Consider the following 250,227-nt stretch of genomic DNA (forward strand, 5'->3'; position numbering starts at 1 on the left):
CTTAGTTTGGGCGAATTTGTTACCAGCAAACCCTTCTAGCCCTCTTGGCTTCTTTCAGATAAAATCCTCTTGCCCTCCTGGCTTCCTTCCTTTGTATTCCATAAACCACCATTTCCCATCAAAACTTAAGGACCTTCCTTAGGATCCACACTTCTGAGAAACCAGTGCGTGTGTGTGTGTGTGTGTGTGTGCGGGTGTGCATACATGCATGTGCATACATCATAAGTGGACCACACTTCTCATTTACCCACCTCACTATATTAATTTGCTCATTCCCTTGGGAAAATCTATTGATTAACAACCACCCGGATGCCAGTAAGCTGCTTTCCAAAGTGTGTATGCATTTCTGTTTCCACAAGCAAGTGGTAGAAGACTCAATGTGGTTTATTCCCAAATCTGATCATACCAGTTATAAATGTTTTTGTAAATGATACAGTTAAATCTTACATAAAGTGTGAAAAGGGAAATTAAAAAAATTTTTTTTAATGTTTATTTGTTTTTGAGAGAGACAGAGACAGAGTGCAAATAGGGGAGGGGCAGAGAGAGAGGGAGACACAGAATCTGAAGTAGGCTCCAAGCTCTGACCAATCGGCACAAAGCCTGACACGGGGCTCAAACCCAGGAACCGCAAGATCATGACCTGAGCTGAAGTCAAATGCTCAACCGACTGAGCCACCCAGGTGCCCCAAGAGAAGTTTTTTCTACAAAAGCCATGAAAGAGTCTGTAAAGAAATTGCTGTTATATTAAGTAGAACAGAGGATGGAGCACCCGGGTGGCTTGGTCAGTTAAGTGTCTGCCTCTTGATTTCGGCTCAGGTCATGATCTCATGGTATGTGAGTTTGAACCCCACATGGTACTCTGTGCTGACAGCACGGAGCCTGCTTGGGACTCTCTCACTCCCTCTTTCCCTGCACCACCCTTGCTCATGCACTCTTTTTCTCTCAAAATAAATAAATAAATATTTTTTAAAAGGCAGAACAGAGGAAAATAATAGAAATCTAGAAGGGCTTTGCTCTGAGATTATTTCACAAGCGTCTTTAAATTTGCTTTTTTTTTTTTGCACAGAGTACATTGGTTGTTTACATAAGGAAGAAGCTGTATAACTCCTTCTGCAGACTTCTGCTCAAAGAAAAGGGCTTGTCCTTGTAATATGTTTGATGAATGAAAATGAATATTTGAATGTGTGTGCAATCTTTCATACTGCTTTCCCTATTTAATTGGCTTTTTCAATTAATTAATTGTGTTAGACAAAAAGATTCCTTCTGAATTTTAATTTTAACATTTTTCCTCTGTCACAATAAGATTGCATAAATTTCTATTCTGTTTTTAAGAAAAGGACTGTTTTGTGCTCACCAGCTGGAAGTATTTTAGGAAAAGCTCTGAGGCCTTGTCATAAAGCTGACTCTTGAAATCTGTTTGTCTTAGAGCAGCAGCAAGAATAGCTGAAGGGTTAAGTGATAGGTTTGGCAACAAAATAGCAAAGTCATTTCCAGGTAGCTCTTGACATGTTTTCAAATGAGTAACATAACAGGGTTGGAAGATACTGTCATTGCCGACCTTGAGAAAGAATTAGTGACTAATGGGAATTAATTTATAAAAGGTAAATAACAAAGGACTCCCAGGAAGAATTTCCTTCCTCCCTGCTTGCCCTTCCTTCCCTCCCCGCCTCCCTTCCTTCTTTTCTTCCTTCCCTCCTTCCTTCTTTCCTTCCTTCTCCTTAAATCTATATAACATGCATTTGTCTTAAGGCATAATGAACTCCTAATGGCCAGTACAAACACGTAGAATGATTATATCTCTGGAACTAAAAATCCAGATAACTAGCTTACCAGTGGGGACAGGCTATTTGGAATTGAGACATTAACTTCACTTTTGCTATGGATTTATATAAAGAAGGGCTTGTGACTGTTGCTAAGAGCATTAAGAATCTGAATTTGGACACTGCCCGAAGGGGTGCCTGCAATATTTCTATTCTATCCATAGGCAGGCCTTTGGAGAAGACAGATACGTCTCTTAGCCAAAGGAATATTCAAAATCCTGCTCCAGAATCTGCAGCGAGGAGGCAGTTAGAAAATGGGGAAAGAGCACTGTAGGTGACTTACTTCTTGAGGAAGACTCAAGAAAGTGGCTTCCCAGACAATAGGGCTTCTTCCTTGGGTTCCAAGCCCTTCTTCCTTTAGCTCACCTCCAACCATGCACTTCCTCTGCAAAGCCAAGGGGATGAGCCCACCTGGACCCTACAACTCCCCTTCTAGATCATGCTCCTGGCAAACGTGTCTTCAGAATCCCTTGCCCAAATGACCAGAGTCTGTTCCAGCCTTTCCTCTGGGTTACCCTCTCAAGGGTCAACCATGATGCCTGCGCTTCCTGACCCTGAGAGGTGGATATGACAAGGCCCCCTGAGTACGATACAGAGACAGCAAGGGAGAGAGAAGGTGGCAGCTGCTAGCCAGAGGCTGCTCACCACATTTTGATAGAGAGCTCAGAGGAATCCATAGTTCCTAAATTCAAATCTGGATGTTCAGGTCCTCAGGAAGGTATATTCATCATAGCATCAGAATAGAGCAAACACAATTTATTTAGCAGCTTGTTAGCTTAATTTATAAGTTTCACATAGACTTTTATGTAAATAGTAGATAGGTCTTCACCATACTTTGTCCCAGGCCCTGCTTAGAGCTGAGTGGCTGGTAAAAACACAAAGCAGTACACCCCCTATGGGGAAAGCTGGCAGTAGCTGTCAAAATTGTAAAAGTGTGTCCTCTGACTCAGGAAATCCATTTCTGGGAATTTATCCTACAGTATGGAATTCTGACCCACCATCTGCAGCCACGAGCGGAGAAAACCCACCTATTACCTACAAAAACCAGCGCAGGGAGCCAGCTTGACACCCACAAGCCAGCCTACCAAGCCAGGAAGTTAGGCCACCATCTCTACCACCTGATCCAGGGAGCCAAACAATAGCCTCTGTAACAATTGGCCCCAATGGGCAGGACTTGGTTAATACCTGACAGCGTCCCTAAGTTTTGTTTGCAGTTCCAATTTAGGACAAAGCTGAGAAAACGAAATATGCATCCCTCTCAGGTCACATGGGATGCCGTATTTCTAGCTGGCCTGTCTACAGCTTCCCAGTGCCAACTGCCTCCAACCAGGGCACACCTACGCCCTCCCTTTTTTCTACCGGAGAGCGGTCCCACTCCTCTGCCTGCTTTTATTCTCTGCTCACACAAGCGATGGTGCCTGGCTCCCTGGCTGTAGCAATCCCTAAATAAATACCCTTTGCTTCTTCTCATTTGAGTGGTCTTTGTTTATTTCCATGATCGCCACAGCTTCTCTGATCTCCCGCATCCTCACGTCTAACCCAAAGGCAACATTCTAATGTTAAAGATAATTACTCACAATATTTGTGTCTTTATTTTTACTTAACACATCAAGTGCTATTTAAAGTTTTCTGAGGCAGAGTAAAAGGATTCCTAGTATTGAACGCTGGAGACCTGGGAGTGTATATATACGTGTATTTTAATTCTTATAAACTAGTTATTTAGAGACCTTTTTTCACTTGAGTTTTCTTTCAGCATAAACCTGGCGAATACGTAGCCCACTTATGTGAATTTGCAGGGTCGAATGCAGAAATCCTGGAAGGAGGGCAGCACTTGAAGCAGGAACACTGGCTGGTGAACCTGTCTGGCTTAAGATCGGAGTTTGTTAAGAGCTGAAGGTTGGTCACGTCTACTTGCAGTTTTCAGTCTTACCAGAGGATGGCGCCAACACTTCTCCAGTGGGTCTTGCCAGACGGCTTCGGTTTCCTCTCAAGCGGCATTTGAGAGACGCCGAAAAGACGGGTTACCTACGCTTTTAACCAAATTAAGGTTTTTATTATTAATTCAACTTTATATGTACTTAAAAATGAGTATACATGTATCACATCCTTCAGAACCATTTATGCCAAAGAATTAAGCAGCCTGAAATGAATGGATAGCTACTTATTTCTTGCAAATGTACTCACACTTTATATTTAATTCATACAACTTCCAAAAACCAGTTTCTACAAGTGAGATCTTTCCGAAATTTCCATTTGCGTGCCATCTGCTGCACTGTAGACCATTTAATATTAAAAGTTGTTCAGAAGCTGCACTCTTTAATGCATACACCGGCACATCAGGGTGTTTTCTGCAAGGGGGATGTTGTGTGTGGGGGGGAAGGGGGATGTTGTGGGGGGGGGAAGGGGGATGTTGTTGGGGGGGAGGGGCGGTGGCGGCAAAGCGGAAGTCACTTGTCTGTCTTCTTGGTCTTTCAGGTGGAACTGAGCCAAGGGCATGGCCATTCCTTTGTTTCCCCCCTCTTTGACTCCACGCTTTTGTTCAATGGTGTCTTCTAAACAGGAATGGTTGTAACTTTTCCTCTTTAAACTTTGTGTCCCGGAGACTCAAGGGCTATCCGGAAGTAGTAGACTGGTATGCTCAGAAGCTGTGCTTCTCTTTTGGAAGATAACCCCAAACTCACTGATACCGTATAATGCACTCCAAAGCAACCATAATCAACGCACAAAAACTGAATCCATTCATGCCAAATCCATGGTTGGTGCAAAGAGTCCAGCTAGAGAAAGCACTCATGAGCTGGTCCACGCATGAAAGGGTGCAGCTTGGGAGCGACTTTTAATAGGGGGTCTTAAAATGCCATGAAGAGGGAATAGGAAATTCATAAAGTAATAATAAAATAAGGATGCCATATGGGTTCACTATCCCTTATCTGAAATTCTTGGAGCCAGAGTTGCTTTGGAATTCAGAGTATTTTGAATTTATAAGTTAAAATCTATAACATGGTCTATACACCATATATTATGCAATACTCCAGAAGGGTCTAAGGCAACTCCCAATAATCAAAGCATTAATATTTCCTAAGAGAAAAATGAATGTTCACATTAAGTGGGATAAAGAAAGGTGAACTGGCCTCACGTCAGGGCACAGGTCAGGTTTTGCCCCTAAATTAATAAGGAAACAAATCTTGGTTGTAGGCATTTTTGGATTTGGGGAATGGAGATAAGGTATTGTGGGGCTGTAATTAAGTGCTTTCTTTGTGCTATTTAATTTAATTCTCACAGATGGCCTATGTTAAATATAAGGATATAAGAATATGGGGAACCTGAGTGTCAGCATGGTTAAGTAACTTTCCCAAGGTCACACAGCAGAGCCAACATTCAAACCTTGGCCTGATTCTAAAAGGCAAAATGTTACATCGATTTCTATGCTTAATATAAATGCTAGATACTCTAAGGAATTCTTTTTTATATTTTTATTTATTTCTAGGAGAGAGAGAGAGACAGCGTGAGCAGGGGAGGGTCAGAGAGAGAGGGAGATACAGACTCTGAAACAGGCTCCAGGCTCTGAGCTGGCAGTCAGCACAGAGCCCGACGCGGGGCTCGAACCCACGAACCGCGAGATCATGACCTAAGCGAAAGTCGGACGCTTAACCGACTAAGCCACCCAGGCGCCCCTAGATACTCTAAAATAACGAAAACTGTTTCACGTCCTTGTCAACTTTTGGCTTTGCACTCATATTCTGCACAATTCTTTATTTTCCTGTGGTCCTTGAGAAAGGTAAGATGGCAGAGCCAACCAGCGCACCCTCATGCATGCAGATGAAGCCTCTGGCTGGCTTCTTCACACAGCAGCCTTGCCCACGTAGGGAAAGAGCAGGTCTGCAGTGCTCAAGAGCAAACGGTCAGTGCTCCAAAAGCCAGATTTTCCAGCAGTTAGCGTTTCCTGTTGTGTACTCGGTCAGCTGATCAGCCTTGACGTCATCCAATTAATGTCTCTGGCCTCCTTTTGCAAATTTTGTACCAGCCTGGCCTCTCATAAAGGGCTTCTGCTTCTCTGAATTGATCGGGATATCAGAAGTCACTTGGCTTAATAAAGTTGTCAGCAGGGAGGAATCCTTGATTTTTTCTGTTCGTTTTCTCATGATGGAAATGGATTAAGATAATCATATTTTAAAATTGTGCTTTCAAGGTAATTCATGAGCCATGTTCTTTTTTTTTTTTTTTTTTTTGCATTGTAATTACCCTTTGTCTCTTTTCCTTTATGTCCTTCTCTTTTCCAAATTATAATCCTATTCATAGTCTAAAGTTTAGGAGCTTACAGTCTCCCCCCCCCACCTCCCACCCCTGGGATATTTCTTTCTTGTAATGAAACCAATAGCTTAGCAATTGCATGGACACAAAACTCTTTTTATATTGCTGTAAAAATATTACAAGGCACAATAAACTGTGTAACATTTTAATGGATTTTTTCCAGTGCCCTTTTATAGACTTCCAAGATCTGTTAGAAAAATGATTCATCTATATAGGTGTACGTATATCTGTATGCCATGCTTGAGGTACTTAAAAAAAACAACCCGTGACTGGTTTTTATAAAGGAAGCTAGCAGATAAGGCAGTCTTGCATTTGCACATCTTGCCTCCCATCTGACCATAACATTTGCATACAATAAAGTGTGCAAATCTTAAGTGTTTCATTTTGCTAAGTGCATGCCTCTGTGTGATACAAACCTTTTATCAGGATAGAACCACGGCTCCTCAAAGTTCTTTACTCTTCTTCCTACGTTCCTTCACTTTGGCAAACACTTTTCCGATTTTTTTCATCATAGGTTAGTTTTTGCCTGTAGTAGGGTTTTCATGTGTCTACACATACATACAAATTATATGGTGTATGCTCTTTTGTGCGAGGCTTCTTTTCTTCTGCATAATAATTTTAAGACTCATTCTTTTTGTGTGCATCAGGGGTTTCTTTTATAATGATGAGTGGTACTTCATGTGTTTATCCATTCCATTTTCCTATTGATAGACATCTGGACAGTTTCCAGATTTTAGCAATTATGGATAAAGCTGCCACAAAGATTCTCATACAAGTCTTTTTGTGGCCATACATATGCTGGTAAATAATTAGGAGTAAAGTTGCTGGGTCATGGGGTGGACTTATAATTAGTTTCATAAGAAGCCTTTTTCTTTTCTTTCTTAAAACATTTATTTTTATGTTAGTATAGCTAACATACACTGTTATATTAGTTTCAGGCGTACAATAGAGTGATTTAACAATTCCATACACTACTCAGTGCTCATCACAGTGTACTCTTTAATCCCCATCATCTAGTTCACCCATCCCCCACCCTCCTCCTCTCTGGTAACTGTGTTTGTTCTGTGTAGTTAAGAGTCTGTTTCTTGATTTGTCTCTCTTTTTTCCTTTGTGCATTTATTTTGTTTCTTAGATTCCACATAGGAGTGAAATCATATGGTGTTTGTCTCTCTCTGACTGACTTTAATTACTTAAGATGAAACTCTCTAGATTTATCCATGTCGTTGCAAATGGCAAGATCTCATTCTTTTTTTATGGCCGAGTAATATTCTTTTGTGTATATACAGTGCTTCTTTATCCATTCCCCTGTGAAGGGACACTTGGGCTGCTTCCATAAGTTAGCTATTGTAAATAATGCTACAATAAACATAGGGGGTGGAAATCTTTTTGAATTAGTGTTTTACAAGAAACTTTTTCAGTGCTGCTATGTGAGAGTTCCAGTTTCTCTACATACCTGCTAACACTTGCTGCTACCAAATCTTTTCATGCATTAGCCACCCCGGTGAATGTGAGCTGGTATTTTATTGTGGTTTGCATTTGCATTTCCCTTTTGAGTAAGGATGTTGAGCACTTTTTCATACACTTGTTGGCTCTTCATATGAAGAGCCTTTGTGAAACATGTTTTCAAATCTTTTGCTCACTAACAAAAATGGGTTGTCTTTTTATTATTATAGTCGAGTCGTAGGAGTTCTTTAAATATTCTGGAGTCATCTGTCAGATACACATTTTGTGAATATTCTCTCCCAATCTGTGGTGCCTTTGGATGAGCAGAAGTTTTAAATTTTGTGTAATTTAGCAGAATGATATTAATTCTGTCTAAAGTTTATCAGGTTTTTTAAGTTTTATTTTTGTTAATTGTTTCTGTATCTTGGCTAGCAAACTCTTACCTATCCCCAAGCTGTAGAGTTTTTTTTTTTTTTTTATGTTTTCTTTCTAGGGGTGCCTGGGTGGCTCAGTCAATTAAGCATCTGACTTCAGCTCAGGTCATGATCTCACAGCTCTGGGATTCGAGCCCTGCATGGGGCTCTGTGCTGGCAGCTCAGAGCCTGGAGCCTGCTTTGGATTCTGTGTCTCCCTCTCTCTGCCCTTTCCCCAGCTCTCTGTCTCAAAAATAAATAGACATTAAAAAATTAATAAAATGTTTTATTTCTAGAAGCTTGTTAGTTTTAGCTTTTACATTAAGGTCTATGATCCATCTCTAATTAATTTATATATATGGTATGATATAGAGGGGGAAAGTTATGAAAAAAATATCTACTTGTTCCAGTACTATTTACTAAAGGCCTCTTTTTCCCTTGCATTTCTTTGGCAACTTTGTAAAAAAAATCAAGTGGCCATATACATTGGGGTTTGTTTCTAGGTACTGTGTTCTGTTCTGTTGGGTTATTTGTCTGTCTGGATGGCAGTAACACACCATTCTGATTATTGTAGTTCTATAGTAAGTTTTAAGTCAGGGAGTGAAACACTTTCACTGTTTTGATTTTTTCTTTCCGAAATTGCTTTGGCTAACCTAAGTTCTTTGTATCTCTCTATAAACTTCGGAATCGGCCTTAAATTTTATGAGACAAATCTCCGGAATTATGTTTAAAATTATGTTGAATCTGTAGATCAGTTTTGGTAGAATTGACAAGTTAATAATATTGAGTTTTCCAGTTTATGAATGAGGTGTATATCCCCACTTGTTTAGATCTCTTCAAATTCCCTCCAGCAAGATATTGTTTTTGGTGTAGAGGTCTTACCTGTCTTTTGGTAGGTCTGGACCACCCACCACTGGAAGTCTTTTATGTGAGAAATAATTTTCTCTCTTTTTAAAGCACTATTTTTCACTCATAATGAAAACAGATTAGGATTAGCTGCAACTAATCCTAAAGATTCTTATACGCTCCTGCAGATTAGGTGTGTGTCTGTATCTTCTTTCCTGTGAGAACAGTGGGGTGGGCTGGGTCTTGAAGAATGAATAAGGGTGTGTCAGTCAGGGGTGCCTGGGTGGCTCTGTCAGTTCAGCATCTGACTTTGGCTCAGGTCATGATCTCGTGGTCTGTGGGTTCCAGCCCCGCCTCGGGCTGTCTGCTGTCAGCTTGGAGCCTGCTCCGGATTCTCTGTCCCCCACTCTCTCTGCCCCTCCCCTGCTTGCACTCTCTCTCTCTCTCAAAAATAAATACAAGGATTAAAAAAAAAAGAGTGTTTTTATCAGAGAAGAAGTGAAGGCTGAGGAGACCGTCTGTGGGAGGACATGGTGCTGTGAGAGAACTAGGCCTGTGTTTTGGTTCACTGTTGCTGCATAACAACCCCCTCAAAAACTCAGAGTCTTGAAACAAGAAGTGGAAGGTACCCCATGACTCTGCAGGCTGGCTGCGCTCCATGTGGTCTTGGCTGGGATTGCCCATTGGGCTACATCCAGCTGGTGGAGGGCTGGGCTGGAAGTCCCAAGAAAGCCTCTTTCACACCTCTGAGGTGTGGCCTCTCTCTTCCACATTGTATCTTATCCGCTAGGGCCTCTTCATGGAGGCAGAGCCTCAACTTCCCTTCAGGGTGGCTCTATGACCCAAGAGGTAAAGAGGCAACTCTGCCTCCTGGTGCTAAGCTGGTTGTGGAAGTCTCCTCTTTGCACCTCCTTCTCTGTGCCAAGCTGGCTTCAAGGGGGTGGGAATCGATGCTGTATGTCTTTGTGGAAGGAGCGGCACGCACATGCACATGTGGGGGGCGGGGCACCGTGGTTGGCAGCCATCTTTGGACACCTACCCACTGCCCGTGTTTTTAATGACAAGTTTCCTGTGGCTGGGATGTAGGATAAAGGAAGGAACAGATAGGAGAAGAAGGAGCCTACAGAGGCCTGGGCTTTGTCAATTGATGAGTTCCGGTTTTACTCTTTTAAAAACGGTGTATTTTTTAATGTTTATTTATTTATTTTTTTTTGAGAGAGAGAGAGAGAGAGAGAGAGCAAGCTGGGGAGGGGCAAAGAGAGAGAGGCACAGAATCTGAAGCAGGCTCCCAGCTCTGAGCTGTCAGCACAGAGGCCGATGTGGGGCTTGAATCCACTGACCGCAAGATCATGACCTGAGCTGAAGTTGGATGCTTAACTGGCCACCCAGGAGCCCCAGCCGGGTTTACTCTTTAGACAAGGCAGACTCCAGCCTGTGTGGTGGCCAGGCTACACCCTGGTTATACAGACCATGAGCAAGTGCTGATCGATTACTTGTCATGTCGGACAAACATTATCTTACTTAATAAAGGCAGTGTTGCCTGTAACAGTATGGAAACTGGAGCCAGAGGGCTTGGCTCCAAATTCTTGATTCATCATCTGTTAACTGTGCAGACTCCAGCCAAGTTACTTAACTGCTATTTGCCTCTGTTTCCTTACCTGTGAAAAGAGATAATCATGGTAGACCTGCATTATTCAGTTGTGTAAGGGTTAAGTGTGATTATATATGTCACTTAGTGCTCTGTAAGCATCAGCTCTTATTGTTAATGCTCACAGTAGTGCTGGGAAACAGGTATTATTGCTCCCATTTTAAAGCAAAAATGACTGAGGCACCAAGGACTTAACATTCAAACGCAGATGAGTGCCTCCAGAGCCTGTTGCTTCATGAAGTTCCCACTCCTTGTGTTCTGACGCGTCTGTCATCTCCAGTGGCAGCAGGACAGATTTGTTCTGTCTACAAGAGTTGTATGAGCCTGGAGCCTCCATTTACTATCCCTCAAAAGCTCTCTGCTTCGCCAGCAGCCTTACTCAAGGTCCATGCTCTGGCTGATATTTACAGAACTCCGGTGTGGAAGTCACTGTAAAAATATTAACACCTGGGTTTTTTCTGAGCCTGTGCAAAGTGTGCATCTCCGACGACAGGGTCCTCTAGTGAGACTGAAAGTGTCTGGGGTCTGAGGCTGCCTGAAGTCTCTCCTGCCACAGCAGCCCTGGGCGAGCCCTTCCCCGGGTTCTTCTGCTGTGGCTTTTTGACTGCAGCTTTGTGAACCCGCAAGTTACATTTGTAGCAATCAGAGGCTGAAAGCGTTCCGGTAAATGCTCCGTTTAATTAATTATACACAAAGCATTCAGCCAGAAGCCTGCTGCCCAAAGAAATCCTTAGCAAGCCTCGTGCACTCTATGTCTCTTCTGCATTTCCCTCCATCCAAGAGCTTCACAAGTATAATCCTCCTCAACGACAGATTTGTGATGATGAAGCCATTATTGTGTGATACTGCAGTTTTAAGGAGTGACCCAGAAACAGCCATCAAAAGCAACCTCTCCCCACCCCCTTTACCCCAAGCAAAGGACCAGATTAAAACAGCCCTAGCGTGTATGAATATTTATGCTAGAACCTCTGCCAGATCAGATTAGAGGAGTTCATCCTGCCGGGCCAACACCGATTCTGAACTCTGATTCAATGAGAAACTGACATGTTAACAGTATATTGATGCATCCATTCATCAGGAATTCCATGATGCACAGTGAGTGTGCCGGGCCTCTCAGGGGCCCAGAGAGGTGATGCCTTTGTCCTTTTAAGTTCAGCCGGGAAAGTTATTTTTGCAATGAGAAGGATTCCAAAGACATTCTGCCTCACAGAAAAGACGAGGAGTGGGGATTCTAGTCTAGATAGGCCTGGGAAATTACTTTCTTACACTGCCATTGAGTGTGTTAGAACAGAGGCTAATTCCTCTAAGCGGGATCTCCCAAAGTGGTTCCAGAGAGCATGGTACCCACAGGGTGTTAATAGCTTTCAGACAGGGAAAAGGTTTTAGGTCAAAAATGTGGGGTAAATGATGAACTAAACTGAACAAACTTCTTTACTGTAGAACTTCCATCCTGTGATTTTCCAGGGAGCAGAGAAATTACGCTCTTCTTGCAGCTTTTTTGGACTGTGGAGTTCTTCCTTCAGAAAGCACCACACCCCAAAGCATACAACCTTTTGTGTCCTGAATCCCTTTGGCAGCCCAGGGAAGCCTGGGGAATCCTTTCTCGGAATAAAATATATTTTTTAAGATTTTATTTTTAAGTAATCTCTGTACCCAATGCAAGGTTTGAACTTACAACCCCGAGATCAAGAGTCGCATCCTCTGTGGACTGAATCACCTGGGTCCCCCAGGATAAACATTTTTTAAATGAAAAAAATAAAACACATAGGATTACAAAGGAAACAAACTGTTTTGAAGTCAAATATCAAATGGCTAAAAATACGTTGAAATGTTTAAAAACGGGCATACATGAATTCACGTGCTTCTTTTATAATGGGTCTAATGACCACAGTTATTTCAAAATATTTATGGCCATAAGTGATATTTTAAGAAATAGTCAATCCTCGTTATTCAGGATTCTGTATTTGTGAATTTGCCCACTTGCTAAAATTTATTTGTAAGCCCCAAGTCAATAATCGTGGCCCTTTTGCAGTTATTTGAATAGTGAAATTTTAGTCGTTTGATCTGTTTGCTCCCAGCTGAGGTTTTAATCAGGCAGTGCTCTGCCTTCTTGTTTCAGCTTTCACACTGTAAATAAACATCCTTTTCAAGGTATGTTTATTGTCATGTTCTGAGCATCTTTATGCTTTTCATTGGTGGTTTCACTGTTTAAAATACATGTTCAGTGCTGAAGTGCCTCAGGTGTTCCCAAGTTCAAGAAGGTCATGATGTGCCTTATGGAGAAAATAGACGTGTAGATAATCTTCATTCAAATGTGAGTGAAAGTACTGTTGGCTGTGAGGGGCACCTGCCTGGCTCAGTGGGTAGAGCACGTGATGGTGACTCTTCATCTTGGAGTTGTGAGTTTGAGTCCCATGTTGTGTGTGGAGCCTACTTTAAAAAAAAGTGCTCTTGTCTATGAGTTCAAGGTTAATTAATCAACTATAAATTAAATAAGATGTCTTTAAACAAATGCCACACATGAAACAAGGTTATGTATTGATTGGTTGATGATAACATTGTCACCAGAGACTTGCAGGAACATAACCTGAATTTCCCATAGGAGCTATGGTTCAGTATTTGCTAATTCAGTGTTCAAGATGACTTTATGGAATATAACTCCTATGAATAATGAGAATTGACTGTATCTACAGCAAACATAATGTGATATGTAAATATCTGTGACAGAAATACAGCTGTCTCATTGCCTACATTCATAATAAAAGGAAATGCTGTTTTAGAGAGTATTTTATTTTTTATTTTTAAAATTTTTTTATTATTTTAGAGAGAGTATGAGCAGGGGAGAGGGGCAGAGAAAGAGTGAGAATCTTAATTTTTTTTTTTTAATTTTTTTATGTTTTATTTCTAGGAGAGAGAGAGAGAGAGAGAGACAGCGTGAGCAGGGGAGGGTCAGAGAGAGAGGGAGTCACAGACTGAAACAGGCTCCAGGCTCTGAGCTGGCAGTCAGCACAGAGCCCGACGCGGGGCTCGAACCCACGAACTGTGAGATCATGACCCAAGCGAAAGTCGGACGCTTAACCGACTAAGCCACCCAGGTGCCCCGAGAATCTTAATTTTTTAAAAAATATCTTTTATTTGCTTTTGAGAGAGAGAGACAGAGACAGAGAGACAGAGAGAGAATGAGGGGGAGAGGAACAGAAAGTGATGGAGACACAGAATCTGAAGCAGGCTCCAGACTCTCAGCTTTCACAGAGCCTGACCTGGGGCTTGAAACCAAGAACCATGAGATCATGACCTAAGCTTAAGTCAGATGCTTAACCAACTGAGCTGCCTAGACATCCCATAGAGAGAGAGAATCTTAAGCAGGCTCCATGCTCAGTGCAGAACCTGACATGAGCTCAATACCACAACCTTGGGATCATGACCTGAGCCAAAATCAAGAGTCAGACCCTCAGCTGACTGAGCCACCTAGGCACCCCAAGAAGGTTTTGTGTACAATTTTTTCCCATTCAAGTTCATAGGCACTCTTAATTCTGGGGGAGTAAGGTCCCCAGGACTCTACTTAAGAATCCCTTTCCTAGTGGGGTCAACTAGAAAGTAGGGTGGGGAAGCAGTGTGAGTTCCTGTGGCTTAGGTCCTGCTATGTTGTGTATCAATACAACCTCATATAAAGATTTTTTAGCTGATCTACTTTGACGGGGGGCCCTGGAGGTATTTTCACCAAGGCCCCAAACCAACAGGCTCCATCCCAAATGAAAAATGCCTAGCGGTGGTGGGGCAGGGGGATAGACGTTCTTGATAATTGTTAATGTAGAAAATGAGCAGTTCTCTTTCAATAGCAAAGGGCTAGACAGGTCCTTCATCTGAAAACAAGAGAAACAAGTGACAGTATAGTGTGGGGGTGTTTAGATGAAGATTATAGGGGAGCCCAAGCCACCCACCAAGGGTCTCTGGGAGAAAGGCATTTTCTCATTGATTGCTTTTCTTTTTTACACTTTCACCCTTTTTACCCCAGTGTGATCCCATGAAGCTAATTTAAATATGTAAAAAGGAGGCTCCTTTTGTTTTTAAATAGCAAGAAATAATAGTATGACTTGGAAGGCAACATTAATGCCTCATTCATTCATTCATTCATTCACTCATTCATTCATTTATTCATTCAGTCACTCACTCTTCACTCAGTACTACTTACCGAGCACTTGTGGGCCAGGCATTGTTGTAAGGCTGTAGATACAGGAGTGAATATGACTGGCCAGGTTCTCATCTCCTGGAGCTTCTGTTCTGAGGCATCTCACCAGGGGGCCACTGCAGGAATGGGGACAGGCGATGGAGAGGGAGTCACCCTGAGAAAGTCCTTCACTTGCCTCTCAGAGGAGAGTGCTCACACACTATGATTCTGAAAAATTGGAGGCTGAAGACAGTATCTCAAGAGGCATCAGTGCAGATATATAAGAATAAAGCTGTCCCCTACAGCTGTCTTGTAAATTCTGGACACTCAGAATTTATAAGAAGTACACAAAGCACTTTATAGGGACAGAACATCCCTAGGCTAGAGAGAGAGACATGATTGCATCTCAAAGAAGGAACCCATCTGGAGTGGAGTGGAATATAAAGATGGAGGCAGTAGTGGACACTCCTCACCTATGGGCTCCTGACCCTAGCGTGAGGGCCTGGCCTTGGACTCCAGTTCTTAAGGAGACAATAGTGATATTTAATACTTCTTTCAAGTATTTGTTTTCTATAAAAAAAAAATGTGAGATGGGAGCACCATCCTCTCCCACCCTTTGATTTCATGTGGCCATGCTGTAGGAGTGAGGTCAGGGCCCAGGACCCAGGCACCTCTGCCTCCCCACCTGACCCTGTTCAAGTGGGGGAGAGGAATGATGGGCCTGGTGAAATTATTCCCCAAGGCGGGGGCTTCAATCCCTAAGAGAATTTAAACAGGGATGGAGATAACCTGTAGGGTGGGAGAAAGGAGGTGGTTGGCCTTGGGATAATTCGGGATATTATTCCAGGATAATTCAGCCTGGGAACCCCTTCCCTGTAATCTCTGAATCTCCCTATACACTTGCTCCTGTTTCCTCTAACATTTTTTTCTTTTTTTTCCAGTTTTTTTTTTTTAACATTTTTTCATTTTTGAGAGAGAGGGAGAGATAGAGTGTGAGTGGGGGAGGGGCAGAGAGAGAGGGAGACATAGAATTGGAAGCAGGCTCCAGGCTGACAGCTCAGAGCCTGACACGGGTCTCAAACCCACAAGTGGTGAGATCATGACCTGAGCCGAAGTCAGACGCTTAACCGACTGAGCCACCCGGTGCCCCTTTCTCTAACTTTTAAATTAACTCTAGTCCTTCAGGGTTTTTGGAAATGACTAGGCCTAAAATGAACTCCCTATTCCGCCAACAAGAGCAACAGCAACGCAAGATTACCAGCTTCACAAGTAGTCTGAGAAATAGACATTAGAATAGCAATAAAGTAGCTTGGAAGCATTTTATTTTTTATTTTTATTATTCTTATTTTTTTTACAAATAGTTTATTGTCAAGTTGGTTTCCATATAACACCCAGTGCTCATCCCCACAAGTGCCCTCCTCCATGTCCATCTCCTCCCTCTCCCCTGACACACATCAGTCCTCAGTTCTCAGCATTCAAGAGTCTCTCATGGTTTGCCTCTCTCCCCCTCCCCCACCATTTCCCCCCTTCTTCTCCCCCACGGTCCTCCGTTAAGTTCCTCCTAATCCTCCTATACTTGCAAACGTGGCATTTGTCCTTCTCTGCCTGACTTATTTCGCTCAGCATAACACCCTCAAGGTCCATGCATGTTGCTACACATGGCCAGATTTCATGGTTTCTCATTGCCATGTAGTATTCCATGGTATAGATAAACCACATCTTCTTGATCCATTCATCTGTTGATGGACACTTAGGCTCTTTCCATGTTTTTCCATGGCTATTGTTGAGAGTGCTGCTATGAACATTGGGGTACGTGTGCTCCTATGCATCAGCATTTCTGTATCCCTTGGGTAAATTCCTAGCAGTGCTATTGCTGGGTCCTAGGGGAGTTCTGTTGTTATAAACTACATCTTCTTGATCCATTCATCCGTTGATGGACACTTAGGCTCTTTCCATGTTTTGGCTATTGTGGAGAGCGCTGCTGTGAACATTGGGGTACACGTGCTAGCTTGGAAGCATTTTAAACAGAGGGAGGATGAAATAGAATTCTTTCTAAAGGAATAAAACATTTTAGTGCAGTGTTCCCTGGGTATATCCTGAGACAAATGATTAAGATTTCAGATTTAAAAATAATAATAAAACAACACTACAACAAGTATTGTTATTTCGGTGCTTAAAAAAAATACCAAGAGATGTCGGAACACTAAAACCAGTAATGTGCTTACCAAGACCCTGTTTGGGGCCACATCCTGCAAGAGGAGACAGATGTCCCGGTTCCCAAAGTGCCACACCTGCACACCTCGTACTCTTCAATCATACTCCTCATCTGTATTTCCTGCTGGAACCAAGCAGCCTCCTGGCAGCAGGTTGGTCCCTGTTGATCTGCCCTCAGGATGTGTACTGGTCACGCTAAACCAATGCTTCTGTCCCAGTGACAGAAACAAATGGCCTGACAACATTTTAAGTGTTTTGGCCCCTACAACTGAAGCTTATCCACAAACTGGCAAATTAATCTTGTGGGCAGAGATGAACTGACCATAATTCTAATAAAGATTAAGTTTTAGTGTCCCTTCCAAAGCCCTCAAAGGGACCCAAGCAATGTGTTTGCATGGCTATCTACTTTGTAATATTTGCCAACTGGGATATATTTTAGACACAATGGCTTCTTCTCAGTTATACTTTCCTTTACATCTGGTGGCTGTGGGATAGCCATGGGCATCTGGGGGCAGTTGAAGTGGAGGTCCATTTAGGTTGGGTTTAGGTTGAATATTTACGTGGTCGGCAGTCATTTCTGTGCACCTCTGGGTTACTGCTAGTCATCGTGGTATAGGAGGGGCTCCAGGTGTGCCGCTGCCAACCACCAGTATTGTGACAAGGGTGCAGGGCCCGTGGGCAGAATCACAGTATGAAAGAATCCTACCGCTCCCAGCATGGGAAGTGTGTGGGTCATGGAGGAGAAACAAGGCGTGAAATGCACAAAGCCAGAAGCTGGTCCATGTCAACGGATGGTGTACGGTGAGTGGGAGATTTGCTTTGCATTGGTGCCTAGTCTGAACAGAAGTATGGGGGAGGGCAACAAAGCAAAAAACAAAACAAAACAAAACAAAAAACCACCAAACCAAACCAAAACAGAAGTATATTCAAATCAGGAATATATTCAATAATAAAATGTACACAGTTAAGACACACACCATCATTTTAATTTTTGTCTTTATTCAGACAAAGACTTAGGTGCAGGTGGTTTATTTGGGAAGCATCCAAGAAAGCAGGAATGAGGGAGTAAGGAGAGTGATACAAAGCAGAAGGAAGCACTATCGAAGGCATCACTGCCATGAACAAAGGGGATGATTCTGCCCCTGAGAAGCACACTCAATGCCTCCCAAACTGACTGCTAAAGGAAGATGCTGATGCATTTATTCATGTGCTCCTGGGACCCCTAGGGTAGACCTGCCCCACATCTCTGGGCTGTGTCAAGCAAGTTTTGAGGGCAGAATGTAGGAAGATGTCCCCCCATGAGGTGGGATGCTGGTAGTGTGACGTGGGTCTGGATATACACCCACAGACCCCTAAATTTGTTGCTGCATCAGAGATGGTCAAAGGAGGTGACACACCAATGGGAATGGTGTACAATAGAATTTTCCGGAATTCCTGTGCTTATATGGACCCCAAACTTTAACAATACTTCAACAATACTACAAATAGGGAGTGTGACTGTAACAGGTCCCACTCAAAAGAAATTTGATAGAGGTCTTCCCAATTTGACAAAGCTAAAAATTTACATGACTTCACCAATAACGAATTGTGTGGCTGAAAGAAACTCTTCTAAATTATCAGTTAAAAGCAAGACATTTACTTTTCTGTCCTTTCTGTAGACAATGATATCACCAAATCATTTTTCTTGGAAAAGATGATGAGATTATGCACCCAAAGAATGTAAGAAAACATTTTAAAGAAAGAAAAATGGTCACATTTTTCAATCTTCTGGATTTTATGAGGTTTATGGTATTTGTCAACTTTAAAAATTTGAAATTTGTTGCGATTTCTTTTCTCGTTCTAAACAAACATCCAAGTCGGTACCTAATTTTGTGTTTATAGTCTTGTGCTCTGTTGTGACAGTCCTTGGCAGCTGGCCACAGCCTCCCAAGGGGCAACCCCTGCTTGCTGGCCATCTTGAAGCAACAGCAACAGAGCAAGGACCAGCCAAGGCACACCAAGACCCCAGGTAAGTTGCTGAGCACTGCTAGACTTCTCATTTGTTCTTAGAACAGTTAGCTATGAAAGGGCATGGACACTCTTGCTTGGAATAGCATCCAAAACACTTTATTAAAGATTACTTGAAGGTCAATTGCAGGGAACTGATCCCCGAAACACACAGAATCACGCTGTCATTTAGATACACTCAAAAATGAGAGAAAAGCGCCTTGCAAAGTTGCTCCTAAAGAGAAACCAATGAGTCTGTGAAACAGCAGCCTTGTAACTATTTGTTAAATGACTTTACTCAAGTTTTTGCTTCCCTGAGCTTTCCAGGAGTATACATCCTGAAGGCCCTCAGTGGCCCCCTTGATCTCCAAACACCTGCTCAATCTGAGCGTTGAATGGATTCTCCTTTCCCAGAACGTGGGGCCACTGAAGCTCCATCTTCTTCCACAAGCGGTCTGCCAAGAGCAGCAAAGCCACCTGCAAGAGAGAACCCAAAGGAGGAATGAAAGGAAAATTACAACAAAGGAAAGAATTTAGCAGCAGGATTTACTGTATCCTTTGTGTGGTGGGCAGATTCCAGGATAGTCCCCCATGATTCCCACCTTTGTGTCTTTGTACGATCCTCTTACCTTGATATGGGGGAGGGGGGCTATCACTTGGTTCTAAACATGGGGTATGGATGTCACTTCAGTGATTACACAACATTGTCTAAGAGGCTGCTTTGCTGGAAGTTGTGCTTGGGAGACTCTCCTTGTGGGACTGATGAAGTAAGAAGGCTTGTCAGGAAGTCCACACGGCAAGGGGCTGACGTCCAGCAAGAAGCTGGGTCCTTAGTCTTACATCCACAAGGAAATGAATTCTGCCAATAACCCAAGTGAATTTGAAAGCAATTCTTCCCCAGCTGAGTCTCCGGATGAGGACACGGCCAGGATGACACACCTGCATATTAGCCTTGTGAGATCCTGAGCAGAGGACCCAGTTAAACTGTGCCTGCACTCTGGCCCACAGAAACTGAGTTCTGGATGATTTTAAGCTGCTAACTTTGAGGTGATTTTTTATTTAATAACAGTCATCAGATGCATGTTTTGATTTATCTGTGGGCAGCTAACATCAACTGCAGGTCTCCATCTTGGGTTTTGGAGATGAACAGGATGGATCCTTCCTTCAAGGAACTGCAGTCTAGGGAGGGAACCAGACATGCAAAATGACACCACCAAATCCACAGGTGGTGCTGTGTGAGGCTAGAAGGGGAGATGGTGTCAACTCTGCTGGGGGGTGGGTGGCGGCGGGGCAGGTAGGGGACAAGTCCTCTCTGAAGAGGGTGATGGCGGAGCTGAATTTGCAAGGAGAGTTCACCAAGATGGGTTATGTGGGAAAAATTGCACTTGGCGAAGGACACAACATGTGCAAAGGCAGAGAGCAGAGAGGTGTGGGAGAGGATGGCATGGCCGGCACTGCCAGGGGCCTGGGAGATGAGGCTGTATGGTCGCCAGGGTGAAGGAGGCTGTGAGCATGAAGAGTGTGGCTGGGGTGCAGGGTGAGGAATCACTGGCTTAATGCACATCAGGCCTGTCTTTGGCTTTTCCAGATGAATGTCCACTCTTGGGTTGCTTTGCTTTACAGCAGATCTCCCTTTACTCATGATGTTAGCAGGAGCCAGTCTTGGTTGTCCAGCCCTCTGGCTTATCATTAACATGCTCCTGGTGAGGAGTCTTTCTCTGCAGATAATGCCCTTATTTAGCAAATGGGGCCTGGCCAGGCATTGAGGCCCTTGATGGCTACATCTCCAAAGGGTTTTTTAATGCTGAAAGATAAGTGTGATTGCTGAAGACCTTAACGGGTCACTCATTGTTCAGGGCAGATGCTCAGGGATGTCCCCAACTTTATTTAGAAGCACGTGGACTTTGTCTCCAAAGGGCAGGTCCTGTTCACCTACAGGCCGGGCCTCCAGCTCCCCAGGGGATGCTGGGCAGCCCCCTTCTGCTCTCTGGGCTGCAAGTCTCTCACTTGCAAAATGAGTGGGCTTGAGTAAATGGTCCAAAGACCTTTCTGGGTCTAAATGGTGTGTACAGCTTTAGCAGTTAGAAAAAACTAGAACTGGTTTAGTTGCTACATTAAATATCCCCAGTATTTTAATATGTTCCTGAGCTTTCTGAGGTAGCCCTGAAATTCTATCTATCCAACAATGTAATCTGATCATATCTATGTGGTATCTAGTAGAAACACACCCTACCCATCCCCACCACATATACACATACGCACCCCCTAATGCCACACACATCACACCACACCACACACACCATATCCACCCTCTCCCCCCACAACACACACACACACACACACACACACACACACACACACCCCTACACCCCATGCCACCCCTTCCCCTAGGTTAACTGTCAAGCCGGCAGATTCCCAGGAAGGGGGTGATCATCTCTCATACACTAAGCAAGCAGTGTCTTCGAAGGTCTTGTGGCTGTTTTTTCCTGTTATTTGAGAAATAACAAAGGAGGCTGCTGCCAGGTCTGTGGAAAATTACTGGTTCTTCTTTTTTGTGTTTTGCCTTTCTACATGGTACGCCTAAGCTGTCTTCCTAACAATTATGTGAAACCAAGGCATTTGTGGTTATTTATTTCCCAATCTAAATTAATAAAAGAGGAGATGGGGTGAAGATAAGAAGAGGAAAGTTAAAAGGAAGGAGATCAGCTTTCAGCGTGTGGTAACTGTTTGGTTTGAAAGCAATTAGTTGGCTGTCACTCTAATGGAGATGAAAATATTTATGTGTGTGCACTGCTAATATATTGGGTCTAAAGTGAGAGCAGCATGGTTATTATTGAACTAGAGATTTGTGATAAAATGACCTACTATAATCATTCAGTCATTTGACAAACATTTACTAGAGCACCTACCATGGGCTTCCCTTATAACCAACCTCCCATTGTAACTCCCATGATGCACAGGGCAGGGCACAGCCACCCTTTACCCTCATTACTCCAAATTAGTCAGTCTTCGAACATGAGTCTTCTTTTGTGCTTCCCTAGTCATAGTTTAAAATAGTAAAGCAATACCTATTCATTGGAGAAAAGTTTAAAAAGACAATTAAGCGGAAAGAGAAAAGAGTAAATAAAAGTCATTTGTAATTATAATAGAGGTCGCCAATGGTAACATCGGGTGTAGAGTCTTGCCCGTGCAGATGCATGCATGCGCGCACACACACAAATTGGATCCTTCTGTAAATATCATTTTATGATCTGCTCTTTCTAAGGTATAATTTACACACAGTAAAATTAACTTCCTGTGATAAACAGCTTCATGAGTGTTGACAAATGCATACACTTGAGTAATCGCCCCCACAATCTGTAATCTGCTTTTATTTACTTTGCTTTATATTACAAACATATTTCCGTGTCACTAAAGGTAGATCTATATCATTGTTTTTATTCAGTGCAAGGTACTCCATCAGACGGGTGCAAGCTAATTTATTTCACCAGTGGAGACTTGTGTCACATAGCTCCCTAACATTTGTCCTCAGGACAGGGGACAGAGACAGCCTCCGGCCAGCGCACATGACCTTGGCAGCATGGAAGGGGGTCAGAGGCTGCCTTGTTCAGTAACCCTACCCAACACATGCATGGGAGGAAATCTGGTCCAGCACAAGGCTAGCTGATAGGGGCTCTGGTTAAGTGGGGGTTTCTGGTTAACAGAGGCAGGCCTGTAGAGTCAACTACAGGCTCTTCCTCTGTAGTTGACTCTGCCGCCTGCATGCCCTTGCAGGGGCCCAGCTGCCCAGAGTCCACATAGCTGCCGCGTGGGGGGCGCTGCTCTGGTCCGGATGCCGCCACCCATTCCAGCAGGTGTGCCCCTTCGCTTGGCTAAGCTCACATCTGAGGGGTGCTGGCGCCTTTTTTGTAGGCCCACCTGTAGCCTCAGTGCTTTTGTGGGAGATTGCCACCCATCTGTCTGCCTCCTGCTGCCGCCTGGGAGCCCTCACGGTACCAAGTCCATGTGGTGGTCAGGGGTCCACTGTAACGGCGTTTTTTTTTTTGAGGTTTTCATGAAAGGGGCAACAAAGCAGGTGACTTAACACCCCAATGTCCCCTGTGAGTTTGGTGAAACAGGTCTTTCAGTTTTTCTCTGTCGCCCCAGAACTGAGGCATAAGTCCAGGGAGAGGGGGATGGGAGGGTAGGAACCTGGTGCAGTTTCTTGACTAGACTCTTGCTAACAGCCACCATATGGCTTTTAGAATCTCTCTCCCTTCTGATGACAGTTTTTAAATTGAGCCCCACTTCTTTGTTCAACCACATGTGTACTTCTTCTGAGTTCCTCTCCAGGAAAGCCTCTGGCCCTCCAAGCAAACGTAGCTGTGTCGGGTCCATCCTGCAAGTTCATGAGACACATCTGGGCCCAGCAGAAGCCCAGCAGTGGTCACAGCTGCACATAATCCAGGATCCCATCACGTGCCTGCTTCATAAACTACCTTTATGCATTTTGTTACAAAAATAGAACTCTTTAGTTAGACAACTATAAAATCAAACCCTAAACAGTAACTACCTTTTGTAATACTTAAAAGAAGAAATGCAATTCAAAGCAAGACTGCATGGGTTTTACTGAAAGCTTATCATCCCTGATCCCTTTTAAGTTGAACCCTGGCTAAATTTAACTCTGGGGTTTTATGAGACCAAAGTTAAAAATGCACTCTGAATTTATTTTTCCTGTAGGAAGAACATTTCTGGGCTATCTTGGTAAGATTGCTTTTAAATGCCTGCAGGGAAGCCCTAAGTAACCATAGGGAAGGCATGGCTTTGCTTCTCTTAATCTGCCCGCAAGCACAGTCTTTTAGCCCTGGTTACTTTTGGTTCCAATTAGTTTTAAATTTGTAAACTGACAACAATGAAATGGCGTAAGATGGACTGAAATACTTACATCTAAGGGAAAATGTAAAGTCCCGGTTCTAGCCCCTCTGTGCCGACTCAGTGTGTCATTCCAGAAGCACTGTTACGAGCTGGCTTCATGTATAAAGGAAACTGAAGACACATGGTCGCTGGTGCATGGGCAGGGCCAGCCTAAAATGACTGGGTTTGAGGGTTCCCTGACCCAGAAGGCCCTCCTCTCCACCGTCCCTACTGCCAGCATTGCTTCCTTCTTATAGGGACTCCACAGGTCCGCCCAGGGCCTTGGGTTCCCAGGGGCTTACACGCTGAGATAAACAAATACCTGGAGACTATTAACATTTAATACCCAATCATACATATTATATTAAAACCAAATATATATATATATAATGCAAAACCAATCCATCGATTATTTATCTTATGTCTGCCTCCAGTATTGTATAAGGTCCAGGGCTCAAGAGAAGGTGGAGATGATGTCATGGAAACTTTACTGCTTGCAATGAGAGCCTTAGGAGGATAGTTTGAGTTGCTATTGGATCATGAGAGCAGAGAGCTGTGCCAGGCAAAGCTGCTAAGGCAGGAGGGGTCAGAGGTGTTTGGCTGGGTCTCAGAGTAGTCAAGGAACCTGGACTTGATATTTGTGGCTCTTTCAGCATTTTCTATTTACTATAGTCTGGTTTTAGGCCCAGATATCTCTAAACTGCCTCTTCAGAGGCTTAGCTTAGCAGAGATTTTTAAAAAGTGCATATTTGAACTGTAGAATTGCTGAGGCTTCCACAGGCCAGGGTCATTGGAATATCATTTCTTCTATAAGTCAGACTTCCTTTGCATTCTGTCAGCAGTCTGGCTGCCATTTTACCCTCTTCACCACACCTGCTCTTGCTGGAGGCAACGGGCAATGGTCACAATTTGACCCCGTGGGCCAGTCTCATCTCTGAGAGTGTTTCTAGTTCTCAACTAGAACTAGATGCTGGTGATTTCTAAACTTGTGTCCCCTGGCTGGGCCCCTGTCCTGAGATCAGAACCCATCGATTTGACCTAACGGCGATCTAGACAATTCCATCTGGATTTTGTGCAGCCACCCCAAATTCAGAATGCTCAAATCTGCCCCTTCTTCTTTGGGGTTCCTTGACTTGGTATTTTTCACTTCTGTTCATCCAAAGGCCCAATCCTGCGAGTCATCTCCTTCCTACCCACCAAATCCCATCAACCATCAAGTCCAGCATTATCACCTTCTACATCTCCCTCTCATACTGAAAAGAAGATATTTCTTAAATTTCTGGTTCTACATTTGGGGCATGAGATGAAAAGGTAAAGCAGTTCTCAGTCTATATTGGGAATTTTTCTATGTCTGGTTATTTTCCATTAAAATATAAGCAAAGAGTTTAAATGGTAGATATAAATTGGTTAAAAATTATAACGTATCAATCATAAATTTGAACTGTTCAACACAACTCCTATTTATACTTAAACTTGTTTTCCTAAGAAAATTGGAGAAGTTGAGTCGGCAGTGGTTAGACATTTCTGCAGAGCTTTAGGAAGAATAGGTCAATAGGATAAAGCCTGTTCCCCCCGTTGGTGGTTAAGCGGCCAGAACCAGCTGTTTTTGCTCAGATGTACAGGAATTGTTGAGAGGGCACTTGAATAAGGGCTGAGTCTACTCTTTTGGTTGGTATTGTGCCCATGCCATTTACACGAGTTTCTTAGACCAACCTTGCCCATCTGGCTCTTTTAAGATGAAAAAGATGCAGACTCCCATAGGTGCCCATGTTTTGTGAACCATTTGCTTGTATGTGTGTGTGTGTGTGTGTGTGTGTGTATGTGGCAGTTTTAAGTTGTTAGTTTTTAAACTAATAACATAAGGATCTAAAAGGATCCATTAATACTGCCTCTGCTGTAAGGTGTTTCATCGGGAGAGGAGTTTGCAGGTACATCCAGAGGCTCCTCTTCAAGGCCTCAAGTCACAAGTTTATCCTGATGTGCTCGCATCTGCAGCTCCCACCCAGACCCTTTCCTGAGCTCTACGCTTGTATATTATCTGCTAAAAGAACATCCTCATTTTGGACGTCCTGTAGGCTCCTTAAGTCCAACATGTGGCAAACCCCTCAAACCACCCCATCCTGTGTGTTCTTCACCTCAGCGAGCAACAGAATCATCTCCAATCTCTCAAGTCATGAAAAGCATCACGCTTAGCATCTCTTTCTCTCTCACCCTCACAGCCAATAAATGACCACGTTCTGTTGACTCAACTGTGAATGAAACTCCAATACAAATCGCTCTCTTTCTGCCCGCTCCTCCTGGGCTGTTACCTCACACACACAGAAGCATCCTCCAGATGGTCTCCCTCCCTCTAGGTCGGCCCAACGTACCACTCTCCAGGCTGATGCCACAAGTCTCGTTATTTTCCTCTCTTGCTTAAAAACCTTCAGTGGCTCCCTCTTTCCCACTGGAAAAAGGTCAAACTCCATACAGGCCTTACATGATCTGGTCCCTGAATACTTCTCTTGATTCCTCTCTCTCAATCCCCCTCCCATACTCAATGCCCTGGCCTCATTGCAGGACTTTTACTTCCTCCAATGTGCGCTGCTGGTTTTGTTTGTTTGTTTTTGCATTTAGCTCTTGGCCAGTGCAGTTTCCTCTTCTCAGAACACTTTGTGCAGACCCTCCCTCTTTGCACTTGACTAGCTCATGCTTAGTTCTGAGTGGACACCTCTGAAAACTCTTCCAAACACCCCTCTCTCCCATCCCATCCCTCACAGTACCATGCTCGCACAACTGGAAGCATCAAACACTTTCTGTTTAATTATCTGTTCACTTGTCATTCTCTCCCTCTTATACTGACTGTAATCTCCTTAGATGGCAGCGGCCGTTTCCTGTTCACTCTTGAATTCTCACTGTGTTTGATATGGGAGGGGGGCACCCAGTAAAGAGTTTTGGATGGCAAGTTGCAGTCTGCACTCTTCAGCTCAATATACACGACGAATAGGCAGGTTTTAAGCATGGCTACCCATGGCGCCTACTTGCGACGTGATCCTGCCATGCTATCATCCACTACCAGCATGTGAACACATCTCTCAGGAATAACATACCATTATGGCACGTACTGATTTTCAGCATTTTTACATTTATTTATTTATTTATTTATTTATTTATTTAAAGTAGGCTCCACGTCCAACGTGGGGTTTGAACTCAGGACCTTGAGATCAAGAGTCGCATGTTTTACTGACTAAGACTTCCAGGTACCCCCAGATTTTCAGCTTTTGACTCTGTTCTCAATAATCAGTTATAGGAAAAGCCATTTGAGTGCAAGATAAAGCCTTAATTGGACACACTTTGAACCCCAATATTATGTTCAGTGTCAGGGACAAGATGGTCTTTTGATGGATCAGACAAATAGGCCTGGAAGGATAAAACAAAGCTATTTTTCACCCTCTGCTTTTTAGTTTGTTCCTAATTAACTCCTTCTCTATTTCTTTATATCCTCAATTCTCTACAGAATCTGAAAGGTAAAATTCTGTGACATGTGGGAATGACAAGAACCACTACCTAATTATTGCCACAAAGAAAGTCTCCATATTAAAAACTACTGTATAACGAAAGTCACCTTTTTTGTGAGGAGAAGAAATCTAGTATTTAGCCAACTTCTAGGCAATAATTCTGTTGGATCACTTCATCCAAATGATACAGAGGAAAATTAGATATTCTGAGATGGATTATTTAGATTTATTTATTTATTTGGTTGTTGAAAACAGGGAGATGGGCATTCAAGTTTTACTTCAGATTTTCCCAGCATTTGTGGGACTCCACTGTTTACTCATCTGTTGTTTTACCCTTTGAGGCAGCTTTTCACCCTGTCTATAGGTACTCCCTGGAGCCTACGGGTCATTGCATTCAGGCTCCTGAGGGGACGGTCAGCTCTCCCTGTGGCCAGGCTGACCACCGAGACCAGGGCCACGGGGAGAGCACACGAGGAGTGCTTCTCTGATTTAGACCCTTGTCACTGCCACACCGTACCCACCAAAGGCTAGGCCACAAAGATTACAGTTGCAAAGGATTGCCGGCTTCCAAATTTGAAAAGTGACAGAACTACCCCCATACTTATTCATTTATTTTTTAAATGAAGAAATCTCATGAGCAAGTCCAGTGGGTATAACAGAGGAAAGTGGTGCTTCCCTTATTGAAGTTAGGATAATGGAGAGGGTGAGGGTAGGAGGGGACAGAGTCCCTTCATCTCCTGTTACTCTGGGAAGAGGCCAGAGGAGAACTACTTCCCAGAAGTGTACCTTGGAATCCTAGATAAGAAACAGCTCTTATTGCAGGATATTGCTAAGGACACCGTTCTCCTCTCATTCAGTGGCCTTTCTGGAAAGATCCATAGAAGAAATTTCTCCTAAGTCTCTCTTCCAGGAACCCTTGTGATTGTTTTTGAGTATTTGACTTATTTATTGAGTTACTTATGCATTTATGTATGTATGTATTTATTTATTTTAATGGAGGCCATCACTTATGTCCCTTTTTACATCAGCCTCTACACAACACGGCTGATTTGTAGGCTCCCACCAACAGTTTCTCAGGACCACCCTACATATATTTTATGAACTGTAGACATTAAGTTAGGAAGCCAGATATCAATTCTATCTTATTTGCTTTTCACTCTCATTTTCACTTTATTTTTACTGAATCTTCTACTTACACATGTGAGTACCTTACCTCAAATTCATTCTGGAATAAAATGGGATAAAAATAAACACATGGATGCATAACTCTATTTTAAAAATAACCCAACAGATAGCCTTCAGCCACTGCTGTGTGATCGCACTTACCTCATTGGGGTGGAATCCATCGACTGGTTCAATGAGCTGCCAGGGCTGCCCACCTCTCTTCTGCCACTCCTTCGTGACTGCAGGACACACACAACCAGAGGGTTAGCTACATGCTTCCACAAGTGACCGAGTGACTGTCAATATCAGAGAGCAAGGATCAGGTGGAAAATGTCTGAGCTGCCCACCACCCCGGGTGATGCTTACTCAACTGTGGCTGCCCTTGGCTATTATCTCGATCTGAAGGTTTTCTGAATGGAAATGACCTTCCCATTGTATGGTCTTTTTCTTTTTCCTGACTCAGGAAGAAAATGTGTGAGGGTGTTAGGAGAAGGTGGTTTGTGCAGTGAGGAGGGTGGTGGGAAAAGGTGAGCCCTGAAATACTCAACATAAATGTAAATTCATCTCATTTTTCAGTGGGTGAGTATTTCAAGAGAAGGAGGGAAAATTAAACATTTTGTTAACATCTCTGTGTGGGCTGCCATTTCCAGATACTGCCCGTGTATGTCAAGCAATCACCAGTAAAAGTCACATAGTTTGTCGGGAATATAATTATATAAAATTATCTCAACATCACATTTAAAGTGAGTATGGCTACAGAGGAAATATTATGAGCCCCAGAGTGATGAAAAGCAATAAAACTGCCCTTCAACCAGAGTAAGAGACCACGAATGTCAGTTGCTCCAAGGCAGCGGCACCATTAACTCTACGCTGTAATATTACATAGCCAGAAAGAACTCCTCAAGGAAATTTCAAATCCCTAGAGAGCTTCCAGAGAGAAATACCTGAAACTTACAGCTCCTAGCATCACCCATACCTTCATTTCCTTGGTGTCCAGAGAGGGGAGCAGACACAGCTGCGATTTTTCTAGTTCTTCCCCCTCCACGTGACAAAGACTCAAGAGCGGGAATGTGCGCTCTCTTGGTCCCCACACCTCCTCATCTTGTCCCAAGGGAAGGAATGGAAATTCTACTGGAGGCTTTGACTGGACAAGTGAAGCTTGTTCCAGAGCTGAACCGGTACTATGCCGCTTTTGTAATTAGTCCTAATATTGTAATTAGTCCTAATATCACAGCGTGCCACTCCTGCTTGCTACCCAATCCCTATTCCCTGAGGGGTTGCAAAAGCTGCTGCTCTTCTCTGAGCTCAGGAAAAAATTCCTGCTGGTGGTTTGAAGTCCTAGACACAGGATCACCAATTCCTGTTGTCTTCTTCCCTGGCAAAATGGCCGCCCCTGCGCCAGTCTTTCATATTTTGCATCTGGGTTTTACTGGGAGTCAGTGACAACATATTGCTTCCTGCCAGGATACATTTTCCTGCAGCTGCACAAGTCCCCATCGCTCCCCGCTACAAGGGAGTCCAACCTTTAGAAGAACTTATCATATAGAAAATCTAATAGGTGTTAAAAGAAATGCCACAGGTTACCAAGGCTACAATCAGACTATTCAGAGTGAAAAACCATCATTTTCTCACATGATTATTGTGTCTGCAAGGGTTACCAGTCATTGCACATCTGCACACATCAGTATTATAACACTTAAAGGGAGAATCACTAACTCACAGGCAAGAGGCTAAGGTTTTACCTGTGTTGTGCTCAGTGTTAGACGGAGTGACCCTTTTACATCTGTTTATCTTGGGGGAAATTTTGCTTTCTTAGAATAAATACAATACCAGACAGTGGTCTTATTTCCTCTCTGACTGATTTTGGAGGTGGAGGGGAGCATGGTAAGTTGGTCTGTTTTCTTCCTACTTGGGACCATAGTTAAAAATAGGTAAACAAGGGTGCCTGGGTGGCTCAGTTGGTTGAGCGTCCGACTTCGGCTCAGGTCATGAAATCATGGTTCGTGGGTTTGAGCCCTGCGTTGGGCTCTGTACTGACAGCTCAGAGCCTGGAGCCTGCTTCAGATTCTGTGTCTCCCTCTCTCTCTGACCCTCCCCTGCTCATGCTGTCTCTCTGTCTCTGTCTCTCTCTCTCAGAAAAAAAAAAAATTTTAAAAAATAGGTAAATGAATACCTATTTGTTCAGAAGACCTGAATGAAGCTTCTTGAATGGTCATGAATGCTCTCTCTCAGAATTTGGTGCATAATATATTTTCTATATCTGCAAAGTCAAAGTAAGTCTGCTAATGACTGGCTTTTCAGAGACGCAATAGAAATCACTGAAGAGTCACAAAACCCTTGATAGCATCTTGATGAACAGTAACATTAGTAGATATTTAAAATACGAAATCTGAACTCTGGTCCGCACCATGAAGTCATTGGTTATTTCACAAACATACACATGGGAAGAACTAAAGACCAAGAACCAAGGTTACTCCAATTGAGTTGTCTTGGAAACTGAGGGCAGCTGGTATATTTAAACTGCCAGTGTAACAATGGCCCTGTCGGCCAAGCGGCATTTTCCTTCCTCTGTTTGGGAGGTGTGGTACAGACAAAGAAAGAGGACGTCACCTGCTCAAGCTGGCATTTCCTGAAGGAAGGAAAAATTGCTGCCTCTGTTTGGCTCATAACCAGTTAGAGGATGAGTCAGCAAGAGACAAAAAAGAGTCTTTGGAGATGAGCAGTAGACTTTCACGGAGAGACTTTGGCTGTCAGAGTGGAGAAGAGATAGGTCTCATGCCTGCCGTCAAGGGACGGGAACTCTCAACTGCAATTTGCTCTGTCACAGGGTATGGACATGTAAATTTTATATGAAAAATGAGGATATTTGTGATGCAACAGTCAGCTCAGATACAGTACTGAAAGGAGAAGGGGGGTTTTCATATGAGCATGAGTACTGCCATTTAACATGTGGCTATCCAGTGTTTGGGTCTGGTAACAGAAGACAGCAGTGCTAATGAGATACGTTCCACCACAGCCTCCTCTAGGGAACTCAGAGTGAATCCACAGGTATGACTGGTGATGGGAGCTGCGCTGGACGTTGGAAGAGAAGCAACATTTATTCTCCTTGTATAATAAGCCTTAGAAGAACGTACTAGGAGCTTTGCATATACTGATGGCAGTGGTGGTGGGAGGCTGACGGGTCTCAGTACATGGCAGGGTTGGCTCAGGGTTCACATAAGCCCCCACCCCCGCTTAGTTCTTGCTACCGCACACAAGAGGAAACAAAGTAGAGTGGTTAGTTAATCTACTCAAGGTTGGTTACACAGTCATTCTGTGTCTGAGCTGGGCTGGGGCACAGTTCTACCTGGGCTCTTTTTCTCATAGCACAGCGCACCTATAGGCTTTCCGGGATGGTGAGTTGCCCAGGCGTGGCGGTCGCCCCAGAATTGCATCTGGGAGTGGATGATCCCTCTGCTGTATCACATGTTCAGGGGGGCAGCTCCCAGGCCACCCTTTCCCCTGCCTGCACCATCCCTCCACTGGGCCCACTGACTTAGAAGGCAAGGAAGGCCCTCGACCAAAACTGGGTCTTCAGATTTATTTTTCATAAATGCCTCTCGGGAAATTCCTGAAACTGCTGATGAGAGTTGCCAAGCAAGGACAAATGCTGAGGAGGTTTCTCAGTAAGGGGAGCCACTGCCATTTTGGTTTAAAATGCTCAGTTCAGGGGCGCCTGCGTGGCCCAGTTGGTTAAGTGTCCAACGTCAGCTCAGGTCATGATCTTGCAGTTCGTGGGTTCAAGCCCCACATCGGGCTCTGTGCTGACAGCTACCTCAGAGCCTGGAGCCTGCTTCAGATTCTGTGTCTCCCTTTCTCTCTGACCCTCCCTTGCTCACACTGTCTGTCTGTCTCTCTCTCAAAAAAATAAAACATTTAAAAAAAAATCTAAAAAATAATAAAATGGTCAGTTCAGTTTAACTGAATGTTTTGCTTCTCTGCTGCATTTATTGTCGCTGTGAGGACAAGAATGGGAGTTGATGAACTTCAACTTCAAGCCTGTCAGGTCACCAGTGGAAAAACTGGTAGTAGCGAGTCAAGGGTAAAGCTCTTCTCTCTGTATCCTTCATGAAGATAAGGACAGTTTTGTTTTGTTTTGTTTCTGACAGCTGTATTTCTAGCACCAACACAGTACATAGTAGGACTTAGGAAAAATCAGATGACTAACTAAATCTTAATCTTGTAGTATTATAGGGCCCCATTTATTAAATTTTAACAGGCATATGGCTCATCTGTGGATTACGTTAAAATGCAAAATTCCAGTGAGGTAGGTCCTAATTAGAAGTGGGGCAGGGCGGGGGGCTCTGCATTTGTAACTGGCACCCAGGTGTTGTGGATACTGCTCGTTCTGAACCACACATTGAGTGGCAAGGGCGTGCTGGAATGGTGCTCTTTCCTGGGCACTGGCTCTGTGTGTACCAGGCACAGCACTTAGGAGAATTACACATTTGTTTCATATACTCATCACAAAGATTTGTTATGAAGATATGGTACCCCCAGTTCCAGGTCTGGAAAAGAGAGTTTTGACACGTTCAGGAAGGTTTCCTACATTCCCGAAGACGATAAACGACAGAGCTAGAGATTACTCTGGAAAATGAAAAGTCCCATTTGAATGTTAGACATTATTATATTTTTAATAACTTTGTCTACATTCAAGGTTGATGATCATCAAAGATCACTTGGTGGTGCATTTATTTACACCAGGAATTCATTAGTGAGTCTTTAGCTCTGCATTTTAATGAGAAGTTATTTATCAAAATGTCTCTCCCCATGAGAGAATTATGTATCACCCGGGCAGGAAACCTAGTTAAGGGAGATCAGTCCTGTTGAAAAGATGTTCAGACTTGAAGTGCTAGAGTGTGCAATGCAGTACGTGTCAGCTAATGTAAAATTTGATAATTCATGATGGCCATCTGCTCCATCCCAGATGCTGGGGCTGGGGTTGTTGGTGGTGGGGAGATAGAGATGATAAACTCTGGAAGAGACACCTTCCATCATTTGCATCCGCTGTAAAGCTTTCCATTAGCATCATCTCAGCTGGCAGTCAATCAACAGGAGGCTTTTCTCTTGTATAACAAGTGCTTAGCAATGAAAATGAGGCTGGGAGGAATAAAGTCAATAAATAACCATTTTCTCAGAGTCCAGATGTAAAGGACAAATCAGTAGCTCCAATAATCATGCCTATTTTTTGTGTGGCCACTCAGTAGTGACCCCCGTGTCTGGACAGAACGCTACGAAAGAAACAGTGATGGTCTTTTCAGAAAGCTGGGATATGGATTGTCAAATCCATAGGCAAATCTGAGGTCCCTCCCTTAAAGACTCTCATGTTACATCACGTGTGGAGTCTGGGAGTCTGCACTGCTACTGAGCCCACAGGCAATTTCATGTGCATCTGAGAGGCGCTGCCTTCGCCCTCTTTCCTGCCACACTCGTCTTTAGGTAAGCAGGCCAGTTCTTGCTAAACTGGCAAGAAGGAGTTAGGTGATTCCATTGATCTGCTGGCTCCTGGCCCAAATTTGTTTCCCACAGGTCATTGGCCCTGTTGCTTCAGGGATTCTAAAATGATGCCGAGATGAATAGGTGATAGTAGACTTCCACCCTCCCAGAGAGGGTCTCACACTTTACCTTTCTCCAATACTCAGAGCTATTAGTATGTTAGAACATGCAGGAGCCTCCCTGCCCAACCTACTGCCTGTTGGCCTATAAACGCTTTGCCCAGGCAGGCTCTAAACTAGCTGCTACTCCTGTCTTCTGCCAAAACCCACTCCCAGCAAAACTTACCTTCTTGGAAGTCAAAATCTGCATAGAAAAGATCGAAGTTGGTGAATTTCTGGCTGCTTGCAATTTTTTTCAGTGTATTGGAGAGTTGTTTTGCTCTCTGAATACAAAGGAAACAGGGAGAGTTCCTTATAGCCTACATGTCAGTGAGACAATTCAGGCAGAACAAAGAAATCGATAGTCCTCACCCTCACTCCAAGCCATCAGCAATAGGTTGCTCTGCGCATTAAATTCTAGTCATGTACAAATGGCTAACGAACACACAAAACTGTTAAAATTCATTAGGAATCAATCAGTGAAAATTAAAGTAATAAGATACCACTTCTTTCCCCCAGGATTGGTAAAGAAAAGATGAATAATCATGGTAATATAGAATATTGCCATGGGAGAGGTGACTGAGAATGTCAATTTGTTTAAGCTTCCCAGAGAGCAATTTGGAAATAAGGATCAAACCCTTAAACATGACATACCCTTTGACCCAATTATTTTTCTAAGAATTTATCTGAAGGAAATAGAAATGATATAGAAAGAAATATATATACACACAGGTTCATCACGATGCTATTTTTCATATTGAAAAATTGGAAACAACCTATATGTCCAACACTAAGGTGGGAAATAACTCATGGTATTCGTACGGTATATTCATATATTGTATACCTTAAAATGGTGATAAACTTATGATGGGAGGAATAACTTATGAACATTGGAAGGCACAAAACAGTGTGTATTCTGATGCTCTGTAGGCACAACCCCAAAATATCTACGAAAGTAATATTGGAAAGATGTACATACATATTGACTTTGGGTGGTAGGAGTTTGGGTAATTTTTGTTGGTATTCTTTGTGCTTTTTTATATTCTCCAAATTTTTTAATTAAAATGTATTTCTTTTGTAAAAAAATCAATAAATGTCTTACAAAGAGATTATCCACCATCAGTGAAAGAAATGTGTGACGGGGCGCCTGGGTGGCTCAGTTGGTTAAGCTCCGACTTAGGCTCAGGACATGACCTCATGGTTTGTGGGTTTGAGCCCTGTGCCGGCTCTGTGCTGACAGCTCCGAGCCTAGAGTCTGCTTCACATTCTGTGTCTCCTTCTCTTTCTGCCCCTCCTTTTCTTGTGCTCTGTCTCTGTCTCTCAAAAATAAATTAACATTAAAAATTAAAAAAAAAAGAAGAAGTGTGTGAACCATGGATTTCCTCAGAGAAGACAGAAGACTATTGAGCACCTGGTCCTCATGTACCTTGGGAGAAAGTCAGCCATATATGGGCCTGTCTTTGCTTGCTTTTCTCTATTTGCCTACGACCAGCTTTAAAAGGGATGTATGTGTGTACATATATGCACAAGAGAGACAGGCACACACAGAGACAGTGATGGAGAGACACAGCAAGACACAGACCCAGAGGGAGGCAGAGGGAAGCAGAGAGAGACATGGCACCCCACATTCTCCCTACTTCTCAAGAACCCTAGCAGTTGACATTTTTATTCACCACCTTGGAGGCCATTGCCTTGCCCAAATCCCATTCCCAGCGGAAACGCTGCAGTAAACACAGGGAAGGAATAATCAAAGATGGCATCAGAGGACCCATAACAGTCCTACCTCTGAAGTGAGAGTCCGGAGTGTCTTGTTGGAGGACATCCAGCTGTGGCAGGGGCTGACCTGAGAATAAGAAAACACCACTTTGATGACAGAAGAACATGGCCAGTAACAGGGAATGTGGTCTTGGAACAGGTCGGTGTGGGCTCACCTGGAGACAGTTCAGGAAGGAGTAGAAATGTGCATAGGTCACATCCTTATTTAGCCAGCCTGGAAGACAGAGAGGTCTGGTGTGTGTACATATTCAGATCTAGCAGCCGATGAGGGACACTTGTGGGTGACCCTGTCTCCCCTGCAGAAGGGTGGCACTGCCAGGGACCTACCCTGATTTTTCATTCAGCATTGCTCTTGAAGAAAGCCTGCACATTCCTTCCTTCTGAGTGCCCTACAAATTCAGACTGAGCTGGGGAGGGGCCCCAGGGACTTTATTCCCAACTCCATCTTTTGCCATGACTAGGGAAGGCCCTGAAGGGCCTGACCTTATCTGGACCTTAGGTAGAAGGATACGAAGGTACCACAGGGACTGGAATGCTACTGACAAGGGACTTGCAGGGCAGTGACTTTCTCCTGACGATGATATGAGATGCCAAGTTCCCCTGGGGCACAGGGAGCATTGAAGGAGGTAGTTGATCAAACCCTTCTTTTCAACTTTTTGTAACCCAATGATCTGCCCAATTATCCCATGCTAAGGACCTGCCAGGACATTCTGGGTGTCTCAAGTTCTCACCATGCACTGTCCTGCAGTTTGGTAGACTGAAAGCCTCCAAAAGTGCTTGGGTGGCTATTGGATGGGAGAGGACAGTACATCATATCCCTTCACAGCCAGTGCATATCTTATTTGAGCCCTAATTAGTAGACATGCCCTACATTTATTTTTTGGTGCAGGTTAAAGAGGTACATAAGAATAAAGATGCGGGTTGGGGCACCTGGGTGGCTCAGTCAGTTAAGCATTGGACTTCGGCTCAGGTCATGATCTCATGGTTAGTGGGTTTGAGCCCCATGTCAGGTTCTGTGCTGACAGCTCAGAGCCTGGAGCTTGTCTTCGGATTCTGTGTCTCCCTCTCTCTCTGACCCTCCCCTGCTCATGCTGTCTCTATCTCTCTCTCAAAAATAAATAAAACACTAAAAAAATTTTTTAAAAAGAATAAAGATGGGGGTGCCTGGCCAGCTCAATGCGAAGAGCATGCAGCTGTTGATCTCAGGGTTGTGAGTTCAAGCCCCACATTGGATGTAGAGATTACTAAAAGAAATAAAATAAAACTTAAAAAAAAAAAGAATGAAAATGTTAAGTGCCATATATGAGTTCATCCAGAGTCTTTCCAAACATCAATTGCAAGCCCAGAATCTGTGGGGGTTATTTCTTCTCTCTTCCCACACACCACTCCTCTCCCCTCCCATCCCACCTTCCAACCTATGCACCCTCCCAGCCCCGCGAAGCAATTCGACTTTCATGCTGTGGCCGAGACACGAAACCCAGGCCCTCCCAGATCTCAGGGCTGAATAACTGATGTCTCATCCATTAACGCTTCTCACAAGCTTGAAAAAATATAGGAAAATAATAGGACCAGTCTCGGAGTGAAGAGAAAGATTGAAGGTGACGGAACACAGTCTTATTTTTCACTTATATCTCAGATCGGTTAGACTGAAAGATAGATTCAATTTTCTTGTCATAGAGGAAAAACATATTCTCTCTGTGTGTGGGCGAGTGAATCCCAAGACTGGAAAACCACAGGCTTATTACCGCCATTAAAGTCACAATGACACACTAGGACTCTTCTGTTCTCCAAAGGTGTCTGTATCTTCATATTTTAGATAAATTTCAAGCCACTGGCTTTTCTGTCTTTGCTTTCATTTTATGCTCAACATGGAGCCCTGAGCTCCCATCTTTCTCCAAGATCCTGCTTTGTGCCACTGAGGCTTCTTTTCTTCTATTGTGGGGGGTGTGTGTGTGTGTTGTAATATAGCTTTGTGGGGGCGCCTGGGTGTGGGTGACTCAGCCAGTTAAGCCTCGGCTCTTGATTTCGGCTCAGGTCATGATCTCAGGGTTCCTGAGGCTAAGCCCTCTGGCACTTCAGAGCCTGCTGGGGATTCTCTCTCTTCCTCTCTCTCTGCCCTCCCCTGGCTCACACACACTCTCACTATCACAATAAATAAACTTAAAAGAAAACAAGTGGCTCTTGCCCCCTGCTGGGACTACCCCTGAGGTCCTGTCAAACTGCTTGGTCCCGATGAGTCCCCTCTCCCCAGAAGTGGCCTCTCTCTCTTTCCTTTGCCCAGTGGCTGAAGCCTTTTTAACTTGGGGGTGATGACACCCAAGGCCTGACTATAAGTCACACTCTGGCACCTTCCCCTTTCCTGCCTGCAAGGCTGGATGACTGCTAACCAGAAAGTCCAGAGATTGTCCAGCTCTTCGATACTGGGAACTCATCTGCTGACTCTCCTTGAAGGGCTAAGTCCAGACATAGATTTGTTCAATCCTGGCTTACTCCTCTCTCCCTGCTGTCCTACTGCTGAGGACCCAGCACACCTGAGGATGAGACCACAGGTTTGTCTTCCTAGACCTTCTCCCAATTCCAGTCCTTTTCCTCCCATTTTCTTGATATTCTGGCCTCACTCTAATTAGACAAGGTTGATATAGCAAAAATCCTGAGGTGAGTAGGTGGGTCTGCTGAATTGGATACAGGCATTCTAGCTGTACTTGGGAGGTAACTGGGAAAGTTGTAATGAGTTGGTTTCCCTTCTCGCTGGGATTTCTGCTGTGGAAGGTAGGGGGACTCTGGGCTGGCCATGTGGAAAGTCAGTTGGGAGTGCTTGTGATAGGCTTATGATTTAAAGAAAGGGAAGCGGGAAAGTAGTTCTTTTCTCCACTTATTAGTGCTGTCAATTCACTCTTTCTTTTTAGGTATTAGTTTTTATCTCTGTAATTTTAAAGGCATTTTTGTATATTGAGGAGCCCTGGTGTAAAGAGTGATCCTACCTACATGTCATACCTATAAAGAGGCAGTGTCTGCGATATCCTGTTCAGGATGTGAATCTGGTGAAGAAAGCTGGTCAAGAAGGCCAGGACAAGGGCAAGAGAACTGGAATTATCAGGGCTGAGGAACTATTAGTGTGTGTGTGTGTGTGTGTGTGTGTGTGTGTGTGTGTAAGGGGTGGGGAACCTACGGGCTGGCCTCCAAAGAGTAAAAGGCATGTTCTACTCCTACTGGCTAGAGTAGCTGCTTGTGTCCTAGTCATTTGTAAGTTCTTTAGGGCAGAATCTGGCATTTACTTAATGCTGGGACTATAATTGAAATTTTAGGCACCATAAAAACTTAGTGCTAACAAGAGCTGCTACACCTCCATGAAGTACCATCTGAATGCATAAAACCTTAGTAAAACCACATGAAGTCAGACAGGGAATAATCCAGCAATAAAATAAGAGGTATACTACTACAAGGTATTTTGGAATACATGAGGTTTCAAGTTCAAGAGTAATTGGGAAAAATTAAGCTGTTGTTGATGTTTTGTGGCAGAGGCCTTTCAAGGAAGGCCTACTTGCAGGCTTATTTGTAGCCAGCAACCTTGGACTTTTTGATTATATAGTCTAACCTTTCAGGTAGCTCCCAGCCTATGGCTTGTACCGGTGTCATTGACACAAGGTGATTTCACTGTCAGGATCTATATTGTTTTTTCCCCAATGGAATTGTCTCTCCTCTCTCTTTTGAAGACAAAGGCTCCATTTTAGTATCATCTTTACCCCCAAAGCACATAATAGGCATCTCTGACATACTTATGGAAAGATTGACTTTCTCATAGACTGTGCCCGAGAGGATTTATCCCTGGTCAAGCTTGAAAAGATCTATGTAAGTAGAATCCTAATGTGTGAGACTTACTTTCTGGTCATCTTCAAAAAGACTATACATCTTGCTAGAAATTTTAATTGCTGGTAGAGATTGTGGGGCTGTCACAGCTCTTGGCAGCCAGGCATTGACTGCGTAGTGACTCAAATAGGGCTAAGAGATGCTAAGAGGGATTTATTACCCCCTCCTCCTTGGCAGGAGTAGGAGTTAGGAATCTATTCTTGCCCTAGGCCTCCATTAGCAGCTGATTTGATGTTGTGGCATTGAACCTTTTCCTAGGTGAATAGTTAGGCTGAGCTTCTACCTGTCCTACTAGGCAACAGAGAATGTATCACTGAGCCGGGGTCTCCTTGACCCCTTCTTCTTCCTGACAGCAGGCAGCCCAATGTAGAGCTTGAACTCATGAACTGTCAGATCATGACCTGAGCCAAAGTCTGAGACTGAACCAACTGAGCCACCCACGCACTCCTTGACCTCTTTCTTGATCCTTAAAGGGTGGCTACAGTCAAGTCTTGAGAGTACTGTCATCATGCTTCTAGGCTCAAAGACAGAAGTAAATGGAAAAACCTGTTTATTTGCCTACACAATGCTTAGCACAGTGCCCTGAGAATCAGACTTGGCATTTGGCTATTGATGAAGATGAGACTGATCCTAACCTAGGGCCAAACCCTGAGGCTGGCCCAGCATTAACCCACTTTATTGCTGGCTCATGTGTGGTGGGAGTGAAGGTCCAAAGATTGGATTTGAAGCCAGAGCAGAACTGGAATGTAGGGCAATAGCCCTCCCCTCAAGCCTCTCATCTTATGTGAGTTTTGTGCCAGCCGAAGGAGACATGGGGAAGCTGGGTAAATCCCACCTCCTTCCCTGGGCTGTCTAGGAAGGACACTGATGTTTCGTTGAGGAATTTATAATTTATTTCCCATGGCAACCAGGCAGCAGGGATAATTTAGGATATGAACAATAACTTAAAAACATTAAACAAATTTTAGAGGGTTTCAATTTTCTTCCTAATTGGATTTTTCTTCAAAACCACTGTTGTTTATATAGAACAAATTTGTTCTACCTTTCCCTTCTTCCTCTTTTGTGCTGTGAAATGCTAGTGCCTGATTAGTGGCTGGACAGGCCATTTGAGGATAAGGCAAAGCCTAAAACAGGGTTTCTTAACCTTGGCGCTCCTGACATTTTTATTTGTGGGCGGCTGTGCTGTGCATTCTAGCATGTTTGGGACCATCCCTGGATTCTACTCTTTAGATGTTAGTAGCACACCCTCTCCAGTTGTGATAACGAGTGGGATGGGTAGGTTGCCCCTGGATGAGAACCACTGGACTGGACAATCCACCAAAGTGATTGAGTAGTCCCCCAGGTCACCTTCTTTCCTTCCCTTGCTGCCTTCCAAATTGCACGGTGTCACTATTACATACTGGGGTTGAGTCAGGTGAATTGTGTGGCATATTTGAGAGAATTTATGGAGTCATCTAACCAGCGTTCATGGAAAGAAAATGGAATTTGAAGTCAGAAAACCAAAGTCAAGTCCCCACTGATGTGATAGAGTAAATTGGAAGCACGTCTCTCCTGTCCTCAACTCCCCTTCTCCAGGCATTTCTTAGTATGGGAGAAATCTAGGAATCTGAAGACATCTGTTAGGGGAACTGAAATTTTCACTCCCAGTGACTCAAAGAGACACTCTTGGCCCAAGCTGTCTCTACATGTCCCAGGCAGCCCAGAATGGAGTCAAGTTCTCTGTGTGACCATGTTACTATCTCTAAGGCTCAAGGCCAAAACTGTGGGAACAGAAGGAATATGTTTTCCCTGTGGAAGGCTGGATGGTGTTTTGCTTGGATGATAATGACATCTGGGGCACACTTGGTAACTGAAGAGGAAAATGACTTCAGTCTTATTGGTGGGAATCCTAGAAAGTGGGTATTTACTGTTTGAAAGGGACCAGAGTCCTTTGACAATTGGTTAGAGGGAACCTGACCATTTTGTCTGTGAGGAGGGCGGAACTTTCTGAGGGAGGTGGTGGTGAGGGGTTGGCTTAAGCAGGAACCACGGGAGGAGGAGGAGGAGAAGAGACTGGAAAGACACAGAGAAGTTATTAATACAAGGGAATGCTCTCCACCTCCACCCTCTAAGGTGCGCACGGAGGAAGGAGTTAAGGTTTTTCCCTTTAAATTGCTGATCTGACTCATTAGAAACTGCCTGGACCTCCAGAACGCTTTAGCAGGGGTTGGTCTAAGAGGAGGCTATGGCAATATGGGGGAAAGGGAAAGGCCTTTTAATGAGAGACTGGCACAGGTGTTGTTGATGTGGGGCTGAGGGGAGGGTCCCTGGGCTCCTGGTTGCAGATGCCAGTCAGAGAGGACTGAGACCAGCACTTCCTACCCCCCCTTCCCTGCTTAATTCTCTCTAGTAATACTTATCATCCTCTGACATACTCCTACTGGAATATAAGCCTATTGGTTTTTGATTATTGTGTATGCAGTGCCCAGAAGAGTGCCTGGCACATGATAACTATTTCTTGAAAGGACATTCTCCCCCCAAACACAGAGAGAGCCCTGATACACTCACATTACATATGCAATGAGCTGTGCAACATTTGGCAAGCTGCTTGCCTCTCTGAGCCTTAGGTGCTTCATCTATAAAACGTAATTAATGAAAACGTCTTACAGGATTGTTTTAAGGATCAGCATGTCAACCCTTACTGATTACTACTATTTTCACAATGTTTATAAAGCCTGTGGGATGCTAGAGATGCAACTGGAAGTTTCTGGATATCTTTAAAGCATTACAGAGCCAAGGATTCCAAGTGAGTGAGGAAGCAGGAAGCAAGGCCCCTGGAGGATGTGTTATGTAGAATTTTAACTGTCCACCAGAGTCCACAGAGTGCATTAGAATTCTGGCCACCAGGGGGCACTCACCATTGAGGTTTGGAGAAACCCTTCTCTTCTATGTGAGCTTCATCCACTCATTCTAGATTTTACTTTTCCTTAAAGGACTTTCCTGATTTAAACTTTTACCTTCCTTTTTAAAAAATTTTTTAAAAAATATTTATTTATTTTGAGAGACAGAGACAGAGCATGAGCAGGGGAGGGTCAGAGAGAGGGAGACACAGAATCCGAAGCAGGCTCCAGGCTCTAAGCTGTCAGCACAGAACCTGACAGGAGGCTCGAACTCACGAGCAAGCTCATGACCTGAGCCAAAGTCGGACACTCAACTGACTGAGCCACCCAGGCACCCTTAAACTCTTACCTTTCAATTTGTCCTAATTTTACATTAAAGATTTCTGCCCTTTCTGATTTTGGATCTGGTTCTGCTTACCTTTGGATACTGACCTTTAGATCCACACCTTAGGGCTCTTGCCTTTACCAGTTCTGACCTGTGCACTGTGGTGGCATTTCAGGTGTATTCCTATATGGTTTGGACCACATGTATATTTGAACTATGTATAACTAACATTGTTAAAGAGTAAAAATATCTTCAAATTAATACCGAGAGGATAATATCTGTCGTGCAAATTATTCCAGAGAAACGTTCCATCTGGTAAGCCGTATAAAATAACATGGCTGCCATTTGGCAGATGGGAATTTAGATACTTCAGAGTCTGCATGATATTGGAGTATAATTTCTCAGGAGTAGTCATTTCTGGGACTGGATCAACCTTCCTGTTGGTGAAAGAAACAGAAAATATCTTAGCAGTTAAGGATAAATATGTACACATATATGATCCCCCACTGCCCCCCTCCCCATGTCACTTACGTACAGTGTAGTAGTTATTGGTGCTATTTGCAAAATACTTTAGGCTTCCTGATTCTCTCGTGGTTGGGTGGGCCATGTGAGCGGTTTGGCCTATCAGTTTGTGTGCAGAAGTGTCATATGTCACATTTGGTAACATGAGAGCCTTTAAAATACTCTTTGCCATGAGTCTGGGAAATACTCTTTATAGCAGCTGCCTCACTAATCTGAGTCCTGGAATAGAGCCCATGGTGATCCCTGGTGGGCAATGGGGTATGAGTAACTGTATTTTGTTTTATGCTACTAGGATTTGAGGCTGTTTGTTCCTGCAGCATAAGCTTACCCATCCTGACTGATACAGTTAATGGAATCAAAGGAGTCTGGTATTACTTATTATTTGTTTGACCCTTTGAATTCTGTAACTTCATCTTTAAACTCTTCACATATATCACACGTAGGAAAATACAACCTCATTGAGAAATAAAATGACATTATGTATCCACACAACATCCTTCCTTTCTACATTGAATGTGAACATACACACATTTAGGAATACATCAAGTTTGAATTAAGGTACTAACTTGCACTAACCTAGGAGTGGATTATAGCATTCTCTAAGATTTTCATCTACTCTTTAGGCTTAAAGCTGCCTTTTGTTAACCTAAATGGAATAATAACTTGTTTTCTATTTTGAGCCCTTAAAAATCCCAAAGTTACATAATGATCTTATAGTGGATTGGGTGGTGTCCCTCAGAATGTGACCTTATTTGGAAATAAGGTTTGTATTTGTAGATATTAAGATGATATTAAACTAGGTCAGAGTGGGCCCTAAATCCCAAGACAAGTGTAAGAAGAGGTGTTACACAGCCACACAGGGAAGAAGGTCTGTGTGTCTGCTAGAAGCAGAGACTGGAATTATGTTGCCATGAAACACAAGGAAGGATTTTCCCCTTAGACCCTTCAGAAAGAGCATGACCCTTCTGAGACCCTGATTTTGGATTCTGGTCTCCAGAACCGTGAGAGTTGTTTGAAGTCACCCAGTTTGTGGGATTTTGTTATGGCAGCCCTTGGGAACTTAACACAGATTCCAAACCAGAAAAAGGAAGTCTATTATTCACAGGCTGGACCCAAGGCATACATGACATGGAAGGAAGGGACAGAAAGAAGCCCCTGGGTATATCCACAATTATCACTTAAATTTATTTTTTCTTTTTTAAGGTTTTATTTTTAAGTAATCTCTACACTCAGTGTGGGGCTTGAACTTATAACCCCCTGAGATCAAGAAGCACAAGTTCTACCTGCTGAGCCAGCCTAGCTCTCCTCTGCCATTAGCACTTTTAAGGGAGCTCCTAAATGACATTGGTGCTACCATTTTGGAGGGAATTTTTCAAAATGTATCAACATGTGAAGTTGGCTTAAGTTTTGACCTTGAAATTTATAGTAACATTTCCACAAATGTGCAAAGAGGAACACAAGTATTGCAACATTGTGTGAAATAGCGTAAGGTTAGAAAAAGCTAAAAAGCCTGGCTACATAAATTATAGTATGCTCATGAGGTAGAGTGGGATACAGTCACTAAGAAGAATGAAGTAACTAGATACAGGTGATGGTTATACGACCCTTTGAATTACTAAATGCCACGGAACTGCTCACTTTAAAAAGCTTAATTTTATATTATGTAAATTTCACTTCAATAAAATAATTTTTTAAAAAAATAATGAAAATCTGTAGGTATTAGCATGGAAAAGTATTATTGATTGAAAACAAATGGCAGAGCAGTAAGCATAATACGATTTCATTTCAATGAATACTAATCAGTCTGTAAATTAGAATTTGTGTAGAAAAATATCTGGATACAAATACATTAAGCTCCATTGGTTGGCTTGGAGCAAGGTGGTGGGGGTGGTAGGCGGTGCTGATGGGAAAAATCACTTCCTATGCCCTGTATTATTTGAACTTCTCATAACATGTTATTTTGTAATCAGAAAAATACAGTAAAACAGATTCTTATATTATTTTTATTCTTTCTAAAGTAAGGAGGGAAAGACTAACTTTTAATGGGAGGAGTAGAAAGCATTGTAATTTTATGTCATTTCTCCTCCACTAATTTCACTTAGTCAAATAAAATCACTTTCTAATTATTTTTTTAAAATTTATTTCTGAGAGAGGGAGAGAGACAGTGTGAGCAGGGGAGGGTCAGAGAGAGAGGGAGATACAGAATCTAAAGCAGGCTCCAGGCTCTGAGCTGGCAGTCAGCACAGATCCCAATATGGGGCTCGAACCCACGAACTGTGAGGTCATGACCTGAGCCAAAGCCAGACGCTTAACCGACTGAGCCACCCAGGTGCCCCTAAAATCACTTTCTAAATTGCTCCTATCCAGAGGGGACAGGCTGATCACAGATGCGAGGATCACTTTGGCTAATTTGTGACACATGACATGTACCCATACAGAGGAAAAGGCAGAGCAAGTCTGATTTAGGGGTTGCTGGTAGGGAGTTAGTTGTGAATGGTATACATGCTTCTATACTGTATAAAGAAATAAGAAAACAGATGAAAATAAAGAAAGGAAAATAGAGAAAAGAAAAAAGAAAGAAAAGAAAAAAGAAGAAAGAAAGAAGAAAGAAAAAAGAAAGAAGGAAAGAAAAGTTGTTCTATTTTATCTTAGCATATAGAACAGAATGATAGATTCATGGTTTTTTTTTGTTACCTTGGGAAAACTTATACTACTTTATGAGTAAAAATCTCCCTAAATTGCATAAAAAGCCCTCATAAGGATTTGAGAATAGGTTGCCTACCTACTAAGCACAGAAGGCTGGGTAGGGTCTTTGGCTTGACCTGCATATGCGTAGAAGTGCTAGAATGATCTCAGTTTGTAAAGGTGATTTAGGCTGCCTGGCGGGTTTGCTCAGCATAGCAGCACCCACCCAGAGCAAATGGGTTTTATTTCACTGTGTGTGTTGAGTGTGGCTGTGAGGATGCAAGGGAAGCAAGCTGGGTGTCTATACCCTATCTTCAATCATCAGTAAAGCTACCACATACTGCTTATTAACTTTTGCCTTGGTACCTCATTTTTTTCTCCTGCTGATACACTAGGACTTTGGCAAGAAGCAATTATGCTGAGTTATGACTCTCCAATCACATAAAGCCAAGATGAGTTAAGATGGGGAAAAGTCTCCCAAACTCCCTATTTAATGATTATTTTTTGGCTAGAGACACAACCCTGATGAGAAAAAAAAATCTGAGTTAATTTGTGCTTTTGCACCAGCACCTCATAAGTGAAGCAAGCATAACCCAAATGGCCAATTACTAAGTGAAGTCAAAACGAAAGCCTTGAGTTGCTGATGGAACATTCTCCAGTCATCTTTGCTCCATCAGGTACAGCTACATAATTTACACGTGTGTGTTGTCAATCAGACCCTTCAATGTTCATAGCAAAAGTAACCGATTCTTTAAAAAATGTTTTTTCTTAATGTTTATTTTTTTTTTAATTTTTTTTTTTAATGTTTTATTTATTTCTAGGAGAGAGAGAGAGAGACAGCGTGAGCAGGGGAGGGTCAGAGAGAGAGAGGGAGTCACAGACTGAAACAGGCTCCAGGCTCCGAGCTGGCAGTCAGCACAGAGCCCGACGCGGGGCTCGAACCCACGAACCGCGAGATCACGACCTAAGCGAAAGTCGGATGCTTAACCGACTAAGCCACCCAGGCGCCCCAATGTTTATTTATTTTTGAGAGGGGGGAAGAGGCAGAGGGAGAGGGAGACAGAATCTGAAGCACAGAGCCCGATGCGGGGCTCAAACCCACAAACTGTGAGATCATTACCTGAGCATAAATCAGTTGCTTAACCAACTGAGCCATCCAGTAGCCCCCAAATTAACTGATCCTTAAAAAATTTTTAAGTAAGCTCTAGGCCCAATGTGGGGTTTGAACTCATGACCCTAAGATCAAGTGTCACATATTCTACCTACTAAGCCAGATAGGGACCCCCAAATTAATTGATTCTCAGTTCAGGCAAGGGCAAATGGGTCTAAGTAATAGGTGGTGGGTCATCTCTTCTGGATGTCATAGAAGGTGCCTTCTGACTCTGTCCCTGAAAAATCCTGTGTCATTTTGATGGGTACTCTTTCTCCTCTGGTGGTTTTTGAAGAGACTTAGCATTAATATTTTGGAGAGCACGGTTCCAGTCGTTTGGGAAACATCTCCTGGGACTTCTCTGATGTCCACCAAGGGTTGAATGGGCTGAGCTGCAAGTGTCTAACCCTTCTCAACCCATGTGTCCTGGAGCCTGTGTCGGCTCCACTCTGCCAGCCCAGGTTTGCCTGCACACCCCAGCGCCCTGCACCCCTTCTCACACGCGGGTGAGCTCCTGACAGTCACCTAGGCAGAGAGGTGAGGGGTTGAGGGAACTGAGCTCACAGAGGGAAAGCCTGGGACACGTGATACTTCCACTGGGGAAAATGACGAGCGAGCAGCCAGCGCCCTCGGCTGTGCTTTCAAAGGTCAGGAACACACAGCAGGAAAAAGACAAAGAGCCTTGCCCCCTGGGTGGCTCCGAGCCGGTCCTTGTCCTAATGAATTGTGTCTGATGATGACAATAAGCCCGGCGACTTGGGTGCATGGCCGGCTGTGATCATTTCATTACCCTGGCAGCTCTTCCAGCCAGATTTCACAGGGCTGACGCCAGAGAGATGTGCCCCCTCCTGAGGAAGAAGGCAAACAGCCTCTGTGGAAGATACTTCCCAGAAGAGCTACAGCCTGGAGGCTTGTCATGACTGAGTGCTCGGACCTCAAGCACAGCTAGCGTTTGAGTTTCTAAGTAGCCAGGCGATGTAGTTAGCCCTTTTCTGCAGGCCAGCCAGTCGTACTCACATCTCTGGCCTCCCACCCACCCACCTCGAAGAGGCGAGGCGTCTTGACCCAGACTGGGAAGGAGATGAGGATTCACTGGACCCGCATTACCTCATGCATAGAGATCCTGGGGCCCTGAAAGTGGGTGTGACCTGCAGCGTGCTGGCTGGCTAGGAACCTCCTTAGCCTTCCCTAGGCCACCCACACCTGGACTGAGGAGGCTGGGAGAAAGAAATGCCCTGAGCATTCCCTTCCCTGCTGGTTTTTCTACCATTTGATTGGATAGAATGGGTTGTTTCCATACAATGCAGGCTCCTTGGGGAGCACGTTGGTACCTATCAGCACTGGTTTCCTCTTACTCCAGTGCTGATCAGCCGCCCTAGGTGGCCTCAGAAACACTGACATTGCAGAAAAAAAACAGTCTTGGGGGCAGAGGAGGCAGACAGCCTGTTGGAGGGGTGGTCCTGGCTCTTTCCATTAGCTGAAAAACATACAATTAATTATTTCTAGGTTCACTATAAAAAAAAATGGAACCATGTCAATTGAGGTGTTACTTGGATGTTTTATAATTCGATCACATTTCTGGCAATCGCAATGTTCTTGTCAGGAATGTCATGTGGGGTGGGGGGAGGAAGGGTTTATAATTTGAGGCCCTTAAGGACATTCCCATTTCCCATGCTGCCCCTGGTACTCAAGGTTCTGCTGTGGTAGCTCCCTCAAATTTGTCCTGTTCCCAGGAATTTTCCTCTTCTGTATCACTGACATCCCAAAGCTTTTAAGGGCAGCGATAGGAAAGGCCAGGGGATGCTGGGTTAGCTTTGGCCAAATTGAGTAGAATCACAATGGGCAAGCTGGCTTTGTCTATGTTACCTTTCTTCTTACATTCCAGACACTAAAAGCTGTCCTCCAATCATGACCTTCATTCATTTAGCAAGTGTTCATTGAGTAACCGCATGAGTTGAGAGAACTGAGAAAGAAGCACATAGCTGCATGATCTCAGTAAATGTTAGCCAGCATCATCATAAAAAAAGAAAAAAGAAAAAAGTCAAGCAAATATCCCCAAACTTGTTCCAGGACGAACTAATTATGCAACTCATTGCTGGCTTGAGCTTTTTATGAAATTGCTTTGCTCATTTTGGGTTGTCTACTCCACCTTGACGTTCTGGCAGATGGGGAGGTATGGCTGCCATCTGTCTTTATTTTTCTAACCCCACCACAGGACACTGCAAAGTGGGCACCGCAGGGACATCCCACACTGCCAACACTGTTCTTTCACCCAAATGCTTGCTGCTCCTCTGCCCAGATCCCTGGCGGGGGAGAGGCTGGCACAGGTCTCTGGCTGATGTCTGCCTGCCCTTTGGCTCTTTGGAAAAAGAAAAGCAGGCCTAGGCTGGAAGGGCCTCTGAGTAAGCAGGTTCTTTTGGAAAAGTGCAGTTTCAGGGGTTTGGTCTCTTGGAGTCCAAGCCTCTTTCTGCAAGTGTTCTTTGCTCAGTATCACTGCTTTGCTCTCAGTCCCCTCCAGGGGAACAGGATCCAGAGGCTAGAAGGGCACTGGCTGATCTGACATGGGTTCAGTCTGTTTTGTGATGGGGCTGGGGCTGAACAGTTCAGTGCTTTTCCTTCTAGAAAGAAGCTCCTTGTGGTCAGGCACTGTGGCCTGTTCACCAGAATGTCCAAGAGCCTGGCACATCACTGGTGGTCAATATATACTTTTTAAAAAGGGATTGTCTCAAAGGAAGCAAATAAGGCAAGTGTGGATTATGGGAAGAGCACAGAACGGAGTCACAGAACCTGGTCTTGCTACTCATTCAGTATAAGTAGTTTCTTAACCTTGCTGAAACTGTTTCCTCATCTGTAAAGTGGGGGCAATGATACTTTTATATTAAGGCCGCTGTGGGGGTGAGATTATATAGAGAGTGGTGTGGCTCTTGGCTTGTGGAAGGTTTTGTGGGTGTTTGCTCTTTACCAGAGAGTTCCATGTGGCTCACCATGAGGTTGGGACTTGGGTCCCCATTGTGTAGCTCTGGGTGACTTGGGGTTCTGGAGAGGGTGGTAAACCAACCCAAGGTGCCAAAGCAGGGTCTGGAACATCGATATCTTTGTGTCACAGCATGGTATCTCCTGGCCTGAACTCACTTAACTAATAGGTCTACACCTCCTTCACTGAGAGTCCCGGGCTCTCACAACTTGTGGAGGTATTGGTGAGGGCAAACACATTTTCATAATATTGAACTGGGACTTTAGCACAGGCTTGGAAAGCTTGGTGAGTGAAAGCAAAGGGTGGGCAGTGAGGAGAATGACCTACTTCTAGTACCACTTGGCTTGGAGGCCAGCTCTGCCATTAATCAATTAATCAGGCAAGTCACATAATGTCTCTTGGCTCTATTTCTCTTTTCTAAAATGGTGGGTGGATGGCTACTGGGGAGTTGTTCTAGATCTGATCTCACCTTCTTTTTTCCCTTTTCTTTTTGGCCACAATCACAGGACAGATGGCATTCACATGTGCAGCATATTCTTAGGGGTACACACAATTTTTGAAAAGCCTTCCAAAATGGTGTGGGGGAATTAAGGCATTCAATTTTGAAATCACTACAGATATTAGCAGTTTAGCAAATCTACTTTCTTACCATGGGCCATGGGCATAAATGGAAGTGGCCACGAATTATACACAGTTTCTTTGCAAATGCTCTAAATCTGTGCTGTTTCTACCATAAGTATCTATATCAGAATATAAGTGAGGAAGCTATTCTTATGGGATAGCAGTAATTTGGCCTTATTTTATTTAAAAGGCCATTATATTCAGTCTTGGATTCTTGGCTAGTAACAGCATCTATTTTGTGATACAACTGAGAACTTGTAGCATGGCACACCCATATGCTGTGAATAGGAACAGAGAATTAATAGATCAGATCTTTTTAAAAGGGCTTTAAGGGTTAGTTCTGTTGATTTCATTTGTGCCTATGACTTGCTAAGACAGAGAAATTCAACTCAACAGCAGGCTACTGGAATGTGATAGAGTGCAGTGGAGAAGGGGAATCCAGAGTCCAGGTTATTTTTAAAACCTTCTTTCTCCATAACTCACCCATTGCAGACATCGTTTCCAACCATGGCATATAGAACGATGGCTGGATGATCCAACAGTTGGTTCCTGGACAAACTGAAAAAACATAGATGGAATCTGAATGGCAAACACTTAGAAGCCATGCTTTGGAAGTGATGTCACAGCCTGAATCTGTGAAAGATTCTTTGCTTGCCGCCCCCCCCCCCACTTTTGGATAACATTTTGCTATTTTTCTTTCATTCCAGTACCACCATTCTTATTCTCCCTTCTTGGGTATAATCTGTAACCCACAGAAGTAAACAGAAAGTTTACAGAAAGCAAACAGAATTGAGAAGGGTGGATTGAAGTCTCCAGTAGGAGCACGTGATGCCATTTTCTTAGGACCTTTCCCAGCATTTGTCATCAAGTGTTCCTGGGTTACTTCTGTCCAGATTTGTAGGACATCCCTACAGCTGTGCTCCTGCACTGAACTTCAGAATCAAGGTTTTCCCAAGCATTCTGTTCTGGGAACCCAGGGCCTTGCTTCTGAATTTTAAGCTCAAAATAAGCACATAAAGCAAGAAAATGAAATACATTCTTTGGGTCTTTTTCAGCTACTTTGGTCAGACCTATGTACGCATTTTTTATGACTCTTCCTAAAGGATATATGCAAATTAATCACTTCCTATGCCCACTGGTCCAAGAAGTGATAATGTCCCAATGTTTGGGAGTGGCTAGCAACATACTGGTGCTTAGTATGAGTGGTTACAGGGTGGCCACAGAGGGTTTTCATTGTGATTTTTTTTTAATCAGAAACCCAATCTAAAACAACTTTTTATATCCCTCTTTCACTTACCTTTCTATAAATCTCTCCAGGTTTTTAGAAGATGCACCTGAATAATTAAAATAAAATAATTAAAAGTAGTGAGTTCAATTTAACACAATCAGGCTGGTAGGCTGATTGACTGAAATCATGGACAAAATATCACTGTGCAGCCAGAGGTTGTCTGCACCATCACACAGATGGGAAAAAACTTCATTCTCCTTAATGAGTTTTCTGTTTACTTGGCATTATAGTAACATAAGCCTAAATTCTTTGGATTTATAAGTCTCAAGATATTTCCTAAGCATGAATGAGTACAGTTTCTAGTAGAGGTGAGAACATGATATACATCTATCACCAAAGAGAAACGGCCCCAAATGATTAAGGAATTAGGTGAGGGATGAGAAGAAGTAAAAAAAAGGATTCTTTGAGAACTACCCATCTCCTTAGAAAGCTCCATTTAACCACCTGCCGGTATCTCTGCTCACACCCTAGGCTCCTCTTGGCTGGGTGACCTGTTCAAGGTTCATATTATGCAGATGATATATCTCAACTCCTGTGATGACATGAATGACCACCCTCACCCTCTCCTTGCTACCACCTATAATGTATCTCTTACATAAACATTGTATTTATTGGATACTCATTTTATTGTGGACACACTGTTAGGTACTTATATTATTAGTTCATTTACGTCTTGGCACAACTGTGTGATGGAGATATAGTAGCATTCCCATTTTATAGGAGAAAAGTGAGGCTTACTTAAGTGACTTGCCTAAAGCCATACAACTAATAATATGGAGAGCTGCTGTTGAAACCCAGTCCCTTCTGTCTGTCTGTAGTGCTGAGCTGCGGCATCACTCCTCTAGGCTGGGAGTCTAGAAAGAGTGAGCCCCAATAGGTTTACTGCTAGTTTGTCCCTTGGAGGCTGATCTGCAGTAACAAGTGAGTAATCATCAGGTGGGTGACAAAGGACAAGGAAGATTCTCCTAGAAGTTCCAGCCTCAGGGAAGGTGCATCTTATGACACAGTCAGTGAGGGTTCTTAGAGATCTGCATGGGGAAAGGGGGTGTGCACAACCGTGAAGGCCGTGATGGCCCATGTTCCCCCGAAGCGGTGTGCCCACGCAGTGACTGCCTCCTCTTTAAGTGCAGTAGAATCAAGTTATATGGGCAGTGCTGATGTTCTCTTGGTTGACTTAGAAATGTCAGTACATTAAACGAATGTTGCTTTATTTCCTTTTTTATTGTGGTAAAATATATAACCCATAAACTTTACCATTTTAACTTTTTTTTGAGTGGCATTAAGTACGTTCACATTATTATGCAAACCGTCAGCATGATCCGTCTTCAGAACTTTCCCATCATCCCAAAGTGAAGACTTGTGCTCATTAAGGAATAACTAGGTCCTTCATATTGGCAGAATCATAGACTATTTGTCATTTTGTGCCTGCCTTATTTCATTTAGCACGATGTTTTCACAGCTTTGTAGCATGTGTTAGTAAATCCATTTGTTTAAAGGCTGAATAAGCTTCCATTGTATGGATACATACGTTCATCCATTGATATAGGCACTTGGTTTGTTTCTACCTGTTGACTATTGTGAATAATGCTGCTATGAACACTCATGTGCAATTATCTGTTTAGGTTTCTGCTTTCAATTCTTTTAGGTATATACCTAATTGAAATTGCTGCACCATATGGCAATGCTATGTTTAATTCTTTTTGAGGAACTGTCATACTGTTTGTACTCCCTTTATGTGGTGAGGCAGGGTATGTTTGATATGAACACAAACATAGAAATTAAGAGCAGTCAGTTCATCTCAGCACACTTGCAGCCATTCGCCCTCCCCGTTAATTTGCTGACCACCAGCCACGTGCCTGACACACAGTAGGGAGTTGACACATGAGTTGGGCACAGACTCTATATCTGAGGAGCAGCATCTAAAGGGGTAAGTACGGAACTGAGTGCTGGTGACAGTTTAAACGTCCATCCAAACCAAATGCTTGAAAACAGGAATGCCCACTCTTATCTCTGCTCAGAGAATGTGCCAGATTTTACAACACCGAGTCCTAAATGTAGAGACTCCAAGAAATTCTGGGTGTTAGATCGTTCCCATCATTCTCAAGAGGGAAGAGGCGGACAGCCGTTGCCTGCTGACATATCCTACGGTGACTTACTCATCTCATCGGCTGGGCCTTTCATTCACTTCCAGCCCTATGACTCTCAACTTCCCGTTTTCAATAGGATAACAATCACGAGGTGTTTAATTCTCACTCTTTGATTTTTCTCTTAATAAGAAATGAAAACTAATGAAAGCTCAAGCTATGAGTGGGAAAAAAAAATTATAAAGGACCAGGTCAGGCCAATAATTTCCCTCATTATCCAGAGTACAGCTGGGAATTTGAGGTGCCGAGCACCCACAGAGCTTGAGGGAGATGAAAATGAAAACCTGTCATGGCTTGCCACATGGGCTGCCCCCTGCCGGTGCCCACACCACCCACATCCCTTTGGTGCTCAGGACAAGGATGGCAGGCCAATCTTAAGCAGGCGTGGTGAATTTCAAAACAGTAGTCACAGGGGCGCCTGGGTGGCTCCGTCGGTTGGGTGTCCGGCTTCGGCTCAGGTCATGATCTCATGGTTTGTGGGTTCGAGCCCTGCGTTGGGCTCTGTGCTGATAGCCAGCTCAGAGCCTGGAGCCTGTTTCGGATTCTGTGTCTTCCTCTCTCTCTCTGACCCTCCCCTGCTCATGCTGTCTCTCTCTCTCTCTCTCTCAGAAATAAATATAACATTAAAAAAAAATTTAAAAAAACAAAAAACAAAACAGCAGTCACAAACTTCCACTCGAGGAGAGAGAACGTGCGTACTCTTCTTTCCTCAAATGTTATGGGTTTTTTTTTTCCTGGTGAATATCTATAATATGAACACAGAAAATTCTGTTGTGCCTTCCATGATTTACATTTCCTTTTGGGAACCTCAGTTTTATGAGATTATGTAATTAGCTTAGGTAATTTCCACATCACTCTCTTTCTTAATTCTCTTTTCCTGTTGTCCTGCTACCCCTTTTAAAGCCCCAGCAATATTGCTGTCTCTCTCCCTCCCAAGCTCTTGTGTCTTCCTCCTCCTGTATATAGACTTCTCAGCTGCTGGTGTTGCTGCTGCCATTGTAGAAAATACTGAAGCATTTGGAACTGGAAGTTGTGAGAGGAAAGAAAGCTCCTAGACTGTGGGGTGTGGCAAAACAAGGGGGGCATTTGAAGAACTGTCACTACCCTTAAGAGACCTATAGTCTGGTCTCTACAATTATAGTTCAGAGAAATGGAAAAGGTGTGACTATGAAATAGGGGCATTTTATTTATTCATTGAGGTGATTTGTTGGAGAATCTGCCTGTCCCCAATTAAAGGAAGAAGGGAGTCTTTTTTGGCCATCAAAGTCTGAATTCTGGCTCATTCAGTGCCTTTCCCCTAACATTTTATTTATTTATTTTGAGAGAGATGGGGGAGGAGGGGCAGAGGGAGAAGGAGAGAATCCCAAGCAGGCTCTGGGTGAATTTTTAGGATCATGACCTGAGCCGAAATCAAGAGTCGGAGGCTTAACCAACTGAGCCACCCAGGTGCCCTCATTCAGTGCCTTTTCAATGAGGAATTGTGCATTGCAAGGAGAGAAGAAGGGTTTCACATAATCTCAGCATTGGTTGTCTTCCAGAAATAAATCTCAGCGTACATTTCCACTGCTGAATCAGTGTTGACCATAGCAGCCAGTCCTTCATATTCTGGGCATTCAGATCAACTGTTAAGACACTTGTCATGGTCTTCTAAATGAGCTTGTCACTTTCCGTGCCTGGCCCAGAGCAGAAGCGCTCAGTCTCAAATTCTTCGTGGGAAAAGACAAGGTATATTTAAATACAACAGGTCTTCAGAAAATAGTGCATTAATTTGATAGCATTTATGGACTACTTACTTTGTGCCAGACATCGCAATATATGCTGGGGACACATCAGTAAGTAGAACAGATGTGGTCCCTATTGTTATGAAGTTTACATTAGGCAAATAAGGAACATAAAGTGTGAGGATTCAGAGAAGCCCTGAAGAAGTGTTAAGCTGTGCACTGAAAGAAAAGAAGGTATTTCCTTTCTTGATGTTTGAATGCAATAACTTGTTAATTAATATCCAGTAACATATTTGATTTTTTTTTACACATGATGCAGAAAGAAATCTCAAGTTTAATACTATTTCTGTTGTAACTATCTGAATAGGACAGGGGCAGATCCAGGTTTCAAGTTCTGAAGCTTATATAATTTGCGGGATCCTCTTTAAGGAAAAGGACACAAAACACAATAATGAGACCTGACATAAAGGGAAGCCGAAGTAGAAAGAGATGAGGGTCTTAATTAATTGTGGCTAAATGTCTTAAGTCAACAAATTTTACAAATTCATATGGTCACCAGGCTTGGGAGGCTCTCAAGCTATAGTATCATTAGCTTCATAACTCTGTCTCTTGGTGTTCCTTAAAGGTCATGTGTAAGGTCTTGGGGCATCAGGGCCAGATGGGACCTCTAAGGACCTCTAAGAGCATGTGATCAGGCAATCCCCTTTCCAGATGAGGCCCAGGGGCAGAAAGAGACTTTCTCAAGGTCCTACAGCTAGTAAGCAGTAATCCATTTCAGATGCCAATTTAACAATAACATTAGTAATGACTGAACTAGATCATTTTGGTTCTTATATGAGAATAGGTGAATTATACTATTTACCTCTTCTATGAGAACCTGCCACTGCCAGAAGACCCCTTTCTCACTTCCTGAGTGAGAACTGAAGGTATTTTCTCTGTGACTCTGTCCACTTCTGGGTTTGGGACAGCCTTGAGTCTAGGTCCAGAGATATCAGAAGACAATAAAATGCTAACCTCACTGCTGGTCTGGTGGTACTCATTCTGGTCTTCTTAATCAACCTGCTACTATGTACTTTCCAGAGTCCTCTAGCACCTGCTTCATACTTTTTGACCAGACTTTATAGCAGCATTCAGTGGGGCAGACTGGGTAGATCATACTTACTCTATTATACCCAATATGTATGTATATATGTATGTATGTATATACATACATACATTTTGGGTACAATATGTGAGAGAGAGTGGGGGAGAGATACTATATATATATATATATATATATATATATATATATATATATAAATAGAGAGAGTATAAAATGTTCATGAAAAATGTGCTGTCATATACGGACATAAAGTAAATCTAATGTTTTTTAACTTTCTTTAGATTTTAAGTAATACAGATTTTGCTTGTATTTTTATAATTGAGGAAGTATTTTGAAGAGTATGTTGTATATACATCTAGTTAAAAAATCAGCCATAAGAAATTTAAATTCTCTCTTTTCTCTAAAAATGTTTTGTTTGCAATAAGTAGAAACATTCAGACTAATACATTGACCTTGAGCTCCAAATAGTAGGCACTTAATAATTATTTGTTGTGACAGTTTCTGATGGTGTTTCTACTACTGAAAATGCTTTCAGATTCACAAGTGTGGTTCTGAGTTTCTGTGACGAACTAGATAAATGATTCCCCAAAACATATATTTTTAAGAGAATGTAATAGCCTTCCCAGAATGGCTCTAATTTCCCTCATAGTCTCAACTTGACACAGCTTCACAGGCATCCTTCAGCCATGCTGAGCTTCTCTCTTCCTCTTTCTCAAAAATATTTTGCCCTTGGAACCTCTTTGCACTTAGTCACCATTTCCCTCTGCTTTATGGATTACTGTTTTGTTTTGTTTTGTTTTCTGCAGGAAAGTCTGCTCAAATGTACCTTCTCTGTGAAGTTTTCCTCTCCTTCTCCAGACAGAGGTAAATATCTCACCTCCAGAGACCTCAATATACCTCTATTTTAGTGTCATTTCAGAAAAACCCTAATTGTCTCCTTATTTGTCTCTCTTTTCTGTGTCATGATGATCTCCTTGAATGAAGGTCCTTTGTCTTGTCCATCTTTCTATTTCTAGCACCTATTACAAAATTGGAGAGGAAACAGGGAGTAGTGAGGGCAAAATCAAGTGGAAAATGAGAGGAAAGGATGTAAAAGAGAAGACCAAAGGTAAAAGACACATCTCAGTATGCTTTTGAGCTGATAAAAAACACAGCAAATTCATTTAGCCTATCAACACAAGCAGCTGGGAGCTTTCCCCACAATGTCCTTTATCTCAAACCCTAAACAAAAGAAATTTACTGAAGGGCCCCCGGGTGGCTTACTTGGTTGGGCATCCGACTCTTGATTTCAGCTCGGATCATGATCTCACAGTTGGTGGGTCTAAGCCCCACGTTGGGCTCTGTGCTGACAGCACGGAGACTGCTTGGGATTCTCTCTCTTCCCCTCTCTCTCTTGCTGCCCCTCCCCCATATGCATGCTGTCTCTCAAAATAAACACATAAATATTTAAAAACAAAAGGGATCTATTGAAAGGAGACCCCCTAGGACTTCAGCAACCTTTGCCATTGACAATTACATAAAAAAAGTAGAAGATGTTTGCGTCTGAACTTGCCTTCTGTAGGTGGGCAGATTCAAGAGGTGCAAGATGGAAATCTTGACCTAATAGAAGAAATGAAAACTCATTCTCTTCACATAATAATCATTGTCAGGTGGTCTCCTTCTACCTAGATGAGTTGCAACAAACAAGGCTGTGTAGACAAATCCTAAGAAATAGTTCCACTTGGATCAGAATGTCTCCACTGTTTAATGATTCTCTGAGACCCACAGCCTTGAAAATATTAAAAGTGGGAATAAATCCCCCTAATTTAAGGAGGGAAATGTGCCCCTCTATATAAAATGTGTCAAATTGAAATGTTTTTCTTTCAAAAGTTTCTATTAAAATCAAACAGTGTATCGTGGAGATACATTTGGTCCTTAGGAGAAATAGGAAGTTTTGGTACCTGCAGGCATTGAGCATAACTGCACTTACCTTTCAGATCAAACATCTCAAAAATTGGTATTAAAACCTGGCTCTGTTGCCATGAGCACACTGGATTGTGCCTCCCAAATAGAAATGTCCCAGTTGTTTCATTATAAATAATTTCTGTCATCTCCTCCCAACATTCTGGGTTGAGATAAAAAACTTGACCCAGTGGTTGGGTTTACTAAATATTTACCGAGGGCCTACTTCTGCTTGGCAAGGTAATTTATTTGCTTCTCTCCAGCACCCTGTGGCTTTTAAAAAATGGTCTTAACATTTTCATTTTGAAATGATTTCCAAAAGGTTAAAATAATTTACAAAGGTTGAAATAGTTTACAAAAAGTTGCAAAAATAGAACAAAGAATTTGCACGTATGTTTTATCCAAATTCCCTAAATGTGAACATCTTTCACAGTCATAGCATAGTTATCAAAATCAGAAAATTCACACTGCGACAAAACTGTTGTCTAATCTATAGACCTATTTAAATTTCACCGATTGTCTCACTCACAGCTCAGTCCAACTCAGGATCACATATTGTATAAAGCCTTATGTCATTCAATCTCCTTTAATCTGGACTAATTCTTCAGTGTTTTATGACCTTGAGACTTTGAAGGGTACTGACCAAGTATTTTATGGAGTGTCCTTCAGTTTGCGTTTGTGTTATAATTTCTCCTGACTAAATTCAGGTCGTGCATTTTTGTCAAGAATACAAGAGCAAGTGCTCAGGTAGCTAGTTAAAGGCACAAAATCTGTTTTGTTCGAGAATAGAGATCATGGTCAGGGGAGGTGGTAATAAAAATAGTAAGTTCTTGTATGTATAACTGAGTTCAGCTCTGCCTGGATTAATACTCATTTCTAGTTTTTTTCTTCATCCTTTTGCTTTTTTTCTTGCCTCTCCCTTTCTGAGAGAACCACTTTTGATAAAGAGGAAAGGCTAGCAGAGTGCTGGGTCAAGGTATCTAATTCGGACGTTCAGTTGCCTCCAGGCAGGTAGTGGTCATCCTGACAGGGTGACAGTGAAGTGAAGATGGTGGCTTTAGAAACCAGAATCTGAAAGGGGGGCAGCCTGGCATTGTCGGTAGTAGGCACACACGTGCTCTGACATGGCTGGTATGAGACAGACAGGAGTTTACAGTCCACCACTGATGAGCAAATGGACTTTGGGCAAGTTATCTCGGACTTCCAGACTCTAAACCTGTGAGAAATCAGTTTCTGTTATTTATAAGACACTCAGTCTATGTTTGTTGTTGTTGTTGTTAAAACAGTCTAAACTAAGCCGGTGCTACTTAATATCAGGTAAAATCTATAAAAGTAATAACAGCAACCTCAACACCTCTCCAGCTAAATCCACCCCTCCTGCTAATGGGTGCTCCTGGGGAGTCCTGCTCTGACCAATGGTCCTTCCTCGACGGTATTCCCCAGGTAGAAGGCACGATGAGCTGGCCAGGGCCTGAAAAGACATCAGTGTGTTCTTTCTGGCTTGGAGTGAGACCTGCATAGTGGTGTTTCTGTGCCCAAGGCAAGCTCCTTCGATATTTTGCTTGTTGATTGTGCAAATTGCTTTCTGGCAAATCTCTGTGACTCTAACAGCAGGATGGATGGTTCCTTCGTGTCCGCTCTTGGTAAGAACACCCATCCTCCAGAAGCATCTTCTCTCCTTCTGCTTCTCACCCAGGGCCTGGTCACCTTGTAGGAGCTCTTCCCCACTTTTGCACCTTCTGACCTGTTGTACACTGAAGGCCTAAATCTATTTTCACTTGAACAGTTCCTGGCCACTTAAGACTTGGGAGGGGGTCCGAAGCCTCATATGGCCACAAGGGCCAGGTAGCTAAACCCATAGTGTACCTGAAGGGGAGGCCACTACTCAGCTCCAAGCAATTGTTGCCAGGCAGATGTGTCGCTGTGTTGCCAGAACTGCTGATTTTTGGAGATAGATTAAAATGGGATTTGTATGCAAAAGCTCTCAAGTTTTAAATATCAGCAACAAATCAGATTAAAAACAAAACACTTAAACATGGAGTGACCCTGAAGATTGCTAGTCTAAAACAGTCTGATTTCGAATTTCAGAGTCATAGAGCTTGGATGGAAGTCAAGATTATCTGGTTAAAGCCCTTTATTTTACACAGAGGGAAACTGAGGCTCAGAACAGGGAGGGACTCACTGAAGCTATGGAGCCAGCCAGTGAGAGGTCGGGACTTAAATGTGGCCATGCATCCATTGATGTTTAGTCTTTTTTATCCTCTGTGCCTATTACAGCAGCTGGTGCTCAAAAACACCAGCAGACTTATATCAGCATGGAGATGAATTTAGGGCTCGCCTCTCCCCCGACTTTTCACTGGAGAGCGACAGGAATGAGTTGTACTGTACTGCGGTGCACGAAGGAGGTGATTTTCTTTGCTGGCAGTCTTGTGGGGTTCATCTCAGAGCAGTGATTTGTAGAAGAAACAGTTGAACAGCCATCAGGAGAGAGCAGGGAGCTGAGCTCATAGCCATCATGGACACATAGAACCCTGCTCTCTTCTTCCTCCCTCTCCCCCTCCCTCTGCTTCTGCTCCTTGCACCCCCCCTGCACCTCCCGCACCTCCTCAGTCTGCCCAGGGAGCTCTTCCTTCACCCCTCTGCTTCCCAACCTCCCATTTAGCCTTCCCAGCATCTTACCAGGTAGATGGCCTGAATATAAATTTCATACACCACCTTGAATCTTGCCCCTTTACCCTAGTTTCTCTGGTCTGCCAGATTCTCTCCTATTTTCTAGATGGTTTAATGGAAGCCGAAAGAAGGGAACCAGCAAGACGTTCTGGGGGGGGGGGACAATGCGGAGAGGCTGGGGTTCAAGCTCAAATCTGGTTTGCAGCAAAGGGATTGAGGTGGGATTGGGTAGGTGAGGCTGCGACACGTGTCCTGTGGCAGCGTGCTAAAATTCTCCAAGTTTCTTATCTATATACTTCCAGGTAGTCCCCTGCTCCCACTTCTGGTGTGTGGGAGAGCAAGCACAGGAGTGCAGAGAGAGGGGTGGCCTCGCGCCGTATGGGGGATCGGGCCTGGAAAACAAAATTCCTGGAAGCACTTTTGACTTTCTGAAAACGAAACAAACCCAAATAGGTGTTTACACCTAAGGTTTTGCTAAGCCTGCAGAATCAAAGTGAGGAAGGCTGCCAGTGAAAGACGGTAGTCAAGCCTCCTTGGGAAACTGTGGAGATGCCATGTGTGGCCCAGGAACCAGCTGGTCAGAGCGCCCCCTCTGCAGGCTGTGTGCTGTGGCCCTGGGGACCCAGGGGCTGGGATTTGTGTGTCTTTTAAAGCAGAGGAGTCTTGTTTATTTTGGAGGTGGGTGACTTATGAATTTTTATTTACTTAATACACGTTGAATACTTCTTTAACATTTGTTTTCTTCTACTTTTATTTTAAAATGAAGTGTAATCTTGCCATTCATGGCTTTTGCCCACTGTGGAGGTATTCAGGTTGGCAAAGGATCACTGTGTGTGCTTCCCTTCTCTTCAAAGGCTAAATGTAACTCTTGAGAGTTTTTCGAGTTTATAAGAAAAAAAGTGTGTCAAGTTGACACACAAGCCAAGGAAAGGGTGATGGGAAGGCATGTGTAAGGTGGCGGGAGGTTGGCTCTGCTGGATGTGTGAATGGGGGCAATGAGGTCAGGTAAAGACAGTGAGGGCTGAATAAAAGCTAGCGTTCATTGACTCTTCACTGAGCATGAGGCCCTGAAGCCCAATGCCATGGAGCATGGGTATGAGAGGTAGTTTTGGCATCCATGCTTGCCTCACTAGACTCCCAGGTGGATACTGATTGGCTACCTTCTGAGAAGTGATCATCTTTGAAAGTTCTCATCTGCTTCTCTACCTTCTAGAATGTTCTAGAGCTCCCAGCTCAACCAGTCAAGGCTTGTTCTCCAGCCTCTATCACCCCACAGCTTCCAGCCTTTGCCCCAACCATCCTCAGGGATCTTCACTGCCTCACCCTCAGCTCTCACTCCCCTCCACCCCAATCCTGTGCTTCTCCTACTTTCCTCCATCCTTGAAGGAGGAGCCTAGCCCCCTGCCCGGGTGGCACCCAGTTCCAGTTGCCCAGGGCTCCCTCAAAATTCAGCCTATTTCTCCTCTGTCCCTGGCCCCAGCTCCCCTCAGTCAGTCTCAGACCTGCTGTCCACCAGGCTCCAAAATTTCCCACTCTTATCCGTCGCTCAGCCTTTTCTTCTCAGAGGAAGTCCTCTTTTTCTGTGAGATTTTCCAGGTCTAGCCGGCTGTCCCTCACCCATGACCTCTCTGCCCACTGCTGTCGTGAGGAGCCTGGAGACCCAACTCCAGATGCCCCCTCGTTCTGTCCTTACACTCTGGGGGCAATAGGCCTTCCCATCAGAGGCATGCATCTTTTAAATGTATTTTTGTGTTTTCAAACCTACCTTTTTTTTTAAAAGAAACAATGTACATTGAAAAAGTGACTTTTTTTTTTTTAAATGCTGAGGAAATAATAGGACAGGTGGTAGGTGGAGTTAGCAATGATGATGGACATTTAGGAAGCACGACATTTTCCCCAGTCAACCTTATAATAACCCCATGAAGTTCAGGTATGGTCTGTTATTATCCCCGTGGTGCAAAGTGGGCCCCATCTGGGGTTTGTGATGAATTCTGCAATGTCATGTGATGTAGTTTAAAAATTGGCTTTATTGGAGAAGGGGCAAACATACAAGCCAGGGCTTGTTCCCTGAACCCCATCACCCACTGACTTTGGGTACAACCTTTCCCTCAGCAAAATAGGGTGAAGGCGACCTCCTGGGGCTAGCTTGTTGCCTAGGCAACCCAGAACGACATCCCAGGTCACCTTTGGCAATTGTGTGCATTGAACCATGGCCCATATTCTATAGATGCGGAAACAGGCCAGGGAAATTAAACCATTGGTCCAACTTACACACCAATTCCGGGGCCTAAATTCAAAACCAGTCTACTAGTTTACACGGCAAAGAAACGAGATGATTTTAGGAAGCACCAAGAGTGGGATACTTCTGCCATCTGTTCTCTGGGAATTGCTTTGCATCTTGGAGAAGTGAGGTGACGATCTGTGAGGAGCCAGCCACCCATGAGGAGTATTGACCCTTTCCCTCTTCCCTACACGGCCCCTTCCCCCAGGCCCTTTGGACATGCTGGGAGCTGTAGGAGTTAGCTGCAGAGGTCCTTTGCCCATTGTAAAGATTTACCTGGAGGGCTTGCTTGGGAATTAGTACCCAAATGAAAGATGACTTCGACATTTTACATCTTAAAATGCTTTACCATCACTGGCAATGGTTCACGGTAGAGGTGAACCAGACATTTTCCAGATCTGGTTCAGAAACCTCAGGATGAAACTAAGAGCTGTTTCTTTAATTCTTAATACAATTTTTAAGGAAGTCTTTAATATTCCATTCAGCTCTTTCTTCTCATTGCTCCCTTCTCTCTCTCTCTCTCCACCACCAGCCCCCTCGCTGGTTCTGAAAAATAAGTGTAGCCATCAATATGCAGGGCGTAGAAGGCTGACTTTTCCTATATCCAATAAAAATCCTGGGGAGTAATTGAAATAACTTGGCACAGCTAGTCAGGTTACATTCTGCATAATAGCAAAAGAAAACCCATAGTGAGGAAAAGCTACAGTAAATAGGAAGAAAGGCTGGAAGTAAAACCAGAACATTAAATAATGAGTAATTATGAGGAACTAAAACAATAACAACAGCAGCAATAAGAACACTTTTAGAATTACATCCTTAGAAAAATAGTCAAGACGCATCTTCGAAGAAGTTATACCAGACAAAGTATACATTCTAGGCATTTCTAAGGATTGCAGATTTAAAGAAAAGGAAGGAAATAAGCCCCGCCCCCCCCCCCCCCCCCCCCCGTACACTCTGGCACCTATTTATTAGACTTAAGTCTGATAGAAGGCATAGGTTTTGATCCCATTTTGACACACCTGGGTTTTTTTTCATGATTAGGCTTCCTGCCCATCTTTTTCCCCACTTTATCTTCACAATCTGAATTTTAAAGGAATGCTGTCAAGACAGCATACCACAAAAGGAGAAACATCTACTACAAATTGTACTTTGTACTTTTTGGAGCATCTTCCTTTGGTCTTCTTGATTTTACAACAGATCGCTGCATTCATTGTGGGTAGAAAGTAATGTTGAGTTGACAGGTCTGGGGCACGGGAGAGGGAAATGCTGGTATCGTGGGCACAGGGAGAGTGCAGCTTACAGAGCCCTATTTCTTATTCCTGCCCTGCCCTGACTCCCTTGGCTACAGGATCCCAGGCAAGCTCTTCATGCTTCCTATATTCACTTTCTTTCTAGGTGTGTGTGTGCTTTTAAAGGTTATTTCTATGTAAAAATAAAATCTTTAGGAAACAGAAAAGTAAAAAAAAACAAGTGATCATCCATAATTGATCAAGCACAATGATTTTGGTATCTTCTATGATCTTCTTATGTGAAGCTAGTTTTTTCTTTTACTTAAAAAATATATATTATAGTAGGGACTCCTGGGTGGTTCAGTTGGTTAAGCATCCGACTTCGGCTCAGATCATGATCTCACTGTTTGTGGGTTCGAGCTCCGCATCTGTGCTGACAGCTCAGAGCGTGGAGCCTCCTTCAGACTCTGTCTCTCCCTCTCTCTCTGCCCCTCCCCTGCTTGCAGTCTGCTTCTCTCTCTCAAAAATAAATACACAGTTTTAAAAATTTTTTTAAAAATAAAATAATAAAAATAAATAAAAAAATATAGTAGATTAAACTATACCATCCAATTTTGTATCCTGATTTTTCTTTTGGCAGTGTTTTGTCTTCCTAAATAAAAATATATGTCTTCCTCACCATCATTTTTTAGAGCGCATGATATTGAGCACAGGTGTTTTTGTTCTTTGTTTTTTTACCATCTACTTTGACAGAGAGCTTTTGACAGCTTTGGGGCTGTTTGATTATCTCATTAAAGGAAAAGAGAAAGTGCAAGGGGCTATGTTCACTTTATATCTCTGATGATTCATAGCCAGGTTCAAGTCTAACTTTCCACTACATTGTCCATTGTGTTCATCTGCATAGAGGTGAGGCCAAGCTCTTTCTGTAGATCATCTCAGATCACAGACCAGTAACTATAGTACCTTTGTTGGTGTCTGAGTGTAGTGTGACAAGCTGTCTATAAATCCCAGTCCTGCAACTTTCTTTGTGATCCCAGGCAAGATTCTTGGTCTCTGTATATCTCTGTTTTCTCAGCTGTTATAGTGTGGATGTCTGTCATTATACTTCCTCGATTCTGAGAAATACGCTTTAACACATTTGATATTGAGTTGAATGCTGCAATCAATGTGTACACTGTAATTCTTCTTTCCTTTTTCCTCCCTCAACACTTCCCTGAGCTATTATAGTCAGTGGCATCATAGAACTGAAGAAATATACTGATACTTGCCTTACAGTTTGTTGAAAAAAATTAGCTGAAATATTACATGTAAAGTATTCTTAGCACTTGCTAAAAGAGTAATAAATAGCAACTATTATTTTATTAGTAAGAAAACTTATAATGTTCTTAGAATAGTGAAACATCTAGGATAAGACATACATTATTTGCAGGTCATATATTTAGTTAAAACTAGTACTGCCTGGAAAATGCCTTAGTACTCTTGAGAATTAGAGATGGCACAGTGATCCGCAAATAGGTTTAACTTTATGTGCCAAGTCTAATATGTTGATGGTGATTGTCAGACGTGCTGTGTTGTAGGAATTGCTGAGGCAGAATCTGGGTATAGCAGAGAGGAGTCTCAAGGTTGATTAGTAATATCTTAGGAAGATGGAGTGGCAACACACACTCTTAAGTGTCTGCCATCTCTACATTACAATGTCACAAAACATTACTTGGAAATTCATTTGGCATTAGCCAGGCATTGGTCATCAATCAGGGACTTCACCGAAATCTTGTGGCAGTGGAATGTCTCTGGGTTCAAGGTGGCAGCTGAGAATGACACAGGTGAGAGGCAAGGACACTGATGTCCCAGGAAACATGGGAAACTGATAGAGACCTACAAGACTCCACTAAACTCTGAAAATACGTTCATTTTCTTAACGGCTTTAGGGATTTCAGCCACAAACACAGCCATTTTTCTTAAAACTCCATCCTAGTAGAAATGTGGGAGACTTTGCACCCAGGGGAAGGGCAGAGCCTTTGCAATGATCTTGGTTTTATGCAGCCTTTGTTCTGCTAATGCTTGTTTAAGTCTTGCCTCCTGAGCCTTGAATGCCCTGTGCCTTAGCCTTCCTAGAACCTTGCTTGTGGATAACCGACCTGCTCCCTTGCCTTGGTGTACGCCTTCAGCACATCTTATTCTTTCTCTCCTCTGCTGTGGGTAAGATGCTGTAGTTGAAGGGCCCTGGTGCTGGAAAAGGAGACTGTTCATTTTATTAGGTGGCCCTTATTTCCTAACTCGAAGCTTTTGTGGCACTGATGAGATAAAATCAATCATTAAAGGCACACTGCTGAAGGCTTCAATGGACAGCTACATACCATTTCTTGAAATATTCTGGTAGTCTCTATGATTGCAGCGGTTTCTTTTCCGTAAGCGAAGGTAAATAGAATTTTCTTTAATTCTGAAACAAATATATATGTGTATATTTAATATCAGGACATTCACATGATTAAGCTCAAAAACCTTGACTTTTTTTTTTTTTCTTTTTTTTAGTCTTGTTGAGATTTTTAATGAACCAACATTAAATCTACATATTAACTCATAAAAATAATCAATGTGTTTTCAGTGCTCAAGTTTCCTTTTATGTCCGTAGTAAATTTTGTAGTTATGTATGTCTAGCATATTCCTTTTAAAATGTATTTCTAGCTTTTAAATACATTGTTGCTACAAAAACCTTGACTTTATTATGATTTTTCAAAATGGGTGGTTCAAATGAGTTCAGAAAATCAAATCTCTGCACACATGTTTTCTCTAAACTGTCAATACGTTATTAAGAGTTGTGGGGTGCCTGGGTGGCTCAGTCAGTGACAGCTTGGAGTCTGGAGATTGCTTTGGATTCTGTGCCTCTCTCTCTGCCCCTCCCCTGCTCATACTCTGTCTTTCTCTCTCTCTCAAAAATAAATAAACATTAAAAAATTAAAAAAAAGAGTTGTTAGAAATAGCAGTCCTATAAAATGCTCTGCATCAATGTAGTAAGATTAAACTTTCTCACTTTTGTGAAGATCTCCAGAGTCATCCCTTTCTAATCTTTTTACCAAGAGCTACTCTAAATTTCTTGAGCAATGGTCATCTTAACAACTGTGTCATTTTTAAAATTTTATTCAATTTTTAACTTTTTCCTAGATGTTTGTTTTTTTAAAAAATACAATTATACTACCTTTAAATGCCAGCAGTTATTAACATAAGTCTGTTAAAAAATAAGATTATAATATAACTATGTTAAAATAACAGCATAGATTACAGTGCGTTTAAATATACTATTTAAAAAATAAGATTATACTATATTTGAAAATTTTTTTCTTAAAATATGATTTAATTTTTAAAAAATTTTTAATGTTTTCTTTCTTTCTTTTTTTAAAAAATAGTTTACTGTCAAGTTGGTTTCCATATAACACCCAATGCTCATCCTCACAAGTGCCCTCCTCCGTGCCCCTCCCCTCTTCCCCTCCCCTCCACCCCCATCAGCCCTCAGTTTGTTCTCCATATTCAAGACTCTCTCATGGTTTGCCTCCCTCCCTCTCCCCCACTATTGGCCATGTGTAGCAACATGGATGGAACTTGAGGGTGTTATGTTGAGCAAAATAAGTCAGGCAGAGAAGGACAGATACCATATGTTCGCATGTGTAGGAGGATTAGGAGGAACTTAATGGAGGGCCATGGGGGAGAAGAAAGGGAAAACAGTTTTTAATTTTAATTCCAGTAGAGTTAACATACAGGATTATATTAGTTTCAGGTGTGCAATGTAGTGATTCAGCGATTCTATGCATTGTTCAGTGATTCTGAACCTGACCTTGTTCCCCTTCTTCTTTTGGTGGCTATGAAGCTGTGGCACATACCCTTCTTGTCCTTCAGATCTATCTCCCCCTTCATTTTAACAGAAGTTTTAGGAGGACGTGAGGATGTCACAGTGATGACTGCTTTAGCCAGCTTCCCTTACAGCTGCAACTGGTCACTTCACTAATTTCTGGACAATTAGATAAAAGTAGAAGTATCCAATTTCTGGGAATATTTCTTAGGAGACAATTGACAGGTGACCTTTGCTCCTTCTTTATCCTCTTTCTTCATGTTGCTGTCCAGAATAGGCATGCTGCCATCTTGGACTATGGGGGTGTCTTCTTCACTGGGGAGGCCAAGGGGTGAGCTGCAAGAACCCTGGATCCTTGAGAACCAGTGCAGTTGAACTCTCATACTAGGACTGGACTCCACATCTCTGAAGCTTTACACGTGAGACAAATAAACTATTATTTTTTAACCACCCATATATTGAGTTTCTTTGTTACTTGTAGCTAAATCTAATACTAATGAACACAGAGTTTAGAGACAAATTTGCTACCAGTATCAGCTTATAACTGCACATATTTTACATCATTTTCTTGACTTCTCTTTGTCCCATCTTTGATTTTCTATCTTCTCTTGCCAAGCTTTAATTTAATTTAAGTGTAATTTAATGTTATATTCTTTATACTTTTATAGGCTTCCCTAAAATCTTTTTGGAAACAAGAACAGGTATAGACTAATGAGTGATAATTAAACTCAGAAGTATTTGATTACTCCTCAAATGCTTGTATCTTTTCTTCATTATAATAACTTCATATCTCACAACCTTACATAAATCATCATTTATTTTTAAGTGGTATGTGAGTCTCACTTATTGTATTATAGTGCTTGCCAACTGTCTCAGTGTTTCAGAAAGGTAAACATGTATCAGGTTGTGCACTTGGGATGCACTGAAGGAGTATTCTTTTTGAAGCCTGAGAAAACTAATGATAACATTTTTTGATAGAAGAGCAAGATGTCTGAGGAGTATTTAAAGAATGAGATTTTTACTTTGTGGTAGAATTTTGAGGCGAATGGTTTATTTTGTTTTTAAAAATCAAAGCAACCCATGCATATAATTTTAAAAAGTCAAATTTGTTTTACTTGGGTGATGTTTAATGAGCCATACTATGTTCCAGGGACTGCTCTAGGCACCTGGATCATATTGGTAAATGAAGAAGATGAACACCACTGCCCTTGTATTATTGAAATTCTATCAGGAAAAAAACACTAAGCATCCTGATTGAACAAATTAGAGAGGATGCTAGCAGGCAGTGAGTGCTATGAAAAAAAAAAGGAGGCAGGGAAAATAGGGTTAGAGTGGTCAGAGCCAGCCTCACCAAAATGGTAAATGTAAGCAAAGACAGTTAAACTATATATGTCTATAAAGCTTATAATGATTAACAGCAATCCCACAGTCCTCTAGCCTCTCCATTTCTCCATTCCCAGAGGCTACTAATTACAGCCTTAACTGACTCTTCGGGTATTTTCTTTCTTATCTTTAAATAACATACTTTCAAGTCCACTTCTTGATTTGTACTCTATTTACTTCCCACCATGGATAAGAGGGTTCAGCTCTTCACAATTGATGTATGATTGCTTTCTCTTCCTTTCTAAATTCTTTTGTTTCCCTGGAGTTAATAGTTGCCTTTTGTTTGCCTAATTTTCCAAGTATTTATCATCAATTTACCCTAAAATTTTTTACAGTTGTTTGATTCCCTTTCAATATGCTGTATTGAATATATTGAATAGTTTATTCATTTTATCTTGCAGAAATCTCTCCTGAAACCTCTTGACCTGCTTACTAGGGACTTGCTGCCCTCTCACCCTGGTGCTCAGTAGATAATCTGAGAGCCCTCATCTTCATCATCCCAGAGATTCTTTTCACCTCTCCTGGCTTAGGAGATCTATTTTCTAGAAGACCACATTTTCATCGTTTGTGATGGAGAATATTTTTAAGTAACTTTTGAAGGATGTGGGGAAAGTAACATTTTTTTTATCATTTTTATATCTAAAAATGTTTCTATTTTTTGACTTGGTGAGGTATAAGGTGGTCCCAGAAACAGCTTATACCATATGTATGAGCATAAAGAAGGTAAAAAAAATTAAAAACATATATAAGGTTAATAAGACTTGTTGGGGTAAAACTTGAAGTAAAGAAGTAGCAGTGTTCACTTGGTCTCTGAACTCTTATTCTCATAAAAAAAGAGAGACAGAGCATGACTGGGGGAGGGACAGAGAGAGATTGAGATACAGAATCCGAAGCAGCCTCCAGGCTCTGAGCTGTCAGCACAGATCCCGATGCGGGATTTGAATTCACAAACTGAAAGATCATGACCTGAGCCGAAGTTGGATTTTCAACCAGCTGAGCCACCCAGGCACCCCTAGAAAGGTGTTTTAGACAGGACATAGCTAGCTCAGACATATCTAGGACAGCTTACTTTTAGGGAAAGATGGTTTTGGTGTTTATGAGTCACTATGTAACAATAATAATAGATTTATGGTCTAGGAGGTTATTTGTTAAATAGGAGGAGTACCAAACATAAAAGAATCATCTTCTTGCTAGGGAATCAATAGAAGAAGGAAATAAGCCTCCAAGACCATCAGAGTTTGTCTTTCATTGACTGGTGTGGTAGATTAAAGATGGCCTCATTATCTTTGACACTCTTACCCTTAAATCTTGGCTGTTATGTGACTTTTTGACCAACAGGGTATGTTAGAAGTGATTCTATGCCAATTATGGCCTGGTTTTTAAGATACCTGGCAACTTTGGTCTCTTGAAGTCCTGATTTGCCATGTAAGAAGCCTGACTATCCTGCTGGAAACCATGTAAAAAGATACTATAATGGAAATAACCAAAATGTCCTTCAAAAGGTGAATGGTATATCCATACAATGGACTGCTATTCAGCAGTAAAAAGAAAAGAGCTATCAAGTCATGAAAAGACATGGAGGAACCTTAAATGCATATTGCTGAGTGAAAGAAGCCAACATGAAAATGCCACATTCTGTATGATTCCAACTAGATGACACTCTGGAAAAAGGCAAAACCATGGAGACTATAAAAGATAAGTGGTTTCCAGGGATTTGGGGAGAGAGAGGAGGGATTAAAAAATGGAGCATAGGGTTTTTTGGGGGGGGAAGGGCAGTGGTACTGATATATGATACTGTAGTCATGGATACATGCCATTATGATTTGTCAAAACCCATGGAAGGTTCAACATAAAGAATATACCCTTAAGTAAACTGTAGGTTTTAGTTAATGGCAAACCATAAAGGATTCTAAAATACTGAGAACAAACTGAGGGTTAATGGGGGTGGGAGAGAGGGGAAAGTGGGTGATGGACATTGAGGAGGGCACTTGTTGGGATGAGCACTAGGTGTTGTATGGAAACCAATTTGGGACTAAATTATATTTAAAAAGAAAAATATATAAAAATATATTTGGTTCTTCATTTATAACCACACTAACGCATCACACTAATGCAAGTTGTTGATAATAGGCAAAATTGAGGAGGAGATGACAGAGTATATAGAAACTCTGTAACTTCTGCTCAGTTTTTCTCTGTATCTAAAACTGTTCAGAAATTAAAGTCTTTTTTTTAAAGGCCCTATCTGGAAAGGAAGCGGGACCCAGCTAACCCCAGTATTCTAATTCTCCTTCTCAAGCATCAGTTACGTGAGTGAAGCCATATTGAAATATTTAACCCAACCACTAGGTAAATACCATCAAGTAACCATACTCAATATCACATGGAGAGGAAGACTTGGCCAGTCACACTCTTCCTGAATTACTGATACCCTAAACCGTGAGATGTAATGAAAATGGTGGTTGTTTTAAGCCTCTAAAGTTTGGATTATTTTGTTACACAACAATAGTTAACCAGAACAGATGGTTATAGAATTCTAGGTTAAAATCATTTTCCCTCAGAAATTTGAAGCTATCAGTTCATTGGCACCCAGCCTCCCCGTGTTGTTGTTTGAAGCTGCTCTGTGCCTCAATCCTTTGAAAGCCTGCAGTAGCATCTGTTCAAGAGTTCTAAAATGTTGTGATGACAGGCTTGCGGTGGCTCTATTTGCATTCACAGTATTAGTCACCGATGGACCTTTTCAACCTGGAAATTCACATCTGTCAGTTCTGAGAGACATTCTTGAATTATTCCATTGATGATTCCTTCCTTTATTTTTTCCTGAGAACTCTTATTACTTGTATATTGGGTCAGCTGGACAGGTCTTCTAATATTCCTAGTTTTTCTGCCCTATTTTCCATCTCTTTGTCTTTTGTTCTATTTTCTGGAGGATATCCTCAACTTCATCTTTAATCCTTTTATGAAAACTATCTTGTACCACTAGCATAACTTCCAAATGATATTTCTTGTTCTTGAGTATTTATTTTTAGCATAATGTTCTTGTGACATGAATGAAATATCTTCTCTTATCTTTTTGGAGGTACTAATTCTAGTTATTTTTATAAGATATTAGAGTCTAAAAAATTTTTCTTCCTTACAAAATAGAGCAATCATTTATTTTCCTGAAGTTGCTTTTTCTCTTTTTGTGTTGATCCTGAAGTGTTTGTTGGCTTGTTGTATTTAAAAGTGAAAACTGGTGGGGCGCCTGGGTGGCTTAGTCGGTTAAGCGTCCGACTTTCGCTTGGGTCATGATCTCGCGGTTCGTGGGTTCGAGCCCCGCGTCGGGCTCTGTGCTGACTGCCAGCTCAGAGCCTGGAGCCTGTTTCAGTCTGTGACTCCCTCTCTCTCTGACCCTCCCCTGCTCACGCTGTCTCTCTCTCTCTCTCCTAGAAATAAATAAAAAACATTAAAAAAAAATAAAAGTGAAAACTGGTTAAAAACTTAAAACTGATTGGAAAGTGGACCTCTGGGTGTGGCATGTTGACTCTACTCTTCACTGTAGCATGGGCTGGCAGGGACTTTCTCAGGGTAGCCCTGCTGTCAGTGTCTGGGGCTTTCTTCCCAGGAATGTGCAAACTCCCTACGGAAGGATCTTCTTGTCTCCAACCAGGTTGCCAGCACTCTGGGGCTAGGGGTGGCTGGTTCTCTGCATTCAGCATGCATGTGGAGTGGGGTGTTCCTCTCCTCACTTATGTCTGGTGTCCCTCAGTCCAGAAGCTTTTGCCATTAGCATCGCTGGCGAATAATAAACCTCTAGACTTATACCAGAGTAAGGGGAGTAAGCTGCAGAGTAAGCTGCCCACCTGTGTGAAGTTGGGGAAGAGTCTCAGGATCTAACCACTTCTTTGGCAGTCTTTCAGCTGACCCTTGTTTTTACTCTCACCTGCATTTCTAGAGCTACCAAATATAGCCAATCCTCAAATCTTCTGGGGACTGTGCAGTATAAACCAGGTTGCTTCTCTACATTCCTCCCTACTGGCTCAGGATGTAGCTGTCTGAGTTGACTCAGTCAGTTACCACTTGTTCTGCTTTCTGGCTTCCAACATTTTGTGGCCGTTGGCTCTTCCTGTTCTCTCTGTCCTTGAGGACAGATTCATTTACTGTCCTTTTAGTGGGGTTTCTCAAGGGACAGAAGTAAAATGCTTTGCTCAATCTGCTATCTTACCCAGAAGCCTGAAATGAATACTTTATACTCTGCATCATTTATGCCCTCTGCCTTGACTATTTTATTATATTTTGAAAAAGCAGATGGGAAATGGACATTAGATCTGAGTTCAATGCTAAAATAATTTCACGGTCAATAACGGGGGGTTATTTTCCTTTGGGAAAGTAATTGTTACCAATATTTAGCCATAAATGTATTTTTGATAATTCTAAAAATGGAATTTATGTACCGAGATACTGTTTTGCTCATGACCTGCTCATGGAGAGCAAATAGTGTGGATATTAATATTATAGATACAGTTAGTTGCATCTTTCCTTACAAGAATACAAAATCTTTGCCTATTGGTGAATAGTTTCATTAATGTTTCTGACCAGAAATAGTATCTAGACTTTGGAGATTAAGGTTTTGGTACTAGGCATGAGCAAACGTTTCACATAATCAAAGATACTGTTTTCTTTCATCCCACCTCAAATGCATAGTCTGTCTTATAAATTTTAGGGATTGAATTTCTCATGGAGTGCTCAGGAATCCTGAGGAGACAGAAAAATCAATACAATATTTTCAGAAGCCTATTTTTGAGGTGATAACAGATTGAGAGTGCTTGATAGAAAGGTGAATTTGAATTAATAGGAAACACCAAGGATACTGTGCATAGTGAATTGTGATGAGCTTTCTGGTTTCGAATCCCCCCTCTTCTTGCTTCTCTATCTCTACTTGGACTCAGGTTTCCCAGGGTGACCTTCTGTTTTTCCCTTCGCCCCCTGTTGTACATCAAAACCAAGTCCAATGGGCTGGTAGAAGAGGTGATAGCCTCAGTGCTGTAGTTTGATGGCTGCAGAGAGAGAATTGGAAGGTTCTCTTCCTCCCACCTTCCCCAATGCCCAAGATGCTGGTGTCCTCAGTGTATGGGGCTGACTTGGAAGCATGCTATATTCAATTCCTGCTATGACCTGCTCTACCTACCCCAGCACCCAGGAAGTACAGGCATTTCATAAGAGGACACACTGGCCCACTTTTGATTTCTAACATCAATATTCAAAATAGGTAAATCTCACACAGAATGTCTGCTGGCTGCTTTCCCCAACATGGGTGCAGGTAAAAACACACACACACAGACCACTTTCTCTGAAAGCCTTTTCATGACCCACCACCCCCATACCATTTCACTATGACCAAATGGAAAACAAAATGAAACAAAGAAGAAAACCAAAAAAATGGGCCTCAAGTATGATGCAGACAAATGAAATGAGTTGAATTTAAAACTGAAAAAAGTCATCACCTATGTTGACTCAAAGGAGAATGTACGTGGAGAAACGCAACAGAACAGCTTCCCCAAAAGGCTTAGCATATCTGAGGTTTGGGGGATAAACCAAGTCTGATACCACGCAAGCAACAGTGATGTATCAGGTCCTGGTAAAGTTCCCGAGGCGATTTCTGACTCTCTGCAGAGCACTGTTGGTTTGGGTATTAAGTCGAATCACAGAGAATGAGACACAAAGAAGACTAGGGTGAAGAATACTAGTAGCAGGGGCAGTAAGAGATATATGGTAACATCTGATGTGAAGGGTTAGGGCAAGGGAGTGGATTAGGATAAAATTAAATAATTTAGAGACTGGACAAGCTTTATCCAGGGACCACTACTGCCGGGAAGTTTTAAGAAAAGTGTGAATAGTTTTCTTTCTGATGTGGGTGGAAGTCAGACCAGCATGGGGCCGGAGAGACGGATTAAAGAATTCTTAAAATTCCTTCTAGTCCTTTGATACTAGATCCCCGTGTAACCTCTAATTCACCACATCATGGAACAATGAAGATTTCAGCCTCAGAGAGAGATAAACGTGTAGCATATGACTTGTTGTGTATTCAGAGAGACTGGCAATGGGCTAATTATGCAGGGGTGTATGCGCAGGGGTGAGGTTGGCTATAGAAGAGGTCCTAGGAGTTCAGACATGAAAAGATTAGTCAGACAGCATGATAGATTTTGAATTTGGAGCAGCAAATAATACAGGGAAATAGACTTCATGGGCATTGTGTTCAATAATTCATGAGCTGCGGTACTCAGACAAAGCTTCTTACCTGTTAAGTTAACCTCCCACTAAGGTTCCTTCCTGTGTCCTCTGAGCTTGGAGCAGCTATAACTGTTTCCTTCCTGGCTCTTCTTGGCCTCAGATTTGATTGTAGGCCACTGCATCAACATACACATTAAACTCTGATAAACAGAGATTTAAGGTGTTGATGCCTATAAATGTAAAAAGATCACTTGTGATACACAAAAAGATTGTTTTAATAATATGAACAGCATTTCTCAAAGGATGCTGTGAAACACTAGTTTCTTGAAATGTATCTTTCTCATTAAATGCAGAGAGCAAGAGAGAGAGAGAGATTGAGATTCTATATAGTTCTATGGTCAGTAAGTTTAGGAACTGTTTCATATTATACCTTGGAGATATACAATTTTTTTTTGCCTTATTAAAGGCTCTAATAAGCCTTATACTGAATAAATGCCTTTCTCCTTATTCAAACCAGCATTTCCAAAACTTAGTTGCCCTAGGAATCTTTTAAAAAATATGTATGACATCTTGTGGAAGTAGTGTTTCACAGAGCAGTGTTTGAAGAATATTGATGAATTATTTCTGTGATGTCTATGTGAGCATTGAGATGGCCTAAAACCTCAGACTGAGTTGGTTATAGGAATTCTGCTAGAGAAATTTGGAGGCTGTTCATTGACTCTGACCAAGCTAGGTTGCAAAGTTCTATCGTTCTGGGCAACACTTCGCACTGAGGCTTGAGTTACCTATTATTGACCAAATTCACTTGTTAGCAGGTCTCTCATTTGTTTTATTCCTTCTACCTGGCTACTGAGTTGATTATTTTACTTCAAAATTGTTATCTCCAATTTGTTGACTCTGTGGTTATTTTAATACTTTAATGAATTTTGCTAGTTTCTTGTGGAACATTTATTATGGGACACGCTTCGAAGTCCAAAGGCTTAAGTTACACTGATTTATTTTTACATGCATCACATCATGCAGCTGGTGATTCAATGCGTGCTGTTTATACTCCTTTTCCCTTATCCCTAGCATTTTCCCTGAAATGTTAATTCCTGCAAATCTGATTTGATTTAGGCAATCTGAGAAAATGTAAGGGAAGGAGGCTTATAGATTGTAAAGCACTCTACAAATGTAAAGTGATACCATTATAAACTTATTTTATAATAAGTTTAGTGGGTACCTATTATGGTGCCACATAATGTGTCAGGGACTGGAGCTAGAGAGCAAAGTCGAGCCTGATCCCTATACTCAAGATGCTCAGCGTCTGGGGTGGGGTGGGCAGAGTGGAGAGACAACAAATAAACTGTTATGATAAGTGAGATGACATTGAGACTGAAGGAGCACAACGGAAGCCCAGGAGAGAATCATCCAGTCAGATGGGGGTTGGACTGAGGAGGCTGTGTAAAATGAACTGACCCCTGGGTGGTGAGTGTCAAGCATGAACAAAGGGTAACTAGATAAGACAAAGGTGAGTGTAAATGCTCATGAAGAGATGCTCAAACTCATTAGTAGTCAGGCTGCATATTATTAGAACAATAAAGCATTGTTAGATTGCAAAACATTAAGAAGATGGACAGTCTTCAGTATTGGCAAGGATATGGGGAAACAAGTATTCTCCTGGACTATTTGTGAGGATATACATTGGGATAGCCTTTTTTGAGGGATTATGAAAAATTAAAAATGTATACATTCAGATCTATCCTTTTTTCCTAAGGAAATTGTCAGATGTATTAACAAAGAGAACTGCAGAATGTTCATTATGGTGTTATTGGGTATCATGAGGATTTGGAACTGACTGTCCATCAGTACGACGCTATGAAATATCACACAGAATTGTTCAAGAATGGAAAAGCCTTCGAGAAGTATTCTTAAAGCAAAGCATTAATTTACAGTATATTATGCACTGTTTAATGCCATTTATGGGGAGACTTTAATGAAATATTTATTTCTTTATGTATAGATTTATATATGTAATCACACAGAAGGTATCTGAACAAAATCACACTAAACTGATAATAGGGCTTTCTCCTGGGAAAAGGGGTGAAATTGGGGGAAGATTTGGCTTTTTACTATATATACCTCAGTATTTTTTGTAAGATGAAAATGTATTCATTATTCGAGTAATTAAATTAAACTGAAAATTTAGAAATGAGTGACATCAAGAGGGAAGTTTTGCAGGTGGAGAGCTTTGTCGGTACAGGGCAGGGAGAGGTTGGCTAGGAGTTACAGTGTCTACAGATGGTCCTTCCTGCCCCAAGGATGGTGCCTCCCTGAGCCTGCATTCCATCTTTTCTTGTTCTCTCCATCCTTCCTTGCTTCCTTTCTTCCTTCATCCACCTTTCTCTCCCTGATGGAACTTCCTCTCACTAACAGCATACTGTAGGATCTCATCTAAAAATGATCCCCCACTAGCTACCACTCCTTTTCTCTGCTCCCTTTAATGGGGATTTTTAAAACTTTTATTTATTTTAATGTTTGTTTATTTATTTTTTAAATGTTTATTGATTTTTGAGAGAGAGAGAGACAGAGACAGAGAGGGAGAGACAGAGAGAGAGGGAGAGAGAGAGAGAGAGAGACAGAGAGAGAGAGAGAGAGAGAGAGAGAAGGGCAGAGAAAGAGGGAGACACAGAATCCAAAGCAGGCTCCAGGCACTGAGCTGTCAGCACAGGGCCCAATGGCAGGGGGCAGGGAAAGCTCAAACTCAGGAGACGAGATCATGACCTGAGCTGAAGTCAGGCAGTTAACCGACTGAGCTGCCCAGGTGTCCCAAAGGGAACTTATTAAATGAATTGTGGATGCTCACTTCCTTCATCACCTCCTGGAAACTACTCTCTGCAGTCAGGTTTCCATCTCCGCCCACTGAGACATCTCTGGCCAGTCTCCCCTGATCACCGCCCTGCATCCCCAGTGCTCTTTCTCTGGGCAGTCCTCCTCTCCTCTGGCAGCTTTTGGCTGAAGGTCACTTTACCTTTGGAAACACTTTCTTCTCTTGGTCTCTAGGCTACTGAACCCTTCTAGATTTCTCTCTATGTTGAGAGCTCTTCCTTCCTTCCTTTTTTTTTTTTTTTAAAGGTTTATTTATTTAGAGAAAGCATGAGCCAGGAGGGGCAGAGAGAGAGTAAGAGAGAGAATCCCAAGCAGGCTCTGCACTGTCAGCATGGAACCCCACCTGGGCTCAAACTCATGAACCGTGAGACCGTGACTTGAGCTGAAGTCAAGAATCTCACCCTTAACCGACGTAGCCACCATGCACTCCGAGGACTATTCCTTCCTTATCTCATCTTTCTGAACCTCTAAATGTTGGTGCCCCCCTCCCACCAGCTTCTATCCACAACCACATTTCTTTTTCACGCTCACTGTCTACAACAGAAGTTCTCAGTTTGTTGCTCTCAGAAGCATTTGATACTCTTAAAATTACTGAGGAACCCGGAGAGATTTTCTTTATGTGAGTTATACCTCTCAATATTTATATGTTAGAAATTAAAACTTAGAAATTTAAAAGAATGTTTAATTAATTCGTTTAAAATAATAATAACAAACCCATTACCTGTTAACATAAGTAACATTTTTTTCTGAAAAATATATATTTTCCAGTCCTTCCTCCAATTAGTGAGATAAAGGGCATCGTTGTACACTTTTGCAAATTTCTTTACTGTCTGACTTAAGACAGCCTGGGTTCTCATCTCTGCTTCTGCATTAAATCTGTTGTGATATGTTGTTTTGATGGAATTATGTGAAGAAAATCTCATCTTCAACATACATGTAGTTGGAAAAGGGAGAAACATTTTAATATCTTTTAAAAAAGTTTATTTATATTTAATTTGAGAGAGAAAAAGAGAGAGAGCATAAGTGTGTGCACATGTGTATGTGCATGGGAGAGGAGTAGAGAGAGAAGGGGACAGAAGGTCTGAAGCGGGCTCCATGCTGACATCAGAGAGCCTGATGGCTGGACTTTAACTCAGGAACTGCAAGATTGTGACCTGAGCCAAAGTCAGACCCTTAACTGACTGAGCTGCCCAGGGACCTCTACTTTTTTAGATAAAGCATGGACAGCCTCCTTTGATTCTATGCCAAAACTTGACACATTGTATTTTTTTAAAGGATTGATTAGTCATCATGTGGAATCTGAAATTATATCAACGAGCATTTTACACCACATCACACTAAAATGCATTGGTCTATTTTGCACTTTGAATAGATCTTTTACCTATGCGTGGTTTTATATATGATCTACTGGTCATTTAGAAAATATTGGCTCACAGAATTATGTGGATATTTTAAATGTTGATACATTTTATGATATAATATTGAAAAATCATACATGTTGCTAGCACTACATATCAGAAAAGTTTTGAGTATTAGGAACCTGTCAAGTTCATAGTAGAAAATACAAGTTTTCAAAAATTCAAATTTTTCTTTGAAAGCTCAAAATTTATAATTAGCAATCAATACTGTCAGTTGTTTTCCTTGAAGGGCCTTTATTTCAGATACAGTATCTACCACATATCCAATCTGAATAACTATAATTTATTTTCTAGTTCTTTTCAATAAAACCAGTGTTCCATGAAAAATTGATTAATTCAGCTCTCAACTCCCTCACAAAAGTGCTTTTTCTTAAGAAAACCATCATATTTTTGTTATGCAGCACAAACGCTTTATGCATACCTCCCATTTCATACGATGAAATTATTAAAAAATCATGGACATACTTGAATAAAATTAATTTTTCTGCTAAATAGGGAAACTTTTCAGGGGAAGCTGTCCCCTACCCTCTGCCTCGTTTCTAAAATCAGGCTGTATAAAGGGGAAGACCACAGTGACTACAAACATAGTTTGGCGCCACTGCTTTGATTCATGCTCACATGTCAACAGTTTCACTCACCCACCATCGCTTTTGCGCCATCAGTGCAAAAGGCAAATACTGTTTTGGTCTTGTTGTGAAAATAATTTTTCCCTGTGGATCCCCCAAGAGATCTGAGAGACCCACCTCCCAGCAGTCCACAGGCCACACTTGGAGAATCTCTGATGTAGACTGCGTTTCACTCCAATCAGCCTCACCTAACTTCAAATGACCACCTCTCTGGCTAATTATTTATTTTGCAAAGTATAATTATAAGATGGCTAATCATTTGCACTTACATCACATGTAATTTTTGAATAATGGATTTAATAAGGTTATTAAGCCCATTAGTGTTTAGTACTTACATGTCTTTTTTTAAAACATGAAATTAGGTTAGCAAATCTTAACTGCAAATCCCTTCTCTCCAATTTTCTGTTTTTAACACCCCAAGTGACTTGGTTGGGAATTATACACTGCTTTTCAAAATTGTCCTCTCATATAAAGTCTATTGGGTTGGAGAGAATAGATAACCTTTAACACTCAGATTCTAGGACACCTCTCATCAAATATGTGTGTTTCAATGTCCTTGAATAGCATTACTGTGCCACTTTTCACTGTAGCTTTGTCTATTTATTTCTAAGCGTGTACTGTGTTTCTGGCCCCAAATCTAATCCAGGGGCAGAGGGAGCAACATTTGTTCTACAAAATTCCATGTGGTTTGCACCCACTTATGTTGACCTACTGATCTCACTCTTCTCTCTCCAGCTTGATATGGTAACTTCAGTAATTGCTTTTGGTTCCTTTGGTTTTCTGATTGCTGCCTTGTGTTTCCTCCCTCTGCCCTCCAGCTTTAAAGGACTTCCCCACCATGTAGCCCTGGCCTGCAGAACTCTACTGACTGGACCATCTCATGGACCACTTCCGGAAGAGGATTTGGGCACCAGAAATGCTCAGGCCAGATGTGGGTGAGTTCAGGAGGTTATGTTCGTTAAGAGTTTGGAGTTATTGGTTTCTCTTTCTGACTTTTGCTTGGAGGAAATAATACCCATAAAGGACAATTATGGAGTGCCACTTAACCCAATAGCTGGTCAAGAACTCAGTATCACACAGTGCAGGGCTTATGATGCAGGGGCTCAAACTTAAAGGCACAGCAACCCTGGCCCTAGAGAAACATGGTTCTTAGAAAGTTTCACGCTTTGACCCATGAAATTAGCCAGGTCTTATATGAAGGCATAACCGGTGAAGGGGTGGAGAAAAGCATATTTGGTAGAGAGAAGCGTGAGCATGTTTTTCCAACAGCTTCCTCCAATGCTTCTAAACCAAACAGCATCAGGAGGTAAGATGTGAACTTCAATAACACGTTGACCTAAAGCCACTAAGCTTGAATACTGGGGCAAACTTCAGAGATCGCTAGGTGCAACTCAACTTCCACACATACATGAGGTCTGGGACTGCTGTATGTTCCACTGAAGGCCATAGAGAACCAGAACCCTTGTACCTGTAAAGGTGGTCTTCCTCCTACTCCACCACACCAACTCGCAGGGCTCTGGAATGTTAGCTACTGCTTAACTAGAAGTCCTTCCTTCCTGAATTTTGGTATTGTTTCCCATACTTCCATATGTGTTACTGGGACTTGTGTTCTTTAACTTAAATAGAATTTTTCTCTTACATTAATTGCTTTTGAACATGGTCTGAACATGAAGTACTATTTTTAATTTAAAAAAATACCCTTTTATTCTCACTTATAATTATATCCCCCCCCCCCCCCCCGCTAATGTTGGCTATTGTTGGGCTCTCAGCTCCCATGCTACCAGCTTCAGAGGGTGGGTTTTTGTTTTGTTTTTTGTCTTTGAACCACTCGATTACTTTCAGAATCACACTGGGAAAACGAAATAAAACACATGGTTTTAAACGATACTGCTTTTTGAATTTTCTCGAGCCTAAGAGTCAAGAGAACAGATTTTTGTTAAAGTCGAATCAACTGAAGGATGTAAAGATTTGTGAAAGTAAGACGTTGTGTTTGTCTTTTAATGCATGCATATAAATTTCAATTAGTTACATTAACCTCATAACAAAGATATCACATTTTGAGGGAGAAGGGTATGTTGGAAAAAGAAAAGGAAAGCAACCATTTTCTCTCCCAAACTGCATCTTTTTGCTTTCTTTTTTTCTTTTTTAAGTTTATCTCTTTATTTTGAGAGAGACAAAGACAATGGAAACAGGAGAGGGGCAGAGAGAGACAGCCAGCCAGTGCAGAGTCAGATGTGGGCTCAAGCTCACAAAACCATGAGATCATGACCCGAGCTGAAACCAAGAGTTGGACGCTCAACCGAGCCACCCAGGCACCATGCATCTTTTTGCTTTCAAAGGTGCCTTTTCTAAAGAACACTGTTAATACACAAAGCATGAAGCCGATCACAGATAATTGGAAGCACTATCTACAGACCCAGTTGAACAGAGAAATCCATAAATTCTATCCCGTGTTGATAAGCATTTGGACTCAGAAGGACATTTGCTCAAAATGCTCATGGAAGCTACCCACATGGCTCACAAATGTTGCTTTCTGGGTCAATATTCTTTTCATTCCCCTGATTCCAGCAGAATACACTAATCTCTCTAATATTTTTTACACACTTTATAAATCTTTGTTCTTTTGAGGAGATTGGCCTGGCCTAGACTATCTGCAGTATATAATTTGCATGAGATTATAGAGATGGTTTAACAGGACCTACTGCAGGGTGGGATGTCTTGAAAGGTGACACACAGGACTATCATGCTGCTATGTGTCTGCTTAATGGCAGAATCCACTGCAACTCAGATTTCAGACAAAGAATTTCCTTTTCTGTCAAAAGGAACTGAACATACTTCCCCCCATTATAGCTGGTGGCAAAGAACATAGGTACAGTGCACGCAAACAGGTGGTGAGAAGAGCACTTGGAGAGAGACAACTAGAGAGCCTGGGGCCCCACAAACACATAGAGAGAAAACCCTTGTAGGGTATGTGACCCGACAGACCCCAGCTATACGGTGCACCTCCTTAGAAACACAACAGATAAGGACCATACTCAGAGTCAATGATGAGTAAGTTGCAGAAGCAGACTGAGGGTTTATAAATGGCAACACAGAGCCCAATACAAGAAGGTGCTAAGTCAGCACCAACTAGCTCAAGATAGGGATGACTTTCACCTCACACACACCTAGACAGTCACTTCCTTTGTGATATGGTGTTAGAATGTCTCTGCACAGCCCTTATAAGGATTATAAGCCACGAGCGTCTGAAGATTGGCGACCCTCCTCTCCCTTTCTCCCCACTGCCTTTCTCCTACAGAGATCTGTCTGCAGCTGGACTCTGATAGTGTATGTGGCTATGGGACTGGAGGGCTAGTGGGGTTCCACACTGAGAAGGGAGCAAACCCCTAGTCTGAGGACAGAAGAGACACAGAAGGGAAGAAGGACCTTGGCTCCCACTGTCACCCTCTCACTAAAATCTAAAAACAACTGAACAGCCTGCTTGGGAGAAGGAGTTATTTTGGGGCAGAGTTTTTGGGGAAATTAGATGTAGGAGATGTGGGGTAACTGTTGGTGAGTGTGAGCTATAAGTGGAAGAGATGAGGAAACAAGTTTTTGCTTCAACTGGGCCCTGCTGAGTGGACTCTACTTTCATTCTTTGGATGCCTCCAAGGAAAATTTAAACTACTTGGCAATTGTTTTAAACATCAGACTGGTATTTCCTCACTGGCAAACGTGAAGCTTTAGGTCAAAAGGTGGCTGAATTTTATAGGGTTCAATGTAAAGTTAAACTTCCATGAAAAGTATAATAAACTATATCCATTTCTCATTCATAATATCTTCCTTTGTTGTTGTCATAAAGGTCTTAATTTAGAAAAATCTCGAGGTGTTTTTGTACTGGATTGGTGGAGGCCGGTTAAATTTTATTTTCTCGATTTCAGTGTTGTCAGTGAGGAGATAAACAACAGTCTTTCTTCCAGAAAGCTGCTTCAGCTTGGCTATCTCTGGATGTGTTCCAGTGACAAAACCAATAGCAAGTGCAGCTGGAGAGGCTGAGGCTGGTGCTCAGGGGTCCCCAGACTGCCGGGAGTATGGAGCCCCTAGTAAGGGAGCCCCTGATCGACCTCTGAAACAATGCATGCCACGTCTCCCCATGGAGAGGGCTTCTTTGATTCTTAGTCATTTCTCCATCCCAGAGCTATGCTCTCAAAGCGACAAAGACTACAGGGAGCAACATTCCTGCGGGTAGAATGAAAAAAAAAAAAGGAAGCATAAATTCTGGGCATTGGGGACCAGGAGGACCCCTGCTCACCAAATCACTCTCTGGTAAAATGATGACAGATCCCCCCATATTAATGTGGGGCCCTGGCCAAGTTTCTTAACCGGTCTGTGTAACCCTTAATGCCACCTCCCTCACAAAGAGATGAAATGAGAAAAATCTCTACATGACACTCAGGGTAGTGCTCTGCATACAGTGAATGTCTCGTGAAGGTTACTTCTTACTCTCCCTATCACTGAACTGTTAGCATTGTTTTTCACGTGATTAAACTTGAAAATGCATCCCCTCTGCTTTCCCTATGTATACAGATGATCCCTCCATGATTATGAATGCCCTTTCCTGATGGTTGGTTACTATTTCCTGTTTCTTCTCTACCTTGTTCATTACACCAATCTTGTCAATCTTTTAGGGTTTGGGCCCCTGGCCTAACACTCCAAACGGAAGAGGCTGTTGATTAATTCTATAAATTATTTTTTCAATGAATCCGTAGCTCTGTGTTGAGGGTTGTCTTTTGGTGCATCTTTCTTATATTATCATTATTTGTACATTTGTCTAATCTGTGCTACTTGATTGTAATTGGCTATAGAGACAGGTCAAATGCTATTTACCTTTAAAACATCTATAGCATATATTCCTGATTAGGTAGTAAGTATTTAATAAGCATTCTTAGATGAATGGGTGAAGATAATAAGGTAATAAATGAATAAATTATTTATGATATGTAATGTTCTCCATTAAATAAAAAAAAATGGCATGCTAACCTATTAAAAGGCTGTTGCCAGGCTCTGAGTCAACTCCCAGTCATGCACAGCAGATTGGGTTTGTGTGTCACTCAGATTGGCCATACATTGTGTCTACCTTCAAATCCAGAGAATTGAAGCGAAGGTGATTCCAGGACCATGAGACTTACCTATTAATTTTAGCCATTACCTTTATAAACATTAATTTCTGAGAGTAAATAATCAAGTAACTTCCCTGTCCCTTGAATGAGAAAAATTCAGTGATGTGTTTATGTCTTATCCATTAGAGACCAACTCTAGAGCCTCTACAATGAGAAAATTCCCTCCTTGCGAGCACTGATAAAATTTAATTTGTATTACATCCTCCTGCATAGTGGACTGTATGTCAGTGGTGGGTTTCTTGTACATTACTCATGTTCTAGAAGCAATTCATAATAATTCTCATTTCAACATCTTGGGAGCAAGACCTATCTTTTGTTCTTTCCTGCCACAGATATGTTGAAATGTTTAACGGTACTCAAACATACATACCCACTAAAGGAGTCCAGAAACCCAGTAGTACCAGAGATTTGGGGCCAGTTGAGCTCATTGGTAAGAGCTGTTGGTAAATTGATGAAGGATTTCTAAAGAAAAAATAAAGTGGTGATTATAAAAACGGTCATTTGTTTTCCACAACTAGTAAGATTATCCATTGCCTAAGTGTCATTTTTTGTCTTTCTCACTCTCTTTTTCTTAATCTTTCTTTAAGGGGCTTTGGTATATAAAGCATGTGCCTCTCTATCATCAGAGACTTCACAAAGATCAGCATCACTCATGAACTGGCTTCCATTCAGCTTCTGTGAAAGACGAGAAACGCATGGCAGCTTATTACTCATCCCTCATTTGAAAAGGATGCTTCAGTAGATGGGTAAACTTTCCACTCTTAAATTTTGCTGAGATTTTCTCCATATTTATTTTAGATATTCAGGAAATCAACTGCCTGAACAATAATAATACCCAAGCCCCCCACAAAAATGACTTCCCTGAGTTTAAAGCTATGCCCTCAGTTAATAAGATAGTGTCTCCTGGCCTCCTCAGGAGTCTCAAGCACCTTTGAGAATCTAATTTTGATTTCTTTCCTCACAAAGATGCACATATATTTAACATGACCCCTTGCCTCTCTTGCAGTCTCCAGTTCAAGAACTCCTGACACAGTGTTGACAAAACCAGGATTCATTTGAACCATGTTTCTATGGTTTGTGCAAAATCACAGAGGAAAAATGTTGCCAGCTATGTCCCCTTATAATTCCTTTTATAAATGCCCTCTGGGATAAACCTTTACTCTGGTCTAATTGCTAGAAAAAGCTTATCTAGACTGATATGTTCAGAATAGGGTTGCCAAATTTAGCAAATAAAAATAGAGGATGCCTAGTTAAATTTGAGTTTCAATACACAAAATGTATGAGGTGCCTGGGTGGCATAGTCAGTTAAGCATCTGACTTCGGTTCAGTTCACGATCTCGTTCTTCGTGGTTCTGGGCCCTGTGTAGGGCTCTGTGCTGACAGCTCAGAGCTTGGAGCCTGCTTTGAATTCTGTGTCTCCCTCTCTCCCTCTCTGCCATTCCCCTGCTCTTTCTCTTCAAAAACAGACTTAAAAAAACACAGAATGTGGTGTCTACATACAATGGAATGTTATTCAGCCTTTAAGAAGAAGGAGATTCTGACATGCTACAACATGGGTGAAACTTAAGGACATTACACTAAGTGAAATAAACCAGTTTCATAAAAAGATAAATACAGTATAATTCCACTTATAGAAGGTATTTAGAGCTGCCAAATTCATAGACAAAGAAAGTAGAAAGGTGGTTGCCAGGGGCTAGGAGTGGATATGGAGTGAGGAGCTGCTGGTTCATGGGTATAGCGTTATAGTTTTGCAAGATGAAAAAGTGCTGGAAACTGGTTAGACAGCAATGTAATATACTTAACACTATTGAGCTATACACTTAAAGGTCGCTAAGATGGTAAATTTTATGCTTTCAGTATTTTAGCACGATTTTTAAAAATGAATATACAGAAGACCAAATGTCAGGTAAACAAAGAATAATTTTTGGCATAAGTGTGTCCTGTGCAACGTTTGGAACATATTTATACTTAAAAGGTTGTTTGTTGTGCATCTGAAGTTCACATTTAAACGGGTGTCCTGTATTTTACCAGGGAATCCTAGTTTGGATACATACTCTGAAAGCCAATGTCCCCTTTTTGCCCTGGCTGACAGGGAGCCTCGATGCCTGGCTGCAGGAAGCAGTTTATTTCAAGTACATAGTGGCATCTCTTCCATGTGCCCTTGGGCTTCTTAACATTGAAAACCTATGCCTCCTTTGGATAAATATGAAAACCTGGAGTTCTCCTTTAATGCTTATTTTAAAGTGAAAAATAAACTAAGGATAATGTCTAAAGGCAAATCCTATCAAAGCAATTGTAGCACAGAATACAACTTTTCAAATTGCATGTGGCCCTTCCCCTGCTTGCTTCCTTCCTTATGATGATCCTTATCCTGTTTCCTAAAGAGAACCTAAATGTGAAGAGTATGAGGGAAGGAAAAGCCACACTTCTCTCTCATTAACTACTTGAAAATGTATCATTATTGTTTTTTCTGATTACAAAGTAACACGTATTTGTTATAGAATTCAAATATATAATGATTTACAATATAGAAATGAAAGTCTCTCATCACTTCCCCTCAAGAGATAACCATTGCGAAGTAACCACTGTTAACACTTTGTGAGCTACATATCTATATCTGTCTATATCTATATCTGTATCTATATGTGTATCTGTACCCATACCTGTATCCTTATCTACATCTATATCTGTATCTATATCTATATCCACGTCCATATCCATATCTATGTCATCTATATCTATATCTATCTATAGACAAACATTATATATGTGTTCAGAATAAGGTTGCCAGTGGTTATGAATCTACCATCATTCTTTAAACTTGGAAAAACTCAAAACTCAAGTAATCTTCCTAGTGTCAGAGTGTGATGGTTCCTACCATCATATAGAGAACGAGTACTCAAAACAAAATAAAATTTATATTTCTCAACTGTGGACTGTAATGGGTTGAATTGTGTCCTGCAAAAAGAAATGAGGAAGGCCTATCCCTCAACACTTCAGAACGTGATCTTATTTGTAATAGGCCATTGCAGATGCAATTAGTTAAGGTGACGTCATACTGAAATAGGATGCATCCTTAATGCACTATGACTGGGCTCTTTACAAGAAGAGGAAGAAGAGACACAGAGACACAGGGGCAAGACCATGTAATGATGGAGTTAGAAACTGAAGTCAAAGAACAAGTCAAGGAACACCAAGGATCGCCAGTGGTCACCGGAAGCTAGAAGAGAAGCATGGAACAGATTTTTTCTCAGATCTGTTAGAAGGAAACATCCTGCTGACATCTTGATCACAGATTTTCAGCCTCCAGAGCTGTGTGAACAATTTTTTTAGGCCGGTATTGTGATTCTTTGTGGCAGTCGTCCCAGGAGACTATGGCCTGGTCTGAACTGGACAATTTGCTTGTAGTTCTTATCATTTTTATTCAGCGGTCCAAGATATGAACCTGCTAGTATGTTCATTTGTTTCTCAAAATAAGTCATGTAACAAACAAATAAGTTTGCGTATAGCAGTTGTCCCGTGGCACCTTGCGTGTTTTCCACGACTCTGTGGGCTTTCTCCTTCCACATGTCAATCCCAAAGGCCCCATCCTTATTCTTACCCCAAGTGTGACTTCCAGAACAGTGGGGGCTGGGAGTGAAAGAGAGGTGACCAGGAAGGATGGCTTCTTTGGATTAACTATGTTAATTAACAACAAAATAATGCAATAGTATTAATAATTATAATAATTATGTATTAATTAAATAATAATAATGTATCAATTATGATTTATCTCCATCAAAGGAGCAGAAACAAGGTGATGGAAAGGAGGCTTCTGATGAGTCTTGGAGCACCATGCAGCGGTTCCAGTGACGGGCACTTTGTCACCCCTTAGGAGGAGGCACCTGCCACTTTCTGCTCAAAACTCCACCATGATTGTGAGTCAGATACTCTCTGTTTTGGTTTCTGTTCCTCCCGCCACTATAAATCAAATGTCTTCTCTGTTTTTTTTAAATCTTATTTTCCCCTAAGTCTTTCTGTTTACAATGTGTGTTTGCTGTAGGATTTGAGAATATTCAATTTTTCCAGAGAAGACAAGAAAAGTAAACAGAATGGATGAAACTCATACGATGTATTCGGTGGAGATAGTGAATAAGCAAGTGGCTTGTGAGATGTAGACAGAATTCATGAGTGGTTTAAGCAAGTTAGTAGCCTGTAGAGCGTATTGAGAGTTAAAAGAATGATATGACACTGCCTGATACCATTCTCGCTCTCCTTTTTCTCAGTCGTCTGCATCATGACAACCCCAGATTTGCGGAACTGGGCAGAGAACTAGTCTGATTTGGGGTGGGCCTCCTCTCTCTTTCACAGGGAGTTGGACTGGAACTCTGCTGGCAGGGAGGTGTGCCTGATGCTCTTTGCAGCCTTGAGCAGTAACGGAGGGGATGGCAGTTCTGAAGCGTGCCAGCCAAGTAGGGAAATGCTTTCCTCTAAAATGCAGAAGCTCTACTTCTGTGTCTGGCTCTACAAAGACAGTGAAACTCCACGGTTTGGATATGACACATTGGAAATTGGAAATAGTCTATCCAGCTTCATTCTGAGTCAGGGGTGGGTGATAAAGTGTTTATCTTCCCAGTGGGGGAAGAGTAGATGGTGAGGGAGAGTTAGGGCAGAGGAGAAAATGGCCAGCAGCCTCATCTCGCATAGTGTGGTCTCTCAATTCAGTCTCTCTGGATCAATCTCTTCAGATCTCAAATACCTGGGAGAGACCTGGACTTCTTGCTGCTCTTGAAAAAAGCCCCAAACAGTCCTGGAATCATCCCCACCAGGATTTAAGCTGGAGCAGATGGCACCTGATGCTGAATCACAGCAGGGTCCGGGTGGGTTTGTATCTCACAGATGAAGTCCTGGAAAGCCCAGGAAGATCAGCTGCATAGGTTTGTCCTGGTCACTCGATTAACTTCGAAATAACACACCTTTCTGTTTTCCTGGTTAAATGTTTCAGACTTCATTTATGGTGTTATGGCGAAGTTTTACCATCCCCGGCTGTGCAAAGCCAGGAGCTTTACCTTGGTGTCAGTTTTGGTACCTCCGATGGCTGTAGAATATCACTCTCCTTACTCTAACAGGAATGTTGGGAGGAGAGAAAGGACAGTGAGGGGAGCAGCTTGACAAATAGAAGCCCCACACTGTGTCAGCAATCATGTTTGGACCGATCACATAGTGTCCCCTTCCAAGTGGATCATTCCAGGTTTAAGAAGAGTGAAGTTCATTGCCAGATAATAGAAAAGACTTGAGCAGACAAATGGGAAGCTTCAACGTACTTTTTCTTCCTTAGTAAAGTTGGTAGATAAAAATGAGAAGTAATGGCCATTAATAGTGAAGGTTTTATAGACCCTAGCAAAAAGAGAATGTTTAAGTCATATCACATTAAACACTAAAAGCCTTATTCACGCAACATTATATCCAAGGTATTTCAGGCATTTAAGGCAGGAAAGATGCAAATTAAGATCTCCCTCATCAACTCCTGAACATTTGTGTTCTCAGGAAACTTGTCTTAAATGTACCTTAAATGTACATATGTAGAAAGATTTAATATTTACCAAGAAAGATTTTCCAAATTTGTAAAGAGCATCAGGAACTCAATGAGTGCCAAGTCAACTACTGCATTGCTTCAGATTTTCTTCTGATTTTACCAGTGATGCAAAATGTTTTTGTCACAGTTGACATGTATATACCATTTTTGTGTAATATCTTAACATTACTCTGTGTGTGTGTTTGTGTGTGTGTGTGTTTCCATGAATTGAGAAAGCCCACTGGTTCTCATTTTTAATGCATATTCAGTAAATGTAAAACTTTGGATTTGGGAATATTTTAAGCCCAACTTGAACAAGCAACTTACATTTGGGTTTCTTAAAACCATCTTAAGTGACAGAAAGAGAACAATGGCATCAACCACAAGTTTATCTGGCTCTGCCAATCTTCCAATGATAAAGGGAATAGTCTTGTTGCCTTTATTTCACTGTTGCCATTTGAGCCCTTTCTATCCAACAATGCCATGGACAACTTATACAGTGTATTCCCTTCTCTAGTACTGTTAACTGGGTTAGACCTAGGTTGTTTGTTTTCAAATAATACAAAGTCCCTTGGAGGAATCTGCAGCTAACTTCTGTTGGAAAAAGATATGAAAAATATCACCAGTTAAATAAGTTTTTTAAAAATGTATTTATCAGGAACTAAACTCTTAAAGCAGACAGATTTTGTTGTTTCACTCAAAGAGAAAAATAGCTCTTGGGTTGGTCTTTTGATAATGAAGCAAGAATCTCAAGGCCTGGGAATCAGAGATTGCTATCTGTTTTGGTTTTGGACAGTCTTCCTGCTTTATGCCTCATTCCCTGCCCCCCCCCCCACCCACTTAAAAATTTTTTTAAATTTATTTAAGTTCAAGTTAGTTAACATACTGTGTAATCTTGGCTTCAGGAGTAGAACCCAGTGAGTTATCTCTTACGTATGACACCCAGTGTTCATCCAACAAGTGTCCTCCTTAATGTCCATCACCCACTTAGCCCATCCCCCCAGCCACCTCCCCTCCAGCAACCCCCAGTTTGTTCTCTGTATTCAAGAGTCTGTTATGGTTTGCCTTCCACTCGGTTTTTCTCATTTTCCCTTCCCTTCCCTTATGTTCATCTGTTGTATTTCTACATCTTTCAGTCCCACGGGCCCACTCATGACCTCCTGTCTTTTCAAGCCACTGCCTAGGACTCAGTCTTATTACCCACCTTCCTTCCTTGTATCCCCCACCACGACCTCAGTGAGTTTCCTTATAGGAATATTGAGTCATGAAACTCCAAGGGCCCTTCTTGTTCCTCGCACAAACTTTCTTGCTCTGGTCCCTTTCCTTTAGGTTTTCATATGTGAATAAATCCTATAAATGAATGTATATTTATTCATGATGCTTGAATGTGCTGTTTCCCGGGTAAGTTTGCATTTTTAGGCCAGAGTAGGGACAGGACTAATAATGAATTCCCCTGATGTGCCAGGCACCGAGACAGGAAACTTACACACACTGTTTAACTTCATCGAACAACTCTGTGAGGCAGGGGTTAGTCTTCTTTCCTTCCTCTCTCCCTTCTGCAAACAGGTTTTGAGCAACTACCATGTATCAGATGCTGGATACCTCGTCTTAGAAAAGGATCAAGCATCCAGGCCTCAGACAAATGGCAGTAAGTTAAATGAGCATGCCTCTACCTCCTTGGAGATACTAGAAAAAGTCCCTTTTATGGTGGCACCTCTTGTCACTGGTCCTGGACCACAGAGGACTCTGTATTTTCTGTGCAGAAACTGAGCCATAGTTGTTAAAAATGAGGCTTCCTGGGTGTCTACGGAGGGGATGGTCTCTCAGATACTACTTTGGGTAAAAGTTTCAGATATCTACAGATAAACCAAGAGCGGCTGCCATGTTTTCCTCTCTGTTTCTCTTATATGGAAACCAAGCATAACTTATGAAGAATACAGAATGAATATTTTGGGGATACATATTGAAATGACATGTGACCCTACACAGACAGACACCTACAGACACACCCACTCACACATTCCCAGGGTCTGTTCTGTCCTCACATCTGTTGACAGACACAGAGAACAACTGTGTGGGCTGGCAGATGAAGTTCTGGGTGTGCGGGGAAAGTATATTTCATCCGGTTTATGCCTCTGCAATCTCAGACTTTTCTCAGTCAGCCAGCATCATTCACATAAGCTAATACTTTGATACAGACAATTTCAAGAATGTAATTTACCTATGAGTTTGATTCATAAACCTTAGAATCCTGTATGCAGTGAAATGCATCTCCTATTGAGGTCCTGGTGGCCCTATAATTCATTAAGGATAGAGAGAGAGAGGGAGAGGGAGAGGGAGAGGAGAGAAGCACATCAAATGCCAGCCTGTGCTAGGCACTCTGTTTACCACTGTGCCAGGCAGTCATTAAGTTCCTCCTTTGTGGAACTCACAATCTAGAAAATAACATTTCCCAGATGGGTACCTGGAAGACTTTCTTTAACTCTTCTATATCTCAGTTTCTTTGTCTATACAACGGTCTAAAAACAGCACCTATCTCATCGGGTGGTTGAGAGGATTAGAAAAGACAATCCATGCATGAAGTTCAGAATTACAAGTGTTCAATGAATGTGAGCTGTTAGTGGTAGTGATAGGGACGTCCAGACTGACAGAAAGGACAACTATCCCATCTGTAGGGGCTGTGAAAGGAATCTTGTAAGAAATCTTATCCCATGGGAATCCTGTGAGGTTACTGAGAGGAAGCCAGGCAAAAAGGGGCAGGGGAAAGAGTTAAGCACTGGCAATACCATATACAAAATTCCAAGGCTGAATTCATCATATTATGTACAAGGAAGACCAGCACACTCTCCCTGTAACAAACCCAAGGAGCATATATGCCAATTCTCTATTCCTCTCTCTCTTGTGATGGCCAGTAACAATAACTGCTCAGCTCCTGGGATGATGCCTACTGAAGGCACATTTACCCTTCAGCTAGAGCCAAGTAAGTAGTTTTCAGGGAAAACGTATAGCATTTCATCTTTGACCCTATGCCAGTCCAAAACCTTACGGGACAGGGAAGAAATAGTCAAATAAAGATTTCTAGCAAAATGTGACCTGTAGATATAAAGAGGACAGGATGGCAGGCAACAATCTTTCATCATTTTGCCTGAATATAGCTCTTTTTATTTATCTATTTTTTCACCTTGTCAGCTCTTCTTAGTCTCTTTCATTCCCCTTTTCTTTTATTTATTATTTAAGGTCTAACCCCATGATTTATTTATTCGATGAATGAGTTGAGGGATGCATTTATCTAACTGCCCCATACCAAATGAAAATGCATCGTGCAGTTGGATTTCTTCCACAAAATTCAATTCCTTCCATCATTATTTCTAGAGTGATTGAAGAACTGTATCCAAATTCACAAAACTGAGAAAACAAGAGTTTAAAGCATCCTGCTGCTATGCAGAAATAATCACAACTCTTTTCATTCATGGAGCCAATGAAACAAATTCTTTCACAAACAGAAAAAATAACTCCTCTCAGGGTCAGGAATAGGCAACAAGGCACGCATATCTATAAAATTTCACTCTTCAGATACCTTCATTTGTAAAGGTTTGGTCACTTTTTGAAGCAATTGAGCTGCCATTTGTCTGGGGTGGGGTAGTTTTCATTTTTTGAAAGGTGACATCAAGCATTAGACTCTGGAAGTCCAAAGTCCAGAGCCAGGGTACAGGGGAGGCCATCACAGGGGCACCTAATGACCAGCCCAGAACTGGGCTGTCACTCTCCACCATCTAGCTCATGAAAAATGATCTCATTTTCTTCCTCTCCCCTCTTTCACCTCATACCAAGAAGGTATATTCACCTCCCCTCATACCACCTCATATCACAAAATCTCACTGATTCTATCCATCCAACTTGCACATGTGATGGTTCTGGGTTACTGCCACAGCTTCTGGTCAGGGTTCCTGTCTTCTCACACTCCCTCTACCATCTTAAAGCAGTCTGTTCCAGAATCTTGTGGGGGGGGGGGGGGGGGGGTCATTAAGATATAGATCCTGTTTGGGTAGATTTGTGGTGGGGTCTTAGAATTTATTTTAAATAAGTGCCCTACATGGCTACAGGCACTGGCCCAGTTTGGGAAACACTGCCCTTAGCTAATTACACCTAACACACTAGCAGTAGGGCAGAGTAGGCCAACTTTTTAGTGTAAAGGGACTTCGGTCTCCGTTGTGACTCCTCAGTTCTGCCACTGTAGTAGAAAAGCAGCCACTGACAATATGCAAATGAATGGGCATGCTGTGTTTCCCTGAAACTTTATTTACCAAAAAAAGTATGTATGTATTCAGTTTGTATCTGGGCTCCATGTTTAACTGCATTATCTTGGATAAGTAGTTACTCTAAGTCTTCATTTCTTCATCTATAAAATACACATAATAATGAGGTCATTTCAGTATTTTTTTTTTTTTTTTTTTTTTAGAGAGAGACAGAGTGCCAGCATGGGAGAGGGGCAGGGTGGGGACAGAGAGAGAGAGAGAGAAAGAGAGGATCTTAAGTAGGCTCCATGCTGATGTAGGGCTTGATTCCACCACCCTGGAACCATAACCTGAACTAAAATCAAGAGTCAGACACTTATCTAAGCCACCTAGACGCCCCTCATTTCAGTATTAAGTGAGATAATACTATGTAAAACACCTGGCATTTGGTAAACATAGGGTAATATTTGCTTACCATAATCATAATTGTGAGTTTATTTGTCTATCTTCCCAACTAGACTTTAAGCCCCTTGAGGTTAGAGACTGCTTTTCATGTCTAGGGCCTGAGTTCTTCCCCCTTATCTATTTTCTCTGCCTTTCATAATAGGACTCCCACAGTGTTAGCTGGGCACATGGCTGCCCCACCCGGGATTCTACTTCCCAGCCTCTGCTGCAGCCTGGTGTGAGCATGTGCCTGGGTTCCGGACAATGAGGTGTGTGAGAGAGTAACATGTGCCACCTCTGTCTCAAATATTTCCAGGGGATGTGTGTGTCCTCACTCAGTCCTTTTTCTTTCCTATGGGGTGGAGGTAGCTAAAGCAGGAGCAGCCGCCGTGGACCCACAGGGGGATGCTGCCTGTTGAGTATGGCCTAACTATCCTGCCAGCCCTGGATTATCATATGAGAGGAAAACACATTTCCACCTTAAGTCACTTAATTTTGTGATTCTTTGTTACAGCAGCTGAACTGATACCCTGCTTGGTTAATAACTAGTCTTTCAGGAAGGGCTGACCCACCTGCTATTCTTGCTGGTCTCTCAAACATGTTACCAACATGAGAACATGAACTCTTTGCTTCTTATTGATCTGTTTTTGCCTAGAGTCTTTATCAATCAGTCTCTAAATTCTTGGCTCAGGGTTACGGTCCTCAATTCCTCTCTCTGGAATCTTTGGAAATGCTCCCCTTGATTTCCCTCTAGGAATTATGGTTTAGCCAATCTGACCAATCTGTGAGCCAATGCCTTAAGCAGAAAATCCCCAGGAAATCATTCAGAAGCCAGACGTTTGGCAAGGGCTGGGTTGAGTAATCTCTATTCTTATTACCCCAAGGAATGGCATGGAAGGAATTAGCTGAATGAACTAATGAATGAATAGAGAGGAGCAGTCAATACCAACCATCTAAAATTATTTCTAAATGCCAGGATTTTCCTCCTTCTACATCCCAACTGATTCGAGATTCTAACTGATTTTCCTATGATGAGTTAGTTGCCTGAGACTCAGTTTATGGTTGAGGAACTTGAGGGAGATCAAAGCAAACTGGTAAATATAATTAACTACAGGGCAAGAGACTGCATCTAGTCTTTGCAGCACACTGGATCGCACAGGTGTTTATTGACTCATGCTGCCTCTCTCTCTCTGAGCAAATCTCTATCTAATGTGCTGGGAGACGGGCATGTGGGCTGAGTAATTATAAATGCCTTTCAGAAGTATGGGGCTTAAAATAATTTCCTCTTATAGTTTTTCATAACACTGAGTGTTTGTCTTTTTAATTCTTGCAGAAGGCAGTGAGGGCTAAGATCACAAATGTTTTCAGAAGAATGAGCCTGCAACAGCATCCCACTTTGCTGGCAGGTAAGAGACCCGAATGCTCACCTTGAGCAGGAAGAAAAGGGCATTACATTGATTCAGACTCAAGGCAACAGCCCGTCTAGTCTGTGCCCGTGAACAGGGAATGGGAATAGAACATTCTGTCTCTTGTGGCCTAATAGCGGCTTGAGGAAAGGATTCACCATGGCGAACACAACTCTCTTTTTTGGACAGAATAAATGAGAAGTTACTAGGATTGAGGCTTCTCTTCTCACTGCCTAGCATCTTTAATGTGCCAGCCAGCAAGATGTCTGAGGAGCAGAAAATATAATTTTGTCCAATTTTACTGAACCACAGACTTTCCTCATCTTGAAAAAATAATAATAATAAAGTACTCTAACTCTTAGCTATTTCTGGAGTCAACATGAATTTCACCGAGGTAAAATTTCCATATTTTATGTGCACCATGAAAATCAGCCTTTCTGCTTAATGGAAGCTTTGTGCTTACTGTTAAATCCAGAGAGCGGGAAGCGGGGCGGGATAGAGAGAGCCTGGGTGAGAGCTTTGATATTTGCCTGTGCGGTCTGGGGACTAACAAAGGGCAGCCAAACTTGATCTACACACTCGTCTCAAAGAGTAGAATGAAGCACATGTGGGGTCGAAAGACTGGAGCCACTTTGCTCTTGGGTGAATCTGCATTTTCTGCAGCCAGATTAAGGATTCATTTTGTCCTTGACACAGCACGAAATTCAATCTGCGCCTACTTACCCTACAGACAACAGCCTGCCGGGGGTCGTGCTAAGATTTTATAATAGTACAGGCAACAGCCTTCGCTAGCAAAATAAACATTTGGGAAATTGTATTTCAGAATCCCTTCTCCCTCCTCTCTCCCCCAGCCCCAACCCGTCATGCAATTCTGGTTCAGTGAAATGCAGCATTTAATATTTTGGAAATAATTTTCGAGCAGATGGGGAAGAGGTAGGAGGGCAGTATCTAGTGCTGGCCTTGATGATCTCCCTGCCTCCCTTCCGTTTGCAACAAAACATCTCAAGCAGTGATTGTTTTTCCTTTGAAAGAAAAAAAAAAGTGTTTGCAAATCCGCCCATTGTTTTTCTTTGCAATCTAAGTTGCGACCTTTCCTGTGGCCTGGGAAGCTGATTCTGGATCTGACTACGAGGATACCTTGGAAAGAAGCTAGGGTTGTTTAAGGAGAGGGGGGCAAAAACAGCTTTCTGCCCTCGGCGGAATGAGGCTCAGAACCTTTGTTTCTGCGGAACCAGTAGGGTGATTCTTCACACTCTCTTTATTGAACTACAAATATCTTTCCAGATGAACACACTCCTAATCTAATTAGCTGTAAACAGGCCTCTAGGGTGCCACACTGCTTAACTAGAGGATGGCAAGAAGTGGGGAGAAGAGGCGGCTGTGGCAGGAAAGATACCCACCACGGTGGATTCATTTCCATAGGCACAGTCGGGATGGGGTGATGTATTTGCAGCGGTGTTTTCTGCTTTATAGGGAGGCAGAGGGCAAGAAATGCTGAAGTCTCAAAAAGGGCAAAATTATGAAACAACAAATACTTGGGTTTCTAGGCACTTCCCACTCTTTCTGGGCGATATGATGTATTCCTTGGCACAGCAAAGAAAGGCAGGGCACCAAACATACAGGGTCCTGAAGGGTCTTGGGTTGATGGTACCTATGCCTGCTGTCAAACCCCGCGAGGCCACACAGCCAGGTGTTTACCATGCTTCCAAACCTGTGGAACGGGAGTTTGTGGAGCGAGCACAAGGTGGGGTCAGGGCCAGTGGGTGCTCCCCGACACAGTCAGAGACAGAATCCAAATTCAGAACCACTATCAGCGGAACTGGGCAGGGAAAGGTCCAGAGGCTTCATTTTTAAAGATGATTTCTGGTTGTTTGCTCTCCTCTGGTCATTTTGGGAAGGGCTCCTCAAGCTGAGAAGGGAATGATGGGGCATTTGATGTACAGCAGCCTTTGGGGGGCTCTTGAGGTGAGGTGGGTCCAGAGTAAAAGGACATAGAGAGCTGAGGCTCTAATGGGCCAAGGCTGGCAGACAGCCAACCAGGCCTGCTGTTCCACTGGGCTCCCAGTAGTCTCCTCTATTCCCTGCTCTTCAAAGGGGCTTGGACTCTGCAAACTACACTTCCCAGGCTCTTCTGCGTCCCTGGGTCAATGGGAGGCGCTGGTGGGAGAGCAGCTTGAGAGGAAGAGAGGGGCTACTTTCTGGCTTCTGGCTGAGGGCAGCAGCTTCCAGCAGCCTCTAGCAGCCTCCAAACTCTTGCATCTTCCAGCTCGTCTTCCCTCAGTGGTCCCAGTAGCAGCTGGTCTGTGTGCCCTTGGCTGTTAGTTCAGGCTCTGTTGAGGTTCAAGCATCAGTCACATCCCTTTTTCTAGCTTCTGGTAAAATCCTGTCTTCCTTTTTGTTTCCTAGCCTTGGCATCAGCAATGATTAATCTCTCCGGAAATTGCCTTTGAGTTCCAATACCTATGTAATCAGTTGCTTGTATGAAATGCAACTCCAGTGTAGCCAATCTCCTGTATTAAATCCCTTCTGTTGGAATGCTTTTCTTTTCCTGATTGGTCCCTGCTAAATATTGATTCTGACCCTGACTAGAAACCCAGGGTTCCATCTGCTGAACTAGCCAAAAGCTTGGGGGTTCTCTTCCTTTGTGGTGACATTACTAAAAGACTCTCAAATAGTAGAACCCATGGGCAGAGGGAGCATTCTCAGAGGACACTCTCTTGGGGAACCTCACACATTCCAATATGCCCTGGAAATCTTGAATTGAGAGGTTAGTTCACACTATGCTGAAGGCTTCCCGTTTTGCCAGAAAACATTCTATCTTAGAGCACCCCTTTCTTGGCATTGCCAAGTGTAAAGAATTTGGAAAACCACTGCAGTACTCCACAACCACATCTTTCTTTTGTAAATCCTCAAAATTTGAACATTAGAAGCAGTAGGAAAACCGTGACAGTGGTTCTCAAAATATGGTCTGGGAGGATCGCTGGGGGTCTTTGAGACCCTCACCAGGAGTTCATGAGCACACAATTTTTATCATAACACTGAGACTTGATTTGCCTTTTTCATTTGCCTTTTTCACTTTTGCTTTTACTTCATTCATGAGGTTATAAGGTAGTTTTCAAGAGGCTACATCTATGTATATTAAAACAGATTGAAGAGGGAAGCAGATAACAGGGATCCAGCTGTCTATAGGCAGATATCAAAGATATTCACAAAAATGGGAAAGAAGACTAGTCCTCTAACTTATGTTGTTGTTTGTTTTGGAAAATAAAGTTATGTCATAAAAATATGTCATTTATATTGATATGTTTCTTATTGTTATTGTCAACTAAATTCATGAATAATTCATGGCTGAGGCTTCTGACCACAGAGGGTGGTGGGCAGAGAGAGGGAGAAGAGGTATAATCAGATCTGATTCTGGCTGGGCAGATCCCCAAAGCTGCCTCCCTATAACGAGAGCTCTGAGAGGCACTGCTGGGAAGATGGGGACTAACCTCCCAGGCAGCTGGTGCATTCTCCTCATCCCATCTAGTCTTTTAGGTTTCATGCTCCAGTCATGCCCTGGTCACCTGGAGGTTATCCTCCATACTGAAGTCATCTCCAGGCAATCTTCTCCGGAATTTTTAATGATCCAGGCTGGCCTTCCTTTCCTGGGGTCCATGTCCTTGCCCCAGGACACTCACTCTCTATCCTGCTGCCTCAGTCACCATGCTTACATTATTCACAAGAGTGTCGGACACCAGCCCCTGTGACCCCAGTCTCTGGAGACACCTGTCCGAGTCTGCTAGTGGTCACCTATACTGAGGGGGAAGCATGTTTCCGCCTCCCCCCAAGGGGGAGAGCTGAGCTCCCCTGCCATGCTGACGCCAGCCATTTCTGGCCTCAATTTGTAGACCTCTGAGGTTGGGTCTTAAGCTACAGGTTGCAGAAATGATTTTCACTCCCTCCTTTTGCACCTCCTGTGGAAAGTGGGAATAGTTGGCCCACATTGTTTTGGGGCCTCAGTTGAAACTTAGGTAGAAATAAATAGTCCAGATTTTAATATCCTATTATAAAATTATCCCAAATTTCTGATAAGATAGCCATCGTTATTTATATTTTTTAGATGAGGAAATTAAGCTCAGAGAGGATAAGTAAGTGGCTAAGCTAGGATTCGAGCCCAGATATGAATCAAAGTCCAAAGTTATTTTATATAGAGATAACTTAGGGGATGGAAATGCCCCTCTGGGCACTTGCTCTTGACTTAAGGTGTCAGTTTCATGCATGGCTCTCATGCTATTGTTTGGGTGGCCAATGCATCCCATCTTGTCTGGACAAGTCTAGGTCAAAGCCTATTGTCTTCATATAATTATCAGTCATGATCCCTCTTCTTTCAGGTTTGGACAACAAATGATAAGTTCACCATAACTATTAGGGGTTGGAGGTATGGTGCAGAAGAACCAGAGGCAACAGAAGTTTCTTAGGGGGACAGAGTCTTCCAGAAGAGTCTTCAAAAGCTGGCTTAGACCCTATAGGGAAGATCTGCATTAGGGGAGTGAAGTCAGTGAGGCAGCCTTTCCAGATGCAGGCATGCCCAGAACAGCCCTGGGTAAAGCCCAGCCAGGTGGGACATTGGCTCCAGGAAGGTAGTCTCTTCAGGGGCTGGCTGTAGAGTCCACAGGGTGGGAAGGGTATGAGAAAAACACATGTCCATCGTTAATTCTAGGTAACTTCTGCATTTGTCTTTTCTTCCCCACTGTACCCTTGTAACTTAGGATACTTTCACTAGAAGATAAACAACTAGCTGGTCTCCTTTCCTGTTTTCCTCCCAATCCAATCCATCCTGCTGTTGAAATCAGAAAATTTTTTCTAAAATTCAAGTAAGACTGAAACTGTTTTTCACTTAAAAATCTTTTATTGACTTCCTATTGCCTTCAGGATAAACTCTGAATTCCTTAATGTGGCTTCAAGGGCCTTTGAGATCTGCTCCTATGAACCTTTCTAGACTCTTCTCATACCTTCTCCACCTTGTTCCCACTTAGCATCAGTTCAGCCACGTTAAACTTCTCAGAATGCTGAACCTTCTTACTTGTGAGCCTTGCATGCACTCTTTCTGCTGCTAGCACACTCCTCTCTGCTAGGACCGAACTGCCTGGATTCCTTCTTTCCTCGAGTTTGGGGAGTGTGTCTGCATCACAGCAGCTCTGGAATTTGCTTGCCTGCATTTCCCCCCAAGGCCTGAAGCCGTCTGAAGACCTGGTTCTTTCCACCTTCTCCACCTCTGTGTCATTAGCTCCTATCACAGGGCTTGGCACATGGCAGGTCCCAGGTTATTTGGTGACATTTTGTTTACTTGCCACAAGCATTAAAAACCAAATAATCAGGGCGCCTGGGTGGCTCAGTCAGTTCAGTGTTTGACTCTTGGTTTTGGCTCAGGTTATGATCTTGTGGTTCGTGAAATTGAGCCCACCGTCACTATCAGTGCAGAGTCTGCTTGGAATTCTCTCTCTCTCCCTCTCTCTCTGTCCTGCCCCTGCCTCCCAAATAAATAAATAAACTTAAAAAAAAAAAAGCTAAAAGCCAAACAATCAAAGCATGAGACATTAGCTTCAGCATACCTCATGGATGTCTACTAGGCACAGTACTCACATATAGGCTGAATCCTTGTGCAAATGAAGAGATTCTACAGATAATAGGTTTTAAAAATGAGAAGCTTTTTTTTTTTTAAAGGAATGCGATCCCTAGTAGTCCAGAAATGAATCAGCGTAATATCCAGTCATGAGCAGATGGTTCAATAGATTATGGCTTGTATACTGAAAAGGATACTATAGAACACCGACAAGCATAATGAATGTAAAGACTAAGCAGCAATGTAGGAAAATGATTGTAATTAGTGCTAATTGAAAGAAAGGAGAATGGCCAATTGCATACTTGCTACTCTTGTGACTACATAATGTGTGTGTGTGTGTGTGTTAGTGGGGATGGAGTTCTGGGAAGGAGTGGAAAAATACTGAGAAAAGTTCAAGATGGTGGAGATGATTTTTTTTACCTCTCAAAATGGGTTCTAATATTGACTTTGTATCTTCTTTTTTCCCCCAATAAGAAGAATATTAAAAGAATATTTTTTAAAACCAATCTGATACTCTAAAATGTTAAAATGATTCTCTCTGGGTGGTAGAATTAAGGAGAATTTTAATGATTTCTTAATAATTTCCATATTTGCTTATTTTTCTCCATTGAATGTTTAACATTTATAATAATTAGATAAAAACAATACTGCAAATATTTACTTTCTTTCCTCCCCCTCTTTGGGCAGATGTACTTCTTTCCCCATGGATCTCGGGCATGGCCATGTGACTTGCTCTGGCCAATACATTGATGGTGGACATGAGGCAGTAAATGTATTTGTGTAAGGGGCCTTGCCCTCTTGCATTTCTGCCACTACCATGAAAAGAATGTTTTCTGGATGGATTGTCCAACCAGGAAAAATGAGAGACACGTGGAACAGACCTAGACCAACCTTTAGCTTGGGGCCAAGATCAACAGAGCTGAACCTAGGACAGCTGACCCTAGACAACCCACAGATGTGCGAGTGAGAAGAAATGTGGGTTGTTTTAAGACATTGAGACTTGGGGTGGTTTGTACAGTATAATTTTGAGAAGTAACATTTTGATAAATCTTCATTTTTAATGCTAACTTTATAAACAAAATCTCTCTTTTATTCTTGTCTCATCTTCCATCTTATAAAAGGCATTCCACAGACGTGGCCCAGGCTTGGAATGACTGAGCTAATTCTGAGCTTGGAGAAGAATGTTAATCTGGAGAGAACTTCTAAGAACACTAGAACATCAAAGGTGTGACAAGAAGGTGACAAAATGACACTAGAACTGTAGTGTTGTCCCTACTGTCAACAGCATTATTAGCATATTGGTGAGATGCATGAATCCCAATTACCGTTATGCCCAATCTGGGCTCCACATCAGCTCTATGTTATTGCCATTCTCCTGGTCATTTCTCAACACTCTTGCAAAAATGTGACAGGTGGGAACTACAGGTTTCCCTATCCAAAAACAGAGTGTTCAGAAAGCTCGAGTTAGGCCACGTTGCTTTCCTCAAAGACCTACATTAGTGCGGTAACAGCTTTTTTCGTGAAAGTGAAAATCTTCTTTAGATTTCTTTTGGTTGGCAAGAAAGAGGGACTACTCTAGGTCTTCTGTAAAGGCAAAGAGGCATAAAGCAAACATTCCAAAAGCAGAGCATTCCTGTAACCCAAACCCAAACCAACATATGCTCAGTTGCAGTATTTCAAATCAGTTTGTCGTCACCAACACCAGATAAAAAACGTTACAATTCAAATCCCAGTAGTCAGGACTCCCGGATGGGGCCAGCTGCTGGGCTTTTAAGAGTGATTTTCCTTTAAAGTGGCTTCTCAGTGGGTCTTTCTCTTCCCCAGACGTTTGGCACACTGCAGAGTGAGCTGCCAGTTATGGTGAGAGTTTGTGAGAGGCAGTCTCTCCAGGAGAAACCCAGGGTGAAAGGCACTGTTCACCTCAGACTCCAGAGGCCCGGGTGTGGGGTAAGAAGGACAAGCACGAAGACATGGACCAGCCTGCTTAGCTGCCATACCTTCCCTGCATGAGCTATGTGTCCATCTACTTTTTATCTGGTTTGAATCCAACGCAGAGCTCCAAAGCGTTTGCACAGACCTCAGATCACTCTAGCGCATGGCCTTGCCTGAGGTTGTTCCTACCATCATTTACAGTTTCTGGTTAGGTGGCTTGTTTAAGATGACAATGACAGGAAGTGATTCTTCCACCTGTTAGCTGTGTGACCTTAGGCAGTTTACTCAACCTCTCTGAGTATCTGTCTGTACAGTGAAGTTATATTCTAATAACACCTATCTCAGAGGGCTTTGACAAGTATTAAATAAAGCAGTACTTTGGTGTTCTTTATCTCCTTGCTCAGAACAAAACATGACAATCCCCAAAATCTTGGATTACAATATTTGGTACATACATAGTACAAATCTACTGAAGAAAAATGAAAGAAATTACCCAGTGTTCTGCAATCCAACGATACCAGTGTTAACATACAAATCTACAACTTCTTAATTATTTTCTTTGTTTGCACATACGGATGCACTTACATATTCACAAAACTGGTTCATTCATACTATTCTGTAACCTACTCTGGCCCCCAAACAAGTTGCTATTAACACATTTTCTCGCTGAGAAATATGTCTACAACGCAGGTACTGATACTTGCATAGCATTTAATTTTATGGATAGAATATATTTTTGTGTATCTAATCCTGTTTTTTTTTCATTTTTCATTTCTTTTCTCATTTTTGCTCTTATAAGCAACTCTTTGATGAATACTCATGTACATAGATCCTTTAGCAAATGATCATTTTTAGAGGTAAATTTCCAGATGCGCAATTAATGGTCCAAATCACAAATATTTTAATATCACTTTATATATGTTATCAAATTGCCTTTCAGAAAAATTCTAGCAACATAAATACTATTGGTGAATGAACATCTCCATTTCACTGTATTTTTGGTGAAACTAGGCCATTATCATTTTTTAACCTTTATCTGTTTAACAGATGATAAATGATATTCCATTGCTATTTCAATTTGTTTCTCTGATTAAAGATGAAACTGTTTTTCTATTTATTGGTTATGTTCTTGATTATTAAAAAATAAAATTTATTATCTCTATGCAGGAACTGCTTATTATTAGGGGATTTAATTGTTGCCTTATATATTTATATTTTATAAATATTGTTCTAGTTTTTCATTTGTCTTTTAACTTTATGGATTTTTTGACATTGTATACATTTGAAAATGTTACATAATGGAATCTAGCAATATTTGGAATAGTAATCTGGAATACTTCTTAAAATAATTTTTTTTCAGAAGGGCATATGTCTGTTGATTTTTGAATCTTTGAAAAACTGAGAAAAAATTTCTGTGGACCTCATGTAAGAACAAATGGTATCTCGGCAGTTAGGGCCTTTTTCACACACAACCCTCAAAATACTGTAGAAACCATTCCACTATTTTCTGAAATTCAGCATTGAGAGCCTGATGCCAAAAGGATTTTTTCCTTCTAATATGTACTGTTTCTTGTTGTTGTTTTGGGGCAGAATCATTGCAAGATTTTCCTTTATGTTTGGAATTTAAAAAAATAATAAGACATGGTAAAGAGATGGTCTATTTTATACTTTGGCCTGGGGCTCAGTGCAGGTATGGAACTGAAGACAAGGATTCCCTCAACTCAAGAAAGTTATCTCTTATTATTTATTTGGTCACCACTTCATCTCTGGCTGATGTGTTCTCTTTTTTGGGTTTCCTATTCAATCTCCAGAACCCATCCTGCGTGCCTCTTATCTGAGTTCCAGAATTTCCTCATCCAGTGGACTGGTTTGCCTGCCTCGTTTTTTGCATTGTCCAACTCGCTAGTCAGTGTTACCACTGGACTCTCACATCAAATAAATATTGTTCTTTCTCCACAAAGTAGTTCTTCCTGATCTCAAGTTGCTCTTTTTCATGGGTACAATCTTCTCTTGACCATTGTTGTGAATCTGAATTTAATATTTTACAAAATGTCACTCTCTCTCCTACAGCAAACTTTTTTTTTTTTTTTAAAGAGCACTCTTCTTTTGAGATCATGACTATTGTTTATGTGTCCAGATGCTTCCCTGCCTCCTCATCTTTACAAAGGGAGGGCTTCTTCTGAGAAGAAGGGGTCGGGGAAGAAGTTATAATTCCTGTAATTTAATTTCTCTGGATCAGAGTTTCAGTGTTCTAGGAGAGGGAAAAGGGAACCACGCCCAGCAGTGGCCAGATGACAAGGGCTTCCCATTGTGCCGAAGGTTCCTTTCCATCTGGCAGAGGCATCATCTCCCTTCTCTAGTAGACAAGACAGTTCTTGTTAGGAGCCTGTTGTGATGATGCCTTCACATTTCTTATCACATTGTTTGAAATGAACTGAGCTGAAGTCATGTGGATGTGCCTTTTATAGCAGATTTTGCTGAGGAGGGAAATATGCACCTGTTTGGAGTTGGCATCACATTTACAGAGCAAGGAGGAACAAACACAAAGGCCAGCATATCCGGGATGATTACTGCCAAAATTACTTACCAAAGACATCTGTGAAGCTGTGATCCATTCGGGAGAGATGTGAAAATGGGCCCCAGCTGAGTCTCCCAGCAAAATGATTCCCCTGGGCTGTGAACCTGGGTGGTACAATTTATTTGCATTATTTATGCACTCAAGTAGTTTGGAACCTCCAGATTGGGTGGTTAGGAGAGTAGATACCCCGGTGCGTATTCCACGCACAGAGCATCATAACAGTGATGCATTGCCACTTTTCAAGGGTTGGGGAGTGAGGGAGATCGCATTTAGGAGCTGAATGAGATTTCTAGGCCATCAGAACTGCTAGCTAAGCTGTACAGATGCAGGTGTGTTTCCTAGCTCAGCATAAAACAAACTGCCGTGCAACATCATGAGTGAAGGATGGATGAATAAATAAATCAAAACTTTATCTGAACTCAGAAACGCGCCCTAAATTTTGGTCTTGGAAACTGCTCTCTTGAATTCTGTTATAATTCATTTGAAGAATTCCTGATATTATGGAGCAATTTTGATTCTTCAAAAATGTTATGGTTTTTTAAAGCCCTTAATCCATATACACAACAGCACTGGATGGACAATTCTGGCTGATTCATGGGAGATGAACATAAAAAGGTACCTGAACAGGCCTATCTGGAGGTTAGGAATCACTTAATCTGCTTCTGAGGCCCATCTACACAATCCATTTACCTACGGGTGATGCATGTACTCTCCTAAATCCCTTAAGATCTGGAAAGAATCAACTGGTGCCTCCCAGAGTCAGGGGCACCTCTCTCCCCAGCTCCAAATCCCCCACATCATGCTGGAGGACTGTCTAGCCTCACTCCAGGGGCTCCTTATCTTGGGTGTCTGTGACAGTTAGCACTTGGCCCCGACTGAGAAGGTCCGGGACATCCAGGAAGGCTTGGGATATGGGGCATCCAAGAAGCTTCTCACAGAGATCCCAGAGCTTCACACCAAGCTCTTTCGCTTAGATCTGAGTTTATTTATTACTCATTTGTTCATTCATTGCTTCTTCGTCCAATAAGCATTCCTAAACTACAAACCAGGCACTGAATCTTTACATTTTCTATTCCCTTCCTACCCCTCTGAGATTTTAAAGACAATTAGACTAAGTTGATTGAGGGCAAGGACTGTATCACGTCTGTCCAAGAAAACTCAGAGCCAAGTATAATATATCCTTGGTGCAGAATAGGAACCGGTATTCAGGAAATATCTGTTGAATGAATGAATGAATGAACAAATGAATGGATGACTGAAATGCTTTTAAGTGTTAGGGAAAAGCGTTGCATAAACATAAAAAGTGGTGTTTACCAGAGGGTCTTGTTTGAGATACTTTGGGTACCACCAAGAGCATATTTTCAGTAGTATGTGGGTGATCATAGGTTTCTCCTACCAGTACTGGTAGCCCAGATGTCTGGAGAATTTGGGCATTCAGAATGAAGAGCTTTTGCTCACCTATTTTTGGGAGCTCCCAATGGCTGTAACTTGGAGGTCTCCCTCAAGTCACCCAGATACGAATCTTTAGCCCAGCTGACACAGGGACTCTGTCAGTACAAGCCTGGATGTCTGACCTTGTAGTGTATTGAGAAGGACATGAAGAAGATGAAAAATGATGATCTCTATTTGTTTTCTTATTTGCAGAAGTGCTAGATTTCAATTGTCTTGCTCTCTATCCTATAGACTTTCCTGGTCTGATCATTAAAGTTTCCAAACCCCACAGAAAGGAGTTCGTTAAACAAATCCAGTTTTGCTTTTTCTAGATTCTGTCTCCATTTTCTGCAATCTTTTCCATGTCTTTTTCTGATTTTTTTCATGAAAATAAAGGTCGATTGGTCCACCTTAAATTGTAGCATCAGGCATTGCCTTACGTTGGGTGGTCTGTTCGCTTCAATCTGACTCAGGCTAGAAAAAGTGTTCTGTTGTAATGACCATACTAATTTACATTTCATACCTTCACAGAACTTCTTCTCATATGGAATTCCATCTTTTGGATCAACACCCTTTAAAAGAGAAATGATGAGATTACCAGTTTGTTTTAAAATTTATGAGACGCATATGCTGAGGCTTTCCCTAATGGCTTTAAAAAGTACAAAGGCAGATCGGTGGAAAAACCCATTAATGTCTTTTGAGCCCTTAATTCAGCGTAGCAACAGTGTGTACACGAGGTGGGGTTTAAGGAGCTGGGGCAGGAATGAGGAGGGATCCAGAACCAGGACCAGAGGATACAGGGCAGTGTTTGGAGTACTGTCAGTGTCACCAGGAGGGGGCGCTGTGGGCCCGCTAGGTGACTGGACCGCAAGGTCAAGTGTATTTATTCTGCAGTCTCTGAGCTGGAGCTTTAAGTGTCCTGACATCTCCACTTCCTAAGGACTGGTGCTTCCAGAGCAGCGATTCTCACCTGGGCTGGTTCCCCACACCCCTGCACCCCAAGGGACATTTGGCAATGTCTAGAAACCTGGTAAACAGGGGGAGGAGGAGTGACTGGCATCTATCGGGGAGATGCTGCACATCTTACAATTCCCAAGGGACCTGAATTTCCAAGACTCCAGTAATTGGTTGGGATTTCTTCTATTGTTCTAATTAATTACGTACTTTCATACTTGACTTTGTATTGTGGTATTCTTTTCCTTCTTGAAGATTCTCAAATCCTATATTAGATCAAGACCCCACAAAACGTGGGGCTGCTGCCATTGTTGTTCCCAGACAAGTGCTTGGTCTTCCTCCCTTCTTCCCTCTTTCTACCTGAAAGCTGCAAATATGATATTCCCAGAGAACTGGGGCAACAGCATTAAAGGCCTCGGGGCGGCAGGTAGTGGGGTGGCCACAGAGGAGTCTCCACTCTGCCTGGCTAGCTTCATGAGACAGAAAAGAAATGGCTGGATGGCATGGCGGCAGCAAGAGGTTTGCTCCACCACCTGGGTTGCCATAAAGCTTTGCCGACAGCGCTCCTTGTTTAATGTCCTATGACTCAACACAGAATAAAGGTGTTAGAGGTGGGTGACCCTAGGCAGGCTTAAAGGGGCTGCGACTGAGAGACCTTCAACCCTCATCCCATCACCGACATCATGTGCTATTAGAGTCTATCCCCCTCTTCCAAATTACAGAAAAAGGTTTGCTTTTTCTTTTTTTCTTTTTCTTTTTTTTAATGTTTTATTTATTTCTAGGAGAGAGAGGGAGAGACAGCGTGAGCAGGGGAGGGTCAGAGAGAGAGGGAGTCACAGACTGAAACAGGCTCCAGGCTCCGAGCTGGCAGTCAGCACAGAGCCCGACGCGGGGCTCGAACCCACGAACCGCGAGATCATGACCTAAGCGAAAGTCGGACGCTTAACCGACTAAGCCACCCAGGCGCCCTTGCTTTTTCTGTCACCTCCTTCCTTAGGTCTGACTAAAGCCGATAGGTTTTTAAGGAGGGCAGAAAGTAAGAGAACAGGGTTAAATTTGAATTCAGTCGCTTACCCAAATGCCGTTACAGTTTGAATCCTCATGTACATCCCAGTTATTTGGCCTAAGAGGAAAACATCAACATTAATTTTCATTATATTCTTATGGCTTCGCGAATGTTAGCTGAATGAATGAATGAACGAATGAGTGAATGAGTGCTTTATGAAGTGTCACTGATACATAACAGGTTCTTCGAGAAGAAGTGCCATACGTTATTGTCTGTGGCACCCAGAAGCCTCCCCTTGGCTTTGTTGCCATGATTTAGGTTTTGGATATTTTCTGGGCACTGTGGACCAAATCCAGCCTTTTCACAGTGGCCTATATTCATGGACTGCGTTGTTGTGGAACGGTGCTGATGAGCAGAGTGAATGAATCTGTAGTCCACCTGATTCACATAGGCGAAGCCATTACAACGATGCCTCTAAAGTCCCACACATGAGGTAAGTCAAATGCCTTGGCTCTGCAGTCACAGCTAAGATGAAGAATGAAGAATGCGTATCCTTTTTTTTTTCATATCCAGTTTTTGAACATCAGCCTGAGACTAAAATGTGACATGTGCTCCACTCACAGGAGCCCTGCCCTCACTCCTGAGGTGGGAGGCTGATGTTTCTGGGCTCAGTCCTGTGTGCAGAAGTTGTGCAGAAGGCCGCACACATGTCCACCATAGCCTGCTGCCCTGCTTCTCTCTCCCTCTAAATGGTAAGCTCTGCGAGAGGAGGCCCTTCTCCCATTTTGTTTACCACCCAACATGAGGCCAAGTTGACAAATAGCAGGTGCACTTCCTGGATAGATGATGAACGAAGGCTGTCCTTTCCTCACTGAGCTTTACAGTTGGGACACTGAGTGAGGCCCCTTCTCTTTGTAAATACAAACGCCCTAGGCTGGGGAGGGAATTACACGTCAGGACTCCTTTTTAGAAGGTAATTTTCCAAATCAATGACCAGCGGAGACGTACCTTCTGCCCGGGTATGCCATCTTGTTGCTGTCATTGCAATCCCTCCCTCGCCAGTGATAGCCCCTCAGCGTCTGAAATTGAAGAGCACACACAGGAAGGGGTCATTGGCACCGTTATTATCCATGAGGAAGGGCAGTCAGAACTGTCTGAGGGGCACAGACACGTGCAATTTTTAATCTGCATGCAGTCTAGGAACACTAGAGATTACTAAGAAAATGAAGATTAATATACTAAGACCTGCTGTGTGAGGTGACCAGGCCAATACCAGGGGGTAGTGTGTGTGTGAGTGTGTGTATACCATACGTTGGTGTTGGTGTTGGGTGTGTGCCATACGGGGGTGTGTGGGAGTGTAGTTGTGTGAATGTGTATGTTTGTGGGCATGTGTGTACTCATAGGTGTGGCTATGGGTATGCATGCTGTACATATACGTACATGTGTGCGTTCGTGTGTGTGTGGACACTTCCACAAACAGCAGGAACATCCAGTTACTTGAACTTTATTAATCATCAACCTTCTTAGCCTCTAAAACAATTTCTTTATTTGGTCAAATGATTAATTGTTTTACTGGGTAATTTAAAAGTCTCTAGTAAGGCTGGCTAATTATGTGGATCTATTACACGATTGACCTGTCCTGATCCTTGATTTGAAAGAATCGAGAGTCATGATAATGCCAAACAATGCTTTTATTTCCCCTATTCCCAGGTAGAATATCTGAGAACCCCACCAACTTTGGGGAGTTACATCTGCTACTTGGTTGTTTGCTTTTGCAGCAAACATCCTGATATCCAAACTGCTTTAAATCAAACGTGTGCACACACATAAACACAACACACATGCACACTCTAAAAGCAGGCTTAATAATTTCCAAAATAATTCTCAACACCTTTCAAAATAACTGAAATACCCAGCTGGGAATGGCTTCAGGAGACAAAAAATAGCCTCAGCCTAAGACCCAGTTCTGATGGCTCATGTATTATTAAGATGCCAAAAAAAAAGTTATAAAAATCATGAAATGGTGTATTATAAAATAATTAATACATTCAAATAGAATTCAGTCTTGTCTTATTAAAGGAAAGATATTTGTAGAAAGCAGTACAATATTTAGCGAACATCTGGTTATTCTTAACAATACTTACTGGGAAGACACTGTATTTGTCTGAATCTACATCTTTGAATGGCACAGAATTTTTTATAGCTCTAGAAAAAAGAAAACAAAACAGCTGGTGAGCTAAGAAAAAAAGAAACCGTGTTTGTGAAAACAAACAGAGGCATTTCAGATATGGCTATGTTGAGTATATGTGATAAAAGTCCATTCTAAAAATAAAATCAAATGCCTCCATAATATGGACGAGTGCCCACCAAACTTTGCCAATCTCTGCTCTCCACCTAATTAGAACTATTTTCTCTCTGATATTAATTTGGCCCATATGGGGAAGTGAAACAATTGAATCAACATTTTGGAGAACATGGGATATTGATGTTGAGATGCCCAGAAAAGAAGGAGACTGCATTTTTGGTCCAATGAGCTCAGAGCTCCAGATTGAATTTGTGCCATTTTACACATTCTGTGATGGAAGTGTTTTCTTAAAATTCTACTCTTTTAAACCACTGACTCTAAGAATCTTGAGGCGCTTTAGCTGGCAATGTTCACTCCCATTCATGAGCCTGGAAAACCAAAGACGCTGATGTGACTGATGACCAAGCAAACTGATGCTAAAGCCACAGACACCTCCCCCGAGTGAAGTTCTCCCCCTGCATCCTCACTACCAAACTTGTCCCAGCTTCTGCATGGCAAACACTGCTTTCCCTCTAGGAAAATCTCCTATGGGGTAGCAGGGTAGTGCCATCATATGGTAGGGTGAGGCCATTTTTAGAGCCTAGAATGTAGTGAGTAACATGACCCCTTTCAGGATTTGTTAAAGGATCTTTTGAATCAGTAGTTGTGAGAGCCTCGAGGCAAATGGATTCAGCAAGAGTCAGCTTGGAGACTAAACGGTATCATGGAGCCTGTCTTTATTAACTCTGGGATAGTGGTCACAGGCTTCTCTGGAGACGACCTCTCCAGCGAGACTAGGTACTTGCCCCCCATGTTCCTCTTGGACAGCTATTGTAGTTTTTTAGTTGAGAAAAGGAGAACACATACACACACACACACACACACACACACACACACACACACGGTACAGACCCAAACAGTCATATTCTCAGTCTGGGAAAGGTGTTAGGTGAAAGGTCACAGTTAGTATGCCAAAGCTCTCCTCCACCCTTGCCAGCCTGAGGATGAGAGTCTGAAGAAACAATTAGTTGTCTCTAGAGTTGGAAAGCGAATTCATTAAATTAAACTTCATTTGTTTATTTTAAAGGCTCAAAGTAACTAACCAAAACCATATGTTCTAATTTTTTTAATGTTTTTATTTTATTTTTGAGAGAGAAAGAGACAGAGTGCAAGTAGGGGAGGGGTAGAGAGAGACACACACACACACACAGAGTCCAAAGCAGGCTCCCGGCTCTGAGCAGTCAGAACAGAGCCTGAGGCAGCACTTGAATTCATGGACCCTGTGACCTGAGCTTAAGTTGGCCGTTTAACCAACTGAGCCACCCAGGTGCCCCTCAAAACCATACATTCTAGACAAAAGAGGGTAGATTGGTCATTCAAAGTAGCATAAACTGCAATTTATATAAACTCCATAATCTCTTATTCATAGTCTCCAATCCAAACAGCTATGAAAACAGTTGTTTCTTTGCTTCGATTTTGTTTTAACTTTGCAGAAAATTCATTTGGTGGAAAACTTGATCTGAACTGATATAAGGCAATCCATAGGCTTTACCCTACTTAGTGTGAATATTTATACATTTCACTGCTGAAACACAAATGTGTTTGTTCAGAAGGTACTGAGAGTGTTAGGTGACTTAAGGTATATGCACCATATGTCACGTCTCTTAAAATCTGGAAAATTCTCAATTTCAGATCACATCTGGCTCCAAAGCTTTAGATAAGACATTGTTGATGCTTACTAACCTTACTTCTGCAAAATTGTGTCTAAATTTGATACTTCCTATATCTTTACAAGTGTCTAGTTGTATGCTAGAACATTGATTGATTGATTGATTGATTGATTCATTCTGCAGGCATTTTTGGAGTCCCTGCTGTGTGCCACACACCATATTAGATATTATGGATGAATATATGACATATTTCCAGAGGAGCTTAATGACGGGTAGGGGCATAACTATAGTGTGATGGAGAAAATGCTATAAAGGGTTGTGCACCAAGAGGAAAAACACTTCTAATGCTATCCAAGGGAGGAAGTGATCTTAAGTTGAAATTTAAAGGATGAGAAAGCATTTTCAAGACATGTAATTGGGTCAAGAATGTTCTAGCAGAGACATAGTAGACCATAGTAGAGTTCCAGAAGAAAAGTCATGGGAAGCCTCTTAACATAGTTCTGGGTTCTGAAATTAGACTCCCTGGGCTTGAATCCCAGGTCTGCTGTCTACTTGGAATCTAACCTTAAGCAGATTATTTAATCTTTTGTACCTGTGTTTCCTCATTTGTAAAATGGGGCCAGTATCAGTATCTGCTTCCTAGAGCTATTGTGAAGACCACATGAGTTGGTCCATGTGAAGCGGGAAGATCTATGCCAAGGATGTGGTAAACACTCACAAACATTAGCTTTTTTTTGTTATTTTGTGCAATGGTAATGGTTATTACAAGGATAGTTTCTAGGGCTGGGCAAACAGGAGTCGGGCATCTGCTCTTACGGCAGTTTAGTTTCTGGAGCCATCCCAAATCCAATCCACAGACCCTCTTCAGGTTTTCAGATTTCCTGGCACACAACGTTTTACCCAGTGGTCTTGTTGGCTGGAGCAGATAATCACCTGCTCGGGGACGAATATAAAATATATTTCCAATAGAACCATTGCTCTATTACTGCCCGTTGTTGAGCTAGCACGCTTGATCCAGCCAGCAATTGTAATTTCAGGTGAATATTATTCATTACATAATAGACTAGCTATTTATGTTCAAACTCCCTAAAACTATTTCATGAAACTGGGGCATTACAACAAAGGAAAACTAGGGAGAATAAAGTTTCGATGTGTAGCTGCCTCATTTTTGAGTCTCAGGCAGCACTCCAGGGCTGGGAATGGGTCTGTTTCATATGCATGTGGATGCATTATATGCATCTCTGTAAGATGAAGTGAGAGCAGGGAAAACCAGGAAAGAATGCCACATGGCTCATCTTGGTCATGGGGACGGGGACCGACATGGTCAGATGACATGATAGGGCATGGGGAAGAAGAAACAAGTAAAAAAGGCAAATAAAATAATGATGAACTAAAGGGAATTAACATAGGGTAGGATAGTCTGTACATGTTTATGTGAAATGATCCATACGTGGGTTAATGCTTGTGGAAATTAAATACAAAGAAGAGACTATTAAGAGGGGACTCTCCTGACTTGCCATCGTCACAATAAAACATAGTGTGTGGGCATTGTAAATTCTGACCAGAACAAAACACAACAAAAACAACACACAACTTGATTGGCCCTATGGTAGTAGCCTGGTATCCAACACAGTAAAATAGTGTCTTTTCTTGATTTAGTCCCTCCTAATGCGAAGCACTGTGGTAAGTACAAGGATAAAGTTTTGTGAACACGATGTCCCTACTCTCCAGGAGCTGTGGGCATGTGGGAACCCGATGGGAAGCAGCGGTACAAGAGCTGGATGCAGGAGCAGGCACCGGTGAGCTTGGGGCACTGAGGGCTAGCCAAACGTCTGCTATCAGGGAGCTGGAGAACCTCCCACGGGGGGGACACCTTCACTGTACTTTGAAGGCATTAGACCAAACAGGATGCAGGCAAGAGAGGCACCAAACAGGAAGGCATTCCTACCGGAAGGGATGTTATCAAAGGATTACCTAATAGAAGACAAATAGGTCCTGTCTCTACCACCAGCTGACTGTGCTTAGTGGGTCAGACATTCAATGTGATAGACCTACTTACTCGTCTAAAAGTGGGGCTAAGAGTCAAGGGACAGACAATTGAGTGGCTCTGAGTGTGGCCTTTGCAACCAGGCTGCTGGATTCAGATGTCAGATTTATTTATTAGTAGCTCCATGACCTTGGGCAAAAGATTTTACCTCTTTAGATAGGGGACGATAATGCCATCTGCCTTGTCAGGCTGCACTGACAAGAATTCCCGGTGCATGGACCTTCCTATCCAGTTATCCAACTTTTAGTTATTGTTATTATTACTGAGCCACAGGTTGTTTTGAAGAATAAATGAGGCTGCATTTACATGTGCTTTGTAAACCATAAAGCACTGAATAAATTGTGATCTGGTGCAAATTATACCCAAAGCACAATGATTTTTAGAAAGAAAAAAAAAAAACACCCTGCTTTTGCTTTTTCATAAAAGAAAAATTTCCCTTTTAAATGGGGCCAGGAAAATCCCTGGCCACAGATGCTCTTGAATTCAATTTTTCAAAGGTGGTTCAATTGAAGAGTTGTCACTTTGGGTCCTGCTGGCCCACGTTTGACATAGAAAATGCAATGATGCTTTCAGCAAGAAGGGGACAGGTGTCTCAATTCAGCGAGAGCTAGGCATGATGAAATGACGGGGGACCTGGGGAGCTGGCTGCATCTCAGCCTTCCAGCATCTTCTTTCATGTCTCTTATTTCCCCTCCACTCCCTATGTCCTGGTGCTCTCTGCATCCACCCCTATTCATGAAAAGTGGTGTTGATACTATTTCTGGGACCCAGGCCAGCACTTTGCACAGCTGGCTTGCAGGGGCTCATGCGGGCAGATGAACTAGGAGAGGTTTTTAAACTCTTGGATCTCTGAGAAGCTTTAAATATAGGTCAGAAGATAGTCTTGTCCACCCCTAAGAAGGTTTCACAGCAGAGGGAAGATGTTTAGTGGATTTAGCTCCCATGAAACTCATGAGATGAAGGATGGAGGAATGTAGGAAAAGTGACTCTTATTACAGGTTGAATGGTGTTCACAGAAAGTCATGTTGGAGTTCCAACTCTGGGTCCCTGTGAATGTGACCATTTTTGGAAATAGGGTCTTTGTAGATGCTACGAGTTAAGATGAGGCCATTAGGCTGGATTCTGATCCAAAATGATAGGTGTTCTTATAAAAGGAAAAGATGGACAAACAGGGGAGACGGCCATGTAGGAAACTGGAGGCAGAGACTGAGTGTTGCATCTGCAAGCCAAGGAACACCAAGGATTGCTGGCTCCACTGGAAGCTAAGAGACAAACTGGGGCACCTGGGCGGCTCAGTCCGTTAAGCATCCAACTTTGGCTCGGATCATGATCTCACAGTTCATAGGTTTGAGCTCCATGACAAGCTCTGTGCTGAGAGCTCAGAGTCTGGAGCCTGCTTCAGATTCTGTGTCTCCCTCTCTCTCTGCCCCTCCCTCACTTACACTCTGTCTCTCAAAGAATGAAAATTTAAAAAAAGAAGAAGAAGAAGAAGAAGAAGCTAAGAGGCAAAGAAGGATTTGACTCAGTGTCTCAGAGGCAATCTCAAAGGGAGTAGAGTCTCAGAGAAGCCCCAGAAGCACCTGCTTTCAGACTCGCAGCCTCTAGAACTGCGAGAGGATACATTTCGGTTGTTCTAAGCCATCCAGTTTGTAGGTATATTATTACAGCCGCCCTAAGAAACCGTTATAGTCTCTCAGAGCAGATGTGCAGCCTGATTCACCTCCAAGCCCTCGCAAGGAGAGCCAGACGGGACCAGATATGCCTGGCTGCCGAGAGAAGCTATCACGTTAAGACTCAGTGTCCTTCGCTGTGAAATGGAATAATAATAATTTCTACTTCACAGAATTGTGAGGCCGGGATGTGGAAATGTTTGCAAGCTGCATGTCTGGCGCCTACAGCAGCGTCCACGCACTGTGACAGCAGCCGTGGTCACACGGGAAGTGGCTGAGCTATTTCGCCTCTCAGTCCAATGTCCCTCCTAGCACACTGTTCCATCTTTTAAAGTTCTGGACAGTGATCCTATGACACAACCTCCTTCCAGCACAACCTCAGACTCAGAGTCAAGCTGGGGGATGGGGTTTTAAACGGAGACAGGAGGTCGTGGGAATTCAGGACAGTGTCTTTGTTGTGTGTTGTTGTTGTTTAAATGTTTATTTATTTATTTATTTATTTTTTATTAAAAATTTTTTTAACGTTTATTTATTTTTGAGAGACAGAGAGAGACAGAGTACAAGTAGGGGAGAGGCAGAGAGAGAGAGAGAGAGAGAGAGAGAGAGAAAGAAACAGAATCTGAAGCAGGCTCCAGGCTCTGAGCTGTCAGCACAGAGCCTCATGCGGGACTCGAACCCATGAACCGTGAGATCATGACCTGAGCTGAAGATCATGACCTTAACCGACTGAGCCACCCAGGTGCCCCTAAATGTTTATTTTTGAGAGAGAGAGCGTAAGTGGGGGAAGAGCAGAGGGAGAGGGGACAGAAGTCTTGAAGCGGGCTCTGTGCTGACAGCAGTGAGCCCCGTGTGAGGCTTAAACTCAGACTGTGAAATCGTGACCTGAGCTGAAGTCAGATGGTCAACTGACTGAGCCACTCAGATGCCCCAGGGGCAGCGTCTTTGCATTTGCAACCATGTTCATATACAACTGAGCCCAAGTCTTTAGGTAATAGGTTGTGCCTTTAGATAAAATGGTCCCTTTGTAGCCTCGTGAGTGCCTTGCACTAAAGATGCTCAGAGTCCCTTCCATGACGAGTTGCCAGCCCTGACTGTGTCTTACACAGCAAGGAGGGGCTGTCCCCATGTGCGGCACGCGTGTGCACCAGGCTGCCCAGAAGTTTCACAGGTTCCAGCCCAGGATAGAAGTCAGGCTTTGAGGTTCAAAGATAATAACTGCTATGCAGTGTATTTCTGAAATGATTTGTTCAGAGCTCATTTGTCTTTCAGCCTCTGTACAAGTCATGAGCAACAAATGCTTTCACCTTCAGGAAGATGCTTTTAACATCTGGTGATCATTTCAGTAACTGGAAAATGGACAACGGAAGATGCCATCTCATGCCAATACTTGGGGAGATAGAAAGAGTATACGTACAATTTAATCCTCTGACAGATCTTGGCCAAAAATGGGAGGGAACAAATATCAGAACTGCTTCTGGAATATTTCTAGAGAGAAAAAAAATGAAAAAAGAGTTGCTTAGTTCAAGGAATGGCTCCACAACTTGTAAAGACCCTTCTCCTGCTGGCCCAACGTCTGGATTTCTAGACCCTCTTTCCTTCAGAATCTGGGCCACTGGATATAACAAAATTTACTTCTTGTTTCTGTGCCTACACTCCATATTCACTCCGTCTTTGTGCCTTTGTTCTTGCTGGGGGCTCAGCCCGAAGGCCCCCTCTTCCTCACACATCCAGCCACTTCTAGCTTCACCTATTCTCCACCTCCTCTCCAGAGGGTCTTCCCCCCTCCCCCCCCCCCCCCCCCCCACCGTGGACGGTTTCCCTTGGGCAACAGCATTCCTCTCCTCCTTGTACTCAAGGGCTTTGGGAAAGGGTTTGAAATAAAGAACATTTTCAAATAGAACAATCCCAGCCTATTATGAGAGAAAATAAAGACTAATGGGAGAGACATGGCCTGGGCTTGGGGAGAAGGAAGAAGGAAGTCCCCTTTCCTTGGAGAGGGGGGCAGTGGGCAGGAAGTGAGGGCAGGGGAGGTGTGGAGATGAAGCTCCTCAAGCTTCATGAGCAAGGCATTTCAGACCGAAGTTTCCAGAACTCTCTAGCCATGGGGCAAATGAAAAGCCCTGGCTTTTTACTGAGTGGTTCTCTTACAATGATTGTGGTTTCCATGATGTTTTCCTCAGATGAATGGAAAAGACAACAGGGTAGCAAAGGTTAGAAAGTTGCATTTATCAGTGAAGGAGGAGATGGGACCCATGGAGTCCTTCAGGTGACTATGAGTTGTATCAATAGTGTTGGCGATATATTAACCCTGGCAGAGGAGAGCAAGCCAACCTCATTTCCACGCTATAAATGAAGTTTTTAAGCATCTTTGTGAAGTTTGCTCAACTTTCTAGGATGGGAGGAACAATCCTGATAGGTGCCCCCATCCGTATGCAAGACATGGAGACAGAAGAGGCTGTCCTTGTTCTCCCGGAGCCTAGTGGGGCGGTGGGGTGAGTATCGTGGCTCTTAGCATGCTTTGTGAGGTTTGCAGTGGTCCTGGCATTAACATGGCTATCTAGGAACCCAGAGGAGGAGGCAGGAAATGAGCCAGAAGTCAGGTAGGAAGGTAGATGTTCTAGGCTTTGTGACCCCACGTCTGGTCCACAGACTTGCTACAGGTGCAATGTGTGATCCCCACCCCGACTGAACTGGAAAGCCTGGGTGGGTCCTCCCTGGAACCAGTGTTTTCATAGCTTCTAGGTCATTCTGCTGCTCACTCAAGTTTGAGAACCACTGCTCTTGCTCCTAGCTGATGAAAGTGTGATCACCAACCAGGAGCATTGACCTTGTCTGGGAACTTTGGGAAATGCAGAGTCTCAGGCCCCACAGCAGAGTCCACATTTTAGCATGGTCCCAGGTTACCAGAGCCATCACCGAAGCAGGAGAAGCATGGCTTCTGGCACAGAGAGAGCGCCTCATGCGATGCCAAGGGGGCATCATCATGCCGGGTGTGGCATCTGGCCGGGGGCGGGGGAGGGGGGCAGCCGAATGTTTCACCCTGGCTGGAGTGTAGGGATCCACAAAGACAAGGTGAACTATGGAGGGAAGGAGACATTGTGACAAGTCTAGGAGGCCGCACCGTGTTATCCCGTGGGGGAATTCCTGAAGGTGTTAAGCAGAGAGATCACATTTGTATTTTAGAAATATGACTCTGGGGGGCAAGAGCGTGGCCTGGAGGAGGTGAGCTGGGGCAGATGGACTTATTGGCAGATAAAAATCCTGAGGCTTGATCCTGAGGTTTCTAATCTCAGTACTACTGCTATTTTGAGCTAAGTCTTTGTTGTGAGGCTGTCCTGTGACCTGTGGAATGTTTAGCAGTATATCTGGGATCTAGCCACTAGATGCAAGCAGCCTCAAAAAAGTCCCCGGAAATTGCCAGATGTTCTCAGGGGCGGGATGGAAAGGACAAAGTTGCCACTGTTGGGAACCGCTGTTGTAAAGGTGAAAGGAGGGGGTGCTTATGAAAAGGAGGGGTGTTTTGAAGGTTGAGTCCACAGACCTGGTACTAATTAAGTGCTGTGGACAGACTGTCAGACAAAAGCCAGCATGAAATTATACCAAAATATCGGTGGCAGTTCGGGAATGTAGACACATTCTGAGACTCAGCGTTCAAAGTCAGGTTGCATTTGAACGTTCGAGCTATGTACAACCTTCAGTATTTACTTGAATCTGAAGGCCTTGGTCTAATTAACCTAAAGACAAGGTAGATTTTAACACAGATGTAACCAATTCATCAAAAAAATTTATATGGACAGTCTTGTAATTACTGCACAAGAGGTACAATAGAATAAAATGTTATAATTGCACAGCTGTTCGCTGTCAGAATTCAACCTGAAGGCTGCAGCCGTCTTTGACATTCATTGTGCAGGAATTGGGTCTAGGATGTGGACAATAGATGATGGAGCTTGTCCAGGGAGGCCCTCCACCCACCCGAACTCCTCCCGTTTGGACAGAGGCTTGAATCACTCAGTCCTTTCGGCCCACAGTATGGGAAAGACTAACCTCTTATAATTTACTTGCGAAGAGGAATGACCGCAGAGGGATGTTGCTTCCACAGCCATCCCTTGTAGTTTGTCAGCCCTTTCCTTTCACTTTGAACTTTGCTAGACAGAAGCAAAATGTAGGCTGTGACTGATTCAGCAATGGTTTTAAAACATTGCATCTGGCTGCATGTAATCCCATTTAAGTGAAAGTCTCCATCTGGGCTGTCCCCGGACACAGGAGTCGTGTAGCATCTTAGCAATCTGTTTAAACCGGTTTCTGCTTGTATCTTGAGCTTCTCCATACACCAGGATGTTAAATGAGCACAAAACAATACACAGGGGTTGAATAAAGAAAAAAAAATGTGGTGACTGGGGTAAACAGAAGACCAAAGGGGAGAGAAAAAACTATTCTTCTATACACAGCCAAACTGAAGTTGAATTTCTGCATGGTGAAGTGCTTTTCAGCCCTTGCCATGTATTATTTTGCTTGGTTTAATTGCACTTGGGAAAATGATGTTATTAAGTTGGTAGGTTTTCAAACAGGGATGCCATGTACAGCTGCACAGGTCATGCACCACACAATTTTAATATCTACATAGCCTGTGATGTCAATGGTGCTTCCTGAAATTTAGTACTAAGGAGGTCTGTTTGAGAGCTACTGGCATAGTGGAGAAGGTAGGAACTTGGAAGTAGCTAGATCTGGATTTAAATGATGGGTTTCTCACTAGCTATGTGGATTGAGTGAATTGCTTAACATATCTGATCCTTAGTCCTCTCATCGGTAAAATGGGGTTGATAACAAAAATATACTATCTGTTTTGTATGAGTTTTTGTGAGAATTAAATAAACGGATTCCATAACGCAGGTACTCTAAGCCCTTAGATGCTCAGTTTTCTGCCAGCCTCACTGAGATGCAGATGTTTTCTGGAGCATCCCCTTCAACAATACTCAGCTTTCCCCCAGTCTGACAGGGTGTGCTGCTTTCTGCACCCTAGCTGGGTCTGCAGCTATGCCAGCCACCACAATGGAATTAACTGCAGCCAATATCACCTGAGCAGTAATTCAGAGACACTTATTTGGATTTTCTGATTCTTTTTTCCTTGATCATTTTAATCTAGAGAGTAAATACATAGGAGGAGGTTTTTGAGGAGTTTTGTATTGTTGTTCGGTGAAAACAAAAAACATCTTTTTTGGCTTATCACAGGAATTACTGGAATCCTGCTCCGTGAATTACGCTTGCAACTCTGATGTCAGAAGTGAAAAATTGTAAAATCCTAATTAGCCTTTTTGCCAATGCCAAGGCTGTTTGTGCTAGTGAAGTTAACAATGCCTGAAGAATAAGTTTTTAGAGGCATGTTGAGAAGAAGGAAAGAAGAACTGTATTATTCTCTAGTTTTGTTTAGAGTTCTGAAGGTGGTCAAGGGTTTCACATGGTGTTTCAATTTCTTGTTCAATGGCTTAAGCAGATTAGCTAACCAGCTGCTGTTGGCCTTTAATTGCTCACTGAATTAAATAATGATTGGCAACACAGACATCGTGAGTGATCAGGTGATTGTGTAGAAATGCCTGAATAGTGCCCATTACCATGTCTCAGCCTTATATCAAAACCCATCTGCCCCCCACGAGCAGGGTTGCCAGATAAAATATTGCACTGAACATACTTACACTAAAAATGTATTCATTGTTTATCTCAAATGCAAACGTAACTGGGCGTCCTCTATTTTATCTGCTAAATCTGCCAAGTCAAGCCGTAAGGGCTTTTCCTTCTCCTTATTTCTCTGCTGCCAAATCAATACCACCTGAGATGAACCGCACCAGGGTGAGTGATGGCAGGGCAATGAGGCAGAAGCCATGGACAAGGGCCACGCCCTCTCATCTCTGATGAATGCGTCCTTATTGCCCGGATCTTTAGCGTTGAGGGAAACCTGGTTCTTCAAAGGTTTTCGTTTCTGCTTCCTTTTCAAGTAGGGGGCTGATTTGCCTCCAGGGCCTCAGTCCCATACTTGACTCCATGGTCAGTGATTTGAACTAAGCCTGGTATTGACTGAGTGCTTGAGAAGTTCCAGACCTGCCACACATCAGTTCTACGGGTCCTCACGCCTCTGCTTTGAGAAAGGAATGCTACCTCTGTCTGTATCTTGCTGACCGGGAAGCTGAGGCTCAGCTCAAGGTCACATATTTAGAAAGTGGAGGGGCGGAAGGACAGAGCCTCCTCCAAAATGGTCTACTGGAGAGCAGTAGCCCTCAACGGTGAGTCCCAGAGGACATTTGGCAAATTCAGGGATAGTTTTGGTTGTCATGACTGGGGAAGGGCATCGTGGCTGCTGGCATCGAGTGGCTAGAGGTGCTCTCCACCCTGCAATGTGCAGGACGGTGCCCACAACAAAGGCATAACTAGCCCCAAATGTTGGTAGTGCCCCGGCTGAGAAACACTGCTGCAGAAAAAGGCGGGGAGGGGCTCATCATCCTACCTCAACCTCATGGCAACAATGGTGGTCTTGGGCTTGGATCTGGAGCAGCCCCTGGTCTTTGGGGCACACGGGCAGAGGTGGGGGAAGACGATGTGTCAAGGAGAACACTGGCACTCTCCTCAATTGCTTACCAGAGCTGGGAGCTTCTTGACAATCTGTCTTGCCTTCTCCAGTGTAAGTGTCCATGCCTCCTAGAAAAACAAAGTTAGACGACTACAGCTTGGGTCTCATCTTTCCTTTCTATGTCTCTTCCAAAGTTAGGATCTTTAAAATTTTTTTTAATGTTTTATTTATTTCTGAGAGAGAGAGAGAGAGAGAGAGAGAGAGAGACAGCATGAGCAGGGGAGGATCCGAGAGAGAGGGAGACACAGAATCTGAAGCAGGCTCCAGGCTCTGAGCTAGTTCTCAGCACAGAGTCCGACACGGGGCTCGAACCCTGAGATCATGATCTGAGCCAAAGTCGGATGCTTAACCAACTGAGCTACCCAGGTCCCCCAAAGTTAGGATCTTTAAAGTCCATACGTTTACAGTGAAGAAATTATTCCACAAATTTGTGATAAAATAATTCACAAGAAGGCAATTTCATGCTAATAACCATCTTTATTAAGGGATTTGCTCTGTGCCAGATGCTGTGCTAAGTACTTTGCAAACACAGTCTTATTTAAATATTTCACAACAGCTCTGAGAGATATGACCTTTTTATAGATGAGGAAATTGAGATGCAGAGAAGCTAAGAAGTTGGCTGTTGATCACAGTGCCAGCGTCCGGCAGAGACGTAGTCTGTACCTCTGCTTTCCTGCCTGCCGCTACATTGATGTCTCTAAGTGACCAATCCTCATGTCTGGAAGCCCCACGGCAGGAGGTGGCCAACAATGCACCTGCGTGGTGCAAGGTAACACCGTGTCTCTCACTCACCTCCCCTTCTGGTCCCACATCCCTATCCTTTCAACCATGTCTAGAGCATCCAAGTGCACCTTCTTAGTTTACGCTGCAAATATAGAGTTCGCTAGTTGTGACCAGTAACGATTGTTATAGAATTCCATTTTTGTAGACTTGGGGGCAGTTTGGGAGAAAAGTAGCCCTGGGGGTGGGAGGTATTTGCTCCCAGCTCTGCTCCCCAGAGCTTTTGTGCTCCCAGCACATCCGGACCCTGCCATAGGCTTCCTCGTGCTGCTTTCTGTGAGAGAGCACGGGTGATGGTTTGCACTTCTGGGTTCAAACTGCAGCTCTCCTGCTTGTTAGTTGAGCAAGTTATACTCCAAGCCATTCAGTACCCACAGAGTTCCTTAACATGGAAGAAAGCTCTGTTTTTGTCATCTGCAACATGGGGGTGATACCCACCTACCTCCTAAGAGTGCTGTGAGGAAGACGGGACATCATTCACGTGAAGCCCTAGGCCAGAGCCCGCCCCAGTAATCCCCAGCTCAATAACTGATAGGTTGGTTAGATAGCTTCTGTCTTACAGCCCTAGGTTTCCCCTTACCCAAATCGATAAGGAAGCTGGGATTAGGGGAGAGTGCCATGGTTCTTACTCCAGGAAAATGAGGACATTGTCCCTGCATTTAAGCAGAAAGAACAGGTACCAGGGGTGCCTGGGTGGCTCAGTCAGTTGAGCATCAGACACTTGGTTAGGTCTCAGATCATGATCTCACAGTTTGTGAGTTCGAGCCCCACGTTGGGCTCTGTGCTGACAGCATAAAGCCTACTTGGATTCTCTCTCTCTATCCCTCTCCACCTCTAAAAATAAATAAATACCCACTTAAAAAGAACAAACAGGTACTGGAATGGGACCTTGGAGCTGGCAGTCAGCAGGAGAGGCCTCTTGGGAGACGTGACCATAGCTGCTAATGCATGTTCAGGACTTGTGTCCCTGCTTGACTCCACTGTGGACTCTTCCCCGCTGGGAGATGCCTTCCTCCCTGAAGGAGCTCCCTGCTATTCTGAAGAGCTCAGCCATGCTGGGTGAGCACGGGTGGAAGAATGACGGCTCAGTGTGAACTGATTTTCCAGCAGGTGCTTTAGGAAGGAGGGTAGCAACGCCAGCCCCAGCACGGCCTCTCCAGCCTGGCTCTGAGACCGTCTCCCTGGCTTCTGCCCCAAGTCACGCTCCTCCAGCTCAAGTTCAAAGGATGCAAAGCGTGGCTCTTGTGTCAGAGGCAGCAGGACCGCTGACAGCTGAGAGGGCGTGTTAGCTACTCGAGGAAAGAAGCTGGTCTCTATCTAGGTCGGTCTGGTCACCAGGACGCCCTTGGACAGTGCACGTTTCTTAAAACCTGAAATACCAACCTGCCAGTTGGCGAACAATCGTATCCCTGAGCCCTTGAGTGTCCCCACCACGGGTCTGGCCGTTCAGCCTCTCTCCTTTGTGACTTCCTTAAGATCAGTTCACAAAGGGTCAAAGTTGTGGGACAGCCTCATGGGGCCTGCAGGCTGGGCTCCAACACACACCCAGTGCTCACTCTGATCGGCTGACAGCAGGGCCAAAGAGGATCATTGTAATCTTCACTTTGAAAACATAGATGCGTGGATTCAATTTTGGCTTTTTCTGGAAATTCTGACAAATCCTGGAAACTCTCTGTCAAGTAAGCATCTGGGACAGAGTCATTATAAGACACTAGATCTAGGTGCAAGTTTCTGTTTTGGTGCCTTTCTTAGCTGCTCTCATTAGCCTAAAAGTCATTCTCTGTGATACTAAAACATGATGTTGGTGTCCCTCTGCCTTAATGACATGCCCCCCACCTTGGAAATACTTCTTTCATTCTAAAGCTTCGCTCAAGCACCTGCAGGGTCTAATACAGTCCTTGCTACATACTAGGTGCTCAACACATAGAAACAAAAAGTGAAAGAAAATAGTTATGATATTATGTTAACCCAGGAAAACAGGCTACTAGATTTTATGTGCACAGAAAAAAAATTCTGCAAAGAAATGTGCCATCATAATTGTGGGTGACAACTTTTTCCTTTTGGTCCTCTCTTGTGTTTTCTAAATTTTCAATAATGTGCACAAATTCAGCAACAAATGCTTTTGAAAAAGAACTCAATATATGTTGCCCTGTTTCTTACTGAAGCAGAACAAGCATGCTCCCAGCACAGGGATGAGGACCCTGGAGACGGGTGGTGAAGAGACACGCCTGCTCTCCCAGAGTTACCGGCTGGCAAGAAGACAGACCAGGAGCAAGCATTGCAAGTGCAAGTGCGAGGGGGCAGACAGAGGGCCCGGTGAGGGGCAGACAGAGGGCCTGGGCAGACTCTTCATAGGACAGGCCGCTTGGATCCCCTTGAGAGAACTAATCTGGTTTCACCCAGCTCAGTTCTCTGAGGGGATCAATGTGTAGTGAGGGATAAAGACAAGCAAGGCAAACAAATAAGCAAAAAGCCAAGTGGCAAGTGCTTCACCAAATGCCTCTGACGCCCCGGTGCTTTGAGTGATGATGCCTCTGTGGTTCTCCCCGGGGCCCAAGGGCAGGTTTGTCTGGACCTTGCTCAACCAGAGCACCACTTTCTCCCACAGTTCAAGTGCATGAATGCCGACATAAAAAAGGGAATCAAGATACCATGCCTGCTCTTTCTTCCCCAGAAGAAAACAGAAGTCAGGAATCAAAGACGTTTGGAAAAGCTCATTTTTTGCTTGTCATAATGATAAGCAAATGGGCAAATTGTTAGCGATGTGCAAATGAAGATCATCGCTGTCTCTCCTTGGTAACCTTTCACTGCTGGCAAGGTAGTACTCAAGGCATCGTTTCTCAAGTATGAGGACCACTCTTCTGTCTCTGAAAAATTAAAACTCCAGAGTGCAGGGGCTCCTTGGTGGCCCCGTCGGTTAAGCATCGGACTTCGGCTCAGGTCATGATCTCGCGGTTTGTGAGTTCAAGACGTGCGTCAGGCTGTGTGCTGACAGCTCGGAGTCTGGAGCCTGCTTTGGATTCTGTGTCTCCCTCTCTTTGCCCCTCCCTTGCTCATACTCTGACTCTCTGTCTCTAAATAATAAATAAAAACGTTAAAAAACATTTTTAAAAAAACCCTCCAGAATGCAGAGGCAACTGTAATCGGGAATTGAAGAGAGAGTTAGGGAAGAGATGGTGAGCTGCATATAACACTCTGCTGGTTGAAAGCCATACTGGTATTTATGACCCAGCTAGAGTAATCTTCTGAGGCATGAGCAGATTTTCCATCATGATGAGGGGCTTGGGTCTGCCATGCTCATTTGCTCCTGAAATTTGTTATGGCCAACTCTTATCAGTTTCTCATTACTTTCTCCCTCTGGTTGGAGTGTGTCCTTATTCCCACTTCAAATTCCCTTCAGGATCTATTTAACATTCTCATGAGTGAGTTACCAAGGAGGCCCTCACGTAGGCTTACAAAACATAAGGCCTCAGCATGGGAGCTTAGAATCTGAAGAACCATGGGTTTGTATATTGGGTTTCTTTACTCAAGAACTTGGAAAATTGCAAGGACACTAAGGCCTGGTGTCCTGGCAGCCTACAAGAGCGGAGACACTGGCCCTCTGCATGATCATCAGAGCACATAGGAACATAAATCTATCGTAGTTCATGGAACACTTGTGTCCAGAATGATTTAAGTGTTCATCCAAACCAGAGCCAGCCCAAAGTCTTCAGACAAGAGGAGAGGCTTGGTAACTACTGATCTTCAGTGGAAGATATTTAAATGTATTGATCAGTAGGTCATGGTCTCCATTGTTATTTTCTATTTAAAATGCATTTGGACTCTAGAGTGTTTGCAGGTTTGAATGCTTGCTTTGCTATTTACTAGTTGTGGGATCTTGGGCAAGCTACTCAAGTACTCTGTGCCTCACTTTCCTCATCTGCAAAATGGGGATAATAATAGCATTTGGGGGGTGTGTGTGTGAGGATTGAACAAAATAGTACTGGGAATAGTGCTTTGCATATAGTAAGCATGACATTAGTGTTGACAACAATTGACATTTTTTGGGGGGTTGGTATGTCACCAATATGCAGCTGGAAAAATGATAATAATTACATCAGCCTCCAAAAATGTATGCTATTGTTTCTGTGATCTTGAAAAGCACCCTGAGAGGAAAGCATTATTTTTCCCTTTTACAGACGAGAAAACAGAGATGAGAGGTTACATGATGTAACCATGGCCATTCTGTAAGCAGAGCTAATGGTACTCAAGTCTCTAGGTTCCAACTCTTTTCCCACCATTTCCACAGTTTTCCAGGAATGAAATCAGCCCCAAATTTTAACACAGGCAAGGAAATATGACTTCTAAGGTTTCACTGGGGCTTAAGGGAATGTCAAGGGAAATTCACATTGAGTGTGGATGGCTTAATACAAAGGATCACGTGGTCAGGGGAGAGAGACACTCTGTATGCCAAGGATCGACGCACCTGTACGGAAACTCATGTACAAGCATCGCAGCCACCATGTGACTGATAGTGAAAGAGAAAGAAATAGATGTTCAGTCAGCCATTTCTTTGTGCAATCATTCATTCTATTCATTCATTCCACAAACACATTGTTTGTCCGTGCTGTGTGACATATTACATACGAGGGATGTAATAGTGAATGAGACACAATCCTTCTCATCAAGGGTTTTATAACCTGGGAGAGAAGATTGGAATTAAATGTAATTTGAATACAATGTAACAAGAGGTAAGTGATAATTGCTATTATTCCTATGTTACAGATGAGGTAAATTAAATCATAGAGTGGATAAAGTCCAGAGTCACAGAGCCAAGGAGTGAGTGGCACAGTCCAGATTCAGTTCAGACCCTTTTGGCACAAAACTCACGCTTTCAATCTCCCTCTGGGAGATGTTACTAGGTGTGCTAGACAAGAAAGTTGTATTAAGTTTAAAAAGTTTGGGAAACCTGTGGACTAAATACTCCTCTGAGAGAGCCATAACACACTTTAGCATTTTCAAGGCTTTCAGCCACTTTGTGGTAAGAAGCACTATGGAGAAAAGCATTTCCCAAACATTTAAATGTTTCAGCCAAAGTATAGCACTGTATTGTCTGCGGTGGGGAAAAATGTAAACAATGGAGTGTACAGGGATGCTCTGGAAGTCAATATAATTTCTCTTGACATTCTGGGAGTATTGGTGAATTGGACAAGACACATTCATTAATTGGGCCTTCTCAGGTTTTGTGATGTTAAATAATTAAAATCTGGTACACTTAGAAGTGAAGGAAGTAAAGAGAAATCGTATTTTTAGGCACTAGTTTCTACAGTGAATAATTTTTAGTGATTGCATTCTCTGCTCTATCAATTATAGCAGCAATAGATTTAAAAATTACAGAAAGTGCCTTTTGTTCACTTCACACTTTTGACAGCTGTGACAGGTTCCCACAAAGGAGAAAGCCCCTGGGAAGTGAAATGATGATTTTAGATGCGTGTTTTTTTATTGTCGAAGAGCAGACATGTATGTGGCAAGGGGTGGGGGGGAGGGTGTTGTGGGTGGGGGAAGACCACTGATCTACTTGGATCTTTTCTAGAAGTTCATTAGGACAGGTTTCCCCACACCACTAAATTCAATTGTATAAGGTGATTTACAAATGGAGCAAGATTTGAGAGAAGCTCTCTCCAAGGACTTGACCGCCCACTGGAGGCAATGAGCACGTAAATAACTCCAGAGTAAGGCAGTCTAGTAGAACGAAGAGAAAGGCGGGAAAAGGCACTTTGAGGTGTCTTCTATTCAGTAAAAAGACAAAGGCAGGAAGCCCCCGTGTTTGTAAGGTTTTATCACATAGTGGCATATCTGGCCTTTGGTTAGGATTTGCTCATCTGTTATTGTGTCTGCATTCCACCGTATCTTACAGTGGCTATTTTCCAATATATAGGGTAAGGTTCATTGAAGCCCAATTTGGTTTTCATGTTCTGAAAATTCCCGGCTCTGAAGGGCACTTATGATTTCTAGATGTGTGGAAAAAATGAAGTCAGTTCATGCCACTTTCTTTTTCCAGGGATAAGAGGGAGGGAAGGAAGGAGGTGAGGAAAGAAGAGAGGGAGGGAGGGTGGGAGAAAGGGAGGAAGGAAAATGTTAAAGGAAAAAGCCACTATATTTAAATGTATTCCCTTTTATGACTGAATATCTCTTCCTCATACTCATTTTACCATTACCTAAATTTCTTCTTTCCTATTAGTACCAACGATATATTTAATCATACTATCCACATCCTTTCTCTAAGACAACGCCTTTAAAAACATTTTTTATGTCTTTATTTTATTTTGTGAGACAGAGACAGAGAGCGAGTGGGGGAGGGGCAGAGAGAGAGGGAGACACAGAATCTGAAGCAAGCTCCAGGCTCTGAGCTGTCAGCACAGAGCCCAACGTGGGGCTCGAACCCACGGACTGTGAGATCATGACTTGAGCCGAAGTCAGACGCTTAACCGACTGAGCCACCCAGGTGCCCCAAGACAACATTTTTTTAAACAGCATTGTTTTGAATGGCACTCTTCGCATCCCAATCTTCTTTTTTTCCTGACATTACTTTCATTGATTTTCCCACCATCACCTTCACCAGCATCACTGCACACATACAGAGATTCTTCAGTGTTGCCAGGTCTGTACCAAGCATTGTCTATGCTTCATCTGTATCTTTTATACCAACCTAGCCAGGGAGGAATGACCAGTTCTTCATCCCACTTTAGAGATGAAAAGTCCAAGAGCCACTGCTGGAATTGTCTAAGGCTTCACAACCAACATTTCTGTTTCATTTAGACTATTTCTTCCCTAGTGTCCGTGCACGTGCAGATGCTCTCCTGTGCTGGACTCTTTGGCCTATTCTTGTTACAGGAGATTGTCCTACTCTTAAATACATGATTTCTAGCAAATAATTGGGTTAGTTCGACGTTGAGTGTGGTTCAGTCATTGGGTTGTTTTAGGACAGTTGCTTTGCAACATAATCTATTAATATTATTATTACTTTACTACTATTCGGTTTGCATTCAGGTTGCTAGATACGTCTTGTCCAATGTTTCACAATTAATTTGTATTAGTTTCCTATCGTGGCTTAAAACAACACAAATTTAGCATCTCAACCAAGTGGAGATCAGAAGTCTGAAATGAGTCTGAGGAAGCTAAAACCAGGTGTCAGCTGGGCTAACGGTCTGCAGTTTCCAGGGGGAATCTGTCGCATCTGCAGTGTCTAGTGGCTGCACTCGCTCCTTGGCCAATGGCCCCATCACTCCACTTCTGTCGCCATATTTCCTTCACACGTTCTGACCCTCCTGCCTCTTAATTACATCAGACTGATGCAGATAATCCAGGATAATTTCCCCATCTACAGATCTCTGACTTAATCACACTTGCAAAGTCCCTTTTGCCGTGTAAGGTAACATTCACAGATTCGGGGGATTAGGAAGTAGACCTCTTTAGGAGGCATTGTTCTGTGTACCACACTGTTCATTCAACAAATACTTAGTAAGCAATTAATAAGTGCAGTGGGTTGTGCTCGGCTTTGGGGAAATTGCAGGGGACAGCATGTGTTTGGGGAATAAAACAGCTAGGTTATCTGTTCTCATGGAGTTTATATCTTGGAGCAGATGTTAAACAATAATTTTATAATTATTTAGCATATTGTGCAATTGTTTGCTTATAATTGTAATATGTTCTGAAAGGAGGGGTTATGATGAAAGGCAAGAAATTCTGGAGGGTCTGGCTTAAGTTAGGGCACTAGGAAACGTTTCATAGAGGATATGACTTCTGAACTGAGTTCTGATGTGGGTGACTAATTAGATGAAGATGAGAACCAAAAGTAGATATTGGGAGATCACTGGTTAAAACCTCAAAATGTAACATATGTTTTAGAACTATTCACATTCACTAGAGTCATTAGTCTTTCTTTCTCTTCCTTTCTTTTATTTGTTTCCTTCCTTCCTTCCTTCCTTCCTTCCTCCCTTCCCTCCCTCCCTCTTTCTTTCTCTTTCTCTTTCTTTCTTTCTGACATTAGTTTTCTTGAGCTAAGGGAAGAAAGAAGCATATTATGAAGAAAGAAATATTTATTTTTAAAAACATTTTTAAAGAAGGCAAGAAACACTATCAAATCTTGAATACTATATAAGTACCTTTCTTGGGATCATTTCTTCTACGTATCAGAAAGGGTAACTTAAAAAAAATTTTTTTAATGTTTATTTACTTTTGAGAGAGAGAGAAAGAGAGAAGACAGTGCAAGTGGCGAAGAGGCAGAGAGTGAGGGAGACACAGAATCCGAAGCAGGCTCCAAGCTTCCAGCTGTTATCACAGAGCCCGGTGGGGCGGGGGCAGTGAGGGTGCTGGAACTCAGGCCTTGAGATCATGACCTGAACCAAAGTGGGAAGGTTAACCTACGGAGTCATCCAGGCGTCCCTCAGAAAGGGTAGTTTAAATTTGCATTATATAAAATCTCTATGAGTTTAATGACTGCCAGATTAGTCTTTAAAGAAGTCTAAGTAGATAAATTCTCCAAGATTCCTCATATGGGCTTACACTGAAATGCAGCATGGAATCTCTATCAAGGTACGGTGAAATGCCCAGAGAAATGATTCAACAGTAGCCCATACATCCAAGCACAGCATCTAATGCTTTCCTCCGTTCTGCTAGAGTTTTAATCCTTCTAGTCTTCAGGGAGCAATTTAATTCAGTGGTCTCTGATATTTACAGCCTTTCTGTTTCTGCGATAATTTCTTATCTAATGACCTTCAAAGAGTTTTGTGGAGGCAAAAGACATAAGAGATAGTTGGAATCTCAATTAATTTTCACTTTGTTAATTATGAGAAAAGGATCAGTATTTCCTCCTACATTTTTGGTCCTTTGATCTTCTTTTTCTGTAAACTAAATGTTTGTGGACTTTGCTCACTTTTTTTTCTTTTTGATTTTATAAAAGCTCTTTGAATTATGGAAAAATAATTCTTTGTGTGGCATATTACAAGAGCATTTTCTCAGTTTACAATTTTTTTTTTTTACTTTGTATATGGTAGGCTTTTTATTAGTCAGATGTATTCACATTTCCACATGCAACTTTTGTGTCACAAATTACGAATAAGATCGCTCAGAGTTTTCTTCTTCTATGGTTCCATTTTTAATGATTCAAACTTTAATTCATTTGGGATTTATTTTGCTATAAGAAATAGATAAACATTGAGTTTAAATTTTATTTCCGAACGGCTAGTCTTTACTTCCATCGAGTGACTAAGCCAGTGTCGTTCCACTGATTTGAAATGTTATTTTTATCAAAAACAAGAACTCATTGGGGTTTATTTTTAGGCAGTATATTCTGTTCCCTTTGAAGCTGACTCTTCCACATCTAGAAGGACATATTCCCCTGTCATTTATCTCCATTGTTCAAAGTTTCCGGAGATGTTTAAATAGGAACTTGAAAAACATTGTCAAATAACTCCACAACCAACAATTTGCTTGAATTTGGATTTCTCCTCTGTAAAATTAAGATAATAAAATAAGCTTGCCTGTGGGGAAGAACTGTAGATGCTCTATGACAAGTACCTAGGCCAGCTTTTGGTATGTGTGTAGCAACTTAAATTGTGTTTGCATTGGGGCACCTGGGTGGCTCAGTCAGCTAAGTAACCGACTTCAACTCAGGTCATGATCTCACGGTTTGTGAGTTTGAGCCCTGCATCTGGCTCTGTGCTGACAGCTCAGAGCCTGGAGCCTGCTTCGGATTCTACGTCTCCCTCCTCTCTGCCCCTCCCCCACTCATGCTCTATCACTCTCTCTCAAAAATAAGCATTAAATTTTTTTTTAAAAAATTGTGTTTGCATTTCCTTTTATTTTTCAGCAGTGAATGTGTGCATGTCACACGATGGGGGCTTAATAAAGGTATATTGTGAGAACAGATGAATGACTGCCTATGCCTTAAAAACTTACCAATTTCACCCAAGACTCTTTTGACTCTAGTACTATTTCCAATTTCAGTTGCCAATGATATGATCGTCTTCTAGGCACAAATATGAGTTTGTTAAGTGAGGTAGTTTGCAAAACTTTATTAACTCTTTCAGAGTATTGAGGCAGCACACACACAAAAATGCTCTGGAATTGTAGGTTACTCTTTCCCTGTAACGTATGTTCCTTTCACAAGTAACATTTCATTGTCTAATAGTTTGCCAAGTCACAGTTGAAGATCAGATGTCATTCAAGAAGGAAATTTCTTTAACCTTAAACTGGTGATCACAAAAATGACTTCTTTATTACTTAATATTCTGTTTCCCCTAAGCTTGGATGGGTAAGAAAACACTCACATACTGTACAGAGTTAGGGTGGAGAACAAAGGAAAAGCACATATAAGGTGGAGAGGTTGACTAGACAAGGAGATAGGAAAAGAAGCTTAATTATTTCTATTTAGTATAAGTTTTGAGTTATTATTTTGCTAGCATTGTCAATGATACTAGCCATGGAGGCTCCAATGTAGTGATGATGACAGAGGAAGTAATTTTTTCTTCCTTGTTTGACACAGAAATTCTGTCAAGCTGAGAGCACTGAATTCATTTGTATATTCTGTGCACATATTAGCCCCCCAAAAAGGCAAGTCACAATTATAATGTTGAGAGGACAATGGTAGACTTTAGAGATTTGGATCTTGTAAAACAGAGATTGAGTAGAGAAATTTACCTAAAGACACACACATACACACACACACACACACACACACTCCAAGGGACTCATTCAAAAAGCTTGGGGAAGATTAGATAACCCATCTAGAAGCACGGTGTGAGCTCACAGAGCTCACAGAGCTAACTAAGCTCATCATTATGAACAGAAGCGCACTGGTGATTGTACAGAGTGAAATTTAGTGAATCATGAATCTTAGAAAATGTTCAACTTCCTATCCATTTGTAATCTTTCCTAAACCTTACTACCTGAGATCTTCAATCAAAAGAGACACCAGATGTTTTACTTCACACTTAATGTTTAAAAAATTAAACTAAGTTCCTGCGATCCGCTTTATTTCTCAGTTAAACAACAAGAATTTGTCATGGGACACTTTCTCATAAAAAGAGTGAAAACTTCCTCCTTCCCAAACCCTTTTATGTCAGCTTCCTGGTAATTTGGGTCTCACGGAAACATGAATTCCCTGTCTATGCCTCCCTCCCCGACACTCAGCACTAGAAATCTCTGGCTCCTGCAGCAGTCAGACTCACCCGGGGAAAGGCCATTTCAAAGTCTGGATTGCTTTCCTAAGGCAATGGTTCTCCCTCATGGTGGTTTATTTTATTATTTTGTAAAATAATTTTTTTAACATTTATTTTTGAGAGAACAAGAGTGTAAGTGCATGCCCGAGCCAGGAAGGGGCAGAGAGAGAGAGAGACAGGGACAGAGACAGAGACAGAGAAAGACAGAATCTGAAGCAGGCTCTGCGCTATCAGTGTAAAGCCCTACATGGGGCTTGAATTTACGAACCATGAGATCATGACCTGAGTTGAAGCTGGATACTCAAACAACTGAGCCACCCAGGCGCCCCTAAAATAATTTTTAAAATTGGTATTGATATGGCATCTGCATTAGAATCACCATTTGTGTAAGAGGAGATAGGAAGATGAAGACAAATGAGAAATACCTGGGAACTTTTTCATGGCTCAGAGATGACATCACTGATAGAGTATGTTGAATGTATGTGTCAGTATGCTTACATTTTACTTATGCTTATGAATTTTTGTATTTGAAATATATGAATACTCTGATTTACCGATTTCAAGTACTTAAAATTTATTATGTGAAATAAATAGCAAAGTATACCGAAATTTTACTCCGTATGTAAATGACTCTTCAGTTTGGCCTTCCAATCTGCCCCTTGTCCACATTTCCAGCCTCCCTTCCACTATCCCTCACCAGGGATAAATATGTCTATCTATGTTTCCTTTCCCAAATAAAGCTCAGATCGGCTACCTCTCTTCCTTTGCTCAAGGCCCCTTGTCCTACCTGTGATGTTTACATTGAACAAGCACAACTGGTAGAATGGAATCTTAAAGCAAAGTCATTCTTGACTCCCTCCTCCCACTGCCTCACAGCACTTTAAATGGGTTGGAGGCCCTGGGGAAATAAAGAGAATCTATCTCCACTAGAGCACACACTCTGAATATAATTCTCTTTTAATGTACATCAAAGTGGTGTGAAGTAGGTCTTGAGTATGCCTTTGAGATATCTGTGAATGTAGCATGTCCCTGCAGCTCAGGGGTGGTTAGGAAGGGCGTCTGTTGCACGATATAGGGTGTGCCTTGAGCATCTCAGCATTAGGGGACCCAGGAGGGAGCAGCATAAGGCCGAAGAGGCTCTCCTCTTAGCCCAATGGGTGCACTTCAACACAGATCTAAAAGAGACGATTCAAGGTACACGTGAAGGAATCACATTCAATTTTCAGTGTCCAATTTCTGCTTGTGCACATGCATACACACGTACAAGCACACACACACACACACATTCCAGCAGCAGGCAATGCCTTCTTTTGTATGCAAATATAAAGGAGTGTATAAATAATCCCTTCAAAGTAGGTAACACAAAACTATCTGGCTGGTCTTTACAATGCAGTCTGCGATTTTCTTTTCCTTTCCTAGGCTTGTCTTGTCCTTCTTTCCACCTCCTCTCACCTTCCCTTGCCCCACACCACTCCTGGTGCCTGCTGAACACTACAGATTGTTTCCTGCTTTGTTAATCATGGATGGCGTTTGCCATTTTGAGCACACACTAGAGAAGGGTATGAGCCGTGGCTAAAGGACTGGCCAAAAGTGGGCGTGGAATGTCAATTGCGCTGTAGATGACGAATTCACAGTTTGCTGAGATCCCTAAATGTGATTCCACTTTTCCTGTTGATCCTAACAGTTGCCCTGCACTGCTGGGTTCTGCCCCACCAGCTCCCTGGAGCAGAAAGACCCCCTTCTTCCCTACCCCCTGCAGCATGCATTTCACAGGGGCAATGACTTGAGTCACTTTATTTGTATTTTACCAGAATCAGAAATGCATGCAAAGCAGGACATTGAGGGTGCAGAGTCTTGCTTGTGAGGAATCACTGGCCCAGGAGCAGTGGTTCAATTAAAAGTAACTCTACCCCAGGAGGAGCGGTGAGGCATAGAGCACCGTGGGGAAGAACTCGGGCTTTCAAGACCAACAGACCCAGGGCTGAAACTTTTTGTCACTTATTAGCTGTGTAACCTGTTCATTTCTCCTGGTCTCAATTTCCTTATCTGTAAAATAGACCCCTGCCCCACAAGAGCACTGTTGAATGAGATCACACACATCAAGGTCAGTGCTGATATATCATCCAGATACCAAACATGTGCCTTGCCCAATGGAGGCAGCAAGGATGGGCAAGAGGTAGACGTGCTGCCCATCTGAATAAGAAAATCTATGTGAACTTCACATTTTCATATCTCTGGGCCTCACTTTCTTCCTCTACAACATGCAGACAACAACAATACCTACTTCATAAGATTAAATGATTCATATACATAAAGCCTATAGGGCAACACTGGCACATTGTACTGTTTGAAAAGGTATTTAGGATGACAGAGGAGAGCAGAGTTAAAATTTTGTAGAGAAGGTTAGGAATCATTCTACAGAGAAGGTGAGAGACACATGAGCTCGAAGGATGGCTCTGGTATTGACAGAGCATCCCTGGGTGGAAGGGATGATTGAGAACAAGGGTGCAGAGGGAGGAAGGTTAAGGTGAGCGCAAGAGAGAGCCAATCATTCCACTTTGGCTGCAGCAGGGGATCCAGAAGGACAATAGTGGAAGTCCAGGAAGGCTTTTGGAGAATCCTGAAGTGTTAGGTGAAAATTCTACCTAATTAGGGAGAAATGGGTGATGGGCATGGAGGAGGGCACTTGGGATGAGCACTGAGTGTTATATGGAAACCAACTTGACAATAAACTATAAAAAATAAATTAATTAAAATTAAAAGAAAAGAAAATGTGTACCTAATTGGGTAAGCAATATTGAGATCATAAGCTGGGAAATAATACGGTGAGAGACAGGCTCTGGGAAAATTAGTGTGTCCACGAAGTAAGGGAAACCAGAATTTCCATCAGGGGTGCAGATGAGAAGTTAGTGGCACTTTGTTTATTCATTCAACAAATATTTCTTTGTTATGTATGAGGCCCATCCTAGACATTGGGTGTATAGTGGAGGGCAAGGCTGAGTCTGTCTTTCTGGACGTTATACCCCAGTGGGAAAGATGGATAGACAGGCAATCACCCGGGTATATCATTTAAAACAAGGCAGGTTCAGTGGAGGGAAGTACAATAGCTTCGACAAGAGGGGTATGTAAAATGAGTCAGGGATGGACTCCCTGGAGAAGCAACATGTAAGGTGAGACTTGAATGATGGGAAGTCCATCAAATTGAAAGATGAGGGAGAAGGAGAAAATGCTTTCCACATAAAGGCATTGAGGTGGAGTGACAAGATCAAATGTACCTCATGGAAAGGCCTTTCTGGCATTGGTGTGGAAAATTTTGTGGAAAGCAAGTGAGAGCAGAATTTGGTTGGACTAACTAGGAAGCTAGAGCAGGAGTGGCGTCTAAGGATGAGTGTGGGACCCCTTCACGCAGGGATACCATTACACACCCAAAACACGATGAACCTTACAAGCAAAAAAAGCCAGACACAGAGAAGAACATACCGTATGATTCCATTTATATGATGTTGAAGGGCAGAACTTTATCCGAATGAACTAATCTGTGGTGATAGATATTAGAACAGTGGCTACTTTAGGGGTGGGTATTGACTGGGAGAGTCATGAGGGGGCTTCTGGCAGCAGGCTGGAAATTATTTACATCTTTAGTAGGTAGGTAATTCTACCCACTAATTCACATCTGCTTTGTGGGTGTAATTTGTGTGCCCTGGAAATGAAAAAGAAGGTCTGATGTCCACCATTAAAAAAATACACACTCAAAGTATAATGTTAAGGGGGAAAATTATATATAGCACATTATCATAACTCTGAAAAAATCAATATAATAATAATAATTTATTTAAAAATTAAAAGGAAAACATCCAACATTTTGATGTTGACGGTAGGATTTCAGGGGGCTGATGTGAAGAGACACCCCAAGAAGGATTTTCAGAAACGCAGGCAATTGTCAAGAGACTAAACCAACCATTGTCAGCAGGAGAAGGATATGAATCCCAGTTCTAGTCTTTCCTAAGGGAGTGACCTTCAGCAGATTACATAACCTTTTCAACCGGGTTTCTGCAACTTTAACAAAGGGGTCATCATGAATACCGGTGCCTCCATCCCAGAACTGTTTGGGGGCCTAAGTAACGTGAAGTGTAAGCACAGTGCCACACAGCGTAGTGAGTCCTCAGTAAATATCAGTTGCTGCTATTAAAGAAACCTTGGAGGCAGAAGAGAGGAGAGCTGCTCACATTTACACCCACTTCTCCAGGGTGCCTGTGGAGATGGAGCCTAGTGAGGGGGGTTTGAGGAGGAGGGGGAAGGTCCAGAATAGCGACCCTGAAAACGGCCAGCTGACCCGGGAGCATGCCCTGCTGAGGCTGCAAGATGAGCAGTTCTGGGGTGAAACCCTCCCACCCCATCCCAGCCAGCAAGGGTGAAACACTCCTGAATCAGGGATTGCACAGGGTGTTGAGGTGGGAAGACAAGGAAATGGTATTTCGAGGATAAACTCCACAGAGTACGAAAATACAGAATGTCGTTTTACATGGGATAGTTTAAAGTTGAACATTTTGTGACTATGTATAACTGTGGGTGCGATGTATATATAATGTGATGTTATTTCAGGAGATGAAAAAAACCCATATCGCTTGCCTTTGTACATAGAGACATAGTTTCCTCCATGCATTATCCAATAGCGAATATTATGATACAATATTTGCATGCTATTTGAATTCATGAAAAAAAATTTTTTTCAATTAAAAGTGCCTCTCCCTTCTAGAAACCAGTGGATTCCAAATCTTCTCCAGTGGAATTAGGGGAAATTTAATTGGCACTGAGTCGATGACTGAGGGACCATGGCATGCACACATGGTCCAGGTATTTGAATCTCTTTCTTCCCTTTCAAGGAGACAGGATTATGATGGTTAATGTCAGGCAGCACCACCGGGTTCATTAGTTCAGGCCACAAAGTGTTAAATGTACTTTATTTCCATGAGAATAAAAGGGAAAATGCATATAAAACAGAAACCTATTGTGTAATCCACAGAAAAACTACAATTCTGGGACAGGAGGCATAGCATTTTATTTTATTTTATTATTTAATTTTATTTTTACAGGAAGCTTCTGAAAACTCAACACTTTGAGGCGGAAATGAATTTAATATTATGCTTTCATTCAGAATGTGAGCTGAGAAGTGTGTCAACCTGTGCAGCCCTGTCTACCTGCATTCCAACTTAAAATTGTCCAACATGATATAATATACACAGAGGGTTCTGCACAGCTACCTCTGAATAATAATGATATCGATAATAATTGTATTGGCTACCACTTTTATCCACACTTTTTAATGTGGCAGGTTTGTGCTGAGCATTTTGGATGTATTAGCTCATCTACTTCCCACAACAAACCTATGAGGGAGGTATTTTAGGCATTTTAGTATACCCATTTTAGGGGTGAGGACAATTGAGCTCAGACGTGGGTGGCCAACGGCTCAGGTTTTCCCAGGATGTGGGACTTCAGTGCTTATCCCAAGAAAGTAAGTCCTGGACAAACTGGATGAGTTAGTCTCTGTGAAGGTGATCTGCTTGATTTTTTTAAATAGTAGAAAGAGATTTAAGCTCTCCTCTTCTTGGCTGGTTAGATTTCCCACCTACTGCCAGCGCAGCTCTAGATTAGTCTATGATAGTTAAGTAGCCAAAACAGTCTTTGGCAGCATGGAATGGGGGTCTGGGCTGAAACTGGGGAATGTTATTTCACATGATGTAATTGAAAATGTCATCTTGCCTCTCTCTGTCCCCAACCGCTGAGCAGTGAAGCTGAACCTCCCTTTATATTTCCAAAGGGCTAGCGTGTCACTGTAATCTGACATTCAAAGCGAAAACCCACTCACCTTGGGAAGTGGATAGAGATGACACAATGGTCGGCCAGGGTCCTGCTTACAAAACTCCAGGGTGTGACACACCACATCAGCATTCATATCCGTGCTAAGCCTGGAGGGAAATAGGACAAAACAAAGGCTATTTAAGATCTCTCAGGCATTTAGGAAATAGAACCGATTTCAAAGGAAAGTAAATCTCCAGAACGGATTCTAGCATGGTCTTTGAGTCCAGCCCCGAGTAGCTGCGGATCAAAACGATTTCCTGCCACGTTGCTCTCTCTTCTGTTTGGAAGAAGGTCCTAGGGGTGGGAAGGGGGCATGAACAGCACTGAGCTGTGGTCAGCCTCTCACCTGGGCACTATGATTCTTTTCAGGAGAAGCCACAAATAAAATTGGGGAAAAAAAAATGGACAGGGGTATAATTTGATGGAAGGAATATTTTAAAGCTCACTAAAAGTCATTTATGATAAAGCCTTAAACACCTGAAATTATTTTCTTAGGCATAATCCAAATCATCTGCTTCCCTTTAAAATAAATATATTTCCCGGGGATCCTGGGTTGCTCAATCAGTGACGCGTCTGACTTTGGCTCAGGTTATGATCTCACGGTTCATGAGTTTGAGCCCTGTGTTGGAATCTCTACTGTCAGCATGGAGCTCTCTTGAAATCCTCTGTCTCCCTCTCTCTTCCCCTCCCTTGCTCGTATGTGTGCATGCTCTCTTTCTCTCTGAAAAATGGATAAATATTTTTAAAAATAATAAAATCAACATATTTCTTTACCTTATGGGAGAAAATACAATATGCTTGACTTTCCACACCCAGGATGGTGTAAGGAAAATGTTCTTTAAACATTTTGGTTTATGTCTAGTTTGAAGGGGCTAACACAAACCTTCCATATTCATTTTCTACCTGACACTCCCAAAACTCTTTTTACCAAGAAGAATGAGTACAATGTGCTGCTTCAAATGAAGGAACAAATAGAGCATGGATTTTTAGCAACTTTACCCAGTAAATCATTGATTCAAACCCAACCCAAACCAAACCAAGACAACAAAAAGAATCCATAAACATAGCTTGGTAATATCCAGAGACTAGTCTCAGAAACACAGTTCTAGATTTTAGAAGATGCTTTTTAGGATTTCTTCCCAGCTCACATGATCATTTAACTGTTCCCCTTCACCCACAGGGGCAGATTCCTAGCAATTGTGTAGTACTCGCTATGTCTTGGCCGTTGATTGGACCTCATTGGATGACTATTCAAGTAGGATCAGTCAGATTCTCTCTTATGGGAATTTGGAATTGGTATTAAAAACTTCAACCTCATTCTGAGCTGTTCCAGAATAACAGAAACTAGAGTAACTTGGGACTGTAATGTCATTTTCTGCCACATGGACTGAGCAATTGGAAAGTTAATCTATAGGATGGGGTTCAGGGGTCAGAACCCATTGTGTGCAGTGAGGAAGGCTGAGGAGAATGTGCCCCTGTATTCCTGGTAGCTTCTAAGTCCTGCTTCCATCCTTGTCTGAGACTTGGTAAGATGGATGGCTTCTTCAGCTTTTTTGAGTACCTGAGTTAAGAGGGAAAAAGAGAGTCATCTGTTTGGCCCCACGGTTTGGTTCCTTCATGAGAGGTGGAGGGGAAGGTAACTTAAAATATAAAAGAAGGCCACATCTTATAAGTTGTGGGGCAAGCTGTATGTTGCAGATAAAGTCCATTAGCAAACTAATGTCTACCAAGGGTCAGTAAATCAGGAGAAGGTGGCCATTTTCACACATCTTTTCTCAACTTAATGGTTCATTTATTTAACTGATGACTACTGTCTTTATGGGGGTTTGATATTTAGTGGACTCAAGACGGTGATAAATAGGCTCTGCTTAACTTTTTTTTTTTTTTTAAACCCTACAGCCAATATTCCATCTGTGGTAATCCAAGACCACTAACTAATCATATGATATCCAGGACCTATTCTCTTTCTCTGCAAATAGAACACAATTTCAAGTAAGTGAACTTGAATACGTGAGTGGAAATGAGGACCCCACAGACAGGCTGGTGGTCTCTACATTGAGGGTAGGAGAGAGGAACAGGCATATTCTTCCCAGAGTCCTCTAAGACCAGAGCTTTATCATCAAAAGACTGAAAGTGAGAAGTACTCCTTTGGACAAGAATAGAAAATGCTGAGCCTCCTAAATCCAGACAAGTGTAAGACCATTAGAATGTGCAAGAAGTGTAAAGAATGTAAAGAAGTGGCAAAATAGCACACGTGCTCTTTACCAACTGTGGGACAGAAAGCCTAGGCAACACACAAGATGTGAAATCCTTAGGAAATCTCCAAATTCAGAATATCCATTTCCACCCAACATTGTTTTCTTTTTCCCATAGTAGCGAAAAGACGAAAATGGTCACTTTTTTATTTACTTCTGTTTACCACCCTTGCAGGTATAGAGGTGTGCAGGAATGAGGCATGTGGTAGGGGATTAGGGAGGAGGGAGGAGGCTTCAACACATTTGGCAGAGCTAATTAACAAGTTTAATTAAGATCATGGTAGAATGAAGTCAATGATGATGATCATCACCATAAATCAAAAGAAGGGAGCAAGGTCAGGGTTAACAGACAGAGTAACAGCCTATGGCAGGGAGTGAGGACAGGGACTTGCACACATGAAAGTTCTCAAATTTAGCCCTTGATGTTACTTTCAAAGAAAGTTTATATATTAATATTTAGTCACAGAGATATACTCACAGCATTGAAAGAAGATCTTCCTTATGCAACTTAACACTTTTATCCTATTTCTGGACCACACTCACAGCGTACTATAAATTTATTCACTTGTATAAATCTTGTACAGTAGTCTCTTTTACCTGTAGTTCTGCCTTCCATGGTTTCCATAACTAGTGGTCAGCCACCGTCTGAAAGTAGACGATTCTCCTTCTAACACATCGTCAGGTCAATAGCCACCTAACTTACCTCGCAATGCCTATGTCATTCATCTCCCTTTATCCTATCACATGGGCATTTTATCATCTCCCATCATCACAAGAAGAAGGGTGAGTGCATTGCAATAAGATATTTTTAGAGAGAGAGAGAAAGAGAAAGACCACATTCACATAGCTTTTATTACAGTGTATTGTTTAATTGTTCTATTTTATTACTGTTGCTAATCTTTTCCTGTGCCTAATTTATAAATTAAGCTATATCACAAGTATGTATGTATAGGAAAAAATAGTATATATAGTTCAGTACTATCTGGTTTCAGGCATCTACTGGGGGGTATTGAAATGTATCCCCTCTGGATAAGGGGGGACCGCTGTAATTATCTTGTGAATGGCACAGATATTACATTGTATTTTTGTTGTCTAAAAACACATTAATTACATCTAATGTGTACTATGTTATGGACCCTGTTTCACATTTTTTTTCTAAAAAATGTTAGTAGTTTAGGCCCCTTATGATCTCGGAGACTTCCCACGTTTCGATACAAGAGTTTATGATTTAGAGGAAAGCGTAAATAAATCCCAGGAAGTAAGGTGCGATGTACAGGAGACAAGGATCAGCCTTGCTCTGGCAACCAACGGCATAATGGACGTGAAGGCCAGGTAGTGGAGGACCCAGCACCTGTCTGGCATTGGCCACTCCTGGGAGTAGCCCTTCCCTGTAGGATCTAGGTTCTTGGGGGAATATGCCTAAGTGCTTAGGTGTCCCACTTCCCAACAACATCCTGTGGCTCGCTTATGGGTAGGAAATATAATTGCTGAATAATTAGTCCATGAATCATTGACAACTGACTGGTGTGAAATAATGAGGAGGGATGCCCTCTGGGTTAGAAAAAATGTTTAATACTGGAAGCCTGAAACTGAGGTAAAACTAAATCATAAGGTTGTCATTTTCAGCACCTATATCAACCCCAAACTGTATGTGACTGATTCAAAGAAGTTGTAATAAAAGCACACCATAAGAGGAGAAATGTCTATCAGCAAACACTGAACACAGGTACTGGAAAATTCCTTGCAAACCAAACTAATGGTAGAAGAACCACAAAGGGAGACCATTTATTATAACTGTCTTTCTTCAAATGGCCCACCCCCTACTACTAAGAATTAGTGGTCTCCGGACTCTGAGTCATCACAAAGGAAAAAATGTCCTCTCCTCCCCACCACCTCTTCAGAGAGTGGCCCTGTTTTGGTGGCTTACTGGGCCCATTCTTCTCATCTTTGTCTTTTTTTTTTTTTTTTTTTTTCTAGGAGAGAGAGAGAGAGACAGCGTGAGCAGGGGAGGGTCAGAGAGAGAGGGAGTCACAGACTCCGAAATAGGCTCCAGGCTCTGAGCTGGCAGTCAGCACAGAGCCAGACACGGGGCTAGAACCCAAGAACCGCGAGATCATGACCTGAGTGAAAGTCAGACACTTAACTGACAAAGCGACCCAGGCGCCCCTCATCTTTGTCTTAAAACCACTCTAGCCAGCTATGGAAGAGCCATGAGTTTCTCAATAAACCCAGGCCACAGCCCTTTCACTCCCAGCACACTTGGTAGCTAATCTCTGGCGCCCCCTTTTGGGTATCTGCATGCACTGCCCTCTTTATCCTCTTGACTTTTTCCATGTACTTCTCAGGTTCCATGATATGGCCCAGTAGAACCTCTCTGCCAAGCTGGCATTTCCACCAGAACACCTAGCTCATACTAGGTATATAAGCAGATTCAATGAATAGGCTAAAAAGCTTTTCTTTTCCTGCTTTAATAGGTCCAAGCAATTTCTTTGGAGCTGTCCAGTCATAGCTCATCTATAGTGATAATTTTGTTCTTTTAATATAATTAATTCAACAAACGTTTACTGAAGGTCTTCAATATATATTGAAGACTCAAGCCCTGAAGATACAAAGCCCTCTTCTTACCCTCCTCCCTCCCTCCCTTCCTTCTTTCCATATATTCAGTATTTTGCTAAGGATCTGGAGATACAGAGATGAAAGAAATGCATCTCAGAAGGCTTTCAATCTAGTTAGCAACTCAGAAAAGTAAATAGACAATTAAATTACAAACAGATGTGGTAAGTGCTGTGCTATGGGTTTGCACAGGATGCTAGCAGTGCGAGTATGTGTATGTGTGTGTGTGCATGTGTGTGTGTGTGTGTGTGTATGTTGACGCTGGTGGGAATATCATCTGTCTTATCCCACCCTAAGTGCTAAAGTCAGGAAAGCTTCCAGAGGAAGTAACCCTGGAGCTGAGGTCTAAAGAAGCAGAATTTGTCTGGGGTAGAGGTTTTGGATGAGTCAAGCAGGGGGAACATCTTATTCAAAGGTCCTGAAGCAAAAAAACCCCTGGTGTGTGTGGGAAGTTACAAGTGGTTTGGAATGTGGTGTGCTGTGGAACAGCCAGGGATGCGTCTGAAAATGCCCTCAGGAACTGATTTATAAATAGCCTTGGGTATGTGGCTAAGGAATCCTGCAAACAGTGTGGAAACTGAAGAATTTTGCTAGTGCCGTATTAGTATGTTATTTAAAAGATACTTGGGCAGCTAGAATGTGGATTATTGACTTGTGCTAATGGGCAGGCCTGGAGTCCAGTTAGGAGGCAGTGACAGGAATAGAAGTATGAGCTAAAAAGAAAGGGTCCCTGCCTTCCAAACACTTGTACTCAATGGCTCATGAGAAATGATTTACCATAACAGAGTCAGATACATATAATAGGGGCAGGTGCACAGCATGACCAAGCACTGATTACCACCCTGGACTTTATAATTTTAAATTCCTTTTGTCTTTAAAATTCCACAGCTCTAGGCTACCTAGTTGTGGGGAATGGTGCCTCTGAGCCTCTCTACTTTGAGGCTAATGGCATATAAAAGAGGAACCACAGGAGAATGTTCATTGTAACACCATTCACAAGATAGAAAGCCAATCAACAACTCAAAAACCCATCAATGGGAGAGTGAGGGAATAGAGTCTTGTAGAAGAATAGAGTCTTGTAGAGATACAGTGGAATATTCTACACAGGCAGAGTGAGTGAACTACAGCAATGACACAACATTATGGATGAACCCTAGAAGACATATAAACCCAAGTGGTAGGTCCCAAAGGATTACAATGTGATACTGTCTTCAAAACTTTAAGAAATGACTAAAATAATATCTATGTTAAAGAAATATGTATAATAAATATATGAAAATTCTAATTATCTTATGCAATTATATATTACCATTAATTGTAATTATCATCATCAACATCTCAATTCATTAAGATTAATTTTCCAGATTACATATTGACACATATTTCTTATATATTATCCATAAATATATATATAACATAATATATTAACATAAGTATATGTACATATATAATAAAACTATAGGAAGAAGAAAACAAGAGAAAGATGACCATGGGATTTATGACCTGGGTGGAAAAAAGCATGAGAATGAATGAAAGAGGGACCAGATGGTAGAGTAAATTATAACCAAGGTCCTAGATTTAGTTCTGGGTGGTAGGTTTGGATGCTAATTACATTATTCAAAGTAACTAACTAAGTAAATAATAAGTATAAGAAAGTCATGTATAGATCCTTGATGAGAAAATGTCATAAACAAGAAGGAATAGGATTTTTCCCATCTAGTGCCCCTGAGCTCAAAAAAGAAAAGAAAGAGAAGAGAAAGAAGAAAGTGGACAGATTATAATGGCGCACGCAGGGGATCCTGAGGGGCAAGGGTTGGGGCTAGGGAAGTAGAGAGGGGCCAGGAAACCCATGAAGGAGGAGAGGGGAGAAGACCTAGGAAGAACGTGGCCTTGGAACACAGCTGGGATTGAAGGGAAAGACTAGTGCACTGTGGGAAGCTCAGGAGAAGGGGCCAAATCCCTGCGTCTAGACAGGAGGATCCGGTCACCTCTTGGTAAAATTTCTTCCGAAAGGCTCTTGAGGAGAAATTGAGCCAGATGCCACACGGTAATTCAAGGGGAGCCTTTGCCTCAAGTGATAGAGGATCTGAATCAGGTCTGAATGTTCCTCTATTAACAAGAACAGGAACACGGCTCAAGTCCTTGTGCAGTGAGTACATTGTGTGGGCAGAGGAGCCAGCTGTCTCCCAGCGTCCCTGTTCGCCCATGTCCTGGCACTGACTCAGGTCAATGTGCCGGCATACTCACAGCTTTATGATGTCTGGTCCAAACATTTCTATCACCAAATAGCAGGTCGTCTTCAAGAATAACTTTTCTAAGAAAAAATAAAGAAGGGGAAATAGATTATTTTTTATCCTGATGAATTTAACACGTGAGTTAAATATAATCATCTTTACTAAGAATTGATGATGAATGATGAATTTATCATTGATTCCAGTGATTAATTATAAGGGTTTGAGGGAAATGTTACAGTTAATGTATTCATTATTTCAGGTTTATATGAGTGCCATTTTGTTTACTGTACATGATAAAGATTACCAGTTTATTAAAACAATACAGTTAAATTGGGGGTTTTATTTTCTTTTGCACAGCAAGGAATATCTGAATATTGGTGAAGATCTCCTTTGTTGAAATAAAAGAAACAGGACTCATGTTAAAGTAAATAATCTCAAATATAGCTTTGTTAAAAAATACTCTTTTCTGGTGTTTATTTGAGAAAAAAGATTTCACTTGGTTATTTAGAGATAAAAGGAGATGGTCAAAATGTCCCTGCACTGCCATCTATACCAGAGATCACACACACACACACACACACACACACACACACACACACACGCACAGTAACAAAGCAATCTTCTTCCTCTCCATTGTGAGAGCACAGGGATGCTTTGTGGATTGATCTGTTTGCACAATGAAGCCTGTTTGCTCTCCGGTCCTGTTTTTCCAGTTTGTAAGTCAAATGTGGAACCTTGAGAATTAGGACCTTAGCACAATTAGGACAGATGGGTTGTCCTGGTAAGAGATAGGAATCTCTCTGGTGGGAATTTATCTCATCATGCTCATCTCAAACTGGGCTACCCACACCTTGTTTGGAGAGGATGGTCGTGAAAGAATAGGAAAGTATGGGAAACCCTCTCTGGTACTTAATTTTTACTCACTAGTAATAATATAAATATTACTTTTATATTACAACACATCTATTCAAAGAACTTTATTTTCTACAGTAAAGCAGTGACTTCAAACACACTGTGAGTAGAAACTTAAAATGATATCCCCACTTTGACCTTACAGAAATGAAAAGAACCATGGGGAAATACTATGACATCTCATGACAGCAAATTAGATAACTATGTGAGATGGGCAAATTCCTAGAGAGACAAACTGACAAAATTGACTCAAAAATAAATAGACAATCTAGATAGACCTATAGCAAGAGACCAAATTAGTAATCAAAAGCTTCCCACAAAGAAAAGCCCAGAACCAGACAGCTTCACTGGTGAATTGTACCAAAGAGCTGAAGAAAGAATCTGAATAGATTTACTCCAAAGAAGATATATGGATGGCCAATAAGCACATGAAAAGATGCTCAATATCTTTAGCTATTAAGAGAATGCAAATCAAAACCACAATGAGATACCACATCATACCTCCTATGATATGCTATAATAAAAATTACAAATAATGGGGGTGCCTGGGTGACTCAGTCGGTTGAACGTCCAACTTTGGCCCAAGTCATGATCTCATGTCATGAGTTTGAGCCCCGCTTTGGGCTCGCTGCTGCCAGTGCAGAGCCTGCTTTGGATCCTCTGTCCCTTTTCTTTCTGCCCTTTCCCCACTCATGCTCTGTCCCTCAAAAATAAATTATTTTTAAATGACAGATAACAGCAAATATGGATGTGGAGAAATTAGAAACTTCATATACTGCTGGTGGGAACATGAAGTGGTGCAGCTATCTTGGTAAATGGTCTGATAGTTCCTTAAATGGTTCAATATAGAATTACAATATGATACAAGTCCACTCTTAGGTATACACCCTAAAGAATAAAAATTATATATAAACACAAAATTTTGTGCATAAATATTCATAGTGGCATTATTTAAAATAGCCAAGAAGTGGAAACAAGTCAACCCAAATGCCCATTAACAAATAAATGAACTAAATGGGCTATATCTATACGATAGAATATTATTCAGCTGTGAAGAGTAATGCAGGTCTGATATATGCCAGACATGCTGATATATATAGCATTTAAAACATTATGCTAAATAAGAGAAACATAATTCCATTGATATGAAATGTCCATAAGAGGCAAATACATAGGGACAGAAAATGGGTTAGTCGTGTTTAGGCCTAGGGAGGATGGATAAGAACAGCTTAGAGGCGTGAGGGTCCTTTCTGGTACGATGAAAATGTTCTAAAATTCATTGTGGTGATGGATGCACATGTATGAGAATATACTAAAAGCTGTTGAAGTATACATTCTAATTGGGTGAATTGCAGAAGGCCAGAGAGAGAGAGAGAGAGAGAGACACTTAAGCAGCTTCACATCCAGCGCAGAGCCCAACCCAGGCTCGATCACACAACCATGAGATCATGACCTGATCCAAAATCAAGAGTTGGACGCTTAAACAACTGAGTCATCCAGGTGCCTCCTCAATACAACTGTTCTAAAATAAGAACCTCTCTTTCCCCTGGGTGCTCCTCTACAGGGGAGTTGCAGCAGAGAGTGTCATGGGACTCAGAGACCTGATTTCAGCATTCACAGGCCTGCTTCTGGCCTTTGATTACTTACCCCTTTTGGGTTTCAATTTCTCATCTGGAAAGTGTGGGAATGGAATTCAGTCTCCTTCACTAGACCATCTAGGAAGTTTGGAGAATTATGTAACAGATATTGAAAATGACATGAATTGGCAAAGCACTCTGGAAGCCAGTTTCAAGTATGGTTAATGTAGAACTAGTTGAGCCGAAAGCTCAGCAATATTTATTCTTGCAGTACTGCTTGAAAGACAGAAAATTCATCTTCTTTCTGGTACAATAAGAGATGCTGGTGTGTGTGTGTGTGTGTGTGTGTGTGTGTGTGTGTGTGTGTATTTTATTAGAACCTTGTTTTGCTCAAGTTGAACTGAGTGGCTGCAAGTTTCTCCTTGCTCTCTGAGCAGGACCCTCCAAATGATCCATTTCTCAGACAGATTTGGTGATCATTCTCAGATGGCTTCTGTGATGGTTAAGAGTGAGAGGCTCCTGGAGCAATGGGTAGTGTGGAACAGGAGATGGCTCCTTGAGAGCTAAATTCTAGATCAGCACAGAAAGGTACAGAGTGAAGATATCCAAAGTTTCCAGAGCAAGCCAGACAGGGCCCAGTTGGCATGGTCAGATGTCACCTCGTCGTTACTTATACAACCCCAGAAAAGACTGGTACCTATATATTGCTAGTCACCTATTAGATATAAAATATATACAGTTAAACCATCGGTGACCAGGAAGGTACAGAGCATTTAATTTCTACAGAGTCAAGCAGACTTGGAACAGCATAGGAGGGAAAGAAAATGTGGCCATTCTCAATGGCAAAGGAGGGTAAAAAAGGAGCAACTAAGCAGTCATCATACATTAGATGTACACCTGTATGTGTATATAAAACCCAGAGCATTCTACGTTGTAAATCACAACAACCTTCATGTTTTCCATGACGAAGTTTTTTCATAAGAACCTTTTGAAAGAGTGTTTATTTTTACTCTCATTCTACAGGGAGGAACATTAAAGTTTAGAGTGCTTAAGGCCCCAGATCACAGATCTATTGCATGGTTCACTAAGACATTAGATTTTTACTCTAAAAGCCCATTGTAGTATGCATTTCAATGCACTTAGGACATTTTATTTATGCTCAGGTTTGGTGAGTATTGTGATACACTAGTTACTGGTGTGAAATTTGAGGCAAAGAGAGATTAATTGACCACAGAGTTAGTTCTGTGTCTGTGTATTCTAGTTTGCTTGTAGGCTTTCAGAATCTATTGAATGTGAGGAGAGTTGCCTTCCTCATTTTAAATCTACGTGAGTTTTTAACTATCATATTCCACAAAGATAAGATTTTTGCATAGATGACCCAAGAAGGTGAAGTCCTAACTAGGCTCTCAGGGCATATGAGTATGCTGACCCCTAGTGAGAATGATTCCATTAATCATTTTTTCCATTAACAATTCTGAGATTCTTCCAAGGTGTTTACTAATGAGAGCCAGAGGCAAAAGCAGCAGGTGAAACTGAAGGTCAGTAAAGCTTCGCACAACTCAAAAAAATCGTCTTCCCAGGCAAGGAAAGACCAACTTGATTTACTGAGTGATTATTCTCAAGAATGTTGCCTACATGCTTTCAGACTGCTAAGGTTATGTCTTCTGAACTTGTTTTGCTTTGGAGGTAAAAGCAATACTATTTAAAAATAATAACTGTGTGTTGAAGTGTGTAATTTCACTTCCTCTGTCCCCTCATTCTCCTGGCACACCAGACAGAAAGCAGTATTGGACACAAATAGGCACTATGGCTCAGGCCCATTTCATTTTCAAGAAGGAGAAATCCTGAGCTCAGAGACAGACTATCTTTGTCACCCTCTATAGTTCGCGTGACCATCCTACACACTGTTTTCCACATTTATAAAATGGAAACAGATTGTCCACCATGCCTTTATGTATGTCAAGTGAAAGAGCCTTTTAGCTGAACGGAGTACCTTATTTCTATCCAGCGGTAAAATATTAATTAATAAAATGAAAATAACCTCAAGCACCATTCTTAACCCTTTGAAATTCCTCCCATTGAAAGGAAACCCACCACTGAAAACTGAAATACCAACTTTGCTTCCCTTGGGAAAGTGTCAACTTGTATTTTACCAGAATCTGACTTTCCACCTTAGCAGACTCTGAAATTTCCCGTGGTGAGTCGGAAGGAGCTAGGATGGTACCTTGCATAGCAGCAATCTTGGTCCATGTTTTACATTTTCCTAGTACATTGGGAGAGGATAATCTGGGAAGTATGATTTTTGCTGAGACTTTCATCTTTAAGCAACACTACTTGCCCTAAAAAGAAAACAAAACTGGGTATCTCCACAAACCCCAAAACACAATTAGGCAAGGATAAGCCGCTCACAGCCACAAGGTGTGTGGGTTATCAACATCTGGGGGGTAGAAAGTAAAGGAAAGCAATAAAATACCAGATAAACCTGAGAATAGGGGTAGCCCCCAATAGTACCTAGGTATTGCCTAGGAAGCATGGTGGGCCAATTAAACAACAGCAGCTGAGACGGGGAGGGGCTGTGGCCACTGTGATAGCAGATAACTACAAGGGGCTCTGGGTTAGAAGGACTAAGGGGCTGGCATGGCCAGGCATCTACAATTTCTAAAAACTAACCTACCAGGGACTCCTTTCAGGCTCGCGTCCATGCTGAGGAGAAATTGCTCGGTTTGGCAACAAAACTGAGCTGGACAGAAGCAAAGGAAAGAAAATCCAGACCAAAGTGGGCAGGGAAACAGTCAGAAACTCCGAAAGTACGCTCCCATGTGTGAGTGTGTGTGTGTGTGCGTGGTTGTGTGGTTGTGTGTGTGTTTTAGCACTACATAAGAACAACAGATAAAGTTCTGTGCATTTAGAAACGTACCCTGAACCACTTCTCTTTTTAAGAGTTTTGGAAAACTAATTTCACATAAAAATGAGCAACAGAAATGTATCTAGGTCGACTCCCATACAAAGTTATTATAAGAAAAAAAAGAATAAGGAACAAAATCCCGTCCCTATAGAGAGGCAAAAGCATGCCAGAATGTCAAGCCCAAAAAAGGATTAAAACATAACATAGTATTTCAAAATGAGCTAAGAAGCATTAATAAAATGCTTTAAGTAATGAAAGAACAACAGAAATCAGAATTAGAATAATTCTGGACATGGACTAAAAGAACACAAGGAAGAATACAAGATTATAAGAGAAATGAAGTCTAAACCAAAATGAAGACAAGAAGTGAATACAAGGTCTAATGTCTTAAGAAAAACACAAGGTGAACAAACAAAACCTTCTGGGGTGCCTGAGTGGCTCAGCCAATTGCGCATCTGACTCTTGATTTCAGCTCAAGTCATGATCTCATAGTCATGATACTGAGCCCTGAGTAGGGCTCTGTGCTGAGTACGGAGCCTACTTAAGATTCTCTCTCCCTCTGCCCCTCTCTCCTGCTTGTGTGTTCTCTTTCTCAGGAAGGAAGGAAGGAAGGAAGGAAGGAAGGAAGGAAGGAAGGAAGGAAGGAAGAAAAAGAGAAAACTTTCAAGATAAACAATAAATGAAAGGAGAGTAGTATTCAAGGGATAGGCAACATATCAAGGTTAGGCAAAGAAGATTCAAAATATAGATACTAGAAATCCCTGAAAAAGAAAACTAAATCAAGGAAACTGAACAAGTAAACTTTCCTGAAATTATTTAAAAAATAAATTTGAGAGCACATTGCATGCCTGAGAACATCAATATACCACAACCAACACTGAAACATATTCTAGTTGGATGACTGAATTTTATAGAAGAGAGGAAAAAAACGTCCTTTGAACTTCTAGGCAAAACCAGCAAGTGGTTTGCAAGTAAACGGAACTTTATTATCAGTAGGCTCTTTAAAGACACATTTAAGATACTTAGGGAAAGCAATTGTGTGGCAAGGATTTATGCATCCAGAAAAACAACTGACTTTCAAGTGTAAAGGGCACAGGCAGCTTGTTATTAACATGCAAGAATTTAGGGAATATTGTTCCCATGAGCCCTTCCTGAGGAATGAGTTGTAGACAACAAGTTGGCTAGAGAGTCATCCTCATAAGGGCTGAAGGTGAACATCAATCAAATAGTTGCTGATGGGACTGAGACTGACTGGGGGTGAGAAGGGAATGGATATGGCATGGAACACCTGTATGCTCAGGTCACAGAGGGCAATGATTACCAAGTGTGGAGAAACGGGAAGAGTATATGCAAAGAACAATTTTGATTGCTTTCAGTGATTATAATGTATATTAATGGTAGCAGCACTAGGATTGATATTCAGAGACTGTTATACGTGTAATGATGGATAGGTGAATGAGTAATTTTGGATATTTTTATCCCTTTGTCCTTGAGAACTAGGACTTTGAGTGCAGAAAGGAGATACAGATCTGATACAGGAGAGGTTAAGAAGAAAATCCTGCCGAAAAAAAAAATCCTGTAGGCCTGAATTTGACTTTGAAGTGTCAGTATGACCTCATGAGACATTTTACCTTAAAATCATATATAATATAGGTAAATGTATGTATACATATTTGTAATTATATGTATTTTTTCTATCACTGTCTACTGAAGAGGCTTACAAAGAATGACCAACTCAGTAGCAATGAACATTCCTATGTACTCAGATTGTGGTCTTAAAATACAATTTCCCACTAACAGAAACCAGCGTTCCTCAGGGAAATGACTGGTTTCAAGCCTGGCACTGGAAATGTATAAGACAGGGCTGGGGCATCTTGTCATACTAATCAATGAGGAAGCTATCAAAGGTCACTTAGGTTCATATCGCAAGGACTCAGGAGCTAGTGTGAGGAACTTCCTACTGGTCAAACATGAGACAATTTGAGTTAGGAAAGGATAATAATTGAAATAGACCCAAACTCATCAAATACGCAAAATTTTAAGAGTTCGGAATGATATTTTTAAAGAAAACGAATTGGCTACTATGGGACACTAATAGAAAGGCAACGAATCATTTGAAAACTGCCAAGTAGAGCAAAGGAATCTGGCATTTATCCTGCCTTTCCTACTATGAACAATACCATTGTGGACTGGGAGGAAAACCCATCTCTAAAATATGATGGGAGCACGTGGGTGGCTCATTCGGTTAAGTGTTCAACCCTGAATTTTGGCTCAGGTCATGATCTGATGGTTAGAGAGTTTGAGCCCTGCATTGGGCTTCACGCTGATAGTGTGGAGCCTGCTTAAGATTCTCTCTCTCTCTGCCTCTCCCTGCCCTCCCAAAAAATAAATAAACTCAAAAAGTTTTAATATGATGATGATGAGGCAAAGTGTCTCTAAGGTACTTCCACCACTAAATATAATAAAATGATATATTAGAATAGCATCATTTTGCAACCCCCAGTGAACTAACAGATTTGATTAGTGAGCATCAAGAGCTGCTAATGTCAGAAAAAGAAAAAAGAGAAAGCCACTTATAATGGCCTCCTGATGAAAGAAAATATCACCATTTATAGTCTTGTCAAAGAAATCAAATTGGAGTCTGATCAAGCCTCTGGATCTAGCTGCAATTTTCAGGAAATAAAGAACACAGAGCAATATATTCAATCATACCACAGGGAAACAATCAGCAAAATCCAGACTGTGGGAAACTCTACAAGGCAAATCCCACAATTAAATTAAATGGAAAGGGAGGGATGGAAAGGAAAGTTAGAGATTAAAACGAACTGAAGAGACATACCAAAAATATTTTTTAAAATGTTTAGTTATTTATTTTTGGGAGAGAGTCAGAGCACGAGCAAGGGAGAGACAGAGAGAGAGGGAGAAAGAGAATCCCAAGCAGTCTTCATGCTGTCAGCAAAGAGCCCAAGGCGGGGCTCAATTCCAAGAACCATGAGATTATGACCTGAGCAGAAACAACCAACAGAGCTACCCAGACATCCCAGGGCTTGACATATGAAAAACGTTAAGAGTAGGCAAGACTAGGGTGTAGCGAATGCCCACCTGGGTAATAAAACTACAGAGCAATGCAAAAAAATGAGTACAGTAAAATTCAGGATGTGGTTCCTTTAGGTAAAAGAATGCATTTATGATGGAATGGGGCTTCTAGAGTAGCTACCTATCTGTTCCTTCTTGACCTGGGCTATGTTAACAAGGGTATTCACATTTTAATAACTAATAAAGTTATATATTTATTTTGTGCAGTTTTCTACGTTTGATTTGTTTCCTCCAAAAAAAAAGTTAAAAGATTACCCACTGAACAATACCATACATTGTTTACGTATTCATACAAGTGAATGTGAAAGTATTGCTTTTGACAAGAACAATACCCATCACGCTTATGCGAGTGGTTCCCTCTGGGGAGATGGAAGGAGAATGGAACTGGGAGAGAGAGGAAGCCAAAGGGTGCTTCTAGTTTATCTGCCACAGTCTAATTCCACAAGGGAAAGATGATGTAAATAAGTCACAATCTTAGCAATGATCAATCTGGGACATTGTAAACACATGTGTGTGTATTATTCTCTCTTAGTCTTTAGATTAAATTCCAAGACATTTAGCTTGTGGATGCATATTGTGACTGAATGCAACAAATCCTCTGAAAATGCTGTGGGACTACTGGCATGGCATGCTACGTAAACCAAAGACACAATCACCAGGAGCCAAGCCTCCTTCCTCTGAAAAAATTTATCCTTGATGGATTTGTTTCTTCACATTAAAGGAATGACAATTTGACTCTCAAAGAAGTTTACTCACTGTGACTGCTCACCTAATACTATTCTATAAGGGAAATAGAATCAATATTTTCTCAATTTTGTGGAGATTGAAAGAGAATATACAACTTGTGTACATCATCAATCCATTCCTTACTTTTTGGAGAATGGGTAAGATGAATTTATTGAGATCCAATTCAAATCCATGGAATGTTTCCAGATTATTTTCCTGTTGTTGTTGTTGTTTTTAAGATCACTTGTCTTCTCCACTTACATAAAGCTCTGTGTGGGTAAGGCTGTGCATGTATCTAGGAATCTACATTTGGTTAAATTAACACAAATCATTGAAAATTATCCATTTTTATTATTTTGACTTTCTTGGTACTTAAAGCAATGAACCCCAATTGGTCAAATCATTACAAATGTGAAACATGAAACAATTGGCCAGTCTACATTTTATTCCCTAAATATCCTTAACAACCTTATTCTGCGATGGTGGAAAATGAATGTCTGGGGAAAAAATTGCCTCGAGTGGTGTGTGTGTGTGTGTGTGTGTGTGTGTGTGTGTGTGTGTAATTTCTATGAGCCCCATAAGAATATCAACTCACATAACTAACTCAGTCATAGTGAGACAACAAAGCCGACCCACAGCCACATGACCCTTCTTTATTTACCAGGAAGGTAGCTGCACAGTCTCTCCATCGAGGCCTCCACCGTGGAGTTGTGAACTTGAGCAAGCTGTTCGATCACGGATACCACCGCCACACAGGCTGCAAGGGGACAGAAGAACTCGTCAGCAGTGTCGTATAGAAACTGTGCTGGAGGGCCCGGGGGCGGGGGGGCAACATGGGGGAGAAGTAGGGGGCTCCGTACTTCCCGCACCTCTCAACCAAAGAAGGGTGGAAGCCAAAGGACTCTGAACCCCAAGTCTGGGAGGAAAGGAGACGGATTCTAGTAGGAAGAAAACGGGAAATCCAGATGGCCCCAGCGTTGTGTGATTGCGAACTGGGGGTGGGGTGATTAAAAGGAAGCATGGAGAGGAGGGATCCTGGTCTGCGGAAAGACAAAGGGAAGAGAAAGAGTGGCTGGGGAAGCTCAGGTCTGTATTTGGACAAGAGAAAAACCTCGGCCTGGGACGGAGAAGGATCCTGTCATCCTATCTCTAACTACGGGGCTTTCCTCAGACTGGGGCCGGCTGTCCTGTTCGCCTTCCTGGGGAAGAAGAGGGGAGTCACCTCGGGGTTCAGTGGTGCATCAGGGACGCAGTCGGCAGCAGGAGGAACCAGTCCCAGCCCACAAGTGTTGCACCACAGCGGCGGGATTACATTTCCGGTGGCATCGTTAACGCACACAGAGCGGGAGTTTAAAATCCAGCGAAGCGTGGAACATAGGAGACGGCAGAGCGAGACAGCCGCCTCGACTGCGCCAGTGGCGCAGTGAGGACGGATCCACAGTGGGACATTTGGTCCTTGATGAGGGGACTGGGGGTCGCCATTTTTCTCCCCACAACCACCAAGGCGGGGCCTTAGGGATCCATCCCCCCCCTCCCCCCACACAGTGGAGGCGGGACGCGCCTACACCAGTCCACGCCCATCTGCGCTGGGTAGCCGCTTATCTACCCAAGCCGGATCACTGCTATGAACCAGACGGCCCCCTCGCCCAGACCAGCACAGCGGCACTGCTTGGATTAACTCTAGGTCAGTTCTTGTTATTTAGATATATTCTCCCTTTTCTCCTTATCTCCTCCTCTAGGCTGGTTTTACTCTGGTTAGTGGTTTGCTTAAACCGACAAATTTAGTCCATCCTCTTGATGCATGCTTTACACCTCCCTCTTTACCTTCCTTTCTCTCTCTCTGGAATAATCAGGCCGTATAGTTTTTCTGGGTAACGTTATCTTCGTTTCTTTTTCCTCGCTTCCTTTCTTACTCTCCTTTATCTCTCTCTGGCTTAAACCTTTTAGTCTCTCTTCCTGATCAATGTTTTTCTCTTTCTCCTGCCCCATCATTTCTCTCTTTATATATGCTCTTCCATCAGCACCACCTGTACCCTGTTATTTACTTGCAGCTGGTGATTCTGATTTTATGCTTTTAGATGGTCTTTTGCTTTTAGTTTGTTTTTTTGTTTGTTTGTTTTTGTCTGCTTGCTTGTTTTATTTGTTTGTGAGCTTGTGTGTCTTCATTTTCTGTTTGCTTGTCTGTTTTCCTTTCCAGGGTTGTTACTTCAAGGAACAAACCAAAGCACACCTGGTGGAGAGCCCAACACATCACTACATGTAGGGAAATAAAATAACCAAGGTCACAACAGCAGAGAGCAAGTAACAGTCTCCAGAAAACACAGCTAGGCCCCTGCCAGTGTATGAGCCCCCTTTAATATAGCAGTATTCACAGGTGCAGAGCACATAACAAGCTTTTAAAACTTACAAGGGACTGAAAACTAGCCAAAATGATAAAACAGAGGAATTCTCCTCAAAAGGAATTCCAGGAAAAAGTGACAGCTACAGCATTGATCAAAACAGCTATAAGCAACATAACTGAACAAGAATTTAGAATAATAGTCATAAAATTAATTGCTGGGCTTGAAAAAAGCATAGAAGACGGCAGAGACTCCATTACTGCAGAGATCAAGGATGTTAAATATAATCATGATGAATTTTAAAATGCTATAAATGAGGTGCAAAATAAAATGGAGGCAGTCACAGCACAGATTGAAGAGGCGGAGGGGAGAATAGGTGAATAAGAAGATACAATTATAGAAAAAGAAGAAGCCAAGAAAAAGAGAGATAAATTGATCCAGGAGCATGAAAGGAGAATTTGAGACCTGACTGATGCAATCAAATGGAACAATATTTGTATCATAAGAATTCTAAAAGAAGAGGAGAAAGAAAGGGGCTGAAGGGGTACTTGAACAAATCATAGCTGAGAACTTCCCCGACCTGGGGAAGGAAACAGACATTGAAATCCAAGAGGCACAGAGAACTCCCCTCAGACATAACTTGAATCGATCTTCTGCACAACATATTATAGTGAAACTGGCAAAATACAAGGATAAAGAGAGAATTCTGAAAGGGATAAAAGTTTATAGGGATAAACGGGCCTTAACATATAAAGGCAGACACATAAGGGTAGTAGCAGACATATCTACTAAAACCTAGCAGGCCAGAAAGGAATGGCAGGAAATTTTCAATGTGATGAACAGGAAAAATATGCAGCCAAGAATCCTTTGTCCAGCGAGCCTGTCTTTCAGAATAAAAGGAAAGATAAGGGTTTTCCCTAACAAACAAAAACTGAAGGAATTCGTCACCACTAAACCAGCCCTACAAGAGATCCTACAGGGAACTCTATGAGGGAAAAGTTGCAAGGAAAACAAGGTACAAGAGACATCACTACAAGATTGAAACCTACAGATAACACAGTTACTCTAAATCCATATTTTTCAATAATAACACTAATGTAAATTGACTAAATGCTCCAATCAAAAGACATAGGATTTCAGAATGGATTAAAAAAAACAAGACCCATCTATTTCCTGTCTACAAGAGACTCATTTTAGACCTGAGGACACCTTCAGATTGAAAGTGAGGGGATGGAGAACTATCTATCATGCTATTAGAAGTCAAAAGAAAGCTGGGGTAGCCATACTTATATCAGACAAACTAGACTTTAAAGTAAAAGCTGTAACAAGAGATGAAGAAGGGCATATATAATAATAATTACAGAGTCTATCCATCAGGAAGGGCTAACAATTATAAATGTCTGTGCACCGAATTCGGAATCACCCATATTTATGAAACAATTAATCACAAACATAAGCAATCTTATTGATAAGAATGTGGTAATTGCAGGGGACTTTAATATTCCACTTACAGCAAAGAATAGATCAACTAGACAGAGAATCACTAAAGAAACAATGGCCCTGAATGACAAACTGGACCAGATGGACTTGACAGATATATTTAGAACTCTACATCCCAAAGCACTGGAATTCACTTTCTGCTCAAGTGCACATGGTACATTCTCCAAGATAAATCATGTACTGAGTCATAAAGCAGCCCTCAACAAATATAAAAGAATTGAGATCCTATCATGCACACTTTCGGATCACAACGCTATGAAACTTGAAATCAACCACAGGAAAAAGTCTGAAAAAACCCCAAAAGCATGGAGGTTAAAGAACATCCTACTAAACAATGAATGGATCAACCAGGCAATTAGAGAAGAAATTTAAAAATATATGGAAACAAGTGAAAATGAAAATATAACAATCCAAACCCTTTGAGATGCAGCAAAGGCAGTCCTAAGAGGAAAATAAATTGCAATACAGGCCTATCTCAAGAAACTAGAAAAATCCCAAATACAAAACCTAACAGCACACCTAAAGGAACTAGGAGCAAAACAGCAAAGACACCCCAAACCCAGCAGAAGAAGAGAAATAATAAAGATCAAAGCAGAAATTATAGAATCCAAAAACAAAACAAAACAAAAAAACCCACTAGAACAGATCAATGAAACCAAGAGTTGGTTTTTTGAAAAAATAAACAAAATTGATAAACCTCTGGCTGGGCTTCTCAAAAAGAAAAGAGAGAGGACCCAAATGGATAACATCACAAATGAAAAGGGATTTATTACAACCAATCCCTCAGAAATACAAGCAATTATCAGGGAATACTACGAAAAATTATATGCCAACAAACTGGATAACCTGGAAATGGACAAATTCCTAAACACCCACACACTAACAAAACTCAAATGGGAAGAAATAAAAAACTTGAACAGACCCATAACTATAAAGAAATTGTATCAGTTATCAAAAATCTCCCAACAAATGAGTCCTGGGCCAGATGGCTTCCCTGGGGAATTCTACCAGACATTTAAAACAGAGTTAATATCTATCCTTCTGAAGCTGTTCCAAAAAATAAAGATGGAAGGAAAACTTCTGGACTCATTCTATGAAGCCAGCATCACTTTGATTCCCAAATCAGACAGAGACCCTGCAAAAAAAAAAGAGAGAGAGAACTACAAGCCAATATCCCTGATGAATATGGATGCAAAAATTCTCAACAAGATATTAGCAAATCAAATTCAACAGCATACAAAAAGAATTATCCACCATGATCAAGTGGGATCTATTCCTGGGTTGCAGGCCTGTTTCAATATTCACAAATCAATCGGGAAGCCTGGGTGGCTCAGTCAGTTAAGGGCCCGACTTCGGCTCAGGTCCTGATCTCACGGTTCGTGGGTTCAAGCCCCGCATCGGGCTCTGTGCTGACAGCTCAGAGCCTGGTGCCTGCTTCGGATTCGGTGTCTCCCCCTCTCTCTGACACTCCCCTGCTCATGCTGTATCTCTCTCTCTCTCTTTCCTGCTTTTTCTCTCTCAGAAATAAATAAAACATAAAAAAAAATTCACAGATCAATCAATGTGATACATCACATTAAAAAAAGAAAAGATAAGAACCATATGATCCTGCCAATAGATGCAGAAAAAACATTTGACAAAATACAGCATCCTTTCTTAATAAAACCCTTGAGAAAGTAGGGATAGAAGGAATTTACTTAAACATCATAAAAGCCATTTATGAAAAGTCCACAGCTAATATCATCCTCAATGGGGAAAAACTGAGAGCTGTCCCCCTGAGATCAGGAACACGACAAGATGTGCACTCATCCCTGTTGTTTAACATAATGCTGGGAGTCCTAGCATCAGCAATCAGACAACAAAAATGAAATAAAAGGCATCAGAATTGGCAAAGAAGAAGTCAAACTTTCGTACTTCACAGACGACATGATACTCTACATGGAAAACCTGACAGACTCCACCAAAAGTCTGCTAGAGCTGATCTATGAATCAGCAAAGTCGCAGGGTACAAAATCAACGTACAGAAATCGGTTGCATTTTTATACACCAATAATGAAGCAACAGAAAGAGAAATCAAGAAACTGATCCCGGGGCGCCTGGGTGGCTCAGTCAGTTAAGTGTCCGACTTCAGCTCAGGTCATCATCTAACAGTTCGTGGGTTTGAGCCCTGCATCAGGCTCTGTGCTGACTGCCAGCTCAGAGCCTGGAGCCTGTTTCAGATTCTGTATCTCACTATCTCTCTGACCCTCCCCTGGTCATGCTGTCTCTCTCTCTCTCTCTCTCTCTCTCTCTCTCAGAAATAAATAAGTTTTAAAAAAACATTAAAAAGAAACTGATCCCATTTACAATTGCATCAAAACCCATAAAATACCTAGGAATAAACCTAAACAAAGATGTAAAAGATTTATATGCTGAAAACTATAGAAAACTTATGAAGGGAATTGAAGAAGACACAAAGAAATGGAAAAAACATTCCATGCTCATGGATTGGAAGAATAAATATTGTTAAAATGTCAATACTACCCAAAGCAATCTACATATTCAATGCAATCCCAATCAAAATTGCACCAGAATTCTTCTCAAAGCTAGACCAAACAATCCTAAAATTTGTATGGAACCACAAAGGACTCTGAATAGCCAAAGTAATATTGAAGAAGAAAACCAAAACAGGAGGCATCACAATCCTAGACCTCAGCCTCTACTGCAAAGTTGTAATCATCAAGACAGTATGGTTTTGGCACAAAAACAGACGCATGGAACAATGGAATAAAATAGAGAACCCAGAATTAGACCCACAAATGTATAGACAATTAATCTTTGACAAAGCAGGAAAGAGTATCTAATGGATAAAAGACAGACGGTGCTGGGAGAACTGGACAGCAACATGCAGAAGAATAAATCTAGACCACTTTCTTACACCATACACAAAAATAAACTCAAAATGGATGAAGGACCTGAATGTGAGGAAGGAAACCATCAAAAACCTAGAGGAGAAAGAAGGCAACAGCCTCTTCGAACTCAGTCACAGCAATTTCTTACTCGACACATCTCCAGAGGCAAGGGAATCAAAAGCAAAAATGAACTGGGACCTCATCAAGACAAAAAGCTTTTGCAGGGCAAAGGAAACAATCAATAAAACTAATAGGCAACTGATGGAATGGAAAAAGATAGTTGCAAAAGAAATATCAGATAAAGGGCTAGTATCCAAAATCTATAAGGAACTAACCAAACTCCACACCTGAAAAACAAATAATCCAGTGAAGAAATGGGCAGAAGGCTTGAATAGACACTTTTCCAAAGAAGACATCCAGATGACCAACAGACACATGACATGATGCTCAATGTCACTCATCATCACGGAAATACAAATCAAAACCACATTGAGATACCACTTCATGCCAGTCAGAGTGGCTAAAATGAACAAATCTGGAGACTATAGATGCTGGCGAGGATGTGGAGAAACGGGCACCCTCTCACACTGTTGGTGGGAATGCAAACTGGTACAGCCGCCCTGGAAAACAGTGTGGAGGTTCCTCAAAAAATTAACAATAGAACTCCCCTATGACCCAGCAATAGCACTGCTAGGAATTAACCCAAGGGATACAGGAGTGCTGATGTATAGGGGCACATGTACCCAAATGTTTATAGCAGCACTTTCAACAATAACCAAATCATGGAAAGAGACTAAATGTCCATCAACTGAGGAATGGATCAAGAAGACATGGTTTATACATACAATGGAATACTACATGGCGATGAGAAAGAATGAAATCTGGCCATTTGTAGCAACGTGGATGGATCTGGAGGGTACTATGCTGAGGAAAATAAGTCAGGCAGAGAAAAACAGATACCATATGTTTTCACTCATATGTGGATCTGGAGAAATTTAACAGAAGACCATGGGGGAAGGGAAGGGGTAAAAGTTACAGAGAGAGAGGGAGCCAAATCATAAGAGACTCTTAAATACTGAGAACAAACTGAGGGTAGATAAGGGTTGGAGGAGAGAGGAAAGTGGGTGATGGGCACGGAGGAGGGCCCTTGTTGGGATGAGCACTGGGTGTTATATGGAAACCAACCTGACAATAAATTATATTAAAGATTTCAAAAATAATAAAAAAATAAACAGAAAAAAGAAAAAGAAAGGAAAGAAAAGAAACTGTGCTGGAGGGCTAGGGGAAAGGAAGTGATATGTGTGTGTCCTTAGGAACACCAACCTTTCCAAAACAGAACTTTTGTTTGCCAAGACTTTTAAAATCTGCCGTGTGCATAAAGGCACTGTGAGTTGTAGTAAAATGTAAAGGGTGCTAAGAAGATTGCATGTTTGAGGGCCAGAAAGACTGGTTGTCAGTTTAGTTTTGCCACTTGTAAGCTATAGGACTTTGGGGAGGTAATTGAATCTTTGCTTATTTCCTTTCACATGAGAGAAAGACGTGTAGAAATAAACCAGCCAGCACAGAGCAGAAGCTCAAAAGACCTCGGTTTCTTTCCTCTCTGCACCAGCTAGCTTCATTGTGACAGGGATCATTCCCATTCCATCCATGCTCAGCTGTAACTTATGGGCAGGTTTTTAATTTTAGAAAAATGGTGGAAATTGCTCAACATTTGTAGTCAGAAGACCCGGAATTGATTCTTGCCCTTGAATCTTGGACTTGCCATCCAGGCCTTCTAAGACTTGTTCTCCTCACTGTAAAGTAGGTAATAAGTTTCCTATAGGGAGGCTGTAAGGATTAAGTGAAATAACAGTGGAGTTGAATGGGCCTTTGAAACCATAACACTAGTGTAAAATAGCATTTTGCCTCCCAGCTAGAAAGCACTCTGTTTGAAAGCATGTACCAATATAATAAGCGTCTAGAAGGAGCCTCAGATTAAATTAGAAATATGTTCCTTCCGCAACCTTGGTATATAAATGTGAAAGCCCAGAAATGCTAGGCCAACACCCCTTAGAAGGTTCTATCACCAGCCTTGATCTCCTGAATGCCTGGGAAAGCTCAAACTTCCTTTTGCCAAGGAGACGGGACTCTTTCTTCTATACACAAAGGGTTGGTTGGTCAAAGATCAGTAAGTCTGTGAGAGGAGATTGTTAGGCCTCAGAGAGATAAGAGGAGTGGCATTTATTAGCAGTGGTTGGTTTCCAAGGAGGCAAAAGAAGGCTTATGTCCCAAATGAAGAAGTTTCAGCATGCCTGTCCCAGTGGTAAACTCGCCATTATCCCATCTGTTCAATGAGCTGGGAACCCAAACTCACATGCAGTGTCATTAAAGCCAGATTCCTACCAGGACTCCTTGAGGGAAGGTGGCTATAACAGATGTGACAGTACAAGTCAGCATTTCTAGACAGAAAGAAATAAAATCTTCTGTAAAATGCAGGATTGCCAATGAGCGAGAGACCTCCCCCTTTCTAGACACCGCAACATTTGAGGAGGATTTGGCCTCGATTGCTCTGTATCCCCAGATAAAGCCGGACAAAGCCAGGCTTTCCCAATCTGAGATAGTGTGATCTTGAAAACCACAGTCTCACTGCTCTGAGAACACCTGCGCATTTATCAACACAAACTATCAAGTTGATTAGATCTGCTTTTAACCTAATCCATGCATTGAGTGTTTTATTACACGCAATGAATTTAGCAGCTGATACTTATTGGCACTTTATGGCCTAAAAAGGATTTTCGTGTGCATTTTGTTTTATTTTAAAAATCACATTTCAAAATATATTGCAATGCAAGTCTTTTTGGAAAACAAAAAATACAGAATAGTGTAAATAAAATAAACATCTTTTAAATCACCCAGAGATAAGCCAATTTCACTTTTACTTTAAATATATAAAATGTATTTAACATATGCAAATACTTTCAACATTTATGATACTTTTACCTCCTAATTTATGTCTCTGCCAATCACCTCTTAAGTAAGGGGAGCTAAATAAATTTTAATAATTACAATTGAAAGACAATTATAAGTAAGTATATTGCAGTGTGGTAAGAGGATGCAATGTGGTATAGTTGAAAAGGGAGAGGCTTTGAATTAAAAAATAAACTTGGGTTCAAATACTGGATCAGTCAGTTGCGAATAGTATAACTTGAACAAGTTACCTACGCTTCTGGAACTTCATTTTTAAGAGTTTAGAGTTATACCAGAAGTTCCTTGAAGACGGGAAAAGGGTCTTACTCTCTCTAACTTTGAGTGCCTGATGCAGGGTGTGGCTTGGCGCCAGGGGACCCAGATGTGTGCTGACTTGAAGCAAGCTGACTGGAGAACCAGCAGAGTGACATTTCGGTTGTCAGCTGCTGGGGCCCTCCGTAGGAAAAGGTTACTGGGTGCACCTGAAGTTGTGTTCTGACTCAGCCATCTCCCCAACAACGTGGCTAACTCTCGTTTCGTCCTGTTTCAGGGCATGACTGCACTTCTCATCCTGGTGTGAAACAGACAGTGCCAGCTCTTGCATCAAACAGCAGATTTGGTAGCAAATAGTCATGACTTGCAACTGGGGATCAGAGAAGGCGGTGGACATTGGGTTGAAATCTTCTATCACAATTGCTTCGTGTGGCATCTCATCAACAAGGTGCTTCAACCCAGAGTGGACTTGAAACACAGGTATGCATTTGTTTTAATCCAGGGCTTAGAAGGATCAATGCAAAGAGGATTGTGCCGCTCAAAACCAACCTGCTTCTTTGTACTTATAGATAAGGGTTTTTCTTTTACTCAGAGAAATCCCATCAAGGACTCATATGACTTTGGTGGCTCATTAGGACTGCTTGCTACAATTGGAAATCATTAGATAAAAAGGAGCCAAAAAAAAAAAAAAGGTCAACTGTCTCTGAAGATGGGATGGCTCTTGCCATTACCCTCACTCTGCCCAGTGAAGAGTTATGATCAAAGGGCTCTGCAGAAAAGTGGGTAAGGGGGGTTGAAATATGTAAGTGCCCAGGTTGGGCTCAGCTTTGATTTGAATCCTGTTCACTTGCACATCCCCACCCATATCCAGGAGGCTCGGCTGCCCTTCCAGCTGGATTGTTAATTTAGGGTCTGCAGTGCAGTGTGTTCCAAATCCTTTAGTTGGCAAGAATGGAGAAATTGACTTTGCTAGAGTTTCTAATAAGAGGTTCCACTGTCTTGACAGGCTAAAGAATGTTTTCCCTGAGACAGATGCATGAGCAGAGTAATTCTTCCCATTTACAGACCATTCTGTGGCTGCTAATAAAAGGCCTGGCTCTGCAAAAGTGAGTTTGTCTAAGCTACTGTTCATTTAGAGAGTGAGAGTGGTTCATTTTGCTCAGTGGTCACCATTGGAAACCTCACATATGGAAAATCTCTTCTCACGTGGCGTCTGAAAATAATGAGTGTAATAGAAACAGACACTCCTGATATTGTAGTAAAAGAAGTGAATGGGCCCCAATAAAAACACCTGCCACAGGGATCTGCTTCTGGACACATTCCTCTGGTAGGTTGCATACTATACCCAGAATCCTTTTGAAATGAAATAGGACTCTTGAACTCTAATTATAATCATAACCATGCTGGCTGGAAATGCAGCCAACCGCAGAGAGAAGGCTAAAAGATTTCCCATTTGTGGAAAGCCCACACTTCATTAAAAAGCCCAGAAAGCACTTGGCAGTCATCAGAGACAGGTCAGCATGACTATACTTCCCTTTTGACCCTACACGGACACATAAATAATTCATCACATGGCTAGAGTGTGCTCTGCAGTTTTCAAAGTGTTTTGCATACATTATCATCTCATTCAAACTTCACAACAACTCATAGATGTAGGAATTATTGCTCTCATTTTACAGACCAGCAGACAGAGGCTCAGAGAGGTTAGCTACTTTACCAAGTATGTGGCTAGTTAGAAGGAGAGCTAGGGCTGGAACGCAGTATACATTGAGTCCCTTCTAGATGGAGGCACTGTGATGGGCTCTGAGTAGGTGCTGAAAACAAACCGATATGATTCCTGCCCTCTTAGAGATGATACTGTATTGGAGAACAGGGATGGTAAACAAGTAAACAAACACATAATTATAAATAATTTAGGAGCTAGGAAGAAAAGGAACAGGGTTGAGTAGCAGAGGATGATGACGATGGGGTGGTATAAACCTTCTTAGCTAGAGGCAATAGGGAAGGCTTCTCAGGAGAGTACACACACATAAAGGCTAATATAATGGAAAGGATCATAAGGATCTGGGGCCAATCTTTGTAAGGGGTGAGGGGAGCTGATGCTCACTTCATGGTATAAACCTAGGATATCCTGGCACCAGAATCCAATGGTGAAAGATAAAGTGCAGGGAAAGGAAGACGCCAGTTTCATGGGCTTTGTAGACTACAAAAGAGCCAGGGATTTTTCCAGAGAACAATGGAAGCCATGGCTGCGTTTTGCGGAAGGATCTGCTGCTATCTGATCTGTGACGTAAATGATCATGCTGGCTGTGATGGGGAGGAAGGCACTTAGGGGGCAAAGACGGGAGCAGAGAGATGAAGTAGAAGGCCGTTTTGGTCCTGGAGAGAGATGATGGTGGATCAGAGAGAGTAACAAGTGGCAGTGGTGACGGAGAAAAATAGACAGATGTGGGATCTATTGTGGAGGTTAATCCAATACAGTTTATTAATGAATTGGTGTGTGAAGGAAAGAAGTATGAGGACAAGTGAGAATCAAAAATAAGTCCTTTGTTTGTGTTCTGGTCCTCAGGGAGGAGTAGAGCACAGGTTTGGGGCCGTGCCACAGTTTGGATCCCTGAGTGCCTGTTGGACGCACATGACTTTGTACGTCCCGCCCCCCACAATGCTGCTCCTCAAGCACCTACACTGTTTTCCTCAGATTTGCCTGCTGGGGTGGGAGCAGAGGATGCGGCTTCACATGTTTACATTCTCCTAGGCCTTTCTCATGTTGGTGAAAAGAAAGGGAAATAAGAAAGGCATGAAAGTAGACACTTAAAATCACCTTCCTTCCAGCTTTGTTTCCCTACGATAGTAGTCACTAATCAGAGACGGTAACACACAATCCAAGTATGAATATTACACCTTCATCCTTTCCTTTTCCTTGTCTCAGAGTCCGGACATGGATGGGGGGAGGTTGGTAAGAGAAGAAGACAGAGTGGAAGGGAGGAGAGAGAAGGGAGAAGCTATGTTACGGTAGACAGTAGAATTTGGGGGTCAGACAGACCTGGGCTCAAGTCCTGCTTCTCTGACTTATGAGATGATGTATCTGGCAGGGTGGTTAACCTGTCTGAACCCAGATTTTGTCACCCACCAAATGGAATAATAATGCTCACCTGTGTGGTATGCTTAAACGTGGCCATCTATTTTCCAGTCCTCCGAATCTGGCCTTATAACTTGTTTTATCAGTAGACCATGGAGGAAATGGCACCATGAACTCAGATATGAACTCAGGCCTCAAAAGGCCTTGCAGCTTCCATTTTTGCCTTCTTAGAATGTTAAAGCTGTGAGCTTGAGCCAGCCTGCTGGAGAGGCCACGTGAAGGGAAATCAAGGTGCCACAACCAACAGCCTGCCCACATTTGTGAAGGACGCCATTCTAAATCATCCAGTCCCTGTCATTCCATCATCCACCAGCTGAGTGCAGCAGCAGGAGTGAGCCCAGGAGGTCTTCAGTGGGAGGACCACCCAACTGTGTTCAGCCCAAAATTGCGAGCCCACAGAATTGTGAGCTAATAAATGATTGTTGTATAAGCGCGGAGTAGTTTGTAACTCACCACAGGCTACCTGACAAACCCAGCAAAAACATTGTGGGAATTAAGTGATACAACACACAAAGTGCATATGCTGTCTATCAGAGTAGGCATTTAACAAATACCTACTGTCAGTTTCTACTCTGGCTGCTGAGACCATGGGGTAAAGACATATTCTCTGTGACTCTTTTTAAAATAGAAACTCAGAAAGTTGTCTTTGAAAAACATATTGCTGTATCAACAGTGTTTTCACTTTTCTATAGCTGAATTTGATTTTATTGCTGATAGGTAGTATTTTCACTACATTTGGACGGATTAGGGTCTGTGGCTTAACCCAACCATCACCTAGAACAGAGTCTTTATGAGTAAATGTGCAGTGAGTTCCAAACTGCCAATGTTCTTGAGAGAGCCACTCTCAATGAGAGAGCCACTATACTGGGGAATTTCCTGGTGAGAACAGAGGCTGGGGCATTCAAGGTGAGCAGAGCCCAAGCGGTAGTGGTGAGAGGAAGCAGACTGTGTTGAGAGACCCAGGATGGTTGGCTTGGCTAATTTAGAAATATATAAAAAGATATAAAATAATATATAAAAAAGATATAACAAATATATAAAAAGATAATAATAAGGAGATGAGAGTAAAGACAGGAGCCATTCGATCCTGTTATTAATTCACCACATGGTTATTAGCACATACTATGTGCTCAGAAGCTTGAGGATACACAAACATGAATAAAAGAAGTTACAGACCAGGAAGGAAGCCTGATGACTAGAAAAACAGTCTAGTCAGGGCAACCTGTAAGTGTTATAATAGAGGGAACTATCAGTGCTTTGGAAACACAGGGGAAGAAGAAACTAACTCTGCCTTGGTAACCAGTGACAGTTTCGTGGATGAATTGAGTGTTAACAGAATGAAAGGACGTTATTTGACAGAGAAAGGCAGGAAATGCTTTCAAGAAGAGAGGAACAGCATTTTTAAAGACTTGGCTGTGAGAAAGAGAAGAGTTGGCCAAGGCTAGAGCTCAGGGTCCGTGGGAAAGACAGAGTGAGAGAGGTAGAAAGGGATCCCATTGTGAAGAGCTTTGAAGGGCAGACCATAGAGCACAGGCTCCAAATGCTATAGGGTCTACAGTGTAGACAAACGGTTTCAAACATTTTGTTTTGTACCCCCTAAAGGAGATTTGAGAAACTATGTATCCCTCCACATTTTAATGGATGTTAAAGTAATATTAATGGATATCAATTTGAATAGTTGCATAGAGTATATAATTGTAGGCAGACTGTAAATAATAATAGTAGAAATCATACATTAATCTCTATGTATCCAAAGGAATCTAAATACTACAGTGATTTATACCTATACTCATCCACTTAAAAAATAGAAGCTCAAGTTCTTCTTTCACAGTGAGAAATTTATGTTGATAATCTCTCTCCTTGAATTCATATTTCAATAAAAAGTCTATTTCCTTGAATTTTTCTTCCACTATAGAATTGTATCCCAATGTAATATATTTTTATGGTTGAATGTATTCTATTGATGGCACGGTTATACTTCTTAGCACTAAAAATATGAATAAAATTTAAATGGAAATTTTAATTTCCTGTGACTGTAACTCTAAGTATTAAAAAATTCTTCTAGAGTTTTCATTATTAGTAAGACTAACTTTTCTCAGCAATATGTATTGCCAATTTAATAAACAATTCCTAAATAATAAAAGTAAAATTTCATTGGAATTGCACTTCTTAATGAGATGATTAGCCTTTTCAATTAGTACTTATGTCTGATGAAGAATATTACTTATTCATGTAAAGTTCATGCATGGTTCAGCATCATGTCTGTTCCTATTTTTCATTTTTAAAGAGGTAAGTGCCAAGGAAATATGTTTACTTAAGTAAATGAGATAGAAGGACTTTTAATAGAGAAATGTCACTCTATTCTTTAACTCCTTCTAAGTTAAATGTCAAAAGTCTTAAAGTGATCTATCATTGGCAATTATTTCAAATGATCTATCACCTAAAAACTCCATTAAGTGCCCCTTCAATCATGTTGAAAGCAAAAGAACTAGAAACCACCTGACTTGCAAAAACATTTGTTACCTAATCAATAAAATCTTTCATTTTCTCAATTTCTGGGATATATATACATATATATATATTTCTACCATATATATATATATATATAAGTTTTACTAAGACTCTTCTTTTAATTATATATATTATAATCTACTTTGAGAGACCTTGTTAGAACTTAATATACTCAGAAAGAATTGGGAAGTTGAATACTATTCTTTTCAACACACTTTTGCTTATATAACATTTTAAGTAAAACCTTTTATGTAAACGCATGCTTCATATTCATTTTTGTCAAATTTGGGCTACAGATTTAGTTCATCACGTTATGAGAAATGTCCTCTGTATAAACCTAAGTGGCAAAGTCAGACCTTATCATTAAAGTAGCTAACTAATCAGATAACCTTTCAGAAAATGTATGACTTTCTATTCTCTTTCACTTCTATGTTTGAATTTTAAGATATATACTTACAGGTAGAGAATGGATGGATAGAAAAACAAATGGATGAATGGCTGAGTGGGTGGATGGATGGATGAATTGAAAGAAAGACTGATGATGGATGGGTTGATAGGTAGATAGATTAGATAGATAGATAGATAGATGATAGATAGATAGATAGATAGTTAGATAGAAATAATAGATGAAAAACTAAAAATTTTCCACCTGCTAGCAAACACTTATAACTACCCAATTCATTTTTTTAAACCAGGTTTATTTATTTATTTTGAGAGCAAGAGTGAGTGTAAGTAGGGAAGGGGCAGAGAGAAAGAGGGAAAGAGAGACTCCCAAGTAGGCTCCAAACTGTCAGCACAGAGCCTGCAGTGGGGCTCAATCCCATGAACCACGAGATCATGACCTGAGTCAAGATCAAGTGGGATGGTTAACTGACTGAGCCACTTAGGCACCCACCAAAGTTCTTACAAATGTTTTCTTGCAAAATTTAGATTTAAAAACCAAACAAACAATAAGACAAGATCCCAAACTCCATAAACACATACCTAGGCAATTTTGAAAGGAAATGTAGCAAAATATCAATAGTGATCATCTGGGTTGGAGGATTGCAGTTGATTTTATTCTTTAAAAATATTATTCGCTATTTTCTAAAATCTCTATGAAAGCCACACATTCTTTTATAATTAGAAAAAAACAATAAATAGTATTTTATCAAGCAATTTCTCATTGAATAAGCTTTTTGATAGTTGCCTTCTACATTACCAAGTTCTAGGAAAATGTGAAATGCCATTTTCTAGGATACCTTTGTTATTTCAGCTCTCAGCTGTGGTTTTCCAAGCTATATCTCATTTAATCCTCACAACACCCTCATGAGATTGGTACTTCCCTTTACAGATGAGAAATAGGAGTTGCAAAGAAGTTAAGCCACATATCCAAGGCCCTTTAGATAAGCAGCGATTCCACTTACCAACTGGTTGACTGGTGATTTTAAACCAGATCAGTTGAACCTTGAAATCCAAATGCTTCTAAGTGTCACACTGTATATATTAAAATAGGAGACTTTGAAAATGAACATTATCAATAACATTAATTAAAGTAATCATTGCTATATTGAAATCTATATGGCTTGTGCATATTTTCTCACAATATTTTTTCCACTTTCTAAGGACATTGTTGGGAAAGCAAAAATGTTTAGATTTAATAAGGTGCAATTTATAAAATTTTGATTTTTGTATGGTCCTTTTGACATCATATTAAGAATCTTTGAATCCAAAGTCACAAGGATTTTCTTCTAGAAGTTTTATAGTTTTTGCTCGTACCTCAAGACCCATAATCTATGTTGAATTACTAATTGTGTGTGATTTGAATTAGGAAATCAGCTAGTGTTATTTGTCCAACAGTGTTTTTCAGAATTTTTGGCTATTGTAGTTTCTTTGCATTTGCATATATGACTTTTAGGATCAGGTTGACAATTTTTACCAAAAAAGGATGTTAGGATTTTGATTGAAATTATGTTTAGTCTCTAGATACAATTTGGAGAGTAATGCTGTCTTAATATTATTGAGTTTTCCAATCCATTAACATGAGACATCTCTCCATTCCTATTAAGCATTCTTTACTTTCTTTCAGCAATGGTTTATAGTTTTCAGTGTAATCACATTTCTTTGGTTAAATTTATTCCTAGGTATTTCTTTTATTATATTCTAAGTGGAATTTCTTTCTTAATTTCAGTTCTTGAAAATGTGTTGGTAATATAAACAAATGTAAACAAATATAATTGGTTTTTATATCAATTTTGAATCCTGCAACCTTGTTAAGCTTTCCTATTCATTATAGTCATTTTATTGTCAATACCTCAGAATTTTCTATATTCAGGATTCTGTTGTATGAAAATAAAGACAGTTTTACTTATTCCTTTCCAATTTGCATGCTTCTATTATGTTTATTTCTTTATTAAACTGAATAGAATTTTCAAAAAACTGTTCACCAGAAGTGGTGAGAGCAGACACCCTTCCTGTGTTTCTGATCTTGGGAGAAAAGCATTTAACTCTGCCGTCATTAAGTATGAGGCCAGCAGTAGGGTTCTCATAGATGCCCTTTATCAGGTTAAGAAAGTTCCTTTTTATTTCATTATTTTTAAGAGTTTTTGACATGGATGGGTGATTTATTTGTCAAATAATTTTTCTATTTCTATAGGGATGATAATGTTATCACCTCTATTCTATTAATTCAGTATATCCCATTAATTGCTTTTTAGACATTAAAACAATCATGCATTCCTAGGATAAATCCCACTTGGTCATGGTGTATAATTTATTTTGCACATTACTGGATTCAGTTTGTTAATATTTTGTTAAGGATTTTTGCTGAGTTTGAATTTTTTTTTAGAATAGGGGTTTAGAATTATAAATTTGGGGGATGGCTGGGTGGCTCAGTCAGTTAGCGTCTGACTCTTGATTTCAGCTCAGGTCATGATTTCAGGGTCATGAGATTGACTCCAAGTCAGGCTCTGTGCTGGGCACGGCGCCTGCTTAACATCCTGTGTCTCTTCTTTCCTCCACCTCGTGCACACTCTGTCTAAAAAAGAAAAATAAATTTTTCTCTAAATACTACTTTAGCTACATTCCATAAAATTTGATATATTGTGTTTGTTCATTTAAGCCAAAGTATTTTCTAATTTACCTATGATTTCCTCTTTTATTTGTTTATTTTTTATTTATTTTTTTTTTAGGTTTTAAAAATTTTTATTTTTTTAAAGTTAACATGTGCATAAAGGGAAACTGAGAAACACAAGAAGCAAAGAACAAAGTCATCCACAATCATCACAAGCAGTTTACAGTTTGACTTCTAGGTCCCATGTGTGTACCTACACAACTAAGCATTTTAATGTAATTAAGATTGTACAGTTACGTATCATGCTTTTTTACACACCATGAATATTTACCATTTCAAAGTCCCAAAACTATGAGTATCTTGATAACCAAGAATACACTACACCAACACCATCTGAAAGAAAAAAATGTAATCCTGCCTTTCTTGGCGACAAAAATGGCAGCAGGCCTCAAGATAAAGGTACTGGCAGAGTTACAATTAAAATACTGCATTCCCTTAATGTTTAATTAAAAATGAGACAAAGTAACAGAGTACACAAAGTATAATGCTTCTAAAAGAATTCATTCTCTAGTCTATATTCAAATATTAGCAAGGAGGTATGTTTCCGCTGAATCACTTAATGTAGCCCTACAGTACAGCCAAAGAGATGCATACACATTATCATTAGAATGTAGATATGAACACATCCACACACATCCCTCCCACTATACTGCCTTCTGCCCCTCTGCTGCCAGTCTAATGAATAAGTCCTGACATACATTTCTCAGAGACAGCTTAACACCTCCATGCCCAAGATGCTTCCTTCCTATCAATTTTAACAAAAAGAAACTTATAAATTGGTTACTTTAGTAGCTGTACATTGTATCATACATTGTCATCTCAGGACATCCAAAAAGTTTAGTGTTACAAAATAATGAACCTTTATTTGTTTATTTTTAAGAGGTATGTTGTCTTACACATATTTGGGGTTTTTTCCTGGATTTGTTCTTATTGCTGATTTCTAATTTAATTAGAAAAATATTTGTATGATTTCAGACTTTAAAAATGGACTGATACCTGTTTTTTTGCCTAGTGTATGCTCTATACTGGATAATGGGCCATGTGTAGTTAAACAATAACGTGTATGTTGCTATAGTTGAACAGGATGTTCTATAGATGTTAGCTGGATCAAGTCAGAGTTGTTCAATCTTCCATATCCTTCCTTACTTTTTGTCCCTTTGTTCTACCAGTTACAGAGAAAGGACCATTGACATTTTCAACTGTTGAATGTTCTTTTTTTCCCCTAATACTTTAATTACATTTTTATTTCTTGCTTTTTGGGGCTCTGTTATTAAGTGTATATACATTTATAATTGTTACTTTTTCTTGATATATTGAGCTCTTTATCATTATGAAAGATACCCCTTTGTCTTAAGATGATTTCATATCTTAAAGTCAGTTTTTTCTGATACTAATATATTTATTCCTAGTATCTTACATTCAACCTCTTTGAGTCATTGAATCTAAAATCTCTCTAGCAGACAGAATACAGTTGGAACTTGCTTTATTATCTAGTCTGATCATCTTATCGTTTGATTGGTGTGTGCAGGTCACTCACATATGTCACAGCTATATAAAATAGCTGTATAAATAGAGAGATGGGCACGTTATAACTTCATGGGGATTTTACTCTGCTTAATGCTTTGCAACATTCTTTTGTTTCCTCTTTCGCATAGTACATTTAATCTATGTTCTAGCTTCACCCCTTACTCTCCCCCCTAAAATTTATTCACATTCTTTCTGAAGAAAAGCATACTATTAACTTGAGTTCTTTTGGTTTTGCTCACTTTGTGACCTTTCCCCAAGGTCCCCAAGCTGTAGATCTGTCTCTATAGTGTCTTCGTGAGAGTTGTGACCCTAAAACAGTCCAGGAAAATAACAGGCAAATGTAGGTGTAGTGAAAGTTTAGATGATCAGAAACTTTCCATTTGTGCCAAGGTTGGGGTTAAATTCTACGATAATGTAGAAATAAAATTAGACAAATTAGGGAGGGGAGAAGGTGTGAAAAGTGGGGGGGCAAAATGCCAGGGGCTACTTCTGCAGCTGGGAACCGTCGGTGATGGGCTAGACCAGCACAATCTGCAGGCTCCCGGGGTGGGGGATGGGGTTAGAGGGGTGAAGACGAGCAGGTGTTTCGACAGTGACAGTGGAGATTGCCTTGCTGAGAGAAGCTCATGATCTACACCAGCCATGACAGCCCATGGGGACGGAGGCCCGCCTCCAGAGGCCAAGAGCTGTAAATGTCAGAGGGTAAATAAGCCCTCCCTCAGAAGTGAGATCAGCCTTGGGACGCCTGGGTGGCTCAGTCAGTTAAGTGTCCTACTTTGGCTCAGGTCATGATCTTGCGGTTCGTGAGTTCGAGCCCCATGTCAGGCTTTGTGCTGACAGCTGTGCCTGTCTTCAGATTCTGTGTCTTCCTCTCTCTCTGACCCTCCCCTGCTCACACTGTCTCTCTCTCTCTCAAAAATAAATAAAACATTAAAAAAAAAAAAAAAAGAACTGAGATCAGCCCTAGAAAGGAAAGAAGAGAACCCTGAGGTTTCTAGAGAAGACTAAGTGTTTAAAACACAAAGGGGGTAAGATGAAGTGTTTTCTGGTATTGGCAGCAACAGCGGCTTAGGAACACGTGTTCAGTTACAGAAATAGAGAAAATGAAATTTCTATATATAAAATTCTGATCATATATTTTCAAACTTCTCTGCTGGCTCTGTCTAAATTTTCCTATTGTCAATAACACTGTCATCTTAACCATTCACATTGGCACCCCTTTCTCTTTATCATGCAAAGTATAAAGTCATCTCTGACCACTGTGTGAGGGATGTGGGGGAGGGGGAGAGGCGGTTTTAACGGACTCAGAAGGTATTTTATGTGTTTAACCAAACGTAGGTGAAGGGGACAAAAAGGTGTTTTTTAAAAAACTTTTCTTCTTAATGTTTAATTTATTACTGAGAGTGAGAGTGAGAGAGAGAGAGACAGCGTGAGCAGGGGAGGGTCAGCACAGAGTTCTACGCGCGGGGCTCGAACCCACGAATCGTGAGATAATGACCTGAGCCGAAGTCAGACACTTAACTGACTGAGCCACCCAGGCGCCCCAAAGTGGTTTGGCTTTTTTTTTTTTTTTTTAACCTTTTAGAAGGCTTCCTGAGCACCACATAGGGCTTAAAAAAACACCTCAATGAATTAATTTAAAATGTCAGTGACTTAGAAACAGAAAGATTACTTTGCCCCTAAATCACCCATGTAAAGAAAATTATGTTTTGCAAAAATGAACATGGCTTATTATCGATTCCATAACATTTGGAAAGTGGCAGAAAGAGGCACCGCTTGTTCGAGCCCAGTTGACTCAACATTTGCTTCGTGATCAAATGGGATGTACGGTTAGTGCAAATGAACTGTGGTAAATTGGGAAGAGGGCCGCCGGGGCTTTGCACAGCTTAGTTCTCATTTTGGAACATATTGAAGAAGGTGCCCTCCAGGTGTACTGCAAAGTCTCCTCGTGGGAATGAAGCTAACAGTGTCTGCTTATGACAGAGATGTAGGCTCAATCACTCAGTAACTTCTGCGGTGGTTTCCTGTACAGAATCTCCAGTCCCAAAAACCCTCACTTCTGGGAGAGCTGTCTTCTCACCCGCAGCTCTCACAGCCACATCTGTACAGCGAGCTCTCCTCACCCCCACCTGCCCCTGATTCGGTGCTCCAAAGACGTGGCCCAGCTTCCTTCTGCCAGGAAGCCGGATGAACAACCAGAAGGAGAGTCCATCTCAGTGTGGACTGAACAACTGCACTCAAACTCTGGACTGTGGGAGCCCATAATTGGCCAAAGGGCCTAGAGCAGATGGTATGTAGGGTCAGAGATGGAGGCACTACTGAAAGGCCAGAAGAGTTCTCCTTGGGACCCTGACAGCCATCATTTTTGGCTCTTGGCTCATTTTCTAGGCCTAATTATGGTTCCCTACCTTTAGGTTCTAAAATTCATTCCTGGGTGGGGCGCCTGGGTGGCTTAGTCGGTTAAGCGTCCGGCTTTCGCTTGGGTCATGATCTCGTGGTTCGTGGGTTCGAGCCCCGCGTCGGGCTCTGTGCTGACTGCCGGCTCAGAGCCTGGAGCCTGTTTCAGTCTGTGACTCCCTCTCTCTCTGACCCTCCCCTGCTCACTCTCTCTCTCTCTCTCTCTCTCCTAGAAATAAATAAAACATTAAAAATTAAAAAAAAAATAAATAAAATAAAATAAAATTCATTCCTGGGATTCTCATAAGAAAACTTCCTCTTTTTTTTTTTTTGGCCTAGCCTAGCTCAAGTTGATTTCTGTTACTTACAACCCCAGCAGTCATACTAAGGGTCACCAAAATGGTGGTTAGAGACCCAGCATCTGGGAAACAAGATAAGAGGATGATCACATGACAAAAAGAAGACAATAACATTTTTTTAAAAAAAATATGGGATTTAGATATGACACGAAAAGCACAAGACAAAAGAAAAAATAGATAAATTGGACCTCATCAAGATTTAAAACTTTTGCTCTTCCAAGGATATTATCAAGAAAGTGGTGGAAAACCCCCACAAAATGGGGGAAAGTATTTACAAATCATATATTTGATAAGGGATATATATATCTAGAGTACATAAAAAACTTTTATCGTTCAACAATAAAAAGACAATAACTCAATTAAAAAATGGCCAAATGACTTGAATAGACATTTTGTCAAAGAAGATATGCAAATGGTCAATAAGCACAAGAAAAGCTTCAAATCATTATTTTGGGAAATGCAAATCAAAACTACAATGAGGTATCACTCCAAATCTACTAGGATAACTATAATAAGAAAGATGGATAATAACAAGGTATTGGCCTTCATGCACTAATGGTAAGGACATAAAATAATATAGTGTCCCTAGAAAACAGTTTGGCAGTTCCTCAAAATGCTAAATACAGAGTTACTGTATGACCCAGAAATTCTACTCCTAACTATGTACCCAAGAGAAATGGAAACAAATGTGCACAAAAAAATTTACATGGATGTACATAGCAGAATTGTTCATAATAGCTAAGAACTGGAAACAACCTATATGTCCATCAACAATGATTAGATAAACAATGTGGGGCATATACATACAATGAAATATTATTCATTCCTAAGAATAAATGGGGGTGCCTGGCTGGCTCAGTTGGAAGAGCATGCAATGCTGGATCTCAGGGTCATGAGTTCAAGACTCAGGATGGTGTAGAGATTATTAAAAAATAAACTAACTAAACAAAACAAAAACTTAAAAATAAGAAGAAATGAAGTTGGTACATGCTATAGCATGGACAAACCTTAAAACAGTATGCAAAGTCAAAGAAAGGCCATATATTGTTATCATCTCAATGTTCATAGAGATAAAAGGGAAATTAGTGATTTCCAGAGGCTGAAGAGAGGAAGTGGGGAGTGACTGCTAGTAAATATTGGGTTTCTTTTTAGCATGATAAAAATGTTTGGATTAAATATTGATGATCAATATACAACTTATGAATATCATAAATAAACATTATACATTAAAAGGGTAAACTTTATGGTATGTGAATTATATCTCAATAGAGCTATAAAATAATATAGTATTTTAAAAAATGTGGGGAAGAAATATATTGCTCCAACCTAATCACTGAAAAAACCAACAACCCATAATCACACAGTGAAATCTAAGGCGAGTTTTAACTGGCTGCATAAATTTTGCCAAGTTGTTTATTTCTCTAATTCACAGTTGTTTCTCCTGCCAAGTGGGAATAATGATGATATATGTCCTATAAGGTCATTTTAATGATTAAATGAGATACTTCATATAAACTTTTTGGAAGACTGTTAATTGCCCAGTACGCTCTCAGTAAATCTTAGCGGTCTTATAATTATTAACTTACGAATGTAGTTCTTACTGCTAATGAACCCTTACTTTCCCCATGCACCACTCCAATTAGCCCAGATACAACTCAGAGAAAAGACAGAGGGCAGCATGGAGAAATGCTAGGAAGCTGCAAGAATGACTGCAGACCAGTAGCAAAAAAACTTTCACAAATAAGAGACAAATACGATCACTAAATGTGCATCTTCATAAAAATGGATAGACCCAATTACTTCAGTTGAGCTCCCTGAAAAATTGGGAAGCAGAACTACTTCCATGTTTTGAGAAGGTGACTCTAAGTATTTTATTTTATTATAATTTTATAAATCAAGGCAAGAGTATACTTTTATAGTCAAGGTAAAACTTTATTTTGGATCGGTGATTAGGAGATCCCCTAACCCGATAACAAAGATGATCCCTTACTGCTCAATTGGATGATCAGAAATCCACTGCCTGACCAACTTTTCTCAAGGAGATTTTTGTGGCCCAGCATCTCTCATGAGGGAGGTAAATGCAGTGGAATCTTGGGGATACTTGAAGGTTCCTTCTTTGACTGGCAACACTTGGGTAGAAATAGTTCTAAAATTGTAAAGCTTCACCCCACCCTTCTTCCTGTTCACCCAGCTCGTACTTTCACCTTCCTCTGGCAATGTTATGACTATGATGGGCTTCTTGCAGTCAGCAGTTGCCTGCTTCAGAATGGTTTGCGCTTGCTCTGTGTTTCTTGGCTTTCTGCTGGCTCTATCACGGGCGTTGCAGTTCACAGAATTCTTTGACAAGGGGGTATTATCGTGTGCAGTAAGCCCTCAGTATGTGTTTCATTTTAAAGAACTGTAATCTTTACAGTCCAGAGTTTCATTTTTCCCCCTAAACTGGACAGTGAACTTACTGAGGACAGAGTCATTTTAAATATTATTATCATTTGGGGCATCTGGGTGGCTCAGCCTGTTAAGCGGCCAACTCTTGGTGTTGGCTCGTCATGATCTCACTGTTTGTGAGTTGGAGCCCACATCAAGCGCTGTGCTGACAGCAGAGCCTGCTTGGGATTCTCTTTCTCCCTCTCTCTCTGCACATCCCTGCTTGCTCTGTCTCTGTCTCTCTCTCAAAATAAATACAGTTAAAAAAATTTAAACATTATTTTTCATCTTTGTATCTCTAGTACAGAGCACAAGGCTTGGCAAGTGGTGGCCATTCAGTGACCATGTAGAGAGGGGACACAGAAGAATGTTTGGGAAGTGCCTTGTGTCAGTGAGTTTGAAGTCAAGTAGTCCTGCTCTTCATCAGGAAGTAGAGGAAGCCTAACCAGCAATCCCTTGTCTTCTCCTGCCTCCTCCCTGACACTCTTCCTCTTACCACCTGCTGCAAATGAGCTTCCCTCACATTTGGCCCTGCAAACCGGAACACCCTCATGTTCCCTTTCAGGAGACACCCCCTCCCCCTGTTGCCGGAACTGTGGGTGCTAAGGGCTCCCAGCAAGTGCTTCTGCAGGTATTGCCTCCACTTAAGGGAGCTCCCCTCTGGGGCCAGTTCATATCCAGTGATAGCTCAGTGTGGCCAGTTCCAGGGTCTGGACCCACTTCAGACCACTCTGAAGGGCCATTTTAGCTCCAGAATGGGATTGGTGTGTGTGTGTGTGTGTGTGTGTGTGGCTGTAGCACAGCCCATATTTTCCTTCTGCCTTTTGCTACCTCACTCCCTCCTCATGGTGTTTTCCGCAGGAGCACACTTCGAAAAACTTCCCTGTGCACAAATTTCTGAGCCTGTTTCTCCAAGGAACCAATGCAAACAGTGTGACCCCAGTTGGGACGGCCTATCACCCCTGGCTCAGCACAGTCAGTGCCCAGTAAATGTTGATTGCATGACGGATACATCTTGCACTCACCTTTCTTCTTAACCATGCGGACCGGCCAACAACTCCAGGCAGAATTAGCCAGAAGTAGTGAAGCGGGGAAATGGGTGCCAACCCATCATCAAACCTAAGTAGCAACAGACTCCATGAGCTCCTGGGGCCATGGAGTATTTGTACGGGCATCCCCACAAACACCCACGGCTAATGAGGATGGCCACAAGTTCTTCAACCTTCCCCATGAAGAGGAGGGAACTATGTTCCCTGCCACTGAGTCTGAAGGGACGAGCCAGGAAGATGGCAGAAATCGTGCTGTCTATCTGACGTCAAAGGCCACCTTCTTTCTACTGTGCAATGCTGCCTGCTGTCCTGAAAGGGGTACGAATTTCAAGCTCTTCTAAGGGTTATCCCTCCAAGAGAGAGAAAGAAAAAAAAAAACTACAATCACCCGCGAGGTGGAAGACCTTTTAACTAATTCAAACTGGATAGTGTCCTGTGCACACATATGTGCTCTCTCTCAGGCTCAGGGTTATTTCTCTGTTGGGGAGGTTATTGGCACCTTGCTTGGAATTCAGAGCTATTGATGTCCTTAAACAGGTGACTAACTATGCAAGCAAAGCATTTGACTCCACTGTTATGCCCACATGAAAGTATGCAAAAACACTTACGTACCTAGACAGGTGTGGCCATTGGGGCTTCTGATGCTGGGCTGGTCATCGGAGGCTGGAGAGGCCGAGGCACGAAGGGGCAAGAGTAAGAACAGAGGAGCCACCAAAAAGATATTCCAGGGGGACTTCATCTCGGAGCTGTGCACCACGAGAGACCAGCCCAGCTGGCCAGGCTGCCCGCTGAGGGGCTTGGAGGCTGAGGCCACAGGATCTGTCAGTCTGGCTCCCCTTCTCCACTGTTACACGCCCTGCACTCTCACATACAGACTTTTCATAAGTGTGAAGGGAACAGAAAAACATACAGGCACTCACAGACCTACTCCTTCCTTTGGCAGAACCCCCGAGAGAGAGCCAGAGGCCTGGGCCCAGAAGGAGCTGCAGGGAGTCCCTGGTGAGCAGGTTTTCTGAGTTACAAACTGCAGCCAAAGGAAAAACCCAAAGGGCAGCAGCGGCAGTCACATGCCCTCCTGTCTAGCTGGCTGGAGTCAGTCATAAGCCTCAGAAACCTCAAGTCTTGCCGGAGTCATTCTGGGGGGTGGTTAGGAGGCCGTTCCTCTTTCGTTCTTGCCAAACAAAACAAAACTAAAACTGAAGAAAAAAAAAACCCCACGAACGCACAACTCTAGCAATTTGGTCAGGCGCATCCACAGCCTGCAGAAATAATAATTTACTGTATTCACAAATTATTTTGTTTTGCTCTAAACAATTTTGTGTGGTACGACCGAGTTCCTTATTTTGTTGCTAAAAAATATTCTGGTCAAGTAGTTGTTTTCCTCTGGAGAGGATGGATTATTCCTTCAAGGGTCAAGTTTTGCCAAGGCCTTCCATTTGGTGTGCAGGGAATAAGCAATGAAGACAGGAATGGACAATCAGCACGGCTGGATTTTAAATCTAATATGGAAAAAAAAAAAAAAGATGTGCTGTAATTAACCTGCTCGTAGTTACTTGGCTGTATATGATGCATCTCTTTTCTCCAGAATTCCGGAACGTGTTTATATTCCCCACCTTAGATGATTCATTTGTTTTCCAGAGGCTTATTTTCTGTTTTGAAGATGAGAACTGAATGCAGTTTTTCGGGGGGGGGGGGGAAATTGAACCAGATCATAGATAGGGAATAGACATACCATCGAAATGCTTTGTTCTAAAACAGGATACAGCGAAGTCATATGCCATGCTCAGACGAGATAAGGGGATTGGGCCAAAGTACCACAATCTCAATACGCAGGGAGATCCTGCGATTTTTACTCTCCTTGTTTAGGCTCTGAGGAAAGCTTATTATAAACTTCATGAAATATTATGAAAGCTATCAGCCTTGGTAGACATTTCTTCTCTTTTTCCTCCTCCTCCTCCTCCTGCCTTTACTAAAGGAATAGCATTTTAAATAGCAGGCAAAATTTTAGAGTTGTATTCTTCCCAGGATGTAGGAAATACCAATTTTTATGGTTTGAAGAATTCTTTGTAGGCATTAGTTTAACAAATGCCAATTTGTCAAAGCTCTGAATCTGCAGCAGAGATATCACACGCCAGAGTGTTCACCTGCTTATGTCCTGGTGCACGCTGGGCCAAACAGACACCGTGGGTGTCCTTGGTCACCATGGACCTGTGACTTCCTTTGAGGCTGAGCTGCTGATTCTCAAGGTCCACGACTCTGTGACCAAGGGAAGCTCTGGAGGTCACCAGGACCACCACACGAGGCAGGACCTAGGGAAGTTCCAGAGACTTCCTAGAGAGACAGGCCAATGGAATGATTATGAGCACATACTGCAAAGGCAGAAAAACCCATGTCCAAACACCATACCTAGTGTTTACTTCTGAGTAATGTATTATTATACCAGTAATATAACATTTCAATGCATCAGTTTCCTCACTGATATTAGGATAATAATGATATTTGTCTTACAGGCGGCTGGCAGGATTAAAATAGATGATGTAGCCAAACTATAAAGTGTACCTATTAAGAAGTAAGTGCTTAGTAAATCAAAGCTCTGGTTATTATCCCAGCAGGAATGTGATGAAATCTGCACCCTAGGCCAGCCTTTGGGAGAATTATAAGACACCCGTGGTAGTTTCAGGCCAAGATGTGGGGACATGGCATGGATTGGAAGAGGCAGAATTTATTGAATGCCTTCTATGTGCCGGGCAGAACTCCAGGAATGCAGTCTAGTTTGCTAACCCATAAGTCGATAAGGAATCTTCAGGCAGCTTCCAGAAGAGCACTTGGCACAGGCTTTAGGCCTTCTGAGGTTCTTTTGGTCCAGGTTTATAGCTGTATGCAGGCTGTGAGCAGGCCTCTCAGGGTGAGAGAAATTTCTCAGTGAAAGGGTGTATGCAGAATTTAAGCCTTGTCATTCATGTGACTGATCCGGCAGTTCTAACCACAACCACCTCCAGGAACAGTGAGCCCCCAAACAAGCTGGTGTGCGCAGGCTTCTGGGCTGGCCATACTGGGAATTCCTGGCTTAGCTGTGCAGCACTGAGCAAGTCCCTGGCCATTTCCAAGGGTGAGATTCTTCAGTTCTAGAGATATATTCCAATTATACTTGACACACAGTAGGTTTTCCATAAACAGCATCTTCATGCTTGAAGATCAAATTCTACTGAGCAGGGTCAAAAGAGGAACCCAGAAATCAGGAAATGATTCTGCTAACTGATGCTGAAGTGAGCGCGTGTGCCTGCACACCACCAAAAACCCTTTCTGTCACCGAGGTGGGGGTCCTGTAGGTGTGCCTCACAGTGGCCGGTCTTATTTCTCCCAGCAGGGCTGCCTTTGTTCATTGAGCATTGAGTGCAAATGACCTAGGATCCCTGCACAACTTGCTGACAGGCCATGGTTTATAACCACTGGCTGGACCCTGTGCGATGTCCCTAAAGGACCCCTGCTGTCAGATGCTCCAGTTCTGATTTTCTCAATATCTGCCTCTGAGAATGAGATTTCTTCCTTGCAGCATTTAGTTACTTTGCTCAGGGAGTTTTGATTCAAACCACAGTCCCTGCAGCAGAAGGCTGAGGGTTTATAATTCCCAAATACTACACCTGTGGTTCTGGTTTGTTCTGTCTGAATATGCTTCCTGATTACTTTTTGACCTACATTGGCCTCAACTATCTCATTCACAGCAAGTTCTTTAATCAGAAAAAAAAAAAAAAAAGACCCAAATGACAGGAAATCTGGTGTTGTCACAAAAGCATGTCCTCTCTTTGACATTCTCCTGTCTCTGACACCAAGGGTCCCTTTTTTGCTTCTGCTTTCCCAGGATTCTCTGCAGTGGTCCCTGGCTCAGAACCACCAATCCCAGACCCTTTGCTGACCCTCTTCTCTCCACTCAGAGCTTATTTATTCTAGCTGTAGCCAATCGTTCTTTCTGTTCTGTGCTAGGGAAATAGTAAATTAATCCATAACAAGCCTGCACATCTGCTAATTAAAAGAGTTATGAATTTAGGCTACAGGGACCTACATTTTTACTGTGGCTTCACCACTTCCTAGCTGTGTGCCCTTGGGCAAGTGGATCCACCTCTCTGGGATTACTTGATTTCACTATAAAATGGGTCATATAATGCCGCTATTATTATAGAAACATTGTGAGGATTAAAGAGACAATAGAGCAAAAAAAAAAAAAACCCTAACAGGAAATGTTAGATAAATTTAAAGCTAGCAATCAATCAACATTATCCTTCTTAAGTAATATTGGAATTTTAACATGCTTTGCTTTGTACATTTTCGGAGAACATTTAAAGGGATTTCCATTTTAGTAATGCACATAAGTAGATACAAAGTAGGAATTCAGACAGCCCCAGGGGAGTGGCCAGCCACAGGTACGATCCCCAGTCCTGGGAGACTTGTGATGTAATTCAAGAAGTAAGCACAAGGTGGGCAGTGGGTGAGCGTGGAGACCAGGAACCCCCTCCCAGAGGTATGCTGGTAGCTTCCAGAAAGAGCTGTGCACCAGGAAATAGGCCAAGGATCCTCTGGTGATGGGTGGCCCGGCAGCAATGCAAAGCAACCCAGATCACAGGATGTGTGCTCCCACACTCTCCACTAGCCCCACGGCCTCAGTCACGCCCTTCTAGGTGGTTGAGGTTTGTAGAGATGTGTATCTGACAGGGGTGTGCCATGTACAACCACAGCCTTCTAAGGTGGGTGCATTCTATTAAATATAACTCGTTTTTGTCTGCTGGGCACCTGATAAAAGTTTGGGGAAAAGAGATGCCGTGAGTGAACTGTTTTTTATAAATGAGGCAAAAGAATGTGGACCTAATCCAGAAGGAACAGGGTAGGAGCAAGGACAGTTGACACACTAGGATCTTTCTGGCTAACAAAACAAAACAAAACAAAAGACAAAAAAACAAAAACAAAACAAAAAACCCAAAAACTAAAACAAGAAAGAAGTGCTGAGAAGGGGGGTGGCAAAAACCTGACCGAATAGAAAGGTGTGAGGTAGATTTACAGGTTGTTTGCTGTGCCACATGGGAAATGATACTTTGCCCAGATCCTGAATGGATTTTTGTGGAAATCAATGAGAACAAGTTTCATGTTTGGATCAGGGCCAGGCAGAGCTAAGAATGTACCCATAGAAGCAAGTGCAGAGGCAGAGGGACCCAGAGCATAGAGCTCAGGAGTTCACAGGTGCCTTGGGGGGGGCGGGGGGGGAGGGGCTTTGGATTCTCATCTGCTACAGACTGGGGAGGAGGTGGTCTTAAATCACTCTTACCTACATCTCTAAAGTGTAGCGTTAAGTTTTCACACAGAATAAAATAAGAATAAAAATCACTGAAATAAGTGGGAAGCTCATTCATTCATTCTTTTATTCTTCTTTAGATAAGAGAAGTCCAAGGCTAGGCAGTTCAGGGCTAGTGCGGCAGTCCCACGGTGTCTTCAGGGACCCAAGCTCCTCATTTTCAGTCCCACAATCCTAGAACTGATTTTCATTATCAAGATCAGCTATGGGTCTAAAATAGGTGCCAGAGCTCCAGCTATCTTATCTATATTCCAGGCCAGCAGTAGAAGAAAGCAGAAAGTGAGTAGAACTCACACCTTCCTTACAAAGGCATTTCTTCCCAAATCTCCCTGAATACTTTTGCTTACATCTCATTGGCCACAGCTGGCTACCAGGGATGCTGGGAAATAGAGTCATATGACCACTTCTAACTGCATGGGAAGCTAGGGCAGGTGGTCTTTATTCTGGTGGTAATGTGCTCAGCGAAAAATCAGTGTTCTAAAAAGAAGGAGAAATTGAATTGGACGAAACTGCCCACCATGTACATTATACATAAATGCATGTAAACATTTTTCTTGCTGAGTTTGAATATGTTTGATTAGGTTGTATGAGGTTTTGGAAGGTGGAATGAGGAAGCATACTGGCCTGTCCTAGTCTTCTCAGTGGGGTTTTGTTTGCATGCTGAGCAGACCTATGCTCCCCAAAGGCAGTTTTCTCTCCAACTCTTATTCTAGAGAGCTCATGGAAAGATGAGCTAAAAAAAATCCTCATGAAAATCAGAGCTGAGATGAGATGGGCTAACCTGTGGTGGGATCATCATGAGTAAGACAGGCTCCCACCACACTGGGGAGTTAGCCACTATATTTTTTAAAAAAACACGGAATAAATCTCTTCTGGAAATACTTATTGAAGGAACCCCAGGGAAAATGTAGTAAGGTGCAAATTAAATATAAACAAAATGCTAAAAACAACTTTGAGGTTCATGGTGCAGAACTCTGCACTTGCAGAGGGCCCTTGGATTATATGGTCAACTAGAGTGGCCATGGTTAGATGTCCCAGGAGATTAAGTGGCTAAACACACGGCAGCCCTAAGAACTGGCCAGAGCCTGAGGGCAGGCTATTTCATGGTGTGGGCCCCAGAGGCACATGGCATGCTCAGACCACTCGGTCTATTGCAGGCTTCTTCCCAGCTCCGACAGGAAGACTGGATGGCTCTTGCTGATACACTCAGGCATTGCGTCAGGAGTCAGTGAAGGACAGCGTGAGGGGAGAGAAGAGATCACCAGATGGCTTCGCCAGTGCCTGGCACAGAGCGTGCTTTATGGGCTGCCTCCAAAACTCCTGCCTGCATTTCCCATGAGAGGCTCGTGGAAGGAAGAGAGGGTGGGGGTGAACATACTTGTGTGGATTTAGAAAAATAAATAACCAGAATAAATGTGTCTCTGAATGACCTTATGTTAAGATAATATGGGCTTTTAGAGAAAAAGAAAGACATGGGGAGTTCAATTAAATATAGAATGAGAATTAAAGAAAACTAGTAATCTTAGTCAAAGCACAATCCATCATGTTATCCTGTTGCTTACAACTGCTCAAACCTCCCCAGGGCCACCAAGTGAAGGGTGAATTCCTACGAAGGGCTTCCAGGGCTGCTCATCATCTGGAGACTGTTATCTCCCTGGCCGTGTTTCTAGTCACTTTGCTAGGTGCTATGTGTTCTGGTGACATCAAATTACCAGTGATGTCCCTAGACATGCTCAGCTGTTCATGCCTCAGTGCCTTTGCATGAGCTTTTACTCTACCTAGGGTGGTCTCTCCTTATCTTCCAGGGCAACTCTTATTTTTCCTTCAAGGCCACCTCCTCCCAAAAGCTGTCCCTGTCCCTTGCCAAGCACTAGTATTTGCTCCATCCTCAGTGCCCCCAGGACACCATGGGCAAGGCTCCCCTAGCTCTTGCTTCTGTGGCATGGCCATTAGGATAGGCGTCTGACTTCCCCACCAGCTGCTGGTTCTTAGAGGGCAGGTTAGTTGGCTCTGTCCCCACAGAACATGGACCTGACTCAAGGCAGGGATTCAGTGTTGGGGAAAAGGAGCGGGCAAAAAGAGAAAAATATTTTAGCTGTTATAGCAGAACAGTGGAGTAGAATATTTTTTTTAAACGTGTAAAAATGTTCTCAGGAGCTTTATGTGAAAGGAAGAAACATTAAAGGCAGGTAGAATATTTGGGATTCAGAACTAGTCCCTAGTGCAGATGCTTCCACATCAGATCAGTGAAGGGCGGAGTCTCCAAGCAGGATTTGAGTGGTGGCCCCAAGGCTGGACAGAGAGAAAATGAGAAGTGAGAGAGTGTTATGCAGTCAGGGGGTAAAATCTAGAGTCGGGCAATTTCCTCCTGGTTTTTCACAATTTTTGTAATAAGGTGGTGAAGTTTATTTCCTGAGTCAGCAGAGGGGAGTGGGGACAGGGGAGCAGGGGGGTCACCTTACTGAGTTCCAGAATGAGCTGCTCTGAGGAGCCGGGAAGAAGCTGCTCTACACCCACCGGAAGACAGAGGGGCCTTTGTCTCCTCACCTGCAATAGCAGGTCCTCTCTGCAGCTTGAAGATGCCTAAACCACCTTTACAAATTACTTCTTGCCATGATTTGGGGTGGGAGGAGGGAGTCTGACTTAAATGGAGATTACAGAAGAGCCAAGTGAAAGTAGTGGGGGTCCTGGTGCCCTGCCAAAGGGATTGAGACCCGGATGGTCAGTCTGAATTGACCTGCATTTTTCTCCTCCTCCCACATTTTAAGTTATGCTTCAAAAAGTCACTCTCGTCAAAAATTTTTTTTATTTTGCAGTTTTAGCGTATGTGTGTGTGTGTGTCCATGTGTGCATATGTATGTCGCATTGACTACGGTCCCAAATTCTTTGATACTCCTTACTATTGAGAGATCGGGTTCATCTGCCTTCCTCCTGAGTCAGGACAGGTTCACGATTGCTGAAGAAGTGTTTCTGGGCCAGTGCCAGACCCACACTGTCAGAGGACTGACAGCTTCTGCTCTGGCTTCTTGGAGCTCTGAGCTTTCATGTAAGAAGTCCGATTGCTCTGCTACAGAGGCCCCGTGCAGACCCTGAGACCACACGGGGAGGGAGCAGTCCCCTGCTGACTCAGCCTTCCAGCTGTCACTCCAAAAGCACAGACGTGTGAGTGAGGCCAACTTTGACCTACTAGGCACAAGTGAAGCCATCTTGGACCCTCCAGACTAGCCGGCTGAATACCGACAAAGTCCCCTACCCCGACCCCTAGTTGATATTACTTGGAGCCAGAAGAATCTACCTAGTGGAACCCTGCCAGCAAAAGAGATAATAAAATAGTTGTTGTTTTAAGCCCTTAAATTTGGGTCATTTATTATGTAATAGTAGATAATCAGAACAGAGTGTGAGACTGAAGACTGAGTTATGGTTGGCCAGTATGCATCATGCATCATGCAGGTTGTTAAGGGTTTGGGCATATTTGTCCCATTTCTTTGGTGCCATGCTTTCCAGAGCACTAAGGTCCTTCAGTTTAGATCAAATCAATCCAGAAACACTGACTTTTCTAGTGATCAAAGGTGGTTGCTGCACGTCCCCAAGGGACAGTAACCCAGACTCAGAAGATGAAGGAATCATGTAAGACTTTCAAGGACAAACATCTTCAAATTGCAAGCAAAGATCACATTTTCTGGCTCACACCTTTCAAGTCCCCTGACAATACTTATGTTGCTTGTATGAGTGTGTGGGATGTTATTGCAAGAAGGTAAGGAGAGGAGAGTGAGGTGAAAGAGAGGTTATCTGTCAAAGGCCTGTTAATATGTTGCAACTGGAGTAAAGACTTCGGTTGTAAAATCCTTTGTTAACATTTGCTACCTTTGAACTAGGTTGACTTAATACATTACCTACTCTCAAGCGTTATCAACTCACAAGGTTGATCAAAAATCTCCTCAGAGCCAGCAAACAGCGAAAAATTTTGCCTTGATTCCACTCTCCCCAGAACTCAAGAGAGACCAGGTCTTCTGAATCAGAATAAGAGCAGGTAACACATGCAGAACATTATAGAAACTGAGGCCTGGGGAGGTCAAGATAACTTTTCTGGAGTCAAAGCCCTGAATGGAAACTCCCTTACTGATTTTAAATCTAGAATCCTTTATGCTGTTTTCTTATATTCTACTTTAAGGGGCCATTGTTTTAATTTTATTTCATTCTATTTCATTTATTTTATTTTAGTAAATGTTTTACGGAAGGATATAAAAGTTTAAATATATTACATATATATGCATACTATATATATTACATATATACATTATGTATATTACATTTATATACATTATATTTATTGCATATATACACATTATGTATGTATTACCTATATATACCTTATGTATGTTACACATATATACATTATATTATATATGTCACATATATACACATTATATACACACATTATATAATATATATTACATATATACATTATATATTACACATATACACATTGTATATATTACATATGTACAGATGTATACACACATTATATATATATATAATTGTTAAATACATATTGTTGTTAAATAGGAACCATGTCAAAATACAACCAGGATAATAAAATAAATGTGTTATAGTGCAGCTACATAATTTTTAAATTCAACATTCAAGGAAATCATCTATGCAGTATGTTTTGCCAAAACAATATCTCTTCTCTTCTATTCCATGTATCTGGGCAGCGAGTCTCAGGCAAGGGCATTGCATTGGGCAAATGTCCAGGTACAGGTGCAGTTGGTTTCAGCTTCCTGGTCCCTAAGACAGTCTGGATCTGCCTGAGACCTTGAGGGACACACAGGCCCAGGTGACTTGCTCTAGGTCGATGGGGATGTGAGTTCCCTTGAAGTGTGTCAAATCTTGCTTCCCCTGGCTTCTTCCTAAAAGGGAAGTCCTCTCAGATCCTCATCACATTTATTGCAGAGCAGGAAGGTGGGCAGTTAGCTGCAGCTAGAGAAGCTAAATCAGGGACTAATGTATGACAGCTGGGTGCTTTGGGGTGAGCCTTGGTGACACCGGTTCTCTGTGCTGCCTGCTGGGTCAGCGTCTGGGCCTGACATTGCTTCAGTCCCTGCCATCTCCTGGTGCCAAGCTGATCTGAATTCCCATTAGGCTCCTGGTACTATTTGAGCTCTTGTCCTCTTTATGGGGCTAGAAGTCTTCATTCGTCCACCTTACAGATAGCTGTTGGAGCCTCACTGTGCATGGTGTGACCTCCCAAACCACATCCCCTTTGTTCACATGACCGTGTGCTATCTGTCGTCTGCATTTCAGCTACGTCTTGCCCTCTTGACTATACCTCCCCTGGGTTCTAGGTGTCTGTCTGAAAAAAGTTCTGGTGCTCTGTAGCCATTAGATCCTGAACTCTGGCCCCAATATCTGCCCTGATAAGAGCCAGCCTCAGCAGCAGCACTGGGGCCACCTCAACTTTGTCTGTCTTGGTCTTAACAGGCTTTTCCATCCATCTGCAAAGCTAAAGCCCAGTTGCTTTTGCATCTGAGAACATCTGAAACACCTGAGTCCCAGGCTTCTCATCACTTTAGGGTAAAACCAGAATTTTGCATCATTTCAACACCTTCTCCCTCACCCTTACACATGAGATGTAAATACTCATGATAGTGGTCAGCCAACAAGTCAGCTGACATCTTCAATATGACTAATTGCCTTTATGCAGAGAACCTTTGCCCTGTTTACTCTGACCAAGAGTGGATTTGAGACCCTCATCTCTTAGTCTCCTGGGACTAGACTCTTGAAGGCCATTCATTAGACCACTCACCTGTCCTGGAACTCACAGCTTTGCTGGAGTATGTTTCAGGAGTGATTTAGCTCCTCCAAAGCTACCACGTCCCCACTGCTCTGTGGCATCAACCCCTCTACGTTCCTAGAATTCAAGCCAAAAGGAAATGAGACCATCTAACAAGGTGTTTTTTGTAATATGGCTCATTTGAAGTCATCTCCCTGGAAACTGTCCTGTGCAGGTAAAATACCCAGCCAGCACCTTGCTTCAAAAGCTCTGGTGAAACATCTGTCCTGGAGGGTCCGAACCTCATGGCTACCAGCCACGATGTAAGTCTACTTAATCTCTGACTCATAAACTTACCTTATACTCTTTGATGTGAGAAAGTGATGAGACTTCAAAACAGACCTGTGGGCTCAGAAGGCTGCTATCTGGCGGGTCTGATACAAGATACCCACGTGGAAATGTTCCATGCCCAGCCTATATCAGCTCTGCCAAAGACCATCCAGCTAGCACATGACAGCAGGAATAATGCACTTGAAATCCACGTTGCAGAGAAAAAGTTCATTTTCAATCAACAACAACAGAGACTTTTCCTCCTGTCACTGTTAGCTCTGAAACCTAGATCTGCTATTTCCATGGGGTCAAAAGCCCTAGATTATATGATTATGAATGGAAAGAATCAAGTACTGACCTTGCCTCCCCATGTTCTTTCGTATGCAAATTTTTAATGTAAATATAAAAAAATACTGCATTGATGAAAGTCAAAATGTTTCAATGAAAACAATTATAAATAAAATATCAAAACTTTCTCCTTAATGCCAAAAGGTGGCTTTTAAATAAAATCAAATGAATTTCTTTTTTTTTTTCAAATGAATTTCTTATTAGTGGTAGAATACATTAAAAAGCCAGCCTGATTTAATTGAAGCCACGGTCTTTGTAGGGTTTTAGAAAACTCTTTGTTGATTGTTCCATTCCGTGTATATTTATCGATCACTTGCTATTGGGCAGCTTGCAGTCAGGCATTGTTGCAGGCATGAGAGTTAGGAAAGCTTACAAAGATTTCTGTTCTCGGGTTTACTTTTTTTTTTTTTTTTTGGACTTACAGTTGACTTGCTATGCCCTTTGGAAAGTATATTTATTTAAATATGGTTACATCGCTTTTGTTTTTTGTAATTATTTATACACATGATCAGAGCAGGCAGCTATATGCACAGCCCCTCCTTGGTAAACTCAAAACCCCCACAATTCCCCCAGAGCAGAAAGCCAGCTTTCTTTGTATTACTTTAGCCTTTGAGTGGGTGCTGAGGATGGCTTCTAGGGTTTGCACACAGATCGGTCCCCATGTTGACTGTAAGCACATTTCAGAGATAAAATGAAACAACTTCTTACAGCAGGACACTAATGACACCAACCTTTTTTATCTTTCCCTAAGTGATCACCTTATATAAATATCTTATATTTTATAGAGTCACAGATCTCATTGCCAATCTGATGAAAGCTGTGGATCCTCTTCCTAGAAAAGAAGTACACAACACAAACACACTCATTTTTATACACGAACTTAAAAATATCATGGCTCATGAAGCCTATTTATTTGTTTTCTAAGGGTTCATAGATCCCAGGTCAAGAACCCTTGGTTTTGATGGCCTCACTCTTCTCTACTTCTTATTCTGCATTCCACATATGTGAAATTGCCAGGAACTGGAGTTTTCCTCTTTAAATCTAGCCACTTGGGTTGAGAAATTGTGCCAAGTTTTGGTCACACCTATTTCCATGTTAGTACTGTGATAGAAGCTCTTCCTATTGAGTGAGGGCATCAGGAAGAACACTGCCTGTCCTCTGAGACAGAGGCTGTTGTCATGAGGTGGTGTGTGGGAAAGCTCAGCCCAAGGCCTAGTGTTCTTTCCCCAAGCCAGATACCACACACTGGCTTTCATTTTGTCCTTTCAGTTTGTGGCAATAAAGCCAAAGTTCCTTTGTATATTTACTTTACATATTTGAGTCACTTCTTTTATTTCAGTTTTTATTCCCCTTTTTTGCCTTTTGCAAAATCTGCTGGACACCTTACTTTGGGTGTTCAGAGAATGAACAGGTGGACACCCACCAGTTATGGGCTGTCTCCCTTTCTCCTGCCATGAGAGAATGCTTTCAGGGGATAGACTGGTGACATTAATTTAGAATTGGTCATGAAATTAATTTTCCTTTTTTTTAAACGTTTGTTTATTTTTGAGAGAAAGTAAGACAGAGCACGAGTGGGCAAGGGGCAGAATGAGAGACACACATACAGAATCTGAAGCAGGCTCCAGGCTCTGAGACATTAGCACAGAGCCTGATGGAGGGCTGGAACCCGTGACCCATGAGATCATGACCTGAGCCGAAGTTGGATGCTCAAACAACTGAGCCACCCAGGCGCCCCTCGTGTATGGGTATTTTATGGTCTCTCTGTTTCTCCCTTCACTGTGTTCTCACAGACAGTATGCATGCTTACCTCTTCTTGCTTGGCATCTTCCTTCCCTTGTGGGCTGAAAGCCAAACAAATTATGATTAACTTTAAATATTTTTAATGTTTATTCGTTTTTGAGAGAGAGAAAGAAAGAGAGAGCCAGAGCATGAATGGGGGAGGGGCAGAGAGAGAGGGGGAGATACAGAATTCAAAGCAGGCTCTAGGCTCTGAGCTGTTAGCACAGAGCCTGATTCAGGACTTGAACTCACAAATGGTGAGATCATGACCTGAGCTGAAGTTGGATGCTTAACCAACTAAGCTATCCAGGCATTCCTGGTTAACTTAAAAAAAAAAACAAAAAAACAACATACAAAACAGGAGAGAGAAATAGGCTTTGAATGAGAGCTTAAGGAAATTTACCAAAGGACCACCTGACATTTAAGAGTTTTATTAAGGCAACCTTTTTGGAAAGGAAATGACATAAGAGGGCCAGAGAGAAAGGACAGGGACAGTCATGGTCCTTTTGAGCCAGCAAACTGCAGAAGAAGAGTATCAGAGAGGTGAGCAAGTTCAGACATATATAAAATGACTTGTCTCTCTCCAAGCCCTAATGGGTGTTAGAAAGGTTGGGGGTGGGGGGTAGCCAGGATCAGAGAGGTTTTACCCTGTTCTGCTGTTTGGGACCCTGTGCCACCCCCCAGAGGGAATCGCTCAGCTGCATGAGGGGCCTGTGGCAGAGTAAAAAGTGTAGTGCAGCAAATGTGACATGGAAGGGTCCAAATTAGTGTTCCCAGCCACCCTCAGCATAAGTGTTGTGTGGTGGGGGGACTCAGAGATTTACTCACGGCATGTAGACAAAGCAGAAGCTGGCTGAGGATGTGGCTGGTGAGGTTGGCAAGGTACAAAGAGATAGTATGAGGCAAAGAGATCCTGAGACCAAAGGGAAGGGCACCAGCAAGGTCCAAAGTGGGGCCAGTGATGTGAGAAGGGCCATATAGCTGAGATGGCATTCAGAGACCATCCGCAAATTCACCAGCTGTAGATTCCAGACTCAGAGCACAACAGTCGTGCAGGGGACATCCTCATGGAAAACTACTGTGTATTTACCCAAAGAAAGTGAAAACATAAATTTGAAAAGCTATGTGCAGCATTGTTTATAAGTTTATTGTAGCATTATTTATAATAGCCAAGGTATGGAAGCAACTTAAGTGTCCATCAGTAGAAGAATGTATAAGAAAGATTAAGATGTAGGATCTATATATGTTTATGAATATTTATATATTACAGAATGCATATATTATGGATACATAATTGAATATATATTTTGGAATTCCATAATATATTGAGGAATATTACACAATCATAAAAAAGAGGAGATCATATCATTTGAGACAACATGGATAGACCTAGAGGGTATTTTGTAAGTGAAATAAGTCAGACTGAAAAAGACAAATACCATATGATTTCACTCATAAGTGGAATCTAAAAAGAACCAAGACAAACGAATAAACAGAAGGCAAAATTAGACCTATAAATAATAGAGAACAAACTGGTGGTTGCCAGAGGGGAGAGGTGTGGGTAGTGGGCAAAATGAGTGAAGGGGGTACAGGCTTCCAGTGTTGGAGTGAATAAGTCCCAGGAATAAAGGCCCAGCATAGGATACATAATCATGATACCGTAACAGTGATATGCAGTGACAGATGGTAGCCACACTTGCAGAGAATACAGCATAACCTACAAACTGGTCAAATCACTATGTTGTACACCTGAAACTAGTGTAACATTGTGTGTCAACTATGCTAAAAAAAAAAAAAAAGGAAAGGAATAGAGTAAACTTCATGTGCCTTATCCACAGGATGATAGGAAGATTCCATCATGAGTAGAAAATAAGGAACTTATATCTTTTTTCACATAAACTGGCAGTGTGTACAATTTTGGATCCAGTCAACATGGCAAAGATAATGAGGAAGGGGGGGTCTGAAATGGGGTGACCCAGCCCTCGACCTTGAATTAAGGTGTCTTAGTCCAGGTTTGTGAGTGGCCACAGAATGAAGGGCTAAGGGCCATGGCAGAATCATGTTAGGAGAACTGAGGAGCAGACCAAGGGTGGCTAACTCAGCTAGGGGGGCAGAAGGACCTCGCCAAGGGAGATGGTGCCGTCCTTGGTTGTAAGTTACAGGAATCTTTGAGAGTCAGCTTGGGCAAAACCCCGTTTTCAGTGGAAGGATATCGCAGAAGCATTTGGCCTTCAAGGACAGAAAAGCCATGGGGCCTCGGGAAGCACAAGACCCAGGCCCTCCAGCACTCCATAAGGAATCTGCATGGATATCTTCTGTTTTTCTCTGAGGCTCCATCTCATTCTTCCTTTGGCTTTGGAGCGTCCTCCCCAGTTTCCAGCCTGGAAGGCAATGGACAGTGTCTGAATTTACATGTTGCAGGCCCAGTTTCATCTGTCTCGGGTGAAATTCTTTGTGAAGGGATTCATTTACATTTTCTAGACCCATCTACTCTGGCTGGGAGAGAGGGAGGTCGTGTGCAAAACTGCTCCCAGAGCCACATTGTGCGTAGAATGGGAGGAGCGAGGCATGAATAAGAGATCTAGGCTCTTCCCTCTAGGCCAGTAAGAAGGATCTGGTTCTCTCTCCTCTGGGTTAAGCAAATTCTAGAAAGCAGGGAGAATGACTGGAGGGAGGGGAGGGGAGTGGGCAGAAGAAAGCCCCCTCCCACTTCCCCTGGAGTGGGGGAGGAGTCAGCATTCTCCTGGCCACAAGTTGGGAAGCAAAGTTGTAGGGGATGTGGCTACAGGACCACTGGCACATTTTATTTCACTTTTTCATGATGTCACCTTAAAGAAATGAAATGAAACTTTCAGCAAGGGAAAAGAAAATTAATGGTGGGGAAGTTATCCGAAGGCAGAAAATGTGTTAAACATTACACCGGGACTTCACAAGAGGTTGGTGGGCTGATTTTTTCATGGCTCCTTAGTGAGTCTTAGGGAAAAATCATGATATAATTTTAATATGATTTAGATTGCTTTATTCTTAGGTCAGCCTGATAAGTTTCTCATGATGCTGAATTATTCATTTTTTATAAGAAGCTTTCATAAATAAAAGTATAAGGCCTGAGGTGCCCAGGAGTTTAGAGAAAGAGGATGGAGATAAGTGTGGGGAGAAAGTGAGAGACAGCCAGAGACAGTGGCTTGGCTCTTTTCCAGAATCATGGCATCAGAGAGAGCTGGCTTCAGGCATTGCATACAGTCTGACTTTCAGCATTGCCCTGCAGCCCCAGCCCACTGGAGCACACCTGTAGTCAACAAAATTATTGTTATTATTCATCTTGTAGCAACGGAGAATACATACCCCTGGAACCCAGGAGCCTCTCAGAAGGGAGGACTGGGAGAGAGGGAAGGGTCCTTAATAAGGTTTTAGGGGCTGGAGTAAGTCATAGGAAGGTCTTGGCAGGATTTGATGACATTTTGTAAACTAGGGAGTTCCTGGAAAAGCCAGCAGTCTTATCTTTGGGACACATGAGTCTGCGTAGATTTACCATTCGGTCTGTCTCTCTGTGGTTTTATGTTGGTGTACATGGGGGTGAAGGGGCTGGTGTTTCAAGATTCTGAGCCCCGATGGTCCATCACGATTGATCTGCTTTGTGAGGATGGCTTACGTTTCACAAGAGCAGTTTCTGTTTTCATTCTCAGGACTCCCCGCTCCACTCTAGTCTGGCTGTTGGAGGGGTCTGTTTTCATTTTATCCCTATTTTCCTGCCCCATCGTCACAGTCATCATGGTACAGACATGCAGCATGTGTGATATAAGGAACTTGATAGCTCTGTAGCCAAATAACCTCCTGCAAGATGACTGCTTTCATTTGCAGTGGAGAACCGGTCATGGTGCTCATTTCCAGAAACCTGGCACTCAGCAAATCGTCCCATTCGATCACTCCTCCCGCATAGGTCTACACCTGAACTGTGCATGTGTGCATGACACAGTAACACACAATTCAGCTCAACAAATGACCATATTAGGAACCAAGTATGAGTTCCAAGAACGATTCTCTCTCCCTCTTTGTTCAGACTCTTCGTCAGGAGGCCTGGCCAGGATGCTAGCATCAAAGCCCATTTTGGGGGCTGGGTCTTATAGTGGGTGCTCTTGTCAAGAAGTTCACAGAACCACAATGAAATACCACCTCACATCCACTAGGATAATTATTATTTTTTTAAAAAGAAAAAAAAAAAACAAGTGTTGGCAGAGGTGTGGAGAAATTGGAACCCTTGTGCACTATTGAGGGGAATGTAAATTGGTGAAGCCACTTTGGATAGTAGCACGGTAGCTCCTCACAAAATTGAAAACAGAATTACCATATGATCCAGAAGTTTGACTTCACAGTCTACATTACCCAAAAGGATTTAAAGCAGGGTCTCAAAGAATTATTTGCATACCCATGTTCATAACGAAGATATGATTGTAAGTGAAATGAGCCAGTCACAAAAGGACAATTACTGTGTGAATCCACTTATAGACATACCTAGAGTAGTCAAATTCATAGAGAAAGAAAGCAGAATGATGGCTCCCAAGGGCTGGGTTAAGGAGAATGAGGAATTGTTTAATGAATACAGAGTTTGGGTCATGAGGAAGCTTCCAGAATGCAAATGTTCTCGATCTGGGCCGTAAGTACACGAATGTGCTCACTTTGTAAAGACTTACGTCAAGATTAATAGACATCACTATATGCATATTACAGATTAAGCTTCAGAAAAAAGGGAAATAATCACACTGTTCCTAGGAATCACACTGCCTACATACCAAGCCATGCACCAACATTCTGTCTGTACGTGGCTCACCTGTGGCTTTTAGATGCACTAGGTCCCTCTTGATTGTGAATGAAATGAGTATGAGTGAGACGCGTTGCACACACTTATCTTGGTCCTCTTTTTACTCACAAGTCATTGCAGTCATTATTCTGAGATCAGAGTCAGTCTAGATTTCAGCTCAAGCATGCTATTGTGCTGTCAATCCTAACCCTTCTGAGTGAGGTACGTGCTATATGCCCAAGATGGCAATGATCAATATTATTAATAAAACTCTCTACTAGGAACAGCAGTGGGTCAATGTTTTAGGTTAGGCTTATGCTTGGAACATATTCACCATACCACATATACGGGTACCGTATTAGGAAGCAAAACTTCCTGGAGATGCAAAAACTACCCAGTTCTGATCTTTAGGAGACAATACATTTATCTCAAAGGATTTACTAGCCATGGAAACAAAATGAAGCTCAACAATAGAATGCATTCAACTTATTTTTATTGGGCAGTGAAAACTGGATTTCACTTTATGCCAAGTAATACTCCATTGTGTGTATGTGTGTGTGTAAAATATATATTATTTTATATATATATATAATACAAATAATATAATAAATATATATACACTCCAGATGATGTCATTTTCTTCTGGAAGATGTTGTTTACCTCTGGAAGGCAGACAGGGTATTGGTAGATCATCTGGGTCTAGTGACATTGGGTCTATCTTTGGTTTCCCCTACTTATAAATTGTGTCCTTTAAGAGTTTCAACAAAAGCTTAGAGGTTAATCAGAGCCCCTTTGTCTCTGTGCATTCTCAACTTACTATTTTCTTTTCTTTCTCTCTAGCATTTCCAGAAATCAAAGTCTCTGCCTTGTTTTTACCTTCTCAAAAGTTTCTTTCTTGTTTCTCAGTATTCAGCCCCATGCAAGCACAACATAAGGGACAGAAAATACCTCAAGGGCACAGAATGTCCAGCTCATGTCAATGCATTCCCTTCTCTATAGTATTATCACTTTATGCAAACTATGCCTTGATAAGGAAACGTGGCTTCCTTGGTTCTTTCCTGATGTCTTCAAATAGTTGTTACTTTATCCAACTTCTGTAGTTGCTTTCAGTGGGAGGCTTGTTTGACACTGACTACTCCACCAGTCAGGAGTGGGAGTACTTTTGTGTTTTGGCTTCTATTTGATTCAACATTAGAGACCCATTAAAAGCTCACGATGAAAGATGTGAAATATTTTATGTCGCTTTTATGAATGCTTTTATTCTTTTGTCTTCACATTTTTGAGGTATGATTGGGCCAATCTTAAATGTGTAGTTCAATTAGCTCTGACACGTGTATACTCATATAACTGTGTCATTTAAGTTTTAAATGCATTTTCTTTATATCACCTAACTTAATCAACACTAAAACAGTTTTGGCATGATAGTCAAGACTCATAAATCAAACAAATTTTCATAATTTGGAATTTAACAAGGTTTATTTAAGCGACTGTGTGAATTACCATTTTAATGCAGTGTTCCCTGCATCAACACAACCGTGCCTGGCTCTTAGATGGATAAATGTCTTCCAGATTGAAGTAAATTGCTGGCCTTATTTTAAAAATTGAGTTGCTCAAGTCTTTGCCTTCAATAATAAATAACTCTAAGTTCGGCGATTTTATTTGAGTTATTCTTAAGCGACTTTTTATTATAGAGATAAATCATTATTATTGTTCAAGGATGGGGAAATGTAGAAAGGCTTCCCCCCAATTTCCTTACCAGCAAGTCTATTCTAGGTATTACCAGTATTTATGGTTTAATGTATGCATTTCCTGGCATTTTATACATGTACCTTTTTCGAAATAAAAAATGCTATCATATTTTTATAAACTTTTTTCTCATAAAGACTCACTAATAAACATCTGTCTCACGTCGACAGTTATACATCCATACTTCCCGTTTAAATAGATGCAGATAGTGTATTGTATGAAATTTACTTCAAAATACCCAGTTGTTGGAACTTTGGATTATTTCCATGTATTCTCCATTAAAACCACACTGTGTTATAAATCCCCCAAGTGAAAAAAATTCTCAATCTACTAATTATTTCCTTAGGATAGATTTGTACCAGCGGAATTGCTTAGTCACTGTTTTACACATTTTTAAAGACTTTTTTTCACACAGTAAAGTTTCCCTTGAGAAATCTTTGCCAGTCTGCACTCCATCAGCTGCATAGGAGAGGTCTTAATTCTCTCTTAGTTCACCCAAAGGCAGGAAAAATTCATTGTCCTTTTAATTTGTATTTCTTATGTTACTATAGTGGTTGGGCTTTTATTCCTTATGTTTATTCTTCCTACATATATTTTTCTGTTTTCAAATGGCTGTTTATATATTTTTTTCTTTTTGGACAGCTCATGATTTGCTTGCTGATCCATAATAACTGTTTATATATGTCGTATGCATGAAAACTGTCGGACTTTTTATATGCTACATATTCTTTCCTGTTTGCCACTTGCCTCTGCTTTCATTTCCTGCTGCAGGGCTGCGGGCACAGCCCCAAGAGCGAGATGTCAAATCGGAGGGTGTCTGAGAGAGAGGGCTGAGGCTGGAGAGTTGGGCAGGGGCCACGTCACCCAAGGCTGGCTGATCACTCAAAGGACTTGGGAGGTTCTATGGAAGAGGATGGGATTTAAAAATACGTAGGGAGTGTGGGCACCTGGGTGGTTCCGTGGGCTAAGCATGGGACTTCAGCTCAGCTCATAATCTTGGGGTTTGTGAGTTCGTGCCCGGAATCAGCCTCTATGCTGACAGCTCGGAGCCTGCTTCAGATATTCTGTGTGTGTCTCTCTCTCTCTTCCCCTCCCCGACTCATGCTCTCTTTCTCTCAAAAATCAGTAAACATTAAAAAAAAAAAAAAACCTAGGGAAGGAAGTCTTGAGTTTTTGAGGTAAGTTAGAGGGCAGAGGTAACAAGGACAAGACGCCAGCTTCCTGGGGTGGGGGGGAGTGGGGCAGGGAGACAGACAGCGGTGCCTTGAAGTGGGGGAGGGTCACCAGGTGCAAGCATGCCTGGAAGAAGGAGATGAGCATTGGAGTTGTTGCCTCACTGTGTCTGCCACACTCAGGTGTTTAGTGGCCCTTGGGGACCCACAGCTGAGTACCGTCCATGTACATAGTGGGTTACCCACTGGGTTGATTTTAACGAAGAGGAATTCATTGTCAAGTAGCTCCTCTTTGGTGCTACTTGACCTCTTCCCTCGTGCCAAGCAACCTCACAACTAAATGTAATAATCTCAGTTCTGCTTCTTGACAAGCCACGATCCCAAGAAGAATAAAGGCCACAGATCACTTTCCCTTTATATCCGGCTGAGGGCCAGAACTTTCCTTGGGGCCTTATTTACTTTCCTTCTCTATTCTGGGGTTTATGTGGCTAAAGGTAAAGGTGCCTTGAGTTCTGCATGGATTTCCTGGTGGAATCTAACCTGTGGTTCGCCCGTTTTCAAACTTCAGCAACTTCTTTGGCTCTGGTGAGGCAGATGCTGCTGACCATCTTGCAGCCTCTGGTAAATCGGTCTCTGGAGAAGGCACTACTCCGATGGACGGTGGCATCAAACACTGTTGCCACACAGACAAGTTTGGGGCACTATAGGTCAGGTCATCCTGGTGGGCTAAGGGTGAGAGAAGAGGTATTGCAGGTCTTGAGGGGATACAAAGGCAAGGGGGGTGTGGGATGGAAGGAGGGAGTATAAGAGTGGGATCTAAACAGAAAAGCTTGCAAGAGGTTCAGAACAAAACTTCTTAATTCTGCAGTTCTCAATATCCACAGCTGTTATAAAGCTCGCATTTGGGCTCATTCTGCAAGTCATTAATCACCCACTACCAGGCATACTACACTAGTGGTCACATTAAAGTTCTATGAGCATTTAAAACTTCTCCCTTGCATGCAGAATGACCTGACAGGAAATCTCAGGAGAGTTAGTCCATGTGGAAGAGGCGTCTGCATCTGTTCCGTGCCCGAGATCCTTGGAATGCATGTGGAATGCACGTGTGCGCCTGATCTCCATTCCACTAACAGATCTAAAGATTCCACAGCCTGATAAGCAGCTCTGTCCTGGGTGCTGGAGAGAGGCTGGAGTTTGGGGGAGAAAGGAGTATGGTCTATCCCATAAGGAAACTTTACATCCCTCTGATATTTCATACTACCTCTTCATTTTCATTTATACTTAAAACGCTACCAGCACCTACTTTGAGCAACACAATTCCAGGCTTGGAACATTCAGAGAGAAATAAAAAAAAAAAACCCTGCCCTAGAGAAGCCAAGGAGGCCATAGATACATCAAAGCTTACAGCTCGGGGTCATTATTTCTGTACAGTTGCATGAACTAAGTTCTGTGAGACATGAAAAATAATGCAAGTAGCTCCATGTGTTTGAGCTTCATAGACGTCTATGCAGCATGGACTTTTACAAGGAAGAGGGATTTCAGCGTGCGGAAAGTGTGGAGGGAGAGACTGTGAGGCAGAGCGAGTGACAGTATATGCAGACACATGAGGGTTCCTGGATGGTGGCTGGAGCAGAGGCTGGCAAGCGGAGGCAGAACTGAGCATGGAAACATGGGAAGATTTCAGCTGGGGAAGAGGAAGACGCTGGAGCCACAGGTGTGCACTTTCTGCCAAAGAAGGGAGAAGAACTACCCCTTGGGTCATCTTAGATTGTGTGTAGAGAGAGTTCTGAAAGACCATGCAGAAGTGGACGCGACATACAGGGCTACTTCCCGTCCTTTAACAGACACTGGCAGTAGAAACTGGAGAGCTTATCCTATTAGCTTTTAATTTCATTTCATTATCAACATCAAATATTTATGCAGCCTCCGTAGGGAAGTGAGTCCCACAGTCAGGGGTAGAAGATATAGAGGTTAATCAAAAGACGCAGTCCTTGGGTCCTTATGTTTGCAATTTAAAATGGATACCCTGGGGTGGAAACGCATGAGAAGAATTAATAGTGGGAAAGACACAACATTTTTGCTAATCTAATGTTAACTACAAGACTTTGCTATGTTCTTTTATTTGGTTGGCACCTTAGCACAATGGCTTTTAAATGCTTTTAACAATGGCCCAAAGTAAGAAATACATTTTATGCCATGACCCACAACCCATACAAAAATTTCACCAAGTACTATTGCGATGCACTCTGATATTTTATATCCTCTTTTATTTTACTATTTTTTAAATGCTGGTCACTGACCCTCTAAATCAATTTCATGACCCCTTGCTGGATTATAACTTGCAGCTTGAAAATTGCCACCTTCCCATTTCCATGAAGGGGAGATGTGTGGGGAGGGGAGAGAATGAGATCACAGATGGGGGGTAGTAAAAGAGTAAGCATGCTTCTAGTGAGGGGAGGGGTGACATGCGCAATTATTCCAGTAAATCTCTGTGTCCAAAGAGGGAAATGGAAGATCAAGGAGGCTGCACTAAGAAGAGAGGTTTATTTGCTTCACATTAGAAGACCATTTCTTGATATGTGGTGAAGGTACGGAATAATATTGATGAACCCGTGTTGCGTGGAACACTTGGAGGTAATAGTGGATATTCCTTAAAAGAAATCGAGTGATGTAATAACTGAGGGAAATGCTACATTTATCTCCTCAATTTGGATTACCACAAAGTATATTTAAAGAGCTGAGAACATTTCCAGTAGCAAAATCATTTTATCCTTTTTTTTTTAAGCCCAGGATTTGATTTACTACAGAACTTTTTCTGCTCTGTAGAACACCCTATTACCATCTCACAGAGCAGTTTGGGAAGCGTGCATGTAGACAGACATTATTGCAGAAGACAAAGCAGGGGGTACGGAGTCAAATGGGAAAAGGTCAGTGTCCATGCGAGCCTCCCTGCCTGTGAAGGTTCTAAGCAAGATGCGCATTTTCTGTAAAGGGTCAGATAGTAAAGATTTGGGGCTTTGTAGCCATTGTCCTTTGTTGTACCCTCTCAGATCTGCCACTGTACTGTGAAAGCACCCATTGACAATACATAAGGGAGCGAGGAGGTTGTGTTTCAATTCAACTTTATTTATAAACACTGAAATTTGAATTTCATATGCTTTTCCAGTGTCAAGAAATTTTATTCTTTTTTTTTTTATTATTATTTCTAGGAGAGAGAGAGACAGCGTGAGCAGGGGAGGGTCAGAGAGAGAGGGAGTCACAGAATGAAACAGGCTCCAGGCTCCGAGCTGGCAGTCAGCACAGAGCCCGACGCGGGGCTCGAACCCACGAACCGCGAGATCATGACCTAAGCGAAAGTCGGAAAGTCAGACGCTTAACCGACTAAGCCACCCAGGCGCCCCAAGAAATTTTATTCTTTTCACATTTTTCCTCAATCATTTAAAAATGTAAACACCATTGCCTGGTTCACCGTGGATTTGGTCTGCCAGCCATGGTCTGAATCTTTGGTCCCTGTTTCTTTGCAATTGTGAGGGAGAGTCCAAGATCGGTAGACTGCTCCTTTTTCTCTACAGCTGCAAAACCCTGCTGAAGTAGCCTTAACCCTAGGAGAAAAACATCCCAACATGCCTAACCTGTTCATGCCCTAAAGATTTCCACTGTCAGTTTTAAACTTGTTTCTCCTTCTCACACTAGTAGGAAACGGCTTGGGTTAGCCTGGGGAGACCTAGTCAAGGAGACTTTCCTTGACCCCACAGCTGTTTTAGGGCCCTTCATCCATCTCCCATCCACCAGGGGCATGTGTGTCTGGCTCCTCTCACCCTGTGCCTCCAGTATCTGGTGGCAACTCTGACCAGCAGCTACTCAGGGCTGCTCCTTCTCAATAATTTCCACCAGAAACAGAGGAAAAATGATTTGGAGTCTCAAATCTTCAGAAAACTAAATTTCAATTTTGCATTCGACTCCACGACACTCACTCTAATATAAACACTAATGTGTTCTCCTCCCCAGGAAGTATTCTAGTAAAACCAATGCTCCATGAAGGGCCTTGCCTACCTGGTTTGAATATCAACTCCTGGACCAGCGTCACTTACCCTATGTGTGGAAGCAGAGGCTTATGTGATAGATTTCAAACTCCCGGCCCTTAGCACCACACAAAATCTGGTCCTTGCCTCTCTCTGCAGACTCTCTTCCCACAAAATTTCTCCTGCTTACAGATGTGAGCCCACGTGGCAGCCCTTCAGAAAATTTTCATGATCTTATAAGCTGATGTGATTTCTGTTGTCTATGGGTCATAACATTTCTGTTTGATGTCTCATTACATATTTATACATCTTTTTTTTTGCTTAATTCTTTCATAAGCTCCTTGAGACCAGGAACTATAATTGATAATCTTTAGATTATAACTTCCTATGGTAACAGATTCCAATGTATTCTCCCATAATCGATGACTCCCGCCATATACCCCTTTGTGGAATCCCTCCCCTCAAGTGTGGGCTCAAGCTGCTTCTAACCAACAGAGTATGGCGTAGGTGATGGGACATTATTCCTGTGGTTACCTAAGATGTTGTCTTCCTAGTAGACTCACCCGAGATATGTTCCTTCTGGCTTGTTGAAGTAAGAGGCCATATGGGGGGGGGGGTCTTAGGTGGCCAAGACTACAGGTGGCCTCCAGCTGACAACTGGTAAGTGCCTCCAATGCTGCACCTACAAAGTAATGATCTCCACTAACTAGAAGAGTGAACTTGGAAGAGGGTTTCCCCCAGAGCCTCCGGTAAGGACAGTACCCCAAATGACACCTGGATTGTAGCCCTAGGAGACCGCAAGCAGAGCACATAGCTAGGATGTGCTTGGATTCCGCTTGGAAACTGAAAAGATAAATGTATGTTGTTTTAAGCAGTTACATTTGTGGTAATTTATTATGTAGCAACGGAAAACTAATAAGACACCCCCCTCCCGCTCTGGACTGCCTTGACAACTATGCCTTGTATGGAGGAAGTGCACGCTGAAGACTCATACCATGAATTCTTCGCATAGTAGCTTCTAGCTCTCCACATCCATATTAGATACAAGCCAAAGTCATGTTTGAGGCAAAAACCTAAGCTTGTACCAGATGTTTGTCAGTTTCTTTGCCTGCCTCACCATCCTCATCTTCAGGGACATATGAAATAAAAGAAATCAAATCACTAGAGATAAAAAAGGAACACAAGGGCTAGTGTAGTGGTTATGATCAATCATCTCACTTAGAACGTGAGAGTTTTGGCAGCTTGGTGAGGAAGGAGAAACAGCTGGGAGATAGCACCGCCATCGCAGCCCTTTGGAGGAGACCATATTTTGTACTGGATCTGGATTTTTCTTCCTGTTGTCGGGTAGGGTTAGAGCATGGCCTGTAAAATGGACTTCCTCTAGGCAGAGCTCCCTCCTGCCCAAGGGATGAGTATCTTTAAAAGTTCATTGAAAAAGATTACGCGTGTGTGATATCTATCTAAAAAGATTACGCATGTATGTGTTTGTGTATGTGTACGTGTTTGTGTATGTGTACATGTTTGTGTATATGTATGTATATGTGTTTGTGTTTGTGTATGTGTACGTGTTTGTGTATATGTATGTATATGTGTTTGTGTTTGTGTATGTGCATGTGTTTGTGTATGTACATGTCTATGTCTATGTCCATGTGAAATGCTGCAGAACTACTTTTTGACACGTCACTACTCCATCCAAACCTCTTCCTACTCTAAGATGCCCGAACTCTGGCAGGCCTTCTGGTAACATAAGGCCATGTCCCTAAGATGACCCCAGGTCTCACTTAACTGCTTTTTTGAGAAAGTTCACCACAACATGGTCAAGCACTGGATGGAACAATGCTTTACTCGCATAGAATGAGAAGATACAAAGGTAGATCAGCTCCAATAATGTGTGTTGGACCCCATGGCTCGCGGAGGGCCTGAGCAGTCTACACAAGGCAACGGGGCTGTGCTCACCCATCTGGTGCTATAGCGGAAGGGCCTCCACTCTCTCCCCTGGAGCTGGAGATGCTGAAGGCTGAAGGCATGGCTGCCATGTGCTTATGGAGAAGGAAACCATTACACGCAGAACGGGGAAAGATACTCCCACACAAGGTGACAAGCCCAGTGCAGACTGTGTGGGCTCCTTATCTCCTGGTAAGGAATGTTCCAGGCCCAAGGCCCTTTCTTTGTGGCTGAGCAGACTATACTCATGAGCTGCCTCTCTCAACAATTTACAAGGCCTACAATCGACAATATGCATCGGTGGCATCTTTCTCAAGGACCTGAAAGCCATTCCTCTGGGATGTGATCGTCAGGAAGAATAGGGCCTCTGTCCCCCATTTTCTGTGGGAGAACAGAATCCTCATTTGGATAATTACAGCCAGCAGACACCGTTGGCCCGATGCATTTAACTGAGCAACCTCAATTTTTCATGTCCCTGACCACCCCTCTCCTGATTCCCCCATTCCCCTTTGAAATGCCCAGTCACCACTGCACAGATTGGAAGGGAGCTCAGCTCATGCCCAACCATCAATAGTTGCTGAATAAAATCTCTTTTGGCATTTTAATATCTGGCTTTGTTGATTTTTGACTATACATATACGATGGTGTATGTATGATATGTACATGATTTTATAGGAGACCAGAGGAAAAGTCTCCAAAACCACCTAGGGAGGCAGGGAAGGGTTTCTGAGGGTTTTAAAACTATGTCAGGAAAGTCTGTTCCTAGAGTATCTGGGAGAAAAATAATTATGTAAATACTGACAGCCAAATTCTTAAAGGAAATAAGCCATGTTTTTGCTTATCATTTTGTTTTTATTTCCTTAAACTATTAACTTGGTAGGATAATTTGGCCTATTAGGTCAGGATCAATCAGAGGTGGAAATCATTGCCCTGCAAATAAAGTAAAAAAAAGTTTGCATTTCCAGAGGCAGTGGAGGTGCAGGTTAGTGGAGAAAGTGAGGACCCAGAGAGGCCAGGAGACAGGATTTGGGAGAGTCCACACCAGCGAAAAGTTCCCGGTGACAGGTCAGGCAAAGGATGTTAAAGAACAGGGTTCAATTATTCAATTAAAGATGTTTGCTGTGTACTCATCTCCAGCCCCAAATCTGCAGGTGTAACCTGTATACCAAAGCCCCATCTTTTGGCTCTACTTTTGTTCCACAGGAGGCCTGAAGTATGAGGCAGCACTTAATTACATTCTCCAAAGGAAACTCTAGTTCACAAACATCATCATGGATGATTTCAGTTGAAGGGTCAGAAGAGGGTTTTACGTCCTGTGGTCTTCATCTGCTCCCCTCTGATCTGTCCCTTCTTGTCCAGCCTCACTCACCTTCTCTGCCACCCACGAGAGGAAGGGCAGAAGGAGTGTACTTCTTCAAAGCCAGATTTATAGGCTCGTGACCTGTGCAGTCACATAAGAGCCTAGGAGCAAAGAACCCCTTATGAGATTTAATGCTCTGCTTTAGTCCTCTTAAAATGGTTAATATTTTATCTGTGAATCTCTGTTTTGTAAGTAGTCTGATAGGACAATAGAGCCTGTGCTCAAGCACAGGAGATAGGGGCACTGCTCCCTGTCTTCCCATTCACAGTCAGTGTTTGCAATACCCCCATTGGTACAAAATTTCAGTGGACCATGGTGCATGGGACTTAAGTAGGACTCAGAGAGAACAAGCCAACAATCTCCATGGCTTCCACTCAGACCAGAACTTGCTCTGAATGCAGAAGGAAGACAATGGTGCTCTAAGAAACATGAAAGACCAAAGAACCCATCATGTCCTTTCTTACTCATGTGATGCCAGTGCGAGATGTAATCAGGAGAAAAGTAACTCTGTCAGGAACCCCAGGAGATGCTGGTAGGGATGGGGGTGGGAAGAGGAGAGCCATGATTCCCCGGCCCCCACCCCCCAAGCCATGAAGGAATTTCAGCTTTTAAAATGAAACATCAAAGATCAGAGAGTCTCCAGATGGCTGGAGGACGTCTGAACAGTTAATGCCTGAGCTATAATTGTGGATAAACCCCTAAGAGGATGGACATTATTATTGGAAGTCAGTTGTTATTGGTTCCGGTAACCATGGCTGCCGAAACAACCCCTAGATATAATAAGAGTTCATTTCTCCCTTTCCAAAATAGGAATTCCAGATGATCGGTGGATAGCTGCCCTCCAAGCAGAGATGAAAGGACCAGGATCCCTTCTTTCTTGTGGTCCCACCGACTTTATCACTCAGCCCTCCTGGTGCTGCGGTCCTCTGCGTCAGTCTATACAAGGGAAAGAGGTCCGTTGGGTCAGGCCTGGAAGTGACACTGATGACTTCTGCTCTCAGTTTATTGGCCAGAACCTAGTCATGTGGCTACAGATAACAGCAAGAGAGGCTGAGAAATATATCTTATCTGTGTTGCCAGGAAAAAGAGGAAATGGATTTGATGAACACTAGCCAATGAAGAAGTAGGGAAGTCAGTCTAGTAAATAAAGACATGGAGGGCAAATTTCTGTGGGGAAACAGGGACCTCCAAACGTACTGTGGCTGTCGGAATGCCTGTCATAGAGCTCTAAGCCCTTCCCCACCCCACGCCCACCTGCATGGGACTAGAGATTGTTGGAGCATTTAATGTGAAGAATGATGAGTATTTGTAGAGGATGGGTGGGAGGTTCTCCACTTCTCTTCCCTGCCTTCCAAGCAGTAAAATCAGTAAGAACAGAATCTGTTAAGGTACCAAAGTCGTGTCCTTCGTGACAACTCACCATCTCAGTCTATCAGACAGAGACTAGAAGTCAGTGCTGCACGTATAAAGAACTGGCATTTGGCTGGTGTGCTCTTTATCTTCTCTCCCCCTTGAGCTTCGGATGTGCTGGTGGTTGATGCACACAGGAACCGAAGTCAGGATCAGATTTCAATTGGGACTACCAGCAGGCACCTTATAACCTATCTGTTCTCCAAGGCACACCCACCTTATGCTAATGGTTTTCTCAGGCTGGAGCTGTGCTGTGCTACCTCCTCTTCCAAATGCCTGGAGGAAGAGCCCAGAGCTTTCCAGGGAGACTGTGGCAGCCTCCCAGGAACATCATCCGTGGCCAGGCTGAGGTGCGCTAAGAGTGAAGGAGCCAGCCATCTGCATTAACCACGTCTAGCCAAGAAAATTGTTTCTGTCCGCCGGGGCTTGACAAATCAATTGATCTATCATGCTGCTCCCTGGGCTTCCTGAGAGGAAGGGCTCAGCTTTGCTGCACAAATACATCCAAGTATTGAGCTCGAGTAATAGACAGAAGGTTATCAGCAATCATATGAGAAAAGAGCCTTTCTCTAACATCACTTCTCAGCACTAAATTGTAGAGAAATCCATGCAGTTTAAAGGGATGAACCTGCCTCTTTACACTAAGCATCTCTCTTTAGTGATGCTGTCCCTGCCATTTCCAGAAAGTTGCACAAGGGCCACCGCTAAAGGATATGAGTTGATGGCCCCAGCTTGCTTCCAGACCCCTTTCTCCCTGTGTCACCATCAGTGATCTCAGCCTTCACCACTATCTCCATCAGGTTACCACCAAAACGTCCCAAAGCCACTTGAATTGATGGCCCCTGCAATCACAGGCAGGGTTAGCTGCATAATTGGCAGAGCCCAGTGCAAAATGAAAATCTGGGAACTTTTATTCAAAATTCAGGAAAAAGTACCATTAAATGTCTTAAAATACAAAGTTTGTTCTTTCCTCTACAATTTCTTTCTTACTTTGTTATGGTGTTTTTAATTTTTTTGTTTAATATTAGTATAAGTAAAAAAATGAAAACTTCTACATTATTAGTTTGAATTTACCATTTGTATTCACACTGTGCAATACCAATGTTTTTTAAAATGTTTATTTATTTATTATTTGTGAGAGAGAGAATAGTGGAGGAGAGAGAGGGAAAGAGAGAGAGAGAGAGAGAGAGAGAGAGAGAATCCCAAGCAGGCTATGCACTGAGGGCAGGGTTCAAACCCATGAACCATGAGATCATGACCTGTGCCAAAACCAAGAGTGGGACACTTAACCGACTGAAGCACGGCTGTGAAATACAAAGTTTAAATGCAAGTATAAGAACATTTACCTCTTATGTGAAGTCACCAAAATTGCACAATTCTTATTTCATATCTCATATACATACATGTGTATATGTTTCATTTTTATAAAACACTGGAAATGCTGCACAAAGAACCCTCACTATTTTATTTCACTTTATATGTGCAATTCTACCAATATTCTTTATCTCTGGCTTTGGGTTAACGAGGAAGGAGTGCAAGAAGAGGTACTGCGGGGTGCCATATATTTTCCTTTTCCTTCCATGTGATCATTTTCAGTACATGGTTGGCTATTGCAGGAAAGTAAGAAAAATAAGAAATATGACAGGATTCCTTGGTCTTTCAGGTTTCTTAGAATGCCTAATGCCTTGTTTTTGGATTCGAAGCAACTTCTTGTTTGAACAGAAAGCATAGGCTCTCAGGGCTGTCAGCACCCACCCCCACCCCACTGTAGACACACGTGCTTCCTTGTACTTGCTTGGAGTCTTGCTCAGCTCCATGCATGGTGGATCCTTTTGGATTCTCTGCTTATGTACATAAAGGCTAAATGCAACTGGTGCCACAGAAGCAAGAAAGCATGCATACAGCACCTGTCACTTCTGCTCCTCCCCATGCTCCATTGCCCCATTGGACTTCACATACAAAACACAAAGTCAAAGATAACATTATTTAGAATTATCATTAAGAACTATTAAGAATTTCAGAATGACTACTGCAGAACATTAATCCAAGCTCAGGGTTCTTCTGAACTTGACCCTGCGTGGCTGCATAGGTCACCCATCTGTAAAACCAGCCCTTCTCTTACCCAGAGAGAGTCAAGCTGTATTATAATGGCCGGTCTTGCTTAATTTCCCCACCAGAATATTGACAACAGCCAAGGGAGAGCACAGATATTTGCATCTTTCTTTACTTGCATAGATTTTAAAAATTCTTGGATCTTGCATAGACAATAAAATATGAGGACGAAAAATCTTGCAGAGTTATGACAGTGTTAACTTAAATGTCATTATGAAGAGAATCCATGGGGTTCTCATATTAATTTCACCAAAGGACTGGTAAAAAGCCTTAGCTCAGTATCAAGAGAATGTTCTGGTACATTCCAAACTGTATTTTGGTGTGAAAAGGCCTACTCTATTCTTGTTCCATAGCAATCCTTGCTGTAATGTCCATAGGGGACTTTATCTTCAGCTTTTTCTTATAAATGTATGCATTGTCCTTAATTGAGTGGTCTTGTTATCGTAGAGTGAATGTATTTTTTTCCTCTCTTTTTCAGTTATAAAAATAAAACAGATTTGTGGTTAAAAATTAAAATGATATAGAAGGTACGGAGAAGTTACAAATTCCCTATCTAGTAATCTGTAAATATAGCCATCATTTTTGTGAAGATCTTTCCTGACTTTTTCTATTCACATATACCTGCACTCCTATATTCAGGCCACACACACACACCCCCCTCCACATTTTGTTTGTTGTTTTTCCACAATGGTAGCATTCTCCACATACCACCAGCAGCTTCTGTTTTTCATTTCTATATTGTGATCATTTCCCCATAGATCTACAGATCTCCCTATTAATATAGAAGATATTAAGCAATGCATAATTGTAATACTGTTTCTTTATCCAACTCTATTGATTGATATTTAGGCTGGTTTCTTTTTGTTTCTCTTGTTATTTTGTTTTGTTTTTAGGTCTACAAAGTGAAACAAACACATTTAAGGTGTATGAAAAGAAGGAATATATTCTCTCCTTGCTTCTCTCAATGGAGATGGACCATGGTGTCTGAATTATCTTTCTAGTCACTACATGATCTGGTAACAAACCTTCCAGTCACCTGCCCAGTGCACTCCTGGAGCCCATCCCTGGCCTTGCCCTGCTTGGGCACCTTCTCCTGCATGGACCCTGTAGCAAACTCCAATCTGGTTCCTCCTCCAGCCTACTTCTTTTTCATCCTGTAGCCAGAGTGATCCTTCTAAAAATAGTTTTGCTGGTCTCATCTCTACTTAAAAACCCCATTCACAGGCACAAGCTGGAGAGGCCATGCGCAGAAGCTTCTGCTGTCTCTCATCAGATCGTAGTCCAACCTCTTTCTGTTCACTCTATTGTTGATGTGAGTGGACTTGCCTTATCATCTTCATGTCTCATTTTATAATTGGAAGGTGAAGTTCAGATCATTTTTGCTTCCCTTGTCTTTTCTTTTGGCATATTGACTCATCTTCCAGGATTCAGCACTTGAAATGTGCACTATCTATGGAAACTAGTTTGAATGGGAATATGAAATGTAATTAATTATTGGCCAGAAGTTAGATTTTGGAAATTTTAGAAACATTTTTTTTTTTTTTTTACCTTTTGGCCACCTGAGACTCACATGTAAATTATTGTTGTTACTAGAAATGGCTCTGATTAATTTAACCAAAAGTAAACAGAAAGAAAGAATTACAGCAGGAGGCAGGTAGCTCAATGAACTGAAGAAAAGGACTGACCAGCCTGAGTATGGAAAGCAGGAGAGCTCAAGTATGGCCAATTTGGACAGTGCCATTGCCATGTCTGCTCCACCATTCCTCCCTTTGGAATTAAGATTCCTTAAGGAGAGAGAGAATTGATCTACCTGAGGTGGGAAGCCTGTTGGCTTGAGGGATCTTGAGGTCAGGGCATTAATTCCTCTGTCTCCCTCCTTGTTAGGCTGCAGGTTAGCAGTGGCTGTAATCTTTACTGCAGTTTACAGCTCTTTCTCAGTTCTCATAACTATTTCCTCTTCTTGAGTTCCAGAGGTTGCTCCCTGATGTTGCTAACCCTGTGGTGCTTCTCTATCCCTTATTGATTTCTATTCAATCTACCCACACTTTTGTAAAATATCCCTTTATGACATTCTCTAATTACCCTAAATTGGATGTACTACTTGTTCCCTGCCATAATCTTGACTTACACAGTAATTAGTACTGGGAGAAGTGGGCCCAGGACACAGCCTCTCAGGAAACACAAGATTCTATGATTGGGTTGTTCACATTTGAGGAGTGCATAGGTAACCTCCTCGATGGGAGCAGAGGGAAGGGATAAGACACTAGTAATCATTGGCAAGCAGAAGTGCCTTCTCTTACCCAATTTTAATCTGGTTATTTTTCCACTTCCAGAAAGTATAGTGAGAAGTGATAGACTCAATTGGCAGAATGCTCACATTAGCTCTCTATTATGTGGAATGAAGATTATATGATAGGAGGAGCCAAGTGGAAACCCCAAAATAATAAGCTTCATGCAATGTGGTATTCCTTGGAGGAACTGCAAAGATTAGTGCCACCATCAGAGACTTGGGAGATGCAGGGGTGATTATTCCCACCACATCCCTATTTAACTAGTCTTGTTTGGCAGATGCAAAAGCCAGATGGGTCTTAGAGAATAATGGTAGATTGTTCCAGACTTAATACGGCGGTTATGGCAATAACAACTGAGGTTTTGGATATAATATCCTTATTAGGAAAAAAAAATCAATAACCACTCTTGGCACCTGGTTTTTCAGCTATTGATGTGTAAATGCTCTCAATAAATAGGTAGGGAAAGTGGCTGAAAGTCACTCTACTTTTTTTGGCCACATTGGTGCTTATTCAATGAGCCCATGTAGAAAGTGGCAATAGAGATAAAGATGGAGGCTTATTATATACGTTTCTTATCCTCAAAGCTTATTTAGACATAGCCACGGTTTATTGCCCAAATTTTAAGCAACCGTGGTCCCTAATAAAGCATAGAGTGGACAGTGAATTTTCCTAACAGGAATAGATGCATATCCCAGATACATATTTGCTTTATTTTATCAGAATTCTTCTGCTGGCATTCTTATTTGTGTATCTACAAATGCCTTATCCACTCTCATTGGTATCTCACAAAAGCACTCATTTGGTGGCAAAGGAGGTGTGGCAAAGGCTCTTGTCTTTGGCATTTACGACCCTCCTGTCACTCAGAAGCAGATATTATTGGACTGGCCTGATAAAGAAAATCCTTCACAAGCAGGGGCCTTAAACCAGTGGTCAATATCTGCTGCCATGTTCTCTATAGCCAGAATGCATAGGCCTGGGAACTCAGAGAAATGAGAGTGGCCAGAGCAATGTTTGATGTTATCCTCGGAGCCTTAAGAACTGTAAAACTAAAGAGAAATGTCCTATCAGAAAACAGAATCATAGTTCAACTAAATTGGGAGCTGAGGCTATTCCAAGGCCATTTTTGAGCTCTTTGTGTCACTGAACTAACAGAGAAGGTGGGAAGTGGTCCCTGTACTGGCTGGGGTAGTTGACATAGTGAACTTGTCAAACCAACTTCTGAAAATACTGGAATAAATTCATAACCAACTGAAATAAATGTTTAAATTGTACCACAAAAGGAAGTGGATACATGTAAAATATTCATCAAGGACTTCTTCAGAGAAGTAGAAAGTAAAGTCCCAAGAGTAGGGAAGTAATTACCCTATTCCCCTTCTTCCAAGGGAAGTATCTGCCAAGATGTTCTGCCATCCTGGCACATATGCCTTTTGATTCTACAAGGCTTCCATGACCATCTTTGTAATTTGTTCTTCATCTTCTACATAATCTTTATTCATAGCCACATTAGGATTTGATGATTGGCCCATAAAGTAAATACCGAGCCAAAAATGCACAGACTTTAGCCAAGACTAAAATAATTGCCAAAAAATTCTTGTTTGGAAAGAAGGCAATATTTTTTTCTTACTGGCATCAGTGTTCTACTGCTTTTTATTGCAGGATGCTTTAAGCACCATGATTCTGCAAAAACACTGCACTGTCTTCACAGCAGAGGGAATGGTCACTAAAGCCTCTGGACTATTGGGTGCTGGTCTGCCAAATATGGTGTCAGATTCAGTGGTGTCAAGGTCATTGATCAGGAGTGGTAAATAGATTCAGTGAGACAATAGTATGGTCTGGAAGCTGGGTTGTTGTCCATCACTGGAGACGGACAGCTTGACAAGGGAAAGATCTGACTGTCCTTTGTCAGAGGGTATACAATGGTATTCAGGGAATCTGCAAAGCTGCAGTGGGAACCAGGGGCAAAGAACAGTTATGATTACACCAGCTAGATGAGACTCAGGGCTCTAATGGTTTCAATAGTCGCCCAAAGGCTACTGCCAAGTTTTAAGATGAAGCTACCAGCTCAGGTCTGCCATGCCTGGCCAGATTCTACAACTATAAATGGCCTATGATGATTATGCCCTCACTGTCCATATCTTCTGACAAAGGCAATATTGCCAGTTGTTTGGAACTTGGGTTGAAGGTATAAATCCTAACTCTTGACATCTACTGGCTCTGGGTCCCAAGACCTATTATATAACATTTCCCCAATTCTCAGATTTCTCATAAGAAAAATGGGAATCATATTTCACAGAACTAGAACAAATAATACTAAAATGTGTGAGAACAAAAAGGGAATCATAATATCAACTTCATAAGGATATTGTAAGGATTAGATAAGAGCAAATTTGTAAAGCACCTTAAATAGTGTCTAGTGCATATCAAGACTCCATAAATGGTATTTTTTTATCAGCATTATCATAGCCATGAAGGCATTTTCTCTCTGCCATGAAGGCAGAATCAAGAAAGTAGGAAGATTCAAATAGCCTTGGAACTAGTCTTTTTTGATGTACCTTTCACGAACTGGGTTGGGCAAAATCTACACTCATAAAGACTCTGAGATGGCAAAAATGGGAGAAATATATTTGAATCATTGGTATTAAGTATAGTCAAGACTATGATGATTAAAGCCCGCCTGTATGAAAGGAGAGATATAACACGGCAAGGATACTTTTAGGAAAATGACTAAAGTTAGAGGAACAAGACGACCAGAATAGGAGACAGACTGGGAAGAAAGCCTCAATGGTATTTCTAAAACCAAAGAAGAAACAATCTAAAGAGGAGATGTTAGTGAGGTGTCATGCAAAATGAGGACTAAGAATGCCATTGAATTTGGCAGGAAGGAGATCTCAGTTTCATTAAACGAGCAGCTTCCATGAAGTGGCATATACATCGGTCAGAGTTCAATTAGAGAGGCAAAGCCAGTAGGATACATATGTTGATAATGAATATTATGGAGTATAATATTTATTTTAAGTTGCATACATTATATATTAATATAGATGTGTTAATTATTGATTAATTAATAAAAATAGTAATGATAAATATAATATGCTGGGGCACCTCCGTGGCTCAGTCGGTTAAGTGTTAGACTCTTGATTTCAGCTCAGGTCATGACCTCAAGAGAGTGAGTTTGAGGTCCACATCAGGCTCTGTGCTGACAGTGCAGAGCCTGCTTGGGATCCTCTCTTTTTCCCTCTCTGCCCCTTCTTTGCTCCTGCTGTCTCTGTCTCTGTCTCTGTCTCTGTCTCTGTTTCTCTAAAAAATAACTAAACATTTAAAAATATATACATAATATGTTAATAAGAATTAATAATTCTTATGTTATTTATCACATAAGATAAATTATGATATTATATATATATATATATTCTGCCATAGGGCAGACAATTGGGAAGAAAGACCATGTACAGGCTAGAAACCCATGGGTCCAAGCTGAAACTTATTGTCCACAAGCAGGTAGGTAGGAAGCAGGGTCTAATGGGAAAGGGGAATCATTGCAAAGCTAGCTGCTCTTTGGGGTCTCTAGCTTGGAAAAGGCCTAAGCTATCTTTTAAAAGGCTTTTAATTGATTAAGGAAGGCCCACTCACAATAATTTCCCTTTTGTTGAACTTCAAGTTAACTGATTAGGCCATTTAAAGTTTACGTCTATAGGGGCACCTGGGTGGCTTAGTCGGTTAAGCGTCCGACTTTCGCTTAGGTCATGATCTCGCGGTTCGTGGGTTCGAGCCCCGCGTCGGGCTCTGTGCTGACTGCCAGCTCAGAGCCTGGAGTCTGTTTCAGAGTCTGTCACTCCCTCTCTCTCTGACCCTCCCCTGCTCATGCTGTCTCTCTCTCTCCTAGAAATAAAATAAAAAATATAAAAAAAAAATAAAGTTTACATCTATAAAATCCCTTCACACTAACATCTAGATTGGTATTTTGTTTACATGGGAGAACATGAGAAAATAGCTGCTTCTGTTTTTCTGTCCTCCAACTCACACAAGGGAATATCCCTCGTAGCCTGCCCTAACTAGAAACACTAGAAAGGTAATTCTCTGGTAGTTCAGGACAAGAAAGAGAAACAGCTAGAAGAGATATGTGAAAGGGATGATCTCAACAGAGAGGAAAAGAATGAAATTGCAGTTGGAGAACGTAAGTAGAAACAAGACCTCATTGTTGTCTAGAGAAGGACTCAGTGCTGGGCAAGGCAATTTACCATAGGCCCTCAGCCACCCTATGCATTCTTGCTGGGTATGCCCAAAATGCAAGGCCCAGCCTACTCCTTACCTAGGACCTTTCTCAGAGTTGTGTTTGCAGCAAGCAATCTTGAGGGATGACATAACATCTCCTGAGGGATGACATAACATCTCCCCCAGACAAAGAACAGTCTTGCCTTCACTTGCTATAAAAGCAACGAATCCCTAATTTTAGTGCCCTTCTCCTGTAATGCAACCCATACCATGTATGGGCACTCACCATGGGCTCTCTCTATCTCCCTCATGGGCCTTGGTGGTGGGAATTGGGGATTGGGAACCAACCAACATAAACCAACATAAAGCTCTGACTACTACTTCTGCCATGAATAATAAAGTTCTTTGTGTCTCTGGCCATGAGTCTTATGTCTTCTGCCAGCATCCACAAAATAGTAACAGGCTACTTAATATGTGTATAAGCAGAGTAAAATCCCAGACCCTTCACGGTTCTTAACACCTAGATAAGGAGAAACACATTTCTAGTAACTACTAAAAGTACTAGACTTTAAAGCTAGCAGAAAACAATTCCCAACATAATTTTTAAAATTTAAAATTTTATTTAAAATATTGGTTTATTGGTCCTTGTAATCTGGAAAGAAAACTAAGCATATCCTCACCTAAGCCCCTAAGTGTAGCTCAAATATATTTTCTGGACAGCTGAATAGTCTAGTGATCCAGTTGTAGAATCTTAAGACCTGAGCTTGACTGTAAACTCTGAGCCTTGTTTTTCTCAAATCTAAACTGGGGACATTAGTACCTGACAATTGCAGGGATGCGTCATGGGTTATGTGAGAGCATGTGTGGTATGCAAATGAGATACTGTGGACACCTCACAAATGTTGGTTCTTTCTTCTCATTCTTCCGACCCCTATCCCACACACAGCCTTAGAATTGTTTTTTAGTTTTCTCATGGATTTTGCATATGTTTTTACTCAAACCAATGACATTCAGTATTGTCTGACCTTGAGATACACTATAGAAGATTCAGCCATAAACTAGCTTCCATATTACTCTCTCAAGAGCTCAGTGACTTACAGCCTAGCTTTTCCTTTGCAGTCTCTGCTTCAATCCACAGTCTTTTTTACTGTGCTGCTTTCTATGTAATAAGTGCCATTTGCAAGCACTTAACATTTATAAAGAGCGTTCACATTTATCATCTCAGGTGAGCCTCCCCCAGCGCATCATGTTATATATGGCAACAATAGGATAGTCGTCCACTTTACAGACCATTAAGTGGAAATGTTACGCTGTCATCCAAGGTTGCACCTTACTTACCAAGGTCGTTGGTAAATGGCAGAGCTGGAATATAAACCCTGGTGTTCTGACTCTGAGTCTCGTGCTCTTCTCCGCCTTATTGCCTGCTATATCACACTTTTTTCTTCCTGTCCCTGTTTGGCCCACCTTCGGGTTGGTTTTTTCCTGAGGTCTCTTTTTGACAGTGTTTTTGCAATGACCCAGTGTATTAGCCAGGGCTCTTTCAATTTCCAGTGACAGAAATCTCACTTAAAAAAGATTTATTGGCTCATGTACAGAGAAGGATAGGGAGTAAGTGGTGTCAGGCACTCTGAGGACTCAGAGATGTCATTAGGGTGTTTTTTTCCTCCTCTCCACTTCTCAGTCCTGCCTCTTTCTGGGTTTTGGGCCCATTCACTTCCTGCAGATGTGTTTCCTTTTTGTGGTGACAAGCATGGTGGGCAACAACTCCAACAGATGTCTCCATCGCTTCTTTTTCTAGAGGAAAGAAAGTCATGTTCTTCTTCTGTCTGTATGAAATTGGCTCCATTTGGATCGTGTGCCTATCTATCAATGGGACTGATCACTGGCCAGGGTGAAGGCGTATCATGGTCAGCCAGGCTGGTATCACCTATCTATTCCCTCACCCAGGAACTAGGATTCTATGTCTGGCAGTTCATGAGGGTCGTGTGATTAGAATAGGGGCAGCATGACCCAGAAGGAAATAGTCGAGGAAGGGACACCTGGGAACAAAGGAAAACAAAACAAAATAGAAGCAAACTGCAGCCCTCCACACCAGATGGCTACCAAACCTTACAGTCTAGATCGTCACAGATAATTCCGATTTCAAATATTATAAAAACTGATATATGTTTTCCCTGAATTTTTTGCTTGAGATTTTATTCTTTGCAGTAAAGATTATCCACTACATTTCATGTGATTTAATTTAATACCTGTGAAAACCTTTTCATAAAACCAAATTAAAACTCGGGAGAAAACGTGCTTGTCAGACCACACATCCTGATTTGGAGCTCATAAAACGTGATTCTGCTCAGTAAGGACAGCAGTTTATGGGCTTGTCGTTGGGGGGGGGTGTGTGTGGTGGTGGTGTCTGTCGTTCCTCCACCTGCCCACCTACGGGACTCCATTTCTTGGCGGGGAAGGCAGCCTGCTCGAGCACTCATTGAATATATATTTAATGGTGCGACATTTACACGATGCCAAGGAGACTTTGAAATGACTAAATTTAAAATAGATCTTAATACCTAAAGCAAGAGAGAGAGAGCAGAAGGAAATGAAGCACATTCTGTGAGTTAAGAAGACACATTATAAGAGAGCTAAAACCAAATATGCCTGCAGAGTTCCAAAATAGAAATTTATTGTGTTGTTTCCCATCTTTTTGTCTGTCTCTTCCTTCCCTTCCACCCTAGAGGTATTGGGCAAGTCAGTGAGCCAAGCACTTTACCAAGATTTTTAGATACAATATCTCACTTAATCCTCACAATCTCAGAATGAGTATGATCCCTGTTAACAAGATGGGACAGGAGGTGTAGGGAGATTAAGCGTCTTGTCCAAGTTCATTCAGTTGGTGATATTTTTATTAGTTTTCTCTTTCTACTGCAACAAATTGCCACAAATTCAGTGTCTTAAGACAGCACGTGCTTATTAGCTTACAGAGGTGGAGGTCAGAAGAGTGAACTGGGTCTCACTGGGCTAATATCATGGGGTTGGCGGGCCTATCTTCCTTTCTGGAGGCTCTAGGCGAGAACCCACTTTCTTACCTTCGCTAGCTTCTAGAGGTTGCCCTAATTCCTTGGCTCATGGCCGCTCTTTTCTCTCTGCCATCTCTCTGCTTCTCCATCTTTTGCCTCAATCTGCCACTTTTTAGGATTCTTGGAATTAGATTGGGCCCACTAGATTATCCAGGATAATCTCCTTATTTTAAGAGCAATTGATTAACAGCCTTAATTCTATCTGCACCATGAGTTCCCCTTTGCCATGTAGGCAAACCTAGTCACAGTTTCAGGGGTTTGGGACATGGAATCTGTAAGGGCTGTTATCCTTCTTTCTATAGAACTGTCCTGATGACTCTACTCCTGATCTTCCTGTTCCTGATCCTTGGACTTGGCATTTGAACTCTTAGTCCCACCTTGCTCCTTCAGCACTCTGTAAAGATGCTGCCTACACTCCCAGCCTCTGGCTGCTGGGCTCCTGGTACTTCTGTTAAGATGGCTGAATCCCAGACACATGTACACATATTCACAGATATACACAAACTTCCTCTAGGGAAACTTGGAACGTACTGAGCTTCTCTGACTCCTCACTGAGTACACATTTGCGAAGTCCCAACTACACTCCAGAGATACAAGATCGCCTCTGTCATCAAGATGCTCATAATCAGACGGAAGACACACAGGTAAACCAGTGATCACAGACCTTGTGGTAAAATGTGCAGAGTGCTGTGGGGGTAGAGTACAGGGGTGAGGGGCATATTACGGAAGGATTCAAATGGGAATTGACACCTGACTTGAGTCCTAAGTCATGAATAAGAGTAGTTAGGTGGAGATAGAGAGGCCAGACTCTAGACGGAGGGAACAGCACGTACATAAACATGGAGAGTAAGAGAATATGGACCATTTGGAAATGCGACTGCCCTGGTTTGGATGGAACATAGGATCCAATTCAAGATGAGGTCCACACGGCATGAGCAGAAGCCAATGTAATTAGTTTTGGTAATGACTAGGGTAAAGTAATAAAGAAGCCCATAGTACAACACCCCAAATGAAATGTATTTTCCCTCTCACAGAACTGTCTTACTAGCCTAGGTTGGTGAATAGCTATGCTGTTTAATGGTCAGGAGCAATCTTGTTCCTCTACCTTTACATAATTGAGGACAGGTCAGTGTAATGTCTGGTTCCACTTTAAGGGAACAGAAAGTGAAGAAGTCTGGGGCAAGCAATTTCCTTTTCAGCAAGTAAGGCAGGGCTGGGTTAGGAGGACATTATCAGCCATGTGACAGCGTTTAAACTTTACCCTGAAAGCAATAGGACATCATTAAGGGGTGACAGATTTCATTTAAAAAATGCAGATTCTAGCACTGAGCAAGAGTAGCAGACAGGACAAAGGCAAAACTAAGAAGTAGAAAGTCTATTTTTTAAAGATGCATTTAGCAGAAACCTGGGGGAGAAGTGATACGAACAGAGTAGATGGAATTGAGTTTGTGGAAGCAAATACATGAAAGAGTTTTAAAAGTGAGAAAGTATTCAAGTGCTAAATGTTACAAAGATGTCAAGCAAAATAAGGACTGGCTTTGGCATTAGGAGGCCCTTGGTCAGCTTGCTGAGAGGACTTTCAGGGGAGTGTTGGCACAGAAGGGGGTGGAGGGTTGGAAATAAGGAATATAGAAAAATTTCCAAGATGCTTGGCTAGGACATAGGCATATATGGTAATAGGGGTTTTGTGGGTTTTGTCTGTTTGTTTCTTTTTGTAAATATGGAAGAGCTTGGAGATGGAAGGTTGAAGATAAATGTGAGAAAGGGGTAATTAATGAACAAAAGTGGCTAGAAGGAGGGAAAGAACAGGATCCAGGGCTCAAAGGAGGAAATAAATTCAGTGACAGAAGAAAGACCCAGAGCCATAAAAAAGCCCATTTTCCCCTTCAGCTGAGGGATTTAGAGAAAATGCTGGAGAAAATGCATAAAGATGGAAGACTATAAACCAAGGGCAGTAAGGTCTATCTGTGGTCTAGGGTTTACTTCTGCTTCAGAAAGTTAGGACTAGATGCAGGATAATTTTCAGTGATTAGTAAATTTGACCATGAGGCAAGACTATGATATGAGTAGAGTCTAAGTATTACTACAAGATATAACTAATTCCTTTCAGGTACAACCAGAATTATTTTAACAGTCACAAAGAGAGGCACCTGGAATGTCAATTTGCTTCCTCCCAATCCTCTTCTTCTTCCCACATCCCCAAGTGTCTTCCCCTTAAGTGGATTGTGTACTAAATTATCGTAATGATGGGCCTTCCCTAACTTGGTTTGGTCTTCTGCCTGTGGCATCCATTTCTGCTCTCTTAACTCACTGAGTTCTACTCTGTTATTGAAGCATTTCCCTGGTGATCTTTTAAACATCTATATCCTACTTTCATTTCAGTATCTTCACTGTGTCTTTTGCATTACATCAACAGTCTGTTAGTTTCAGGCTTTGCCTTATGGTACCAAGTCGATTAATATATGATTTTGAAAATGTAAATATGCACACATACGACAAAGCCGATAGAACAAAAGAAGCAATTTGTGTTGGCCCACAGGCTGCAAAACCATGCTGTATAATAAGCACAGCCCCTATAAAGAGGGATTGGGGTTGGTTCCTGCCCACTCAAATAATGTGTGTGAATTTCTTGGTGGGATTCACTGCAGGCATTCAAGTGCTGGTTTCCTTTCTTTCTTCAGTGTCTCACAGGCTTCACTTTCAAATGGGGGAGACGTAACCATGGCGTAAGTAAATACTTTTGGAAGGAGGGGAGGGAACTGTAGAGAAATAGGATTCCACACGTGAAGGAGCAGAGACATGAAAAAGCACATAGCATTCAAAGAAGAATAAGTAGACGCAAGTCCACCCTGCAGCATTCTCCAGGACCTTGTTAACAACGGCGTTCTGATGTCAGTAAATCATATTTACTGAAAATATTTTGGGTGGGAGAGGCGCCTGGATTAAAGTTATATTGTTTTGCAACATCACCAAATAAGGATCTAGGTTATTAAATTACACAGCAAAGGCCAGTTTCAATTGCACTTGGTTGGCTATTTATTTGGACAGATACAATCTGGATTTCATTCCCCAATGTTCCTGGTGGCCAACTTCTTGGTAGTATTTGGGGAACATGCTTTGGCATATGACACTTATCACCTACTAGCCTTGTGATCCTGGTTAAGTTATGAAATCTTTCTTCCTCAATTGCCTCATTCTCATAAGTGTGCTAGGATTAAATGAAATAACCATAAAAGTCCCTTGGCATAGAGTAAGTGTTCAATAAATGGTAGTCACATTGGAGTACGTAATCAAGAGGACATGACAGGCAGTTGACTTGAGAGTTGGGTCCAGGCAATCAGAGGCTCCACACTCCCAGTCCTGTCTGTGGCATATACACTCTGCCTATCATTCCCATAGTGGGAATTCTTCCAAGGATGTAGCTTTGAGAGAGTAAGATGTGCTCATGACTGAACCCAGTGAAGCCCTTTACGCTAATTTGATGGTAACTCTGCAGAAGACAGCACCCCTGCCAGCAGGTTGAGTCACTCTGGGAGCTTTGAGTCAGCTGTATATGGGAACTTTGTTACATCTAGAGTAATCTATGATTTGCTAGGTTGTAACCAGAATAGTGAGATAATTGGTATAAAACAAATGGTGACCTACGAATTTCTTGGACAGAAACTGTGATGACAGCGTGAGCCACCAGTAGAGATAGTCTGCCATGTATATATGCACTCTCTCACACATTTCTGAAATGAAGTACATTTAGGGTGCATATGTGGGTATATGAAAGAATTAGAAAAGAATGTGTGTCTCCTTTCATTTTGCCACTTTGCATTCATAAGAAAAAAGAAATACTGATAAAATGTTAACTAATTCCCCAAGATTACCTGGTCAATATAACAGTGTGTGGGGCAAGGGCTTTTGATAGCAGGGAAGACCCACTACGGTGGCAACAACGGATTGAATAGCCCTTTAAAACTAAGCTGATTCTATGATTAGTTTTAAAGGGCTATTTTTGTGCTTTTTTGTAATCACAGCCATACCTCAGGGGTAAGAAGGGTAGGCAAAGCTCTTTGCCATTACTCTAAAATATCCAGAGAATAACAATAAGATAAGGATATCTTTTGTAGCACGGTGACAAGTGGGAAATATGGAAAAGAACTTAAATTTCCAAGAACTAGGTAAACACACAATGACAAATTCATACACTAGAATATTTTTCAGCTATAAAAATGATGCCGCAGAAAGGTAAGCAATAACTTGGAGAGATATTAAAACATAGTGTTAAGTGAAAACAGCAAGTAATAAAACATGTACATTTGATTATTTTTGGCTAGGAAATACCACCTATCATTTATTCACCTCACTGGCCATCAATCGCCTGCCTGTTAAAGCATATGCATCAAACTGTGAAAACTAGTTATCTGTGTATGAAAATATTATTGGTCATTTTATGTTTTATTTTCTTTTTGCTTATCTTTAATTCTATGGCATTTTTTTCTATGTTGACTCTTACCTTTTAGAATAAGAAAAATAAATACTACAGACTATAAGGAGAGAGAGTCAGAGCAAAAGAAAACCAACACCAGTGTGTTAGGGAGTATGTTTATAAGAGGAGAAAGAGAGCATTAATTCAAAGACAGACTAGCATCTCTGGGCTCTAAACTCTATTCTGGCTTTCAACCTACCTTCTCCATTAAAGTCATTCAAGCCTTGTTTCCTGATGGGTAACTATGAGGTGTCTCCCTATGGCTTATACCTATAACTTAAAACTGACTCAAGCTTATGTTCAAGCCCTGATTGGACCCCACCTCCCTAAACTTATGTAGTTATGACATGAGAAGATTTTGCTCTAAGTTGGAAGTTGGACCTTAGATGATATACCAGGCTGTGTCAATTTTATGATTGGTTGGGACAACTTACAATACACACACACACACACACACACACACACACACTTAGTAAACTTCTAGTCTATAATGGAGGTATAAACTAATTACTAATTGTCATTTATTAATGCCCTTAGCACTTCTTTTCTTGACACCTAGATCTATTTTCTTAATTATATTACCTGCGCCTGATCCCTGGCATATATTATATAAACATGAGTGTAAATTAAAACTTATTTTTAGGTAAAATTTCAATAATTGAAATTTTAATATATTGGGAAGTGATTTAATATTTATAGCTTTATTCCTTAATGTTCAAAATTAAACATTCAGCATTACTTTAAAGCTAGTTTTCTAAATCTTTTCATTTATTCACCATAAGAAAGAACAAAATTGGGGCGCCTGGGTGGCTTAGTCGGTTAAGCGTCCGACTTTCGCTTAGGTCATGATCTCGCGGTTCGTGGGTTCAAGCCCCGCGTCGGGCTCTGTGCTGACTGCTAGCTCAGAGCCTGAGCCTGTTTCAGTCTGTGACTCCCTCTCTCTCTGACCCTCCCCTGCTCATGCTGTCTCTCTCTCTCTCTCTCATAGAAATAAATAAAACATTAAGAAAAAAAAAGAAAGAACAAAATTAACTCATCTGGCTCAAATTTTTCAAGTTTATTTATTTATTTTTGGGAGAGAGAGCACAAACAGGGGAGGGGCAGAGAGACAGAGGGAGACATAGAAGATAAAGCAGAATCTGAGCTATCAGCACAGAGCTTGTTGAGGGGTTTAAAGCCACTGACCATGAGATCAAGACCTGAACTGAAATCAGATGCTTATCTGACTAAGCCACCCAGGCACCCCTCATCTGGTTCCATTGTAATAAAAAGATGGTGCTATGTGCTGAATGGGTTCCCCTAAAATTCATATGTTGAAGTCTTAACCCTCAAACCGGTGGTGACCCTAGGAGACGGGCTTTGGGATGTGATTAGATCACGAAGACAAAGCCCTCCTGATTGGGATTAGTAACCTTACCATGAAGAGAGATGTCTCATCCCTTCCATCATGTAAACTTAGAACCAAAAAACAGCTGTCTAGTAAGTGGGTTCTTACCACAGAATCAGACTACACCTTCACCTTAGATTTCCCAGCCTCCAGAACTGTAAGAAATAAATCTCTGTCTGTTAAGCCACCCAGTCTATGGTATTTAGTTATAGCAGCCCAAACTTCCTAAGACCTTTGCTTTGCTGAGACGTTGCAAGGTTGAAGGAACCAAAAAGGATGTGGAGACATCCAGGACAGAAGCAGCGTAGGAAGTTGTTATCGGCTCTTAAGACGTAAAGGGGCAGGAGGAGAAAGTAATGCTTCTGGAGCCTAGGAAGAGTTGATGCCATAGAAGGGGGCCACCCAACGGGATCTGTGGTTGTGGAGGGCACAGCCATACCAGAAGCAAAGTGCAGGAGAGTGGCATGGGAAGACTGTGTCTGTCTTTCCATCTTTCAAACTCCCATTGCCTGTAGCCAATGGGCGGCCTTCTGGCAAGAAAGCCTGGGTGACGTAGTCTACAGGGGTCAGAACAGGGACCAAAAGAAGAGGATGGAGAGCAGAGAATGAATGGCAAAGAGGGAAATAAAAATAGTGTATTCACTTAACACCTTTTTTATTTTTTTTAACTCATCACTATGTTCCAGACATTGGACTCAGTGTACTTGATTTGCCGAATGTTGTTTGAGGTTTGTGAATAGATGAGTTGGGCACAGCTTTAGAGGAAATCTCTGTTTTCTTGAATATTATTTCTATTTACAGTATTTCAATAGGGACAGTGCTTCATGGATTAGACTTCCAAAGAGCTTCGCTACCTTTTGCTTGTGCTTGCTGTTCTGCATAATGGCACACTTTGAAAAAGCTGTAAGTATAAAAACAGGCACGACTTCTTATAATTAAGCTCAGGAGTAAAATTTTGGAATTTTACATAAGGGATTTTTCTAGGCTCTTTGTTGGCTTTTAAGAAAAAGGACAAATAAGGACACAGAACAGGAGATAGGAGGCAGGAACCAAAGCAAATAATGAGCTATTCAAAGGGGAATTCACAAACTGCATCCTGAGCCTTAATGAGAAATAAGGAGGCATACGGGCGAGGCGCTCATATTATTATTACAGGGAACGTGTTGTATGGAGAAAGGCAATGGATTCTCAAAAAAGGAGCATTTTGATAAAAATCAGAAATTACAGAACGCGTTCCTTCATTCAGAGCTATACACTCCACACCAGTGTACCAGATGTACCGAATCGACTTGTATTCTGCCCTCTGGCAATTTTGGAAACCATTTCATTGCTTTCTAAGCACCATTCCCTCCCTTCCCTTCAAAGAGGCCAAATAGAAGAATTTGGATAGTACAAGTATATCTTATATCACACAATAGATTAATTTTTTTGCTAATTTATAGAAACCAGCATTTCTTAATGAATGTTTAAGGTCTGAAATTTAGAATATCCACCTGATTCAGGTTCTGTCACTGTGTAAACTTGGACAAGTCATTTGGTTTCCCAGGGATGAGGCAGAGATCAGCTTGAAAGCCCAGGGTTTTCCTAAGATTTAGGAAGTCATTAAATGCATGAGTTGCAAAGAAATTTGTATCGGTACATATCTATGTGTACATGGTCCCACTTGCCAATAAGGGATCAATATCATTAATCAGATTCTCCAAGAACTTTGTGATCTCTAAAAACAACTATACAAATCTGAACCAAAAATATTAAGCAGAACCTATTTAATTTTAATGTTTTATTTTTTGAGAGGGAGAAAGCACACACATGCACAAGTTGGGGAGAGGGGCAGGGTGGGAGGAGAAGAGACAGAGAGAGAGAGAGAGAGAGAGAGAGAGAGAGAGAGAGAATCTCAAACAGGCTCTACACTTAGCAACACAGAGCCCCATGGGGTAGGGCGGCTCGATCCCACAACCCTGGGATCATGACCTGAGCCGAAATCAAGAATCAGGTGCTCAACTGACTGAGCCACCCAAGTGCTCCAGGCAGACCCTATTCTAAACTAAGAAATTCTACAACTTCATAAAAAAATCTTTGGTTTAGACAGCAATTTCAGAGCTGTCTCAAGACCTTTTCCTGAGCTTCAATTGATAGCAGCTTTGCCAACTCTAACTTTAAGCTTCTACTCTCTTCCCAGTTTTAATGATCTATAAACAAATAAATCAGATTTTTAACAAGAAGATAAGCCATCAAATATATCAGAAACATTCACGTTTAGAAGATCATTTTTAATATTAGAAACAGTCACATTTAAAAGATCATTTTCACAGTATAAATAAATATGCCCTATTTTATCTGTTTTAAAAATCATCATTTTAATATTTAGTTTCTCATAACATGCAAGGAACTATAGCTTGAGATATTTAATAGAATTTCAGAGTGAGAGATCTTGCAGCAGCACTGTCCAAAAGAGCTTTCTGAGATAATGGAATGTTCTATACATTTGTACTGTCCAATACAATGACTACTAGTCATATCTGGCCACTGAGAACTTGCAATGTGGCTAGTGTGAATGAGGGATTAAAATTTTGATTTAATTTAATTTAATTTTAATGTTAATAGTCACACATGGCAAGTGACTCCCACATTGGATCACACAATCTTAGAGAATGGCCATGTAGCCCATATCAGGAGCTAAAAACCTCATAGTACATCCTATGATGCACGATTTCTCAACAGCAACACTGTGGAACAGGGCCAGATAATTCTTTGTTTGCAGGGAGGTTGCCCTGTGCACTCGAGTGTGTTCAGCAAGGTCCCTGGCCTCTCCCCACTAGTTGCTGTTCATACTTGATCCCCAGTCATGATAATGTCTGCAGACATTGCCAGTTGTCCTCTGGAGGTTATAGTCGTCCCAGGTTGAGAGCCACTGCCTTTAAGTAAGTTGTTCTTGAGCTTTTCCTTGAAAGTACACAGGGATCAGGCACCTTACCAGATGGACCAGTTCTATATTGAATTCTTGAAATTATTAGATTATTCCACATAAATGGATACCTATAAATTCTCTTCTCTGGTCTTGGTTTTTGTTGGCAATTCTAGCAAACTCTTTGCTGAGGAGGAAGGCGGAAATAAAGAAGCTAGTTGAAATATGTATTAACAGGAAGCTCAACACATAGTGGTTAAGAGTGTGAGCTCTAGAACTAGAGATAGGGTTCAATTCTGGTTTTGTCAGGAGCTAGTTGTGAGTCATTGGTAAGCTAATCCCGCCTTCTGTTTCTTAGATTTCTCACTTGTAAAATAGGAATGATAAGGGTCATTTTAGAATTAAATGAGATGTCAATAATATGCTTGGTTATTATTATTGTAATAATTATAAGGATATTCTACTTTCTTCTTGTGCTACTTGTTATAATGTTTTATCACATGTGATCGTCCCAATGGTTTTATAGATAATGGTGTTCCATTTGATAAATGAAAAATGTGGAGGCTCACATAATTTAAGTGGTGTGACCAAGTACATGCTTGGGGAGCTGAGAAAGCTAGGTTCAACCCAGCTCATCTAGTTCTAATGTTAGTGTTCTTTCCACCATACACAAAGAATTCTGCCTGATCTCACCATCTTACATTCTGTGTCTGTGAGGGATCAGTCTATGTGTATCAGGTGTGGAGAGTTTTACATCGTCATCTGGGATTTATTTATGTAACCGTTGGAAGGTGTGAAAGTCAGAGAAGCCACCCTCTGTGATCTCAACCTGAAACACTAAAGCCAGAGGTTCTCAGGAGTCAGTGGAAAGCTGCTGTGAAGCTGCATCTGTCCAGACTGCATCCATCTAGATGCAATCATCTCTGCAGGTTAAGGCCTCTGCTTCTCTTCTGCTTCCAGATATCTCTCACTGATGCTTTTACCTGTATCCTGCAGAGAATGGCATTCTGGGAAATGTAGTTCCTGCTTTCCTTCTGCAATGCAGAGGAGACATAAATGGGGATGGTCGTGATTCTGAGCCAACAACCAAGAAACCAGCACATAGCTAAGGGATTCACTTTGTCACCAGCGGATTATATGACACAAGGTGATATATGGGAAAGGTCATGCGACCAAATGATCCTTATAGTGCCTATAGTTATCAGTTATCATTTCACCTCTCAGGCTCTTTGCCTAGCAGGATTAAGTAAAATAACACACAGTGACTTATTCTCACAGAGTCTGGAACTCAGTGAATGTTCAGTTAATGTTGGTGGTTGCTCTGCACAGCTATAAAGAGACAAGTATATTCTGAAGACTATTTGCCCTGAGTGTTCTAAATAGTTCAAAGCAAATGGTTTGGGGGCAGAGGTTACTGGTTGCCCCAATATACACTCATCCTTTTTTCCACACTGACAGTCAGATGAAGATCATATTTCTGGCCTCTTTTGAAGCTGAGTGTGGTCTCATTCCCACCTGCAGCTGAGGGGGCAGGGTGTTGGTGTACCTTCCGTGTCTGACCTTTGAAAGGAACTAGGCCTGTGCTCCCCTTCCTCTCCCTCTTTCGGCTGACTGGGATGCCACCATGTTGGTGAGAGCCAACCATGGGCCGGCAGCCATGGGTTGAAGGCAGCAGAGCAACAAGCCAAAAAGAACCGGGCTCCTTGTCCCTCTGGGACTGTATGTCAGCCCAGACAGCTTGGGCTCAGACTACCATGTGAGTGAGAAATAAACTTCTGTCTTGTTGCCACCGCTGAGGCTTCTTTGCTGTAGCAGCTTGGCCTGTCCTCTAACTACACACCATTGGATGCAGACACTCCTACATAATTCCTCAATTATTACATGAAGGCAGCTTTCTGTAGGGGTGTGAATGCTCACTTGAGACGGATTTCAAGCCAGAATGGCCAATATCTCACTTACCCAGCCAATTTTATTTGAAAGGCAGGTCCTGAAAATAGTGGGTGAACAACAAAAGTGCAAAAAAAAAAAAAAAAAAACAAAAAACCCAGGAGAGGCAGAGAAGCGTCTGGAACCAACCCTGAGGGAGCTCAGAGATACCTAGCAGGGGAAACAGGCAGCCCCTTAAAGCTACAAGGTGTACTGTCCAAGATGACAGGAGGGCTGCTAAGAAATGCTGTCAATGCAGAAGTCAGGGGCATTTCCTGGCTTCCATGAATAGTGCAAGTATTAAAAACAAACAAACTTGACGAATAGAGCAATGCTTCCCTCAGCTGAATGACTGGGTGATCATCTGTGCTTAACAGAGCAGCACGCATGCTTCCAATAACCATAATTTAAAGATTCCAAGCGATAAAAGCATCAGATTGAAATATCAGTTGCCTTCATGCTGCCCTGGCTACACAGACACAAAGAACTGAAAGGTACGGCTGCAGTCCTGGGATTGAGGCTGGCACGTTTATCGTGGCATTTACTACGCTGTAACCTCATCCGCTGTATAGATGTCCTTTCTCTAGACTGAGAGCCCTCTGTGAATTATTTGCCTTTGTGCCTTCTGCTCCTAGAATGGTCAATAAATATTTAAATGGATGGGTCCGTTCAACCTCTTTACTTTGCAGTGACTTGTTCAAAGTCAAAATTAATAATAGAAAAAAATCTGATTGCTTTTTTCCTTCTATGTGAAGAGTTCTATTTCTTCCAGGGGATGAATGGCTAAATCTCTTATTAGGCATCCTAGTACCCAGATCTACACATACACACAAACACACACAAAAAAACCCCACACATACATGAACACATGCCCAAATACTAAGGCACATAAGCAAATGTAAAACACCTATAAAGTCCCACACAACACACACAAATTCATACACAAACACATGGGTTTTATATTTGAATTTTAGCAAATAATAATAGTTGGGATAAATGAGTTTTAAATATTGTATACACAAACACACATATGGGATACACTTATCTGAAAAGAATTATTTTCCATTTACTTGAAATTTGAATTTAACTGTGAACCCTGTACTTTTATTTGCTAAGTCTGGCAACTGTACCAGAACACACACATAGATATATGTGCAGAGACACAGAGAAACACATAAGCAAGTACACACACAGACACATACGCCCTGAAGATTCAGTTCCTCCGAATAGATCTTGCCACTGCCAAACTGGTCATCAGATGACCTGTCCTAGCTTTCTTTGGGGAGCTGGGAGATGTAAGGGTCTTGGGAGGGAAGCAGAAGGCCGATTCTCCATTCATAGTGGTTCTGTGTGGAGGAGGGAAAGGGGAGCCTTATTCTTCAGTGATATGATTAGCTGCATTAGAAAGGGCACACTTCCCTTCAAATATTCTGTCTCTCTCTCTCATCTTCTCCCCCCACCCCCAACTCCTCAGCATCTCCGAGCACCACTTTGGCCATAATTAACAATTCCTTCTACATGATTTTGTAAAGAGAGTCAAGCTCCAGAGAGATTCCCCCCTCTCCCCATAAATCTATGACACTGAGTTTACAAATACACTTGGCAATGAATGCTAGATGGATTTGTATGAAATTCTACATCTGTTTAGGGGGCTACTGTGTACCTTTAACTTAGGCATCCTATGGGTAATTCTTGACACCACTTCCCTTATTGCCCCCTGCCCCCAAACCCTTCATAATTAGTGCCTTAATGTCAATTGAGTCCATCTCAGAAATGTCTTGGATATTTTTTTTTTTACCCTCCATCCTCATGGCTACTGCCTGTTCTTTGTCTCTTGCCATCTTTCACCTGGATGCTGACCTCAGACCCTACCTCTTCCCCCCAACCTGCCAACTAATTCACCTTGTGCAAAGATGCCGGAGTGGAACTCCCAGTGTGCACATTTGATCATGTTCCTCCCTTCCTTAGAATCCTTCGAGGGCACTGCATTTTCTCCACCATGAACCCCGACCTCTCAGCACCCCCCGAGAGGCCCTTCTCTTTCAGAACCCATTCCAACCTCAGTTTCCACTTTCACCTCAGATATTCAGCCTGGCCCCATCAAAATGAATGACTTTCCCCACAAACAGTCACTTCCATTGCTCAGCCTTTCCCCCATCATTCTCTGTGCATGAAGCATTCCTTACCTCCTTCCCTGCCTACTGAATTAATTACCCTTTAGATCACATTTCATATCCTCTCCAACCCCATCCTACACTGCCTTCCATTCCTGTAGAATTAATTACTCTCTCCTCTGTGTACCCATGGTCTTTGATATATACTTCCTATTTACCATTGTAGTTATTTATTAATAAGTTACTCTCCCATCATCCCAAAGCTTGTGAGTTTTTCTGAGGTAGAGGTTAACTCTTATTCATTTCTTATAATGTTTATTTTTGAGAGACTGAGACAGAGCATGAGCAGGGGAGGAGCAGAGAGAGGGGGAGACACAGAATCTGAAGCAGCATCCAGGCTCTGAGCTGTCAGCACAGAGCCCAACATGGGGTTTGAACCCACAAATCATGAGATCATGACCTGAGCCAAAGTCGGACGCTTCACCGGCTCAGCCACCCAAGCTCCCCTCTTACTCATATATGAACCACCAGTATTCATTATAGTGCCTGCCACAGAAAAGGGTCTTAGGAAATGATGTTGTTGGTAGAATGTTACTGGGCAGCAGTGTGGGTTGGAGTTACTAGCAGAGACTTTGGAATCAAGAGACCAACATTTGAATCAAGAAAATACTATTTATTACTTCCATGACCTGTAGCAAGTTATGTAATATCTCTGTGACAGGCGGAAAAATGTGCCCTGCCCCTGAAAAGAGGTGCATGTCCACAGCTTCAGAACCTGTGAAAATGTTGCATGCATGGCAGAGGGAAAATAAGATCGCTAATCAGCTGACCTTAAAAAAAGGGAGAGTATTCTGGATTGTCGGGGTAGCCCCAATATAATCACAAAGGTCCTTAAAAGTGAGAAACCGAGGCAGAGACAGATCAAAGCAATGCAATGTGAGAAGGGCTCAATGCACCATTGCTGGCTTGGAACATGGATGCGGGTCAGGAACCAAGGAACATGGGCACCCCTAGAGTGCTAGAAAAGATAAGGAAACATGTTCTCCCTTTGAGTCTCCAGGAGGGCATGCAGCCCTGCCAACACCTTGGGTTTAGCCCAGTCTGTCCCATTTCAGACTTCTGACCTCCAGAACTATAAGGTAATGACTTTATGTTGTTTTAAGTCACGAAGTTTGAAGTAATTGTTACAGCAGCACTAGGAAACTCCTGCAAGCTCTAAGCATGTTCCTTCTATGGAAAAATGAGGACAATAATAATCCCAGTCACACAGGGTAGTGGAGAGAACCAAATAAGCGAATTATGTAATGCATTGGCATAGTGCTTGCCACGGAATGGGTGCTGAAGAAAGGCAGTAGTCAAAGCAACAGCTATACCATGGGTACTTCCACTAATAATATAGCTGTCATTGAAAGCGGGACGGGGGTAAACTGGGAGTTAAAAGAGATACCCAGGAAGGAGCCATCTGATTGAGTTGTTCATTAGATGGCAATGAGAAGGGGCTGCATCTGCTGCCTTGGAGGTCCCCCAGGACCCTCGGCAATGACAACCAAAGGAAATCACCACCACTCCCTTTCCCATTTGAAATTCGACAATAATTATGACTGTGCATTTGTAGACTCTCATTGGCTATACAGCTGTTCCTATAAGCCTGTAGCCTATCAGGTAGAAAGTCACTCTATTTCTCAATGATTTTTCTTGCATGGAGATATTTCTCACCTTTGCCTTTTGATAAAGCTCAGGATCTTATACATAATCTGTTTCAAGTCTGTCCTAAAGGTAGAAGAGCTTGCAGCATACATTCATTTGAGGATGAGATAGTGTGGAAGTTAAATAATAATGAGCATTATTGTTGTTGTTATTATTGTTGTTGTTATTAAGTAGGGAAAGAAATGCCTGTACAGGGAAATAAGCCAGATTCCATTAGCCAGGTTATTCACTATGTATTTGATATGAACTTAGTGTGTGTTTAATATTGTGTTTAATATGACTTTCAAGATTAGAGGTCTGTGTCAAAGTCAATGCCGTAAGACAACAAAGTCTAAACATACAACTCTGTGAATCTATTCTCATTAGTTTGCACAAACATTAAGTGACTTGGGTTTTTTTGTTGTTTTTGGTTTTTTTGTTTTTTGTTTTTTGTTTTTTATCGTGTCTCCTGACTCTACTGATACCCTAACTGGATGTAACTGGATAAATGCATGATGCGTCAACCCTCAGGCAGAATTTCGCTGATGGGCAGAATTCACTGTTAGCATCCACTCTTGCCAGTACTTTGGTCTTCACCCTAGAAAGCTTTATTAATTTGGATCCTGCCTTTTCTCATCTCACTCCCTAGTCTCATTTGGAGGGGCTACGGAGTTAACGGTGGCCACAGGAAGCAAGGCAATGAGGCAGTGAGGGAAGGAGTAGGGTAAAGAAAATGGGGCAATTGTTGAGCCCCCAATCTATATTGGGCTCCTACTTTGCAGATGTTAAACCCATTAACACTTCCTATGGTCCTGCAAGGTAGCCCCCTTGTCACATACACGATCCTGGTGAACTGTCAGCTCCATGACTGTATCATCACTGCATCTCCAGAGATTAGAATGTGCATTAACGTCTCAGCTGAAAGACTTGCCAGAGGTTGTCTCAGCCGAATGACTTGCCGGTGGTGGAGCCGCATTTTGAAGCCATGTCAAATTTTGTCTGCACATCAGCCCACAGCGACCACATTCTGGACTCCTGAGTTTCCCAGGCAAGACTTTATACAGGGTGGTCCTGCGAACCTGTCTTGCAGCGTGAAGAGATACAGCACGAGGCGCTCCCTCTGACTTGCCACATCTTCACTCACAGTCTGGGTCTGTGTGTGTTTGCATGTAGGGAGGCCGGCTCACCCTGGGAGACAGTGGAGACATAGAGGAGGTGGAATCATGAGCCCCGCTCCTGCCTACCTGCCTCCTTCAATCGAACGCACACATCTGTACGATGGTGTGCAGTTCTGTCACTGTAAGAGCATGTGGCTCTTAGGACATCTCAGGCCAATACTACTCAAATTGCTTTAATCCTTTTGCTAAGAAGAAAAAAAAAAGAACTGGTTTTTTCCTACCTCTATGCAGTCCCATGGACTCCATGTTAGTTAGTTGCCTTGAATAAAAGGGGGACACAAGTTTACCCTGACACAGGAGTCAGTGTTGATGGGCTCTACAGGTCTGGCTGGTTCAAAGAGGTTGGAGTTATGTCCCTTTTTATTGTTTCTCCTGGAGTGGAATTCGAGGGCCAAAGGATGGCATCACATGGTAATGCTATTAGATTTGAAATGCTAAGGGAGGGACCATCTTTGCTTTTCTTTTTCTCTAACAGAAACATTAAACAGCAAGCAAGTATCATTTCTAGACATAGAGCTGGGCTCAAAGAATGTTGCAAACATTACCCCATCTTTCTGGGAAGGAATATGGAGCTTGGAAAAACTGCCACAATTTATTCACTCCATTTGTTTTCAAAGAAAGGATGGTATTTCACACGGCAATGCTAAAGAGCCCTAGCCCATAAAAAGAGATTTTCCAAGGATTTCCCTATACATATCCCAACTGTAATCATTTGTTTTTCATGTCTTTTGGTTTTCATCTATTTCTGGGCTAACACAAAAAAAGTGTTATTTGAATTTTTTTTTTTTTGAGAGAGAGAGCAAGAGAAAGAGAGAGAGAGACCGAGAGCGAGCATGAGTGGGGGGCAGAGAGAGAGACAGAGAGAGACTGAGGATATGAAGCAGGCTCTGCTCTGACAGCAGAGAACTGGATTCGGCGCTTGAACTCACAAACCGTGACATCATGACCTGAGCTGAAGTCGAAAGCTTCCTGAGCCACTCAGGCACCCTCAGAAAGTGTTATTTGACACGGAGAGGTGCATATGTGCTATATTTCCATTGTGATTGTACTCTTATCCATTAAAAATAAGCTTCTTTGTTTTATTTAATCCTTTGCCTTAGATTCTACATTATCAGATACTAATGCCACCTCAACTTTATTATGCGTTTGTATTTACTTGGTGGAGTTTTGTCTCCTTTCATTTAAAATTTTTGGATTATTTGCTTTAGTTGTATTTCTTTTTCTTTTTTTTTTTTTAAATTCTTGTAAGATGTGAAGACCTCTCTTTCATAACAGGGAAAGTAACTGATTTATATTCATTATTTGATCTCTTTCTTGTCATCTCTAAGAATTTAATGTTTTTCTGTTTCTACAGTAATATATGCTTTTTCACATTTAATGTTGTATATTTTTGTTCTCTCTCCTTTGCTTTTTTGGCTGGCCTGCTCAGAATTAAATCCATTTTATCTATCAATTCTGTTTCAAATTTATGAATTTCAGTTTATATGTTTATTAGTCCTTTTTTAGGGTCAGCATTTGGCAAAAGCATTAGTCATGTATTCTTACTCTTTTTGAAATGTCATTGAGATAGCTTTGGCCATACCCCATTAAAAGGAATTCATTCTAGTCATTATAATGACTTTATAAATCATCCTTAATTGCAGTTTTCATTCCTTCTTTGACTCCAGTGTTATTTAGCTGGAGTTATTTTCACTTTCCAAGTAGAAGTTTTCAAAACCATTTGCCATTAATTTTCAGTTTTATTGCACCATGATAAAAAAAAAAAATCAGTTAGTATAATGTCTCTTTTGGAATTATTGAGATTTGCTTTGTGCCTCAAGATACCAATTTTTATAAATGTATTATCAATGGTTGTAATTAGTGTAATTCATGATAGATAGATAAAAATAGAGATACAAGCTTATTAAGTATATTAACTTTGTAAACCTTATACTTTTCTCTACAACTCTCCAGATTCTTGGATACCCATAGTGAAATTTTCTATTGGACATACCTTCTGTCAATTTTTCCTTCTAATATATTTTTAAAATATTTTATTTTATTTATTAAAAATTTTTAAAAAATTGTTGAGAGAGAAAGACAGAGTGCGAGCAGGGGAGGGGCAGAGAGAGAGGGAGATACAAAATCCGAAGCAGGCTCCAGGCTCTGAGCTGTCAGCACAGAGCCTGACGCCGGGTTCAAACCCACAAATTGTGAGATCATGACCTGAACTGAAGTCATATGCTTAACCAACTGAGCCACCCAGGTGCCCCCAAAATTTTTTAATGCTATGGGATTCAATGAGCTAGTCATCATTTTTGATCATTAAATCTTTATTGTAAAAAACATGAAAATATTATCATTTTATCTAAAAACATAAAAGTATTCTCTTTGTCCCATTTAGCAATTGTTTCTCTTTGTTTCAACTTTATTTGATATTATTTATTGCCATCCCTACATTCTTTTTTTGTCCATTGTGTCTTTATCCACCTTATTACTTTGAATCTTTCTTAATTAATTTTAGTCCAGTCTCTGGAAAATCCCGTATAATTGAATTTTTAAACTAAGTCTAAATAATTTTAATACATCTATTTAATATATTAATATTCATTTTAATAATTGATTTCTTTCTGAATTTGTCATCTTATTTTATATTTTTAAACCCATTTTCCTCCTTTTTTGCTTTTTTCTTTTCTTATTTTTCTCTGACATAAGACAAATTTTCCTAATTATTTTCCTATTTCTTTAGAAATTAAAATGTGTAATTTTGATATGCAAGTGATAGTCTTTAAATTGAAAAAATGTATATTTCTCAATTAATACAAAGGATAAAATAGTGCCTTTTTGATATTTGTGTAAACAATGGAGATTTAGTACCCTTTTCTTTCCTTCCTCCCTTCTTGCCTAGTATCTCTCCTTAGGTTTTGTCAAAAGACAGGGGGGCTTTCTCTCCAGACTAATAGGACTTGTCATAATTTTTTTATGTTACTGATGAGGAAGTGGGGCACAAGATGAAGGTAAAATACAGACTAACAGCACCCCCCTCCCCACAAGGTGGAACCTGTGTGATATTCCTCGGACAATCCTGGCTACCCAAAAACAAAGGAAAGTGGTTTAAGTGCTTGCCATGGGAATGTGGGAAACTAAGGCAAATGAAAAACTGAATTCCCTTACTGCCTATAGTCCATTGACAAGTCCTTGAAACTGGAGAGTGACCTTCCTCTAGGAGCTCGGCTGCCTGGATTGATGACATTTTACTAGGGGCAAAAGAGAATCTTAGCTTAACATTATCCCGAGCTCGAGGATTCTGTAAGTTTACTCCCTTTATCTTAACTTTCCCAAGATATATGCTGGCAACCATACTCCAAGTTTATGGCCCCCCAATATACATCTGAAGGGTCTCATGACTGAGGTTTAATTAAATGGTAATAAATAGTGTTTCCCTAGCAACAGTTTGCCCCTCAAAGTCTGGAAACCTTGTTTCCAAAATTCCTTAGAGACACACTCTGTCTCTGACCCGCTGAGGGTATATAATGACTTCTCTGTCGTGACCCCATGCAGTTCTTCCTGCTCATGGGTCCTATCCCGGTGCTTCAATAAAATCACCTTTTTGCACCAAAGACATCTTCAAGAATTCTTTCTTGGTCATCGGCTCTGGACCACCCCACTCTCATCCCAGAACTTCATCATTATGAACATTAAAGAATTACTCTTGACATTTTCATTGTCTTATTCCAAGTTAATATCAATTATTTAGATGAATTCAAAATTTTACTTATTTTTCTTGCTCATCACCATTAATTTCCTAGCCAATTGGCAGATTCAAGTTCTTGGTTTGGAGCATTTGTGCATCAATTCTTCTTCAAGTACTTTTTATTAAGGAAAATATGTGGATGCTATGCTTCTTTGTTCTTATGTACGAGACTGTCTTCTGATGCTCTTGCACACATTAAATATCACTTTATTAGATGTGAAATCCTTAGGTCACATATTTCCCCTCTCAAATGCTGTGGTTATTCTCTATTGACTTTCAGCATGTGGTATTTTTAACAAGTCTGGTGCCAACTGAGCTATTTTTATATTTAGGAGACAACCTGTTTTTAATCCCTGAATTCCTGTAAGATGTTTCTCTTTGTCATTTGAGTTTAAAAATTCTACCACACAGATGTGCATTCCTTTTCAGACATTTTGCCTAGAGACTCTTTTGTATTTCTTTTCAGATATTTGTACTTAAAGGCCCTTTTGCTCTGAAGCCTCCGGTCTTTTCAAATCAAGGCATTTTTCTTCTATTATTTGTTTAATGATTGCTTCTGCTCCTTTGCTCTGCCTTGCTTCCAGAATCTCTCTGTCAGATGAAACACACATACACACACTCACATAAGCCTCTGGGTCTACCTTTCATGTCTTTTATATTTCTGCACATTGCACATTAGCTGGGTTGTTGTTGTGGTTTTTTTTGTTTTGTTTTGTTTTTTTGGTTTTTTTTTTTTGGCCTGGGTTTTGGGAGCCATAATCTCATCTTCTTATGCACTCACATGTGTCTATAGTTTCCCATCTGCAGAAGGCAGCTTCTATTGCATGTTTAAAAAGAACAAACTATTGACTGACTTTTAGTAATACAAATAACAAGTTAATCCATCCTATTGATAAAGGGTAAAGTGATTCAAGTAACATGAAAAACTGCCCTTGGCATCTTCCCAACTCACGTGCCTTCCCCAAATTAAAAAGATGTATATGTATGTGCATGTATGTTTCTATACCTTTTTCTGTATATTTACATCCATATAGAAATGTATGCTTTGGGATTTTCTTATTACTTGCAAAGAATCTTTCTATTCATGCTGTTTTGCAATTTGTGTTTTTCATTCAACAACAGGTAGTGGAGGTCGCTGCATGCTGGCTTGGGTCAGGTTTCCTGGGAAACAGAAGACGGGGGGGGGGGGGGGGGGGGGGGGGGGGGGGGGGGGGGGGGGGGGGGGGGGGGGGGGAGAGCTGCGTGTAGGGGGTTGATTGGCTACTGCTCTTATGGGAGAGGAGAGGGAAGGGATTAAACAGAGGAAGGTAAACTGCAATGCAGCCACAACAAAGCTCTCAGTCATCTCCTGGAGGGCTTGAGAGCTTTTCAGACTCGTCCCAAATTGGGGTAAGGGGGCCATATGCACCAGAAACTGGATGTGAACTGCCAAGTTCACCAGGGGCCAAGACCTGGTGCTAGGCAGATCCCCTTGACTACGGACAGCTCCTGAGGAGGGATTCAGCTTTTGGACATCAGCAGGGAGCCCTCTGGGCAGCTGAGGAAATAGTCTCTCTATCCTGAGGGGGGACATAGGCACGGCATCACAGCACCCACCACACACACCAATGCCTACAGATCCAACATTACAAAAGTCACATGTGGTAACTTTTGAAGTAGACCATCCAAAAAAAAAAAAACAATACTCTGTTCCAGAGGCTGCTCATTACGGATCAAATGATGAACGCGTCCATTTTGATTGAACGATTACTGATATAAAAAAAAAATTTTAACATGAACATTTTCAAACTCACCAAAAGGTATCAAGAAAAATACAACAAATCCTCGTATGACTAGCACTGAAATTCAACAACTATCAAGATATTGCAATTGTTTTGTTATTTTTTCTCATTTTTGAAGTATTTAAAAAAGAATCCCATCAAATATATAGTGTGATGACTATAATTAACAATACTGTATTATATACTTGAAAACAGTTAAGGGAGTTGATTTTAAAAGTTATCACCATAAGAAAATGATAATTATGGTACAGCCCCTCTGGAAAACAGTGTGGAGGTTCCTCAGGAAACTAACAATAGAACTCCCCTATGACCCAGCAATAGCACTGCTAGGAATTTACCCAAGGGATACAGAAATGCTGATGCATATGGGCATGTGTACCCCAATGTTCATAGCAGCACTCTCCACAATAGCTAAAACATGGAAAGAGTCTAAGTGTCCATCAACGGACGAATGGATCAAGAAGATGTGGTTTATCTATACCATGGAATACTACATGGCAATGAGAAACCATGAAATCTGGCCATGTGTAGCAACATGGATGGACCTTGAGGGTGTTATGCTGAGCG

The 250,227-nt window shown here is 41.9% G+C and overlaps 1 protein-coding gene and 1 long non-coding RNA gene across 5 annotated transcripts; one reads left to right on the forward strand and one right to left on the reverse strand.

Annotated features, from left to right (window-relative positions):
* Positions 1–18,950: 18,950 nt before the first annotated feature.
* On the reverse strand, positions 18,951–187,870 carry AOAH (acyloxyacyl hydrolase). Of its 3 annotated transcripts, none has more exons than XM_039239154.1 (21): positions 187,386–187,870; positions 160,968–161,063; positions 151,104–151,170; positions 143,996–144,095; positions 126,157–126,216; positions 120,944–121,014; positions 114,003–114,063; positions 112,867–112,937; positions 111,927–111,975; positions 110,422–110,470; positions 108,477–108,571; positions 87,084–87,175; positions 67,566–67,648; positions 52,130–52,166; positions 51,316–51,390; positions 43,145–43,317; positions 35,965–36,023; positions 35,817–35,876; positions 34,221–34,317; positions 28,563–28,639; positions 18,951–19,323 (listed from the first exon to the last, which is right to left on the reverse strand). In XM_039239154.1, the coding sequence occupies exons 1-21, from the start codon at positions 187,510–187,512 to the stop codon at positions 19,195–19,197; spliced, it is 1,728 nt and encodes a 575-aa protein (XP_039095085.1). In that variant the 5' UTR covers positions 187,513–187,870; the 3' UTR covers positions 18,951–19,194. The 3 variants fall into 3 exon arrangements, with proteins under 3 accessions (XP_039095085.1, XP_039095087.1, XP_039095086.1); XM_039239156.1 differs by lacking the exon at positions 187,386–187,870 and adding an exon at positions 173,408–173,732; XM_039239155.1 differs by lacking the exon at positions 187,386–187,870 and adding an exon at positions 161,529–161,703.
* LOC120236381 lies at positions 161,920–171,363 on the forward strand. 2 transcript variants are annotated; one of them, XR_005529655.1, is made up of 3 exons: positions 161,920–161,990; positions 170,533–170,735; positions 171,262–171,363. It is a non-coding gene; the product is annotated as an uncharacterized LOC120236381 (long non-coding RNA). The 2 variants fall into 2 exon arrangements; XR_005529654.1 differs by lacking the exon at positions 161,920–161,990 and adding an exon at positions 162,508–162,565.
* Positions 187,871–250,227: the final 62,357 nt, after the last annotated feature.

Source organism: Hyaena hyaena, unplaced genomic scaffold (genome assembly GCF_003009895.1).
Source record: "Hyaena hyaena isolate Hyena2069 unplaced genomic scaffold, ASM300989v1 scaffold_153, whole genome shotgun sequence".
Taxonomy (NCBI): domain Eukaryota; kingdom Metazoa; phylum Chordata; class Mammalia; order Carnivora; family Hyaenidae; genus Hyaena; species Hyaena hyaena.

Excerpts from the sequence above, each read along its gene's own strand:
- AOAH (XM_039239154.1), bottom strand. The coding sequence starts at position 187,512 with ATGAAGTCCCCCTGGAATATCTTTTTGGTGGCTCCTCTGTTCTTACTC. Across the intron at positions 121,015-126,156 it reads TCAAGAAGCTCCCAGCTCTG|AAATATTCCAGAAGCAGTTC; the intron begins GTAAGCAATTGA and ends TTTTCTCTCTAG. Across the intron at positions 19,324-28,562 it reads ATGGATTCCACCCCAATGAG|GTGGCTTTGCTGCTCTTGGC; the intron begins GTAAGTGCGATC and ends TCTCTCTTGCAG.